The sequence below is a fragment of the Bos taurus genome, chromosome Y (genome assembly GCF_002263795.3).
Source record: "Bos taurus isolate L1 Dominette 01449 registration number 42190680 breed Hereford chromosome Y, ARS-UCD2.0, whole genome shotgun sequence".
NCBI lineage: Eukaryota > Metazoa > Chordata > Mammalia > Artiodactyla > Bovidae > Bos > Bos taurus.
In genome coordinates, this window is record NC_082638.1 from 58,095,975 (window position 1) to 58,384,332 (window position 288,358).

General features: G+C 41.0%; 1 protein-coding gene, 1 long non-coding RNA gene and 1 pseudogene across 2 annotated transcripts; 1 reads left to right on the forward strand and 2 right to left on the reverse strand.

The window, feature by feature from the left end:
* Positions 1-26,931: 26,931 nt before the first annotated feature.
* Positions 26,932-27,621, reverse strand: SRY (sex determining region Y). The gene has a single exon (NM_001014385.1). The coding sequence runs from the start codon at positions 27,619-27,621 to the stop codon at positions 26,932-26,934; it is 690 nt and encodes a 229-aa protein (NP_001014407.1).
* A 38,483-nt stretch (positions 27,622-66,104) lies between these two features.
* On the forward strand, positions 66,105-178,845 carry LOC132344720 (uncharacterized). Its single transcript, XR_009493663.1, has 3 exons — positions 66,105-66,293; positions 172,917-172,976; positions 175,717-178,845. It is a non-coding gene; the product is annotated as an uncharacterized lncRNA (long non-coding RNA).
* Positions 178,846-282,259: 103,414 nt separating this feature from the next.
* Positions 282,260-288,358, reverse strand: part of LOC132344554 (protein Shroom2-like) — a 19,070-nt pseudogene continuing 12,971 nt past the window's right edge.

Genomic DNA, 288,358 nt, shown 5'->3' on the forward strand with positions numbered 1-288,358 from the left:
AGCGTGTTCAAAAGCAGAGACATTACTTTGCCAACAAAGGTCCGGCTAATCAAGGCTATGGTTTTTCCTGTGGTCATGTATGGATGTGAGAGTTGGACTGTGAAGAAAGCTGAGTGCCGAAGAATTGATGCTTTTGAACTGTGGTGTTAGAAAAGACTCTTGAGAGTCCTTTGGACTGCAAGGAGATCCAACCAGTCCATTCTGAAGGAGATCAGCCCTGGGATTTCTTTGGAAGGAATGATGCTGATACTGAAACTCCAGTACTTTGGCCACCTCACGCAAAGAGTTGACTCATTGGAAAAGACTCTGATGCTGGGAGGAATTGGGGGCAGGAGGAGAAGGGGACGACAGAGGATGAGATAGCTGGATGGCATCGCTGACTCGATGGACGTGAGTCTGAGTCAACTCCGGGTGTTGGTGATATACAGGGTGGCCTGGCGTGCTGTGATTCATAGGGTCACAAAGAGTCAGACATAAGCGACTGAACTGTACTGAACTGAAAGAAATCAAAGATGACACAAATAAATGAAGAAATAGATCATGTTCGTGGATTGGAAGTTAATAGACTGAAAATGATTGTACTACCCAGAGCAATCCATAGATTCAATGCAATCCCTATCAGGCTACCAATGGTATTTTTCACAGAACTAGAATAAATATTTTCACCATTTGCATAGAAATACAAAAAAACTTCAAATAGCCAAAACAATCCTGTGAAAGAAGAATGGAACTGGAGGAGCCAACCTGCCTGACTTCAGACTACACTACAAAACTACACTCATCAAGACAGTATGCTACCGGCACAAAGACAGAAATATAGATCAATGGAACAAAATTAAAACCCAGAGTTAAACCCATGCACCTATGGCATATTATCTTTGATAAAGGAGATAAAAATATACAATGGAGAAAATACGATCTTTTTATCAAGTGGCACTGGGAAAACTGCAAACTGTTAACCATCTGTAAAACAATGAAACTAGAACATTTTTTAACACCATATACAAAAATAAACTCAAAATGGATTAACGAACTAAATGTAAGACCAGAGACTATAAAATTATTAGAGGAAACCAGGGGAAAAACACTTTTTGCCTTTATAAATCATTGCTGCTGCTCAGTCATTTCAGTCGTGTCCAACTCTGTGCAACTCCATGGATGGTAGCCCTCTAGGCTATCCCATCCCTTGGATTTTCCAAGCAAGAACACTGGAGAGGGTTGCCATTTCCTTCTCCAATGCATGAAAGTGAAAAGTGCAAGTGAAGTCGTTTAGTCATGTCCGACTCTTAGCGACCCCATGGACTGCAGCCTACCAGGCTCCTCTGTCCATGGGATTTTCCAGACAAGAGTACTGGAGTAGGGTACCATTGCCTTCTACATTTATAAATCATAAATCACAGAAAGATCCTCTACAACACACATCCAAGAATAATGAAAATAAAACAAAATAGAGAAATGGGGCCTAATTAAACTTAAAAGTTTTCGTACAATAAAGAAAAGTATAAGTAATATGAAAAGACAGACTTCAGAATGGGAGAAAATATTAGCCAATGAAGCTACTGACCAAAAAAAAAAAAAAAAGAATAAAGAATCTTCAAAATTTACAAGCACTCATTCAGCTCAATATCAGAAAATGGTGACTGTTATCATGAAATTTAAAGACATTTGATCCTTTGAAGGAAAATTATAACAAACGTAGACAGCCTATTCAAATGCAGAGACATCACTGTGCTGACAAAATTCTGTATAGTCAAAGCTGTGCTTTTTCCAGTAGTCATGTGTGGTTGTGAGAGTTGGACCACAAAGAAGACTGAGCACTAAAGAATTGATGCTTTTGAGCTGTGTTGCTGGAGAAGACTCTTGAAAGTCTCTTGGACAGCAAGGAAATTAATCCAGTCAATCATAAAGGAAATCAACCCTGAATATTCACTGGAAGGACTGATGTTGAAGCTGAACCTCACATATTTTGGCCAACTGAGGCAAAGCAACTCACTGGAAAAGACCCTGATGCTGGGGAAATTTGAGGGAAAGAAAAGAAGATGTTTGGATGTCACCATGGATTCAACTGAAAGTGAAGTTGTTCATTCGTGTCCGACTCTTTGCGACCCCGTAAGTCTTTAGCCTACAAGGCTCCTCTGTCCATGGAAGTACTGGAGTGGATTGCCATTTCTTTCTCCAGGGGATCTTCCCGACCCAGGGCTCGAACCCGGGTCTCCAGCATTGTAGACAGATGCTTTATCATCTGAGCCACCAATCAGATGTAACCATGGATTCAACTGACATGAGTTTGATTTCAGGGATTTAGTAAAGGACAGGGAAACCTGGAATACTGCAGTCCGTGGGTCACAAATAGTAGGACATGACTTTCCAACTAAATAACTAAACAAAAGTTTGACATAATTTTCCTTCCAAGAGCAAACATCTTTTAATTTTATGTCTGCCGTCACCGTCTGAAGTGACTTTGGAGCCCAAAAAAGGAAATCTGTCACTGCCTCTAGTTTTTCCCTCTGTCATTTGCATTAAGATGATGGGACCAGTTGCCATGATCATAGTTGTTTGAATGTTGAGTACTTAATATACACTTTCTGATTCTTATATGCCTGAATTTATTCAGTCGCCAGAACCTCCCAGTGCAGCATTTTTGCTTCACTATATTTGTACTTTTATAATATTAATTTCATTAAAATGATCCCAGTTATAAACTTGAGCTTTGACTTTTACGCTTGTATGTTATTAATATTTAATCATTGAATCATATCCCTTAACTTCATAGCATCCCAATGAGGAAGACTTTTTGATTTTATTTATTAATATTATTTTTGTTATTACTAATTATATTTAATGGTACCAATCTCTGTTCCAAGTACTTTATATAATTTTACCCATTGAATTTAAGTATTTTAATGTATTTAGTCTTCATAATATTGGTGTAAGTTAGGTTTGTTTTTTAATGCTGTTAGTTACAACCATTATTATCTAATTAGTTTTCTTTCTAAGGTGGACTGCTTATGTGTATGTTGCATTAACTTATTCATTGAACCCTTCAATTGAGTTCAGTTGAGCCACTCAGTCGTGTCCAATTCTTTACGACCTCATGAATCGCAGTACGCCAGGCCTCCCTGTCCATAACCAACCCCTGGAGTTCACTCAGACTCACAGCCATCGAGTCAGTGATGCCATCCAGCCATCTCATCCTCTGTCGTCCCCTTCTCCTCCTGCCTCCAATCCCCCCCAGCATCAGAGTCTTTTCCAACAAGTCAACTCTTCGCATGAGGCGGCCAAAGTACTGGAGTTTCAGCTTTAACATCATTCCTTCCAAAGAACTCCCAGGGCTGATCTCCTTTAGAATGGACTGGTTGGATTTCCTTGCAGTCCAAGGGACTCTCAGGATTCTTCTATAACACCACAGTTCAAAAGCATCAATTTTTCAGCATTCAGCTTTCTTCACAGTCCAACTCTCACATCCAAATATGACCACTGGAAACACCATAGTCTTGACTAGAAGGACTTTTGTTGGCCAAGTAATGTCTCTGCTTTTCTATATGCTATCTAAGTTGGTCATAACTTTCCTTCCAAGGAGCAAGCGTCTTTTAATTTCATGGCTGCAGTCACCATCTTCAGTGATTTGGGAGCCCGCCAAAAATAAAGTCTGACACTGTTTCCACTGTTTCCCCATCTATTTCCCATGAAGTGATGGGACCGGATGCCATGATCTTCATTTTCTGAATGTTGAGCTTTAAGCCAACTTTTTCACTCTCCTCTTTGACTTTCATCAAGAGGCTTTTCAGTTTCTCTTCATTTTCTGCCATGAGGCTGGTGTCATCTGCATATCTGAGGTTATTGGTATTTCTCTCAGAAATTATGATTCCAGCTTGTGCTTCTTCCAGCCCAGTGTTTCTCATGATGTTCTCTGCATAGAAGTTAAATAAGCAGGGTGAAAATATACAGCCTTGACATACTCCTTTTCCTATTTGGAGTCAGTCCGTGTTTTCATGTACAGTTCTAACTGTTGCTTCCTGACCTGCATATAGGTTTCTCAAGAGTCAGGTCAGGTGGTCTGGTATTCCCATCTCTTTCAGAATTTTCCACAGTTTATTGTGATCAACACAGTCAAAGTCTTTGGCATAGTCAATAAAGCATAAATCTTTTTTTTTTTTTTTTCTGGAACTCTTCTTTTTATCATGATCCAGCGGATGTTGGCAATTTGATCTCTGGTTCCTCTGCTTTTTCTAAAATCACCTTGAACATCTGGAATTTCACAGTTCATGTATTGCTGAAGCCTGGCTTGGAGAATTTTGAGCATTACTTTACTAGCCTGTGAGATGGGTGCAATTGTGCGGTAGTTTGAGCATTCTTTAGCATTGCCTTTCTCTGGGGTTGGAATGAAAACTGACCTTTTCCAGCCCTGTGGACACTGCTGAGTTTTACAAATTTGCTGGCATATTGAGTGAAGCACTTTCATAGCATTATCTTTTAGGACTTGAAATAGCTCAACTGGAATTCTGTCACCTCCACTAGCTTTGTTCATAGTGATGCTTCCTAAGGCCCACTTGACTTCACATTCCAGGATGTCTGGCTCTAAGTGAATGATCATACCATTGTTATTATCTTGGTCATGAAGATCTTTTTTGTACAGTTCTTCTGTGTATTCTTGCCCCATTTTCTTAACATCTTCTGCTTCTGTTAGGTCCATACCATTTCTGTTCTTTATCAAGCCCATCTTTGCATGAAATGTTCCCTTGGAATCTCTAGTTTTCTTGAAAGGATCTTTAGTCTTCCCCTTTCTGTTGTTTTCATCTATTTTTTTTTTTTTTTGCATTGATCACTGAGGAAGGTTTTCTTATCTCTTGCTATTCTTTGGAACTCTGGATTCAGATGTTTATATCTTTCCTTTTCTCTTTTGCTTTTTGCTTCTCTTCTTTTCACGACTATTTGTAGGGCTTTCCCAGACAGCCATTTTGCTTTTTTGCATTTCCTTTCCATGGGGATGGTCTTGATCCCTGTCTCCTGTACAATGTCACGAACTTCCATCCATAGTTCATCAGGCTCTATCAGGACTCTATCAGATCTAGTCCTTTAAATCTATTTCTCACTTCCACTGTATAATCATAAGAGATTTTATTTAGGTCATACCTGAATGGTGTAATGGTTTTCCCTACTTTCTTCAATGTAAGTCTGAATTTGGCAATAAGGAGCTCATTATCTGAGCCACAGTCAGCTCCCAGTCTTGTTTTTGCTGACTGTATAGAGCTTCTCCATCTTTGGCTGCAAAGAATGTAATCAATTTGATTTTGGTGTTGACCATCTGGTGATATCCATGTGTACAGTCTTCTCTTGTGTTGTTGGATGAGGGTGTTTACTATGACCAGTGCGTTCTCTTGGCAAAACTCTATTAGCCTTTGCCCAGCCTCATTCTGTATTCCAAGGCCAAATGTGCCTGTTACTCTAGGTGTTTCTTGACTTCCTACTTTTGCATTCCAGTTCCCTATAATGAAAAGGACATCTTTTTTGGGTGTTAGTTCTCAAAGATCTTGTAGGTCTTTGTAGACTGTTCAGCTTCATCTTCTTCACTGTTACTGATTGGGGCATAGACTTGGATTACTGTGAAACTGAGTGGTTTGCTTGAAAATGAACAGAGATCATTCTGTCGTTTTTGAGATTGCATCCAAGTAGAGCATTTCAGACTCTTTTGTTGACCATGATGGCTAGTCCATTTCTTCTAAAGATTCCTGCCTGCCATAGTAGATATAATGGTCATCTTAGTTAAATTCACCCATTCCAGTCCATTTTAGTTTGCTGATTCCTAGAATTTTGACCTTCACTCTTGCCATCTCCTGTTTGACCACTTCCAATTTGTCTTGTTTCATGGACCTAACATTCCAGGTTCCCATGCTTTTTACAGCATCAGACCTTGCTTCTATCACGAGTCACATCCACAACTGGGTATTGTTTTTGCTTTGACTCCATCCCTTCATTCTTTTTCATACTTCTCATGGGGTTCTCAATGCAAGAATACTGAAGTGGTTTTCCATTCCCTTCTCCAGTGGACCACATTCTGTCAGACCTCTCCACCATGACCCGCCCATCTTTGGTGGCCCCACAAGGCATGGCTTAGTTTAACTGAGTTAGACAAGGCTGTGGTCCCAGTGTGATTAGATTGACTGTAGTTTTCTGTGATTATGGTTTCAGTGTGAACCCTTCAGATCAGATCAGATCAGATCAGTTGCTCAGTCATGTCCAACTCTTTGCGACCCCATGAATCACAGCACGCCAGGCCTCCCTGTCCATCACCAACTCCCAGAGTTCACTGAGACTCACGTCCATCGAGTCACTGATGCCATCCAGCCATCACATCCTCTGTCGTCCCCTTCTCCTCTTGCCCCCAATCCCTCCCAGAATCAGTCTTTTCCAATGAGTCAACTCTTCGCATGAGGTGGCCAAAGTACTGGAGTTTCAGCGTTAGCATCATTCCTTCCAAAGAAATCCCAGGGCTGATCTCCTTCAGAATGGACCGGTTGGATCTCCTTGCAGTCCAAGGGACTCTCAAGAGTCTTCTCCAACACCACATTTCGAAAGCATACACCTATAATGTTTAATCTTCAAAATATCCTATGGAGCCAGCTTTTGTTGTGGTGGTTATTTTATTATTGTTGTTAGTAGGAAATCCTTTACCACTGCCAATCTCCATTCTAAGTACCTATGTGCATGCATGCTAAGTCGCTTCAGTCATGTCTAACTCTGCAAAATTATGGACCATAGTCTGCTAGTCTCTTCTGTCTGGGATTCTCCAGGCAAGTATACTCAGTATACTTCTGTTCTGAATACCTACTGCTTAGTTTCTTCAGGTGTCTCTGACTCTGTGCAACCCCATGGATTGCAGCCTGTCAGCCCTTTCTGTCCACGATATTCTCCTTTTAAGAACACTGGAGTGGGTTGTCATGCCCTGCTCTCTGAATTCCTAGTATACAGTTAATCATAGACTCCTATATATCATAAAATATTTTGTCTTCATGGATTACTTTTAGGTACGTCTTGCTTCCCTGTTGGCTCAGACAGTAAATGCGGGAGACCCGGGTTCGATCCCTGGGTCGGGAAGATCCCCTGAAGAAGATCCCCTTGAGAAGGCAATCCACTCTAGTATTCTTGCCTGGAAATCCCATGGACGGAGGAGCCTGATAGGCTACTGTCAATGGGGCCGCAAAGAGTCGGACACGACTGAAAGACTTCACTTTCACTTCACTTTTTATTATTCATATTTCTTCTTATTAATAATTGTAGCAATTATTACTGGTTAGTTCTGAATTTAGTTATAATTATTATTATGATTACTACTAGTTAGTTCTGAGCAATTATTACTGGTTATTTTTAAATACTTTGTTATATGGTTAGACTCATTTGATTACTTATTATATACCTTAACTTATTTATTCTTCAGAACATCCTAATAAAATAGAGTTTGTTGTTCTTGTTATTTTACTTTTTTTGTCTTATTATTTCCAGATGGTTGTTTACTAGAGCTGACCTCTATTGAAAGCATTGTATATGCATTTTCTAATTGAATCCTATACATCCCACTTAGTCATCACAGATTTGAATGTGATAGGTTTTATTGTTATTGCTATTGTTGTTGTTGTTCAGTCACTAAATCATGTGTGACTATTTGTGACTCCATGGATTCCAGCAAGTCAGGCTGCCCTGTCATTCACTGTGTCCCAGAGTTTGTTCAAATTCAAGTCCATTGAGTCAGCATTGCTGTCTAACCATCTCAGACTCTGACACCCTCTTTCCCTGCCCTAAATCTTTTCCAGCACCAAGGTCTTATCCAACAAGTCACATCAGGTGACCAAGGTATTGGAGCTTCAGCTTCAACATAATTAATAATAGTAACTATCATTATTTTTAATGTTTTTTTAATTGTGATAAAAGTTACATGATATAAAACATACAATTTTAATAACATATTATTCTTTATAATTTGATTTTTATTACTTGTATACTTCAAATCCTACAAACTTTATTCAACTTTACAGTATACCAGTAAGGTAGGTTTTGTGTTATTTTATTCATACAAATTAATTAGTTTTTTTTTTTTTTTACAAAATTGACAATTCCGTATTTAATAAATCCTTACACATTAATTTCTATACACATTAATGTAGTTATTACTTTTCTTTAACTAATGCTGGCCATTATGTACTTTAATATATTTACCCCTTGAATTCTATAACCTTTAATTTTTATGGCATGTCAATGAGGTAGATTTTGTTGTTGTAGTTTTTGTTACCACTTAGTACTTACTAATCCTCATCTCTTTTCTAAGCCTTTTGTGTTCATTTATCTATTGAATTCTATTCACTTTGGCTAATTGAATCTTATAGTCCTAGTCTTCATGACCACATCAAATACCTTGACTAATGTCTTCACAGCATTCCAGATAGGATTATTTTTTATTTTGTTGTTAAAGTATTATCATTGTTTGTTATCACTAATTATTTAGTAAAGACCTATTTTTTCCTAATTTCCTTAGTTCTTTGATACCTTTACCCAAAATCTTACACACTTTAACACATTCAATGAGTGAGCAATATGGTTTTTATGTTTCATATTCTTTATTGATAATTTTCATTATTATTTGTTAGCTTTTTTTTTTCCCCCAATGCCATCCTCTTTTCTCAGTTCAGTTCTGTTCAGTCACTCAGCCGTGTCTGACTCTTTGCCACCCCACAAACTGCAGCACAAGACACTTCACTGTCTATCACCAACGCCCAAGAATTGCTGAAATTCATGTCCATCGAGTCAGTGATACCATACAACCATCTCATCCTATGTCATACCCTTCTCCTCCTACCTTTAATCTTCCCAAACACCAGGGGCTTTTCCAATGAGTCACATCAGGTGGCCAAAGTATTGGAGCATCAGCTTCAGTATCAGACCTTCCAATTAATATTCAGGACTGATTTCCATGAGGATTGACTGGCTTGGTCTCCTAGAAGTCCAAGGGACTCTCAAGAGTTTCTTCAACACCACAGTTCATAAGCATCAGTTCTTTAAAATTCAGCTTTCCTTATGGTCCAACTCTCAGATTCATAAATGACTACTGCAAAAACCATAGCTTGATCAGATGGAACTTTGTTGGCAAAGTAATACCTCTACTTTTTAATATACTCTCTAGGCTTGCCATAGCTTTGTTTCCAAGAAGGAAGTGTCTTTTAATGTCATGACTGCAGTTACCATCTGTGATGATTTTGGAGCCCAAGAAAATAGTCTGTCACAGTTTCCCCTTCTATTTGCAATGAGGTGATGGAACTAGATGCCATGATCTTTTTGAATACTGAGATTTAAGCCAGCTTTTTTTACTTTCCTCCTTAACTTTCATTTAGAGGCTCTTTAGTTTCATTTAGAGGCTCTTTAGAAGAAAGCAAAGTTCTTCACTTTCTGCCATAAGGGTGGTGTCATCTTCATATCTGAGGTTATTATTTCTCCCTGCAAACTCTTGATTCCAGTTTATATTTCATCCAGTTCATCATTTTACATTATATACTCTGCATATAAGTTAAATAAGCAGGGTGGCAATATACAGCCTTGACATACTCCCTTTTCAATTTGGAACCAGTTCAATGTACAGTTATGACTGTTGCTTCTTGATCTGCATACAGATTTCTGATGGCCTAGCATTCCCATTATTTTAAGAATTTCCCACATTTTGTTTCAAACCACACGGTCAAAGGTATTTGCCTAGTCAATGAAGCAGAAGTAGGTGGTTTTCTGGAATTCTCTTGTTTTTTCTATTATCCAGCAGAGGCTGGCAATTTGATCTATGGTTTCTCTGACTTTTCTAAATATAGTTTAATCTCTCAAAGTTCTTGGTTCGTGTACTACGGAAACTTACCTTGGAGAATTTTGAGCATTACTTTACAAGCATGTGAGATTAGTGCAATTGTACTGTAGTTTGAACATTCTTTGGTATTGCCTTTCTTTGAGATTGGAAAGACAACTGACATTCTCCAGTCCTGTTGCCACTGCTGAGTTTTCCAAATTTGCTGGCACCGTGAATGTAACACTTTCATAATATTATCATTTAGGATTTTAAATACCTCAACTTGAATTCCATCACCTCCACTAGCTTTGATCATTATGATGGTTCCTAAGGACCACTTTAGTTGGCATTTCAGGATGTCATTTTAGGTGAGTGATCACACCATCATGGTTACCTGGGTTATGAAAGTCTTTTTTGTATAGTTCTTTGGTGTATTCCTGACACCTTTTCTTAATATCTTCTTCTTCTGTTAGGTCCATGTACTTTCTGTCCTTTATTGTGTCTGTTTTTTGCATGAACTCTTCCCTTTGTATCTCTGATTTTCTTGAAGAGATCTCTAGTCCTTCCCATTCTATTGTTGTCCTTTATTCCTTTGCACTGATCACTTAGGAAAGTTTTTTTACCTCTCCTTGCAAATTTTGGAACTCTGCATTCAGATGGATATAGCTTTCCTTTTCTCCTTTGCTTTTAGCATCTCTTCATTTCTCAGCTATTTGTAAGACCTTCTCAGACAACCAGTTTGCCTTTCTTCTTCTTAGGGATGATTTTGATCACTATCTCCTGTACCATGTTATGACCTCCATCCATAGTTCTTCAGCTACTCTATCAGATCTAGTTCCTTGAATCTATTTGCCACTTCCACTGTATATAATAAGGGATTTTATTAAATTGCACCTGAATGGTCTGTATATAAGTTAAATAAGCATTGTGACAATATGGCAGAAAGTGAAGAACTAAAGAGCCTCATGATAAAAGTGAAAGAGGAGAGTGAAAAAGTTGGCTTAAAGCTCAACATTCAGAAAACTAAGATCACGGAGTCCAGTCCCATCAGATCAGATCAGATCAGTTGCTCAGTCGTGTCTGACTCTTTGTGACCCTATGAATCGCAGCATGCCAGGCCTCCCTGTCCATCACCAACTCCCGGAGTTCACTCATACTCACGTCCATCGAGTCGGTGATGCCATCCAGCCATTTCTTCCTCTGTCACCCCCTTCTCCTCTTGCCCCCAATCCCTCCCAGTATCAGAATCTTTTCCAGTGAGTCAACTCTTCACATGAGGTGGCCAAAGTCTCATCACTTCATGACAAATATATGGGAAAATAGTGGAAACTGTGTCAGATTTTATTTTTCTGGGCTCCAAAATCACTGCAGATTGTGACTGCAGCCATGAAATTAGAAGATGCTTGCTCCTTAGAAGGAAGGTTATGACCAACCTAGATAGCATATTGAAAAGCAGAGACAGTACTTTGTCAACAAAGGTCGTCTAGTCAAGACTATGGTTTTTCCTGTGATCATGTATGGATGTAAGAGCTGGACTATAAAGAAAACTGAACACAGAATTCATGCTTTTGAACTATGGTATTGGAAAAGACTCCTGAGAGTCTCTTGGACTGCAAGGAGATCCATCTAGTCCATTCTGAAAGAGATCAGTTCTTCATTGATAAGACTGATGTTGAAGCTGAAATTCCAATACTTTGGCCACCTGATGTGAAGACCTGACTCATTTGAAAAGACCCTGATGCTGGAAAAGATTGAAGGAAGGTAGAGAAGGGGACGACAGAGGATGAGGTGTTTGGATGATATCACTGACTCGATGGACATGGGTTTGGGTGAACTCCAGGAGTTATTGATGGACCAGGAAGCCTGGCATGCTGCAGTTCATGGGGTTGCAGAACCAGACACAACTGAGCGACTGAACTGAACTGAACTGAATGGTCTAGTGATTTTCCCTACTTTCTTCAGTTGAAGCCTGATTTTGAAATTAGGAGTTCATGATCTAAGCCACAGTCAGATTCTCATCTTGTTTTTGCTGACTGTATAGAGCCTCTCCATCTTTGACTGTAGGCAAGATGGTCATCTGAATTAAATGTACCTGTTCCTGTCCATTATAGTTCACTGATTCATAAAATGTCAGTGTTCACCCTTGCCATTCCCTGTTTGACCACTTCCAATTTACCTTTGTTTTAGAATCTAGAGTCACAAAATACTCCTTAGAGGACACTCAAAACAATGAAATACAGTTTATTACACTAATGGGTCCAAGGGGGATAGGTTGCCAACAAAGAGTCCAGTGATTTCTGAGGACTTGGTTTTATAGCCTCTTCTAAATCACTGGTTACATGTTAGTAATTAGGTGTGGCAGAATTAATAAATACAACATGCAAGTGCCTGCACTATTGTTAATCTGAGACAACCTGGCCTTTGCATCCAATCTTTGCCGTTTGTGAGGAGAGGGTTTCCTGGTTTTTCCTTAGTGATGGTTAACTGGATTCCGGCCCAGCTCACATCCTGCCTTAGGATGGTTGACAGTCTTCAAGATAGAATCCCTCTTGTCCTCCTCCCAGAGGCCCCAACATCCCCACCCCACCTTGATGCTCATCTTATCTTTAACTAATGATGTGCATCAGTCATGGATAAGTATTGTACATAAGGACTATGTAGCTGTAGCAAGGCTGTCAGTCTAGAGGTTACACACTGAGTTACACATTGGAGAATACAAGACCTAAAAATTAATAATACAATGATTAAAAAATAATCACATAAAGGTTTTTCCACCAATCACCTTTAACTCAAGAAAATACCGATGACCAAAAAGGAGGATTGATGTCACCGCATGTCCTTAAATCAATTTTGTTAGAGTTCAGATTACACCAAGAAAGAATCAGCAGGTTTTGACCTATCAAAGAAAGAAACATTTCTTATTGTTGTCTCAAAAATTAGTAGAGAGGTCTAAAATTCCCTCTGTGCAAGGGAGACACCCACTAAGGAAGTCCATCAATCATCAACAAAAGTATGGTTCCACAAACCCAAGAGTTAAGTTCACATATGAGTGTCCCTGGACAGGTACAAATAATCCTGGGACTAACTGTAGTCCCAGTAGGGTGGTCATGCTGATTAGGAATAGCAGATTTGCGGATATTGAAGAATCCTTGCATCCCTGGGATAAAGCCCACTTGGTCATAGTGTATGATCTTTTTAATGTGTTGTTGGATTCTGATTGCTAGAATTTTGTTAAGGATTTTTGCATCTATGTTCATCAGTGATATTGGCCTGTAGTTTTCTTTTTTTGTGGCATCTTTGTCAGGTTTTGGTATTAGGGTGATGGTGGCCTCATAGAATGAGTTTGGAAGTTTACCTTCCTCTGCAATTTTCTGGAAGAGTTTGAGCAGGATAGGTGTTAGCTCTTCTCTAAATTTTTGGTAGAATTCAGCTGTGAAGCCGTCTGGACCGGGGCTTTTGTTTGCTGGAAGATTTTTGATTACAGTTTCAATTTCCGTGCTTGTGATGGGTCTGTTAAGATTTTCTATTTCTTCCTGGTCCAGTTTTGGAAAGTTATACTTTTCTAAGAATTTGTCCATTTCTTCCACGTTATCCATTTTATTGGCATATAATTGTTGATAGTAGTCTCTTATGATCCTTTGTATTTCTGTGTTGTCTGTTGTGATCTCTCCATTTTCGTTTCTAATTTTGTTGATTTGATTTTTCTCCCTTTGTTTCTTGATGAGTCTGGCTAATGGTTTGTCAATTTTAGTTATCCTTTCAAAGAAACAGCTTTTGGTTTTGTTGATTTTTGCTATGGTCTCTTTTGTTTCTTTTGCGTTTATTTCTGCTCTAATTTTTAAGATTTCTTTCCTTCTACTAACCCTGGGGTTCTTAATTTCTTCCTTTTCTAGTTGCTTTAGGTGTAGAGTTAGGTTATTTATTTGACTTTTTTTCTTGTTTCTTGAGGTGTGCCTGTATTGCTATGAACTTTCCCCTTAGGACTGCTTTTACCGTGTCCCACAGGTTTTGGGTAATTCTTCAATATCCGCAAATCAATCAATGTAATACACCACATTAACAAATTGGAAAATAAAAACCATATGATTATGTCAATAGATGCAGAGAAAGCCTTTGACAAAATTCAACATCCATTTATGATAAAAACTCTCCAGAAAGCAGGAATAGAAGGAACATACCTCAACATAATAAAAGCTATATATGACAAACCCACAGCAAACATTATCCTCCATGGTGAAAAATTGAAAGCATTTCCTCTAAAGTCAGGAACAAGACAAGGGTGCCCACTTTCACCATTACTATTCAACATAGTTTTGGAAGTTTTGGCCACAGCAATCAGAGCGTAAAAGAAATAAAAGGAATCCAAATTGGAAAAGAAGAAGTAAAACTCTCACTATTTGCACATGACATGATCCTCTACATAGAAAACCCTAAAGATTCCACCAGAAAATTACTAGAAATAATCAATGGCTATAGTAAACTTGCAGGATATAAAATCAACACACAGGAATCCCTTGCATTCCTATACACTATTAATGAGAAAACAGAAAGAGAAATTAAGGAAACAATTCCATTCACCATTGCAACGAAAAGAATAAAATACTTAGGAATATATCTACCTAAAGAAACCAAAGACCTATATATAGAAAACTATAAAACACTGGTGAAAGAAATCAAAGAGGACACTAATAGATGGAGAAATATACCATGTTCATGGATTGGAAGAATCAATATAATGAAAATGAGTATACTACCCAAAGCAATTTATAGATTCAACGCAATCCCTATCAAGCTACCAACAGTATTCTTCACAGAGCTAGAACAAATAATTTCACAATTTGTATGGAAATACAAAAAACCTCGAATAGCCAAAGCGATCTTGAGAAAGAAGAATGGAACTGGAAGAATCAACCTACCTGACTTCAGGCTTTACTACAAAGCCACAGTTATCAAGACAGTATGGTACTGGCACAAAGACAGAAATATTGATCAATGGAATAAAATAGAAAGCCCAGAGATAAATCCACGCACATATGGACACCTTATCTTTGACAAAGGAGGCAAGAATATACAATGGATTAAAGACAATCTCTTTAACAAGTGGTGCTGGGAAAACTGGTCAACCACTTGTAAAAGAATGAAACTAGAACACTTTCTAACACCATACACAAAAGTAAACTCAAAATGGATTAAAGATTTCAATGTAAGACCAGAAACTATAAAACTCCTAGAGGAGAACATAGGCAAAACACTCTCCGACATACATCACAGCAGGATCCTCTATGACCCACCTCCCAGAATATTGGAAATAAAAGCAAAAATAAACAAATGGGACCTAATTAACCTTAAAAGCTTCTGAAGAACAAAGGAAACTATTAGCAAGGTGAACAGACAGCCTTCAGAATGGGAGAAAATAATAGCAAATGAAGCAACCGACAAACAACTAATCTCAAAAATATACAAGCAACTCCTACAGCTCAACTCCAGAAAAATAAATGACCCAATCAAAAAATGGGCCAAAGAACTAAATAGATATTTCTCCAAAGAAGACATACAGATGGCTAACAAGCACATGAAAAGATGCTCAACATCACTCATTTTCAGAGAAATGCAAATCAAAACCACTATGAGGTACCATTTCACACCAGTCAGAATGGCTGCGATCCAAAAGTCTACAAATAATAAATGCTGGAGAGGGTGTGGAGAAAAGGGAACCCTCTTACACTGTTGGTGGGAATGCAAACTAGTACAGCCACTATGGAGAACAGTGTGGAGATTCCTTAAAAAACTGGAAATAGAACTGCCTTATGATCCAGCAACCCCACTGCTGGGCATACACACTGAGGAAACCAGAAGGGAAAGAGACACGTGTACCCCAATGTTCATCGCAGCACTGTTTATAATAGCCAAGACATGGAAGCAACCTAGATGTCCATCAGCAGATGAATGGATAAGAAAGCAATGGTACATATACACAATGGAGTATTACTCAGCCATTAAAAAGAATACATTTGAATCAGTTCTAATGAGGTGGATGAAACTGGAGCCTATTATACAGAGTGAAGTAAGCCAGAAGGAAAAACATAAATACAGTATACTAACGCATATATATGGAATTTAGAAAGAGGGTAACAATAACCTGGTGTACGAGACAGCAAAAGAGACACTGATGTATAGAACAGTCTTATGGACTCTGTGGGAGCTGGAGAGTGTGGGAAGATTTGGGAGAATGGCAATGAAACATGTAAAATATCATGTAGGAAACGAGTTGCCAGTCCAGGTTCGATGCATGATGCTGGATGCTTGGGGCTGGTGCACTAGGATGGCCCAGAGGGATGGTATGGGGAGGGAGGAGGGAAGAGGGTTCGGGATGGGGAACACATGTATACCTGTGGCGGATTCATTTTGATATTTGGCAAAACTAATACAATTATGTAAAGTTAAAAAAAAAAAAAAGAGAGAGATAAGCATTTAAAAAAAAAAAAAAAGGAATAGCAGAGTCATCAGTAGTGGCTCCATACTGGATCTGTGGTTGTCCTTTCCAGATGGGGGACAATGTCTGCTGCTTCCAATTCTTTATGCATTAAATCTCCTGATGAGTATAGGTGTACAGTAGTGCCTAGAGAAAATGGAATTCTCTCCTGAACATAGGGGTTATCATGGATCAGCTTCCCCAACTATTCCAGTTGCCACAACACCTCCATTCTTCCTCTTGATGATAATTTTCCCTGTACTTCTGAAAAATGGGGGAGGCCTCCCAAACATTATCACATATGGGGAATACCCATGAGATTGTTGAGGGGGGCAGTGTGATTCTGATCCTCATTAACACTAATGGCAGCTAATGACAGCATGTTCATCCATGGGGGTGGGGGTGGATTGGGGTGCCAGTTTCTTACACTCATTTTTCCAAAGTCACCTTGATAGCCCAGTTCATTTTCTGAACCATTCCTGAGCTTTGTGGCCTATACATTGTATGTAGTTTCCATTTAATATTTACAGTTTTGCAAACCAGTTGAAGTAACTCAACCATAAATGCAGGCCCATTATCTGATCCTATATTCAAAGGGAACTCAAACCTACAAATAATGTCTCTCAGCATACATCAGGCCACTTTCTTGTTTTTTCAGTCTTGGTGGGATAAACTTCCACCCATTCTGGAAATGTACATACCATCACCAGCAAATATTTGTATCCTTAGCATGGCTTAATGTCAGTGAAGTCCACCTGTAGATGTTTAAATAGAGCTGTCCTCTTTAATTGAATTCCAGGAGGTGCTGTCTCCTTGGAACTAGGTTATTTTTAGAATAGGTTATACATTGGCAGCTTGCATCTGCACACAAGACAGTTAGATATTATCGCAAGTCTTATTTTACCTAAATGGATGGATTGATGGAAATTCATAACGAGTTGAAATGCCAACCTAGAGGGGACAAAAAGTCTCCCATCTGAGTTTCCACCATCCATCCTCCCACCATGTTCCTCACTCAGTTTGTGCCCAGGTGATTTCTTCCTTGTCAAAGACCGGGGTCACTTGAGTAGTTAGTAGGCTAGACACCACAGGTGTCACCATAAGTTTGCTTGCTTTATTGTCCTGGGTGGCTGCTTGCTTTGCCCCTTAGTAGACCAGGCAGGACTGTGCATTGTATATCTGTACCCTCCATCTGAGATTATAAAAACAGTTATCTCTAGAGCACAAATAAGGAAGTAGAAGTTAACAATAAAAGGCATGCAGGGTTAGGATCTGGGCTTTTGCATGTAAATGGCATCAGCCCCCTGGTCCTCACTTTATTTCAGAGTCATCATTTTCTTTATTCTTCTGGGGCACCACTCCCTCAGGTCAGCTCATTGTTGGGTGGTTCCTGACACTTTCCATCACTGAGAACAAGTCTCTGCCATCAGGACTAGGTCATCCACACATTGTGGGGTCTGACACTTAGTAGTAACTGATGGGAAGAAGAGGAGATCTGTTGCCAGTTCAGTTCAGTTCAGTTCAGTCGCTCAGTTGTGTCTGACACTTTGCAACCCCATGAATTGCAGCACACCAGGCAGCCCTGTCCAGCACCAACTCCCGGAATTCACACAGACTCATGTCTATCGAGTCAGTGATGCCATCCAGACATCACATCCTCTGTCATCACATTTTCCTCCTGCCCCCAATCCCTCCCAGCATCAGAGTCTTTTCCAATGAGTCAACTCTTTGCATGAGGTGGCCAAAGTACTGGAGTTTCAGCATCAGCATCATTCCTTCCAAAGAAATCCCAGGGCTGATCTCCTTCAGAATGGACTAGTTGGATCTCTTTGCAGTCCAAGGGACTCTCAAGAGTCTTCTCCAACACCACAGTTCAAAAGCATCAATTCTTCAGCGCTCAGTCTTTTTCACAGTCCAACTCTCACATCCAAATATGACCACAGGAAAAACCATAGCCTTGACTAGACGGACCTTTGTTGGCAAAGTAATGTTTCTGTTTTGAATATGCTATCTAAACTGGTCATAACTTTCCTTCCAGGGAGTAAGTGCTTTTAATTTCATGGCAGCACTCACCATCTGCAGTGATTTTGGAGCCCAACAAAATAAAGTCTGACACTGTTTCCCATCTTTTTCCCATGAAGCGATGGGACCAGATGCCATGATCTTCGTTTTCTGAATGTTGAGCTTTAAGCCAACTTTTTCACTCTCCACTTTCACTTTCTTTAAGCGGCTTTTTAGTTCCTCTTCACTTTCTGCCATAAGGGTGGTGTCATCTGCATATCAGAGGTTATTGATATTTCTCCCTGCAATCTTGATTCCAGCTTGTGTTTCTTCCAGTCCAGCATTTCTCATGATGTACTCTGCATGTACTCTGCACGTAAATAAGCAGGGTGACAATATGCCGCCTTGGTGTACTTCTTTTCCTATTTGGAACCAGTCTATTGTTCCATGTCCAGTTCTAACTGTTACTTCTTGACCTGCATACAGAGTTCTCAAGAGGCTGGTCAAGTGGTCTGGTATTCCCATCTGTTTCAGAATTTTCCACAGTGTACTGTGATCCACACAGTCAATGGCTTTTCCATAGACAATAAAGCAGAAATAAATATTTTTCTAGAACTCTCTTGCTTTTTCCATGATCCAGCAGATGTTGGCAATTTGATCTCTGGTTCCTCTGCTTTTTCTAAAACCAGCTTCAACATCAGGAAATTCACAGTTCACGTATTGCTGAAACCTGGCTTGGAGAATTTTGAGCATTACTTTACTAGCGTGTGAGATGAGTGTAATTGTGCGGTAGTTTGAGCATTCTTTGGCATTGCCTTTCTTTGGGATTGGAATGAAAACTGACCTTTTCCAGTCCTGTGGCCACTGCTGAGTTTTCCAAATTTGCTGGCATATTGAGTGCCTCACTTTCAGAGCATCATCTTTCAGGATTTGAAATAGCTCAACTGGAATTCCATCACGTCCACTAGCTTTGTTCTTTTGTCTGCATCTCCCAAATATTGTAAGGAAATTTTGAATCCTTGTGGTAGCTGAATCCAAGTCAGCTGGGTTTTCTGACCCATCCTGGGATCTCATGCCCTGAGCTTCCCAATAATCTTTTTCCCTGTCCTTCTTTACTGGGAGGAAAGGGGTGTTCCATGGTGATTGGCATTCCACCAGTATGCCTGTGCCCTTCAGCCTATCAATGTGAAGCTTGATTCCCTCCCTGGCAGCCAGTGGTATAGGATATTGTTTTTTCCTTATGGGCTAGGCTCCCACCTTTAGCTCTATTATCACCAGAGGGTGGTTTTCAGCAAGTCCAGGGGATTGCTTTTAGCCTATACTTCAGGAAACAGCTTTGTTAGGGGTTCTAGGGTCTGTAGCCCTCCAGATGACTGTTAGAGCTTCCACTCATCTTCCCTTTGGTATCACCACAGAAATGAGGAAAAAATTCCCACCTGAAATTTTACCAGTGAAGCCATTTACATACTTCTGGGAGGACCCGGTGTCTTTCTTCTGTACTGACGAGGGTGAGGAGAAGCTGGGCTATGTCATCCCACACAGGTTGGTGATCCTGAAAATAATCTTTGTCCGATGAATTGTACCCTATGGCTTCTTAGAATAGGGAGGGGTATGCCTTTGCCAGTTCAAGAGACCCGTGGTAAAGAATGGCTGATAGAAAAGAACAGTGTGGCCAGGATGGATATGCCCATCTGGCCCCACCTGTGATACTGCTTGGACCTCCCTAAAAGGTATTTGCAAAACCTCTCTCTCTTGAGGTTCCTTTGTAGACCTCAGCTGCCTCTGAACACTTTACTCTCCCTTTCTCTCCTCTTCTAAACTGGGGAGGGTTGGGTATAATGTTGATGCAGTAGCTCCTGTCACAATTTTTGGTACAATAGGAGGGAAAGAAACCTCCTCCACTGGGGGATGCAGAGGAGGAATGTCCCTTCCTCTTCTTCTGGGGATCCCCTTCATGTTCTCCAGAATGGAGGGCATGGTGGGAGTTCCTACTCCTCCAGATCATATTTCCTTTAATTTTTCTTTCTTGGATTTTGCCTTCACCAGCAAAATCTTGCTCTCTCCTTTTCCAAGATAACATACCTGGGCCTAACGATGTGGATTTTGTGCAGTTAGTAGCCATAAGTACAGGAACTGGTCTGGGTGTCCTGGCTGTTCAGTTACCACAGAGTACAAACTTTGTCCAATCCTAGGGTTCCTTCTGAGAGCCATCCTACCCCAAAGGATGGCCAGTCTAGCTCACAGAATGTTCTAAGCTTGACTGGGGTTCACTTTTTGCTTGTTTGTTTCCTCCAAAACCCTTTTGAAATTTTAATCATCCATTCAGGAAAGGTTGGTTTGAATTCTCTGCTACCTTTCCTACTTTTTACTTTCCTTCTATCACTTACAGCAAGTCCAACTTCTATTTCATCGCTCATTGCTAGGGTCTTGTACCCCAGCCCTGACTGAAGTCTCCACTCAAAGAAGTACAAGGGCCACTGTACCTCAACTATGATCAAAGTGAAAAGGGTCTTACCTACCAAGTCTTTCCATGGTATTATCTCTCATGTTTTTCTGTTAGCAGTCATCCAAATCCAATCTATTAAGGCTTTCATATACTTCTCTTTGCATAAGTCTGATCCTGGCAAGATCCCAGTCTGTCTTATTATGGGTCAGTGCAGACAAATGTGCACCCAGAGCCTCAGTTTCCAGTCTGGTCCTAAACAACATTCAGGAAGTCCCTGAATGCCTAGGGAGAATGGGAGGGTGTTGCACAAATTGGACAGTCGCTTGGAAACCAGTAAGTACATTGACAAACAATTGGCACAGATTCTGTTAACAGTGTTTTACTTACTTCAGTAAACAATTCCCCACTGAGCCTACAAGGACACAGTCACCACAGGTTCATCCAGCCCCAATAAGTTGATCAGGCCCCTTCTTCCACTATTACAGTGGGACCTACTTGAGTGTTTCCCTCTGTAATCCACAGTCTTGTGAAGTCTGCTTAGAAAGATGAGTCAATAAAACAAGAGGTGATCTAAGAGAGGAGGTGCCATCCCCTCACAGAAGCTTTCATCCCAGTGAAAGCCTCAGGTGGAGGCTCAATGTGCCTCTCTCTCTGAGGATTTCACAGCCAACACACCAGGTATTTTGTAGAATCCAGAGTTGTAGAACAATCCTTGGAGGACACTCAGTATAGTGTACAGTTTATTACACTAACAGGCCCAAGGGGAATCGGTTCCTGACAAGGACCCTGATGATTTTGGAGGACTCAGTTTTATACCCTCCACTACATGAATGGTTACACATTCAGTTCAGTTCAGTTCAGTTCAGTCGCTAAGTTGTGTCCGACTCTTTGCAACACCATTAATCACAGCACACCAGGCCTCCCTGTCCATCACCAACTCCCAGAGTTCACTCAAACTGGTTACACATTAGTAATTTGTTTTACAATATGCAGGTGTGGAAGAATTAACAACTACAACATGCAGGTTCAGGCACTCTCATTAGTCTAACACAATCTGACCTTTACGTTCAGGCACTATCGTTAGTCTAACACAATCTGACCTTTACTTCCAATCTTTGCCATCTGTGAGGATGGAGTTTCCTGACTTTAGTTTGACAATAGTTAACAGGGTTCAGGCCCAGTTTTCATCGTGCCTTAAGATAACTGACAGTCTTCAAGATGGAATCTCTCTTTCCCTCCTCCCAGCCTTCCCAACATCTTGATTCATGGACCTAACATTCCAGATTCCTATGAAATATTTTTCTTTACACCATTGGAGTTGTTTTGCTTTGACTCAGCCTCTTCATTCATCCTGGAGCTCTTTCTCCACTCTTCTCCAGTAGCATATTGGTCACCTCCCAACTTGGGGAGTTCATCTTTCAGTGTTCATTCAGTGTTCTTTCACCGTTCAGACAAATGTTCTGCCATCTTGTCTCCAATCCTCTTTTCTAAGTACTTCTTATGCATTTACTCATTCAGCCCCTATATACCATAACTAGTTAAAAAACTGCCATAGTATCCCAATGATGTGTTTCATTTTTATTATTTATTATTATTCATGTTGGTGGTGTTATTAATTAGTGTTTTACTAATATCTATCGGTGTTCCAAGTATTTCAAATACTTATTTCTTGAATCCTACACCTTCACTTAGTCTTCACAGCATCCCTGAAGTAGGTTTTATTTCTACTTATCATCATCATCCTCATAATTATTATTATTACTACTTAGATTTTACTCATGTTGACTTCTTCTCTTAGTACTTAGATACACTTTCTCATCAAATCCTTTAAGTCTTAATTTCCTTAGTGTTCATAGCATCCTAGTTAAGTATCCATCATTGCTATATTTGTACTATTATTGCTATTGGAATTATTATTAGTATTGATTTTTTCTCTATTAATACTGACCTTAATTTGCAGTACATTGTGCTCCTTGAACTCTGCTCACTTGAAATTATTCAGTCTTCACAGCATATCAATGATGTCATTGTTGCTTTCAATTATTACTATTAGCTAACACATCAATAAAACAAACCTCCATTTTTAGTACATTATATACATCTACTCTTTGAATCCTAAATACTTTCATATTTAGTCTTCACAGAATCCCCCTGAAGGAAAGATTTGCTGTTATTTATTATCATGATTAATATTTGTAATTATTATTAATTACTTCTTTCCTAATGTTATCTTTTACTGTAAGAACATTGTATATTTATTTCTTGAACCTTACATACCTTTACCTATTTAGTCTCATAATATTCCAGTGAGGTGGTTTTATTATTATAATATCATTATCATTGTTACCATCATTATCATTATTGCTATTTAGCACTTTAATAATGTTAACCTCTGAATATATTAAATATTCATTAAATCTGTATGCATCATAGTTTCTTCAGTCTTCACAGCATCTCAATGAAGCAGAACAGGTTTTGTTTTTGTTTTTGTCCTTCTGTTTATTTTTTTAATTATTCTAACTATTTATTTCTTTACCAGTGCCTACATCTACCCTAAGTACTTTAAATACTTTAAATCCTTGAATTATTATGCATCTTTAAGTAATTTTGTCCTTTCTGCATCCAATTGAGGTAGGTTGTCACTGTTATTTGTTATCATTATTTTAATTTGTTGCTGCTGCTGCTGCTAAGTCGCTTTAGTTGTGTCCGACTCTTTGTGACCCCACAGACAGCAGCCCACCAGGCTCTGCCATCCCTGGGATTCTCCAGGCAAGAACATTGGGGTAGGTTGCCATTTCCTTCTCCAATGCATGAAACTGAAAAGTCAGAGTAAAGTCACTAGTCGTGTCCGACTCTTTGCGACCCTATAGACTGCAGCTTACCAGGCTCTTCCATCCATGGGATTTTCCAGGCAAGAGTACTGGAGTATGTTGCCATTGCCTTCTCTGTTAATTAGTTGTGTCAACTACAAATTGGCATCTATCAAGAGCATTGCCGACAACTGAACAACAAAGGTGTTTGCCATCTGCCTCTATGGTGATTGAACCTCATGCTGTTGACCTTCAACAACCCCTGAGGGAGTTCAGGGTGAGGCTGTCTTCGAGACAGGTCTTTAGATAGATGGATGCTTTAGGATTACATTGTATGATCTCAATACTTGCATCTCCTCATATATAGAGTAAGCACTAAATCCCCTCATGGTGACATCAGATATTCATGACTAACAAAAAAACCTCTTGTAAAATGAGCAGTTCATGGTTTTGAACTCCCCCTTCACCAAAACCTTATATATTGACTTTCCCCCACTGCCACTTTGGAGTAGTCTCTTAGAGCTATCTGATGCTGCCTCCTGGGCTGCAGTCCTCATTTTGCCCCAAAGAAAACTTAATTCACAACTCTTGTCATTTTTCAGTCAACAGTTGTTAGTTACCAGTGCTTATCTCTGTTCTGAGTACTATGCATACTTTCACTCACAGAATATGTACCTTCATTTATTTAGTTTTCACAGTATCCTAGTAGGTAGCTTTTGTCATTTTTATTTTGTTATAATTATCATCCATACTAGTTAGTGTTAGTATGTTAGTGTTAGTTAACATACTAATTAGTTAATGTTAGCATTAATTAATGTTGACTTTTAATTGTAATGCTTTATATATTTTTGCTCATTGATTCATTATACACCTTAAAGTTACATAGTCTTCCCAGCATCCCAATGAGGATTTATTTTTCTGCTTTGCTGTTTTTTATTTTAATTTATTATTATTCCTACTGCTGATTAAAGGTAAACAAACTGAGGACCAAAACAAATCCATCAATGTCAGCCCTGATAAATGGTAGAGAAAGGAGTCATATCCAATTACATCTGGAATTCATGGTATTAGTTCATACCAATGAATATTTTTAAAAGTTGGCACATTTTAAAATATAGCAGATATTCATTAGAAAATACAAGAATATTCATCAAAATTTACAAAAAAAGAAAAAAAAAGAGCTTGCTAAAAATACACAAAACCATTCATTTCTTTCCTAGACATATATTCAGGAGAAATGTTTGTAAATGTTCTACCACAGACAGGTATACAAATGTACAAAGGACATCATTACTCATAATAATTAAAGCCCAAAAGTGCAATTGTTACCGAGTCCAAGCTCACTCTGGTCACCTCATGACAGGCCAATGAATCCAAGAGACAAGTTGTTGACACAATGAGAAGACTTTATTCACAGAGCAGGCAGACTGAGAAGAGGCAGGCTAGTGCCTCAAAATAATTATCTTATTAGGGTCTGGATACCAGGTTCTGTTTAGATCAGAGAAAAAGAAGCATGAGGAACTCAAGTCAAAAGCCAGAATAGAGAGAAAGGCAGGGGGAAAATAAAATAGAAGGATCTTCAGTCTTATAAAACCTCTTCAAGGGAATGTCCAGTCTTCAGGAGTGTGTTAATCTCTTCTATTCACAGGTAAACAGAGACAAACTATTTCTTTTTGAGCAAAACAAAGACACTTTAGTTTACAGTCAAGCAAAGGGGCAGAGTCCCCCAGGCAAGCAATTTAGAATGGTTATAAAAATAAAAGTAAGTAAAGAAACAATTTCCAACATGGAATCAGAATCAGCTTCCTCCCTGAAACACAGTTATACATCTATAGTATACAGGATGAAGTGTACATAGTAATTTCCAAAACAAACTCAGTGTCACTGATGTTATTTAAAGCAAAGTAAATTAAACATAGTATTATATGTTTTCCTTTATTTGAAGTTAAAGAAAAGGAAAGCATACCTATTTTGACAAAAGTTAAAGTACAGTTTATTTATGAACATGTGGAAACAGAGGCTTAAAATATTAAACACCAATACATATAAATAGAAAAATATAAAATACTTTAAAATACAACCTGAGGTATTTGTTTAGAAGGTTATCATAGCACATAATTACCATTTGGAATGCATAAATGTCTGATTAAACAATATTTTTCCTGGAATAAAACAGTCTGTGAAGTTACCTCCCTTTTTTCCCTGAACTTTCTTTCAAAAACTCCACATTTCACTACATATTGTTTTGGGTTTTGAGATTTATTATTTGAAGTACTGTTTTTCAAAAGTTTGGAACATATGTATTGGAAAGTTGACTTTAATATGTAATATATATCATATCATATCATACAGTTTCACCATGGACTTATTTTCATTCCAAAAAAGGGATGCTTCCTTTGCAAGCTGCCAATTTTTCTACTTTAGCCTATTTGCAAATTTTTAAACACCTTTGATTTACATTTTCACTGACACCTCATCAGATTAATCAGACAGGATCTTGTTTATCCCATCCCCCATGCCACATAATCTGAATAATTTATATTCTTGATATGAAGGCACTTTATTTTTTGTTTTCTCCCTCCAAGAATGCAAAACTTAAGTGAAAATGGAAACAAGTGTATTTATTGCCAGTGATTAAAAGAAAATTTTCAGAAAAGAGATGAAACCTTGGGTCTCACAGGTGCTAATTAAATACTGGATGGATGTTATAATCGCCTCAAAACACAGGTCAAAGCTTGCAGTTTTGTATGACTAAAGGAACTGAGTTGCAAATGGCAGCTAAACTGGCTTTTTCACAGTGGGAACAAAAGACTATAAACTGTGAAAGAAGATAGAATATGCATATATATTCACTAATTACCTGCAATTTACAAAGAGGTGGAAAGTAGCTAGAAAGACCAAAGAACAGACCTTGTACCAGAAAGTGCTTTAGAATGTAGGGAGCTTTCCATCCAAGTACGAGATTTTTTACTCTGTACCATGAATTTGTGAGTATTTCTGAAAGTACTATAGTTTGGAGTTACAGTATTTAGAATAAAAAGTTATATTGTCTATAGTGGCCATTACCAGATTATTAATATATGCTACCATCTAACTAATGACCAATCTCTGGAACAATTAAAATTAGAAATATAAAAATTGTGCCATTACTAGGAAAAATAGATGATCTTTGAACTCAAGCAGTTTTGGTGCTGTTAAGATAATTTTTTACAAAAAAGTACTCTTATAGAAAGAACTGATTAACAGAGGACCAGTTATATTGGAAAGTCTGAATTCTTTACATGTTAAATGTACTTACTTATTGGGCTTCTTATAAAATTAAGTCGCAGGTGAAACTGTAGTAAAATTGAGATAAAGAGCGCCTTTGTTAGCGAGAGTAAGGAAGTCAATATTGAAAATAAGCACAAGAAAGTCCAGGCTCTAAGCTTTTGTTACAGGGAAAGTCCGCCGAAATCCGTGTAGCCAATGTTACCTTATTGTGGCCCAGGCTTGTCCAGCTGCTGTGATGCTCCTTTTGCAGGAGTGAATTGGTTATGATCACGGACTGTGACCGGCTTAATTGGCTTTCCATTTGTGAGTATGTGGTCTTGGCACAACCATCCCTGTATGTGAAGGGGTGCAATGTCTCTACATGCATCGGGTTGCATAGTATTGAAGAGTCTGCAGGAAGCGATTTCTGTGGCCTCTTGGCTCTCCGACGAGGTCGATATTTATAGCCCGGGTATTTGTCTCGGTGTATGGCTAGTAGTCTCTGTGCCTCCTCAAAGAATGGGCGCTTTTCAGCATCTGTAAGCCTTTTCCACTCATATCCCAGCTGCTTGCTGATGTCTGAGTTTTTCATTTTGGGATTCTCTAGAGCCACCTTTCGTCTTCGTTCACGAGACCACACAATGAAGGCGTTCATGGGTCGCTTGACGTGGTCCTGGCTGCTCTCCCTAACATGTTCTCCCCTTTCACACTGATCATTTGCGCTATGACTGTCTGTGCACAAGGAAGAGTCTTTCCTAAAAGCGAGAGTAGTTTGTTGCTGTACCACAGCTGGACTGTAAACATCGTCGTTCAATACTCTGAACATAGCAGAAGCATACGACTGCACTGTTTAAAAGGGGAGGAAGTAATATGCGGTGTAAGCGTTCTAAAAATTATGGTGCTATTCATAAGTTGTTCTTACCACAGACTGACTTAGTGCAATATATACAGTGAAATATTTATTTCTCCGCCCCCAATACCTCCCCTCAATACGTCCTGGCAGTCAGCCCAAACCCATCAACCTACTCTTTCTCAAGCAAAGCTACTTAACAGGATATTAAGGCTCTGCTTTCTTCTTTGTTTACATCTAATCAGAATTTGTGAATGTGCTAACACCTGCTTAAAAATACAAAAAGTGTCATTATGAAGTTATTTTCATATACTTATTTCAAAGGATGAAGGTGCAGCAGACATACTAGCAAATTGTCTACGGTTATGAATGTAAGAGAATGTTATCTTAAACAAAAAAAGATGAAAAACAGCCCAATCCTGTTATATATTTGAATACACAGGATACCCAATCCATGCTAATCACTAACCCTGCTTCTCCACTTAGGCTCAAAGTGCAGCTGAAAAATCTATGTACGTATTCCAGTAGCTAATAACTGGTAATTCTATTATCTGTGCTAACGACTTTCAGAATGCTAATATATACTAACACATATTTAACAGGCAATCTCAGATACAACTAAAATTAGATTAAAAACCTGTTCCATTAAAAGAAAAAACACATAACCTTGGTACCCAAGCAGTTCCCTGGTGTTAATATAACACTTCAAAGGGACTGGATTTTTATTTTTTTGTTCTGACGGTTGGGGAGTAGGAAAAGTGGGAGGGTGGGGGTGGGGGTTGGTGTGTGGTGTCTTAGATGCGTAGGCTGTGCAGAAGTAATATCCATCACTCTCTTCTGCACTTTTACCTAACAGATGATCAAAACTAAATAAAACAAAACAAAAAAAAAAGCTTTATAAATCTAAATTTCTAAATTGTAACCATCAATTGTTTTATATTGTAGTTCAAACTGTGGAGAAAATTGAAAAGTAAGGCTTTACAAAATGAAATAAGTGAAGCCTTCTTCCAAATAAATCCATAAGGCAAACTTGAAAGTTGACATAGAGTATTTTCATGTAATAAAATAGGAGGAGACTTCTCCTATACAAGTTTTAAAATCATATCTGAAAAATGGAAGTAACAACTGTATATTGTATGAAATATATTTCACATAACATATAAATAATAAAAAGTCTTACCAAGATTTCATAAAAGTGATGCCAAAATTCCTAAGAAAATATAATTTGAATAATGCTTGTCCTACATAAAAATGATCTGCATAAAAAATGATTTAAGCAATGTCTTATGATGCAATGATAGTAGAAACTTCAAAGGCTAACTTTATTCAGCCAAATGTGTCAATCCTGTAAGTTGTATCTTAGTCATTAAAGTTAACTATTAAAGATCCAAATAAAATGTGAAAATAGCATTACTTCATGCAATTTAAAACATGCCTCTTACTGTGGAAGCAAATGTTTAAATGACACTCATACACAAAAGCAGATTTTATAAACCTAGAAATTGTTTAATATATGAGAAAAATACATACCTTTTCAATGTTGAAATTAAAAGACAAAAAGTGATACATTCAGCAATGTGGAGGAACCTTGAAAACATCATACTGTGTTAAAAAAGGTACACAAGAGGCCACATACTGGAAGATTATCTTCACATGAAGTCCCCAGAAAGGGCAAATTAAGAGAAAAGAACCAAATTAGTGATGGTTACCCAGGAATGAATAAGAGGGAAGGAACATGGAATGTAACTGCTAAGCTGTTCAGCTTTTCTTTCTAGGTCAGTGAAATATTACGGAGCTACATACAATTGTTGATTGTACAACATTTGAATGTACTGATTGTGGAAAATTCTGAAAGAGATGGGAATACCAGACCACCTGACCTGCCTCTTGAGAAATCTGTGTGCAGTTCAGGAAGCAACAGTTAGAACTGGACAGGGAACAACAGATTGCTTCCAAATAGGAAAAAGAGTATGCCAAAGCTGTATATTGTCACCCTGCTTATTTAACTTATATGCAGAGTATGCTGATATGCATTCTTATACGCATGAGAAATGCTGGACTGGAAGAAACACAAACTGGAATCAAGATTGCCGGGAGAAATATCAATAATCTCAGATATGCAGATGACACCACCCTTATGGCAGAAAGTGAAGAGGAACTAAAAAGCCTCTTGATGAAGATGAAAGAGGAGAGTGAAAAAGTTGGCTTAAAGCTCAACATTCAGAAAACGAAGATCATGGCATCCGGTCCCATCCCTTCACGGGAAATAGATGGGGAAACAGTGGAAACAATGTCAGACTTTATTTTGTTGGGCTCCAAAATCACTGCACATGGTGAGTGCAACCACGAAATTAAAAGACACTTACTCCTTGGAAGGAAGATTATGACCAACCTAGATAGCATATTCAAAAGCAGAGACATTACTTTGCCAACAAAGGTCCGTCTAGTCAAGGCTATGGTTTTTCCTGTGGTCATATATGGATGTGAGATTTGGACTGTGAAGAAGGCTGAGCATTGAAGTATTGATGCTTTTGAACTGTGGTGTTGGAGAAGACTCCTGAGAGTCCCTTGGACTGCAAGGAGATCCAACCAGTCCATTCTGAAGGAGATCAGCCCTGGGATTTCTTTGGAAGGAATGATGCTAAAGCTGAAACTCCAGTACTTTGGCCACCTCATGCCAAGAGTTGACTCACTGGAAAAGTTGACTCAATGCCTCTGATGCTGGGAGGGATTGGGGGCAGGAGGGGAAGGGGACAACAGAGGATGAGATGGCTGGATGGCATCACTAGCTCGATGGACATGAGTCTGAGTGAACTTTGGGAGTTGGTGATGGACAGGGAGGCCTGGCATGCTGCAATTCATGGAGTCACAAAGAGTCGGACATGACTGAGGGACTGAACTGAACTGAAGCTACTGAATTGTATCCTTAAAATGATTGAAATGAATGTTATGTAAATTTAGTCACTTCAAAGCAGAAAAAAGGAAAAAAAAAAAAAAGAGGACTTCAAATATTAATGTCATCATATGAAAGGGTTGTGAAGACAAGAACCTTTAAATTAAAAAAGGGATTTCACTGCTTTTAGACTTCCAGCTCCAAGAATACAACCTGGCATATATATTACTTTCTTGAAATACCTGTACAATATACTTCAATCAACAAGTAGAGTCAAAATGGCTAAAAGCATATAGAAAAAAAAAACAAACAAACTGGTATTCCTCTTATAAAAAGCCAAAGCTTCCATGATTCTCTAAAGTAGAGACTTTTGATGCAAGAATGGAGGGAAGAGGATGAAGAAAGGGTGTATAGTCCATCTCAATAATATATCAGTAGGTTACCTAATGTTTCTTTGAGTGCATTTTTAATGTTTCAGCTTATTTTTATTTCAGAAGCCTCATATATACTCAGTCACTATGCTCACATACAATATTTAGTAATTCTTATAATATTGCACCTTCATACAAAATGTAGCGACAAAATGTATGCTATCCTGAGCTTTTGGGTGACTAGGATACCACACCCATTCCCCACATTTATTCTCGGCATTATTGGGTTAAATGACTATAAATTTCCTTTTCATTACTATGTCTCAATCATCCCCACAAGCAAAGTAGTAGGAAGTGATACAGTTCTTAAAAAGTTAAACCCAAAGGGGATTCACTAACAGTAAAGTTTGCCAAACTATCAAACTCAATTTCTGTTTTGGTGGGATTAATATTCTAGAAAAGGAAAATGCACCAGAGATATTAGATTAAAATAATTTTTCATATTATAGATTCTTATTTCTTCTCAAATTAAAGTAAAAATGAATAAGAACTGAACACTATATTCTAGATTATTGCAATGGAATCAACTGCATGTAAGTTATCAGTTCATTTTAGTCACTCAGTCATGTCTGACTTTTTGTGACACCATGGACTGTAGCCCACCAGGCTTCCCTATCCATGACCAACTCCTGGAGCTTATTCAATGTCATGTCCATTGAGTTGGTGATGCCATCCAACCATTCATTCTCTGTCTCATCCTTCTTCTCCTGCCTTCAATCTTTTCCAGGATCAGGATCTTTTCCAATGAGTCAGTTATTCTCATCAGGTGGTGGAGTTTCAGGTATTGGAGTTTCAGTCTCAACATCAGTCCTTCCAATGAATATTCAGGACTGATTTCCCTTAGGATGATTGGTTGGATCTCCTTGCAGTCCAAGGGACTCTCAAGCATCCATTCTCCAGTTCTCAGCTTTGTTTAAGGTATAAGTACCCACTTTATCCTTAAATATACAGCTGACAACACTCTTATAGTAGAAAGAGAAGAGTAACTAAAAAGCCTGTTGATGAACGGGAAAGAGAAGAGTGAAAAAGCTGGCTTGAAATTCAACATTAAAAAATAAGGATCATAGCATCTGGTCCCATCACTTCATGTCAAATAGATGGAGAAACAATGGAAATAGTGATAGATTTTTATTTATTTGGCTCTAGAATTACTGCAGATAATGACTGCAGCCATAAAACTAAAAGATGGTTGCATTTTGGAAGAAAAGCTATGACCAACATAGACAGTATATTAAAAAGCAGAGACATTACTTTGCCAACAAAGGTCCATCTAGTCAAAGATATGTCTTTTTCCTGTAGTAATGGCTGGATGTGAGAATTAGACCATAAAGAAAGCTGAGTGACAAAGAATTGATGCTTATGAACTGTGGAGCAGACTCTTAACAGTCCCTTGCACTGCAAGGGGATCAAACTAGCCAATCATAAAGGAAATCAGTCCTGAATGAATATCCCTTGGAAGGACTGTTGCTAAAGCTGAAGCTCCAATATTTTTGCCACCTGATGCAAAGAACTGACTCATTGGAAAAGACCCTGATGCTGGGAAAGATTGAAGACAAGGGAAGAGGACAACAGAGAATGAGATGGTTGGATGCCATCACCAACTCAATGGACATGAGTTTGAGCAAGTTCTAGGAGTTGGTAATGTACACCGAAGCCTGGCATGCTGCAGTCCATGGGGTCAAAAAGAGTAAGACATGACTGAGTGACTGAACTGATTGGAACTGATTCACTTTATCCTAGTTGGTTAAATACCCACTTTCTACAGTTGATGGACCATAGTTCAACAGTGTTTACATGAAACCCTCACAAAATTTTACAATAATAATTTGCATATTTTTTCTCTTCACCATTCCCACTCACCTCCCCCCACAAAATAGTTAGAACGTTTTCAAATGAAGGAATAGATACAATTATAATTGCACAGATTTTGCTCCATTTATGTCCTCTAATACTATCAGGACATTTCCCAGCAAAACATATGAAATTATGTGGTTAAAATATAAGGACACTAAATCTTGCCCTATTTGTAGTTTACTAATCTATATCAATTTATGTGTCCACCTATTTCCTAGTGTGTGAACTGCGTTTTTTTTTTTTTTTTAACTCTAATAATACATAGAGCTTCCCTGATAGCTAGCTCATTTGGTAAATAATTCACCTGTAATCAGGAGGTCCCAGTTCATTTTATTGTTTGGGAAGATACACTAGAAAAGGGATAGGCCAGCCACTCCAGTATTCTTGCACTTCCCTTGTGGCTCAACTGGTAAAGAATCCGCCTTTAATGTAGGAGACTTGGGTTTGATACCTGCCTTGGGAAGATCCCCTGGAGAAGGGAATGGCTACTCACACCAGTATTCTAGCCTGGAGAACTGCATGGTACTGTATAGTCCATGGGGTCATAAAGAGTCAGACATGACTGAGCAACCTTCACTTTCACTTTTAATGATAAACAGAACATTTGTTTCTTTATTTAATCTTGCTGGATTTTTAAACATGCCCTGGACTTAATGAATTAAAATGAAATATCTTTTTAATGTGTTAGATACATATCAAAACTCAATTATCTCATTGTTCCAAGACTTAAATAAGTCATATAGAATCTGAATCCCATAAACATGATTGATTTAATTGTTATCACCTTCCAGGAGCATCTTAATTCATATGGGGTGGAAGAAATAGAAACCACCTGAAAAAAAGAAACTTGCAAATACATATATGCTATTTATATAAATACATATATGCTATTTATATAAATACATATCTGGTTTACAACTGTAAAAATAATGCTTCTTGCTTTCTTCTCTAGCATCATTTTAATGTTTTCTTTTAATTTTACCATTTTGACATTTCTAATATAGGAAATTACTTTAAAATTACTATAGCTTGATGTATTTTCCTAGCTTATTTGTAAGTGTTGATATTAAAATAAAGAGAAAAAAGCCCATTTCAAAGCAGTCTTCCTTTCTACCTTGAAACATTAAAAATGGTCCCACTCCTGCCATTTAATTTCCGATGCACAAAGCACAAGCTACCATTTTTAATTCCTCTAGACAGCTCAGATGTTGTTTGACTTAACTTGTTCTTTTCTTGAAAAAAGAAGGTCACTTTTGATCTCTTATCTGTTTCATGATCTCTCCTGTTCCTATGAAAGTCAATAATAGTCTAAGTTCTGAAGTGAATCTGATTTTGAAGGGAGAGCAGTGAGTACTCCTGAAGAAAGATCTTAATTCACTGGTCAGAAATTAAACTTTCATCAGCCAGCATGAAAACAAAGAGTCCTAGCCACTAGACCATCAGTGGGCTACAGGCTAAAAGTAAAGTGGTCTCGGCTCTTGCCCCTGTTTGAAAGTAAGTCTTTCAAGGAGACAGAAACTGTAAAAATAGGTGCAAAGTTTCTTGTTCAGTTCAGTTCAGTTCAGTCGCTCAGTCATATCTTACTCTCCACGACCCCATGAATCACAGCACACCAGGCCTCCCTGTCCATCACCAACTCCCAGAGTTCACTCAAACTCACGTCCATCGAGTCGGTGATACCATCCAGCCATCTCATCCTCTGTCGTCCCCTTCTCCTCCTGCCCCCAATCCTTCCCAGCATCAGAGTCTTTTCCAATGAGTCAACTCTTCATATGAGGTGGCCAAAGTTTTGGAGTTTCAGCTTTAGCACCAGTCCTTCCAAAGAACTCCCAGGGCTGATCTCCTTTAGAATGGACTGGTTGGATCTCCTTGCAGTCCAAAGGACTCTCAAGACTCTTCTCCAACACTACAGTTCAAAAGCATTAATTCTTCAGCTGTCAGCCTTCTTCACAGTCCAACTTTTACATCCATATGTGACCACTGGAAAAACCATAGGCTTGACTAGATGTTGGCAAAGTAATGTCTGTGCTTTTCAATATGCTATCTAGGTTGGTCATAACTTTTCTTATGAGAGAGCATATAGGAAAACATTTTATTAAATTCAGACACAGGGCAGAGGCACACATCTAGAAAGAGTGTATGGACATCCTCTCTAATGAGGAGAAGCACAGAACTTCAGAAACTAGACAGAAATACCCATCCGGAGTGTGTGAGTCCTGAGTAAGGAAAAGTGCAATAAGAATGTGATATAAATTACCTACATAGGACAATGCTGCTGAGTCTTTGTTTGCCTTTGGCCAGTTATCTTCTTTCATTCTTTATACCTCCATAGACCACCCCCCCCCAACCCAAGTTGCATGCACAACTTTTTTCTCAGATGGATCCCACCATAGAGGTCCATCCATGCTTATTATGGCATGGAGCCCCCTCATTTGTGAGGCCCCCCAAAAAAACATCCCTGTGTATGTGCAGATAGGAAAGTCTTCCTTGATCTCTGGAGTGGGTCTTTATCTTTTTGCTTTAAACAGACTTTTGCCACTAGCCTTGTCCTTGGAGTGTCTGGGTGAGAAAAAAGCCTCAATTTTATTCCATTTGACAACTGCCAGGTGTCTGGCCCACAGACCCACTATCTCCTATCTTAAACTAAGCAGATGTTTGGCCAAAAACTACTTGATGAAAGTTGTTAATTTATTAATGATATTCCATGGACTTGCTCTACTGTACATTGTATACACTATTTTTTCCTCATTTTATTGACATCAGAAACTGTTTTCATTCAGCTCCTTATTTTTGAAATACCTTTAGTACCCTAATAATTGGTCAGTTCTTATGGATATTTCTCAGTTTTCTGATGAGGATTTTTCTTTCTCCTGTAGTGATTTATATATGAAAGATATCATCCTTTAGCTGACATACATTTAACTGACACTTTTTTCATAAGCACTGTATATTTATACTTATCCTTTTCATCTTTAAATCTTCAGAACAGTACTTTAGTAATAATGGATATAACATGAATCCCGGTTTTGGTCTTGTTTCAAAAACAATGGTTACAGTGTCTTAAAAGCTGAAAAATATTGCTTCTCTGTGAATTAATTTTTTTGCTGTAACTACAACAAAGGAGAAAAGGAAGGATATATACATGTTAATGCAGAGTTCCAAAAAATAGCATGGAGAGATAAAAGCCTTACTAAGTGACCAATGCAAAGAAATCAGTTCAGGTCAGTTCAGTCTCTTCGTCATGTCCTATTCTTTGTGACCCCATGAATCACAGCATACCAGGTCTCCCTGTCCATCACCAACTCCTGGAGTTCACTCAAACTCACGTGCATCAAGTCGGTGATGCCATCCAGCCATCTCATCCTCTGTCATCCCCTTCTCCTCCTGCCCCCCAATCTCTCCCATCATCAGGATCTTTTCCAATAAGTCAACTCTTCGCATGAGGTGGCCGAAGTTTTGGAGTTTCAGCTTAACATCAGTCCTTCCAATGAACACCCAGGACTGATCTCCTTTAGGATGGACTGGTTAGGTCTTCTTGCAGCCCAAGGGACTCTCAAGAGTCTTCTCCAGGTGTTCAGGTTTGGGAACATGTGTACACCATGGCAGATTCATGTTGATGTATGGCAAAAGCAATACAATATTGTAAAGTAATTAACCTCCAATTAAAATAAATAAATTTATATTAAAAATGCATCAATTCTTTGGCACTCAGCTTTCTTCACATTCCAATACTCACATCCATACATGACTACTGGAAAATCATAGCCTTGACTAGATGGACCTTTGTTGGCAAAATAATGTCTCTGCTTTTGAATATGCTATCTAGGTTGGTCATAACTTTCCTTCCAAGGAGTAAGCATCTTTTAATTTTGTGGCTGCAATCACCATCTGCAGTGACTTTGGAGCCCCCCAAAATAAAGTCTGACACTGTTTCCACTATTTTCCCATCTATTTCCCATGAAGTGATGGGGCCAGATTGGTTGGGTCATTTAACACATTTACATTCAAGGTAATTATTGATAAGTATGATCCTGTTGCCATTTACTCTATTGTTTTGGGTTCAAGTTTATACACCTTTTCTGTTTTCTGTCTAGAGAAGATGCTTTAGCATGTGTTGCAGAGCTGGTTTTGTGGTGCTGAATTATCTTAGCTTTTCCTTGTCTGTAAAGCTTTTGATTTTGCTATTATATTTGAGTGAGATCCTTGCTGGGTACAGTAATCTGGGTTGTAGGTTTTTCTCTTTCATTACTTTAAGTATGTCCTGCCATTCCTTTTGGCCTGAAGAGTTTCTGTTGAAAGATCAACTGTTATCCTTATTGGGATCTCCGTGTGAGTTATCTGTTGTCTTTCCCTTGCTGCTTTTAATATTTGTTTGTGTTTATCTTTGTTAATTTGATTAATATGTGTCTTGTGTTTTTTGCATTGGTTTTATCCTGTTTGGGACTTTCTCAGTTTCTTGGACTTGCGTGGCTATTTCCTTCCCCATTTTATGGAAGACTTCTACTATTATCTCCTCAAATATTTTCCCATGGCCTTTCTTTTTGTCTTCTTCTTCTGGGACTCCTTCGATTTGAATGTTGGGGCATTTCACATTGTCCCAGAGCTCCGAGGTTGTCCTCATTTCTTTTCATTCTTTTTTCTCCTCTGCTTCATTTATTTCTACCATTCTATCTTCTACCTCACTTTTCCTTTCTTTTGCCTCACTTATTCTACTGTTGTTTCCCTCCAGAGTGCTTTTGATCTCAATTATTGCATTATTCATTATATATTGATTCTTTTTTATTTCTTCTAGATCCTTGTTAAACATTTCTTGCATCTTTTCAATCCTTGTCTCCAGACTATTTATCTGTAAGTCCATTTTTTTTTTTCTTCAAGAGTTTGGATCATTTTTACTAGCATTATTATGAATTGTTTTTCAGGTAGACTCCCTATCTCATCCCCTTTTGTTTGGTTTGGTGGGCATTTATCACATTCCTTTACCTGCTGATTATTCCTCTGCCTATTCATCTTGTGTAGATTGCTGTGTTTGGGGTGCCCTTTCTGTATGCTGGAAGTTTGTAGTTCCTCTTTATTGTGGAGGTTCCTCCCTGTGTGTGGGGTTTGACAAGTGGTTTATCAAAGTTTCCTGGTTAGGGAAGCTTGCATCAGTGTTCTGGTGTATGGAGCTAGATGTCTTCTCTCCAGAGTGCAATGAAATGTTCAGTAGTGAGTTTTGAGGTGTCTATGGGTTTGGCGTGACTTTGGGCAGCCTGCATATTGAAGCTCAGAGTTATGTTCCTGCATTTTTGGAGAATTAGCGTGGTATGGCTTGCTCTTGAACTTGTTGGCTGTTGGGCGGAGCTTGGTTTCAGTGTAGGTATGGAGGCTTTTGGATGAAAGCTTATCGATTAATGCTCCCTGGAGTCAGGAGTTTTCTGGTGTTCTCAGGTTTTGGATTTAAGCCTCCTGCCTCTGGTTTTTAGTCTTATTCTTACAGTAGCCTCGAGACTTTTCCATCCATACAGCACTGATGATAAAACATCTACGTTAATGGAGAAAGGATTCTCCACAGTGAGGGACACCCAGAGAGGTTCTCATAGTTACCATGGAGAAGAGAAGAGTGAGGAAAGAGATAGAGGTGTCCTGGAGAAGAAGAGGGGGCATCAAAAGGGGAGATAGCAATCTACCCAGTAATCCAATCCCTATGTGCTCTCCATCGCCTGGAGCACCCAGGATTAGAGGTTCACGGTGTTACATAGGAAAGAAGGAGGAAGGAGATTGAGGTGATCAAGAGGAGAAGAGGGGGAGTCAAAAGAGATAGATATAGCCAGTAATCAGTTCCCTAAGTGTTCTCCAAAGCCTGGGATACCCAAAGAGATTCACGGAGTTGGTTAGAGAAGAGAAGGGGGAGGGCGGAGAGAGAGGTGACCTGTGGGAGAAAAAGGAAAATCAAAAGTGGAAGAGGGCTATCAAGCCAGTAATAACACTTCTAAATAAAAATGGGTACTGAAAATTTGATTCTAAAAGGTATAAAATTTATAACAAATATTAAAAAGAAAAGATTAAAAATCTAGAGTAGTGGTTAGACTCTCAAAATACGTTAACAAAACAAAACAAAATCAGAAAAATTATTTTAAAAAATTATATGTATATATGTATATGAAATTTGCTTTAAATATAAGGTCTTGTTTTTTGTAAGGTTTCAGGTTATTAAAATTAAAGGAGTAATAAAGGACTTAAATTTTTAAAAAATTAAAAAATGATAATAGTAAAATATATGTAGGAATTTCTCTGGGGCTTTTGCAGGCTTTGTAGGGTCAGTACAGTTTCAGATAGTTCCTTGTTCCAACTTATACTTCTCAAGGTCTATAGGCCCCTTCCTATATAGTTGGTAGTAACTACAGGGTTTTAATCTGTTGCACCTGTGACTTCCAAAGTGGTTCCGTTTATTTTGACTTCTTCTGTTTGCAAGTCTCTTAACGGTCTAATTTCCTCCCTGACACAAGGCTCGCTTGTTCAGTGTGCTGTGGGGGAGGAGAAACACTGCAAACAAATATCAGTGGCATGTGTGGGGAGTGCTCACAGTGTCTCGGTCACATTGAGTTTGCCCTTGCTCACTGCGTGTGTGCTTTCCTGGTCTATACTGCTCAGACTCCAGCAAGGGAACTTCTAAAGCGGGCCCTGGATTGCATGCACTTCCGAGGTCTAAGCTACCCTCATTCAGGTTTTCAGGTACTCCACAAGGCACAGACTCAGTTGGGCGTGCATTTTGTGCCCTTCCCAGGTTAGGGCGACCAAGTGCTTAGCGACCAGGTGCTTGGCGAGCACACTCTCCCCAGGTGTGCGGTTCATCTTATCAACTCCCTGGTCCCAGCCGCTCAGTTTCCTTGGTGTGCAGTGGGAGCACTGTCTCAGGTGTGTCAAGTGTCTCCTCTGGGGAGCTGATCCCTGGCTGTGACCCTCCTGGCGGATGTTTACGGTCACGATTCCAGAAGACTTGTTTAACAACTGGGGGCCTGCTTGCTGTTTGGTAGAGAATGCTCCTTTCCAGCTCTGGCTGTTGCTCACCTGCCTCCTTGCCTCTGGTGGGGGATGGGCTGGTCCATAGCCGGCTATCTCTCCTCTGGTATTTGCTCAGTCCTTTGTCTGTGAGTGGGCTGGCAGTGCCTCATGTTAGAGCTTTTCATGGGAAAGTTCTTTCTCTTTCTTTTTTTCTCTCTGTCTGGCTGTCCTACAGTTTGGGTTGCTATCTCACGTTAGCTCTCATTCAGGCCCTGTCCTTACCCTAAGCAATGCAGCCTCACCTCCCAGTTCAGCCCCTGCTTGCTGGTGGCAGATGCAACTCTTGGCTACTTCTCTGCTGGGAGTTGTGGTGAGGCACGTAATCTATGGTTTTTTTGTATTTACTTTTCCTCCTGGTTATGTCGCCCTCTGGGATTCCAACCCCTTCCCCCTTATACCACCCACCCCACACACACACACACAAAGACCCACTAGTAAAAGGATTTCCTGGTGTTTGGAAACCTCCTCTTTCATAACTCCCTTCCCAGGATGGGTCTCTGTCCCTAACTCTTTTGTCTCTCTTTTTATCTTTTTAATTTTGTCCTACCTACTTTCAAAGACAATGGGCTGCCTTTCTGGGTACCTGGTGTCCTCTGCTAGCATTCAGAAGTTGTTTTGTAGAATTTGGTCAGTGTTCAAACAATCTTTTGATGAATTTGTGTGGGAGAAAGTGTTCTTCCCATCCTATTCCTCCACCATCTTAGGAGAACCCCTAGTTACTTGTTTCAGCAATGCTTTGGTGTCTTCAACAAAAATAAAATTTAAAAAATGATATTAAGAACAAGTATCCATACATCATTTTGAACAGACTTGAATATACTAGCCATTTGGGGGATGCTTATACCCTCTTGTGGGACATGGTTAACATTTTGCATCCATTTGTTATGTGTTTCCTGACATAGTTTAATCCAGGACTTACAAGAGTCTGGTTTGTTTTCTCTGTCTTCTCTGAGGCTTGAGGTCACCAGGATGAATGGAGGTAGTACCTAATTCTAAGCATTTGGCCAGGTTCTGTGATATCATGACTGTAAATGAGGGCCCAGTGTCACTCTGAAGTGATAAAGGCAGAATAAATTAGGTACTATCTCGTTTAACACAACTTTCAGATTTCTGTATCTCTCTGTGCAATTAGAGAATGCTTCAATCCATCCTGTGAATGTGTCAACAAATATTAGGGGGGTGGGGGGAAATGTTTTGCCAAAAGTTTTAACTTCCATTTCAGGTATGAAGTTAACAAAAGAAACCACTCATTATACAGCATAAACAATTTCAACATTTAATGAATTATCCAACTTACTTTCAGCATACAACAATTAAACTAAAGGAGAAATAGAAACAATAAGGAGAGTAATAATGTATACATCATCTAACTGTGCTGACCAGCATCCAGATTCAAATAGCACTGGCAAGTTCCATGTAAGAGCAATCTGAAGTCCCAGTTGGGAAAAGTTCCAAGGCAGCATTTCCACTCTGTGAGTGAGACCTCAAAACTGCAACTCAGGGATTCCTGCTTATAATCCCAGGCCATGAACAGATACATACCATCATCAATTTACAAGAAAAGTGAGGCTCTTGTTTTGTTAATATTTTTATAAAATGCTGTTTATTCTGTCATGTAAGATGTAGAACATTGTTAGGCTTTGAATGTGGTTGGCCAGACCCCATCCAGGGGATCAAAAATTGGGATAGCCACATCCTGTCTTATCTACTGTGCTTCTTAGCTTGAAGTCACAACAGGAGCTCATAAAAGGAACATAGTTATGGACAGCATCCAGGTAGGTCAGAAACAAGCTCAGAGTCTTGTTCTCCTTTTCTTGTCTCTGAAGACTAAACACAATTTGTTGTTCTCATTCAATCACTAAGTCTCATCTGACTCTTTGTGACCTCATGGACCTCGATGTGCAAGCCTTCTTTGTCCCTCACTATCTCTCAGAAAGTGAAAGTGTTACTACGTGTTCAGTTGATATCCCACTGTTTGTAACCCTAGGAACTGCGGCCTGCCAAGGTCCTCTGTCCATGGAATTCTCCAGATAAGAATACTGAAATGGATAGATATTCCCTTCTCCTGGTGATCTTCCTGACCAAGGGATTGAACTCAGGTCTCCTGCATTGCAGGTAAATTCTTTACAATCCGAGCCACAAGGGACGCCCTGAGTTTGCTAAAATTCATGTCTATTGAATCAGTGATGCTATTCAACCACCTCATCTTCTGTTGCCCCCTTCTCCTCCTGCTCTCAATCTTTTCCAGATTCAGGGACTTTTTTTACAATGAGTCATCTCTTCACATAAAGTAACCAAAATATTGGATTTTCAGCTTCATCATTAGACCTTCTAATGGATATTCAGGGTTGACTTCCTTTAAGACTGACTGGTTTGATCACTTTGCAATCCAAAAGATTCTCAAGAATTTCTTCCAGCACCAAAATTTGAAAGCATACATTTTTCTGTGTTCAGCCTTTTATGGATCCAACTCTCACATTTGGACACGACATGGTAAAAACCACAAATTTGATTATATAGACCTACAGACCCTCTCTGATTTTTAGTGTGGTGTCTAGATTTGTCATAGTCTTCCTTCCAAGGAGCAAGAGCTTTTGAATTTCATGGCCACAGTTACTGTCCCCAGTAATTTTGCAGCCCCCAAAAGAAAAATATGTCAGTTTCCACTCCACTGTGCCCCAGTTTGCCATGAAATGAAGGGACTGGGCACTATGATCTTAGTTTTATTGAATGTTTAAATTTAAGCTATATATAATGCCTCCTCAAACAAACATTATGCCTTCTTGCATGTCTTTTCCTTTGGGATGATTTTGGTGCCTGCCTCCAATACAATGTTATGAACTTCCATCCATAGTTCTTCTGACCTTCTGTCTCTTAGATCTAATTCCTGAATCTATTGGTCACCTCCACTGTATGACCATAAGGAATTTGATTTAGGTCACACCAGCATGAACCAATGATTTTCCCTATTTTCTTCAATTTATGCCTGAATCTTGTAAAAAGGAGCTCATGATCTAAGCTACAATCAGCTAAAGGTCTTATTTTTGCTGACTGTATTGAACTTCTCCACCCTCAGTCATAAACAATAAAATCAATCTGATTTTGGTATTAACCACCTGGTGCTGTCCATGTGTACAGTTATCTCTTCTGTTGTGGAAAGAGAGTTTTTTTTTTTCCCTCTGACCAGAGTGTTCTCTTGTCAAAGTTCTGTTAGCCTTTGCACTACATCATTTTGTACTCCAAGGCCAAATGCGCCTGTTACTCCAGTTACCTCTTGACTTTCTACTTTTGCATTTTAAGCCCCTGTGATGAAAAGGACATCTCTTTTTCTGGTGTTAGTTCCAGAACATGTTGTAGATCTCTACAGAACTGTTCAGCTTCTTCAGCATCAGTGGTTGGGGCATAGATTTGGATTACTGTGATGTTGAATGGTTTGCCTTGGTAACAGACTGAGATCATTCTGTTGTTTTTGAATTTCCACCCAAGTGCTGCATTTTAGAGACTTCTGTTAACTGTGAATGTTACTCAAGGTTTTTCTGAAGGATTTTTGCTGCAGTAGTACATATAATGGTCATCTGAGCTAAATTCACCCATTCCCTTCCACTTTACTTCACTGATTCCTAAGATGTTGATAATCACTCTATCTCCTGCTTGATCATGTCCAATTTAGCTACAGTCACGGGGTCGCAAAGAGTTGGATACGACTGAGTGACTGAACTGAACTGAACTGATGGGCCTAATATTCTAGGTTCCTGTGCAATACTGCTATTTAGAGCATCAGATTTTACTTTCACCACTAGATATATCCACAACTGAGCACCATTTCCAATTTGACCCAACTGCTTCATTTTTTCAGGTTCTATTGTTAATTGCCCTGTGATCTTCCCCAGTAGCATATTGGGAAATTTCTGACCTCAGGTGCTCATTTTCTAGTGTCATATCTTTTTGCCTTTTCATACTGTTCTTGAGGTTATTGCGGCAAGAATAATGTAATCATTTACATTTCCTCTTCCAGTGGACCACCTTTTGTCAGAAAGGCATTGCTCCTTACTTCAGTGAGTTTTGAAAGCCCCTTTGCCAGAACAAGGTTGTGTTCCATAAAAAGGAAAAAGACTACTTCCACTTAGTTTCCATAACAGAAACCTGTGTTTTTCAGCATATCTCTAAAATCCATTTGCCAATTCTCTCCAAAGTATCACCCCCAAATTTGGATAGACTTAACTAGGGGAAGTGGCAATAGTCTGGTTTTTGGATTGCTTCTTAGACAATTATCACAATTCTGTGTGATCTGATGAATAATCTTAGGTAGCAAATGGTAGAGAATTGGCTTAAGCAAGGTTTTCATATCATCTCTTCCAAAATGGATACTTTTGTGTAAGGAGTTAATAATTTTCCAGACTTGAGAGTCAGGGTATACTATTTGAAGCTGCTCAGTCTGTAACCACGCACATGACCCAATCTCCCAGCTGCACTCAGCAAACTGGAAATGTACCTTTAGAGTATAATTTGGAATCAAGGAGTCCATGAGGGAAAAGGGGGAAGACAGCAGCAGCAGGGAAAGCTGCCCTAGTGGCTAATTTTTCCTCCACATCAGATTTCCTATTACCCTAGGCCTCCTTTACTTCTTTTGGTGACCCTTACAATGGATGACAGCTAATTTATTTACTTGTTTATTTTTTTGACAGCTAATTTAGCAGTAAGTTTGATCACCTCCAACAGCCTGAGAATGAATTCTATGAGTTTAACGAGAGAGCTTTGGGTGCTTTGATCATCTCCTTTTCCTTCCAGACTGCTGCATGAATATGCAGGAAGAGGAAAATATATTCAGAATCTGAATATATATAAATCCTCTAATCGTCACCTAATTCCAGAGCTCTTATGGGGTGAAAATTTAAACCTTCTGGGCTGAGGTGCCTGGGAGAAAATACTCACTTTGCTGTTTTTTTTTTTTTTTAATGGATGCACTATAACATGCCTCAATTTCCTCTCTTCCTTCCCCCAAAACTGCTTCTATCTATGTAACCATGCATCCTCTGGGTCAAAGGAGGTGCGTTAGATACCTCAAGAGTGCGACTCATCTATGACTTGCATGCATTTGATGCCCTAAGGGGAAAATATCTAAACAGAAAACAAACCTGACAGAGTTTTTATTTCTGGAGTGTCAAGGAGGATGGCATGGCATTGGTGATACTTCCACCTGCCATCTATCTATTCTCTTTAGTTTCTGAGGCTGCATGCACCTGGTGATATGTGTACATCATTGTGGACTGACCCAGAGTCAGCTTGGAGGCCTTTTTAACCACAAGAGTTGTAGCTGTTACTGCCCAGAGGCAAGCGAGCCACCATTTGGTTACATTGTCTAGTTGTTTTGAGAGGTAGGCCTTAGGCCATAATATTATTTGTCCTAACATCCCAAGAGAGGCCACTACCCTTTCAGAGATATACAGCCTGAAAGACTTCCAAGTTCAGGAGGCATAAAGTTGAAGTCATAATAATAGCCTCTTTCAGGGTGTTAAGGGAAAACTTGTAGATCTCATACCAGCCACGTGGCCTTTCCTCATTCCTTCTTAGTTTTTCATAAAGGGGCTGGGTCAGATTCCATGACCAGGAACCAAGTTCCAGCAAAATCCAGTCAACCCTAAAAATCCTCTAAGCGGTTTCCTCATTTGGGGATAGGAGGTATTTAAGCTGAGAGATTTCCTCTGGGGGGTAAGGCAGGCTTTTTCCCTCTGTAAATTTTCCTTTATAAATCTATAATATCTTACTTGGGTTAAATTAATCTGAACTTTCTCAAGGGATACTTGATATTCCTTTCCATAAAGGAATTAGAAGAAATAAAGCTATTTGTTTTTCTCCTGATTCTAGTTCCATACCTGACTTTTGTTTTCAGTGAAAATTATTTTTATTTCCACCCAGTAGAAGACAATAACATAGTCAATAAACCAACTGTATCTAACAGACATATATAAAACATTCTACCCAACAACAATAACATGTCTATTCTTCTCAAGTATGCAATAGACATTTTCCAGAATAGCCCATCTATAAGGACACAAATTAAGTCTAAATAAATTTTTGTAAATAGCCACAAAGTATTGTTTCCAATCACAATAGACATTGAAATTCAGTAACATAAGGAAAACTGGAAAATCCACATATTAGTGTATTAAAAAACACCCTTGAGTCAACCAAAATTTTTGGTACAAGTCACAAGAGAAAGTATAAAATAATTAGCATAAAAACAAAGCTTCAACATACTAGAAGGCATGAGAGGAAGAAAAAGCAGTGTCAGGGGGACATAAACATTTGCTTTATTAAATAAATAAATAAATAATCTAACCACACAATATAGAAGTTTCATTAGTTCAAATTGACTGATGTTGAAGCTGAAACTCCAATATTTTGGCCATCTCATGTGAAGAGCTGACTTGTTAGAAAAGGCCCTGATGCTAGGAAAGATTAAGGGCAGGAGGAGAAGGGGATGACAGAAGATGAGATGTTTGAATAGCATCATCTACTCAATGGACATGAGGTTGGGTAAGCTACGGGAGTTGGTGATGGACAGGGAGGCCTGGTGTGCTGGGGTTGATGGGGTCTCAAAGAGTTGGATACAAGTGAGCTACTGAACTGAACTGAATTTCCTATAAATTATGAAGTTTCAAATTTGGAAAATCTGTCCTCTTTATCTTTGTAAGACAGACAATCCTGTTACTTGTAGTAAAATTCTGGCATTTTTAGCTCTTTTATTTTATAGCCAAAGAATTTACATTTAAAGCTGCATTAAAGTAATATCCTTAATGCAATCAATATCACTGATAGTATTTTAGACATAGAAAGGCTTTATGAATCTGAATCCAAATCAGACTTTGTTTCTGCAACCTACAGGAAGACTATATCTTTTGAGCTCAGTATTTATTTGAGTTTTTATTTGGATAAAAAAAGAGAGAGAGAGACATTTCAAAGCCAGAAGTAGTGTGTATCGAAAGGGATACAGAACAATATATCCTTTGTCTGAGGAAACTCTTCATGCTAACTAGAGGGACAAATAAACATTTTAGAAATATTATCCATAGATTGGAGGCAAAATTTGATTCAGTTCCAAGGTGTACATTCTCTGCACTTCAAAAGTAGGATAAAGACCTATGTACTTCTGTGACTAAAAATATTTCATTATTCAGTCCTCTACTGAGGAGACATTCACTGTGCCCCTACCACATATTTACTAAAATGCTATGTTTCTCAAAACTTTAAGCACAACTTAAAAGTATCTAGTTAATTTTCAATGATCATATACCTCTTGTCACACAACTATTCCAAAGCATTATATACAGTAATTCTTGCTATAAGTTCTTGTTCTTTTCTTATCTTCTTTTCTATTCCTCTGAGTCCTTTGCCAGGACTTCTCTACTCAGCCTTTAAATGTCATCATGTCCTACAGGTCCGTTTTTCTATTTCCTTCACACCCTGGATGACATCAGCAGATACCCAGTTTGGAATTCTCTAGATGCATCAAAGTACCAGGGGTCGCTATTAAAGCACTCCTGTCTTTTCCAAGAACACTAATAATTTTTCTGAGATATGGGTTCTGTTCACACATTTCAACCAAAGCAGAGAAGTGCAGCAGGCAAATGAACACTGAAGTGTATTTGAGAATCTGGTAGTCTTTTCCTTAAACCAGACATTTCCTCCAGAGTGTCAAGAGATGCCACTCTGTTCCCTGAATTTTGATTGCAAAATACCTAGCTCTTATTTAAAAGGGTTAATTGTGTAAACTGCCTTTTTTTTTTTTTTTTTACTGTTGTCTTAATAAGTAACTACTAGACTAAAACTATGGTTAATTCATTCTGAACTGTGATATTAAGAATCTCAGCTTTGGCAAGCCCTGAATCCAGGGTTCAACCTCAGTTAAGAAAAAAAAAAAAAATGTGTTCAAGTCTGACTCTGGATTTTGGCTGCATACAAGTTCTGGCCTGTGGGTTCAAGTCCCAATCTGATTTGAAAAGTTTCACCACAATATCATTTGTCACAAGTGATGAATATCTCTAATATAAACTCCATTTAATATGCCAATTTTTGTAAAATTTTATCTAAATTCTAACAACTTATTTCCATTAGGACTCCATCAACAAGCCATGCTCTAATGAAGAATTCTGGAAGGTTTACTTATCTTTTATCTGTCAATCATTTTAGCCAATTTTGTATTAAAAGTTTCAGTATCCCCAGTGAGGCTTCCCAGGTGGTGAAGTAATAAACCATCCACCTGTCACTGCAGCGTAAGGAAGGATGCAGTTACAATCTTTGGGCCAGAAAGATTGGCGTTGGTAGGAAAGGCTACCCACTGCAGTATTCTTGCCTGGAAAGTTCCATGAACAGAGAATCCTGACAGTCTACAGTCCAAGGTGCTCTGAAGAGTTGGACACAACTGAGTGACCTAGCACACACACATACCTAGTGAGCGGTTGAAACAAAGCACTCAGGCCCTTTCATCAATCATGTAACTTGATGAATCTCAGTGTAATTTTCTCCCAGCCTTTTACTTAAGTATATAAACCAGGATAAATAGAACAGTGTTGTATGGTACTCTTCAATGCTGGGGAAGAATAGGGGGTCTGTTTGTATCAAAGCACTTTCTTTAAATCTTATCGATGCCCATTTTATTTACACAGCTTAATAATCACATGACTTCTTTATTCTTTTGAGATAGATCCTTTGAAATTGTTCTGCTTTTGGGTAAACCCCCTGGATATACACTCTCTTCGTATTTTTCTTGTTATTTTTGCTCTTATTTCCTTGTTAAGCAACCTACGCAATGCTATGCTGTGCTTAGTTGCTTCAATAGTGTCCAACTCTGTGAGACTCTATGGACTGTAAACCAGGCTTTTCTTTTCATGGTATTCTCCAGGCAAGAACACTGGAGTGGGTTGCCATTTCCTTCTCTAGATACTCCCCACCCAAGAATTGAACTCACGACTTTTAAGTCTCCTGCATTGGCAGGTGGGTTCTTGACCACTAGTGCCACCAATGAAGCAACCTAATTAACATGAATTATTCTAATGTATTTATTAGCATTTTAAGATCACTTTAGAGAAAGAAGGGATCACAAATAAGTCTTCCCAAAATGTTTATTTTGGTTTCTTTTAAACCACAAGGAATTTTTTAGGATGATATATATTAAAGTATATAATCATTATATAATATTTAAAATGGCAAATACGTTATCATGAGTTGTTATGCACATATAATATAGAAATGTAAATATGTAGAACATACATATATATGTATGCTAAGTATATATACATTTTATATACATATTTATATGTGTGTATATATCTTGTATATGTATATATGTCTTGTATTTTAAATTTTCTCCCCATGCTAGCTGCTAAGTCACTTCAGTCATGTCCGACTATGTGCGACCGCATAGATGGCAGCCCGCTAGGCTCCCCTGACCCTGGGATTCTCCAGGCAAGAACACTGGAGTGGGTTCCATTTCCTTCTCCAATGCATGAACATAAAAAGTGAAAGGAAAGTTGCTCAGTCATGTCTGACTCTTAGCGACCCCATGCACTGCAGCCTACCAGGCTCCTCCATCCATGGGGTTTTTCCAGGCATGAGTTCTTGATGGGGTGCCATCACCTTCTCCAATAGGCTTAGTAAGGCTACAAAGATTCCATGTTCTTGTAAAGTTCTTAAAAAGTTTTTGTCTATTCCTATCTGTTGTGTACCAATCACTATGAAAGAGTTGAAGCTTTAGGCAAGCAGTCCAAGGCCCTGTAAGGAGGAGACCATTCTAGCTCATGCTTTCTTGAAGTCCTGTGTAACAACGTATCTTGCCAAAGAACTGGCCTTTTATAGGTCTGAAACTAATGAGTACACAATGTCTTACTCTTGAAAATACTTTACTCAGACTCTATGTTAATAATTAAATTGTTACAAATTTAGCCCGGGGAACTGTTTCTTGGTAGCAGTATATTTTGCCCAGAAGCACGGTTTGGGAACATGTACCTTACTGCTGATCTTATACTGAGATTATCTCAGGATGTATGCCTTGGTAAAGTGTAACAGAACTTGCACAGCTTTGAAGTGCTCTTTTTATCTATTCTCAGTCAGTCAGTCAGTTCAGTCACTCAGTTGTGTCCGACTCTGCAACCCCATGAATCGCAGCATGTCAGACCTCCCTGTCCATCACCAACACCTGGAGTTCACTCAGACTCACGGCCATCGAGTCAGTGATGCAATCCAGCTATCTCATCCTCTGCCCTCCTCTTCTCCTCCTGCCACCAATCCCCCCCAGCATCAGAGTCTTTTCCAATGAGTCAACTCTTCGCATGAGGTGGCCAAAGTACTGGAGTTTCAGCTTTAGCATCATTCCTTCCAAAGAAATCCCAGGACTGATCTCCTTCAGAATGGACTGGTTGGATCTCCTTGCAGTCCAAGGAACTCTCAAGAGTCTTTTCCAACACCACAGTTCAAAAGTATCAATTCTTCAATGCTCAGTCTTCTTCACAATCCAACTCTCACATCCATACATGGCCACAGGAAAAACCATAGCCTTGACTAGACGGACCTTTGTTGGCAAAGTAATGTCCCTGCTTTTGAATATGCTATATAGGTTGGACATAACTTTCCTTCCAAGGAGTAAGTGTCTTTTAATTCCATGGCTCCAGTCACCTTCTGCAGTGATTTTGGAGCCCCAGAATATAGAGTCTGACAATGTTTCCACTGTTTCCCTATCTATTTACCATGAAGTGATGGGGCCAGATGCCATGATCTTCACCTTCTGAATGTTGAGCTTTAAGCCAACTTTTTCACTCTCCACTTTCACTTTCATCTAGAGGCTTTTTAGTTTCTTTTCACTTTCTGCCATAAGGGTGGTGTCAATTGCATATCTGAGGTTATTGATATTTCTTCCGGCAATCTTGATTCCAGTATCAATTTTCAGCAGCTAGCAAAAAATGCTTAAACAAGTGAGGTGGGTATTCTCTTACCACATTGCAGTGTCAATTGCTGGAGGCTTTCACTATTCCTTTCACTCTAATAAACCTGTGTTACACAAAGCTCTGAGTGACTGAGGCTCTATCTTTGGTCCTGGAGTTAAATCTTTGCAGACCACAAACTCAGCACCAAACACTGTAAGCTATCATCTTGGGGGTTTGTCCAGGATCTTCATAACAAGCTCTGAGTAAGAATACTCAGACCTGGGACTATTTTGTGGTAAAGTGTTTATTTTACTAACTCAATGTGCCTATCCATCTGAATGCTGTGTGAAAGAGATGTGCGATTGCACACAAAGCAAGAGCTGTGTCCTGCTCCACGGTTCCATGGGGATCCGCATATGACTTTTGGTAGTATGCCTGTCAGGAGTTTATATTGACTTGTGAATGTGAAGAGGCACCTAGCAGCCAGAAATGGGCAAACTGTATGGACTGAACTTTCATTTCTCAGTCAACTTTTCTCAGTCTCTTTGACCCTTTCATAATTGCTTGAGGAATTGAAACTACAAACCTAATCTGTCATGTTGTAAGCCTTCAAGGGATTTGTGATCCAAACTGTTACTCCATAATTTTACTGGTGTGGCCAGCACAGCAGATAGGGATCGAAAGTGGTCACACAGTTTGGAAAAAAGAAACTGGTGACAAAATTAGTTTAAAAGATGGCTCTAGGTGACTTAGGACCTCCAGAATCAAAAGCCCCACTGACTAACTCCACATCACTTTTATTGAACTCTTGGTATGTAAAAAGTATCTGCTTTTTAGATATCAAAAGATTCCCATGTCCCCAGTCACATCCCAGAGTTAATGTTCTTCTTTGTACTTCTCTGTTATCTCCTAGTACCAAGGGTGTCACACAGCCAGGGGCAGCAATCCTTGCATGGAAATTTGAAGAACAATCAGTGGGTGTGCAAGCAGAATTGTGAACTTGCACTGACTAAGCGTTCCAAGGTCCACTGCCGCTTCAGCACAGCAGATGAAGACCTGAAATGGGGCAAGCGTGTAATGAAAATACAGACACATATAATTTGGCAAGCAGGGACTCAAGGGCCCTCCTGCTCTCCATGACAGGAAGACAAAATGGCTCTTTTCAGCCCACACTTTTATTGGCAGAAGTCATATGAGATCATTCACTTCAGTTCAGTTCAGTTCAGTTGCTCAGTTGTGTCCGACTCTTTTCGATCCCATGAATTGCAGCTCGCCAAGCCTCCCTGTCCATCACCAACTCCCGGACTTCACTCAAACTCATGTCCATCAAGTCGGTGATGCCATCTAGCCATCTTATCCTCTGTTGTCCCATTTTCCTCCTGCCCCCAATCCCTCCCAGCATCAGTCTTTTCCAATGAGTCAACTCTTCCCATGAGGTGGCCAAAGTACCAGAGTTTCAGTTTTAGCATCATCCCTTCCAAAGAACACCCAAGGCTAATCTCCTTTAGAATGGACTGCTTGGATCTCCTTGCAGTCAAAGGGACTCTCAAGAGTCTTCTCCAACACCACAGTTCAAAAGCATCAATTCTTTGGTGCTCACCTTTCTTTACAGTCCAACTCTCATATCCATACATGACTACTGGAAAATCATAGCCTTGACTAGATGGACCTTTGTTGGCAAAGTTATGTCTCTGCTTTTCAATATGCTATCTAGGTTGGTCATAAGTTTTCCTCCAAGGAGTAAGCATCTTTTAATTTCATGGCTGCAGTCACCATCTGCAGTGATTTTGGAGCCCCAAAATTAAAGTCTGACACTGTTTCCACTGTTTCCCTATCTGATCATTAGGGAATAGCTATACTGTGGAGTTTGATTAGTGAAGGTTCTGCTGTTGATCAGGAATATTATGTTTTGTTACCATGAAGACAAACACAGGGTTAGGTAGTGAAGCAGAGCAGATATCATGTCCAGCTCCAATAACTTCCATTCGGCATGCTTACTAGGATAATCACAAGTGTGCAGCTCGCCGTACCCTCAAGTCGTGGGGCAGGTTTTGGTCTCTGCTCCACCAGGCTGCAACAGTACACACTATGCTTCTCCTTAGCTCAGCAAGGCATGATGACCCCAATTAATTGCCCCAATGTACTTTTTGTTTAGATTATAATTGTTATTTCTTGCTTTTTTTCTTTTCCCTTGGTGTTCTTCTCATAGCTTACCCAGAGTGACAGGCAGCTAAGAACCCCTAGATGTTACTTACAAGTTTGGATTGACAGACATGAGACACCCAGCCTTGTTAAGGGCCAAAAGTTACATCTTGGTTGTTTTCATATATACTCCTGACAAAAACATATTAGAGTGCCAGCTGGAGCTCTAGCTCCAGGGACTTCTCTCAGACTCAAAGTCAGCCTCCTGGCTGCTTGCCTGAGATCCCAGGATCCTAAAGATGAATCCCTTTCATGGCTGTGCCTCTGAGCTGTATGGATAGAGGGATTCATAGGAAGCATGAGGTTTTGAAGAACATAGGTCAGGAATCCCAGAACCTGCCCATAATGGAAGTGCAATAGGTTTCTTCCTTTGGTAGGGCTAGTAGTTAGTGGACCAGAAAAGGCTCTCCAGTGACTTTTGTCTCAACTCCTTTTTTTTTTTTTTGGTGCAAAATCTGTGGAGATGAACTGGAAGGATTGGCTCTAAGAGCTCAAGGGTAAAAATCACTATTCCTCATTGGCCAGCCCTCAGCTACCTCTTTTGCTATCACATATACTGGTGTGGTGACACTCAGAAGGGATATCTTGGGGGTTTTGTTCATTCCAGTATGACTTACTGCCTTTACTTCAGTTAGGAATATGTTCAGGAATGTGCACAGGCACACAGAAGATGGATGTTTCTACTAGCGATCTTAGCTTGGGAAACATTCTGGAAGACTGTGCTGCTCCACCCTGGGTGGAACCAGAGGAAAAGGGGAAATCAATCAAAGATCTTAATAGTAAAGAACTGGATATCAATCTGGGATGCCATCACCTTAACACCTGGTGCAATTACATCCTTCCTTGGTGGGAGAACAAGAAGGGCTAATGTATATTGATGAGATACCTGCATTGGTAAGAGACAGGCTAACTGCAGTCAGGGAAAGAAGCTAAAGTGGAATGTGTGTTTCCACTCCCATCTAGAGAGGTACAACAATCTAGAGGAATTCAACCAGTAGGGAAAAAAGCCAAGGCACTGGGCACCACTTTTTTCTCTCTCACTGATGGTATCTAGAAGTTCCAGATGCATGCCTTGGAATTGTATCTTGAAAAACTGGGATAAGTTTGATCCCCAGAGCCTAAAATGTACCTTATATACAGACTTTCTTTACTTTAAGAGACTTCACCTCTGCAGAGACATAATCCCTGCTGGGATAACATCATGTCAATCAGTCTTCCCCTGACATCAGAGCCAATTTGAACACTCTCTGCTTTAAATTTTAGTATAAAACCATTGCCATACAAAAGACAATATTGTTTACACTGGATGGCCTTGATATTCTTTAGACTGCATAGAAAATTGGTTAAAGTGAAATATTTTTGAAATTGCAAAGCAGGTTCTTTTTGCATGTGCAATTAGGGAAAAGCGGGCTTCATAAAATGCCTTTTTTTTTGGGGGGGGGAGGACACTCCAACTCTACCTGAGAAGAAAAACAAACCTGGGGGAAAATCCAAAGTTAACTCCTATCACATCCTTGAGAAATACAGTCCATTCTGTCTGGGGCTTCAGACATGAACAAATTGGTAGAACTTCATGCCTAGGGAACAAAAGAGGGAAAAAGGCATTTTAAATTTCAAACAGAAAACTGTGAGATTGCTGTCTGTCCAGATTTATGTGTATCTGTTTTTGTCTTCATCCTTGGATAATATGGCTTAAGGGTAATTGGTCAATGAACTCTATTTAACTGGCCTAAAGAAAAGTAAGTACTTATAAATGAAACAATTCTAAGTTCAAGAAAATTAAACTAAATGAATTTCAGGCTTGTGTGAACTGGGAAATAGTCACTATTGAATTGATACCTGGTATTGATGTTTGTTTATTGATTTAATTAACATAGACATTGTGAAGATACTTTTGGCAAGTGACATAGCTTTGAGTGATTTACATTTCCCAATCTACAGAAACTCCAATACTTTGGCCACCTGATGAGAAAAACTGACTCATCTGAGAAGACCCTGATGCTGGGAAAGATTGAGGGCAAGAAGAGAAGGGGACAACAGAGGATGGGATGGTTGGATGGCATCATTGACTCAATGCACATGAATTTGGGTAAACTCTGGAAGTTGATGATGGACAGGGAGGCCTGGCGTGCTGCAGTTCATGGGGTCGTAAAAAGTGGGATACAATTGAGTGACTGAACTGAACTGAACTGAATGTACAGATGATGATATAAAGTATAGTCCATGTTGCTTAAGGAAAGCAGGATGTGTGCTTTCATTCAGTAAAAAGCTACAAGGAAGGGAATTGCATTTTACTAAGGGAAAAGGAAGTAAATCTGAAGTTAGTGTTCTCTGAATGGGAAAATAAAGTGATGAATACAGAAAATGAAAAGTTTTGCGGCAAATGAAAGAGTTTTATGTATGATTCAAGTTTCTTAAGACATGAAACTGCCTTTGAAGTCTTACTGCTACTTTGACTAAATGAGTATCATTTCACAGTGAACATAGGTTGTTACCAAACTGAAATTTGTTTTTTTTCTCCATTAAAAGAACAAAGTTTTCTTGAAATGTGGCTTTTGATAACAGACTATGGCACACATAGACAAAGTTCATTCTGTTTCTATGAAAAACTGTTCATCAGGGAATTTAAAATGGATAAACAATGGCTATAAACCAAACAGTTGGGACTATAGGAAACCCAAAATGGCTCCTTGGCTTTTCCTGGCTCCCTGACAAACCTCACTTTTATTTGATGGGGTAAAGCCTTTTGTGGCTTCAGGGTTGATACGATAATGGGAGACAAAACTGGTTAAAGTTTAAAATGTGTTTTCTGCAATCTCAAATGATCAGGGCACCTACTTTGCTGGACAGGTCATACAGACATTGGCAAAAACAAAACAAAACAAACAAACAAACCAAAAAAAGCCTTCATGAGCTTCTTGGAGACTATTGCTTTCACTGATGTCCTTGGACATTAGGTAGGGGAAAAACAAAAACAAAAACAAAAACAGAACAAAAAGGTCAATTACATAGGATTAAATAGACTACTAAATATGATTACAATTTTCATGGCTTTTTGGCTGACATATTACAAAAGCAGAGACATTACTTTGCCAACAAAGGTTCATCTAGTCAAGACTATGGTTTTTCCTGTGGTCATGTATGGATGTGAGAGTTGGACTGTGAAGAAGGCTGAGTGCCAAAGAATTGATGCTTTTGAACTGTGGTGTTGGACAAGACTCTTGAGAGTCCCTTGGACTGCAAGGACATCCAACCAGTGCATTCTGAAGGAGATCAGCCCTGGAATTTCTTTGGAAGGAATGATGCTAAAGCTGAAACTCCAGTACTTTGGCCACCTCATGCGAAGAGTTGACTCATTAGAAAAGCCTCTAACGCTGGGAGGGATTAGGGGAAGGAGGAGAAGGGGATGACAGAGGATGAGATGGCTGGATGGCATCACTGACTCGATGGACGTGAGTCTTGGTGAACTCCGGGAGTTGGTGATGGACAGGGAGGCCTGGCGTGCTGCAGTTCATGGGGTCGCAAAGAGTCGGACATAACTGAGCAACTGAACTGAACTGAACTGAATCTTTGTTTTCAGATATAAAGAAACTCTTCTCAAGTTATGGATGATTTTTTTTAAATTAATGATTTATACAAATAGATAAAATTAAAATATTTTTCTTTTCTCTCTGGTTTGTCCTTCTAGAAACTGGAGTCACTTTCATTCTGAACAGCCACATCAAGGTAAAAATGGTCATCTCCTGATATACGCAGAAATCTTAAATTATACTGTAGAACTCTAAAAGAAAAATCCACCCAACTGATGTAAAGCCTATGGCACCTATTATGTTTCACTGAATAGTGAATTCTAGTTTAAATTAATTAAGGTCTATATTTACTAAGACTCACTTCTGAGATAGTTCCTTTTGGTTATTTTACATTGTTAAGAGGTTTAACTAAGTTATTCAAAAGGACACTCTAAATTTAGTTCTAAAGCTTATCTCAATAATCAATCTTTGAATAAAGATCTGATGCTTCAAAATCTACAACTAAAAGAGTAACAACAGGATACAGTCATTTAACAAAGCGAATCAAATGATCTGGATATCACAGGGCTATTCCTAATGGAAGTTCTTGACTTAAGTTCTTACTTATGATGTTGCTGTTTTCAAAAAAATGAGTGTCTTTTACATTGCCAAATATGTGGCTGAGCTACTGATATGATGATGACATACACTTTCATATAAAATCCATACTTATAACAATGTGACTCTATATATGAAAAGAAAAAAAAAAAAAAAAAAGAGGAAATATTTTCCTAGACCAAGAGGCTAATAAGAGAGGTATGGTCCAAAGACTTGCTACTCATGGGGTCTAGTCCAAAAACAAATCTTTGAATGACACTTACTCCATGATTTGTGAACAATAAATGCTGGAATACAACCTATAGGACCCTTATAATCTGGTCTCCCTAACCCAACATTACTTTCTAAAATATCATGGTGTCATGTTATAGACCTAAAAGACTGCTTCTTTATCATCTCTACACCCAGATAATAAAGGAAAAAATTGCATTTTTCTGTTCCAACTCTTGAAAATCATCAGCCTTTACATAGATATTGATGGAAATACTTAACCTCAAGGCATGATGATGAGCCTGACTATATGTCAATGATTTAATGATCTAACACTATGTCCTTAAGGTAACAATATCCCACTGCTAACATTTATCATTATATGGATGATATTTTAATTTGTCATTCATGCTGTAAGAAATTAACAGAAGTTCTTTTCTCTCTGCAAGTCTATTTAAGTACTCAAGGAATTAATCATAACTCCAGAAAAAAAAAAAAATCAACATTTCACTCCTTGAGAGTATCTTGGACTTCAGTTGCTCCATACTTCACTTCAACCTACACAATTTTATTTTTAGCTTCCCAATACTTTAACTCTTCATTCTCTTTAACCTTCCAAATTGTTTGAATTGATTGTGCCTTGTGCTGGTCATACCTATCTCTGCGATGCTTCTTTTTCTATAGCCCGCATTGGAGGACATACACAATTTCCAGAAACTCTAGCATATGATAATCATCAAGCTAATTCTAATTTTTGTTTTAAGGGATCTTTATTTACATGTGCTTTTCAATCACACCAACTGGTTCATCAAGGAGCTAGAACATTACACAGTTTTCTCTAACTAATTATGAAACTAAATAAATACATTGTATCTGTTCAACTTGTCCACTTCTAACACCCTCTTCTTCAGGTAAAATGTCAACCCTAGAGGACTCTCTTCAGATGAAATCTGGCAAATGGATGTCACTCATTATCCAACTTTTAAATCTCTCATTTATATCCATATAACTATTGTCAGGCAGAGGAAACAGAGATCAAATTGTCAATATGCACTGGATCATTGAAAAAGCAATAGAGTTCCAGAAAAAACATCTATTTCTGCTTTATTGCCTATTCCAAAGCCTCTGACTGTGTGGATCACAATAAACTGTGGAAAATTCTGAAAGAGATGGGAATACCAGACCACCTGACTGGCCTCTTTAGAAACCTATATGCAGGTCAGGAAGCAACAGTTAGAACTGGACATGGAAAAACAGACTGGTTCCAAATAGGAAAAGGAGTACGTCAAGGCTATATACTGTCACCCTGCTTATTTAACTTCTATGCAGAGTACATCATAAGAAAGGCTGGGCTGGAAGAAGCACAAGCTGGAATCAAGATTGCCAGGAGAAATATCAATAACCTCAGATATGCAGATAACACCACCCTTATGGCAGAAAGTGAAGAGGAACTAAAAAGCCTCTTGATGAAAGTGAAAGAGGAGAGTTAAAAACTTGGCTTAAAGCTCAACATTCAGAAAATGGAGATCATGGCATCTGGCCCCATCACTTCATGGGAAATAGATGGGGAAACAGTGGAAACAGTGTCAGTCTTTATTTTTGGGGGGGGGGCTCCAAAATCACTGCAGATGGTGATTGCAGCCATGAAATTAAAAGACGCTTGTTCCTTGGAAGGAAAGTTATGACCAACCTAGATAATATATTCAAAAGCAGAGATATTACTTTGCCAACAAAGGTCCATCTAGTCAAGGCTATGGTTTTTCCATTAGTCATGTATGCATGTGAGAGTTGGACTGTGAAGAAAGTTGAGCACCAAAGTATTGATGCTTTTGAACTGTGGTGTTGGAGAAGACTCTTGAGAGTCCCTTGGACTGCAAGGAGATCCAACCAGTCCATTCTAAAGGAGATCAGTCCTGGGTGTTCTTTGGAAGGAATGATGCTAAAGCTGAAACTCCAGTACTTTGGCCACCTCATGCGAACAGTGGATTCATTGGAAAATACTCTGATGCTGGGAGAGATTGGGGGCAGGAGGAGACCAGGACAACAGAGGATGTGATGGCTGGATGGCATCATTGACCCGATGGATGTGAGTCTGAGTGAAGTCCGGGAGTTGGTAATGGACAGGGAGGCCTGGCATGCTGCAATTCATGGGGCCGCAAAGAGTAGGACATGACTGAGTGACTGAACTGAACTCAACTGAACTATTGACAGATTTTCTGGTTTCCTTTGTGCCCAGTTCACCATGCAAAAAAAGCAAAATATAGTCAAGCACATCTTTGAAATATTTTGCTGTTAGGGCCACCCTAAAATAATTAGAACTGACAATGCCCCTACTTATACATCCTCCCAATTATAATAGTTTTTACGCTTGTAGGCTATCAAACATATGACTGGAATTTCTCATAACCCTATAGGTCAAGCTATTGTGAAACGAGCTAATGGTTTAATAAAATTATGCTTAAACAAACAAACAAAAAGAAGGAATTAGTTTCCCCAAGGGAAAGGCTGTATGTTTCCTTATTTACCACTAATCCTTTAATATTTTCACAAAGCTTTTCACATTCCATCGCACACTGACATTTTTTACCTCCACAGTTTTGCAAGCACCCTCTGGTTTTGTATAAGCAACCCTTATCTCCTGTCTGGGATTCCCTCCTATATCAGTCAGTAAAAAATTTGCCTGCAGTGCAGGAGACCCAGATTTGGTTCCTGGCTTGGGAAGATCCCTTGAAGAAGGAAATGGCAATCCACTCCAGTATTCTTGGCTGGAGAATACCATGGCAGAGGAGTCTAGCAGGCTACAGTCCATGGGGTCACAAGAGTCAGAATCAACATAGTGACTAAAGCATCAACTATCTGGCAGGGCCCAATGAAATTACAAACATGGGGAAGATGATATATTACTGTTTTATCTCCATCAGGTCCTCTCCAGATACTTGCTCATTGTGTTAAACTTTACTAAGAGTTGACACTGCAGACTCAAGAAACCATTACCCAACTTTCAACTGACCACCAATCCAGTACTACCTCCAGGTGTGCCTTCTCTCATGAGACCTCGGATCTCCTCACCAGTTAATGATTTCACTTGAGGTGATATTAAATGCTTTACTTCAAGGGTTGAAAAGCTCTTGTTAATATTGCCACTCCTATTACACCTGAAAATATCTTGCTTTCCCTTTTAACTACTCTAACTGCAAACTCTGCTAGTAAGGTAAAACTATGTAATCCTTTCTTCTTTTTTTCTCCTTTTCCTTCATACCATTCAACCTTCCAGTTTCAACCTTACTTATTGGGCTCATTTATTGAACCTTCCCTTATTTTCCATTGTCACTTGGGAAGATCCTGAAATTACTATTTCCACTAATGATTCTGCCACATGGAATGTGAAAGGCTCCCATACCCTCTTGACATGCGTATACACATCCTACATGACCCTTGGACAGTTCATGGGACTCATCTGCCATTCTGTATTACTAATCTCACAGGTAGAAAAAAATATGTGCTTATACAGGCCCACAATGGTATAAGAACACCATAATATGGCCTCCAAAATCTGAATGTCTAGTTGTTACTATTAAACAACAAAATTTGTTTTTACTGCTGGCTTTCTCAATGATGTGACTCTGGGCATTGTCCTACCATAAACCTATTCTTTTATGTGCTTATTTTTGAGTGGACATAGGTATGTTTGAAGGTTTCAACTGGTATATCTGCCATTCCAATAATTTCTCTACACAAGTCCTTTTGCCCTAAAATTATATTATAGAAAATTGGGGACCTCAAAGATTATTGATACAGGAAAGTAATAAGGGTTGGCATGGACAGATTCTATGCTTAATGATTCCATCTTACATTTACAAAACATACTTATTGAATGAATAAAGGCTCTCCAATGACATTCCTGTGATGCCACTCTCCGAACACTCACTGAGACCGCTACCTGGCTGAATCCTAAAAACTGGTTCTCTAAACTTAACTTGAAACCATGGTTTTTCCCATGCATATTGCTCATACTTATTCTTTGTGTTTTATTTTTAGTCTGAACATTAATCACCTAGTTTTCACACCTTACTCACACTGTAGCTATGCTGACACAGTTTCTCCAACAAGAATAGAATCAACATGCTCCTTAATAAAACAAGAAGAGGGGAATCGTGGTAATATTCATGGTGTCACTTTCTCAAGGTCCTGATTTCTAGAGACTATTCTTACCCTTTCTTTACATGCTCTTTCTCATGAACTTAAGGCAGATACCTTGGCTGACACTTCAGCCTCAGCAGATGCTGTTCTGCAAGCAGAACAATCTTCCTTATCTTCAAAGTTTTACTATTGATTTGCTGAGCCCTGTTACTGAATTCCAAATAAGTTCTCATTAAATATCCACTCAGCATTTTCTCAAGGAGTTGCTCTTTCATGAGTTCTTCCTGCACTGTCTCTCATAATTCTGTGTGGTTGTGAGAATTAGTTCAGTGCGACACCAGTGACACTGCCACACTCTCCAGCACCACAGTTCAAAAACATCAATTCTTCAGCACTCAGCTTTCTTTATGGTCCACGTCTCACACTTGTACATGACTACTGGAAAAAACATAGTTTAGACGGACCTTTGTTGGCAAAGTGATCTCTCTGCTTTCAATACAAGATTATTGTTATTCAGTTGTTCAGTTATGTCCAACTTTTTGCAACCCCATGGACTGCCACATGCCAGACTTTCCTGTCATTCAAACTCATGTCGATTGAGTCAGGGATGCCATCCAACCATCTCATCCTCAGTTGTTCCCTTCTCTTCCTGCCTTCAATCTTTCCAAGCATTAGGGTCTTTTCTAATGAGTCAGTTCTTCCCATCAGATGGCCAAAGTACTGGAACTTCAGCTTCAGCATCAGTCCTTCCAATGCATATTTAGGCTTGATTTCCTTAGGATTGACTGTTTTCCTCAAAGAGCAAGGGACTCTCAAAAGTCTCCTTCAACGTCACAGTTCAAAAGCATCAATTCTTCAGCATTCAGCTTTCTGAAATGAGAAGGGAAGTGCCAATTTGTAATTCTCTTCTGGAATCTTCCACCTATGGAAGCTGGATGCAGCAAGCAGAGCTTACATTCCTATCATCAGCAGAATCCTGCCCCTGTTTAGGTGTGGCTGTGACCACTCCAGACCTCTCTGGCCTATGCCCTACTGAACTTGGGCCCACAGCACCTCTCTATCCTCTGGGGTAGGCTCCCACCTTACTGCACGGATTGAAAGAGGTTTTGTTTCTGTCCCAGAGTTTGCTGATGTTCCTCTCACAGAGGCAGAGGGCTTTGCCAATCCAGGGTATAAAGCTGTCTCATGCAAGGATTGAGAGAGGCCCCTCCACCCCAGTCCCCCTTTAAAAAAAAATCCATACAAGATGAGTGGCAGCTCATTCACAGATGCAGAGTGAAAAGCCTATTTGTTCTCTGAGAAGATGTCTGTGTGTGATAAGGCATACAGAAACTTGTTTTAATATTTGCCTCTCTCCAGAACTGACATGAGTTTCTCTGATGGCTCAGATGGTAAAGAATCTGCCTGCAACACAGGAAACCCAGGTTTGATCCCTGTGTTAGGAATATCCCCTTGAGGAAGGCATAGAAACCCATTTCAGTATTCTTGCCTGCAGAATTCCAGAGGTTGCAAAGAGGGTCTAACATTTTCACAGAACTGATACCATGAACACATAAGCATCAGCTTTCCAATGCACAGAAATAGCTGCATAAAATTCCAGTGTTGTGGTCCTCTTGTGACCCAGTATATCCACATCGTTCCTTCCCTGGTGGCTCAGACGGTAAAGCATCTGTCTCCAATGTGGGAGGCCTGGGTTCGATCCCTGGGTCGGGAAGATCCACTGGAGAAGGAAATGGTAATCCACTCCAGTACTATTGCCTGGAAAATCCCATGGACAAAGGAGCCTGGTACGCTACAGTCCATGGGGTCGCAAAGAGTTGGACATGACTGAGCAACTTCATTTACTTATATTCACATCTTTATCTTTAGTCATGAAATGTGGAAAAAACATCTGCCTTATCAGTAAGCAAAGATGTTTAAGCCACCAAAACTTGGCCACTGTAGCCACCACAGTGTTGCACTGAGGTGGGTCAGGATGAAGAAAACCAGCATTCTGGTATACAAGATAGGGTGTTGTCATGTCCAACAATTTCTAAACAGTGTTCCCAGTAAATGTGTGAGGTTCCTGCCACAAGGAGCACTCTGAGAGCCTAAGATGAGCTTCAGTCAAGGACGAGGGCTGTGGGTCCACAAGAGTATGTTTGGTTATAAACATTTTGCCTTTTTCAGGACACACAGGCTCATCCTATCATTAATTCCTATAGAAGGGAATGACATATTAGTTAATCAGTTGTATTTGACTCTTTGGGACCCCATAGACTGTAGAATGCCAGACTCCTCTGTCCATGGAATTCTCCAGGTTAGAATACAGGAGTGGGTTGTCATTTCCTTCTTCAGGGCATCTTTCCCACCCAGGAATCAAATTGGTGTACCTGGTGTCTCCTGTGTTGTAGGAAGATTATTATTATTATTTTAAAAATGAGCCATCATTGAAGCCCTAAAAGGAAAGATGGCTGAGGAACACATCAAAGGAATGATCAAAGGCATGATTTCAATGAACCCAGACACTTGCATCTTTGCATACATAGAAAAGCACTAAATTCATTAACTTGTAAATGCCTGATTTTCTCTAAATTGCTATCATCTTCTGATATTCCAATCTTCTTTGTTGCAAGAAGTCCTATATATCCTGGCACATTCCTTACTTCTTCTGAGAGAAAAGTCCCTCAGAAAGATCTGAGAGGATACTCCCCAGGCTTAAGTCCTCAGCAAGTCCTTGGATTAAAACACAGTTCTCAGCTTTGAGATGGGCTTATTTTTATTTTTTTCCTCCAGGAGAAATATCAATAATCTCATATATGCAGATGATGCCACCTTTATGGCAGAAAGTGAAAAGGAACTAAAAAGCTTCTTGATGACAGTGAAAGAGGGGAGTGAAAAAGTTGGCTTAAATCTCAACATTCAGAAAACTAAGATCATGACATTTCATGGGAAATACGTGGGGCAACAGTGGAAACAGTGTCAGAGTTTATTTTTTTGAGCTCCAAAATCACTGCAGATCGTGATCACAGCCATGACAGTGAAAGACACTTACTCCTTGGAAGGAAAGTTATGACCAACCTAAATAGCATATTCAAAAGCAGAGACATTACTTTGCCAACAAAGGACCATTTAGTCAAGGCTATGATTTTTCCAGTGGTCACGTATGGATGTGAGAGTTGGACTGTGAAGAAAGCTGAGCACCAAAGAATTGATGCTTTTGAACTGTGGTGTTGGAGAACTCTTAAGAGTCCCTTGGACTGTAAGGAGGTCCAACCAGTCCATCCTAAAGGAGATCAGTCCTGGGTGTTCATTGGAAAGAATGATGTTATACCTGAAAGTCCAGTACTTTGGCTACCTAATGTGAAGAGTTGACTCATGGAAAAGACCCTGTTGCTGGCAGGGATTGGGGGCAGGAGGAGAAGCAGATGACAGAGGATGAGATGGCTGGATGGCATCACCAACTCAATGGACATGAGTTTGAGTAAAATCCAGGAGTTGGTGATGGACGAGGAGGCCTGATGTGCTGCTATTCATGGGGTCACAAAGAGTCTTACTCGACTGAGCGACTGACCTGGACAAAACACAAGGTTTGCAATTGTTATAAACACAAAATAAAACCATATTCTAACAAGAGATGTTTAGCAGGTAGCTCAGAAATAAAAATTCTACCTGCAATCTAGGAGATGAGTGTTTGAGCCCTGGAGTCAAAGAGTAAGATAGGACTCAGCTACCAAACAAAAAACTATATACTATTAAGAGAGTTTCCCTGGTGGCTCAGGCAGTAAGGAATCCACTTGCAATGCGAGAGACTTGGGTTGAATTCCTGGGTTGGGAAGATCCCATGGAGGAGGGCATGGTGACCCACTCCAGTATTACTGCCTAGAGAATTCCCATGGACAGAAGAACCTGGTGGGCTACAGTCCATGGGGTGGCAAAGAGTTGGACACGACTGACCCACTAAAATACAACAAAGTTATATTTATACTACTGAGAAGCAGGAGACTTTAATGCCTAAGAACTTGAAAGTGAAAGTGAAGTCACTCAGTCGTGTCCGACTATTTGCGACCCCATGGACTGTAGGCTACCAGGCTCCTCTGTCCATGGGATTTTCCAAGCAATAGTACTGGAGTGGATTGCCATTTCCTTAACTTGCAATTACCTCCTAAAAGAGAGCAAACGCAAATAAAAAATTTAAAGAGGGACACAAAGATCTTAGCACCTACCCCGCCCCCCCCCGCCCACGCCCCATCCCACCAAAAGAAATTTTATACAAAAACGCGGTGCATGTGAGCCGCCTGGATGATTTATCAATTTTAAAAGGATAAGGTGAAATAAGGCAGTCCGGGGGCCAAAGGTCATGTAAGTAATTACGCCTCCATATAAAATAGATTTATCGGTTATTTTTCCAATTACCAAAGTTGTTCAAGCTCACCCTAAAGCGCCAGCTTGAAAATAGTTGCACCTCTCCAGTGCTTTTTGATCTGTTGCCCTATATCCTCAGCCAGCGTTCACACTCCAGCTTCTGAGCTCCTTCCGGCCAACCAATGGTCCCCGGGCAACTCCTGTAAGAGCGAAGACGGGCGGCGCCGTAATGACGCTACGCGTCGCGGTGACGCACGACAGAGGCGACCATTATTGGGTGCTCCTCCAGAGAGTGAGGTTTGAAGCTTCCGTGAGTTGAGTTGGCCTCACCAGGACTGGTCATCTGCTTCTGCCGGCCCAGGCCCCTGAGTTCGCGCAGCTCCAGGGGCGGGGCATCGCCTCACCCCTTACAGCAGGACTGTAAGGTCAGCGACCCACATTTGGCCTCTGCCTTCTCACCAGACCCCAGGCCCGCGACCCCCGCCAGGTAGGTCGCCGCCTCTCTCCTGACCCCAGGAGCACACTCTTGCAACACCACCTGCTGGGCCACTTCCTCCCCAAACCCAGGCCGCACGACCCCAGCCAGGCCGGGTGGTCTCCTCCTCAAACCCTCAGTGGGCCGCTGCCTCCTCCCCAGACCCAGGGACGCCATCGCTGGGACCCCGCCTCTTTCCTGGGCCCCCCAACCCCCACGGGCCTCTACCTCTTCCCGAACCCTATGTCCACGACCCCGTTAGGGCGGGCAGCCTTTTCTCTTCACCCCGGTCTCTACCAACCGGGACCGCGCCTCTTCCACCCGGGCGTGACTCCGGCCAGGTCTCTGCCTCCCCAGAGCCCCAGGACCCCAGCGGCTGGTATTCCACTGGCCGGCTTCCCGCTTCTTCTCCGGGGGCCCTTTTGTCTGGTTCCCTTAGGGGCTGGTCGCTGATTTAGTGTGGGATCCATTGATGCCGCACTTGGGTCCTGACTGCAGGAGCTTGTGCGGGAGGAAGGAGGGATGAGGGTTGTAAGACCAGCGGGGAGAAAAAGAAAGCAAGCTCTGGCATTCAGGCGGAGAAAGATTTATTATATAGGAAGAGAGAAAGAAAGTGACTGGATTGAAGCGAGACCAGTGCTCGCCCTTTACAGCTAACTCTTCTTATACCCTATAGATGGGAAATTGCGCCCGAAAGGGTGGGGGCCTTAGTTTAGCCTGCAGCAGGGGTCTTGTGCTCATTTAGTCGGAATGGTCTCATAGTCTGGTGGTCTCATAGTCTTAGGAAGCTGGCATCAGCAGGGAAAAACAGGATATCGCCTAAAGGAAAAATAGGATCCCCACCTTGGCCATTGTGGCCACTGTGACATCATCCCTTGTTTTTCAGGTCATCACAATGGGCCGTTTTCTATCTGTATGGTATAAACCCTTGTGAACCTTAACATTCCAGCTTTTTTGATATAGGATAAGGGCTGAAGGTCCGTCTTCTATATCTGCTTTGCACTGGTTTGGGGAGTCCTTGTAGGATAAAATAAGAAAAGTCTGGAATGTGGGTTAGGGGAAGTCTGAATGGCCTCAAAGCTTTTGATAATTAGTGCCAGTCAGAAGTAGCTCATGACTGGAGAAACTTGGAAAAAAGATGAATTAGACAGAGGCTGAAAGTCAGAATAAGGGTTAATATGAAAAGGGGGCTAAGTAAAAGTAGGGCTGTGGCATCCAATCCAAATTGCTTAACCAGTTTGCCCATGGATTACTGAGATGTTGATGCCCTTGAGGCCCTATTTGTCAGATTCCTTGCTGCCTTCTTTACAACGCGTGATTTATTGGCATAGAAACAGCAGGCTTCCTCTAAAAAAGACATAGGCCCTTTTTTTTTTTCTGCTGTGAGAAGTTCTCACCATCTTCTGTTTTGAAGGGCCACAGCTGCCAGGGACTCTAGTTGGCCCTGGAAAATGATAAGGCCAGCAGTACTTTTAGGCCCTCAGTAAGATCCTAGTGAGGTTGATAGTAGTTTAAAGAGGTTGTGAGTTCTGCATTCCCTGTTCCAATTCCCACAGCTATTCCTAACTGAATAATTGAATTGTTCTTTTGGTTATGGAGTAGTGCAATATTGAGGGTTTGGTTGTTAGGAGCAATAGAGATATTCCAAGTAAGATAAGGATTATTTAAAGGACTTGAGGAGATAGATATAGGATGAATGAGTTATCAAGTCTTCTAATGTGAATTGGAGGCTCAGAAAAATTAGGGATGAGGGTGGCAAGGGTGAGAGTAGAGCAGGGTACAGAAGAGAACTTGGGAGATTCTAGGAGGGTGACATGAATTAGTTGGATTTGAGAAGGCGATAGAAGGGCTGTGACCTTGTGTGAGAGTAAGTTCTTAACGTCACGTGGTGAGCAAATGATCATGGGCTTCCTTTGCTTTCTTGAGTGAAAAAATGTAGCTGTGGCCAGAGCACAGAGGCTGGCTGGCCATCCCTGTATGGTGGTATCCAGTTGTTTTGACAGACAAGCAGTGGGGGCAAAGAAAGAGCCCTGCATCTGTCCTAAGACTCCTAGGGCAATTTTATGTCTTTCAGTAGTATAGAGTATAAAAGGGTAAGAGAGATCAGGCAATGTTAAAATTGGGGCCGAGAGAATAGGTTGTTTTGGAGCATTAAAAGTTGAACAGATGTTGGACTTTGGCTCAAGAGGCTTCAAAAGATCCCCCCCGGGTAGCTTGGTATAGGTGTTATAGTAGGAGGGCAAAATTGGGGTTCCAAGGCATAGATATACAGTCAATCCAGAAAGGACAGAATTTCCATTTTTGATGTAATGAGTGGTAAGTCAGATAAAATGCGGCTTTCTATCTGTAGTTATGTGTCTTTTTGTTGGTGCCCAGGAGAATGCCAAGATAGATGACCTCAGGAAGGGAAAGTTGGGTCTTAATAGAGATACTTGATAGCCCTGATTGGCTAGGAAGTTAAATTATATTGTACGTCACTGATTGATAGGATATGAGTGAGGTGCTACAAAGAAGAAGATAATCTATGTATTGGAGGATAGAGCCTGGGGCAAAATTGAGGGAGGTTAAGTCTGAGGCCAGGACTTAGCCAAAGAAATGAGGGCTATCACAAAATCCTTGGGGAAGGGACAGTGAATTGTTGGATGCGATGGCTGTCTGGATCTGTCCAGGTAAAAACGAAAAGATTTTGAGAGCCGGAGTATAAAAGGATGGTGAAAAATGCATCTTTGAAGTCCAGGACAGTGAAATAGGTCGTCGAAGGAGAAATAAGGGCAAGAAGAGTATAGGGATTTGGGACTACTGGGTGAATGGGGACAACAGAAGCATTAATAAGTCTCAAGTCTTGAACCAGGAAGTAGGAACCATTTGACTTCTTTTAAAAGGTAGGATAGGTGTGTTATAAGGATAGTGAGTAGGGTGCAAGAGACCCTTGCACAGCAGCTTAGAAGTGATGGATTTTAACCTCTGTTGATGTATGTGGGAAATAGGGAGGTTGATTGGGAAACTTCATTAGGTCTTTTATACAAATATAAACAGGAATATGGTGGGAGGTGAGGAAATAACAGGTTTGAAAAGCAGTAGCCAGGCCAAGTCAGGAGAAGGGTTTGGAATAGTAAGGAAAGCCTTAAATTGGAGAGTTGATACCGTACAAAGATTGGAGTGAGGCATTTTAGGAATATGAAGAAAGAATGAGAATAGAGTATTTTGAAGTATGCAAGGCAGAGGTTCGGTAATCTGTGGTGTAGACACTAAATCGTCAACCCCTACAACAGAGATCTGAGAGGCTTTAATTTTTCCAGAATAAGCATGCATGGCAGAATACATGGCCCCTGTGTCAATAAAAAGAGATCAGCTTATCTGACACTGTGAGAGTTACCCTGGGCTTTGTAGACGTGATGAGAGTTGGGGCCTGGGGTCCTGGACAGCTTCAGTCTTCAGCAGGAAGTACAAGGAGTCTACACGAAGGTGGGTCAAAGGATGCCTGCTCAGGACCAGTTGGAGGTGTCCAGATCCCTGGAGGGGGAGTAGGGCAGTCTACCTTTCAATGTCAATTTATGCCACAATTAGGACATGGACCTGGAGGGGCTTTGGGCTTATGAGGAGGCCCTGCACCCTTCTTTACCACACTTGGAACAGGGCCTAGATGATTTCTTTTCTTTTTTGGAGAATTGAGGTTTGGAGTTGTGTAAGGTAGTGGCTGAGAGATAATATTTAACTTGATTTATCTGAGCCTTTTCTAGTTTTACCTTTTCTTCCCAGAAATTTTTAAAGGTCAAATTTAAAGGATCTCAGAGGTTTGAGGGCCTTCTGCCTTTTTTTCCCCCCCCAAATGTCTGGGGATACTTAGGAAATAAAATGGGTATTAAAACAGTAGTACTTCCTGTTGAAAGTTGGAACTATTAATTTTGTATATCTTTTTGTAGGGCTTCTGTTAATGTAGCTAGAAATTGTGTTGGATTTTTGTGTAGTCTTTGAGTTATTTCTCTGAGTTTATCAAAATTAATAGCTTTATGTCCTGCTTTTTGGAGGCCTACAATAAGGCAAGTCACCTTGCTGTTTGTCGGTGTTTGTTTGTCCCCAGATGGGGACCAGATGCCCAGCCTGGTAGTCCCAACTAGGGTCCCTTGCTTGGAACAGCACTGAACTTACAGGCTTAGTATCATCAGTTTGATGTATTTCCTCAGCATGAGGCTGAGAGGCTTGCCAGACTCGTTCTTTTTCTTCTGGAAGAAGAGTAGAGGAGAGTATAATGTAAATATCACGCCAGATCAAGTCATAAGACGGAGTGAGGTATTTAAATTCTTTTAAATAAGGGTCAGGGTTAGAGGAAAAGGAACCAAGATGCTTTTCAATTTGAGATAAATCAGAGGGAGAATGGGATGTGTACCTGAAAAATGCCTTCTGTACCAGCCACCTCTCCTAAGGGATGGAAGGAGGGGAGGGATTCAGGGTCCTGTTTCTTTCTAGCCTTTAGTATCTGGGTATAAGGAGGGGATTTAGGCAGGTCAGGATAGAGACAAGAGACTTGTATTAGGGGTGGAGCTAAAGCCCAAAGGCATGGGGGACGGTCAGAACAGCAGTGGCCTGCACCCAGAGAAGAGGAGTAGTGGGGTGCGGGTGAGGGGATGGAATGTTAGGTGGAAGTTGTGAAAATGGGTCTGCTATGTGAGGATTAGAGGCGATTGGAAGTGAACTCTGGTTGGAAAGATCCAAAGAAGAGGAGAAAAAATACAAACAGGGATCAGGAGGTTTAGTGTTAGGGAAATGTGGCCCAGAATGGGCTAAACATATTTGAGAAGAAGAACACGGAGTACAGAGAGAGAACAGAGAACAAAGAACAAAGAAAGCCAGAACATAAGCGATCTCTAACCACTTGCCTTTGCTGCAGCAGAAGTTATTGGGGTCCCATAAAGTACTAAAATCAAGACTTCCATTTTCTGGCCACTGGGACCTATGATCCAGTCAATATTGTGGCCATAAAATGTTAGAGTAATAAGCGAGTCTCTTTGACTTTATTTCTCCTAGCAAACCCAAGGGGCTTAGGTTTTAGAGGAGTCAGCCTAAAGGGATAGATTTTGTGGATTGGGACTGAAAAGTTCCCATTTTAATTGAATATGGAGGGAGTGCAAAAAGGGTGAGTGCAAACTGAGGAGGAGGGTCTGAGTGAAAAACTGTCTCTGCTCTCACAGCCTTCTCAGCCAGCGACAAGGATCGACCTTGAAACAGGAGTCCCTTATTTAAAAGTAAGACTGGGGCATGAAGCAGAGGGCCCAAGGGCCGTGGGATCCTCCACCTAGTGCTAGGGCTTCAAAAACTGGACAAGAGTAAGAGGATCCAAGAGAGCAGGAATTCACTCACACCTGCAGCTGGTTAAATTAGAGCTGATGTGTTGTTGTCAGTCCAGCAAGGCAACTGGAGAGTCCTGCCCTGGGGCCTGATTCCAGTTTCTTGTCAAGGTCCAAGGGAGGAAACCTCCAGAGGTGGGCTTCAGAGAGCAGCTTTCCTAGCTGCAGTGGGTCTTCCCTCCTGGCTTTCGGGTTTCGGCATCAGAAATGTAAGGCGAGCTTGGAGAAAAACAGATTGAGCCAAGCATTCAGGCAGAGAAAGATTTAATATATGAAGAGAGGAAGGAAGTGACTGGCTTTAAAGATAAACCAGTGCTTGTCCTTCACAGCCAACCCTTCTTATACCCTATCAATGGGAAATTGTGCCCTGAAGGGAGGGGGCTTTAGTTTATCTTTAGTGTGCAGCAGGGGTCGTCTGATCACGTAGTCGGAGGGTTCTCATGTTTGGATGGTCATGTAGTCTTGAGAAACTGGCATCAGTAGGGAAAAACAGGGCATTGCCTTACGGAAAAAGAATGCCCACCAGGACAATGTGGCCAATGTGACTTCATCCCTTGTTTGTCAGGTCACCACAATGGGCCATTTTTTAACTATATGCTATGAGGTCTGTCTAGTCAAGGCTATGGTTTTTCCAGTGCATGTATGGAAATGAGAGTTGGACTGTGAAGAAAGCTGAGCACTGAAGCATTGATGCTTTTGAACTGTGGTGTTGAAGACTCTTGAGAGTCCCTTGGACTGCAAGGGGATCCAACCAGTCCATTCTGAAGGAGATCAGCCCTGGGATTTCTTTGGAAGGAATGATGCTAAAGCTGAAATTCCAGTACTTTGGCCACCTCATGCGAAGAGTTGTCATTGGAAAAGACTCTGATGCTGGGAGGGATTGGGGGCAGGAGGAAAAGGGGACGACATAGAAAGAGACGGCTGGATGGCATCACTGAATCGATGGACATGAGTCTGAGTGAACTCCAGGAGACGGTAATGGACAATGAGGCTTGGCGTGCTGTGATTCACGGGGTCACAAAGAGTCGGACGCAACTGAACTGAACTGAACTGATGAGCCCCTTGTGAACCCTAACAGGAGTGTCCCTGTTAGGGTCCCTGTTAGAAGATGACCTCTTCTGGTGCTAGCTCACCAAGTCCAGCACCCAGGCAATGCTCTGGGATTGCTTGCGAAACATCCAGATGGAGAAGGAAATGACAACCCACTCCATTATTCTTGCCTGAAGAAATCCATGGACAGATGAGCCTGGTGGATTACTGGTCCATGGGGTCACAAAGAGTCAGACACAACTGAAGCAGCTTAGCACACATGCACAGCCTGCATACTATCAACACTACTACTCATAGCAGGAGAATAGACTTGCACCATCACTTAGTCTGCTTTTTTTCCCAGCCACAGGACAAGCCACAGATTGAGGTATGGATGTCAGTCCAGAGGGAACATGTCTTGCTCCATATGATTGGTGGGTGTCTGACGCATTCTCATGGATCCGCATGAGACCTTTTCCATAAACTGAACCTCCATGGAGGTTGAGAGGTAGACCCAGAGACAGCTAGGGGGACCATCCAGAAACACACCAAAGGAGGCTTACTTGGCCCTGCAGGAACATGGGATCCATCCCTGAGTCTGCCCCTCTGCATTATCCCACTGACCCGCAAAACTTCAGTGTGAGAACAATGGTCTTCAACCTTTCTGGCAGCAGGGACTCTTTTGTGTAGAGTTTTTCCAGAGAAAGATTTGAGGGATATGTGGTAGTTTTGGCATGATTCAGATTCACAGGTGTGTGCTAATTCGATTCAGTCATGTCTGAATCTTTGGGACTCTATGGACAATAGCCCATGAGGCTCTTCTGTCCTTGGGATTTTCTAGACAAGAATATTGGAGTGGGTTGCCATTTCCTTCTCTCAGGGGTCTTTCTAACCCAAGGATTGAACCTGGGTCTCGTGTTTCCTGCATTGGCAGGCAGGATCTTTACCAGTAGAGCCACCTGGAGAGTTTAAATGACTGGGGGAGGCTGTAAACAGATATGAGACTTGTCTCATTCACCTCCTGCTGTGTGACCCCATTACTAAGAGTCTGAAGACCAGTACTAGTCACTGGCCTGGGGACTGGGGACCCAGGCTCTCAAAATCCTATCTGAACCACCACTAAACTGAGGAGCTGGGTATGTGAAGAGGGCCAGAGCTTGGAGAGTCAAACCTAGTGGTGACAGTCTCCCACCCACCCTTACAATTCCCCCTACACCCACTCTCCAGTGTGCCTAGTCACTAGGGTCTCTCAGGTCTCTCATGGTGAACTGTTTACTTTGTCACTGAGTGTGTTTTGATGACACACCCAGATGGACACGACTGGAAGATGTCCATGAGAATCCCATGGATAGGGGAGCCTGATGGGCTACAGTTCAGGGGGTTGCAAAAGGTTGTACATGACTGAGAGAGTCAACAAAAACATTAGGGTTCTTTATGTAGAATCTGCATGCAGCTACTTTGTGAGACATATATTTTCACATATTTCTTCTCAGTCTTTGTCCCATTTTGTCATTTAACGTGTCTTTTGAACACAAAAAGCTGTTTTTTTTTTTTTGTTTTTTTTTTTTAGTTTTATTCTTTAATGGTTTGTATTTCTTGCATCCAGTCTACAAAACATGTGCCTCTCCCAGGTTATCAGGGTTGTCTTCTATTTTCCTCCTAAAAGGGTCCTAGTTTTCACTTTTGTCTGTTGAGTTCTGATCCATTTCTCATAAATTTCTTTAGAGTGATGCAAGATATCCAGCTTTTTTTGAAATACCCTTTCCCACTGAGCTGCAGTGTGAATTACACTGTGGGAAATCAGTCAACCTTGTGTGTGTATCCGCTTCCTGACCTTGTGATCTGTGTTTGAAATCTCACTCTGTGGCACTTTGTGGATGAATGTGTGGAAAGCATTTGTATGTGAGACAATACAATTTATTAAGAATATTGATTTTCTTCTTTCCACTTGGTGCTGCTGTATATTCATCCATCTCCCAGTCTTCACCCCATTAACCAGTTCTCCCAAACCCAGAAAGCAGATGCATAAGAAAAATGGGTTGTTCTAGAGTAACACAGATGGAAACAAAATTCTAAAACTCTTATCATTCTAGAAATCCTGTAACTCTTATCACTCTAGAAATCCTGTCTGCAAAGATATAAGGAAAGATAATAGCTCTATAATTGAATAAGTATCAAACTATAGTATAATGCACCTGATAAGCAAACTTGCATGGAGCATATGTATCCCTTTGGCTGATTCATGTTGAGGTTTGATAGAAAACAACAAAATTCTGTAAAGCAATTCTCCTTCAACTGAAAAATAAATAAATTGCAGAGATCTAAGTTATGTTTTATATATGTATCTAGCAATATATTGACTATGCCACCAATCTACTGACTACACTAAAGCCTTTGACCCTGTGGATTACAACAACCTGTGGCAATACTTTTTTTTTTAAATTAATTTATTTTAATTGGATGTTAATTACTTTGAAATATTATTGTAATTTTTGCCATACATTGACATGCATCAGCCATGGGTCTACCTGTTTCCCCCTATTCTGGAGCCCCGTCCCACATCCCTCTGGGTTGTCCCAGACCACCAGCTTTGAGTGCCCTGTTTCATGCATCAAATTTTCACTGGCCATGTATTTTACATATGGTAATATATATGTTTCAATCCTATCCTCTAAAATCATCCCACCCTCACTTTTTCTCTCATAATCCAAAAGTTTGTTCTTCACATCTGTGTCTCTTTTCTTGTCTTCCATTATAGGGTTGTTGTTAGTGTCTTTCTCAATCCTGTATGTATGTGTTAACATATTCATTAAAACTGACTCAAATGTGTCCTTTTTTGTAGTTGGGTAGTGATATTGCATTATGTATATGCACCACTGCTTCCTTATCCAGTCTTCTGCCAGTGGACATCTAGGTTGCTTCCATATCCTAGCTACTGTAAACAGTGCTTCAGTGAACATTGGGCAATATGTGTCTTTCAGTTCTGATTTCCTAGATGTGTATGCTCAGCAATGGGATTGCTGGGTCATATTGCAATTCTATATCCAGTTTTTAAAGGAACTTCCACACTGTTCTTCATAGTGGCTGTATTAGTTTGCATTTCCATCAATAGTATAAGAGGATTCCTTTTTCTTCATGCCCTCTTCAGTATTTATTGTTTGTAGACTTTTTGATGGCAGCCATTCTGATCAGTATGAGATGGTATCTCATTGTGATTTGATTTGTATTTCTTTGATAATGAGTGATATTGAGCATCTTTTGTGTGTTTGTTTACCATTGGTATGTCTTCTTTGGAGACATGTCTGTTTAGTTATTTGGCCCACTTTTTGACTGGGTCGTTTATTTTTTCTGGTGTTGAGCTGCTTGAGCTGCTTGTATATTTAGAAGATTCATTCTTTGTCACTGGTTTCATTTGCTATTAAATTCTCCCATTCTGAACACTGCTTTTTCACTTTGTTAGTTTCCTTTGTTGTGCAAAAGCTTTCAAGTTTAATTAGGTCCCATTTATTTATTTTTGTTTTTATATCTGTTACTGTTGCGGGGGGGTCATAGAGGATCTTGCTGTGATTTGTCAGAGTGTCCTGCCTAAGTTTTATTCTAACCGTTTTGTAGTTTCTGGTCTTAAACATTTACATCTTTAATCCTTTTGAGTTTTTGTGTATGGTGTTAGAAAGTGTTCTAGTTTCATTCTTTTACAGGTTTTTGACCAGTTTTCACAGCACCACTTGTTAAAAAGATTGTCTTTTCTCCATTGTGTGTTTCTGCTTCCTTTGTGAGAGATAAGTTGTCCATAGGTACATAGACTTATCTCTGGGATTTCTGTTTTATCCAATTGATATATATTTCTGTCTTTATGCCAGAACCATACTCTCTGAAAACTGTAGCTTTTGGTATAGTCTGAAGTCAGGCAGATTGATTCCTCCATTTCCAGAAGTCTTTTTCTCAAGATTGCTTTGGCTATTTGAGGTGTTTGTGTGTGTGTTTTCATACAAATTGTGAATTCATTTGTTCTAATTCTGTGCAAAATACCATTGTTAACTTGATAGTGATTGCGTTGAATCTACAATTTGTTTTACATAGTATATTCATTTTCACTATAGTGATACTTGCAATCCACAAATATGGTGTATTTTCCATCTATTTGTGTCATCTCTGATTTCTTTCATCAGTGTTTTCTAGTTTTCTATGTACAGATCTTTAGGTAAACTTATTTATTTAGGTAAATTTATCCCTAAGTATTTTATTATTTTCATGGCAGTGATGAAGGGGATTGTTTCATTAATTTTTCTTAATGTTTTCTCTTTATGTTTATGTTTCATTAATTTCTCTTTATGTTTTCTCATTGTTAGTAAATTGGAATGCAAGGGATTTCTGAGTATTAATTCTGTATCCTGCAACTTTACTATATTTATTGATTAGCTCTAGTAATTTTCTTCTGGTGTCTTTAGGGTTTTCTGTGTAGAGGATCATGACATTTGTAGACAATGAGAGTTTTACTTCTTTACTAGTCTTGATTCCTTTTCTTTCTTTTTCTTCTCTTATTGTTGTGGTTAGGACTTCCATAAGTATGTTGAATAGTAGTGGTGACAGTGGGCATCCTGTCTTGTTCTTGATTTTAGAGGAAATGCTTTCAATTTTTCACCTTTGAGGATATTGTTTGTTGTGGGTTTGTTGTATATGGCTTTTTTATGTTGAGTTATGTGCCTTTTATGCCTGCTTTCTGGAGAGTTTTCATCATAATATGTGCTGAATTTTATTAAAGACTTTCTCTGCATCAATTGAGATAATTATTTTTATTTATTTATTTTTTTTTAGTTTTTCAATTTGTTAATATGGTGTATCACACTGATGCTTTGCAAATACTGATGTATCCTTGCATCCCTAAGATAAAATCCACTTGCATCCCTGAGATAAAATTATTACATATGATCTTGTTAATATGTTCTTGGATTCTGTTTGCTAGAATTTTGTGAGGATTTTTGTGTCCATGTTCATCAATGATATGATGAAACGGGGAAGCTCAGGCTCTTGCTGACTGAATCCAGAGCCTGGATTAGGGTCATGCAGGTAGCATGTGACAGGTTGAGCCTGAAGGCTTGGGGACGTCATGTGTCCATGTCTCACTCAAAGAGCTGTGGTTACAGCATGAGTGTCCTAGGTGATTCTGATAGAGCCTAGATAGATGCCTGTGTTCAGCGATATGGGAGATGGCTTCAGAAGGCACATTGCCCTGACTTTATGGGATACCTGTCCATTTCCTCCACCAGGTCTTCAGTATTATCCCCAGCCAGCGTAGATAAATCAAGCACCATTGTCAAAATCATCCTTCCCTGGGTCCTACCCCCTCCCAGGTCTCCTGCTGCTCATTGAATTTGGAGATTACATGGGCCCTTTACTCCCTCCCCTCCTTCTGGGAAGACCCACCACTTCTAACAGGTTTCTGCCCCATGTCCCATTGTATTTCTGTGCTGTCTATGGGGACTTCTGTGATTTTCCACATCTACCACTTGGTCTCTCACCACCACTCCACCAACAAAACTGGATAAGGCTCAAGACTGGCTGGTGATAATACTGAAGAGTTAGCGGAGGAAATGGACAGGTATCCCATAAAGTCAGGACAATGTGCCTTCTGAAGCCGTTTCCCATATCGCTGGACACAAGCATCTTTAGCTACTGTAATACCAGTGTTCCCTTTATCTTTTTGTGTCCCTTTGACTTGCATATGTGTATGTACACAGGTGTGCTTGTGTCACCTGTGCTTATGTGTGTTTCTGTGGATGTGCCTGTGTCTAGCCAAGTATAGATACAGAGATGAAGGAGACAGAACATGAGACATGGAACAACCAGAAGAGAAGGTACCAGCAACCACATATTCAGGGAGACTGATTGATGTATCCTTGCGGTGCCTGTGTTCAGGATAGAGATGAGGAAAAAATGGCCAGAGACAACTCTAGACAGTGAGTCCACAAATCTGGACCACTGCCATTGGACCCTTCAGTCTATATGGCACTAGTTGCCCTGTGAAGATGCTGGACGTTGCTAGGGCAGGACCCAGGATTGTTAAAAGGCCAAAGTCCTTCAGAAAAGGGCAGAGACTGGAAGAAGGAGGCACAGAAAGAGAGCCTGCTGCACTTGAGACTTGTTCCACAAATGTGAAAGGGAGACAAGGGAAGGTCATAAGGCCAGTGCTGCCTTGGATCAGCCTGTAAGCCAGCACACTCCTTCCCAGAGTGACACACCCACCATGTAAGACAAATCACATGCTAAGATAGTCTCTCAATATGAAACACCAAGCAGCCGAGGAGAGATGTGATGTGTGTGTGGCATCTTCCTGGTCACTTCGAGCCTGCTGGGCAATCCAGAAACGTAAGGAAAGTGCAGGTGTGATGTGTATGTGGGGCTTCCATCATAGTTCAGATGGTAAAGAGCCCACCTGCAAAGCTGGAGACCTGAGTTTGATCCCTGGGTTGGGAAGATCCCCTGAAGGAGAGCAGGTCTACCACAGCCTAGCAAGGCAATAGAAGAGACTTGGCATATATAAATCAGTGAGGTCTGGGATGGAATCTAGCCTACTTGGTGCATTTGGGAGAGAAATGATGCTTTCTGCACAAGGGATGCACAGCTGTGGTACCCAGGTTGGTAGATTTCCCAGGGTGCCATCTGTGTGGGGGCTCTATGTATGTGTCTGGATAGTAGTAAACTGTAGAGCCAATGGGATGTGAGGTCACCTTAGCTTTCTGACCTCATGTTCAGTGTCTTGTTTCACTAGAAACTCTATGGACCCATGTCCATCTTCTTCACGACATATTCTGAAGGCCTTCTTCAACACAGACCTTCTTCAGACATTGTGTGAAGACCTTCTTCAGACCTTCTTCTTCATGTTATCTTTGGACTTTTGCAGGAGCCAGCGTCTACTTGGCCTTTTCTGGCTGCAGGAGATAATCCTAGGGGAAAAAGGAAAATAGTTGCAAACAACAAGCTACAGAGTTAGAAAGAGCAGCAGCACCTGGCTGGAATATTCACAGATCGGAGGAGGTGCTGGGCCTGCCACTGAGGCCGTAAAATTTACAAGGAATGATCTTGGGAGGTGCAGGCTGAGAAAGGGTTGGAACAAAGATACTGAAACAAAAGCCACTGGCCATTACTGTGTGATTTCTGGAAGGAAAGCACACAGACTGGAAATTATTCCAATGTGATTTGCACTGTGAACCTGTCCAAGGGGATAGGAGACCACAGAACACAGATGCACATTATTCAGCTGTCTATGGCAATCACTTAAAACCCTGACCACCTCTTTGCGGGTTAGTCTCATTCATGAGAAAATCCCAAGACTCTGTAATCTTCCAGGATAAGTCTTAGGAATAGAAGTGCATGTTGATGTCATCAAAAAAGGAGTGAAAGAAAATAACTGGGATTAAAAAAAAAATGTACGTACTAAAATCTGTTATACTGTACATAGAGTTCTGCAGATTTCCATTCAGGTGTGTGTGTGTGTGTGTGTGTGTGTGTGTGTGTGTGTGTGTGCTGTCAGAACATTCCTGTCCCAGCGGTGGAAGAATGGACAGTGAATATGGGGTGAAAATGACAGAAAGTTTAAAAACTGTATGTTATATAGGTTGTGAAACTCACCAGAAAATTTTAAGGGGGGAGTGATAGGTTCTGATGTCTCTTCTGTAAAGAGTTGAATAAACAGACTTTTGAGGGCTCTAGGTGCTTTAGGCCCTTGGAATGCTGTATATTCTCCTTGCCTGGAATTAATAGGATGAGTGGAAGAGATTGATGTTCAGCTTATTTCCTACTTTAGGGCATACATGGTTCTAGCATCAGGGCATCAAATTAGTGGTATTTTCTTTTCTGTAAACATTTCTTTTATGGATAGGATTAAACATGGAATAGGGGGTAGGACGATGTGAGGTAATATGTTACAACCATCCTGGAAATATAGCATCAGCAGTCATGGTTCCACATTGTTATAGGAGCATGCTACAAAATATATTTATTTTCTTTAGCTGTAGATAACCTGAATTTAATACCAGTCAACCCCTGCATGACTTCCTCATGGACACTGAAGCTTCTAGGTAAACATCTAGCCTCTCTAAATCCCATCAGCAACTGTACTTCCTTCTTTAAATGCAGGTACAAAGTCTACCACTGTGCCTAGTACTTCCTGATCTTATTAGAAATCATGTCCAGGAGGGATAAGTGGTAACATGATGCTAATCTACAATTAGTGCAGCATGAATATGTGTTCTGTGTCCATTTGGCACTTTGCAATACTGATCTCCAGAATCTCTTAAAGAGAACATAAATACTGGACCTATTGACTTTTTTCTGGGGAAAATCAGTGCCCCAGTTTATGAGTCTGTTACTGCCAACACCAAGGCAATACAAATTGTGAATCATCATTACAGTTACTAGAAAGTTCTGGGAGATGAAATCTAGAAAGAAAAAAGTGAAAAGGTAGAAAATTGACTAGATCTGACACAGAGATTTATGTTCCTCTTCTCTTCACCCTACTCCCATATTTCTACCTATTCCTCCTGTCCTAGGTGGGACGACCCAGAGGGAGGGTATGGGGAGGGAGGAGGGAGGAGGGTTCAGGATGGGGAACACAGGTATACCTGTGGCGGATTCATTTCGATATTTGGCAAAACTAATACAATATTGTAAAGTTTAAAAATAAAATTAAAAAAAAAAAAGGCTCTTCTGTTGTCATTTGGTTTAGAAACAAAATGGACATCACTGAATTTTGAGGAAGGCTAGATTTTTAGAGTTTAACCCTTTTCTTTAATTTCTATGCCTTGACCCAACCCAGTCCACATTATTACAAACATGCCAAATTCACAAGTGCAACTTTGGAATTTCAGACTTTCTGTAGCAAAGGGCTTATTTAGTTTGCTTCATCTTCAAAGAGATTCAAGAAAATACATGGATAAATCTTTTCTTCAACTCTACAAATTTAACTTACTGGAGTAGGAAACGGCAATTCACACCAGTTTTGTTGCCTGGAAAATTCCATGGACAAAAGAACCTGGTTGACTGAACTCCTTGGGCTTCAAAAAAGTTGGACACTGCTGAGCACGCAAACACACACATCTAACTTAGGATCAGATACAAAAGTGCTCTTTCTTTTCTCATAGAATTTGATGTGGTTCACACTGAAGGGCTATGGCTTTTTCAAAATTACCTCTGTGACTTTCCTAAAGACTGCTAGCTCTTTATTTTCCTTCAAAAAAAAAAAAAAAAAAAGCTTCCTATGGGGAGAGAGTGCTTCCTTACTCCATTAAAGCTTTGGAACTTCTTTTCTCTCTTGAAATAAGGATTTCTATCTTATTTTAGGTTTAGGGAATTATTCATTTGGGATGTCTTTCTTTCTTTTTCTACTTGGGACTAATATCGGATCAATATCAATCCAGGTCAATACAGAAGTCAGATTGACTATATTTTTTACAGCCAAAGATGGAGAAGCTATATAAAGTCAGCAAAAACAAGACAGGAAAATGTCTGTGGCTCAGAACATGAGATCCTTATTGCAAAATTCATGCTTACATTGAAGAAAGCAGGGAAAACTACTTGACTATTCAGGTGTGACTTAAATCAAATCCCTATGAGTATACAGTCACAGTGACAAATAGATTCAAGAAATTAGATCTGATAGAGTATGTGAACTCTGGATGAAGGTTCGTGACATTGTACAGGAGGCAGTGTTCAAGACCATCTGCAAGAAAAAGAAATGCAAAAACGCAAAATGTTTATCTAAGGAGGGCTTACAAATAGCTGAGAAAAGAGAAGATAAAGGCAAAGGAGAATAGGAAAGATAAAAGAAAGATGAAAGACCCAACAGAATGGAGAGTTTCAAAGAATAGCAAGAAGACATAAGAAAGCCTTCCTCAGTGATCAATGGAAAGAAATAGAGGGAAACAATATAAGGGGAAAGACTAGGGATCTCCTGAAGAAAATTAGAGATACCAAGGACTTTTATACAAAGATGGGCACAATAAAGAACAGAAATGGTGTTGACCTAACAGAAGCAGTAGAAGATATTAAGAAGCAGTGGGAAGAATACACAGAACCATACAGAAAAGATCTTCATGACCCAGATAACCACGATTGTGTGATCACTCAGAGCCAGATATCCTGGAGTGTGTAGTCAAGTGGGCCTTAGGAAGCATCATTACCAACAAAAAGCTAGAGCAGGTGATTCAATGCCAGTTGAGTTATTTCGTATCCTAAAATATATTGCTATAAAAGTGTTGCATTCAATATCCCAGCAAATTTAGAGAACTCAGCAGTGACCACAGGACCAGAAAAGGTCAGCTTTCATTCTAACCCCAAAGAAGTATTCAAACTACCACACAATTGCATTCATCTCACATGCTAGCAAAATAGTGCTCAAAATTCTCCAAGCCAGGCTTTAACAGTATTTGAATGGGGAACTTCCAGAACTTCAAGCTGGATTTAGAAAATGAAGAAGACTAGATATCAAATTCACATCTTGAAGATGGTGGAGGAATAGGATGAGGAGACCACTTTCTCCTCCACAAATCCATCAAAAGAACAGTTGGACACTGAGTGAATTCCACAAAACAACTTCTGAATGCTGGCAGAGGACACCAGTCACCCAGAAAAGCAACCCGTTGTCTTCTAAGGGAGGTAGGGAAAAATATAAAAGATAAAAAGTGAGGCAAAAGAGGTAGGGATGGAGATCCGTCCTGGGAAGGGAATCTTAAAAGAGTGAAGTTTCCAAACACCAGGAAACACTCTCACTGGAGAGTCTGTGGTGAATCTTGGAACTTCAAAGGACAACAAACCGGGAAGAAAAATAAATAAATCATTAAACCCACAGATTACATGCCCAGAGATAACTTCCAGTGGAGAAAGACAGATGCCCACATTCGCCACTAGCAATGGGGGCTGGGGAGGGAGGCGTGGGCTGCATTGCTTAGAGTAAGGACTGGGCCTGAATGCCCTGAGGGCAATCTGAGGGAAATAAATTGAGATAGCAAACCAGACTGTGGGATATCTATCTCACGAGAAGCCCTAACCTAAGACACTGCCAGGTCCTCTCACAGAACACAGAACTGAGCAGAGCTAGCTGTCTGTGAACCAGCCCATCTCCCACCAGAGACAGGCAGGCGAGGGCAGCCAGAGCCAGAAGGGGACAATCACGGCCCCAGAGAGGCATCATCTACCAAACTGCAAACAGGCTTCTTTTCTAACAAGACTTCCTGGGATTTTAGATGGTTGACATCCACCTGGAGGGTCGCAGTCACCTACCCAGAAGAGGCACATGGCACACCTGAGAAGGTGCGTTGGTTGTACACCCAGAAAACTGAGCAGCAGAGACAGGGGAGGCAATAAGTTGCAGCAACTGAGCTCATCAAGCATCTGGTCACTTGAGTTGCTCAGACCTGGAAAGGGCATGAAACGCAGGCCCAATCGAGTCTGTGCCTTTGTGGAGTACTCAAATACCTGAACCTGAGCAGCGTAGACCTGAGAAGTGCATACAACCCAGGGCCAGCCTCAGACAATTCCTGGCAGAGCAACCTAGAGCCTAAACAGTGTAGACAGGGAAAGGACACACACCGTGAAAGGGGGCAAACCAGTGTGGCCGAGACACTGCGAGTATACGACAGGGTTTTTTGTTTGCAGTGTCCCTCCCTCCCCACAGCATGACTGAACAAGAGAGCCAAAAAAATGTGTCCACCACCACCCCCTTGTGTCAGGGTGGAAATTAGACACTGAAGAGACCAGCAAACAGAAGAAGTTGAAACAAACAGAGGCAACTGCCTTGGAAGTGAGAGGTGCAATAGATTAAAACCCTGTAGGTAGTACCAACTACATAGGAAGGGGCCTATAGATCTTGAGAAGTTTAAGCCAGATCAAGTATAAGCCAGAATATGAGCTGACCCCACAGTGTCCACAACAACATCAGAGAAAGTCCTAGATATATTTTTACTGTTATCATTCTATATATATATATGTCCTCTATTACTCCTTTAATTTTTATTTTTATAACCTACTATTAACTTTGCAAAAAAAAAATACCCTATTTTTTTTAAAGCAAACATCATATATATATATATAAGACTTTGTTTCTTCTTTAATATTTTTGAACACAACCACTATATTTTTAATCTTTGCTTTCTGTTTCAATTTTGTACTTTTAAGAACCCAATCCTCAGTACCCATTTTTACTTGGTAGCAAGATCACTGGCTTGACTACTCTGTCCTCCTTGGACGCTCCTTTTTCTCCAACAAGTCGTCTCTATCTCCTCCCCCCCCCCCCCCCCTTGTCTACCTGAAAGATTGTTGCGGAATCATGCAAAGCCACCAGGATTTTTGGCTCCCGGAGGAGAAGAATTCAATCTGGGGCCAGAGACGAGGCTTGATCGCTCGGCGGTTTTGTGTAATAAAGTTTTATTAAAGTATAAAGGAGATAGAAAAAGCTTCTGGCAAAGGCATCAGAAGGGGGCAGAAAGAGTACCCCTCTGCTAGTCTTCAGCTGGATGTTATATAGTCACTGAAAGTGAAAGTGAAGTCATGTCCAACTCTTTGCGACCCCATGGACTGTAGCCTACCAGGCTCCTCTGTCCGTGGGATTTTCCAGGCAATAGTACTGGAGTGGATTGCCATTTCCTTCTCCAGGGGATATTCCCTACCCAGGAATCAAACCCAGTTCTCCCACATTGTAGACAGACACTTAACCATCTGAAGCCCCTATATAGTCACTAGCAGTCTGTTAATAAAAGAAAGGAATGTCTTAAAACTTAGAATGGCACCAGGCTTCTCACCCATAAGATTCCTTTTGGGATAATCTTGGCACCAAATGGTTTATCCTGGGCCATAAAATGATTAACTTGAATTTTGAAGAAGGGCAGATCACCGTACACATAATTTTGTTTACATAGATTAGGGGAACAATACCTGAGTATAACATACTGGCTTTTCAAGTAAGTTCTGAGCCATTTGGCATAACTGACTTGAAGACAGTTTGCGGTAAATGCATAACACATTAGCATAGCTTCAGATAAACATTTCTATAAGAAAAATGCATTGGTTATCTCAAGATTTGAGAATAGTTAACTTTAGGTGAAACCAGGCGTCATTATGGCAACAGTATTTTAAGAGAAACCTCCTTTTAAATTTGTATAGAGAATGAAAAAAAAAAAAAATATATATATATATATCTAGTTTGTTTATTCCTGCCACTTAAGAGAGAGAAAAAATATCTGACAATTGCAGGCTATTTCCTCCGTTTGGAGACCCCAGGCCTTCCTGCCTGTTACCCTCTCATATCCAACTCTGTGAATCTCTTTCTGTGTTCTGGACTGTGTAGAACAATTTGAGAACTGATTACTGGCTGGATATGTCTCCTTTTGATTTCCCCCTTTATGCTCCTGGCCCCTTCTCTCTCCTTCCTCCTTCTTCTCTTCTGTGTATACATCCATGAACGTCTCTGAGCAGTCCAGACTTTGGAGAGCACATTAGGAAGTGATTACTGGCTAGCTTACTCTCTCTTATGATTCCCTCTGTTCTCCTCCTGGTCACCTCTATCTCCCTCCTCCCTCTTCACTTCTCCATATAACTCTGTGAACCTGTCTGGGTGTCCCTCACTGTGGAAAAATGTTTCATTTTTAACCTACATGGTTTGTCATTGGTGCTGTGTAGATGGAGAAATCTTGAGGCTACTGTAAGAATAAGACAGAAAACCAGAGGGAGGAGACTTCAATCCAAATCCTGGGTACACCAGAGAACTCCTGACTCCAGGGAACATTAATCGATAGGAGCTCATCAAACACCTCCATACCTGCTTTGAAATGAAGCATCACCCAAGGCCAACAAGTTCCAGAGCAAGACATACCATGCAAATTCTCCAGTAACAGAGAAACATAGTGCTGAGCTTCAATACACAGGCTGCCCCATGTCACACCAAACCCATTGACATCTCACAACTTATTACTGGACACTTCATTGCACTCCAGAGAGAAGAAATCCAGCACCACTCACCTGAACACCGACACAAGCTTCCCTAACCAGGAAACCTTGGCAAGCCACCCCTCCACCCCACCCACAGTGAGGGACCTCCACAATAAAGATAACTCCACAAACTGCCAGACTACGGAAAGGCCACCCTAAACACAGCAATCTAAACAAGTTGAAGAGGTGAAAAATACCCAGAAGGTAAAGGAACAGGATAAATGCCCACCAGACCAAACAAAAGAGGAAGATATAGGGAATCTACCTGTAAAGAATTACGAATAATGATGAAAATGATCCAAAATCTTGAAAACAAAATGGAGTTACAGATAAATAGTATGCAGACAAGGATTGAGGAGGTGCCAGAAAGGATTAACAAAGACCTAGAAGAAATAAAAAAGTTAATGTATAATGAATAATGCAATAAATGTGATAAAAAAAAAATACTCTGGAAGGAACCAACAGTAGAATAATGGAGGCAGAAGATAGGATAAATGAGGTAGAAAATAGAAGGGTAGAAATAAATGAAAAAGGGAAAAAATGAATTAAATGGGGACAACCTTATAATCTTCTGGGACAATGTTAAACACCCCAACATTTGAATCATTGGAGTCCCAGAGGAAGAAGACAAAAAGAGAAACCATGAGAAAATACTTAAGGAGATAATAGTTGAAAACTTCCATAAGATTGGGAAGGAAATAGCCACACAAGTCCAAGAAACCCAGAGAATCCCAAACAGGATAAACCCAAGGCGAAACACCCCAAGACACTTATTAATCAAATTATCAAAGCTCATAGACAAAGGAAAAAAAAAGAGAGAGAGAGAGATTCCCATAAGGATAACTGCTGATATTTCAATAGAAAGGCTTCAGGCCTGGAGGGAATGGCAAGACATACTTACAGTGATGAAAGAAAATAACTTACAACCCATATTACTGTACCCAGTGAGCATCTCATTCAAATATGAAGGAGAAATCAAAAACTTTACAGGCAAGCAAAAGCTGAGAGAATTCAGCATCACCAAACCAGCTCTCCAACAAATGCTAAAGGATCTTCTCTAGACAGGAAACACAGAAAGGGTGTATAAACTTGAACCCAAAACAATAAAATAAATGGCAACAGGATCACGCTTATCAATAATTACCTTAAATATAAGCGGGTTGAATGCCCCAACCAAAAGACAAAGACTGGCTGAATGGATACAAAAACAAGACCCCTATATATGTTGTCTACACCAGCCCAACATGTAGACTGAAAGTGAAGGGCTGGAAAAAGATATTCCACACAAATAGAGGCCTAAAGAAAGCAGGAGTAGCAATACTCATATCAGATAAAACAAAGGCTGTGAAAGAGACAAAGAAGGACAGTACATAATAATGAAAGGATAAATCCAAGAAGATGATATAACACTTATAAATATATATGTGCCAAACATAGGAATACCTTAATATTGTAAGACAAATACAAGTATTAAAGGGGAAATTAACAATAACACAATAATAGTGGGAAATACTCACAACCAATTCACAACTATGGATAGATCAACTAAACAGAAAATTAGCAAGGATAAACAAACTTTAAATGGTACAATAGACCAGTTAGACCTAATTGATACCCGTATGACATTTCACCCGAAAACAATGAATTTCACCTTTTTCTCAAGTGCACATGGAACCTTCTCCAGGATAGATCATATCCTGGGCCATAAATCTAGCCTTGGTAAATTAAAAATAATTGAAATCATTCCAAGCATTTTTTCTGACCACAATGCAGTAAGATTAGATCTCAATTACAGGAGAAAAACTGTTAAAAATTCCAACATATGGAGGCTGAACAACACGCTGATGAGTAAGCAAGTCACAGAAGAAGAAGAAAAAAAAAAAAAAAAATCAAAATATGCATAGAAACAAACGAAAGTTAAAACACAGCAACCCCAAACCTGTAAAAGCAGTGCTAAGGGGAAGGTTCATAGCAATACAGTTATACCTCAAGAGACAAGAAAAAGTCAAATAACCTAACTCTACACAGGGTATCTGGGCCCGTCAGTTCATGGGAAATGGATGGGGAAACAGTGGGAATAATGTCAGACTTTATTTTTTTGGGGCTCCAAAATGACTGCAGATGGTGATTGCAGCCATGCAATTAAAAAAGGCTTACTCCTTGGAAGGAAAGTTATGACCAAACTAGATAGCATATTGTAAAGCAGAGACATTACTTTGCCAACAAAAGTCCATCTAGTCAAGGCTATGGTTTTTCCAGTGGTCATCTATGGATGTGAGAGTTGGACTATGAAGAATTCTGAGCACTGAAGAATTGATGCTTTTGAACTATGGAGTTGGAGAAGACTCTTGAGAGTCCCTTAGACTGCAAGGAGATCCAACCAGTACATTGTAAAGGAGATCAGTCCTGAGTGTTCTTTGGAAGGACTGATGCTCAAGCTGAAACTCCAGTACTTTGGCCACCTCATGCGAAGACTTGACTCATTAAAAAGACTCTGATGCTGGGAGGGATTGGGGGCAGGAGGAGAAGGGGACAACAGAGGATGAGATGACTGGATGGCATCACCGACTAGATGGACGTAAGTTTAAGTGACCTCCTGAAGTCGGTGATAGGGAGGGCTGGCGTGCTGCGATTCACGGGGTCACAAAGAGTTGGACACGAGTGAGCGACTGAACTGAACTGAACTGATCTGACACCTAAAGCAACTAGAAAAGGAATAAATGAAGAGCCCTAGGGTTAGTATAAGGAAAGCAATCTTAAAAATTAGGGCAGAAATAAATGCAAAAGAAGCAAAAGAGACTGTAGCAAAAATCAACAAAGCCAAATGCTGGTTCTTTGAGAAGATAAATAATACTGACAAACCACTAGCCAGACTTATCAAGAAAGAAAGAGACAGAAATCAATAAGATTAGAAATGAAAATGGAGAGATTACTTTAGACAACACTGAAATGGAAGGGATCATAAGAGACTACTATCTGCAACTATATGCCAATCAAATGGACAACTTGGAAGAAATGGACAAATTCTTAGAAAAGTACAACTTTCAAAAACTAAATCAGGAAGAGATAGAAAATCTTAACAGACACATCACAAGAATGGACATTGAAAGTGTTATCAGAAATCTTCCAGCAAACAAAAGCCCAGGACCAGAGGGCTTCACAGCTGAATTCTACCAAAAATTTATGGAAGAACTAATGCCTATCCTACGCAAACTCTTCCAGAAAATTGCAGAGGAAGGTAAACTTCAAAACTCATTCTATGAGGCTGCCATCACCCTAATACCAAAACCTGACAAAGATGCCACAGAAAAAAAAAGAATACTACAGGCCAATATCACTGATGAACATATAAGCAAAAATCCTTAACAGAATTCTAGCAAAGAGAATCCAGCAGCATATTAGATCATTCATCATGACCAACTGGGCTTTATCCCAGGGATGCAAGGATTTTTCAATATCTGCAAATCAATCAATGTAATACACCACAATAACAAATTGAAAAATAAACAGCATTATTATTTCAATACATGTAGAGAAAGCCTTAGACAAAATTCAACATCCATTTATGATAAAAATCCTCTAGAAGGCAGGAATAGAAGGAATATACCTCAATGTAATAAAACCTATATATGACAAACCCACAGGAAACACTATCCTCAGTGGTGAAAAATTGAAAGCATTTCCCCTACAGTCAGGGACAGAAAAAGAAATAAATCCAGATTGGAAAAGAAGAAGTAAAACTCTCACTGTTTGCAGATGACATGATCCCCTACATAGAAAATCCTAAAGACTCCACCAGAAAATTACTAGAGCTGATCAATGAATCTAATAAAGTTGCAGGATGTAAAACAACACAGAGAAATCTCTTGCATTTCTATACACTAATAATATTTCTATACACTAATAATGAAAAAATAGAGAAATTAGGGAAATAATTCCATTCAGCACTGCAACAAAAAGAATAAAATCCTTAGGAATATATCTACCTAAAGAAACAAAAGACCTATATGTAGAAAACTATAGAACACTGGTGAACGAAATCAAAGAAGACGCTAATAGATGGAAAAATATACTGTGTTCATGGATCAGAACAATCAATATAGTGAAAATGAGTATACCGCCCAAAGCAATCTATAGATTCAATGAAATCCCTATCAAGCTACCAACGGTATTTTTCACAGAGCTAAAACAAATAATTTCACAATTTGTATGGAAATACAAAAAAAAACCTTGAATAGCCAAAGCAATCTTTAGAAAGAAGAATGGAACAGGAGGAATCAACCTGCCTGACTTCAGGCTCTATTAAAGCCACAGTCTTCAAAACAGTATGGTACTGGCACAAAGACAGAAATAGAGATCAATGGAACAAAATAGAAACCCCAGAGATTAATCCACACACCTATGAACATTGTATCTTTTACAAAGGAGGAAAGAATATACAGTGGATTAAAGACAATCTCTTTAACAAGTGGTACTCAGAAAATTAGACAATCACGTGTAAACGAATGTAAGTATAACATTTTCTAACACCATACACTTGTAAAAAATGAAACTAGAACATTTTTTAACACCATATATACACAAAAATAAACTCAAGATCAATTAAAGATCTAAACATAAGACCAGAAAGTATAGAACTCCTAGAGGAGAACGTAGGCAGAACACTCTCCGAGATAAACTACATCAGGATCCTCTATGACCCACCTCCCAGAATATTGGAAATAAAAGCAGAAATAGACAAGTGGGACCTAATTAAAATTAAAAGCTTTTTCACTACAAAGGAAACTGTAAGCAAGGTGAAAAGGCAGCCTTCAGAATGGGAGAGAATAAGAGCAAATGAAGCAACTGACAAAGAATCTCAAAAAAATAGAAGCAACTCCTACAGGCCAATATCAGAAAAATAAGCGCCCCAATCAAAAAATGGGCTGAATAACTAAATAGACTGTTCTCCAAAGAAGACATACAGATGGATAACAAACGAACAGATGTTCAACATCACTCATTATCAGAGAATGCAAATCAAAACCACATTTCACCCCAGTCAGAATGGCTACTATCCAAAAGTCTACAAGCAATACATGCTGGAGAGGGTGTGGAGATGTTGTTGTGGACATAATGACACTGTTGATGGAAATGCGAACTAGTACAGCCACTATGGAGAACACTGTGGTGATTCCTTAAAATACTGGAACTAGAACTGACATACGACCCAGAAGCCCCACTGCTGGGCATACACACCGAGGAAACCAAAATTGAAAGAGATATGTGTACCCCGATGTTCACTGTAGCACTGTTTATAATAGCCAGGACATGGAAGCATCCTGGATGTCCATCAGAAAATGAATGAATAAAAAAGCTGTGGTACATATACACAATGGAGTATTACTCAGCCATTAAAAAGAATACATTTGAATCAGTTCTACTGAGGTGGATGAAACTGGAGCATATTATACAGAGTTAAGTAAGCCAGAAAGAAAAACAACAGTGCAGTATACTAGTGCATATATATGGAATTTAGGAAGATGATAAAGTTAACTCTATGCAAGACAGCAAAAGAGACACAAATGTATATTACAGTCTTTTCATCTCTGGGGGAGAGGGTGAGGGTGGGATGATTAGAGAGAAAGGCATTGAAACATGTATGTTATCGTATGTGAAATGAATCGCCAGTCCAGGTTAGATGCATGATACAGTATGCTTGGGGCTGGTGCACTGGGATGACCCAGAGGGATGGGATGGAGAGGGAGGTAGGAGGGGGTTCAGGATGTGGACTAAATGTACACCCATGGCGCCTTCATGTCAATGTATGGTAAAACCACTGCAATATTGTAAAGTAAAAAAGTCACCATCCGTTAGATCATCAGAAAAGCAAGAACGTTCCAGAAAAATATCTACTTCTGCTTTATTGACTATGCCAAAGCTTCCAACTGTACGGATTTCAACAAACTGTGGATAACTTTAAGCAGATGGGAAAACCAGACCAAATTACCTGTATGTCAAGGCTGTGTATTGTCACCCTGCTAATTTAACTTATATGCATAGTACATCATTCAAAATGCCAGGATGGACAAAGCACAAGCTGGAATCAAGATTGCTGGGAGAAATATCAGTAACATCAGACACACAGATGACACCACCCGTATGGCAGGAAGAAAAGAAGAACCAAAGAGCCTCTTGATGAAAGTGAAAGAGAGAGTGAAAAAGTTGGCTTAAAACTCAACATTCAGAAAACTAAGATCATGGCAGCATCTGCTCCTATCACTCAGGGAAATGGAAAACAAAATAAACAGTTGGGAGATTTTTTTTTTTTTTTTGCCGTGGGGGTGGGAGGTGGGCTTCAAAATCAGTGAAGATTGTGGCCGCAGCCTTGAAATTAAAAGATGTTGTTTCTTGGAAGAAAAACTATGACCAACCTAGAGAACATGCAAAAAAGTGGAGACATTACTTTTCAAACAAAGGACCGTCTAGTCAAAGCTCTCGTTTTGCTAGTACTTGTGGATGGATATGACAATTGGACTATGAAGCTGAGCACTGAATAATGCTTTTGAACCGTATTGTGTTCATTTCTCCAAACGTGTTGGAGAAGACTCTTGAGATTCCCTTGGACTGCAAGGAGATCTAACCAGTCAATCCTAAAGGAAGTCAGCCCTGAATTTTCATTGGAAGGACTGATGCTGAAGGTAAAATTCCAATACTTTGGCCACCTGATATGAAGAACTGATGCATTGGAAAAGGTCCTGATGCTGGGAAAGATTGAGGGAGGGGAAGAAGGGGATGACAGAGGATGAAATGTTTGAATGACAACACTGACTTGATGAACATGATTGTAGCTCTGGACGTTGGTGATGGACAGGAAAGCCTATCGTCCTGCAGTCCATGGCATAGCAAAGAGTTGGACATGAATGAGTAACTGGATGGAACGTATAACTTACTTCCCTTGTCTAGAGCAGCAAGGAATGCATTGGAAGTCTGTAGAACTGAGAGGAAATTATAAATTTGAGACCCATCTATGTCCTTTCCTTATCTAGGAGCAGGCTATTTATCCCTTGAACAAGACTAACATTGAATCACAGAACCACAGACTTCTCACCCAAGGGAACATGGCTCTTCTCCTGTCTTTACCATGCTGTCATGTCTGCTTTTATTTCACAGTTGAAAGAAGTTAAATATTCCATTGTATTCCACAATTCTTTCCATAAAAAGGACGTGAATCTTGCTAATATTCTGTCCCATCAAGCTACAGGTCTTTCCCCCAGATTATATTAAAAAGGAAGAGTGTCCCATTTCTGAAGCCATTCTAGGGTATTAGTGGTTTTCAGAGTCTTTTAAGATATTTGCCTATTTTATATTTTAAAAAGATTGATAAGAGGTCATGTGAGTGGTCATAAGTGTCTTTGTGAGACACACATAAGAAGTACTGTTGGAGGTATCTGGATGCTCAGGAAAGATGTGGATGATGTAGGAAGATGCAAGGATGGCCTCCACAGTGGCATATTTGAAGGTGTCAGAAGCAGTGGGCTGGACTGTTGATTGCTATAATAAAGCAAATGGGGATAGCAATTGAAGTCATCAGTAATCCTTTCATGACATAAAGGAAGACGTTAAAATATGTGCTTTAGACTTGAGATCAAGCAGGATCGTCCCCTGTAGGCAGTTTATATAATGAGGGGAGAGACATAATGAGAACATGCTGGGAGAAATAGGGCCTTATTGATATCTATGAAAAATGAAATATTTACAAGGGTTTCTGATTTACCATCAGAACTTCCCCTATGCTACCTTGTCAACCAGCCAGCTCATAGCCTATTTTCCTATGGCCTTTCTTTATTTCTGACACTCCTCAGAAGCTTGGCTTCCCTATGCTTTTGCATTGTATATTACTTATTTTCTTGAAAGCCTCTAGAATGCAGGAGGAGTTATTATTAAATGGGTCATTTAGTGACAGGAAGTCATTTACCACAATTAGTACAGTTCAAAAAGTGAGAGAAGTGTCATAATGGTAAAATGTGTCTCCACAATATCCTGTACTAAATACTGTTACCATTAAATATTCTCAGTTAATCATGTCTTTGTCCTGATGTGCTGCAGTACAGAGTCTGTCTTTTAGGTTTAGCTAAGATAGAATATTGAGAGATCTTGTTGACATAATTTCTCAGGGTGGTAGATGACTTAAAGTATGAAATGTTTACTAGTACTTGTAACATGCCTATGGCATGGCTTTTGGTGTTAATGGTAAGGTTGCCTGGAGCTGTGGCTTTGCTGTTCATCTCAGACCTTGCTGGATTGAGGATCATGTGCATTTCCATTTGTTGGACCCCTTCAGTTTGGACTGGATTATATTCCTTTTTTTTTTTTTTTTAGGCATGTAGTTTGCAAACTGGATTGGTAGGCTCTAGGGGTTCTCAGGAATCCAGGGGACTGGTGGTAAGAGTGGCGGCCTTAGGCTACAGATTCTGCTGTAGAATAGGTACCACCAGTAGGCATATTAAACTCTGGGGGAAAGGCCCACATAGCTCCAGTGGTTTGGAAGATTTGTGATCCTCTAGCCTTCCCCACGGCTACTGCAGACTAGTGTCTTGGTTACGGGAACTTCAGAGGGGCATGGGTGCCATGATATCACCACACTGTGACATCACTAAAGCAATAGGCAGCAATGCCTTTATCACTTGCCTCATAGGGATTTAGAAAGACATCTATGGTAATAATAAAAGGAGAGAATTGTATCTTTTTACCAAGTCAGGCTTTCTTCTTGATACACTTAGTTTCTTGTACTGCTTCCTGTAAATTATGGTCATTCTAATATTTCCTAGATTAATTTACCCATGGATTAGAAATATGTTCTCACCCATTGAATTTCTAATAAACAGTGGAAACTCTTATGGATCAATAGCAATCTGTGAGAATCAGTTCCCTTTAAAGAAACTTAAAAGAAAAGGAGGGCTCATTAGAAATACAAAGCCCCTTTTCAAGAGAAAGTGGGTGTATTGCTTTTCTAGGGTTGCCATAACAAGGTGTCCCCAGGTAGCTTAAGTAAATATTCCCTAAAGCTTCTGGGCATCAAGTCAGTAATCAAAAAGTCAGCAAATATATTTTCTTATGGATTGTGACTGGCCATATTCTGGTTTTATCTTCACTAGTAATGGCTCTGTGGTGTCTAGGACTGATATCCTTTTCTTATAAAGAGCCAGTCATATTAACCCAACTACCTATTTAGAGGTCCAATTTCCAAATAGGGTCAAAACGAAATGGAAGTTTGCTCTCATTTTGACTATATATAAAGTACATAGATTTAGGTCTTCAACATACAAATTTTGGGAGAATACAATTCCATAATATTGCTTTTCTTCTTTCCACTTGTGTATTCATCTGTCTCTCATTGTTCATCCCGCTAATCAGGTCTCCTGAACCCAGAAAGCAGATGCATAAGAAAAATAATTTCTTCTGTAGTAAAGTAGATGAAACAAAATTCAGACTTTCTTAACAACCTAGAAAATCCTCTCCACAAAGACATAAGGGAAAGAAAGCATTTCTATAATTGAATAAATGTTAACCCATAATGTGATGTACATGATAAGCAAACTACTAAAACTTTACAAAGATGAAGTGAAAGTTGTTGATAAGCCATGAAAGACGCTGGGATTCTTGGCCTCCTTAGAAGAGGAATTTAGTCCATAGCCAGTGTTGAGGCTTGATCACCCAGAGGTTTTGAGCAATAAAATTTTATTAAAGTGTAAGAGAGATAAAGAAAGCTTCTGACATAGACATCAGAAGGGGGCAGAAAGAGTGTCTCCCCTGCTAGCCTTTAACAGTATGTTATATACCTATCAACAGGCTGCTAACTAGAGAAAGGGAATGTCTCAAAACTCAAGAAGCACGAGGCCCCTCACACACATACATTTTGAGATAACAATCTAAATATCAAGAAATATTAATAATCATATATGTAGATGGTACCACCCTTATGGCAGAAAGTTAAGAAAAGCTAAAGAGACTCTTGATGAAAGTCAAAGAGGAGAGTGAAAATTTGGCTTAAAACTCACCATTCAGAAAACTAAGATCATGGCATCTAGTCCTGTCACTTCATGGCAAATAGATAGGGAAACAATAGGAACAGTGAAGACTTTATTTTCTTGGGCTCCAAAATCACTGCAGATGATGACTGCAGTCATGGAATTAAAAAATGCTTGCTCCTTGGAAGAAAAGCTACGATCAACCTACAGTACATATTAAAAAGCAGAGCCATTAATTTGTAACAAATGTGTGTCTAGTCAAAGTATGGTTTTTCCAATAGTCAAGTGTGGATATGAGAGTTGGACTGTAAAGAAAGCTGGGCACCAAAGAATTGATGCTTTTGAACTGTGGTGTTGGAGAAGAGTCGAGAGTCCCTTGGACTGCAAGGAGATCTAACTAGTCCATCCTAAAGAAAATCAGTCCTGAATATTCATTGGAAAGACTGATGCTGAAGCTGAAACTCCAATACTTTGGCCAACTCGTGCAAAGATTTGACTCTTTGGAAAAAACCCTGATGCTGGGAAAGATTGTAGGCAGGAGGAGAAGGGGACGACAAGATGAGATACTTGCATTGCATCACCAACTCGATGGACATGAGTTTGAGTAAATTCTGGGAGTTGGTGATGGACAGGGAACCCTGGTGTACAGTAGTCCATGGGGTTGCAAGGAGTTAGACATGATAAGCAACTAAACTGAACTGGCACAAGATAAGTCATCCTGGGCTATAAAACGATTGACATAAATCTTGAAGGAAGGCTGGTTTCTCAGCAAATATATAGTCTCACTAACATAGATTAGGAGGACGATTACATGCGTAAGACATACTGGTTTGTTGAGGCATTATTGGTTCTGAGTCTTAGGGGGAGCCAACGTAAAGAAAGAGTCTAGCGTAAATATATAGTTCTAGCATAAATACATTAACATAGCTTCAGAAAAAATTTCCATAGGAAAAATGCATTGGTTAAGGTTTGAGAAAAGTTAAGTTCAGGTGGAACCTGGTGTCATCATAGCAACACAGAATTTTAAAAGAAACCTTTTAATTGTGTATAGAGAAGAGAGAGAGAGAGAGAGAGAGAGAGAAAAATCTGACACAGTTTGTTTCCTCCTGCCTCTTAAGAGAGAGGTAAAGCATATCTGAGACTTGCAGCCTATTTCTTCCTTTTGGAAACCCCTAAACTTCCTTGAAATTAAAAGATGCTTACTACTTGGAAGAAAAGTTATGACCAACCTAGATAGCATATGGAAAAGCAAAGACATTACTTTGCCAACAAAGGTCCGTCTAGTCAAGGCTATGGTTTTTCCAGTGGTCATGTATGCATGCGAGAGTTAGACTGTGAAGAAAGCTGAGCGCTGAAGTATTGATGCTTTTGAACTGTGGCGTTGGAGAAGACTCTTGAGAGTCCCTTGGACTGCAAGGAGATCCAACCAGTCCATTATAAAGGAGATCAGCCCTGAGTGTTCTTTGGAAGGAATGATACTAAAGCTGAAACTCCAGTACTTTGGCCACCTCATGGGAAGAGTTGACTCGTTGGAAAAGACTCTGATGCTGGAAAGGATTGGGGGCAGGAGGAAAAGGGGACAACAGAGGATGAGATGGCTGGATGGCATCACCGACTCAATGGAGGTGAGTTTGAGTGAACTCCAGGAGATGGTGATGGACAGGGAGGCCTGGCATGCTGCGATTCATAGGGTCACAGAGTTGGACACGACTGAGTGACTTAAGTGAACTAAACTGAAACTCCCTTCCTGTTATCCTCTCAAAGGGATATATTTTGAATATGTATCCTAACTGTTGACTACTCTAAAGCCTTTGACTGTGGATCACAGCAAACTGTGGAAAATTCTTCAAAAGATGGAAAGACCAGAATGCCTGACCCACATCCTGAGAAATGTATATGCAAATGTAGAAGCAACAGTTAGTAACAGACATGGAACAATGGACTGGTTCAAAATTGGGAAAGTAATACCTCAAGGCTGAATATGGTCATCTTATTTAACTTACATGAAGAGGACATTATGTAAATAGCAGGTCTGGATGAAGCACAGCTGGAATCAAGATTACAGGGAGAAGTATAAATAACCTCAGATATACAGATGACACCAACCTTAGCGAAGAAAGTGAAGGGTAACTGGTTGAAAGAGCATCTGGTTGAAAATGAAAGAGGAGAGTTTCAAAGGAGTAACACCATGGGTCCCATCATCTCATGACAAATAGATGAGTAAACAATGGAAACAGTGACAGACTTTTTCTTGGGACTCAAAAATCACTGCAGATTTTGACTTCAGCCATGAAATTAAAAGATGTCTGCTTTTTGAAGAAAAACTATGACACACCAGAACAGCATATTAAAAAGCAGATGAATTTCCTTACTGACAAATGGCTATTTAGACAAAGCTAAAGTTTTGCAGTAGTCATGCATGGATGCAAGCATTGGACCATAACAGAAGATGAGTATGGAAGTATTAATGATTTTGAACTGTGATGTTTCAGAAGACTCTTTTTTTTTAATTCATTTTTTTTAAATTTTATTTTATTTTTAAACTTTACAGAAGACTCTTGAGAGTTCTTTGGACAGCAGGGAGATCAAACCAGTCAATCTTCAATCAGTCTTGAATATACCTTGTGGGGACTGATGCTGAAGCTCAAACTCTAGTACTTTGGTCACCTGATGTGAAGAGCCAACTCATTAGAAAAGTCTCTGGTAGTGGGAAAGATCAAAGACAGGAAGAGAAGGAGACAACAGAGGATGAGATGATTGGATGACATTGCTGACTCAGGGGTAATGAATTTGAGCAAGTTTTAGGAGATGGAGAAGGACAGGGAAACCTGGCATAGAGTCAGTGGGGTAACACATATTCAAAAAGGACTGAGCGACTAAACTGATCGTAGCAAACCCAGTTCATTATAATATTTTCAAAATAATATGTAATCCTCAAAGAAGATTGGATGACGACATTTATCAGTTATATTGTCTTAAATTCACCTGATAATTGGGGTAGCCATTAGTGTTTGCTAATTTGTTTTTACAGAACAGTGATAAACTTCACATAATTTTAAGACTGAATGCCATTTTGGAATGAGACATTGTCTCAGATAGCTGTTCCTGTCCATAGAATGAGAGATAAATTGCTACTGTTATCAAATTCCCATGTGTCCAACATAGGCCAAGCAGTATCAGAGCACTGGAGTTTTATTTCAGGGTCATGCAACGAGGTGGGTGACTTATGCCTTTAAAAATCCTGAACTCCCCAAAATCTTTCAACAAAGCCCACTTGTATGAGAGATGAGGGAGGAGTGTGATTAGCTATGGCAGACTTCTTCGTGTAATATTGTTTGTTCTTGAAGTAAGGTCACAGTGAGGTAGCTGTGTTTCTATGAAACTCTAGCTAAGCAAATATTATTCCCTATGCTGAAAGAAAAGGTTCTAAGCTTGAGAAGGTCATGGGTTAGTGCTACCTAGAATCAGCCTGTCAGCCAGCACACTCCCACACTGATATTGGCACCATGTGAGACAAATGACACGTCAAGGTAAATTCTCAGCGAAACACCAGTCTTCCTAGGAGAGACATGATATGAATGTGGAATCTATCTGGGTAGTTCAGCCTTCCTGGCAGTATGAAAATTTGAGGACAGAGCCGGTGTGGGGAGTATATTTGTGCTGCTCTGCTGGTATCTGCTTGTGAAGGAGGAAATAGGGCTGAAGGAAGTGTGATGGGCTTTTTGCATGCAGGGACCTGGGGACAGTGACAGACAGGAGTGGCCCTGGAGGCAATTCAGAGACTACAGATTTTCAGGCTCCAAAGTCTAGGGCATAGCCATACTTCCAACGATGCCCCATTTCTTGTGCCAAAGGCCTTTCCTTTATGAATTCATTCCTTTAATCTGGGGTCTTGTCCTAAAGCTGTGGAAGGCTTAGGAACAAAGGTGTAGGTCTGAACCTGAGGGAGTGTCTGACCACTTTTCATGAGCAGAATCTTTGTTGTTGTCACGTCTGAAGGAGATCTGCAGCATGCGACTCTCACAGGGACACTGGATTCTAAGTGAGCATCTTAGATACCCCCAGCCCAACTGTGAGCTGGGCTCTGTGAACCATGAGCTGTATAGACTAACAGAGATCCTGGGCAGTAGGCAGATCTACCACAGCCTAGTGAGGGGAACAAAAAGAGAGACTTAAATTTAGCAAGTCAGTGATGCCTGGGGGTGGAATCAGGCTCTCTTTATGCATTTGTGAGAGGAATAATGCTTTCTTCACAAAGTAGACATGAACTGTGTGCCCAGATCAGTCTGGCTTCCCAGGGTGCCATCATTCTTGGGGTTCGGTGTCTGTGGATAGTAGTAAACTCTAGAGGCAATGGGATGGGAGGCCACCTTACTGTGTCATCCTCATATTCAAGGCCTTGTTTTGTCAGAGACCTTAGGTATCCATGTGCACCTTCTTCATGACATTGTTTTAGATACAGACCTATCGTGTTCTCTTTGGTCTTTTAGAGGACATGGTGTCTATTTGTCCTTTTCTTGTTACAGGAATATAACCCTTTGAGGGATAGTAAAACAGTTAGAAGCATAAAGCTACACAGACAGCAGGGGCACCTGGCTCAGAAGGTCACAGGCCTGAGGATGTTCTGGACCTATGATGAGGGTGTGACATTGACAATGAATGATCTTGGGTGGTGCATGCTGAGAAATGGGTGTTCAACTTCAGCTGAGACAAAGTCCCTGGCCATTTTTGTGTTATTCCTGGAAAGAGAGCTCAGTGAATGGAATCAGGTCAATGTGCTCATCACTTTGAATCTGTCCAAGACGATGGGAAAATGCAGAACACTTGCACATTACTCATCTGCCAGGGCAAGCGCTTCAAACCCTGCCCACCTCTTGAGCAATTCAGTCATCACCATGAGCAAATCCTAAGAGTTTTTAACCTTCCAGGGTAAGTCATAGATGTAGAGGTGTGGGTTGACTTGATGAATGAGGGAATGAAATAAATAAATAAATAAAAAAATATATATACATACATATATATATATATATATATGAAGGGTGCTTACCAAAATCCATTATCTTGGACAAGTAAACCTATCATTCTGCAACTTTCCTTTCATGGGTGTCTGTGTATGTATGTAGGTATGTGTGCACACCACCACAAATGAGTGCATGAGCCCTTGGAATTTTGCTGGTCAGGGATGGAAGAATGGACAGTAAATATGGGGTGGGAATGATGGAAAATATTAAAAACACCATGTCATATGGGTAGACATGGGGAAACATGCAACTAGAATACCAGCTCCCCTCAAGAATAACAACTTTCTGCCTTCTGCCTCTGTTATCTTCCTTAAGCAGGATTTGTTCACTACTCACCACCTCCACCTCTGTAATTTTGCTTGCCCATTGCATCGGCTGAAACCTAAGCTGCCCGAGGAGGTGGGATCTGAGCTGCTAAGTGGGAAAGTCCTGAAGACCCAGAAATCTGTGCTGTATGAAAGATAACCCAGAACTGTCACTCAGTCTCTGGAAGTGACTCTCCTGAGCTTTCACCAGTGCTGAATAAACCCTGTGCTTCTGCATGTCCAAGTTCCACTTGTCTCTTTCTGCCACTACACTTTCTATACCATATTCTGGTGCATTGGATGGGAAGCTGACAAACGTGTGCACCACCATTGTCAGGGAACCAGAGAAAGTTGCAGCAGTTGGCCTGGTGACAGACAGATAAGTGCCTCCCAGTTATTTGCTGGAACCCAACGGTTGCTTGAGCTGTGCCAGCCCATTCCACTTCCTGAACGGACTCATAAGGATAGCAGAATTTGGTTCCAGGACACAAATGTCAGACAGCTGATTTCCTACGGCACATCCCCCTGAGTCAGGATGCACCACACAGTGCAAGGAGAGCCAGATTACATCCCAGTGACCAGAGAATAATGCAGAAAAGGTTTTGTTCCCTTGGGTGGCCTGATAATTCTGGTGTGTGTGAGAGTGACCGAGGTAAATGACAGTCCGTGCACCATTGTCTTCAGGCTACACAGCCTGAGTGAGTCCCAACCTGTGGTTCCATGGTGACTGACCTCATCCAGCTTAGGGCTGCAGCAGTCTCTGGGGGATCTAATCTCTCCCTGTGAGTCTGGTCCAGGTCAGGGTTTATACTGACCTGCCAAAGCTAAGAGGTGCCTAAATCTCTGCAAGGGGAGCAGCTAGGAAGATGAAAAATCAGTGTTTCCATTTGTTGTATGGCATCACCTCAGAGAGGGAACTCTTTCATAATGGGGAACTTGACTTCAAAACCACTATCTTAGAGTGTATGGTTAAGAATTTTAAGAAAGGATTCACTGGGGATTATCGTGTAAAACTGAGAGCTGGAAAGCTATTCACTCTTTGCACACTAGAGTGTCCCTCCTTTGTGGTTATTGGGCACCCAGACAGGACCTTAAGTGTCCCCATTGCCCCAGCAGTACATAAGAGTTGTCACTGGAGACTCTGCCACACTGACCAGTTTCCACGTATTGAACAAAGGATAAAAATCGGCCACCTAAGGCCTCCCTGGATTCACAACTGCATGACCGGTCAGGGACAATGGAAGTTTCTTGTGGCTCAATCATAAAAATAAATAAATAAATAACAATAAAATAATAATAATAACTTTTCATGTCAGTAAAAGGAACCACCTATCCTCCAAGTTGAGCCTGGAGATGTACCTCTGATGCCCCCACCTTGCATCCCCACAGCTTCCTCATCAGGAGCAGCAGGTCTGCATTTACCAGACAGTCCACCACCTCCATCTCGCCTCCCCCTCCTGATGATCCTGAAGCTGTTGTGCCCACACAGCCAGCCATATAAGAGCTAATGAGCAGACATCTCTGGTTGGCTCAAAGGGGCAACTGTATGTGCACTTCAAATGCATCTAAAAGAGACTCAGATAGTAGTGTATAGCCCCCAGTGGGATTCTACAAGTGAGGGGAACTGTTCTCTCCTACCAGTGGTTTCCCATGACTGATCAACTCAACTGGAAGCATCATGCCCCATCACACTTTGAAAAACCTCAAGTGCTGATTGATCTCCTAGAATCCATTATCCAGAGACACCACCCTACTTGGGAGGACTGTAAACGGCATCTCTTCACCCTGTTCAGCCCCAAGGAGCACCAAAAAATTGTTACAAAGGCTCAGAAATGGTTCGAGGCCAATAGACCTGGAGGACTAAGCACAGGAAGCTTTAATGAAAGAAAGCCCCATTATGACCCCAACATTCATGGAGTGAGAAACCACGTGGAGAGATAGAAAAAACGTTAGAGACCTTGCCTAGGCCATTGCCATCTCATTGCTCACCATCCCACACTCTGCTGTTCTGTCTTTCAGTGGTATTTGAATTGTCTACAAAATAATGCTTGCCAGGGGCCTAGTGGCCTGGTAGGGGCACAGTTCTGTAGTCCATCCCCATTTGAGGATATGTAATTAGATTTTATTGAAATCCCTACAAGCTGAGGGTTCAGATACATTTGAGGTTTCCTCTGCACCTTTTTGTGGGGAGAAGGCAATGGCACCACACTCCAGCACTCTTGCCTGCAAAATCCCATGGACGGAGCAGCCTGGTGGGCTGCAGTCCATAGGGTCGCTAAGAGTTGGACACGACTAAGCAACTTCACTTTCACTTTTCACTTTCATGCATTGGAGAAGGAAATGGCAACTTATTCCAGTGTTCTTGCCTGGAGAATCCCAGGGTTGGGGGCGCCAGGTGGGCTGCCATCTATGGGATCACACAGTCGGACACAACTGAAGCGACTTAGCAGCAGCAGCAGAGAACTTTCCAATGCAAACAAGAAAAGCAAGAGAAGGCACTCCTAGGGACATCGTCCAAAGGTATGGAGTGTCTCTGATCATAGGGTCAGACATTAGACTGGCAGTTGTAGCTGAGACAGCCCAACAGGTGGCAAGGGCTTTGATGACCTGGTGGAAATTGCATACTGCCTACTGCCTCCAGAGTTTAGGGGAAGCAGAATGTATGAACAGAAACCTCACGCAAACCCTGACCAAGCTGTCAGGAGACCAGCTTACGGTGGGTAGACATATTACCCATGGTCCTCTTGAAGGTGAGATGTTCACCTATGGCAGGGATAGGGTTCCTCCCATTTGAAATCCTGGAATGTGAAGTCAAGTGGGCCTTAGAAACATCACTACGAACAAAGCTAGTGGAGATGATGGAATTCTAGTTGAACTGTTTCAAATCCTGAAGGGTGATGCTGTGAAAGTGCTGGACTCAATATGCCAGCAAATTTGGAAAACTCAACAGTGGCCACAGGACTGGAAAAGGTCAGTGGAAAATTGTGAAAGAGATGGGAATACCAGACCACCTGACCTGCCTCTTGAGAAACCTATATGCAGGTCAGGAAGCAACAGTTAGAACTGGACATGGAACAACAGATTGGTTCCAGATAGGAAAAGGAGTATGTCAAGGCTGTATATTATCACCCTGCTTAACTTATATGCAGAGTACATCATGAGAAACACTGGGCTGAAAGAAGCACAACCTGGAATCAGCATTCCAGGAGAAATATCAATAACCTCAGATATGCAGATGGCACCACCCTTATGGCAGAAAGTGAAGAGGAACTAAAAAGCCTCTTGATGAAAGTGAAAGAGAAGAGTGAAAAAGTTGGCTTAAAGCTCAACATTCAGAAGATGAAGACCATGGTATCTGGTCCCATCATTTCATGGGAAATAGATGGGGAAACAGTGGAAACAGTGTCAGACTTTATTTTTTGGGTGGCTCCAAAATCACTGCAGATGGTGATTGAAGCCATGAAATTAAAAGACGCTTACTCATTGGAAGAAAAGTTATGACCAACCTAGATAGCATATTGAAAAGTGGAGACATTACTTTGCTAACAAAGGTCCGTCTAGTCAAGGCTATGGTTTTTCCAGTGGTCATGTATGGATGTGAGAGTTGGACTCTGAAGGAAACTGAGCATTGAAGAATTGATGTTTTTGAACTGTGGTGTTGGAGAAGACTCTTGAGAGTCCCTTGGACTGCAAGGAGATCCAACCTGTCCATTCTGAAGATCAGCCCTGAGGTTTCTTTGGAAGAAATGATGTTAAAGCTGAAACTCCAGTACTTTGGCCACCTCATGCAAAGAGTTGAGTCATTGGTAAGGACTCTGATGCTGGGAGGGATTGGAGGCAGAAGGAGAAGGGGATGACAGAGGATGAGATGGCTGGATGGAATCACTGACTCGATGGCCGTGAGTCTGAGTGAACTCCGAGAGTTGGTGATGGACAGGGAGGCCTGGCATGCTGTGATTCATGGGGTAGCAAAGAGTCAGACACAACTGAACTGAACTGAACTGATGAATGCCTGCCCCTATTGGTCAGCTTAAGAGGGGAAACCAAAAACTGAGAGACTTTAATTTACATAAGTAGCTGCAAGAAGTTGAACACACCATCTCTCAAACACACAAATGGGTCATGGATATGATACTCATATTTTTGGGCATAACTACACCACCACAAACATGAGGACCAAGTATGTGTGCAAGACTGGAAGGAGCCCTTGAAATCAATGTGGAGCAGATCGTATTCTGTAATTTAACCACTCCACCTGCTCTCAAAGTAACAGGAAAAGTGCTTGGAATCATCATTTCAGAGTCATTCTTGGTCCAACCCATATCTCAGGAAAGTGGAAAGCAGCCCTCAATATGGAGGCACACCTCTTAACTGCAGCAGACCTTGCAAAGATGGAAACAATGATCCCAAAGTCCTGCTCTGGCCACACCAGAAGATGGACAGTCAGTGTATGGCTGAAGTTTAAGAAACCAGCAGGACCAGTGAACTATTGATGTGTTGGCTGTTAATTGGACTGGGACTCTATTTATCTTAGTCAAAATAAGACTATATATCTCCCCTGGAGTGAATTATCATCTAAAAGCTTACTCTGCTTACTTTGTTTATTTCCTCATACTCCTTATTATTATTTTTTTTTGTAGTCTCCTACTGTAAATAGATTAGATATGAAGTAAAGAAAAAAAAATTCCTTGTAGCTCTGTTCAGATGTTAAATATCCACTTAGTCTAGAAAACAGGGGGACTGTTCTGATTATATAATGTTGCAAAGTATAACATTGTATAACATTGCATAAATAATGCCCCACATTCACCTACTATGCACACCTGTCACTTGCATGCTATTAATCTCTTTCTAAATGTTCCTGGTGGTGTGTGTGGGGGGGGCATTTTTGGTATTGTTATCATATGGCCAGATTACAATGCAAAGATGACTTGTGGTATTCTGGCACTATGGGAGAAATAGTATACTGGGACTGGGATTCAACAAATTATTTAGGCTGGCTTGAAGAGACCTATTCCTGGTTAATTTCCTTGGTAAATACAGTTGACACTCTGACCCCTAAAACTAAATCCAAAGGATTGGACTCTGAGCCAGGACAAAAGGGACTATATGACCAACTCCAAGCTTCCCTAAATGCGAAACAAGAAATGCCTGCTCTTGAAAAGAAACTTTTATTAACCAAGCTGAGGAAGTAGAAAATAACTAGCTATCATTAATTACTGGGTCTGTGGAGGATCCCTGATGAGCGAGACATCACCTTGGAGAAGTGCTAGACTAGATGCCCTCCAGATATTTCAATGGAAGCAAACCATCAACAGGCAGTCAGGAGGATCTATCTGGAATTGGACTCTGCTCACAATGATGCTAGGTGAGGAAAGTTTAAGTTGAAAGATTACACTAGAGTTAGGGAAACAAAGAGCAAAATCATTGTTTATGATATTGCCAACAGTGTCATTCACAGTGGCCAGAACCCCTGACCTGGTATTTGGGCCTTTCAAAAGGGAAAAAAAAAAAAAAAAAAAACCTTGACTGCTTTGCCTCTCAGTTTCGCTTGTTATGTAATTGTACTGGTCTGGTCTTGATCCATTCTTAGAAGTCCCAGGTGTTGGGCCATACTGGGAGCATCTAAATTCTTCCAACCAAGACTTAGGGAAGGTCCCAGATGAGGTCTTCTGGACTTGTGGGGAAAAGGACTGGTTACCAACTCCCCAAAACAGGCAATGCCAAAGAATTTTCAAACTACTGCACAGTTGCACTCATCTCAGAATAGTAAAGTAATGCTCAAAATTCTCGAAATCAGGCTTCAACAATATGTGAAAAATGAACTTCCAGATGTTCAAGCTGGATTTAGAAAAGTCAGAGGAACCAGAGATCAAATTGACAACATCCACTGGATCATCAAAAAACAAAAGAGTTCCAGGAAAAAACAAAACAAACAAACATCTATTTTTACTTTATTGACTATGCCAAAGCCTTTGACTAGGTGAATCACAACAAACTGTGAAGAATTCTGAAAGAGATGGGAAGGAATACCATACCACTTGACCTGCCTCTTGAGAAACCTGTATGTAGGTCAGGAAGCAACAGTTAGAACTGGACATGGAACAACAGACTGGTTCCAAAAAGGAAAAGTAGTATGTCAAGGGTATACATTGTCACCCTGCTTATTTAACTTAAATGCAGAGTACATCACGAATAATGCTGGGCTGGAAGAAGCACAAGCTGGAATCAGGATTGCTGGGAGTAATATCAATAACCTCAGATATGCTGAGGACACCACCTTTATGGCAGGAAGTGAAGAAGAACTGAAGAGCCTCTTGCCAAAAGTGAAAGAGGAGAGTGAAAAGGTTGGCTTGAAGCTCAACATTCAGAAAATGAAGATCATGGCATCTGGTCCAATGACTTCATGGCAAATAGATGGGGAAACAGTGTCTGACTTTATTCTTTTGGGCTCCAAAATCACTGCAGATGGTTATTGCAACCATGAAATTAAAAGACGGTTACTCCATGGAAGTAGAGTTATGACCAACCTAGATAGCATATTAAAAAGCAGAGACATTACTTTGTCAACAAAGGTCCATCTAGTCAAGGCTATGATTTTTCCAATAGTCATGTATGGATGTGAGCAGAGAAGAATTGATGCTTTTGAAGTGTGGTCTTGGAGAAGACTTGAGAGTCCCTTGGACTGCAAGAAGATCCAACCAGTCCATCCTCAAGGAGATCAGTCCTGCGTGTTCATTAGAAGGATTGGTGTTGAAGCTGAAAGTGCAATACTTTGGCCACCTGATGTGAAGAGCTGACTCATTTGAAAAGACACTGATGCTGTGAAAGACTGAGGGCAGGAGCAGGGGATGACAGAGGATGAGATGTTTGGATGGCATCACTGACTCAATGGACATCAGTTTGGGTAAACCCCAGGAGTTGGTGATGGACAGGGAGGTCTGACGTGCTGTGGTTCTTAGGTCACAGAGTCAGACACGACTGAGCAACTGAATTGACTGATTTAGAAATAAAATGGGCCTAATGGAAAAGACTCTGATGCTGGGAGAGATTGGGGGCAGGAGGAGAAGGGGACGACAGAGGATGAGATGGCTGGATGGCATCACTGACTCAATGGCCATGAGTCTGAGTGAACTCTGGGAGTTGATGATGGACAGGGAGGGCTGGCATGCTGCGACTCATGGGGTTGCAAAGAGTCGGACACGACTGAGAGACTGAACTAAACTGATGACAAATGAACTAATTATAAGGGTTGCTAATACTTCATCAGAGTTTCCCCACACTACCTTTTCAGTCAGCCAACTCATGGCCTATTTTCCCATGTTTTTTCTTTTTTCCCAACACTTCTCAGAAGGTTAACTTGTCTGTGCTTTTACATTTTATCTGCACTTATATTTTCTTGAAAGCCTCTGGTATGACAAGACTAGTTACTATAAAGTGGGACATATTTAGTGGCAGGAAGTTATTTAGCATAACTGGTATATTTAGAAAAGTGAGAAAAATTCTAATGTAAAAAACATTACTTCAAATTAGTGCTATCTCCTTTTTTTTGTAAGTGGAAAAGCATTCAAAGAGAAAGAAAGTGAAACCCCAGATAGATAATTATATGCTCTCATAATTGGAATATGCTTAAGAAAACAGTCTATGCACAGAAGAATACTGGCTCCATCTCTACTAAATATGGCAAGTGTTTAAACAATTCTGATACAGCAAGTCTCCTCCAAGTACCAGCCCCCACTCCCAAGTAATATCTCCTGAATTTCTAAGTGATATCACTTCAGGTGGTCTAATCTAGTGTGCTGAGGATTTTTAAGACTGTAAAAGATTACTGATGCCAGAGATGACATTGTTTATTATATTTTGAAATATAAAAGAAATATGTCCCCAAGGCCTTCAGCCAGGTCTGGAGCAGCTTCCACCACCTCAAAAAGCCAGATTCTAGCTTTGAAGTCTCCCCTTCATTCTCCTCTCCATCTTCTCCCATTTTATCACCAACCTGTAGCATTATCTGTCAGTAATCCTGGAAAGATTCACTTTTCTTGCAGTCTTCATTGTTTTCCACGAATTACTTGCCATTTTCCATTTTTTGAACTGTCTGCTGATTGAATGAAAACCTTTGGGGAATGAAAATTGGAGGCTGTAGATAGACCTGCACTAGAATTTTCTGAGTAAGTTCCATAGAGGGACCTTGCACTATGTTAGGGCTAAGTTGAATGTTTTTAGTGATCTGAATCCTATCTCCTAGGTCATCTGGAAGATGGACATTTTCTTTCTCAAGCAGAACAAAACACTTTTATATGACATCAATCTGAGAGGATGTCTCCTCCAAAATATCTTGTACCTAGTACTCTTACCTTCAACTAGTCTCAGTTTAGCATGCTTTTGGCCTGATGTGCTGTAGTGCAGAGTCTGTCTTTTAGGTTTGGCTAAGATGGAAGGTCAAACATATTTTGGGTCACAATTTCTTGAGTTGGTAGAGGACTTAAATCTTCACTCTTTATCAGTACTTGTGACATGTCCCTGACATAGTTGTAGGTGTTAACATTGAGGTTGCTGAAGCTGTGGTTTTTCTGCTAATTACAGCCCTTCTTGGGGTTGAGAATTCTATGCATCTACATGGGGTAGAGCCTGTCAGTTTTGGAGTGGATTATATTCCTGTTTTTTTTTTCCTAGACGTAGTTTGAAAGTTGGAATGGTGATCTCTTGGGGTTCTCATAAATCCAGAGGACTGGTGATAAGTGTGGTGGTAATAGACTACAAATTCTGCCATAGAGAAGGTGATACCAGCATGCCTGGCAAACTGTCTGGAGAAAAGGCCTAGGTTGTTCCAATGGCTTGGGAGGCCTTGAGATCCTCTAAACTTCCCCATGGCTACTACAGCCTAACGTCTTTATATAGCTTAGGGAGGCAAGGTTGCAACAACATCAAAATTTTGTGACTTCACTGGAGAAATAGCCAGCAATTCCTTGGTCACTACCCTTTGTCTCCTAGGGATTTAGAAAGAGATCTATGGTAAGGATAAAAGCAGTGAACTGTATCTTTCTGATGAGGTCAGAAAGCCTTCCTGATATGCTTATTTTTTCTACCAGTTCCTGTAAATTATTCCCATTCTAATTTTCCCTAGGTCAAATTTACCCATAAAATAGGAATAAATTATAGCCCAGTTGAGTCTCTAAAGAAACTTGAAAATTCTTAGGGAACATTAGGAATCTGTAAGGATTATTGGTTAGAGAGTTATTTACTAGTTTCCTTTCCCTCAGTACATAGGTAGGAAAATGAGATCTCATTTGAAATTTAAGCCTCTTTTCAAAGAATCTGTGGGTATTTCTGTTGCTATATCAAGGTGTACCATATCATATCAGTTAGCTTAAATAATTTTTTCCTTCAGACTTCTGGGGATCAAGCCAGTAATCAAATGGTAAGCAGATTTTTTTTTTTTTTCTTCTTCTGGATTGTTACTGTCCATCTTCTGCCTTTTTCTTCACATAGTAATTTCTCTGTGTTTTCTGTGACTGATCACCATTTCTTACAGAGAAACTATTGTATTAACTACCTATTTAGAGGTCCTATATCCAAATAGGGTCAGAAAGAAATGACAGTATACTCATATTTTGACTAAGTACAAATAGAGATATTTAGGTCTTCAACATAAAAATTTTCAGAGGATACATCATATTCATAATAATGATTTATGTCTTTTTACTTGGTACTGAAGTAAATTCATCTGTGTCACAGATTTCAACCTGCTAACTGGGTCTTCTCAACCCTGAAAGCAGTTATGTGAGAGGAAAAAAAAAAGTGATGCATATGATAAGCAAACTACTAGCACTTTGCAAAGACAAAATATATATTTTGTACTTCAGTTCAGTTTAGTCTTTCAGTTGTATCTAACTCTTTGTGACTCCATGAACCACAGAATGCCAGGCCTCCTAATCCATCACCAACTCCCAGAGTTTACCCAAACTCCTGTCCACTGAGTCTGTGACACCATCCAGCCATCTCATCCTCTGTCATCCCCTTCCCCTGCCCTCAGTTTTTCAGAGCATCAGGGTCTTTTCAAATGAGTCAACTCTTTGCATCAGGTGGCCAAAGTATTGTACTTTCAGCTTCAACACCAGTCCTTCCAATGAACACCCAGGACCGATCTTCTTGAGGATGGACTGGTTGGATCTCCTTGCAGTCCAAGGGACTCTCAAGAATCTTCTCCAACACCACAGTTCAAAAGCATCCATTCTTCTGGGCTCAGTTTTCTTTATAGTCCAATTCTCACATCCACACATGGCTACTGCAAAAACCATAGCCTTGACTAGATGAACATTTGTTGACAAGTAATGTCTTTGCTTTTTTTTTTTTTTTTTTGGAGGGGGGATAGAATAGTTTTATTTTATTTTCCATTTTCTTTCTTATTTATTTATTTATTTATTTGGAGGATAATTACTTTACAATATTTATTGGTTTTGCCATACATCAACATGAATCTGCCACAGGTGTACATGTTTTCCCAATCCTGAACCCCCTTCCCACCTCCCTCCCCATACCATCCCTCTGCTTTTTAATATGCTGTCTAGGTTGGTCATAACTTTCCTTCCAAGGAGTAAGTGTATTTTAATTTCATGACTGTAATCACCATCTGCAGTGATTTTGGAGTTCCAAAGAATAAAGTCAGTCACTGTTTCCACTGTTACCCCATCTATTTGCCATGAAGTGATGGGACCAGATGCCATGATCTTAGTTTTCTAAATGTTGAGCTTTAAGCCAATTTTTTCACTCTCCTCTTTCACTTTCATCAAGAAGCTCTTTAGTTCTTCACTTTTTGCCATAAGGTTGGTGTCGTCTGCATATCTGAGGTTATTGGTATTTCTCTCAGCAATCTTGATTCTAGCTTGTGCTACATCCAGATCCAGCAAATTATTGACTATGCTAAAGATCCAGCAAATTATTGACTATGCTAAAGACTTTGACTGTGTTAAGTCACAACCATCACAACCATCTGGAAAATTCTTAAATAGATGGTAATACCAGACCACCTACCTCCCTGCCTCCTGGGACTTCTGAATTCAAGTTTGGAAACAACATATTGAACTGTATATGGAATAATGGACTGGTCCAAATTAGGAAAAGGGTTGGAGAAGGAAATGGCAACCCACTCCAGTATTCGTGACTGGAGAATCCCAGGGATGGAGGAGCCTGGTGGGCTGCCATCTATGGGGTCCCACAGAGTCAGACACGACTGAAGTGACTTAGCAGTAGCAGGCATGTGAAGATTGAATATCGACATCTTATTTACTTAACATATGCAGAATACATAATGAGAAATAAAGGATTGGATGAAGCACAAGCTGGAATGAAGACTGCAGGGAGAAATAAAAATAACCTCGATATGAAGATAACACCATCCTTATGACAGAAAGTGAAGAGGCACTAAAGAACCTCTTGTTGAAAGTGAAAGAGGAGAGTGAAAATGTTGACTTCAGTTCAGTCACTCAGTCGTGTCCTACTCTTTGAGACCCCATGAATCTCAGCATGCCAGGCCTCCCTGTCCATCACCAACTCCCGGAGTTCACTCAAGCTCACGTCCGTCCAGTCGGAGATGTCATCCAGCCTTAAAACTCAACATACAAAAAACTAAGACTGTGGCATTTGGACCTATCACTACAGGGCAGATAGATAAGAAAACAGAAAAAGTGACCAACTTTATTTTGGCGGGGGCGATGTGGGGGGAGGGTGGTGGGCAGGCTCCAAAATCACTGCTTTTGAGTGTAGCAATGAAACTTAAACATGCTTGCTCTTTGGAAGAAAAGCTATCACACACCTAAACAGCATTTTAAAAAGCAGGCCCATTACTTTACTGACACATGTCTGTTTAATCAGTTATGCTTTTTGCAGTAGTTGTGAATGGGTGTGAGAGTTGGACCAGGAAGAAAGCTGAGTGTCAAAGAACTGATGTTTTTCAATTGTATTGCAATAGGCTCTTGAGAGTCCCTTGGACTGCAAGGAGATCAAACCAATCAATCCTAAAGGAAATCAGTCCTTAATTAATTCATTGCGGGGACTAATGCCGAAGCTGAAGCCACAATGCTTTGGCCACCTGATGTGAAGAGCCATTTCATTGCAAAAGACCCTGATGTGGGGAAATACTGAAGGCAAGAAGAGAAGGAGATGACAGAGGACAAGATGGTTGGATGGTATCGCCGACTAAATGGACTTGAATTGGAGCCTGCTCATCGAAATTGAGAAGGACAGGGAAGCCTAACGTGCTGAAGTTCATGGAGTGGCAAATATTTAAACATGACTGAGAGCCTGAACTGGTCCTAGCAAGCACAATTAATTACAAAATTTACAAAATAAAAAATCCTCAAATGAGACCTAATCACATTTGTTTCCAGTTATTTTGTCCTAAATTAACCTGATAATTGGGGTCGCCACCAGTGTTTACTCATTGTTTTCTACAGAAAAATGATAAACTTTACATACTTTTATGACTGTATGTGGTTTTGGCAAGAAACCTTCTCACAGATAATCTCTTAACCTTCACAGAAATCAGAACTAAGGTGATACTGTTAATGAACATCCATGTACACAGCATAGTTAGGCCAGGCAATATCAGAACATTGGAGCTTAAAGCAGAGAGAGAGTTATTGCAGGACAATACAAGGATATGGGTGGCTTATACGTTTAAAAATCCTGAAACCTCCCCAAATCTTTCAGCAAAATCCACTTTTTATTGAAAGGTGAGGAAGGTGTTTGATTAGCTGTTGCAAATTACTTGTTATTAGATCCTCTGTACTTGAAGTAGGATCATGTGGTATAACTGTTCCTGTAAACTTTTAGCAAAAGCATATTATTCTCTATGCTGAAAGGAAAGACTCCAGTATTGACTTTCACCTTCTACGGCTCTGGTTAGAGGGAAGGAGTTCTCTCATTTCCTGTCTGGGAACATTAATCCAGCTCCCAGTCAGTACTCCCACCAGTGCCCAGTCCCTGCTGAGGAGGCAGCTCTCAGTTCTCTGTGCCCTCCTCTTACCAAGGTCCTCATATCCTGTACAACCACCTTCAGTGAGGGAGCCAGGTGTCCAGCAAACAACTGGCACTCAGTAATTTCAGTCTCCCAAACTGGGATCTTGGTCCCATTGAGTATGACCCATGCAGATTGCCACAAGCTTTAGGTCACTGAGGTGGGGATGGGAGAGGTAGTTTGACTATTGCTCTAAACTCTGGACCATGCCAGTGAGTGGCTCTAGCAAGAGCTCTGGGCCTCTGCAAGACACAGCCTTTAGCTTGTCTACATACTCCATATCTTGCTACCCAGCCCAAGGGCCTGGAGGGCCCTGGGCAAAGATGCTGGAGCATATACTTCAAGTACAGAGAATCTGACAGCAAAAATTTGCAACGGTTAATTGCATGCCTCCCTCACGTTTCCTGAAAGTTGGCTTTGCTGACACCTTTTGAGGATTTCAGGAGGATTTTTAAATGTGTGTGTGTGTGTGTGATTTCAGGATTTTAAAGGGGTGTGTGTGTGAGAGATTTCAGGTGGATTTTTAAAAGTGTGTGTGTGTGTATACGTATATGACATATATATATATATATATATATATATATATATATATATATATATATATATGTATTATAACTATTGGTGGAGCTAGTTTTCTAACATGATATATATGTGTATACATATATATACATATATGTATATATATTTGTATATGTGTATATAAATATATAACTATTGGTGGAGCTAGTCTAACTAATGGTAGACTAACCATTATTCTTCTTCACTAATGGTCTTGAGCTAAGGGCTTCAGCTCCATGTCCATCCTGCCCCTATTACAGCATCTTCCTTGGTGTGATTATTCAAGCTATGATAAAAGTTGGTAATGTGGACCATTATGCCCCATTTCCACAATCCCTGATAACTATATTCTACTGTATGTTTCTATAACTCAGGTATTTTAACTAACAATGTCATGTGATGATAAAGTTTTTGTCTTCCTAGGTTGAATTGCAATATTTTAAAATGATTTTTATTGGAGTATAGTTGCTTTATAATCTTGTATCAGTTTCTGCTGTACATCAAAATGAATCAATTATATGCATATGTAGATCCCTTCCCTCCTGGAATGCCTTCCCATTTAGGCCAACACAGAGCACTGTATAGAAATCCTTATACATTTCTTTCTTCTTATTTTTTAAATAATTTAAACTAATTTATTTTAACTGGATGATGGTTACTATGCAATATTGTGATGGTTTTTACCATACATCAGTGTTAATGAGCCATATGCGTACGTGTGTCCTACAGATCTTTAAGCTCTTCCATACCTTCCTTCCCACCCTATTCCTCTGGGTTATTCCAGAGCACTGCCTTTGGTTGCTCTGTGTCATTCATGTGCAAACCTGAATGATGATTTTCTTGCATAAGATATTCAGTTTTCTATATTTCACATATGAAAATACAGGTGCAGGTTTTTCCACATGAAGTATGAAATCTGTATCACATTTAATTATCTAGCTTTAGACTTTTGGTCACGATGTATGGATTACTGTATGTTTCACATGAATATGTGTGTATATATTTTCCGCCATGAATATAAAATTCTTTGTTATTCACATAGGAAAATTTGAGCACACAACTTCCTGCTTGAAGTATAGAAATTCATATTTAATAAATGAGCTACTCAATTGAATTTTCTGAGAAGTATGTAATTCTCTACAGTTCAAACATGAAATTCCCTTAGCAAATTTTAATTCCTGAAATATGAAAATTTCACAAATGACAGTCTAGAAGGGATTAAGTTACATGAAAATTGGAACAGTTTATATTTCAGATTAAAAAAAAAATCTGAGCACAGATTTCCTTGATTTAAGTATAGAATACTCTATATTTCACATATGAAAATACATATGCTGTTTGTTCCACATTAAATATGTAAGTCTCTATATTTAAAAAATGAAAATCTAGGCACAGATTTTCATGCATAAATATAGGATTCACAATATTCCATATATGAAAATCTGGAATGAAATATTAAGGTCTTCATATTACACTTGAGAATATCTGCTGCACATTTTCCTACATAATATATGGAATTCTGTTTAATATTTGAACATATGAACATTAGCTTTCCTTCATTAAATATCAAACTCATTGTACTTCAAAATAAGCATATTAGTACAGGCTTTGTTGGCATAGATTCTCATGTGTGATATATGGAATTTTGTGTTTCAAGTGTAGACATCACATTAGAAGTTTTCCTAAATGAAATATGGAATTGTGTATATTTTACAGTAGATAATTAGAGCAAAAATTTTTCTGCTATATCAATATATGGGATTCTGTGTATTTCATATATGAAAATCTTAATACAATTTTCTAACATAAATATGTAATTTTCTATATTTTACATAGAAATCTGGGAACAAATTTTCCTACATGTACCATGAAATCTCTACATTTCAGATATAGAAATCTGTGAACAGGTTTTCGTACATGACCTATGAGATTTTCATATAAGGAAATCTCAGGTCAGATATTTGTAACAAAATTATTGAGCTGTCTATATTTCATATATGAATATATGGGTACCAGTTTTCCCACTTGAAATGTGGAATTCTCTATATATCACATTTGACATCTGGCCACCCATTTTTTACATGAAATATGGAATACTGTATCACATATGAAAATCTCAAATTTTCCTATAGGAAGTATTGAACATCTTGTATTCACATCCTTGTATATCACATAGGAAAAACTGGGTACCATTTCCCCAGAAGCAATCTGCAGTTCTATATATTTCACATATCAAAATCTGCACACCCATTTAACTACATAAAGTATGGAATTCTCTATATTTCATATATGAAAATCTGTTTTTTTTTACACAATTAAAAATGGAATTCTCTACATTTTATGTATGAAAATCTCAATGCTCTCTTTACTTCATGAACTATTGAATTATTTTTTCACTCCATGAAAATTTGGGATTCCGTATATTTCATGTATGAAAATCAGGCTGGTGATTTTCTACATAAAACATAGAATTCTCTATATTTCACACATGAAAACATTGGTGCTGGTTTACTTAAATACAGAGGACCAATATAGTATTGGAATCATCTCTATTACACAAATGAAAATATGGGCACCACTGTTCCTTTATGAAATATAGAACTCTTCATATTTCTTATACATATGAAAAGATGATTTTCTACCCTGAAATATGGAATTCTCTGTACTTTTTAGAAAAAAAAATTTTTTTTTTTTGTATAGATGCTGGATTTCTTTCATGGATGCTGGATTTCTCTGTAATTCACATTAGAAGATCAGAATGGAAATTTTCCTATAAGAAATAAGAAATCTCTATAGTTTGTATAAACCACTGGTTTTTCAGGTATGGACACATGAATTCTCTCTTTGTGTTTGTGTCCCTGTGCCTTGCACGTGTGTATTGTGTCACTTGTGTTTGTGTGTGTGTGCAAATGTCTGGCCCATTGCAAACACAGAGATGGTGAAAGAACATGAGATGTGGAACAATCAGAAGAGGAAGAATGAGGCATCCACAGACCAGGGGAGACTAGTTTTACACAACTCTGCGATGCCTCTGCCCAGAACAGGAATGAGGAAAGGAGAGCCAGTGGCTACTGCAGATAGTGGGTCCACAAATCTGCAATTACATCAGGAGACATAAACAAGCTCACAATTTATCGTGTGTCGTTGTCTGTGTTTGTATCAGTAAGAGAGAGTGGAGGGTTTGAGTTATCAACCAGAGTAAATCAAGTGCTGAGGGGTTTCAGAACCACTGTCTGTGGACCCCTCAGTCTGTGGGGGCATTGGCTGCCATGTGGAAATGGTGGATGTGACTAGGGCAGGATCCAAGATTGTGAAGAGGTCAAGGTTCTTCAGAAAAGGGCAGAGACTGAGAGGAGGAGGCACAGAGAGCCTGATGCCCTAGAGACTAGTTCCACATGTGAGAAGGAAACAGTGTAAGAGCTCAGGCTAGTGCTGCCTGGGATTATTAACCTGTCAGCCAGCACGCACCTTCCCCAAGTGGCACATACTGGCACCATGTGAGGCAAATGACTTGCTAAGTTAGGTGCTCAGTATAAAATGCCAGGCATCCTAGAAGAGACAGTGTGTGAACTTGAAATCCATCTTGGCACTTCCAGCTTACTTGGCAGTGCAGAAATGTGAGGAAAGTACATGTGTGAGATGTGTGTTTGTACCCCTTTGCCTGTGTCCCTATGAATGCAGGAACAGTGATGAAGCAAGATTTGCATGCATGGACCCTAGGAAAGAGAGAGAAAAGGAGAAGTTCAGAGCCGGCTGGTTTAAGGCTCCAGGAATTAGGGAATAGCTGTCCTTCCAAAGATGCCCAATTGCTTGTGCCAAAAGTTGTGATGTGAATTCCTACCTTTCTCTGTGTTCTCATCCTTGTCTGTAAGGGCAGAGGGACAATGGTGTGGGTTTGCACCTGAGGGAGGGTTCTGTCTAATTCGCTGGAGCAGAATTTCTGATTTTGTAACGGGCATCCTGAAGGAGATTCACAGCACATGACTCTCACAGGGAACCTGTAATCTAAATGAATGTCTTGGATGTACTCAGCCCAACCATAATCTGGGATCCATGGACCACATGCTGTGTAGGCTATCAGGGATACTTTAGCTGTAGGCAGAGCTATGACAGCCTCATAAGGGCTACAGAATGAGAAACTTGTCATTTAGTAAGTCAGTAATGCCTGGTGGGGATTAAGGCTTTGAGAGGCATGAGCTATGAGTCTAGAGTGGGTTGGCTTCCCAGGATGCCATCTGTGTGGGGGCTCTGTGTGTGGATAGTAGTAAAGAGCAGAACCAATGGGAAGGAAGGCCCCTTAACATTCTAGCCTTACGTTCAGTGCCTTGTTTTGGCAGGACTCTTGGGATCCATATGCATCTCCTTCACAAAATTGTATCAGAATCTTTGGCCTGAAATGTTCTATTTGGCCTCTTGGAAAACCAGCCATTTATTTGACCTTTTCTTGGTACAGGGAGATAACACTTTTGGGAATAGGGAAACAGTTGCAAAGAGGAAAATGCAGTTAGGAAGACCAGGGGAACCTCACATAGAAGGTTTCAGGCCTGGGCGTGTTGGGACTGCAACAAGGGCACAGCATTGACAAAGAATGTTCTTGAGGGGTGCAGGCTAAGATAGAGGTGCTGTAAGTCAGCTCAGTGCTAAGTCCCTGTCCATTTCTGTGTGGTTCCTGAAAGGAAAGCTCAGGGAATTGAATCATGGCAACGTGATTGCCAGTGTAAACTTGTCCAGCATGATGGGAGAGTACAGAACACAGGAGCACATCAGTCAGTTCTCCATGGCTAGCACTTACAACCCTGACCACTTCTATGCCAGTAATCTTCCTCACCATCAAATACCAAGATTGTGTATCCTTCCAGGATAAATAATAGAAGTACCAAGGACATTGGCTTTATCAATGAATGAGTGAAAGAAAATGACCAGGACAAAAAATGAAGGATCCTTACCAAATCTGTTATCCTGGTGTATTCTTTATATGTGCAAGGTTACTTTCAGGGTTGTGTGTATGCTTTGGCACACCTGTGGGGAGAGTTGTTGGAACTGGCCTTGCCAGGTGATGGAAAATGGGTACTGAAAAAGTGAAAGAACTTGTGTAAGGTATATAGACATTGGGTCAGCAAAAGCACTAATGCCAGGGAAATGAGCCCAGGAATTTCATCGAGGGAGCAAGCTATAAATGAAAATGTGCTTCTGTACCCTGGATCCCTGGCAGAAAGGAGAGGCAGGAAGAAAACACCTGGGGGAGGTCAGGGGGTATGCAAAGAATTTGAGAAACTGAAAGGGGTCCATTCCCAGGCACAAAAGTGGGGTGTGATCTACAGACCACTGGACACCCAACTATAAAGACCTTTCTGCCCTTCTCAAGTGCAGGAGCATTCTTCCTCAACATAACCAGGCATGAGCACACCTTGCCATTTTTTGTAAGCTTTCAGAGACTGATGGGCACTGTAGCATACGCAGCTTTTACCTGCAGAGTTTGCGAGTTTGAAACATCACTCTTTAAACTCTTTGCAGAATGTTTTATTATCATTCTATGCAAAGGATATCTTAGGTTGATCCTCTCACTCCTCTCCAGACCCCAAAGGGCTGGGGAGACAGGGTAGGCTGCCATGTGTTCTCACCGGAGGCTGGATAGGAACAGAGCTACTTTGAAAGGGCTTGTATATGGTAAATAGGCAGAATTCAATACCTCTGGCACTGATTGAGTCGTGGGCCTTAACAGGGACCTCTTAAAAAACCTCACTGACTGGTCTTTTTAAACAAGGTTCAGGGAGTTCCCTTATGTCAGCAAAAGCATGCCCTGTTTCTCCATCTACCCAAAGTGTGACCAAGCCACCTTAGTTGTGTGCAGTGTTTGTATCTACCATGCAAAAAAGGGAGTGAGGCCTGTCCTCTTCAGCAGAGATCACCCATTTTTGCCTCTCACATTTCAGAAAACATCACCAAATGTATAGACTGACAAAGACTGATCTCCCATGGGTGCAGCTCACACAGGGGGAGAGGACTTTGAGTCAGGCCAAGGTTAAATGTCCTTTCTGAGCTTTAGTGTCCAGAGAGTGGCAGAGGGCAACAACATCAGTTAGAGCAACAGAGACACACAAACACAGACTCCTACTAACACATACAGAAAGATGGGCAGGAAAAGAGTGCATGCCAGAAGCACAGACAGAGAGACACATAGAGAAATCTGTACTGTATGGCTTTGGAGCACCCAAGTAAAGGAGTTCAACTGTAGCAAAGCTGGGATGGGTTCAGCTGTACCCACACTGCAATCATCTAGACAGTGTCAGTTTGTCTGTCCACTGGAAGAAACTTTATCTAGTCAAATTACCCCCTGCCTTTCATTGGACACTTTGGGAGACCACCCCAGGTGAAGGTCCTGTGGGACAGGGAAGTTATGCTTTATGGATATGTGAGCAGGAACACATTTTTTGAATTTCTGGATGCCAAGTCAATGTCAGCATGCACCCAGGTAGTGCCAGATGGAAGATAGGCAAGGTACCTGGAGGCATGTGCACAGTGCAGCAGAGGCTGCCACCCACCATTGCTGGAGCTCCTGGAGACCAGGGGCAACTCCTGGACTAGGGACATGTCCCTGGAGGGTGCCACCCACTACCCTCTCAATTATTGTTTGAGATTTGGGTCCAGCAGCCTCCGTATGACTTACAGCTCCATCAGCCTAGGGGGCTCGTTTGCCTAGGCTATCACTGCTGGTGCATGTGTACTGTGCCCCAGACCTTCCCAATCACATTCTTCAGTCTCAGTGCACTCCCCAGAAGGAGCTAGCTCTTGGCAGAATGTGATGGCAGCCTGTTGACCAGCTATGCAGGCAACGAGCTGGGCTGGCATGACCATCCCCTTCACAGCTGCCCTAGCTTAGAGCTGCAGTCAGGGCCACATGGAGAGTGAGACACTGCCAGAGTAAGGCAGAACACCCCAGGACACTGGGTCATCTTAGTTGTGAGCCCTGGACTTCAGGGGGCAGGGGCCCTGGAACCTGCTCTCATGCTGATGGCCACAGGGAGGTTGTAGGCACAACGTGGCTTGTGAGGCAAAGAGTCCACCCTCTTCAGGATGGAGGTGATGGAAGAAGACAAAGCTGTGGAGGAGAAAGAGGTAGTGGGGATCTGGCAGGAAGTTCAACTGCTGGTGGAAGAGATCATGAGGAAGGTAGAGATGGTGGCACATGTGAAGGTGGAGGTGGTGGCACATGGGGAGCTGGAGCAGTTGTCCTCACAAGGGCAGGAGAAACCAGAGGAGCAGAGCCAGGCACTACCAAGTCCAGGAATCCCTAGTGACTGACCTGCTCTGAAGGGGCTGGAGGTGCTGGCAGCCCTATAGATGGAACTGAACTCTGGAAATGAGAAATACCACAGGGCCTATGTTCAACTGAGGCAGAAAAATCATCAGAGAAGGAAGGATCACTTGGCTCGGAGAAGTGCCACCCAGGGTATCCCTGGCTTCTGACCAAACCTGTGCCCTGACTGCAGCATCTTGGGAGTTACTATAAAACAGGACATATTTAGTGACAGAAGTCATTCAGCACAACTGATCCATTTGGAAGTGAAAGAAAAGTCCTAATACAAAAATGAGATTTCCAAGTTAACTGTTGTATTCTTTTTGTACAAGTAGAGGAATACTCAAAGAGAAAGAAAGTGAAATCCAAGATATGTGTTTATATGATCTTGTAGTTGAAATATGCTTAGGAGAACCTCTATATATTGGTGAAAGCTAGCTCCAGCTCTATTAAATATGGTTGTGTTTGAACAACTCTGATAGAGCAAGTCTTCTGGAAGCCCCACCCCTGAAATAATATCTCATGTATTCTGAGCAGTTGCACTGCAGTTGCTCTTGTCTAGTATTCAGAAGCAGTAAGACTGTAAAAGCTTACTAAGGCCAGAGACCATATTTTTATCGTATTTTGAAATATGTCCCCATGGCCTGCAGCCATGTGTGGAGCAGCTCCCACAACCTCAAAATCTAGATCATAGCTTTGAAATCTCTGTTTCATTCTCTGCTCCAAATTCACCTTCTCATCAACCTGTAGCATTCTCTGCTCCTTGCCTTGTAAAGATTCTCCATTCTTGCATTCTTCATCATCTTATATGAGTGTCTGACAATTGTCTGTGTCTGCTGGACAATTGAAATGTCTGCTGATTGAATGAAAACATTTGTGGAAATAGAATTAGAGACTGCAGACAGGCATGCACTGGAACTTCATAATAAAGTTCAATAGGAGGACCTTCCATTGCCTTGTGGATATTATTAGTGGTTTGAATCACATTGACTGGGTCATCTGGTATATGAACAACTTCTCTCAAAAGGCTTTTTAACTTCATTTGGGCGATGTCCTTCCCACAATGTTCTGTACCTAGTACTGTTACCTCCAGATATGCTCAGTTGAGAGTGACTTTGTGCTGCAGTCCAGAGTCTTAGACTTGGCTAATATGGAATGTTGAGATGTGATTTTGGCCTAATTTTTTGAGCTGGCAGAGGACTTAAAGTCTGCATTCTTTATCAGAATTTGTGATATGTCCCTGGCATAGCTGTACAAGTCAATGGTGACCTTGCCTGAAGCTCTGGTTTTGCTTCTCATCACAGCCCTTGATGGGGTTGAGGACATATCCATATGTTGGAGCCCTTCTTTTTGAACTGGATTGCATTCCTGTTCACTTTTAGACATGTAGTTTGAAAGCTGGAATGTTGTTCTCTTGGTGTTCTCAGAAATCCAGAGGTCTGATGATAAGAGCGGCAGTCATAGTCTACAAATTCTGCCATGGAAGTGACACCAGCACACTTAGCAAACTGTCTACAGGAAGGGCCCAGGTGGCTCCAAAGTTTTGGAAAGACTTATAATCCTCTAGGCTTCCCCATGGCTACTTCAGCCTACTGTGTTCTTTGAGGAAAGTTTCGGGAGCTGCAGTTGCCAGGACATCATAACTTTGTGACATCAATAAAGAAATAGGCAGCAATGCATTTTTCATTATAATTTGCCTCCTAAGGATTTAGACAGATGACCCAGAGGTATGGTATGGGAGGGAGGTGGGAAGGGTGTTCAGGATAGGGAACACATGTACACCCATGGCAGATTCATGTTGATGTATGGCAAAACCAATACAATACTCTAATTAGCTTCCATTAAATAAATTTATTTTTAAAAAATCAATAGTAAGGATAAAAGGGGAGGACTGTATCTTTTTTATGCAGGCTGCCTTCTTTGTATGCTTATTTTCTTCTACCACATCTTGCAAATTCTGATCATTCTAACATTTCCTTGGTCAACTTTACCCATGAAATAGCAATATATTCTAACAGAGCTGAAGAAACAGTAAAAACTCTTAGGGAGCATTTGAAATCTGTGAGGATAGTCAGTTGATGGGTAAGATAATTTTTTTTTTTACCAGTTTCCCTTCCCTGGGAACCTAGGTAAGAAAAGGAGGCCTCATTTGAAATTGAAAGCCTCTTTTCAAAAGGATGTGGATGTATTACTTTGCTAGGGTTCCCATAAGCAGGTGCTCTTCACTAGCTTAAATGTTTTCTCAGACTATCCTGGATCAAGACAGTAATCAAAGATCAGCAGATTTGTTTTCTTCTTTATTGTGACTGGTCATTTTCTGACTTTGTCTTCACATAGTAATATCTCTGTGTTTTGTGTGAGTGATCTCCTTTTCTTATAAAGAACCCATGAACTAAGCCAAATACTTATTTAGAAGTCCCATTTTTAAAGTAGATCAGAGAGAAATGAGGAGAAGGCAATGGCATCCCACTCCAGTACTCTTGCCTAGAAAACCCCATGGACAGAGGAGACTGGAAGGCTGAAGTCCATGGGGTCGCTGAGTGTCGGACATGACTGAGCAACTTCACTTTCACTTTTCACTTTCATGCATTGGAGAAGGAAATGGCAACCCACTCTAGTGTTCTTGCCTGGAGACTCCCAGGGACAGGGGAGCCTGGTGGGCTGCTGTCTATGGGGTCATACAGAGTCAGACACGACTGATGTGACTTAGCAGCAGCAGCAGAGATAAATGAAAATGTGCTCATATTTTGCTCATATTGTGCAGAGTTAGGTCCTCAACATACAAACTATAAGAGAATACAGTTTATTCATTATATTGATTTTCTTCTTTCCACCTGTCAGTACTGCATATTTACCTATCTCCCAGAGTTCTTACCACTCACTGGGTCTCCGCAACCTAGAAATCACCTGGATAAGAAAAACAGATTGTTCAGGAGTAATACAGATAAAAACAAAATTCAAACTTTCTTTCCAATCTAGAAATCCTCTCGACAAAGACATAATTGAAAGAAAACATATTATGGAATAAGTATTAAACTATAAACTGACGTACATATTAAGCAAACTACTAAATGTTTTCCAAAGACAAAAGATATGTTTTATATATGAATCCTAACAAATTACTGACTTGGTTAAAGCCTTTGACTATGTGTATCAAAACAAAGTGTTGCAAATTCTTAAAGGGGTGAGAATACAGACCACCTTACCTGCCTCTCGAGAAATCTGTATGCAGGTTAAGAAGCAACAGTTAGAACTGGATATGGAAAACAGATCTGTTCCAAACTGGGAATGCAGTTTTTCATGACTGAATATTGTCATCTTGCTTATTTAACTTATATGCAGAGTACATTTTGTGAAATGCCAGACTGGATGAAGCACAGGATGCAATAAAGATTGCAGGGAGAAATATCAGTGACACCAACCTTATGACAGATAGTGAACAGGAACTAATGATCCTCTGGTTGAAAGTGATAGAAGAGAGTGAAAAATCTGACTTAAAACTCAATTTATCAGAAAGCTAAGATCACTGGATTAGGTCTCATCACTTCATTGCAAATAGGAAAGCAATGGAAACCATGACACAATTTATTTTCTTGGGCTGCAGATTCACTGCAAATGGTGACTGCAGGTATAAAATTAAAAGATATTTGCTGTTTGGGAGAAAACTTCTATGAAACTTCAAGATGAAATATTAAAAAGCTGATCCATTACTTTACTGGCAATGTCCATATAGTCAAAGTTATGGGTTTTGCTCTCGTCATGTATGGACAAGAGAGGTGGAAAATAAATAAACCTGAGTCCTGAAGAATTGATGTTTTTGAACTGTGGTGTTGCAGAAGACTCTTGAGAATCCCTTGGACAGCAAAAAGAGTAAACCTGCCAATCCTAGAAAATTTAGTCCTGAATATTCACTGGGGGGACTGATGATGAAACTGAAGCTTCAATACTTTGGCCATCTGATGTGAAAAGCTGACTCATTAAAGGAGTACCTGAGGCTGGGAAAGATCGAAGGCTGGAAGAGGATGGGATGGGATGACAGAGGATGATATATTTGGATGGCATTACTAACATCATGGACATTATGACAACATTAGTCACCGTTATTTTGTCTCAAATTCACCTGGGGCTTGGGGTAGCCATCAGTGTTTGCTAATTTGCTTTCTACAGAAGAATGATAAATTTCACATGTTTTTATGACCGACTGAAGTTTTGGAATGAGGCATTCTCTCTGATAATCTCTTACCCTCTAAAGAATTGGAGAGATAAGGTGCTACTATTAACAAAAAATCATGTATGCAACATAGTTAGGCCAAGCAATAGCAGAATATTGGACTTTAAAGCAGAGTTTCATTGCAGGGCCATGCAAGGAAATGGGTTTTTTATGCCCTTAAAAATCTTGAACTCCCCAAAAGCTTTAAGCAAAGCCCACACGTAGGAAAGATGAGGGAAGGTCTTACTAGCTGCCCCAAACTTTTATTTGTCAGATCCTCAGTTTTTGAAGTAAGGTCATATTGAGTTAGCTGTGATCATGTAAGCCTCTAGCAAAACAGATATTATTCCGTAGTTTGAAAGGAAAAGGTGCAAGGCTGACTTTCACCCTCCAGGTTCCTGGTTAGGAAGAGGTGGTAACCAATTTGGGAGCATTCATCCAGTTCCCAGTCTTAGTCCTCCCACCGGTGCCCAGTCCCAGATGAAGAGGTAGTTCTCAGTACTCTATTCTCTCCTCTTACCAAGGTCTCCCTACCCTGCCCAGTCATCTTAAATGAGGGAGCCAGTTGCACAGCACACAGCTGTCCCTCAGTCTCCTAAGTCTAACCAAATGTGGGGTGGGGTTCCATAGACTGTGATCCATGTAGATTATCTCATGCATTTGGTATATATGTAGGGATGGGAAAGGTTGGCTCTTGCTCTGTACCCTGGGCCAGGTCAGAGAGTGGCTCTAGCAAGGGATCTGACCCTCATTAAGACACAGTCTGTAAACTTTCCACAAGCTCTGCTGCTTGCCACTCAGTCGAAGGCCAGTGGACTTGGAAGGCCCTGGGAAAATATTTCAATAAACATTTACTACACTCTACTCAGAGTCCTATTGTTGGTCGAGCTGAACTTCTAAATTCACTAATATTTTTTTGAGCTAAGGAAAGCTAAGCTCCATGTCCGTCCAGCAACTACTGAAGGATCTTCCTTAACAAGATTATTCAACCTATGACTAAAAGTTGGTAACTTGGACAATCACCATCTATTTCCACTAACCCCTAATAATCGCATTCTATTCTCTGTTTCTATAACTCAGGTATTTTAACTAACAATATCAAGGGTTGATAAAGTTATAGGAATATATTTTAATTAGCATAATGCCCTCAAGGACACATATATTGCAAATGGGGGATCCATTTATTTATTCACTGCTGGAGGTACAGTTCAATTGTAATATTTTTAAAACTTTTTTTTTTTAATGGGAGTAAAGATGCTGGGAGAAATATCAATAACCTCAGATATGCAGAAGACACCACCCTTAAGACAGAAAATGAAAATGAACTAAAAATGAACTAAAAATGAACTAAAAAGCCTCTTGATGAAAGTGAAAGAGGAGAATGAAAAAGTGGGCTGAAAGCTCAACATTCAGAAAACTAAGATCATAGAATCTGGTCCCATCACTTCATGGCAAATAGATGGAGGAACAGTGGAAACAGTGTCAGACTTTATTTTTGGGGGCTCCAAAATAACTGCAGATAGTGATTGCAGCCATGCAATTAAAATTTCCTTCCTCGGAAGGGAAGTTATGACCAACCTAGATAACATATTCAAAAGCAGAGACATTACCTTGCCAACAAAGGTAGTCTAGTCAAGGCTGTGGTTTTTCCAGTGGCCATGTATGGATTTGAGAGTTGGACCGTGAAGAAAGCTGAGCTCCAAAAAAGTGATTCTTTTGAACTGTGGTGTTGGAGAAGACTCTTGACAGTCCCTTTGACTGCAAGGAGATCCAACCAGTTCATTCTAAAGATCAGTCTTTGGTGTTCTTTGGAAGGAATCATGCTAAAGCTGAAACTCCAGTACTTTGGCCACATCATCTGAAGAGCTGAATCATTAGAAAAGACCCTGATTCTAGGAGAGATTGAGGGCAGGAGGAGAAGAGGATGACAGAGGATGAGATGGCTGGATGGCATCACCAATTCGATGAACATGAGTTTGAGTGAACTCTGGGACTTGGTGATGGACAGGGAGGCCTGGCGTGCTGCGATTCATGGGGTCCCAAAGACTTGGACACAACTGAGCGACTGAAGTGAAGTGAAGTGAAACTTGCTTTATAATGTTGCATTAGCTTCTGTTGTGCATCAAATTGAATCAATTATATGCATATATAGATGCCTTAATTTTTGGATTGCCTTTGAACACTACAGAGCACAGAGCAAAGTTCCTTGTACCTTTTTTTTTTCCCCCTTTCTTCTTTCATTAATGTTTTAAAATTTGTATTTGTTTTAACTGGAGGATGGTTATTATATAATATTTGTATATTTGTATAAATGTATTGTTGCCATCAGTTAAGTTCAGTTCAGTCGCTCAGTCATGTCCAACTCTTTGCGACCCCATGAATCGCAGCACAGTAGGTTTCCCTATCTATCACCAAATCCTGGAGTTCAAAGAGCCTCTTCATGAAAGTGGAAGAGGAGAATGGAAAAGTTGGCTTAAAGCTTAGCATTCAGAAAACTAAGGTCATGGTATCTGGTCCCATCACTTCGTGGGAAATAGATGGGGAAACAGTTGAATCAGTGTCAGACTTTAATTTGGGGGGTTCCAAAATCACAGCAGATGGTGATTTCAGCCATGAAATTAAAACATGCTTACTCCTTGGAAGGGAAATTGTGACCAATGTGGAGAGCATATTAAAAAGCAGAGACATTACTTTGTCAACAAAGGTCTGTATAGTCAAAGCTATGGTTTTTCCAGTGGTCATGTATGGATGTGAAAGTTGGGCTGTGAAGAAAGCTGAGCAACGAAGAATGATGCTTTGGAATTGTGGTGTTGGAGAAGACTTTTAAGTGTCCCTTGGACTGCAAGGAGATCCAACCAGTCCATTCTAAAGGAGATAAGTCCTGGGTGTTCATTGGAAGAAGCGATGCTGAAAGTAAAACTCCAATACTTTCACCACCTCATGCTAAGAGTTGACTCACTGGAAAGTACCCTGATGCTGGGAGGGATTGGGGGCAGGAGGAGAAAGGGACGACAGAGTTTGAGATGGCTAGGTGGCATCATCGATTCAATGGACATGAGTCTGGGCAAACTCTGGGAGTTGGTGATGGACAGGGAGGCCTGGTGTGATGTGATTCGTGAAGTGCAAAGAGTTGGGCATGACTGAGTGACTGAAGTGAACTGAAATGACAGAAGAAGAAAGGAAAAAGAAATGAGAAAATTTATGAAGAAATTATAGTTGAAAAATTCCCCAATATAGGAAAGGAAATAACCAATCAAGCCCAAAAGGCACAGAGACTCCCATAAAAGATAAACCCAAGGAGAAACACGCCATGGCACATACAAATCAAATTAACAAAGACTAACCACAAAGACGGAGAAGGCGATGGCACCCCACTCCAGTACTCTTGCCTGGAAAATCCCATGGATGGAGGAAGCTGGTAGGCTGCAGTCCATGCGGTCTCTAAGAGTCGGGCATAACTGAACGACTTCACTTTCACTTTTCACTTTCATACATTGGAGAAGGAAATGGCAACCCGCTCCAGTATTCTTGCCTGGAGAATCCCAGGGACAGGGGAGCCTGGTGGGCTGCTGTCTGTGGGGTCGCACAGAGTAAGACACTACTGAAGCGACTTAGCAGCAGCAGCAGAAGCAGCAAACACAAAGAAAGAATACTGAAAGCAGCATGGGAGACGCAACCAGAAACCTACAAAGGAAACCCCATATACTTAACAGCTGATCTTTCAAAAGAAATTCTGCAGGCCAGAAGGCAATTGCAGGACATATTTAAAGTACTTAAAAGGAAAAATCTACAACCAAGATTACTGTATCCAACTAAATCTCATTCAAAATGATGGAAAAATAAAAAGCTTTACAGACAAGCACATTTAAGAGAATTCAGTACCACCAAAATTGCTTTCAACAAATGTTAAAAGGACATATATAGTCATGAAATATAGCAGAAGAAAAACGACCTACAAAATCAACCCCAAACAATTAGAAAATGGCAATAGGAACATATATGTCAATAATTACTATGAATGTACATCTTAAATCCTCCAATCAAAAGACACAGACTGGCTGAATGGATACATAAAAAAGAGCCATATATATGCTGTCTACCAGAAGTTAGCTTCAGACCTAAAGGCACATATAGACTGGAAGTGAGAGCATGGAAAAATATACCCCATGCAAATGGGAAGCAAAAGAAAGTTGGAGTGGTAATCCTCATATCAGTCAAAATAAATCTTCAAATAAAGAAGATTACAAGTGATGAACAAGGACACTGCATAATGATCAAGGGATCAATCCATGAAAAAGACATAATATCTATATACCCAACATAGGGCCACCTCCATACATAAAACAAACACTAATACATATAAAGGGAGAAATTGAAAGTAACACAATAATAGTAGGAGACTTTAACACCCCACTCACACCAATGGACATATCATCAAAACAGGAAATTAATAAGGAAACACAAGTCTTAAATGATAATTAGATGAGATGGATCTCATTGATATCTTCAGGACATTCTATCCAAATGCAGAAGAATACACCTTCTTCTCAAGTACACATTGAACATTCTCCAAGATAGACCAAATGTTGCGTCAGAAATCAAACCTAAGTACATTTAAGAAAATTGAAATTGTATCAAACATCTTCTCTGACCACAATGCTATGAGACTAGTTATCAATTACAAGAATTTTTGTAAGAAAACACAAATTTTAAAAATACAAATTATAATTTTTTTTTGTAAGAAACACAAACATATGGAGATTAAACAACACATTTCTAAATAACCAACAAGTTACTGAAAATCCAAAGAGGGGAAACAAAAATATAGAAACAAATGACAATGAAAACATGGCGACTCAAAATGTATGGGATGTAGCAAAACCAGTTCTAAGAGAGAATTTTATAGCAATAGAATCCTACCTCAAGATACAAGAAACACATCAAATAGACAACCTAACTCTATGCCTAAAACAACTGGAAAAAGAAGGAAAAAAAATAATGGAAAAACATCATGAAGATCTGATCAGAAATAAATGAAAAAGAAAAGAAAAAATAGAAAAAAATTAACAAAACAAAAAGCTGGTTCTCTTAAAATATAAATAAAATTGGCAAAACCTTATTCAGACTCATCAAGAAAAAAAATGATCGAAGAATCAAATCAACAAAATTAGAAATGAAAAAGGAGAGGTTACAAACAGACAATGCAGAACTGTAAAGGATTATAAGAGACTATTATGAACAACTATATGGCAATAAAATAGATAACCTGGAAGAAATGTATGGATTTTTAGAAACATTAAATCTTCAAAGAGTGAACCAGGAAGAAATAGAAATTATGAACAACTCAATGAACAAGCATTGGAATTGAAGCTGTGATCAAAAATCTTCGAAAAAGCAAAAGCTCAGGACCAGATGTCTTCACAGGACAATTCTATCAATCATTTAGAGAAGAGCTAATGCCTATCGTTCTAAAAGTCTTTCAAAAAAATTGCAGAGGAAGGAACACTTCCAAACTCATTCTGTAAGGCCATAATCACCCTGTTATCGAAACCATATGAAAACAACACAAAAACAGAAGCTACAGGCCAATATCACTGATGAACATAAAGGCAAAAATCCTCAACAAAATTTTGGCAAACAGAATTCAGCAGCACATAAGAAAACTCATACAACATGACCAAGTTGGCTTTATTCCAGAGATGAAAGGATTTTGCAAAATACAGGAATCAATCAATGTGATACACCATACTAACAAATTGAAAAATAAAAAATGTGATCATCTCAATAGATGCAGAAAAAGCCTTTGACAAAATTCAGCACCTGTTTATGACTTTAAAAAAAAAAAAAAAAACTCTTCAAAAGATTGGCATAGAAGGAACCTACCTCAACATAGTAAAGGCTATATGTGATAAGCCTACAGGAAACATTATTCTCAAAGATGAAAACTGAAAGCACTTGCCCTAAGATCAAGATCAAGACAAGGGTGTTCACTTTCACCACTGTTACTCAACATAGTTCTGAAATTCCTAGCTATAGCAATCAGAGAAGAAAAAGAAATAAAAGGAATCCAGATTGGGAAAGAAGAAGTAAAGTTCCCACTGTTTGCAGATGACAAGATACTGTACATAGAAAACCCTAAAGATAGTATGAGAAAATTACTAGATCTACTTAGTGAATTTAGCAACGTTGCAGGATGCAAAATCAATACACAGAAATCACTTGCATTTCTATACTAACCATGAAAAATCAGAGTAATTAAGGAATCAGTCCCATTCACCACTGCAACAAAAATAATTAAATATATAGGAATAAAGTTACTGAAGGAGATGAAAGAACTGTACACAGAAAATTATGACACTAATGAAAGAAGCCAAAGATGACATACAAAGATGGAGAGAAATTCCATGTTCCTGGGTAGGAAGAATCAACATTTTGAAAATGACAGTACTACCAAATGCAATCTACAGATTTAATGTAATCCCCAAGATTACCAATAGCATTTTTCACAGAACTAGAACAAAAAAATTCACAATTCATATAGAAACACAAACGATCCTGAATAGTCACAGCAGCCTTGAGAAAGAAGAATGGAGCTGAAGGAATCAAGCTTCCTGACTTCACAATGTACTACAAAGCTGTGGTCATCAAGACAGTTTGGTACTGGCACAAAACCAAAAATATAGACCAATAGAACAAGATAGGAAACCCAGAAATAAACCCATGCACCTATGGGTACCTTATTTTTGACAAAGGAAGCAAGAATACACAATGGGGCAAAGACAGCCTCTTCAATAAATAGTGCTGGAAAAACTGGACAGTTACATGTAAAAGAATGAAATTAGAACACTAACACCATACATAAAGATAAAATCAAAATAGATTAAAGACCTAAATGTAAGACCAGAAACTATAAAACTCTTGGAGGAAAACATAGGCACAACAGTCCATGACATAAATAAAAGGAAGATCCTTTTATGACCCACCTCCTAGAGTAACGGAAATAAAAACAAAAGTTAACAAGTGGAACCTGATTAAATTTAAAAGCTTTTTCACAGCAAAGGAAACTACAAGCAAGATGAAAAGATAATCCTGATAATGGGAGAAAATAATAGCTAATGAAACAACTGACAAAGGATTAATTTCCAAAATATACAAGCAGCACATGCAATTCAATAGCAGAGAAACAAACAACCCAATCAAAAAGTGGGCAAAAAGACCTAAACAGACATTTCTCCAAAGAAGACATACAGATGGTTAAGAAACATGAAAAGATGTTCAACATCACTCATTATTAGAGAAATGCAAATCGAAGCTACAATGAGGTATTATCTCACACTGGTCAGAAGGGCTGTCATCAAAAAATTTACAAACAGTAAATGCTGAAAAGGGTGTGGAGAAAAGGGAATATTATTGCACTGTTGGTGGGACTGTGAATTGATACAGCCACTATGGAAAACAGTATGGAGAGTCCTTAAAAAACTAGAAAGGAAAACACCATATGTCCCAGCAATTCCACTCCGAGGCATATACCCTAAGGAAACCAAAATTGAAAGAGACACATGTATCCCATTGTTCATTACAGCAATATTTAGTATAGCTAGAACATGGAAGCAATCTAGATGTCCACTGACAGATGAATGAATAAAGAAGTTGTGGTATATATACAGAATGAAATATTACTCAGCCATAAAAATGAACACATTTGAGTCAGTTTGAATGATGTGGATGATCCTAGAACCTATTATACAGAGTGAAGTGAGTCAGAAAGAGAAAGATAGATATAATATTCTAACACATATCTACAGAATCTAGAAAAATGGCACTGAAGAATTTATTTACAGGACAACAGTGGAGAAACGCACATAGAAAACAGACATGTACATAGGAAGAGGGGAGAAGAGGGTGAGATGTATGGAAAGAGTAACATGGAAACTTACATTACCACATATAAAATAGTTAGCTAACTGGAATTTGCTCTATAGCTCAGGAAACTCAAACAGGGGCTGTGTATCAACCTAGAGAGTTGGGATGGGGAGGGAGATGGTAGGGGGAGTTTGAAAAGGGAGAGGATATGTGTATACCTATGGCTGATTCACATTGAGATTTGACATAAAACAGCAAAATTCTTTAAAGCAATTATCCTTCAATAAAGAAAAAAAAAACTTTCTGAAAAAACAAACAAAAAAAAAAACATTAGAAAAAAACATTTCTTCTAAAGGGCAGGTGCATTCTTTCCTTGACATGATCAGGCACATGAGAACACCTTGCCTTTTTTTTAAGCTTAGGGAGACTGATGACTACTGTAGCATAAACAGCTGCTACCTTCAGACTTTGACAGTTGGACATATCATACTTTATACTCTTCACAGAATACTTGGGTATTAGGACTATTCAAAGGATGGCCAGGCTGGTCCTCTTGCTGCCCCTGATCCAACAGTACTGGGGAGGAGGGCTAGGTGGTGATGTGTTCTCACCTGGAGGCTGAAGGAGAATAGAACCACTTTGAATAGGCTTCTTTGCAGTAAATTGGCAGACTTCAATTCCTCTGGCATTGACAGTTGTGGCCTTTAATGGGGAGCTGTCCTTAACATCTCACTGGCTGGCATTCAAACAAGATTCAGGGACATCCCTCGCACCAACAAGTTTATGTCTTGTTTCTTCCTCTGTCCAAAGCATGGCCAAGAAGCCTTAGTCCTGTGCAGTGTTCATGTCTACCATATGACGGGAGGGAGGGACACCCATCCCTCTCTGTGTTTCAGCAGAGGTCGAACTTGTTTTCCTCTCAAGTTTGACAAATCATTCCCCAACAGTGTGGACTGAGAAAGTCTGATCTCCCATGGGTGCAACTCACTGAGGAGGATACATCTTTGACTTTATGCCAAAGTTAAGTGTCTTTTCTGATCTCTGCTGTCCCGAGAGTGGTGGAGGGCAACAATACCAGTTAGAGAGAGAGAGAGAGAGACATACAGACCATACCAAGCTCCTAATACACACACAGAAACATGGGCAGGAAACAGGACATACCAGAGGGAGAGACAGAGAGAGAACTCTGTATCCTATGACTGTGATTCCCCTGAGCAAAGGAACTCAACTGTAGCAGACAGATGTGTTTGCTCCCATATCACACTCCCATATCATCCAGACAGCATTCAACTCTCTGTCTACTGGAGGAAAATACCCAGCCACATTGTCCCCATGTCTTTCATTGGACACATTTGGACAGCATGCAGTGATCCTATGGAACATAAGAGTGGGCTTTATAATATGGGAGCAGAAACTTGTGTTTCAAATTTCCAGAGGCCAGGTCAATGACAGCGGGCACCTAGGCAGTGCCAGATGGAAGAGAGGCCAAGTGCCTGGATGCCCGCACTCAGCAGAGAAGAAGCAGCCACTTTGGACTACTGGAATACTGGAGGCCTAGGGTGATTCCCCGTTTACTAGGGAAGTGTCCTTGGAGGGTGCCATCCACTACCTTCTCCATGATCTGTGGAGATTCTGGCCCAGCCACCTGGGCAGGACTCACAGCTCCAGCAGACTATGGAGCCTGCTTGGCCTGGGCAATAGGGCCCAGCATGTGCCCCTTATCCCATGCCATCCCGCACTGCTTTCTTCAATCTGAGGGCACCCTTAGAAAGAACTAGATCTTGCCAGAGGTTGACAGCAACCTGTGGGCAGGCTGTCAAAGCCATCAGCACTGCTGTGAGATCCAGGCCCTTTGCAGCTGCCCAGGTCATTACCATTGAGAGGTCCACGTGGAGAGTGAGTCACTCCCAGAGGAAGCTGGGAACACCTGGGACCCTTTATCTTTTCAGTTGTGAGCCCAAGTCTTCAGGGTGCAGGCACTATGGCAGGGTCTGTGGATATGGCAGGGAAGACGCAGGAACCAGGTGGCTCCCCATGTGAGGAGGCCACCCTCTTCAGTGTGGAGGCAGTGGAGGAAAGGGCCCTGGAGGAGGGTAAGATATCAAGAATCCAGTAGGAGTTCCAGTTGCAAGATATTATGGAAAAGGTAGAAGTGGTGGTGGTTGAGGAGCAGGAGCAGGTGTCCTTTCTGGAGTGGCAGGAGAAACCAGAGGAGCAAAGCCAGAAACATGCAAGATCAGGAGCCCCAAGTGACCAGCCTGTGTAAAATTGAGTCCTGAAAAGTTCTGCACTCTTTCCTTCCTAGACTGACTCTCTTTTGGGGTCACATGATCCTTAAATGGGACTTTAGATGTGTCTATTGTCTGAGCAGTATATAGAATTGCGACCAGGGTCATTGGCCTCCCAGACTAATTTCCATTTATTGAGCAGTGGTTAGAAATCACCCATCTAAAGCCTCTCTTGGTTCAGTTCTGCATGACAGGTCAGGGACAATGTAAGTCTTTTGTGGCTCAATCAGAAAAAAGGCTTCACTCCAGGAAAAGGAACCACCTTTCCTCCAAGATTAGGCCGAAGATGTGCTTCAAACGCCCTTTACGTCACCATGGCTCTCCTGCTGCAAGCAGCAGATCCACATTTTCCAGACATGCCACTGCCTTCCATTTCATCTCCTCCTGATGCTCCTGAAGCTATCATGTTCCCAAGGCCAGCTGCCCCACAGTCAATAAACAGGCATCTCTGGTCAGCTCAATGGGCAGCTGTCCCAGCACTTCAAGTGCCTCTAAGGGAGGCCCAGGGACCACAGCATATTGCCCCTGATGGGACTCTACCAGAGAGTGAAACTGTCTTCTCCTACAAACCATTTTCCACCACAGATCTTCTCAACTAGAAACATCACTCCCCACCCCCTCAAAATCTGAAAAACAAACTCAGGTTCTCATCAATCTCCTAGAGTTCATTATCCTGACTCACTGACCCACTTGGGTGAAATGTAGGCATCTTCTCACCCTGTTCAGCACCCAGGAGTCCCAGTGAATAATGACAGAGGCTCATAAATGGCTTTACATCTATGCCCCAGGGGTCAATCTATGCTCCAGGGACCCCCTGGAGAACTGGGCATGGGAGAACTTCCTGGAAGGTTAGCCGTTTGGGACCCCAACAATGAGGGAGGGAGAAACCAGCTGGAGAGATGTAAACCACTACAGAGACCTTGCTAGGCAGATAGTATCTCATCACTCACCGTCCCCCAACTCAACTTTTCTTTGCCCAGCAGTGTTTAACCTGTTTATAAAATAATGCTTGCCAGGGACCTTTTAGGCCAGCAGGGACAAAGTACTGTGGACTAACCCCATTTGATGATATGGAAGTGGACTTCACTAAACTCTCTCAAAGTCAAGGACTCAGATAACTTTTAGTTATCATCTGCAACTTTTTGGGGGTAGGTGGAGATCTTTCCAACCTGAGCCAAAAAAGCAAGAGAAGTGACTAATGCATTCCTCAGAAATATTGTCCCCAGATATGGGATGCCTTTCACTATAGGGTTGGATGAAAAATTGGCATTTGTAGCTGAGAAAGTACAAGTGACACGGGATTTGAAGATCTAGTGGAAATTGCATACTGCCTTACTGCTCTTGGAGCTCAGGGAAAGTAGAATGTATGAACTGAATGCTCAAAACAAATGAGCCAGACTATGTCAGGAGACCAATTTACCATGGTTATTCATATTACTCATGACCCTCTTGATGCTACATACTCACCTTGGGCAGGGATGGGGTTCTCCCCATTTGCAATTCTGTATGGATGGCCTCCCTCTCTGATCAGCTTAAGAGGGAACACTAGAGACCTGGGAGTCTTGAACTTACATAAACAGCTGCAAGAATTAGGACACACCATCTCCCAAATACACAAATGCGTCATGGATAGGATACCCACATCCTTGGGCATACGAGTACAGCCCCACCTACCCAGGGACCAAGTATGCGTAAAAGACTGGAAGAAAGAGCCCTTGAAACCAGTGTGGAGAGGGCCCTATTTTGTAATCCCACTGCTCTCAATATGACAGGGATAGATGCTCAGATCAATCACTCCAGAGTCAAACCCACAGGCCCAACTGACAACCAAGAGAAGTGGGAAGCAACAGTCAATCCATGGGAATCCATGCACCTGACCTTGGGAAGATGGAAGCAAGAATGCCAAGCCCTGTTCTGGCCACACCAGAAGCTGGTTAGTCAATGCACAACAGAAGCTTGAGGAACCAACAGAACCAGTGAACAACAGATGTATTGGCTATTAATTGAACTGGAACACCCTCTATTTGTCTTATTTGAAATAGGATTCTACTCTGTGTCTCCCCCGCAGTGTACTATCATATAAAATCTTTCTCTGTGCTTCACTTATTTCTTCATGCTCCTTATTTTAGGGAGCTTTCTTTTACTGTTAACAGCTTAGACATGAAAGCAACTTATTTTTTTTTTTTCCTTGTATCCCTTGTGTCTCTGTTAAGTTGTAAGATCTCTGCACCATCTAGAAACCAGGTTGACTGTTATGATTATGTACATTTTAATCTTATAGGAAAGGCATGTCCCTTTTTCACCTACTATACACACCAGCCACCTATATGTTATAATTTTGTTTCTAAATGCACTTATTGGTGGGGTGGGAACTTTATTGAAATTGTCACCATAAGGCCAGATTACAATGGGTAGATGATGGGTGGTGTTCTGACACCACTGGGGAAGTAGTATGCTATGACTGTGACTCAACAAATCCTTGAGGCTGGCCTAAAGTGTCCTACTCCTATTTAACTCCCTCGATGATAATACCTGTCCCTTGAGCTACTACAACTAAATCCAAGAGGTTGTACTCCAAGCCAGGCAACAAGGGACTATATAGCAAGCTCCAAGCTTCCCTAAAAGACATACTAGAAATCCCTGCTGTGGAAAAATAGTCTTTTTATTCATCTGGAAGGGAGGTTCTCCTGCATGAGAACTGGGTGTCACTAATTGCTAAGTCTGTGGAGGACCCTGGATGCACTAGATGTGGCCATGGAGGAGCATGGGATTAGATGCCCTCCAGATACTTCAATGGATTCAAATCATCAACAGGTGGGGGGAGGGTGCTATCTGGAGTTGCACTCTGTGCACACTTACAACAGGTGAGAAATGTTTAAACTGAATGGGAATAGATTATGCTTGGGGTAGAATAACAAACTTTAAGAGTCATTTTTTTATAATGCTGAGAACAATAATCATTCATGGTAGCAGAACCCTGACCTTGTACTGGGACCCTTCAAAAGGGAAAAGGAAAATCCATGACAGCTCTTCCTCCCAGTTTCTGTCATTACATAATTGTACTGGAGACCAACCCAGTACTGATCCATTCTTGGCAGTCCCAGTTGTCAGCACTTATTGGGAGCATCTTAATTCTTCAAACCCAGAACTATGGCAGGCTCCAGAAATGCTGGTCTGGACTGGTGGGAAAAGGACCTACTCCCAACTCCTATCCAAAGGAATGGGATTTGCACTGTAGGGGTGATTCACCCAGTTTTTTTTTTTTTTTCCCCCTTCTTCTTCTTCTTACCTGGCTCAAAAGGACACATGCTAAATGTCCCAATTGATAAAGATTTAAGACATCAGGGAAGGTGGGCTGCCAAAATAGGAGGTCATTAAAAATGAGGCAAAAATAACTGGCCTACCCAGTGAATTATTCAATATTATGGTCCAGCCACGTGTGCACAAGATGGGAGTTGGGTATACAGGACTCCCATTTATATGCTAAATAGAATAATCCAACTACAAGTGGTGCTAGAGATTAAACCAATAAAACTACTACTGTCTTGGAACTGCTGGCATAGCAACAATCCCAGATGAGAATTGCCACCATTCATATTCATCTGGCACTAGACTAGTTACTAGTGGAGGAAGGAAAAGATTGTGGGAAATTCAACCAAACTGACTAGTGACTCCAAATAGATGACAATGGAAAGGCTGTGACAGATATAGCTAAAAATACCAGGAAGATTACCCATGTTTCAGTTCATACCTGGAATGGATGGGATATGGAAGCCCTCTTTGGAGGATGCTTCTCCTGGCTGGGAAGCTTTAAGACAGTGATTGGGATAGAGTCATGCTCACCATGTGCTTACTTATTCCCTGCATCACATCCTTTTATTCAGGATTGTATTCAGGGTTCACAGAAGCAGTTGTTGAACTGAAAATGGCCATCCAAATGCCAGTTTTTTAAGGATCTCAGCAATTAATGGATGATGTTCTCTTATGGCTGCTGATGCAATCTGAGCATTAGTAGGGGGAATGAGGTGGGAACCCCCAACTAGAATAGCAACCCCTTCTAAAATAACAACTTTCTAACTTCTGCCTCTGGTATCTTACTAAAACACCTTTTGCTCATCACTCAACACCTCCACTTCTGTCATCTTGCTTGCTTAATTCATCACTGAGAAACTAAGCTGCCTGGGGAGGAGGGATCCGAGCTGCTTGAGCAGGAAAGACCTGAAAACCTGGAAGTGTGTGCTGATGAAAAGATGCCCAAAACAAAGTCCGAGGACATACCTCTGGAGGCGCCTCTGCTGAGCCTACATCATTGCTGGATAAACGCTCTTGTTCTGCATCTCTGAGTGCCACTTGACTCTCACCCACTATGGTTTCTACAACAGTGAAACTCATCAGAAAATTTTAATGGAGGAGAGAAAGTTTCTCATGTCTATTATGTCAAGTAAAGATGTGAATAAACAAAGTTTTGAGGACCCTATCTGCTTTACAGTCTCAGAATGTATTTTCTTCTTGCCTGGAATTAGTATGAGTAGAAGAAACTGATTCTAAGCCCCTTCCCTACTCTAAGAATAAAGTAGCTCTAGTGCCAGGCTGCAAAATTAGTGTGTGTGTGTGTGTGTGTGTGTGTGTGTTTTCCTTTTCTGTGAATATTTCTTACAGTGATAGGATGGTAGGAATAGGTGGTAGGACCTAATTATGGAATATATAACAGCCATCCTTGAAATACAGCATAAGCAGCCACTGTTCCACATAGTTGTAGCAGCATGATATAAAATATATTTATTTACATCAGATACAGTAACCTGAAATTAATGTCAATCAGCCCCTGTATGATTTCCACATGGGTGCTGATACTTCTGGATACATACCCAGCATCTCTTCAACCCAGCATCACCTGTACTTTGTATTTTAATTGTAGGTATAAAGTCTACCACTGTATGTGGTAGTTGTTGAGCTTGTTGCAAACCATGTCCAGGAGGCACAAATGGTAACAAGTTCCTAATCTGCAATTGGTGGTACATGCCTATGAGTTCTGTGTCCATGTGGGTGTTGCCAAAACCTGATCTCTAGAATCTCTTACAGAGAACATAAAGACAGGACCTATTGACTTATTCCTGGAGCTCTGAGGGAAAATCAGTGCCCCAGGCCATGGACCTGTTTTACTGCCAGCACCAAGACAGCAAAAGATCTGCAGCATCATTACACTTATTAGGAATTTCTAGGAGATGATATCTAGAAAGAAAAAAAAAAGTGAAAATATAGAAAATTGACTGTGTCTGACACAGAGATTTATGTTCCTCTTCTGTGTACTCTACTCCATCTATTTCTCCTTTGCTAGGTATTGAATGATAAAAAAAAAAAAAAAAAGAGTGGCTCTTCTGTTGTTTTATGGTTTAGAAACATAATTGATGTCACTGAATGTAAGGTAGGTCAGATTTCCAGAAGTTAATCTTTTAATGTAATCTGTCACTTATTTGCCTTGACTCATGCCAGTTCACAATATTATAAATAGGACTCATTCACAAATACAACTTTTGAATTTCGTAAAGACTCTCTGGAGCAAAGAGCTTATATGGTTTGCTTTGTCTTGATAAAATGTAAAAAAAAAAAAAAAAAAAAAAAAAAACCACACACACATAATGTTTTTCTTCAGCTCTGTAAATCTAACTTAATGAAATATAGTTAGAAATGAAAAGCTGCACATGTTTTCCTGTATGAAAAATCCGAATAAGAGAGGAGCCTGGTGGACTACACTCCTTGGTGTTGCAAAGAATCAGACACAACTGATCAGACATCTAACTTAATGTCAGATACAAAAATGTTCTTTCTTTTCTGATAGGATTTCATCTGGTTCATACTGAAGGGTTATGCCTTAGATTTCTAATTTTTTGTGCCTTTTCTTTTTTTTTTTTTTAATAGACTACTGGATGTTTCTTTTCTTTAAAAAATGTAAAAAGTGTTTTCCTATGAGGTGAGTGTTGTGCTTTCTTTTCTCAATTCACATTTTGGAACTTGCTTCCTGTCATCTGAAATAACCCTTGTCTTGGCTTAGGAAGCCTGATCCACAGGGATATTTCTCTTTCTATTTGTGAATAATAAGCTCTAGCTTAACTTTTCCCTTGTCTAGAGAAGGAAAGTGGAGAAGGAAATGGCAGCCCTCTCCAGTATTCTTGCCTAGAGTATCCTGTGGACAGAGGAGCCTGGTGCACTGCTGTCCATAGGGTTGCACAGAGTTGGACACGACTGAAACAACTTAGCCTGCATGCGTGCATTGGAGAAGGAAATGGCAACCCACTCCAGTATTCTTGCCTGGAGAATCCCAGGGACAGAGGAGCCTGATGGGCTGCCATCTATGGGGACATACAGAGTCAGACACAACTGAAGCGACTTAGCAGCAGCAGAGAGGGAAAGAGCACAGTGGTTTGCTCTGAAGTGAGTACATTTTAGCATTGAGGCCCAAATACTTTCTACCTACTACTTCCTACCATAAAGTAGGTACAGGCTACTTTATGACTTGAACAGGTCTGTCATAGAATCAGAGAAGCACAAACTTCTCTCTGCTTCCTGTGTTTTCCATGCCATGCTGTCATGCCTGTTTTTAAATCACAAGAGAAAGAGCTTGTAGATTTCATTGTATTCCACAATACTTTCCACAGTAAGGATATGAATTCATTTCCACCAACCTACTAGTCTGTTCCCCAGAATGTTTCAGTAAGGATGAATGTCCTTTTTACGAAGAAGTTCTCAGGTATTAGTGACATTTTCCAAGCAGTTAACATATTTGCCTATTTCATAGTTTGTAAGATTGGTAAGAGATCATGAGAGTGGTCACAATTGTCTATATGAGAAACACATAAGAAGTCTTGAATGAGGTATCTGGATCCTCAGGGGAAAAAGGAGAGAATGTTAGGAATATGAAAGGATGGCCTCCACAGGGGTATATTTGGTGTCAGAAAAAACGAGCTAGACTCCTGATTTTTACAGTAAAACAAAGAGGATGGCCAAAGAGATCATCAGTATTCCTGTCTGAAGTCTAAGAAAGAAGTTGAAAAGTGTGGTTTACATTTGAGATCAAGCAGGATCATCAACTAGATGCAGTGTATATGATGAGGGGAGAGACTTAATGAGAACTATCTAGGAGAAATAGGGACTTATTGATAATTATAACAAATGAACTATTTATAAGGTTTGCTGAATTCTCATCAGATTTTCCTGACACTAGTATATCAATCAAACAATTCATGACCTATTTTCCTATGGTCTTTCTGTATATCCAAAACTCCTCAGAAGGTTGGTTTGTCTGTTCATTTGCATTTTACATATTCTTGAGAGCCTCTGGCATGAAGGAGGAGTTACTATAAAGTGGGCCATATTTAGTGGCTGGAAGTCATTAGGCACAATTGGAAGAGTTGGAAAGGTGACAGAAAAGTCCAAATACAATAATATGATTTCCAAGATAGTGCTATCTTCCTGTTGTACAAGTAGAAAAAATATTCAAAGAGAAAAAGTGAAATCCTAGATATGCTATTATATGATCTCATAATTGAAATATGCATGAGAATTGTCTACATATAGATGAATCCTGACTCCAGCTCTATTAAGTAGGCTATGTGTTCAAATACACATAGCAAGTCTCCCACAAGTCACCCCCCCCCCAAATAATATCTCCTGCATTTATAAACTGTATGACTGCTGTTGGCCTAGTCTAGCATGTTGAGACATTAATATTACAAAAGTTCATTAAGGCCAGAAACAACATTTTTTGCTTGTTTGTTTGTTCTGTTTTGTTTTGTTTTGAAGTATGTACTCAAGGCCAGCAACCAGGCCTGGAACAGCTCCCACTGCCTCAGAAACCCTGATCCTAGCTCTGAAAGCTTCCCCTCGTTCTCCTCTCTATCTTCCTCCATCTTATCACCAATCTGTGCCATTCTCTGTCCCCATTCTTACCGTCTTCAACATCTTCCACTAGTGCCTGACCATTGTCCATATTTTGAACTGTCTGCTGATTGAATGAAATCATTGAGGAATGGCAATTAACGGCTGCAGACAGACCTGCACTGGAATTTCTTGATTAAGTTCCATAGCCCTGATTTGTGTCTAATTTGATTGTTGGTGATTTGCATCCTGTCTCCTGGGTCATCTGGCAGATGAAGACTTTCTCTCTGAAACTGGCACAAAAGGCTTTTATATTACTTCAATCTGGGTGAAATCCTCTCTTGCCTGCTACTGTTACCTCTAAATATTCTCAGTTGAGTGTGATGTTGGCCTGATGTGCTGCAGTACAGAGTCTGTCCTTTACACGTGGCTAAGATGGAAGATTGGGAGGTATTTTTGGCACAATCTCTCAAGTTGGTAGAAAACTTAAATTCTGCATTCTATTTGTACTTGTGATATGTTCCTGGCATGGCAGCAGGTGTTAACTGTGACCTTGCCTGGAACTGTGGTTTTGCTGCTCATCAGAGCCCTTGAGGGGTTGAGGACCATGCACATCTTTATGGGTTGAAGCCCTTCAGTTTGTACTAGATTGTATTCCTATTTGTTTTGTTTTCAGGCATGTAGTTTGCAATCTGGAATGGTGGTCTCTTGGGGATCTCAGGAATCCAGAGGACTGATGAGAAGAGTTGTCGTAAACTACAAATTCTGTCTTGGAGAAGATGACACAAATTGTCCATGGGAAAAGCCCAGGTAGTTGCAATAGTTTGGAAGGGTGTATGATCCTCCAGGCTGCCCCATGGCTATTGCAGCTTAGTGTCTTGGCTACAGGAGTTTGAGGGAGGTATGGGTGCCATTGAAAGGTTGTTGTTGAATGAAAAATGATGCTGGTATTCTTAGTCCCCGGAGAAGAAAAATTCAATCCGGGGCCAGAGACGAGGCTTGATCATTCAGAGCTTTTGTATAATAGTTTTATTAAAGTAAAAAGGAGATAGAGAAAGCTTCTGACATAGGCATCCGAAGGTGTCAGAAAGAGTCTGCTAGTCTTTAGCTGCATGTTATATAGTCACTAGCAGTCTGTTAATTAAATAAAAAAAAAAAAAAAAAAGGAATGTCCTAAAACTCAGAATGGCACCAGGGCCCCTCACCCATTAAGATGCATTTTGGGATAATCTTAACACCAAATGGTTCATCCTGGGACATAAAATGATTAACTTGAATCTTGCAGAAGGACAGATCACCAGACAGAGAATTTCATTTACATAGATTAGGGGAACAATATCTTAGTATAACATGCTGGCTTGTCAAGTAGGTTCTGAGCCAAGAGGTGGAACCGACTTGAAGGCAGAGTTTGGGGTAAATGCATAGCATATTAGCATAGCTTAAGATAAACATGTCCCTAAGAGAAATGCATTGGTTATCTCTAGGTTTGAGAATAGTTAACTTCAGGTGAAACCAGGTGTCATTATGGCAACACAGTATTTTAAGAGAAACCTCCTTTTAAATTTGTATAGAGAAGGAGAAACAAAAACAAAAACAAAAATCCCTAGTTTGTTTCCTCCAGCCACTTAAGAGTAATAAAAATGTCTAACACTTGCAGGCTATTTCCTCCATTTGGAGACCCCTGGCCTTCCTGCCTGTTACCCTCTCATTCACCCCTTTTCTTTTAGGAGAATTATGTTGCCTAGGGAAAAGGGGTGTTATTCTCCTTCCATAACTGCTTCCAAGCTGACAAGGGGCCTTGTCCTTAAATTGGTGAGACAACATATTCTCCTAATCCTAATATTGAGGATATCTGATCCAGGGCCCCCAAATAGTAGTTGGAGGAAGCTGCAGCAGTAGCAGGAGTTTGAGTAACCATTTGTAACTTAAAAGCTTTCATGGGACTAGAAACAAATCCAGTTACACAGTTTCAGCTGTAAGGCAACATAGTCATTAAAACAAGTTAAAATAAAAATTGAAAGTCACATTATGTCTATAATTAAACTGCAACATGTTGCACCCATCCATTTTAAGGTTGTTAGATGTCATCAGATGAAGAAGAGGCATCACATATGATTGTTGTAGAAAGTACTCACAGACTTAAAGAAAGTATTTTCCTTGAAGTGGAGATGTCCACCATGGCAAGCCTTCCACCAATGAAGAGGGGAGTGCTCCGCAGACCCAGCAGTTAGACCATTGTGGAATGCAGTGTAGGAGTGAGCCCAGGACAGGAAGGCATTGTCTTGTGGATCAAACGGCAGACTCAAGATTTTTGGAGTCAGCAGAAGTAGGCTCACACAGATTATCTGGCCCATTTGAAAATTACAAAGTCAGAGCAAGATAGTAAAGACATAAAATGGTGTCACTTAGTTTTGGTCAGGTTGCCACCTCTTAACTAGAGTATGATGTACCCACGAATCACTTCCTGGCACTTTGACATCTGTGGGAGAAGAAAGAATAACCTGGTAAGGTTCTTCCCGGAGGAGCTTGAGGGATGGGCCCCCAGATCCCAATGTTTTCATGAGGACTTCAGTTCCTGGTTCAAATAGAGGCTTGCTTGACTCAGAGGCTGTGTCAGGAGTCATCTCCCAGAGTTCTGTTAATGCCTGTTGAAAAGCTGAGAGCTGAGTTACATAACTAGGTAATTCCAAGGCTTCAGGGTCTATAACAATGTCTGTGCATAAGAAAGGCCTTCCATAAATATGGACAGTCCCTCCTTTATGGGGGCAGTTCGATCCCTCATTAAAGCTATGGGTAGGACTTAAATCCAATTGTCTTGAGTCTCTTCAATAATTTGCACATATGTCTTTTGATAATGTCATTAGCTTTTTCAACCTTTCCTGAGAATTGGGGTCTCCAGGAACAGTGTAAGTGATATTTTATTCCTAGAGCTTTAGATACCCCCTGAGTTACAGCAGCTTTAAAGGCAGAGACATTGTCACTCTGAAGGGTCCATGGCAGCCCAAACCTGGGGATAATTCCATGGATTAAAATCTTTATAACCTCCTTGGCCTGTTTACTACGACAGGGAAAAGCCTCAATCCATCTAGTAAAAGTATCCACCCAAACTTGTAAGCAAGAATATCCATTAGCTTTTGGCAGATGAGTAAAATCAGTTTCCCAGTCCTCTCCAGGATATTTCCCTTTGGTTGTAATCCAGATTTTTCTAGCTTTTCAGTCTTTGGATTATTTTTCTGACAAACCTCATATCTTTTGATAATATTCTTTGATGTTTTCATTGCATTTTTACCTTCAAAAAAAATGAGAAGCCATTTGGTAAGTACTCTCTGCTCCAAAGTGAAAACTCTGGTATAAACTCTTAAGAATTTTCCACTAAGCATTTTCAGGAATTGTTAATCGTTCATTCTTGGACTATAACCATCCTTTATCAGTAACCTTTGTTCCTCTTTTCTTCATGTCTTTCTAATTTTTCCTCAGTATATTGTAGTTTTTCCTGTTCCACAGAACCTGTCCAGATCAAAGGCATCTGTAGTGAAGGGGTTTCATAAAGTGCCGCTTTTCTGGCTTGACAGTCAGCCAACTGATTACCTTGGGCTACTTTAATCCCATCCCTGCTGTACCCTTTGCAATGCATAACAGCTACTTCTTTAGTACAATATATAGTAGTTAAAAGTCTCTCAATCCTTCTGAAATGCTTAATAGGTTCTCCTGTTGCTGTTTTAAACTGTCTTTCATTCCATATCGCAGCATGAGCCTGTAAAGTTAAATAAGTATACTTAGAATCAGTGTAGATATTTATTCGCTGTCCTTTGCTTAACTCTAGAGCTTGAGTCAGAGCCACAAGCTCCATTAACTGAGCACTGGTTCCCTGGGGGAGAGATTTTTGCCTCCAAAACCTGTTCAGCAGTCTCCATGGTGTAACCTACTTTACGCTTTCCATCGCGAACAAAAGAACTGCCATCTGTAAATATTACCATGTCAGGATTGTCTAATGGGGTATCCATTAGATCCTCCCAAGATGCATGGTTTAAAGGTAGGAATTGGGAACAATGGTGATCAGGTGTTTTAATTTCCTTCTCAGGAAGGAAAGTGGCAGGATTTAAATTTTCAGAAACTTTAAGCTTAGTTACTGGTCCTTTAAACAACAATGACTGATATTTAAGAAGCCTACTGTCTGTCATCCAAATATTAACCTTAGAATTTAAGATTCTACTCACATCATGAGAAGTCAGTACAGTAAGATTTCATCCATTAATTATTTTTAAAGCTTCAGGTGCTAATAAAGCCACTGCCCCAATTACTCTTAGGCAGTGGGGACACCCACTTAAAATTACATCTAATTTTCTGCTTAGATAAGCAAAAGGTTGCTGGTGAGGCCCTTAGGGTTGTGTCGAAACTCCCAAGGCCATACCTTTTCTTTCAGCGACAAACAAATTAAATTCTGACCCTGTGGGTAGGCTCAGAGCTGGAACTTGTAGGATAGCAGTCTTAAGAACCTTAAAAGCCTTTTGAGTATCTGGAGACCAAACCAGTTTGTCAGTTTGGGCCTGCTGAGTGATGAGTTTCTATAAAGGCTGGGCAAGTTCCCCATAACCCAGAATCCAAATGCTTGACAGTAAACTGTATTTCCCAAAAATCCTCTCAATTGTCTTAAAGTCATAGGTAGGGGGATGATTTAATATAGGTTTAATTCTCCTATGGTCCTAGTTCCTTCTGATATGATTAGGCCCAGATATCTAACTGATTGTTGACAAAGTTGAGCCTTTTCTCTTGATGCCTTGTAACCACAGCCTGCCAGAAAGTTTAAGAAATCTGAGGCTAGTGAACAAGCTTCCTCTGTCTCAGCACAGAGCAAAATATCATCTACATATTGTAGCACCACCACTCCAGAGCTATTACAGTTTTGTAGATCCTGTGACAAACTTTGTCCAAGTAAGTGAGGACCTTCACAAAATCCCTGGGACAAAACTGTCCAGGTTAACTGGGAATCTGGCTGTGTAGCGTCTTCAAAGGCAAATAGAAATTGACTTTCCTCCACAAAAGGCACTGAATAGAAGGCATATTTTAAATCAATTACTGAGAAATATTTGGCTTATTCAGGAATTTCAGACAATAGAGTATAAGGATTAGGCACCATGGGGTGTAAAGGAACTACAGCCTCATTTACTATATGTAAATCTTGAACTAGTGTCCATTTACCATTTGATTTCTTTATACCCCAAATAGGAATGTTGCAGGGACTCTTACAGGGAATTAATAGTTCCTGCTTCTTTAAATTTTCAATGATGGTTTTTAACACTTCCTTAACCTCAGGTTTCAGTGGATACTGCTTCCACTGTAAATAAGTGAGGGTCTTTGAGCTTGACAACTACAGGAATAGCATTTTGTGCTTGACCTACAGATTTCCCATCAGTCCATACTCTTAAGATTTACATTTTGTTCAACTAAAGGGAGATAAAGGGAGGGCTCCATATTCATGAAAACAGAGGCATGGACCTTGCTCAGTATATCCCTCCCCAAAAGGGGTGAGGGAGATTCTAGCTGAATCAGAAACTCCTGTGAAAATAACACAGAATCCCAGTTGCAAGATAAAGAACAAATGAAATTATACCCTTTGGCTTGTCCAGACAGTCCTATTATGAAAGCAGATCGGGAAGAAAGTGGGCCAGGGGCTTCAGTAAGCACAGAGTAAGTTGCCCCGGTTTCTAAAAGGAAATCGACAGATTGCACCCCCCCCCCACCCCCACACACAAAATTACTAATACCCAGGGTTCCTCAGGTGTAATTAGGACGGGAGCTTGGGTTGGGACCCCTGGGCACCTTCAGTCCTTATTGTCTTGAGAGACCTATGGCTCGGGGGCAGTCTCTCTTCCAGTGTGGTCCTTTGCAGACTGGACATGGAGCCAGAGGAGGCTTAGATGCCTGAGGGCTATCCTAGCTGAGGTGCCCCTCTTTTCCATAGTAATAGCAAGCCCATCCCTTTTCACCTAGGTCCCTCTGGGCATCTTTCTCAGGCTGTTTTGGAACGTTTTTCATAGCCATTGTGAAGGCTTCTGCCTTTTCCTTTGTCTTTTTTTTTTTTTTTTTTTTTGCCTTTCTTTCTTTTTCTCATAATCCCTACCGTAATACACTGCCTGGGCCAGTTGTAACAGAGTATCTAAAGACTGATTTTTTCCAAACGACTGTTTTAATAGCTCACGACCGATATCTGGAGCCGACTGAGTACGAAATCTATCCTTTAAGATCACTTTTCCCTCTTCACTTTCAGGATCAATCTCAGTGAGTCTGTGAAGGGCTTCTCTCAGTTTATCTAGGAATTTACCAGGGCCTTCCTTCACCTCCTGTTCTATGTTTACCAATTTGTCATATTTAAAGGCTTAGAAACTGCCTGCCTGAGTCCTTCAAGAATACATCTGACAAAATGACTCTGATCCCATCTTCTTTAGCTGTGTTGTAGTCCCAGTCTGGTTCTGTAGTTGGGATCGCCTGATTCCAAGTAGGGATGGCCGCTATCTCTTTCTCCCTCTTTCCTACTGATTCATTTATCTCCATTCATCTCCATAAGCAACCGCTTTTCCCAAAACCCCAGTCTTTTGAGTCGGGAGTCAGCATTTGTCCCAAGATATACATCACATCCTTCCAAGTAAGGTCATAAAGCAAAGTAACATTTTAAAAGCTCTAATATATTTTTCTGGGTCCTTTAGTCTCCCAGGTCTACCTTGATTCTTTGTATTTCTTGATAAGAAAAAGGCTTATTAACTCTCACAGACTGATTATTTCTCCCAGTGGGTGTTTCATGAAGAGGGCACAGCTTGTGTGGCTGTTCCTCAGTCTCTCTGGCTTCTCTGTGATCTCAGGGATAGATTTGAGAAACCTGTTTTTGTCTTTCTCTTGGTCTTGTGTCCTCCATCTCATCTCTTACTTTGATGGTCTGAGTTTCTACTAAAACCAGAGTAGTCTGAGGTCATACTAAGACAGGAGTTGTTTGGACCTTCATGTGGGCAGTTTGAATCTCAGTTTGGATTTCCACTGAGACCAAGGCAGTTTGAATCTCAGTTTGGGTCTCCACTGAGACAAAGCCAACCCTTCTGAGGGGGGTTTTCTGGCTTTCAGTTTGCTCAGTTTGGAGCCCCAGGTACAGGGGCAAAGTAGGAGGACAGGAGGGAGCTTAAGGTTTCACGCCCAAATCTATACTCTTAGGACATAAGTCTGGCTTATTTCACAGAGAGAAAAAGGACAACATATATGCTACTTCTACCCATTTCCCTTGTTCCTTACAGAACCGGTCTAATTGTAAAACAGTATTATACTTCAGAGACTCTCCAACTGGCCACTGTTCACCGTCCTCCAATGGATACCATGGCCATGCAGTATCACATAGGAAGACCAGGTGTGTCTTCTTTAAGCCCTGGGGATCAAATCTATCCCAGTTTTTCAGGATACAGTTCAAAGAAGTGAGGCTGGAATTATTTGCTCCCGTCTGTAAGAGATTTTAAAAAAGCGAACAGCGCCTTCTTTCTACTGGAGGCATCCCTCCCTGCTCTAGACTTGGGTGTAGACAGACTTTATACCAAAAGCTTTTCCTTCCTGGTCGGACTTAGTTTGTCCCTTACCAACACAGGCACCATACTCATCCCTCCCAGTTCTACCACCGAGACACAGTGGGGATGCACCAGGGGTAGACCTGATGGCATCCCTACCTGATGTCCAGCTCTTCACCATTAACCTTGCTTGCCTCTGATGCCACGTAGGGTACAGAGTAACCTTCTGGAATGCCTCCCAAGCTAAGACCACTGGGGGAAACATTTGTCACCTGAGTGCCTGTGCACAACCCTGAGTATGTTCCTGACCACAATAAGACCAATATGAACATAAAACTGAGATGTTCCTTCCAAGCATCGCCACAGCAGTATAAAAGCCTCCTCTGGTCCACTAAGAGCCAACATTACCAAAGGAAAAGAACCCATTGCAGTCCCAATCTGAGTAACCTTTAACCTCAGAGATGTTCTTGGAGCTAGAGCTCCATCTAGCTTCTGAACTTTCGATTCCTAGAGAGGCTAGGCGCTTTCTTGACTACCAATCCAAGTTTGGGACATAAGCCACAGTACACAGTAACAGTATACTTGAAAGTCTATGATCCGATAGATTAGGTTAGTACTTCTAATTCCCAAGGAGTTATGAAATGGTCAAAGAGACTGAAAAGTTTGACTGAGAAAGGAGAGTTTGGTCCACACGCTTTGCCCATTTCTGGTCGGTTCCTGGAGACATTGAGTGCCTCTTGATGTTGGCAGGTCGCTATGAACCTACGACAGGTTTCTGCCATAAGCCGTGTGAGATCACTGTGGAACCGCAGAGCAGGGCTTCTCAGTTGCTTCGCACAGGGCATGTCATTCATTCACATAAGCACACTATAGAGTTAGTAAAGCACAGGAGAAAACGTATTTGTTAAGAGAATAAAGAACTAAGGCTCCAAACATCCTACCTTGTCCTGAAGGATCCCAGACAAGCCCCCAAGATGAAAGGTTGTTGTTGAATGAAAAAAGATGTCGGGATTCTTGGCCCCCAGAGGAGAAGAGTTCAATCCGGGGCCAGAGATGAGGCTTGATCTCTCAGAGCTTTTGTGTAATAAAGTTTTATTAAAGTAAAAAGGAGATAGAGAAAGCTTCTGACACATGCATCAGAAGGGGGCAGAAAGAGCACCTCCCTGTTAGTCTTCAGATGTTATATATTCACTAGCAATCTGTTAATAAAAGAAAGGAATGTCCTAAAACTCAGAATGGCACCAGGCCCCTCACCCATTAAAATGAATTTTTGGGATAATCTTGGCACCAAATGGCTCATCCTGGGACATAAAATGATTAACTTGAATCTTGCAGAAGGACAGATCACCATACAAATAATTTTGTTTACATAGATTAGGGGAACAATATCTGAGTATAATATGCTGGTTTGTCAAGTAGATTCTGAACCAAGAGGTGGAACCGAATTGAAGACAGAGTTTGGGGCAAATGCATAGCACATTAGCATAGCTTAAGATAAATATTTCCATAAGAGAAATGCATTGGTTATCTCTAGGTTTGAGAATAGTTAACTTCAGGTGAAACCAGGTGTCATTATGGCAACACAGTATTTTAAGAGACACCTCCTTTTAAATTTGTATAGAGAAGGAAAAAAAAAAAATATTGCTAATTTCCTTCCTCCTGCCACTTAAGAGAGAAAAAAATGTCTGACACTTGCAGGCTATTTCCTCCATTTGGAGACCCCTGGCCTTCCTGCGTGTTACCCTCTCACCATGACATCACAACTTTGTGATATTATTAAAGAAATAGGCAGCAATGTCTTGGTCACTACCCTTTGTATCCTAGGATTTTAGAAAGAGATCTATGATAAGGATAAAAAGAGAGGAATTTATTGCTTTTACCAGATCGGGATGCCTTCCTGATATGCTTATTTTATTCTACAATTTCTTGAAAATTATATTCATTCTAATATTACCTAGGTCAACTTTACCCATGAATCAGAAATAAGTTCTAGCCCATTTCAATCTCTAAAATAGACTGAAAGCTCTTAGGGAGAATTAGGAATATGTGAGGATTATCAGTTTATGTGTAAGACAGTTCTTTACCAGTTTCCTTTCCCTGAGAACCTAGGTAAGAAAAGGAGCTCTCATTTGAAATTGAAAGCCTTTTTTCAAAGCAAGTGTATTGTTTTGCTAGGGTAACCATAACAAGGTGCCCTATACCAGGTAGTTTAAATAAATGTTTTCACAAACTTCTGAGGATCAAGGCAATAATCAGTGGTAGCATGTTTATTTTCTTCTGGGGCCTCTTTTTGATTGTAACTGGACAACTTCTGGCTTTGTCTTCACATAGTAATGCCCTGTGTGTCTCTGACTGATCCCCCTTTCTTATAAAGAACTAGTCATACTTACCCATCTGCCTATTTAGAGGTCCTATTTCCTAATAGGATCAGGAAGAAATAACCATTTGCTCTCGTTTAGACTGCCTACAAAGTAGAGATTTAAGTTCTCAACATACAAACTTGAAGATAATACAATTTATTCATAATATTGATTTTCTTTTTTCCACTTGATGAGGTGAAGTAAAGTGAAGTGAAAGTCGCTCAATTATGTCTAACATTTGAGACCCCATGGACTAGCCCATGGAATTCTCCAGGTCAGTGGGTAGCCTTTCCGTTTTCTAGGGGATCTTTCCAACCCAGATATAAAACCGAGGTCATCCACATTTCAGGTTGATTCTTTTCCATTTGAACCACAAGGGAAGCACAAGAATACTGGAGTGGATATCCTATCTCTTCTCCAGGAGATCTTCCTGACCCAGAAATCAAACCAAGGTCTCCTGTATTGTAGGCAGATTCTTTGCCAACTGTATATTCATCTGCCTCCCAGATTTCACCCCAATAACCAGAATTCCCCAACCTAAAAAGCAGTTGCACAAGAAAAATTGGTAGTTTTGAGTAACACAGATGAAAACAAAATTTCTCCCCAATCAAGAAATCCTCTCCACAGAGTCATAACAGAAAGAAAACATTTCTATTATTGAATAAGTATTAAATCATAGTGTGATGCACATGGTAAGCAAAACACTAAAAGTCCACAAGGACAAAAAAAGTGTATTTTATGTTTGTGTATTATTTTTATTTATTTTTTTCCCCCCATTCAACATATGATCTATTGACTATGCTAAAGTGGATTGGGGGCAGGAGGAGAAGAGGACGACAGAGGCTGAGATGGCTGGATCACCGACTCAATGGACGTGAATTTGAGTGAACTCCAGGAGTTGGTGGTGAACAGGGAGGCCTGGTGTGCTGCAATTCATGGGGTGGCAAAGAGTTGGACACGACTGAGCGGCTGAACTGAACTGAACTGATCACAACAAACTGGAAATTTCTTTAAAATGTGGGAATATCAGACCACATTCCCACCTCTTGAGAAACATGTGTGTAGGTTAAGAAGCAACATTTAAAACAAGACTTGAACAATAGACTGTTCCCAAATTGGGAAAGGAGTACGTCGAGTCGAGTCTGAATGTTATCATCTTGCTTATATAACTCACATGTGGAATGCATCGTGCAGGATGCCAGACTGGATGAAGCACAAGCTGAATCAAGATTGCAGGGAGGGACATCAAAAACCACAGATATTCAGATGACACCAACCTTATGGGAGAAAGAGAAGTAACCTAAAGACCCTCTGGTTGAAAGTGAAAGGGGAGAGTGAAAAAGCTGGCTTAAAACTCAATATTCAAAAAATTAAGATTGTAGGATTCAATTCCATCACTTTATAGTAAATAGATGCGAGGATGGGGATGGAAATAGTGTCATACTTTATTTTCTTGAGCTCCAAAATCACTGCAGACAAAAAATTAAAAGATTCTTGCACTTTGGAAGAAAACCTGTGACATACCTAGACAGTATAATAATAAGCAGACCCATTATTTTACTAACAGAGGTCCATATAGTCAAAGCTATGGGTTTTTTAATGGACATACATAGATGGACCATAAAGAAAGCTCAGTGCTGAGGAATTGATGCTTTTGGACTGTGGTGTTACAGAAGATCTTGAGAATTCCTTGGACAGCAAGAAGGTCAAACCAATCAATTCTATAGGTAATCAGTCCTGAATATTCATTGAGAGTATTGATGCTGAAGCAGAAGCTACCATACTTTGGTCACCTGATGTGAAGAGCAGATTTTTACAGAAAAGACCCTGATTCTGGGAAAGATCTATGGCAGGAGGATAAGGGGATGACAGTCAAGGAGATGGTTGGATGACATCATCTACTCAATGGATATTAATTTGAATAATCTCTGAGAGATGTGGAAGGACAGGGAAGCCTGACTTCCTGCAGTCATGGGTTCACAAATATTCAGACCTGACTGAGCAATTGAACTGATCCTAGCAAGCACATTTCATTATAAAATTTTCAGAATAATAAGTATTCTTCAAATAAGACCTGATCACAACATGTGTCACAGTTACTTTGTTCTAAATTCACCTAGTATTTGAGGTAGCCATTAGTATTTGCTTTCTACAGAACAATGATAAAATGCACATACTTTAATGATTAAATGTGGTTTGGAATGAGGCTTTATCTCAGATTGTCTGTTACCTAGACAGAATTGAGAGAGAAAGTGCCGCTCTTAGTGAATACCACTGTACACAATATTGTTAGGCCAAGCAATAGCAGAACAGTTCAGTTTAAAGCAGAGAGAGTTTTATGGTTGGGCCATGAAAGGAAACAGGAGGCATATACGTTTAAAAATTCTGCAATCCCCTAAAGTTTTCAGCAAAGCCCACTTACTGTGGAAAGTGGAGAGGGATGGGTGTGATTAGCAGTTACAAACCTCATGGTGATGGGTCCTCTGTTTTTTAAGTAAGGTCAGAGTGAGGTAATTGTGTTCCTGTAAACATCTAGCAAAACATTCCCTATGTTGAAAGGAAAAATTCCAAGCATGACTTTCACCTTCCAATGTCTTGGTTAGGAGGAGGGTGTCCCTGGGCAGGCTAGTTATCCTGTCTGGGAGCATTCATCCAGCATCTAGTCTTTGTATTCCCACCAGTGCCTAATCTCTGCTGAAGAGGCAGTTGTCTGTGCCCTCCCCTTACCAAGGTCCCCATACCCTGCCCAACCATGTTCAATGAGAGAGTTAGTTGCTTGGTAAGCAGCTGACCCTGAGTCTCCTCATTCTCACCAAAAAGTGGGCCAGTTCCAAAGATTTTGAGCCATGCAGATTGGCGCAGCCACTAGGACAAGGGGGGTAGCCATGGAAGAGGTTAGCTATTGCTACCAACCCTGGGCGAGGCCAGCAAGTAGCTCAAGCAAGGGCTTTCAGTTCAGTTCTGTTGCTCAATTGTGTCCAACTCTTTGTGAACTCATGACTCACAACATGCCAGGCCTCCGTGACCATCACCAACTCTTCAAATCATAGCCTTTAGTCTTTCCCCAACCTCTGCAGCCCACTACCCAGCCCAACACCAGAGAGTCTGGAGGGCCATGGACAAAGGTTGCACTATATCTTTTACTACACTCCTGACAGGCTGACTGTTGGTGAAGCTGGACTTCTGACATCACTAATGGTCTTGAGCTAAGGGCTGCAGCTCCATGTCCATCCTGCCCCTATTACAGTATCATCCGTAGTGTGATTAGTCAACCTATGACTAAAAGTTTGTAACTTGGATCATCAGAGTCCATTTCCACTAGCCCCAGAAAACCACATTTTATTCTGTTTCCATAAACCAGGTATTTTAATTAACAGTGTCATGTGATGATAAAGTTTTTATCTTCCTCTCACTGAAATATACTTTTAGGCAATGCCAGAGAATGCTCAAACCACCACACCATTGCATTCATCTCACACGCTAGTAAAGTAATGTTCAAAATTCTCCAAGCCACACTTCAGCAATACGTGAACCATGAACTTCCGGATGTTCAAGTTAGTTTCAGAAAAAGCAGAGGAGCCAGAAATCAAATTGCCAACATCCGCTGGTTCATCAAAAAAGCAAGAGAGTTCCAGGAAAACATCTATTTCTGCTTTATTGACCATGTCAAAGCTTTTGACTATGTGGATCACAACAAACTGTGAAAAATTCTGAAAGAGATGGGAATACCAGACCACCTGACCTGCCTCCTGACAAACTTGTATGCGGGTCAGGAAGCAAGAGTTAGAACTGGCCATTGAACAACAGACTGGTCCCAAATAGAAAAGGAATACATCAAGGAGGTATATTGTCACCATGCTTATTTAACTTATATGCAGAATACATCATGAGAACGTTGGGCTGGAAGAAGCACACTCTGGAATTAAAATTGCCAAGAGAAATATCATTAACCTCAGATGCTGGGGTCCAGCCCTGGTTGGATCCAAGGATTCCCTCAGGAGGACGGCGTTAGCGAAAAGGATGGCACAACAGAGAGATCAGAGGCTTGATATGACTGGTTTACGTGGGAAACCAATAAAGTCCATGACACCGAACTTGCCCTGACCACGGAGGCTGCAAGCAGTCTCTTGAATCACGGAAGGTGCCCCACACTGGGTACCTTCTCGAGTGGGTCTTAGAAGCCCAGGCAAGTAAGTGGTCTCAGAGAGCCCCCACGCTCCAGTCATTCACCCTTAAGGAAGAACAGCGAAGAATAGGAGAGAAACGAAAGCAAGAATGACACGGGGAGACCAAGCCTGTTGAGCAAGTTCCACAACTTTATTTTTCCAAGTAGTTTTTATACCCTAAGTTGTACATAGAAGATAATAGGGGATGCAAAGTCATGCAAGATCAGCAGTCCTTGACCCTTATCGGAACCAGGCTTTCTTTCTGCAAACTTATCATTTACAAAAGCTTTAGGTGATTTACATCATCTTCTGGTAAGGAGACCTGCTAACATTCTTCTTCTGATAAAATTTAGTCAACCAGAAAAATTTATTTTCTCCAGAGATGATTTTTCTTAAAGTATGGTGCCACTCCCTGAAAGCACTAGATAGAGTTGTATTCCTATAGGACAAAGGTGCAGTGGGGGATAATCAAGGGAATAATTTATTATCTCAAGGGTCTAAGTTATTATTAACATTAAAGCTTCTACTTATGTTTCTATATACCAACTATATTAAGCAATACACTCCCAGGGACACAGTGAGTAAGGGATATGGAAACTTGGCAGCAGGCATTAGCTCAACAAAGAAATCCTCTATTAGTTCTATTTTAACAATTTCTAACTCCCCGAGAGGCTCTGCATTGTTAGAATATCTTAAACTTCCTGTGCCTCTCATGGTTGGGAGGCTATGAACAATCACATGCATAATTGTAAGAGTCCAGAAACTTGTCAAGCAGGTTAGAAAGCCTTCTGAGGAATTTGAATTGGAACACACCTATTGTACCCTGGAGACTTATTAACTAGAGCTCTAAGTTGATTTTCTTACAGAGAAAGGTGGTCGGGGTTAGCCCCCTGTAAATGTCAAAGGAGTTGGTGAAAGTCATGAAATAGTAAAACAGACAGATTCTGGTTTTGGTGTAGACATTCAGGCAGATCCAGGGGGGCCCTCGAGCCCTATCTTGTCTTGCCCATCAGGGCTCTCCCACATGACCTTGTCATGGGTGGGAACTCCCGTGCTGGCTTCCAGCACTCAGATATGCGGATGGCACCATCCTTATGGCAGACAGTAAAGAAGAACTAAAGAGCCTCTTGATGAAAGTGAAAGAGGAGAGTGAAAAAGATGGCTTAAAGCTCAACAATCAAGAAAAAATAAAATCATGGCATCTGGTCCCATCATTTTATGGCAAATAGATGGGGAAACAGCAGAAACAGTGGCTGACTTTATTTATTTATTTTTTTTTTGGGGGGGGGGTCTCCAAAATCACTGCAGGTGGTGATTGCTGTCATGAAATTAAAAGACACTTAGTCCTTAGAAGGAAAGTTATGACCAACCTAGACAGTATATTAAAAAGCAGAGACATTACTTTGCCAACAAAGGTCCATCTAGTCAAGGCTATGGTTTTTCCAGTAGTCACGTATGGATGTGAGCATTGGAATGTGAAAAAGCTGAGCCCTGAAGAATTGATGCTTTTGAACTGTGGTGTTGGATAAGATTCTTGAGAGTCCCTTGTACTGGAAGGAGATCCAACCTGTCCATCCCAAAGGAAATCAGCCCTGGGTGTTCATTGGAAGGACAGATGTTGAAGCTGAAACTCCAATATTTTGGCCACCTGATGTGAATAGCTGAATCATTTGAAAAGACACTGAACTTGGGAAATATTGAGGTCAGGAGGAGAAGGGGACGACAGAGGATGAGATGGTTATATGGCATCACCATCTCATATCAATGGATATGAGTTTGAGTAAACTCCAGGAGTTGGTGATGGATGGGGAGGCCTGATGTGCTGCAGTTCATAGGGTGGCAAAGAGTCAGACATGTCTGAGCAACTGAACTGAAATGAAATATTTTACTTAGGATAAAGTTCTCAACAACATATATATTGTAAATGGGGGAACCATTTATTCACTGCTGGAGGTATAGTTGTATTGTAATATTTTAAAACAATTTTTTTAGTATAGTTTTTTTCACAATGTTGCATTACTTTCTGCTGTACATCAAAATGAACAATTTATATGCATACATAGATCTCTTCATTTATTATTGTCTTCCCATTTAGGTCACTATAGACATCTCAGAAAGGTTACTTTTACTTTTTCCCCCCTCTTGCTTTGTTAATAATTTAAATTAATTTCTTTATATTAAAATGAAAGTAGGAAAGTTATTCAGTTGTGCCTTACTGTTTGACTCACATGGACTCCATGGAATTTCCAGGACAGAATACTGGAGTGTCAGCCTTTCCCTTCTCCATGGAATTTAGCCATCTAGGGGTGAAATGCAGATCTCTCGTATTTCAGGCAGATTCTTGACCAGGTGAACCAACAGGGCAGCTCAAGAATAATGGAGTCTGTAGCCTATCCCTTCTCCAGTGGACCTTCCCAATCCAGAATCCAAACAAGGTCTCCTGCGTTGGAGGCAGATTCTTTACCAGCAGAGATATCAGGGAAACCCAGTTATTTATTTTCACTAGAGGCTATACAATATTGGGATAGTTTTGCCAAAAGTATACCTGTGTCCTGCACAACCTCCAGCCCCTCCCATCTACCTCTCCACCCTATTCCTGTGGATTGTCCAGAGAACAAGCAACCATGCTTCATGAACATGTAAACATGAATGATGAATTTCCTGAATGAAATATGTAATTATTCACATTTCAATAAATTATGGGTGCATATTTTTCTACATGAAATATGAAATGTGTAATTCATGTTTGAAAATCTAGCTATACATTTTTTATCATGATATACTGATTATTTTATGTTTCTATCTGGATATCTGTAAGCATTTTTTCCTATAGAAATATGGAATTCTGTATATCCCATGTAAGAAAATTTGAGCATACATTTTCCTGGTTGAAGTATGGAATTTTATATATATTCTATGTGAAAATCTCCATTAAGGTTTTCTGACATGAAATATGTAATTCTCTATAGTTCAAATATGAAAATCTGAGACAAATTTTCAATCATGAAATACTATATTTGTACATTTTACACATGGAAAACTAGGTAGAGATTATCCTACATGAAACTCAATATATTTTGCATTTTAAATGAAGACACGACACTCAGACACAAATTTCCTGATATACCTATGGAATACTCTATAGTTCACATATAAAAATATGCATGTTATTGTTGTATGTATATATATATACAAGAGATGTGTATTTCACCCCTAGAGGGCTATATATTTCTCATTTGGAAATCCAGGCACATATTTTCCTGCATGATATATTGAATACACAGTATTAAAATCTGGAAAAAGTTTATCCTGAATAAAATATTATATTTTTTACATTAATGAATTATCTGTGTGTACATTTCACAGTTTATATGGAATTCTCTGCATTAAACCTTTGAAAATATGGACATTTTTCCTACATTAAACATTAAATTCCCTGTACAACACAAATGAAAATCTTAACATGGCTTTCATGGACATAGATTTTCAAATGCAAAATAGGGATTTCTGTGTTTCATGTGTGGAAATCAGTGTACAGAGTTTCCTACATAAAATATGGAATCATATGCATTTTTAGATGATAATTGGAGCAATGATATTTCTGCTATATTGATGTAAGGGATTTGGTATAGTTCACATATGAAAATCTTAACTAAGATTGGACATCAAACAACAGACTGGTTCCAAGTAGGAAAAGGAGGACATCAAGGCTGTATATCATCACCCTGCTTATTAAACTTATAGACAGAGTACATCAGGAGAAACACTGGGCTGGAGGAAGCACAAGCTGGAATCAAGATTGCCAGGAGAAATATCAATAACCTCAGATATACAGATGACACCATCCTTATGGGAGAAAGTAAAGAAAAACTAAAGAGTCTCTTGAAGGTGAAAGAGGAGAGTGAAAAATTTGGCTTAAAGCTCAACATTCAGAAAACTAAGATCATGGCATCTGGTCCCATCATTTCATGGCAAATAGATGGGGAAACTGGAAACAGTGGCTGACTTTATTTTCCTGGGCTCCAAAATCACTGCAGATGTTGATTGCAGCCATGAAATTGAAAGATGCTTACTCCTTGGAAGGAAAATTTGACCAACCTAGAAAGCATATTCAAAAGTAGAGACATTACTTTGCCAACAAAGGCCCGTCTAGTCAAGTTTATAGTTTTTCCAAGTCATGTATGGATGTGAGAGTTGGACTATAAAGAAAGCCGGGTGCTGAAGAATTAATGCTTTTGAGCTGTGGTGCTGGAAAGACTCTTGAGAGCCCCTTGGACTGCAAGGAGATCCAACCAGTCCATCCTAAAGGAAATCAGTCCTGGGTTCTCATTGGTAGGACTGATTTTGAAGCTGAAATTCCAATACTTTGGCCACCTGATGTGAAGGGGTGACTCATTGGAAAAGACCCTGATGCTGGGAAAGATTGAAAGCAGGAGGAGAAGGGGATGACAGACAATGAGATGGTTGGATGGCATCACCGACTCAATGGACATGAGTTTGTGTGGACTCCAGGAGTTGGTGATGGACAGGAAGGCATGGCGTGCTATGGTTCAAGGGGTCGCAAAGATTCGGACACAACTAAGTGACTGAACTGAAGTGAACTCAACTGAGACATAAATATGTAATTTTATAGAAAACTGGGAACAAATTTTCCTATATGAAATGTGAAATCTCTATATTTAACATACAGAAATCTGTGAACAGATTTTTCATACATGGCTTTGGAATTTTTTCTTGTTTCTTATAAGGAAAACTTGATCCAGATACTCCTACAAAAAATATGGAACTTCCTATATGTCATATGTGAAAATATTGGTGCAAATTTACCTACATGAAATGTAGAATTCTCTATCATATCTGAAATCTGGCCATCCATTTTTTACATGAAATATAAAATACTCTATATCACATATGAAAATATCTGCTCAAATTTTGCTATAGGAGGTACTGAGCATTTTGTATATGAGTACAAAAAACTGGGTGCTGATTTCCCCTCATCTAATCTGGAATTCTGCATATTTCAGATATCAAAATCTAAACACTGATTTTATTATATAAAATATAGAATTTTCTATAAGTCACACCTGATATCCAGTCATAATTTTTCTCAGTTAAAACTGCAGTATTCTATATTTTGACATGAAAATTTCGATGCTGATTTTACTTCATGAAATAGTGAATATCTTGTATTACACTTTATGAGGATTTTCTTACAGAAAACAGGAAATTCTCCATACTTCATAGCTGAAAATATGGGTGGTGATATTTACATTAAATATGGAATTCTCTATATTTAACACATGAAAATCTTGGCATTGGTTTTCTTATGATGCATAGAACGAATATGGTATTGGAATGATTTCTGTTTTACAAATGAAAATATGAGCCCTCTGTTTCTTCATGAGATATGGAATTCTTTGTATTTCTCATACATATATCAAGATAATGAGTTTCTGCCATGAAAGATGGAATTCTTTATATTTCCTATATCAAAATCTAATCACTAATACTCCTTGGACTTCTTTGTATTTCATATTGGAAGACCAGAATGGAAATTTTCCTGTAAGAAATATGGAAATCTCTAAATTTCGAATGAACCACTGGTCCTTGTGCACTGGCTCATGTGTTGCCTGTTTGTGTCCCTGTGCCATTCAATATGTGTGCACCCCACTCCAGTACTCTCTCCTGGAAAATCCCATGGACAGAGGAGCCTTGTAGACTGCAGTCCATGGGGTGGCTAAGAGTTGGACACGACTGAACGACTTCACTTTCACTTTTCACTTTTGTGCATTGGAGAAGGAAATGGCAACCCACTCCAGTGTTCTTGCCTGGAGAATCCCAGGGATGGGGGAGCCTGGTGGGCTGCCATCTATGGGGTCACACACAGTCAAACATAACTGATGCGACTTAGCAGCAGCACATGCATGTGCTTGTGTCACCTGTTTGTGTGTGTGTCTGCATGTGTCTAGCCCACTGAAGACACAGAAATGAAGGCAAAAGACATGAGATGTGGACCAAGCAAAAGAGAAGGCATTAGACATCCACATACTAGGAGAGACTTGTAGATGCATTTCTGCTGTGCCCCTGTCTAGGATAGGAATGAAGAAAGCATGGTGAAAGCTTTGGAGAGTGGGCCCACAAATCTGCAATTATGTTAACAGACATAAAGAGCTCAAAGTTTCTGCTGTGTTGTTGTGCGTGTTTGTATTGGTAAGTGAGGGTGGAAGGTTTGAGGAATAAATGAAGAGTAAATCAGAGTAAATAAAGTGGTGAGGGGCTCTACCACTAAATCACTACCTCTAAACCCATTATTCTGTGGTGTCATTAACTGTCCTATGAAAACGATGGACATAACGAGGGGAGGTCCATGATTGTGAATAGGTCAAGATTCTTCTGTAGAAGGACCAGAGACAGGAAAGAAGAGACACAGAAAGAGAGTCTGATGCACTAGAGGCTTGTTCCACCCATGTGTGAAGGGTACATGGGAGGGTCCTGGGCTAGTGCCACCTAGGATCAACCTGTCAGCCAGCACACTGCCTCCCTGAGTGTAGCACACATTGGAACCATGTTAGAAAAGTGGTATGCTAAGTTAGGCTCAGTGTGCAACACCATGCATCCTAGGAGAGACAGGGTGTAAATGTGAAATCTAACCCTGGCACTTCCAGCCTATCTGGCAGTACAGAAAGGTGAGAAAACACAGGTGTTGGGTGCATATGTGTGCCGGTCTGCTGGTGTGTGCTTGTGATGTTTGGAACAGGTAAAGCAAAGGTGGTGGGTTCTTTGCTTGCAGGGACCCTGGGGCAGTGAGAGATGGGGAAATTCAGAGACTGTTGGTTTTAGGCATCATGCATTAGTGAATAGCTGTCCTGCTGAAGATGTCCCACTGCTCATGTCCAAAGTCCTGACATAAACTTCTTTCTTTCTCTGAGGTCTTGTCCTTGGTTATGGAGGACAGAGGAGCAATGGCATGGGTCTGCACCTAAGGAAGTTTTTGGCAGTCTTACTGGAGCAGAATCTCTGATTTTGTCATAGGGATCCTAAGGAGATCTACTCAACACAGTTCTCATGGGGACTCTGGATTCTAAGTGAGTGTCTTGGATGTCCCCTATCCAAACTGAGAACTGGGTCCTATGGACTGTGGACTTGTAGGCTAGCAAGGATGCCTGAGCTGCCTACAGCCTAGCAAGGGCAGCAGAAAGAGAACATTGGCATATAGCAAGTCAGAGAGGCCTGGGGTGGAATTAAGCCATCTTGGTTCATTTGGGAGAGAAATAAAGCATTCTTTTTAAGGGAGGTGTGAACTGTGGGCCCAACGTGTACAGGTTTCCCAGGGTACCTTCCCTGTGTGGTATCTGTGTATGTAGGTAGTAAACTGAAAAGCTGATAGGAAGGGTGATTTCAGTACCTTTTCAACATCACTTTCAGTACCTTATTTCAGAATAGACCCTTTTGATCCATAGGAACTTTCTTCATGACACTGTGTCAGAGTATTAGAACTGTCACATTCTCTTTGAACTTTTAGAGGACCAGGAATCTACTTGGCCTTTTACTTATACAGGTAGATAATCCTTGGGGAACATGAAAATAGTTGCAAACAGAAAAGTACATAGTTACAAATAGCCAAGATAACCTTTTTCAGATAGTCATAGGACCCATATAGGCCTGAGGGGCTGCTGGGTCTGTGATGAGAGCACAACATTGACAAGTAATGAATTTGAGAGGTGCAGGCTGAGAAAATAGTGCTCCAAGTCATCTCACACTAAAGCTCCTTGCTATTTCTGTGTCATTCCTGAAAGGAAAACACAGGGAAGGAAACATATGATTGGCACTGTTAACCTCTCCAAAGTGATGGGAGAAGAGAGAACACATGTTCACATCACTCAGCTCTCTATGGGGAGCCCTTAGAACACTGATGCCCTCTTTGCAGGTTCCCTCAGCCCAGAAGCTAATCCCAAAATTGTGTAACATTCCAGGATAAGTCATAAAGGTAGAAGAGGGCATTAACTTGACTGATGAACAGGGAAAGAAAATGACTGGGACAAAAATAGAGGAGGCGCTTACTGATTCCATATCCTGGACTAGTAGACCTCTAGTTTTGTAAATGTTCAAGGTTCAGAGCTGAGTGTATGTGTGTGTGCATGCCAGAACATGTGTGTGATTTGTCAGAACTTGACTGGAGATATGATGGAAGAATGGACTCCAAAAACATGAAAGAGTTGGTGTGAGGTATATAGACTCTGGGGCAGCAGAAGCACTGAGGCCAGCAAAACAAGTCCAAGGATTTCACTGAGGTAGCAAGCCTTCAGAGAAAGCAATGGCAACCCACTCCAGTACTCTTGCCTGGAAAATCCCATGGACAGAGGAACCTGGTAGGCTGCAGTCCATGAGGTCGCTAAGAGTCGGACACAACTGAACAACTTCACTTTCACTTTTCACTTTCATGCATTGCAGAAGGAAATGGCAGCCCACTCCAGTGTTCTTGCCTGGAGAATCCCAGGGATGGGGGAGCCTGGTGGGCTTCCATATATGGGGTTCCACAGAGTCTGACATGACTGAAGTGACTTAGCAGCAGCAGCAGCAGCAGCAGCAGCAAGCCTTATGTGGAAACATGGCTCCTGACATAAGACAGAAACAGGAAGAAAGCACCTGAGGGAAGTCAGTGAGGATACAAAGGAACCTAGAAACAAAATGGGGTGGGTTCTCAGGCACAGAAGAGGGGGGACATACAAATGCTTGGACACCAGCTTCAAATTCATTTCTATCATTCTAGAGCAGGAGCATTCTTTCTCTGACATTACAAAGTGCATGAGCACACCTTGTCTTTTATATAAGCATTGGGAGACTGAAAGGCACTTTAGCATAAGCAGTTTCCCAGTTTGAAACATCATTCTTTATACTCTTTGCAGAATGTGTGGGTATCAAGATTGTGCAAAGGATGGCTTAGGTTGGTTCTCTTGCTGATTTTGGTCACTCTGTCCCAGAGAGATGGGATAGAGTTGGATGTGTTCTCACCTAGAGGCTGGATGAGAAGAGAACCACTTTGAAAGGGCCTCTAAATGGTAAATGGACATCTTCAATGCCTCTGGCATCCCTTGAGTCTTGGCTTTTAATGGGGAGTTGCCCTGAACATCTCACTGGCTGGTGTTCAAACAAGGTTCAGGGAATTCCCTCACGCGAGCAAAAGCATGTCCCATTTTTCAATTTATCCAAAGTGTGGCCAAGTAGCCTTAATCCTGAGCATTGTTCATGTTTACCATGTGAGGGTGGGAGGTACATCTGTCTCCTGTGGTTCAGAAGAGATTGCTGGTATTTGCTGCTCAAGTTTGAGAAAGTGTTCTCCACATGTGTGGACAAACAAAGTCTGATCCCCCATAGGTGAGACTCACACAGGAGGAAAGGACTTTGGCTTTATCCCAAGATTACAAGTATTTTCTGAGCTCTGGTGTCCAGAGAGTGGTAGAGGTCAACAACACCAGTTAGAGAGGCAGAGACACAGACACAAACCCTACTACACACTAGAAAATAGGTAGGAAAACCAGTATGTGCCAGAATCAAGAGAGACACACAGAGAGCTCTGTATGATATGTCTCTGGTACCCCTGAGCAAAGGAGCTGAACTGTAGCAAACAGGTGGATTTGCAACCACTCCCCTATCATCTGGTTCTTTGTCCACTAGAGTAAACTATCCAGCCATACTGTGCCCCTGCCTTTCACTGGATACATTGGGAGAGCACCCAGTTGTTAAAAGTCCTGTGAAACATGGAGGGTTTTGGATATGGGAGTAGGAACCCATGGTTCAAAATACCAGAGGCCAAGTCAATTGTAGAAGGTACCCATCTGGTGCCAGATACAAGACAAGCAAAGTGACTGGAGGCACCCACTCAGGGGAGCAGAGGTGGCCACAGGGGATGCAGGGGCCACTCCCTCACAACTAGGGGCAAGAATGTGGAGACTGTCGTCCATTACCCTCTTATTGATTTGCTGCCTAGGGTCTGGGTGTGGCTCACAGCTCCAACAGCCCTGGGGGCCTGGTTGCCAGTGGGATCAGACCCAGCATTCACATCTTGCCCAGGCTGTCGCCCACTGCTTTCTTCAGTCTCAAGGGACCCCCAGAAGGAGCCAGGTCTCACCATTTGGTGACTGCATCCTGGGGATCAGCTGTGCAGGCCACCTGCTGTGCTTTCATGTCCAGACCCTCCCAGTTGCCCTAGGTTGAAAAAAAAATCCAGAAACACGTGGAGAGTGAGACACTGCCAGCGGAAGGCAGGAGAACCCAGGACCCTGTATCATCTCAGTTTTGAGGCCAGGTCTTCAGGGCGTAGGAGCCCTGTGACCTGACAGCTCAGTGGGGGCATCTGGGATGTTGCAACGTAAGGCGGTGCACCAGGTGAGGAGGCCGACCCCTTCAGGATGCATTTAGTGGAGGAAAGCACAGCCCTGGAGAAGTCAGAGATGGTGGGGATTGTGCAGGACTTCCAGCTGCTGTTGGAAGACATCATGAAGAAGGTGTATATGGTGGTGGATGTGGAGCAGGAGCAGCTGTCCTGCAGGAGCATGAGGAGAAGCCAGAGTAGCAGTGCCAGGAACATGCAAGACCAGGAGACCCAAGTGACTGTCCACCACTTGAAGGACTGAAGGTACTGGCAATCCTGCAGGTGGGGCTGAGCTCTGGGCATAAGAAAGAATGCAGGACCTAGGTTTGACTCAGGTGGAATAACCACCGGAAACAGAAGGGTCACTTGGCTTAGAGAAGGGCCATCATCCCGGGAATCCCTGGCTTCTGGGTCAAAGCTGTATCCTGACTGCAAATCCTTGGGTTGGGCACTCAGAAGGAGAGGGAGCTGGAGGAGAGGGAATGGAGACGAGGGCACAAACAAGTCGAGGGGGGCCAAGATAAGTGGGGCCTAGGGAACTGGCGAGTTCCAAAGACAGTGAGAGCAGAAGTCTGGGCTGGTCCACCACACCTCTAGGTTTCTCAGCCATTATTTTTGGAGACTCCTTTGGCCTACATCGAAGAGGAGCAGTACCCAGTGGCAGGGACTCTATGACAGGGATGACCAGTGACAGTATGCTTATAGCCAGATAAGCATATCTGGAGAGTTATTATTGTAATTGTATATGATCCCAGAAAGTAGTGGAGATCCAGGAATCCCACAACGCATACCATTCAGTCAGAGCCCCTGTAGTTGTTCCCAGGAGAGCAGTGTGGAAGCACAAGATTGTCCACATGCCAGGTGGATCTCGAAGGGGCTGGTCTCCTCATATACTCTGAGTGCTTGACGTCTGCAGACATATCCACACTACCCCTTGTGAAGACAGGGAGTAAGTCATAGACCCAGAGCTTTCTTGCTAAACACAGACAGAGACTTTCATATATGCACAGATGACATACATACACATTTGCCTGCTGACAAGACTTGCCACAGGGACTGCAGATCCTGACATTCTAAACAGTGACATACCACTACACAGACACACAGGTCAGGCACAGTTTAGAAGCAGTCAGAAGCAGACCCTACCTTGGAGAATGGAGAAAACCTCAGGTGCTGTAGAACACAGGAGAACCTGTGAGTATGTCTGAAGACACACTGAAGAACACTGAAGTGAAGAACATTTCAGAAAACTGAAGAACTGAGACTCATGAGTATGTCTGATGGTATGGCAGTGGCTGGGGTTGTTTGTCCATATTCTGCAGTACTACTTCCCATTACTTCCCAAGTGGGAAGAAAGATCATGCCATGAGAGGTAACTGACAGAAGCATGGGTTGTGAGAGGATCAGGAGGTGGCCCCTGAAGAGGCAGCTGTGTAGAAGTCAGGACATTCTTCTTTTCCAAATGGGGTATCTCAGGCTCATGCAGGCTGGATGTGGAGCCTGATCGGGTCCTGCAAGTACCAGGTGATAGGCTGAGACTGGATGCATGTGGACTTCTTGGGTCCAAGTTCACATAGGAAGCAGCTGTGGTTACAGCATAAGAGTCCTAGGTGATTCTGATAGAGGCAGGGTGAATGAGGAACCTTCATCAACTTCATCCTTTCCTAGGTCCTGACACCTCCAGGCCTCCTGCTTCTCAATGATTTTGAGATTGCCTGGCTCTTCACTGCTGCCTCTCCTCCTGGGAAACCCCAATAGTTGGAACCGGTTTGTCTCCTGTATCCCATTGCACTTTTGTGCTCATTTTGGGGTCTTCTATAAATTTCTACATCCACTGCTTGACATTTCTCTGCCTGCATACAGGCAAACCTGGAAATGTCTTAAGGCTGGCTGGAAGTAATACTGAAGTTCTGAGGGAAGAAATGGACAGGGATCCCAACATGCAGGACATGATGCCTACTGATGCCATCTCCCATATTGCTATACACAGGCATTTTCAGCAACTGAAACATCTGTGTTCCCTGTTTGTATCCTTGTGCCTTGCACATATGTGTGTTCACAGACTGGGCATATCCACAGATTGGGAGAGACTGGTCAATATATCTCCAAGGGACCCCTGTCCAGGACAGAATTGAGGAAAGAATGGCTAGTGACAATTCCATCAAGAGATATAAATTACATCAAGAGACATAAATAAGCTCACACTTTCTGCTGTGTTGTTGTGTGTTTTTATCAGTAAGTGGGGGTAGAGAGTGTGAGTATTCACCAAGAGTAAATACAATGGTGTGGAGCTTTAAAAGTGCTGCTTGTGGAACCCTCAGGTTTTAGGACATTGGATTCCTTATGGAAACAGGTGACAGGACTAGGCCAGGACTTGGGATTGTGAAGAGGCCAAAATCTTTTACAAAAGGGCAAAGAATGGAAAGAGGGAGGCACAGAAAGAGAACTTGCTGCACTGGAGACTTGTTCCACACATGTGAGAAGGAGATAGGGGAAGGTTCTGGGCTAGTGCTGCCTAAGACCAGCCACCACACTCCCTCTGTGAGTGTGACTCATAATGGCACCATGAAAGATAAATGACATCCTAAGGTAGTCTCTCAGCATAAAACCCCAGGCATCTTAGGAGAGACAGGTTATGGGTGTGGAATCTGTCTGTGCATTTCCATCTTACCTGGCCATGCAGAAAGTTGAAGAAAGCAATTCTGGGCTGTATGCATTTGCCCCTCTGTCAGTGTGTGCCTGTGTGTGAGGGAACATGGATGAAGCAAGGTGATGGGCTGTTTGCATGCAGGGACTCATCACAGGGAGAGTCAGGGATGCCCCTGGGGTCATCAGATATCTCTGCTGCTTTTCAGGCTCCAGGAATTAGTGAAAAGCATTCTTGCCAAAGACACCCCATTGCTCCTTCCAAAAGTCGATGTGAATTCTTTCCTCTCTCTAGAGCCTCAGCCTTGGCTATGGAGGGCAGATGGACAAAGGTGTCGGTCTGAACCTCAGGGAGGGTACTGACAGTCTCCTGGAGCAGAAGTTCTGGTATTGTCATGGGTATCCTAAAGGAGATCTGCACCATGTGACTCTCACGGAGACCCTGGATTCAAAATGAGCATCTTGGAAGTCCCTTGGCCCAACAGCTAGCAGAGTTGCCTGAACTATAAGCAGTTACCAGAGCCTAGCAAGGGCGACAGAAAGAAACCCTTGGCACTTAGCAAGTCAGTGGTGCTTGACCAAAGTCTCTGGCCATTTCTGTGTGGTTTGTGGGTGGAAAGCATAGGCAATGGAATCATGCCAATGTGATTGGCACTGTGGAACTGTTGAAGGTGATGGGAGAATACAGAACACAGCATACATCACTCAGGTCTCCGTGGGGAGAATTTACAGCCCTGCCTACCATCTTTTGCAGGTCGGTCCCTTTCATGAGCAAATCCCAGGATTGTGTAACCTTCCAGGATACATCATACAGGTAAGACATTGACTAATTCAACAAACATGTGAAAGAAAGTAACAGACAAAAAAAAAAAAAAAAGTGAGGTGATTACAAATTTCATTATCCTGGACAAGTAGACCTATAGTTCTGTATATTTGCAGATTTCCTTTCAGAGTTGTGAGTATGTTGTACATGGCAGCACACCTGTATTTGTGAGCTCTCAGAATTGGCCTGGCCAGGGGATAGCAAAAAACAGACAGGAAAAAAATGAAGGAGCTTGTTAGAGGTACATAAACCCTGGAGCAGCAGAAGCAGTGATGCCAGCAAAAGTAGTCCAAGGATCTTACAGAGGGAGCAAGCTGCGTCCAACCATGCTGCACTCCCTGCATACCTGACAGAAAGGAGAGGCAGGAAGAAAGCACTTGGGGGAGGTCAGTAAGGATGCAAAGGAGTCTAGAAAACAAATGGGGTGGATTCCCAGGCACAGAAGAGGATGGTTTACAGCCTCTTGGACAACCAACTACAAAGACTTTTCTGTCATTCTTAAGGCAGGAACATTCTTCCTCTGACAAGACCAGGTAAAGCAGCACACCTTAATTTTTTGTAAGTGCTGGGAGACTGAAGGCCACTGTAACATTAGCAGCTACTACCTGCAGAGTTTTGCAATATGAAACATCATACTTTGTATACTTCGCAGAATGCTTGGGTATCAAGACTATACAAAGGATAGCTTAGCCTGATCCTCTTCATTGTTCCCACTCCCAAATAGCTAGGGAGTTTGTGTAGGCTGGGATGTGTTCTCACCTGGAGGCTGGATGAGAACAGAACCACAGTGAAGGGCCCTCTGTATGGTAAATAGGCAGATGGCAATTCCTCTGGCACAGGTGAGTCATGACCCTTAATTGGGAGCTGACCTTAATATCTCACTGGCTGGTGTTCAAAAAAGGTTCAGGGAGTTCCCTCATGCTAGCAAGACTATGCCCCATTTCTCCCTCTGTCCAAAGTGTGGCCAAGCAGCCTTAATCCTGAACAGCATTCATATCTACATTTCTAGGGAGGGAGGGATGCCTGTCTCCTTCTGTGGTTAAGCAGAGATCACTGGTATTTGCTGTTTAAGTTTGGAAAAGCATTCTCCAAATATGTGGACTGCCAAAGTCTGATCTCCTAAGGGTGCAACTCGCATAGCAGGAGAGGTCTTTGGCTTCAGGCCAAGGTGAAGTGTATTTCTGAGCTCTGGTGTCCAGAGAGTGGTAGAGGGCAACAGCACCAGTTAGAGAGACAGAGACACACAGACACAAGCCCCTACTACATCCTCAGAAAATAATCAGAAAAAGAGTGTGTGCCAGAATCAGAGACAGAAAGACACAGACAGAAATCTGTACCATATGTCTCTGGGGTCCCTGAGCAAAGGAGCTGAACTGTAGCAAACAGATTTGTACACACTCTGCTATCAACCAGAAAGCATCCAGCTCTCCATCCCCTGGAAGAAATGATCCAGCCAATTTGAACCCTTGCATTTTCACTGGACACTTTGGGAGAGCATTTTGTGGTTAAAGATCCAGTGGGATACAGGAGTGTGCTTTTTGGATATGGGAGCAGCAACTTGTGGTTCGAATTTCTGCAGGCCAAATCAAATGGGCACTTGGGTATTCCCAGATGCAAGAGAGGCAATGTGATTGGAAGCATATGCTCAGTGGAACAGAGTCGGCCAGGTAGGGGCTCTGGAGCCTTAGAAGACTAGTGTGACTATCTCTGGGCTTGAGACATGACCCTGGAAGTGCTGTCCACTACCCTTTCCACAGTTGGTCAAGATTTGGGCCCAGGATCCTGGGCATGGCTTACAGCTCCTAACCCAGAGGGACTGTGTGCTTGGGGCTTCAGGCCTGGCATGTACACCTTGCCCCAGGCCATCGTTCAACTCTTTCTTCAGTCTCATGGCACCTCCCAGAAGGAGCCAGTACTCACCACTGGGTGATGGCAGCCTGCAGGCCAACTGTGCAGGCTGCCTGCTCTCTTGTCTTGTCCAGCCCCTTCCAGGTGCCCCAGACTGGGGGCATGACCACGGCCACATGTAGAATTAGACGCTGCCAGAGGAATGTGAGAGAACCCTGGGACCCTGGGTATTTTATATCGCCACCCCAGTCTTCACTGCCAGAGGCTCTTGGGCCTGCAAGCAAGGAAGGGGCAGAGGAGCCATTGCAGGCACCAGATGACATGACAGGCTGCATGTCAACAGCCTCCCTTTGCAGCAGCACATCCACATCTGGCCCTCACAGGGGCAGATCCAAGTCCTCCAAGGCAGCCACAGAGCAAATTCCAGTGGATGATCCACATGCAGAAATGGACGTAAAACCACAGTGGACCCCCAGGGTTAGTGTGGCTGAGGAAGAAGACCCAAAACCTTCCTACCAGAGGGAAACGACTGATAGCAGGGACTCAAGAAAATCAAGTATTAGTCTTATGTTTTGACTTGTTCTACAGAGCCTACTGAATTTTCATTTTCCTTTTTTCCCCATTTCCTCCACGTCTGCTGTAGTTGTTGATTTTATTGGTACTATGAAATCTAATGAAAGTTTTGAGTATTTTTTTTGCAAAGTCACTTTTTTTTTTTTTTTATTGCTTATATAATCCTCTGTCTATGCATTGGGATTTTACAGTTCTCTGGAGGTTTCCATTTTCTCCCTCCTTTTTTTTTTTAATTTTAATTTTTTAAACATATTATTAATTTTTCTACATTTATTCAATTGTTTTTCTTACTGTTCTTTTCCCCTTGCAGTTAAACTTTAATGTACATAAATTTTACTTACCTACCCAATGGAAAAATCAAGAGAGTTCCAGAAAAACATCTATTTCTGCTTTATTGACTATGCCAAAGCCTTTAACTGTGTGGATCACAATAAACTGTGGAAATTCTGAAACAGATGGGAATACCAGATCACCTCACCTGCCTTTTGAGAAATCTATATGCAGATCAGGAAGCAACAGTTAGAACTGGACATAGAAAAACAGACTGGTTCCAAACAGGAAAAGGTGGAAGTCAAGGCTGTGAATTGTCACCCTGGTTATTTAACTTCTATGGAGAGTACATCATGAGAAATGCTGGGCTGGAAGAAGCACAAGCTGGAATCAAGATTGCCAGGAGAAATATCAATAACCTCAGATATCCAGATGACATCACCCTTATGGCAGAAAGTGAAGTGGAACTAAAAAGCCTCTTGATGAAAATGAAAGACGAGAGTGAAAAAGTTGGCTTAAAGATCAACATTCAGAAAACGAAGATCATGGCATCCGGTCCCATCACTTCATGGGAAATAGATGGGGAAACAGTGGAAACAGTGTCAGACTTTATTTTTTCTGGGCTCCAAAATCACTGCAGATGGTGACTGTAGCCATGAAATTAAAAGATGCTTACTTCTTGGAAGGAAAGTTATGACCAACCTAGATAGCATATTGAAAAGTGGAGACATTACTTTGCCAACAAAGGTCCGTCTAGTCAAGGCTATGGCTTTTCCAGTGGTCATGTATGGATTTGAGAGTTGGACTGTGAAGAAGGCTGAGCACTGAAGTATTGATGATTTTGAACTGTTGCGTTGGAGAAGACTCTTGAGAGTCCGTTGGACTGTAAGTAGATCCAACCAGTCCATTCTAAAGGAGATGAGTCCTGGGTGTTCTTTGGAAGGACTGATGCTAAAGCTGAAACTCCAATACTTTGGCCACCCCATGCGAAGAGTTGACTCATTGGAAAAGACTCTGATGCTGGGAGGGATTGGGGGCAAGAGGAGAAGGGGACGACAGAGGATGAGATGGCTGGATGGCATCACTGACTCGATGGACGTGAGTCTGAGTGAACTCCAGGAGTTGGTGATGGACAGAGAGGCCTGGCGTGCTGTGATTCATGAAGTCGCAAAGAGTCGGACATGACTAAGTGACTGATCTGATCTGATCTGACTCGTGTGGGATGGTATTTCATTGTAGTATTGAAATGCATTTCTACAGTAACAAGTAATATTGAGCATCTTTTCATGTGTTTGTTATCCATCTTTATGTCTTCTTTGGAGAAATGTATGTTTATGTTTTTTACCACTGTTTTCATTTTTCCTCTTTTTAATTGGATTGTTTTTTGTTTTTTTCCTGGAATTGAGTTGTATGAGGTGCTCATATATTTTGGAAATTAATGCTTGTTTCATTTGCTATTATTTTCCCCCATTCTGAGGGGTGTCTCTTCACTTTGCTTATAGTTTCCTTTGCTGTGAAACAGGTTTTAAGTTTCATCAAGTCTTATTTGTTTATTTCTGCTTTTATTTCCATTACTCTCAAAAGTGGCTCATAGAGGGTATTGCTTTGATTTATGTCATTGAGTGTTTTCCTCTTAGAGTTTTATAATTTCTGGTCTTTCATTTAGGTCTTTAATCCATTTTGAGTTGATCTCTGTGGGTCATTTTAGGAAGTGTTCTAATTTCATTCCTTTACATGTAGCTGTCCAGTTTTCCTGGTACCACTTATTGAAGAGGTTGTCTTTGCCACATTGTATATTCTTGCCTCATTTGTCAAAAATAAGGTACCCATAGCTGCATGGGTTTATTTCTGGGCCTTCTGTCTTGTTTCATTGATTTATATTTCTGTTTTTCAATCAGTACTTTCTTGATGACTGTAGCTTTGTAATATAATCTGAAGTCAGAAAGGTTGATTCCAGGGGTGATCCTAAAATTATAGAGGAATAGGATTGGGAGACCACTTTCTCCTCCACAAATTCATTGAAAGAACATTTGAACGCTGAGCAAATTACACAAAACAACTGAATGCTGGCAGAGTACGTCAGGCACCCAGAAAGGCAGCCCATTGTCTTCGAAAGGAGATAGGGGGAAAAAGACAAAAGATATAAAGAGAAATAAACGAGGGAGGGATGCAGATCCATCCCCGGAAGGGAGTCTTAAAAAAAGAGAGAAGTTTCCAAACACCAGGAAACACACTCACCAGCAAATCTGTGGTGAGCCTTGGAACATTACCAGAGGGCAACATTACCAGGAGGAAAAATAAATAATTAAACCCACAGATTACATGCCTAAGGCAACTTCCAGTGGAGAAGCTGCTCATACGCTTACATCCGCCACTAGCATGAGGGGGCTGGGCAGTGAGGCAGGGGCTTCATTGCTTAGAGTAAGGACTGGACCTGAATGCCCTAAGGGCAATCTGAAAGGACTGACTTGAGATAGCAAACCAGACTATGGGATAGGTATCCCGCAAAAAGCCCTAACCTAAAACACTGCCAGGCCCTCTCACTGAACAAAGGATGGACTAGAGTAGCTAGCTGTGGACCGGCCCATCCCCCACTGACGACAGACAGGTGAGGGCAGCCAGATCTGGAAGGGGACAATCATGGCCCAAGAGAAGCATCATCTACCAAACTGCAAGCAGGCTTCTTTGCTAACCAAGACTCCTTGGGATTCTGGATGGTCGACATCTGCCGGGAAAGTCACAGCCAGAGATCAGCTCCCCAGAGGAGACACACAGCACACCTGAGAAGGTGTGCCCATTGTACACCCAGAAAACTGAGTGGCTGGGATGGAGGAAGTGGTAAGTCATAGCTTCCCAAGCTTCTGGTCACCTGAGCTGCTCAGACTGGGAAAGGGCACAAAACACAGGCCAAATTAAGTCTGTGCCTTTGTGGAGTACCCAAGAACCTTAACCTGAATGTCTTAGACCTGGGAAGTGCTCTCAGTCCAGGACCGGCCTCAGACAGTTCCTAGCAGAGCAACCTAGAACCTGAGCAGTGTAGACTGGGAAAGCACACACGACCCAGAGGGATGGTATGGGGAGGGATGTGCGAGGGGGGTTCATGATGGGAAACGTGTACATCTGTGGCAGATACATGTTGATGTATGGGAAAACTAATACAATATTGTAAAGTAATTAGCCTCCAATTAAAATAAATTTACATTAAAAGAAGATCATGCATCATGATCAAATGGGCTTTTATCCAAGCGATGCAAGGATTCTTCAATATTGGCAAATCAATTAATGTGATACACCATATTAACAAACTGAAAAGTAAAAACCATATGATTATCTCAATAGATGCAGAGAAAGTCTTTGACAAAATTCAACATCCATTTATGATAAAAACCCTCCAGAAAGCAGGAATAGAAGGAACATACCTCAACATAATAAAAGCTATATATGACAAACCCACAGCAAACATTATCCTCAATGATGAAAAACTGAAAGCATTTCCCCTAAAGTCAGGAACAAGAAAATGGTGCCCATTCTCACCAGTACCATTCAACATAGTTTTGGAAGTTTGGGCCACAGCAATCAGAGCAGAAAAAGATATAAAAATGGTCAAGATTGGAAAAGAAGTAAAACTCTCACTGTTTGCAGATGACATGATCCTCTACACAGAGAATTCTAAAGACTCCACCAGAAAATTACTAGAGCTAATTAATGACTATAGTAAATTTGTAGAGTATAAAGTCAACACACAGAGATCCCTTGCATTCCTATACAATAACAATGAGAAAACAGAAATAGAGATTAAGACAATTCCATTCGCCATTGCAATGAGAAGAATAAAATACTTAAGAATATATCTACTTAAAGAAACAAAAGACCTATATATAGAAAACTATAAAACACTGGTGAAAGAAATAAAAGAGGACACTAATAGATGGAGAAATATACTGTGTTCATGGATCAGAAGAAGCAATACAATGAAAATCAGTATACTACCCAAAGAAATCTATAGATTCAAACTACCAATGGTATTTTTTCAGAGAACTAGAACAAATAATGTCACAACTTGTATGGAAATATGAAAACCTCGAATAACCAAACTAATCTTGAGAACAAAGAATGGAACTGGAGGAATCAACCTGACTGACACATCCTCTACTACAAAGCCACAGTCACCAAGACAGTATGGTAATGGCACAAAGACAGAAATATAGATCAATGAAACAAAATAGAAAGCCCAGAGATAAATCCATGCATCTATGGTCACCTTATCTTTGACAAAGGATGGAAGAATATACAATACAGAAAAGACAATCTCTTTAATAAGTTGTTCTGGGAAAACTAGCCAACCACTTGTAAAAGAATGAAACTAGAACACTTTCTAACACCATACACAAAAATAAACTCAAAGTGGATTAAATATCTTAACGTATGGCCAGAAACTATAAAACTCCTCGAGCCAGACATAGGCAAAAACACTTTCTGACATAAATCACAGCAGGATCTTCTATGACCCACATTCCAGAATATTGGAAATAAATACAAAAATAAACAAATGAGACCTAATTAACATTAAAAGTTTTTGCAGAACAAAGGAAACTTTAAGCAAGATGAGAAGACAGCCTTCAAAATGGGAGAAAATAATAGCAAATGAAGCAACTGACAAATAATTAATCTCAAAAATATATATGCAACTCTTGCAGCTCAATTCCAGAAAAATAAAGACCCAATCAAAAAGTGGACCAAAGAACTAAACAGACATTTCCCCAAAGAAGACATACAGGTTGCCAACAAACACATGAAAAGATCTCAACATCACTCACTATCAGAGAAATGCAAATCAAAATCACAATGAGATACCATAACATGCCAGTCAGAATGGCTGCTATCCAAAAGTCTTACAAGCAATACTTGCTGGAGAGGGTGTGGAGAAAAGGGAAAGCTTTTTACATTTTTTGGTGGGAATGCAAACTAGTACAGCCACTGTGGAGAACAGTGTGGAGATTCTTTAAAAAACTGGAAATAGAACTGACATATGACCCAGCAATCCCACTGCTGGGATATCAAGAAAACCAGAATTGAAAGAGACAGGTGTACCCCAGTGTTCATCACAGCACTGTTTATAATAGCCAGGATATGGAAGCAACCTAGATATCGATCACCAGACAAATGGATAAGAAAGCTGTGATACATGGTGTTAGAAAGTGGTCTAGTTTCATTCTTTTACAAGTGGTTGACCAGATTTCCCAGCACCACTTGTTAAAGAGATTGTCTTTAATCCATTGTATATTCTTGCCTCCTTTGTCAAAGATAAGGTGTCCATATGTGCGTGGATTTATCTCTGGGCTTTCTATTTTATTCCATTGATCAATATTTCTGTCTTTGTGCCAGTACCATACTGTCTTGATAACTGTGGCTTTGTGGTAGAGCCTGAAGTCAGGTAGGTTGATTCCTCCAGTTCCATTCTTCTTTCTCAAGATCGCTTTGGCTATTCGAGGTTTTTTGTATTTCCATACAAATTGTGAAATTATTTGCTCTAGCTCTGTGAAGAATACTGTTGGTAGCTTGATAGGGATTGCGTTGAATCTATAAATTGCTTTGGGTAGTATACTCATTTTCACTATATTGATTCTTCCAATCCATGAACATGGTATATTTCTCCATCTATTAGTGTCCTCTTTGATTTCTTTCACCAGTGTTTTATAGTTTTCTATATATAGGTCTTTAGTTTCTTTAGGTAGATATATTCCTAACACCATACACCAAAATAAACTCAAAATGGATTAAAGATCTAAACGTAAGACCAGAAACTATAAAACTCCTAGAGGAGAACATAGGCAAAACACTCTCTGACATACATCACAGCCTCCCAGAATATTGGAAATAAAATAAAAAATAAACAAATGGGACCTAATTAACCTTAAAAGCTTCTGCACATCAAAGGAAACTATTAGCAAGGTGAAAAGACAGCCTTCAGAATGGGAGAAAATAATAGCAAATGAAGCAACTGACAAACAACTAATCTCAAAAATATACAAGCAACTCCTACAGCTCAACTCCAGAAAAATAAACGACCCAATCAAAAAAATGGGCCAAAGAACTAAATAGATATTTCTCCAAAGAAGACATACAGATGGCTAACAAACACATGAAAAGATGCTCAACATCACTCATTATCAGAGAAATGCAAATCAAAACCACTATGAGGTACCATTTCACACCAGTCAGAATGGCTGCGATCCAAAAGTCTACAAATAATAAATGCTGGAGAGGGTGTGGAGAAAAGGGAACCCTCTTACACTGTTGGTGGGAATGTAAACTAGTACAGCCACTATGGAGAACAGTGTAGAGATTCCTTAAAAAACTGGAAATAGAACTGCCTTATGATGCAGCAATCCCACTGCTGGGCATACACTCCGAGGAAACCAGAAGGGAAAGAGACACATGTACCCCAATGTTCATCGCAGCACTGTTTATAATAGCCAGGACATGGAAGCAACCTAGGTGTCCATCAGCAGATGAATGGATAAGAAAGCTGTGGTACATATACACAATGGAGTATTACTCAGCCATTAAAAAGAATACATTTGAATCAGTTCTAATGAGGTGGATGAAACTGGAGCCTATTATACACAGTGAAGTAAGCCAGAAGGTAAAACATAAATACAGTATACTAACGCATATATATGGAATTTAGAAAGATGGAAACAATAAGCCTGTGTACGAGACAGCAAAAGAAACACTGATGTATAGAACAGTCTTATGGACTCTGTGGGAGAGGGAGAGGGTGGGAAGATTTGGGAGAATGACATTGAAACATGTAAAATATCATGTAAGAAATGAGTTGCCAGTCCAGGTTCGATACACGATACTGGATGCTTGGGGCTAGTGCACTGGGACGACCCAGAAGGATGGTATGGGGAGGTAGGAGGGAGGAGGGTTCAGGATGGGGAACACATGTATACCTGTGGCGGATTCATTTGGATATTTGGCAAAACTAATACAATTATATAAAGTTTAAAAATAAAATAAAATTAAAAAAAAGAAAGCTGTGATACATATACACAATAGAATATTACTCAGCCATTAAAAAGAATACATTTGAATCAGTTCTAATGAGGTGGATGAAACTGAAGACTATTATACAAAGTAAGCCAGAAAGAAAAACACAAAACAGTATACTATCACATATATATGTAATTTAGAAAGATGGTAATGATAACCCTGTATGCAAGACAGCAAAATAGATACAGATGTAATGAACAGTCTTTTGGACTCTGTGGGAGAGGGTGAAGGTGAGATGGTTTGGGAGAATGGCACTGAAACATGGATATTTTCATATGTGAAACGGATCGCCAGTCCAGGTTCGATGCATGATACAGGATGCTTGGGGCTGGTGCACTGGAATGGAATGGGGATGACACCTAAAACACCAGGGAAAAGAACAAAAGAAACAAAAAAATTGTAGAAAGAAAAATATGATAAATACCCAAGCAGAAATAAGAGAAAAAATAATGGAACAATAGTAATGATTAATAAAACTGAAAGCTGCTTCTTTGCAAGGATAAGCAAACTTGGCAAATCTTTAGCTAGAGTCAGCAAGATAGGCTGCAAGTGTCAGACATCTTTTTATCTCTCAAGTGTCAGGATGAAACAAACTAGTGTTACCCATTTTCCCCCTTCTCTATACAAATATAAAAAAGAAGTTTCTCTAAAAATTTTGTGTTAGCATAATGACACCTACTTCCACCTGAACTTAACTTTTCTCAAACCTTGAGATAACCAATGCATTTTTCTTCTGGAAATGATTGTCTTAAGCTATGTTAATGTACTATGCATTTACCCTAGACTCTGTCTTCAAGTGGGTTCCACCTAAAGGCTCAGAACAGAATTGACAAACCAGTATATTATACTCATACATTGTTCTCCTAATCTATATTAATGAAACTATATATTGTATGGAGATCTGCCTTTCTTCAAGATTCATGTCAACCATTTTATGGCCAAGGATGACTCATCTGGTGCCATTCTCTGAGTTTTGAGACATCTCCTTTCTTTAATTAGCAGACTGCTAGTAGCTATATAATATCCAGCTAAAGACTAGAAGGGGGTACTCTTTCTGCCCACTTTTGATGTCAAAAACTTTCTCTATCTATTTTATACTTTAAAGAAACTTTTTTACACAAAAGCTCTGAGCAATCAAGCCCCAGATTGAATTCTCCTCCTCCGGAGGCCAAGAATCCTGGTGTCTGTAGTAGTTCAGCAACACCCTTTCACCTTGGGTGCTCATCTGGGATTCTTCAGAACAAAGTAATGATACTTGGAGCTCTAGATCTTTGTTTTTCTAGTAAGCACATTTTCTGATGTACTTTACTAACTCAATGGTGTGCTTGTGTGAATGAGTGACACATCCTGGATGAAGCAAGTGAGGAGCCCTGCTCTGCAGTTCTAAAGTGACCTTATATGGCTTATGGCAGAAACCTCTTGGGGGATTATACTGACCTTCCAGTGCCAAGAGGCACCCAATGTCTCCTTCAGGGACCAACCATAAATGGGCAAAACATGGGGACTGAATTCTTGGTCAAATATTCTGGTCTCTTTGATCACTTCATAACCTCTTAGGAATTAGAACTAGCTTTAGCATCAGTCCTTCCAAAGAACACTCAGGACTGATCTCCTTTAGAATGGACTGGTTAGATCTCCTTGCAGTCCAAGGGACTCTCAGGAGTCTCCTCCAATACCACAGTTCAAAAGCATCAATTCTTCAGCACTCAGCTTTCTTCACAGTCCAACTCTCAGATCCATACATGACTACTAGGAAAACCAAAGCCTTGACTAGATGGACCTTTGTTGGCAAAGAAATGTCTCTATTTTTTAATACGCTATCTAAGTTGGTCATAACTTTCCTTCCAAGGAGTAAGTGTCTTTTAATTTCATGGCTGCAATCACCATCTGCAGTGATTTTGGAGCCCCAACCCCCAATAAAAAGTAAAGTCTGACACTGTTATCACTGTTTTCCCATCTATTTCCCATGAAATGATGGAACCAGATGCCATGATCTTAGTTTTCTGAATGTTGAGCTTTAAGCCAACTTTTTCACTCTCCTCTTCTTCTTTCATCAAGGAGATCCAACCAGTCCATCCTAAAGGAGATCAATCTTGGATGTTTATTGGAGGGACTGATGCAAAAGCTGAAACTCCAATACTTTGGCCACCTCATGCAAAAAGCTGACTCATTGGAATAGACTTTGATGCTGGGAGGGATTGGGGGCAGGAGGAGAAGGGGATGACAAAGGATGAGATGGCTGGATGGCATCACCGACTTGATGGATGTTAGTTTGAGTGAACTCCAGTAGTTGGTGATGGACAGGGAGGCCTGGCATGCTGTGATTCATAAATTGTAAAGAGTCAGACACAACTGAGTGACTGAACTGAACTGAACTGAACCCTAACCAATCATCTCCTGGGGTTGGAAAGGGTAATCCACGCCAGTGCTCTTGCCTGGAAAAGTCCATGGGCAGAGGAGGCTGGTGGGCTACAGTCCACGGGGTGGCAAAGACTTGGACCCAACTGAGCATATACAGACACAATCAACCATCAGTGTTTGAAAAGCACACAATACAGCTTGAGCATCTATTTGCAACATAAAGAACAATGATCAATAAAGGACCCAGTGAACCCTACGACACTACTGGTGGGAATGTAATTTGATACAGTCAGAATGGAGAACAGTATGGATGTTGCTCCAAAAACTAAAAAAGCTACCATATGACCCTGTAATCCCTCTCTTGGGCATATATCCAGAGAAAAATATGATTTGAAAGGATACACGCACCCCAGTAGTCATTGACACACTATTTGCAACAGGCAAGACATGGAAGCACCCTAAATGTCCATTGACAGATACATGTGGTACATATATACAATAGAAGATTATTTGGTCCTTAAAAAGAATGAAATGATGTCATTTGCAGTCAGAGAAAGAAAAATCTCATATGTTATTGCTTATATGTGGAATCTAAACAAAACAATACAAATAAACTGATTTACAAAACAGAACAGACTCACAGACTTAACAGAATGGATTTAAATTTACCAGGGGGAAATGGTGGGAGAGGGTCAAATTGGGAGTTTGGGATGAAAATGTACACACAGCTATATTTAAAACAAATACAAGGACCTGTGGTATGGCCCAGGGAACTGTTCAGTATCTGCAGTAACCTAAATGGGAAAAGAACTTGAAAAACAACAGAGACACATACATGTATACCGAGTCACTTTGCTGTATACATGAAACTAATGCATTATTGTTAATCAACTATACTCCAATATTTAAAAAGAAAGAAAGAAAGAAAGGTCCTGCTGTCAGTAGAAAGAGACAGAGCAGTAATGCACACAAGAAAAAATACAAATGTACAGATAATAACACACAAAGAAGGTCAGCTCTGCTAGTCACCCAGGAAATGCAGGTCAACAATGAAACAGATTTGCCTATCAAGTCACAGAATTTTTTAAAAAAAAGGAATTTTTAATTTATTTCACATGTGGGGTCTTCGTTGTGGCATGCAGGAACTTTGATCACTGTGCATGGGCCCTCAAGTTGTAGTGTATAGGCTTAGTTGCTCTGAGGCATGTGACACTCAGTTCCCTGACTCGGGATCGAACCAGTGTCCCCTGGCACTGCAAGGCAGTTTCTTAACCCATGGACAACCAGGGAAGTCCCAAGTCACAGAGTTTTTAAAACATCTAACATGGATGAGGTTTCGGGAGAAGCTGGACTGGACCAATAGGCTGATTGCTGCTGCTGCTGCTGCTAGGTCACTTCAGTCGTGTCCGACTCTGTGCGACCCCAGAGACAGCAGCCCACCAGGCTCCCCAGTCCCTGGGATTCTCCAGGCAAGAACACTGGAGTGGGTTACCATTTCCTTCCCCAATGCATGAAAGTGAAAAGTGAAAGTGAAGTTGCTCAGTCTTGTACAACTCCTAGCGACCCCATGGACTGCAGCCTACCAGGCTCCTACATCCATGGGATTTTCCAGGCAAGAGTACTGGAGTGGGGTGCCATTGCCTTCTCCGAACAGGCTGGTGGTGGGGTATCAAAGAGACCCACCTGCCGGAGGGCAACTTGCAGGGCCCCACTTTCCAAAAGACTGGCAATTCCATGTTCAGACGTCCTTCTAAGGAAATGAATAAGAGCAGGAGTATGGCGATGGCAACCCACTCCAGTGTTCTTGCCTGGAGAATCCCAGGAACGGGGGAGCCTAGTGGGCTGCCATCTATGGGGTCACATAGAGTCAGACAAGACTGAAGCAACTTAGCAGCAGCAGGAGTATTTTACTATGTATGCCTGCTGCTGTATTACTTCCCATTAGGAAAGACTGGGAACATCCCTACAAGTCCACGGTGTTCCCTCTAGGTGGCCAGATCTTAACAGTGCCAGACACCACAGACACACGAGGAAAAAATGCTGTTTACATCAAGTATAAAAAGTATGATCACTTGTCCAAAAGGGGACACACTGCTCTCTTTGAATGTGATGCTGGGGACAGTTTTTACTGTCTTTCTTCTGCTTTCCTGAACTTCTATATGCTTTTTATGTCTTATTTATGTAAATTTTTGCTGGTCACACAGCTTGGCATGTGGGATCTTAACTCTTCAACCAGGGATTGAACAGATTCCTGCCTGCAGTGGAAGGTGAGAGTCTTAATCTCTGGGCTGCCAAGGAAGTCCCTGTTTTTAATAAAAATGCTCTAATATTAGTAACACAGATTTTTCTTTTCCTTATTTTTTTTAAAGAAGAAAATGTTACTAAAGACTATACCACAGCCTAGGGAATCATACCCTCCAGGTAAGTATAAACCCTGGCTCTTGAAAACAAACCTCAAGTTTATGAAATAAGGGGCCACTTTTCAATTCTGGGAAACTCTGTGGGAAAAGGTATTAAAACACAGTTAGGGCTTCCTTGATGGCTCTGACAGTAAAGAATCCACCTGCAATGTGGAAGACTTAGGTTCAATCCCTGGGTTGGGAAGATCCCCTAGAGAAGGGAATGACAGCCTGCTCCAGTATTCTTTCCTGGTGAGTCCACTGGACAGAGGAGCCTGGCAGTGCTACAGTCCATGAGGTATAAAGAGTCAGACACTACTGAGTGACTAAAAATTTCACTTTCAGAATAGTGCTAGCATCTCTGTAAATTAAGAGAAAACCATCTGTTTTAAGTGTTTCCCTTTTAGCACAATGTAGATGACCACAAATTTTGAAAATACCATATCTCAGAATATTGTCTGATTGTTACTCAGCTGAACCACATTTACAAACAGGTTATTTACTCAATATGTATCAGATACTTATTGTACATGAACATTTTACTTTATTCCTAAATGTCTGATAATCACATGGATTTATGTATGTATCAGTACATATACATATACTTACATGCTTGTGTGAATACATATATAACATGCACGCATGTGTATATACATATATATGCAGGTATCTGTATGTATACATGTTAAATACTTTCCTTGAATTTCCAGTTATTTTACTTAAAAAAAAACTGGACACTTTTATCATTATTATTATTATTATGGCTGAGTCACAATGCATGTGAAACTTCAGTTGTCTGACCAGGGAATGGACCCACACCTCCTGCCTTGGAAGGCAAAGTCCTAACCACTGGACCACCAGGGAAGCCCCATTGTTATTTTATTTTGAATGGCCTCCAAATATGTTTAAGAGCCCACTGGCTGAGCTTTGTAACAGTTGTTAAATAACAGGACTTGTAAAGCTGCACCCAAGAGAACTTCATTTGCTAACAGCTTACATTCAGAAAACTAAGATCATGGCATCTGGTCCCATCATTTCATGGAAAATATTTGAAAAACAGTGGAAACAGTGTCAGACTTTATTTTTGGGGGCTCCAAAAATCACTGCAGATGGTGATTGCAGCCATGAAATTAAAAGACACTTACTCCTTGGAAGGAAAGTTATGATCAACTTAGATAGCATATTCAAAAGCAGAGACATCACTTTGCCAACAAAGTCTGTCTAGTCAAGGCTATGGTTTTTCCAGTGGTCATGTATGGAAATGAGAGTTGAACTGTGAAGAAAGCTGAGCACTGAAGAATTGATGCTTTTGAACTGTGGTATTGGAGGAGACTCCTGAGAGTCCCTTGGACTGCAAGGAGATCCAACCAGTCCATTCTAAAGATCAGTCCTGGGTGTTCATTGGAAGGACTGAGGCTAAAGCTGAAACTCCAATACTTTGGCCACATCATGCAAAGAGTTGACTCATTGAAAAAGACTCTGATGCTGGGAGGGATGGAGGGATTGTGGGAAGGAGGAGAAGGGGACAACAGAGGATGAGATGGCTGGATGGGATCACCAAATCAATGGATGTGAGTTTTAGTGAACTCCAGGAGTTGGTGATGAACAGGGAGGGCTGGTGTGCTGTGATTCATGGGGTTGCAAAGAGTTGGACAGGACTGAGCAACTGAACTGAACTGACTGAACTTGATCACAGAACACCTAAGTAGGTGTATCTGGGAAGCACACTTTCCAATGCATTAGAACCTCCTACAGACAGAAAAACTAAGTCTGCTGACAAGAACCCTTTTTATCTATAAAAGGATCTCAAAGATACTACCCATGAGTGTGTGTGTGAGAGATATACATCTTCACTCACATGAATATTGGTAGCAAATGACCACCACAAGGCACTATGTGGGATGTGTTACGTAAGGGGAACTTAAACTCCTGGCTTCTCTCCCTGAGAATTGAAAACAATCACGGCTAAATGGATCCTTAGAAAACATTAAATGCCAACTCCCTATTTCATGGATGAAGAAACAGGTCACATCCATGTAGGCTTGGGACCTGTATCTTCAGTCTCTCAGCCTGCCTAAGAGGTGCCCATTTCTATCACCACCCTGAAAACCCACGCAGAAATTCCTCCCCACTGAACTGCTGATGCACTGTCCCTGAGACATGACAGTGAGTGAGAGAGCAGGTCTGTCATCTGTTAGGTCTACACATAGGCTGCGCTGGTCTGCAGAACCTTTCATTACCCAAGGTGCTAGGAGTCAGCGGATCCCCCACCCAGGCTAACATCCAGCCACACACATGCAAGGGCTCCCCATTAAGAAGCTGTGTGAATCAACTCTGTTGTATTTCTAATGGGTGACCAACAAGGACCTGCTGTACAGCACAGGGAACTCCGCTCAGTGTCAGCAGCCTAGATGGGATGGGGGTTTGGGGGAAAGTGGATGCAGGTATATAATATATATGGCTGAGTCCCTTTGCTGTCCACCTGAAACCATCAGAGCATTGTTAATCAGCTATACTCCAATTAAAAATAAAAAGTTAAATACACATGCACAGACCAGCTATGTGAATCTACTCTCTTAAGCTCCTGTTTGCTTCCTTAAACTGAACATGTACTCTATGTTGTGAGGTCCCAGATACATAGGTGAGAAGCCTTTGTGAACCCCTAAGGAAGAAATCCTGAGGATTCTCAGAGTCTTTACAGGTGAAAAACTTCATAACTTCAGGATCTTTTCAGACATCTAGGGATGTCTACAGGCCCTCCCAGAAATGACTTGTCTGTTGAACCTACCAGAAGGAAAGTCAGAAAACAAGACTGACCATGGACTGGGGAAAGAGAGGCTCATTCTTGTGGACACAAAATGCCAGCTGTTGTTTCTAATGCTTCCTGATCTACACCTTGCTAAATTTTCATGTGTACAAGAGGAGGAGAATTCAAGGCAGTGAAGAGTAAAGCAAATGCATGCTGAGGGTCACATGGAGTATTAGCTTCCCCAACCTGCAAAACCCCAATGGGGCTGGAAGACCTATCAGTTTATGCCAAAAAGCCACCTGTCAGTATACATTTTCAGGATCATGTGTCACCCCAGCAGGGCAGGACAAGCCTTATCCAACCTGTATGGTCAACACCAATATATATAGTGATTTCTAACACTCCTTAAAAAAAAAAAAAAGGTATATTACTTTTAACTGGAGGATAATTGCTTTACATTTAATACAGAATACAGAAACATTGTATTAGTTTCTGCTGTACAACAGTGCAAATCAGTCATACTTATACATATATGCCTTCCCTCTTGAATGGCCCTCATGTCCTCTATCCCACCCCTGTAGGTCATCAAAGAACACTGAGGAGAGCTCCTTGTTTTATACAGTAGCTGTCTATTTTACCCATGGTACTGTATGTATGCTAATATTCCTTTAATAAATGCTTTTATGTGTTTTGTTCATTAATTCATGAATGACAATATCCCTGCAAATATTTTTCCGTAAGGGATATACGTTTGTTGGGTTCATGTATGTGTGTGTGTGTGTGTGTGTGTGTGTGTGTGTGTGTGTGTGTGTGTGTGTGTGTATGTGTGTATGTGAGAAAGACAGAAAGGATGAAATGTCTTTCCACTATGCTTGACAGAAACAAGCACAGAGATGTCCAAGTTTCTACCATCTGGAAAATACACTTCTGCAATGTAATGATAATTTTTTTTCCTAATATATACCCTCAAAGATTCTGGTTTCCAAGGGAAAATAAACTATGTCTATAACATTTATCAAAGCTCAACCCAGTCTTTATTTATTTTATGACATGGTAACATATTATTTTCCCTGCATTTATTGTGTAGGTCTTCAGACAGTGTATACAGCAGCAGGTTGTTTCATAATGAATGTTGCCAGGTAGCTTTCTGAAAACCTTCCTTCAAACCCCTTTTCCTCTCGATGGTTCACCTAGGCATGACCACCACTTCGAGCATTATCCATTTCAAGAAGACTCCCACCCATGGGAGTCAGTCCCCTCAGACCCAGTCTGCAGCAGTTTTTCTGTGACAATGGCATCTTCCCACCACACACACCAAAGTGTACTTAAAGCAAAACTGTTTCAATCACTTAGAAATATGGCCAAAATCAGTAACACGTTTCATTTATCACAATAAAAAAATGCAAAAGAAAAACAAAAAACAATTCCATAGCGTATATGCAGCAAAACCCTGCAAAGACCACATGTCTCTTGATGGGCACAATCGAATTATTGCAAAATGGTCACAACCAACCTCATGGACTCTTCTCTATTAACATTTTTTTCCCATTGCAATCAGCAGGCTAAAAGCAAATTCACCCACCAAGCATTTTTTTCTTTTTCTTCATGACTCAACATGCACACCAGATTTCCCTGGCTTTTTTTTTTTTTTTTCTTTCCATTTTGCTGTGGCTGACTCACGATTTCCTTTCCCCATGCACATTCAAAGCTTCCTGTTGTGAAAATGCTTATTTCTTACTGTTGTGGAAAAAGGAAAAAAGGGCACTGCAAGCAAGCGTCTTCATGCAGTGCTGGTGTCCCCACGCCAACCTCCTGGGCACCCTAGGGACTCTTGGGCATGAGAAACAGGTCTGCAGACACCACTGAGGCACGTGCCCCCCATCCCCCATGCCAAGGGCTCCCAGTCACCCCAGCTCGCTGTCCATAGCACAGTCCCAAGCGCCCAAGCGCACGTGTCTAGCAGCACGCACACACACACACACACACACACACACACACACACACACACACACACACACACACACACACACACACACACACAGCACAGGCTGGAGTACCTGCACCCCCGTGTGCCTGAACATTGACAGAGCTCCAGAGGACTCTGCACCCGCTACCTGCACGATTTTCCCATCAGGCAGAACAATAGGCAGAGAGTACATCTGCCAGTCTCCCCTAGACCACCCCCATACCTAATATCCCCTGCCCCCCGCCCCGGAGTTGGCAACTTGCTCTTCAAGGCAGGAGATAAAAAAGGGCGCGAACAGCTTGCAAACCCAGAAGGCACACTTGCCCTGCAGTTGCCCAGAGATGGGGGTGGCAGTGTTACCCGGCTCGCTTACCGGTGCTCGGTGCACCACCAGCGTGCCTGGCAGACCGTCTGCGTCCGCTGCCGCCTAGTGATGGACAAGTCCACGCAGGTTCCCTCCGACTGCAGCTCCGGGGGCCTTCAGGCTCCCCAGTGACTTCTCTGGTGATCCCGAGGTCAAACCCCTAAAGCCTGGCCCTCCGAGAGCCCTGAAGGCTCTGGCGTCTTCCTCTTATCACTTCAAAGTGATAGGAAACACAGAAAAAAACCTGTCTGTTATGCAGCTCTGTCCACTCAACTGTGCTGCGTATATTCTCTAACTTGTGCCCGTTCAATCTCACAACATTATGGTCAGATGGAGCAATGAAGTTAAAAAAAAAAAAAAAAAAAAAGCCAACATTCAATAGCCCATTTCGCCTCAGTCTGTTTTCAGACTAACACACACATAGGGTTACACTCCGTAGGAATTAGACCCGAACAACTTGCTTCAAATTCTTCAAAATGCACCCCAGTTAACTGTTGACTCTTGCCCATTTAAACAAACAACCCAGGTCACTTTGCAATATCCTGTGATTATGGATACTTTTGGCTTTGCTAGTGCCTCAGACAGTAAAGATTCTGCCTGTACTGCAGGAGATCTGAGTTAAATCTTTGGGTTATGAAGATCCCCCCAAGAGAAGGGAATGGCAACTCACTCCAGTATTCTTACCAGGGGAAATTCCAAGGAGCCTGGTGGGCTAGAGTCCCTGTGGTCATAAAAAGTCAGACACAACTGAGAGACTAACATACATATATGGCTATTTTACTAAAAGTGACTTTTTTTGGGTGCTGCTTGATCTAAGGCACTGTGTTGCTCCATTACTGTTACACACATTCAGTTCAGTTCACTCAGTCGTGTCCAACTCTTTGTGACCCCATGAATGGCAGCACGCCAGGCCTCCCTGTCAATCACCAACTCCTGGAGTTCACTCAGACTCATGACCATCGAGTCAGTGATGCCATCCAGCCATCTCATCCTCTGTCGTCCCCTTCTCCTCCTGCCCGTAATCCCTCCCAGTATTGGAGTTTTTCCAATGTGTCAATTCTTCATATGAGGTGGCCAAAATACTGGAGTTTCAGCTTTAGCATCATTCCTTCCAAAGAAATCCCAGGGCTGATCTCCTTCAGAATGAACTGGTTGGATCTCCTTGCAGTCCAAGGGACTCTCAAGAGTCTTCTCCAACACCACAGTTCAAAAGCATCAATTCTTTGGCACTCAGCCTTCTTCACAGTCCAACTCTCACATCCATACATGACCACAAGAAAAACCATAGCCTTGACTAGATGGACCTTTGTTGGCAAAGTAATGTCTCTGCTTTTGAATATGCTATCTAGGTTGGTCATAACTTTCCTTCCAAGGAAACATTTACATTTTCAAGGAAGTTTTCCCTGGTGGCTCAGACGGTAAAGCATCTGCCTATAATGCAGGAGACCTGGGTTTGATCCCTGGGTGAAGAAGTTCCCCTGGAGAAGGAAATGGCAACCCACTCCAGTACTTCTACCTGGAAAATTCCATGAATAGAGGACCTAGTAGGCTACAGTCCATGGGGTTGCAAAGAGTTGGATACAACTGAGCAACTTCATTGATTCACTGGCAAGGAAGGCTGTTGCTATGCTTATCTCCAGGCAAGAATACTAGAATGGTTGCCATTTCCTCCTCCAGGGGAATCTTCCTGACCCTGGGATTGAACCTGGGTCTCCTGAAGTAGCAGGCAGATCTTTAAGGGCTGAGTCACTAGGGAAGCGATGATCCAGGGAATACAAATTATTTGGAATTTATTAACAAGCTTAAGCTGGCCTGATACAACCACATGGAGAAGAAGAGTGAGGATTTGAACCTGTTTTCCACCCCCAAAGCCCATATTCTTCACACTTAAAAAAAAAATAATTTTATTTATTTATTTTTAGTGGTGCTGTGTCTCCATTGCTGTAGACTTTCTCTAGGTGCAGTGACTGGGGGCAACTCTCTAATTGTGGTGTGTGGCCTTCTCATTTGGGTGACTTCTTTTGTTGCAGATCATGGGTTCTAGGGCACATGAATTTTAGCACTTGTAGCTCCTGGGCTTGATAGGACTGGCTCAATATTTGTGTTTCTCAGGCATTGCTGCTCCACAACAGCATGTGAGATCTTCTTGGCCAGGGATTGAACCCATGTCTCCAGCATTGACAGGTGGATTCTTTAACACTGAGCCTTTAGGGAGGCCCTTGCACACTGGTTTTGATCTCCACATGTTATTTTACCAAGCTCAGGACCCATCACTTCCCCAGGGAACCATCTATCCAAGCCCAGCCACATATCTCAGAGCACAACCCAAGGCCATCCATATAGCAGGTATCCACGAAGAGCCTTGTGGCTGAGAGGGATTCCATCACATTTACTGCTCCAAAGGTGTGTTCCTGGGCACTTCTTTGATGGTCCTGGGGCTGACTCCACGCTCCCAAGGCAGGGACCCAGGCTCAATCCCAGGATAGGGAACTAAGATCCCACATGCCATCCCTAAGAATTCACATGCCCCATATAAAGATCTCACATGCCATGGCTAAAGGTTGGTGCAGCCAAATAAATAAGATTTGTGGAGAGGGAGGTGGGAGGGGGGTTCAGGATGGGGAACATGCATACACTCATGGCAGATTTATGTTGATGTGTAGCAAAACCAATACAATATTGTAAAATAATTAGCCTCCAATTATCAATGGCACCCCACTCCAGTATTCTTGCCTGGAAAATCCCATGGATAGAGGAGCCTGGTAGGCTGCAGTCCATGGGATCGTGAAGAGTTGGACACGACTGAGCAACTTCATTTTCACTTTTCACTTTTCTGCATTGGAGAAGGAAATGAAAACCCACTCCAGTGTTCTTGCCTGGAGAATCCCAGGGATGGGGGAGCCTGGTGGGTGGCTGTCTATGGGATCACACAGAGTCAGACATGACTGAAGTGACTTAGCAATAGCAGCAAAATAAATACATTTATAATAATAATAATAAAGTTTATACCTGATATTTACAAGCTAGCTCAAAATGCCTTGAGGAAAGCTACTCCCAACACTTCCTTTCAGAATGCTTTTAGATTTACAGAAAAACTATAAAAGAAGAGTGTTCCCTACACCTGTTTCCCCTGCTGTCAACACAGTAGTACGTTTGCCATAATTGTATACCATAATAAGTACAATTGCCATAATTGCCATTAGTACATTTGACTGTCATGTCCGACTCTTTGTGACCGATTGGACAGCAGCACACCAGGATTCCCTGTCCTCTGATATCTTCCAGGGTTTGTTCAAACTCTTGTCCACTGAGTCAGTGATGCCATCCAACCATCTCATCCTCTGTCGTTGTCCCCTTCTCCTTACCATAAGTCCCATCTAGGTACATTAGTAATAACTGGAGTCCACACAATATTCAGACTTTCTTCATTCTCATCTACTATTCTGTGTTCCAGGACCCCAGTTGGTACACCTCATTTTCCAGTCACAGGATCTTCCCATCCAAGCAACATGCTCTGAGACTGTCCTTGTTTTCCAGACCCTCCAGTTTCCAGAAGAACCATGAAGGCATTTGCAGAATGTCTCAGCTGGGATCTGTCTGTTTCTGTCTTGATGACCCAGGAGCTATGGATTGGGAGTGGGTGTTGGAGAACACAGAGGTGAAATGTCCTTATCATCAAATACAGGGACCATGCTGTCAAAATGATCTCTACTGATGAGCTGGCAGGGTTAGGTACACCAGCCTTTCTGGTCACATGGCCTCACACCACTGTTTCACTCTGGCCCCTGTGGATGTAGTTCACCAAGTACACCCCAAAGTATAAGACAGAAGTGCTCTGCTCATCCCCAACACACCCTGCCTCACCCAACAAGGGCAGAAGACCTACAGAGATTCAGAACTTTTATGCACAGATCTCCTTCCTCCAGTTCTAATGTACTCGATCATTTACGTCTAACTGTGTGGATTCAGGGATAGTTTCTTTTTTGTTTTTTTTTAATGTTTATTTCAAAACTCTATTTTTGGCTATGTAGGGTCTTTGTTGCTTTCTCTGATAGTGGCAAGCATGGGTTACACCCCACTTATGATGCGTGGACTTCTTATTGTAGTGGCTTCTCTTATTGTGAAGCACAGGCTCCAGGGCTTCTGGGCTTGAGAGCTCAGTAGTTGTGGTGGACAGGCTTAGTTGCTCCTTGTCATGTAAGATCTTAGTTCCTGGACTAAGGATTGAAACTGTGTTCCCTTCATGGCAAGGCAGCTTCTTAACCACTGGACTGTCAGGGAAGCCTGGGGATATTTTACACATTACTTTATATGCCACTATACTCCACACCAGTTTTGGTCACAGGAAACTCCAGGTTGGCTTCTGTGTCCCTTTGGAAAATCCTTATGGTTACAGGTGTTTATTTATTTTTTTTTCTGTGTGTGTGTCTGTTTCTGTTTTTTTGAGTACTTCCTTAACTTTTAGGCCCAACACACTACAGACTTTGCTTTGTATACTCCAGGCCCCAACCCTAGACTCGGGCATTCCTCCAAGGACCCCTGGATCTTTTAATTGAGCAGCAGAGACATCACTTTTCCAACAAAGGTCCATCTAGTCAAAGCTACAGTTTCTCCAGTAGTTACCTTTGGATGTGAAAGTTGAACCATAAAGAAGCCTGAGCACTGAAGAACTGATGCTTTTAAAATGTCGTGTTGGAGAGGACTCTTGAGAGTCCCTTGGAGAGGAGGAAGTTCAAACCAGTCAATCCTAAAGGAAATCAACCCTGAATATTCATTGGAAGGACTGATGCTAATGTTGAAGCTCCAATACTTTGGCCACCTGATTTGAAGAACCAACTCATTTAGAGAAGTCCCTGATGCTGGGAAAGACTGAGTGCAGGAGGAGAAGGGGACAACAGAGGATGAAATGGTTGGAATGGATTATCGATTCAACACACATGAGTCTGAGAAAGCTCCGGGAGTTGGTGAAGGACAGGGAAACCTAACACACTGCAGTCCATGGGGTCACAAAGAGTCAGACACGACCGAGTGACTATCACTTTCCTTTCATATTAGAAACCAGAATCTGGCAGCTGCCTCTGTACAGCAAATCTATTTTTAAGAAAGACCCTCAATGAATGATTTTGAAAGAGAAAGTATTTTTATCATGTTAAGGTTTATCATTCAGTTTTCCTACATCCATGTTTCCTACAATGAGGCCAACATATTAAGTATATAAGATGCTCAGAACTTATGCTTGGCTAATGTAATTAAGACTCAAAGTTGTAAATACCTGTAATAAATGTAACACACATCTTTTACCTGATAAGATATTTGTGCTCTTGAAAAAGTCCACAAATAAGAAGGGAACAGAACATAGTAAGCACCCTGGCACATATACAGCCCAAAGGAATTGTTCCTCTTATCTTAGCCTCTTAGACAACTTTGGTGAAACCTCACCCCTTATCCAAGTCACTTGACGTGAATGGAGACCTTATGGTCTGTGAATCTCAGAAAAGAGGCTCCCCTCACAGCATGTTTCACTGTCTTAACACGTCCTTGCTGAGAATGGGCCACAGCACAATAACCAAGCCATAGACCAGTGAGATGAAAATGAAAAGAGATATAGCTATCAGCGTTGTAGAGAACAATACCAGAAACATCTGGACAGATGAACACACAATCCCCACATCCTGTCCAGGAAGCATCCTTACTGATCCCCATCCTTTAGCCCCCTGGCCAAGTCCCAGGGCTGACAAACCCTCTCTGTCCAGATTTTATAGGAGCATAACCACACCCAGCACTTCAGAGACCATCCACCCTTGCTCCCAAGCCACAGTGGCAGAGCTGTCAGCATCATGGGAACATTGAGTTAATCGAGGGCCAAAGTGTTTATCATTTGATCCTTTGCAAAGCTTGTTGACCTCTGAACTAGAGCTGAGACTCTCTGACTGGAGTTACACACGTCCTTGTTTCTTTTCTTTTTTTTTTTTTTCTTTAAATTAGTTTCCAATTTCCCAACAGCAATTTTATACCAAAGTGGGTGTAACTAACTTACATTCTCATGATACCTATGTAGAAATTCTATTGATCTACACAGAACACATGGTCTCTGCTGGGTTAGGTGTGTGACAATTTAATTGATGGAAAGTAGCTTTTTTACTGTAGTCTTTCTTTTAAAAATGTATTCAAGGAGAGCTGATTTACCACATTGCATTAATTTCTGCTGTACAGCAAAGTGATTCAGCTATACATACAAATGCATTCCTTCATATTCTTCTCCATGATGGTTTACCACAGGATATTGAAAACAGCTCCCTGTGCTCTACAGTCAGTTCATTCACTCAGTTGTGTCTGATTCTTTGTGACCCCACGAATCGCAGCACACCAGGCCTCCCTGTCCATCACCATGTCCCGGAGTTTACCCAAACTCATGACCATCGAGTTGGTGATGCCATCCAGCCATCTTGTCCTCTGTCATTCCCTTCTCCTCTTGCTCCCAAATCCTCCCAGTATCAGGGTCTTTTTCAGGAGTCAGTTCTTAGCATCAGGTTGCCAAAGGACTGGAGTTTCAGCTTCAGCATAAGTCCTTCCAATGAATTTTCAGGACTGATTTCCTTTAGCATGGACTGTTTGGATCTCATTGCAGTCCAAGGGACTCTCAAGAGTCTTTTCCAACACCACAGTTCAAAAGCATCAATTCTATGGTGCTCAGCTTTCTTTATGTGCTCTACAATAGGACCTTACTTATCCATCCTGTATAGAATAGTTTGCATCTTCTAACCCCAAACCCCTAATCATTTCCTTCTCTACAATGACACCCTCTTTAACCACAAATCTGTCCCCATATAGCCTCATTTTACATTAAAAACAAAACTTAGTGTGTGTGTGTGTGTGTGTGTGTGTGTGTGTGTGTGTGTGTGTGGATTTTCAGCATTGATGTGATTTGAAAAACTGAGACAAAGCTCATATACTCAAAAATTCATCCTCTGGCAGTGTCTGGTTTAGCAGCTTTTAATAGATTCACAGAGTTGGGCAGCATCACCACCATCTCATTCCACAATATTTCCATCACCCACACAGGAACTCCACATCACTGAGACAGACAGCCATCCTCCCAACCTTCACTCACCTCCCTTGTGTCTCTATGGATCTGCCTGTTCTGGGTAGCATCAGTGCACAGAATTATGCAACAAGAGAGTCTGTATGATATTGTTAAATATGTCTAGTTTCCTCATTTTCACAGCTCTTAGATGTAAAACACTATTTGTAACTCAAACTTTTTTGACTCTCTATGACCCCATAGAATATTGACCACCAGGATCCTCTGTCCATGGGATTGTCCAGGTAAGGATACTGGAGTGGGTAGCCATTCCCTTCTCCAGGGGATCTTCCTTACCCAGGAATCAAACCTTGGTCTCCTGGGCTGCAGGCAGAATCTGTACTATCTGAGCCACTAGGGAAGCTATAAAACACAAAATATTTTTCATGCAAGTGAGAGCAGAAGCATTAGCCCGTTTATTTAACAGCTTTGCTGGGAATGAACTGTTACTGGCATGGCCCCAGACACTATACTTCTTGTAGATGCAGTTACTGTGGGTTCCCACATGCTACATAAGGACTTACTGCTCCCCTCTACAAGGACAAGACGTATACCACTGCTAGCAGGATACCAAGTCTCATCCCTCATGTGTGGAGACAGCAGGTTTTTTCATAGGCCTAGACTCAACTCTTTGTGTCTGCTGGGGATGACCAGCTAATCACCTCCAACAGTGTGACCCAAACACAGACAAGGCATGACCATGCACACCATCCAGAACATCCTGGTAAGAATTGTAAGACTTCTCAGTGGATACAAGCTTTCCCTTTGGGGTGATGAGGATGAAGGATTCCCTTCAAGGTGATGAGACTGTTCTAAAGGTGGATGGTGGTGATCAGTGAAGTAGGTCCTTTGGGGTGGTGAGAATGTTCTGGAAGCAGATGGTGGTGATAGATGAAGTAAGCCTTTTGGGATGGTGAGAATGTTTTGGAAGTGGATGGTCCTGAAAGATGAACTAATTCATTCAGGGGAATGAGAATGTTCTGGAAGGGGACAGTGGTGACGGATGATGAAGTAAATTCTGGAACCCTCCAACCAGTGCCCTTACAATGTTCCCTTCTGAATAACAGGGAGTCACAAGATAAAACCAGCCAGTAAGCAAACCTGCCCATCCCTCAGCCTGGCTCTGCACTTCTGAAAGTTGCATGACTACAAACACAAGGAGAGAATGTAGTTACAAATGAAGATGTTAAAAAGAGCACCAGACTCTGAGCCTAGGGCCTTCTCATGGCTGTTCCTCCTCCTCATCTCTGGGAGCACAGAGGTCCATCGGCAAGTCTCCATGCATGGGAGATACTGCACTACCAGAAGAAAGCTGGACTCCACGCTGAAAAGTTCAAGCTTGGCCTTTACCTTGTGATCATCCCAGTTAACTGGCATGGCAGCTCAGAAGGGAAAGCTTCAACTTCCCCCTTAGCTCACTGAATCCAGGCCAGAAAAGTGAGCAGCACATGAGTGTGGAACACTCTCCTATTAGTAAACCTTCTTATGAGCAGATTGTGAGTGCATGCAAGGTCACTCCTGTGCATGGAACAAATGTATCAACACCAAGGGGAAAAGGGTAGCTGGGGAAACTGGGAGATTGCAATTAATACATATACACTATTGACAAAGAAAGTGGAAAAAAAAAAAAACAACAACAACAGTGAAAGTGTTAGTTACTCAGTTGCATCTGATTGCAATCCCATGGACTGTAGCCCACCAGGCTTCTCTGTCCATGGGATTTCTCAGGCAAAGAAACTGGAGTGGGGACTCATTCCCTTCTCCAGGGGACCTTTCTGACCCAGGAATTGAACCCACATCTCCCAAGTTGCAGGCAGATTCTTTATCATCTGAGCCACCAGGAAAGCCCATACACTATTAATGGGAAAGTGAAAGTCACTCAGTTGCGGCTGACTTTTTGCGACCCCATGGACAGTCCATGGAGTTCTCCTGGCCAGAAGATTGAAATGGGTAGCCTTTCCCTTCTCCAGGAGGTCTGCCCAACCTAGGGATTGAACCCAGGTCTCCCACATTGCAGGCAGATTCTTTACCAGCTAAGCCACAAGGGAAGCCACACTATTGATACTATGTTTAAAATATATAACTAGTAAGGACCTATTGTATAGCATAGGGAACTCAGTGCTCTGTAGTGATCTAAATGGGAGAAAAAATTTTCAAAGACAACATGTATATCTATCTGCATCTTTATACATAGCTAATTCACTTTGCTGTACAACAGAAACTAACAGAACATTGTAAAGCAGTGATACTCCAAACAAAATTAATTAATGAAAAATGAAGTCAAACTTGGCATCAGGCTCTGGACACCAAGTCATCTCTCAGGGGAAATCTTTCAGGGAGGTGACCCTCAGCTGGACCTAGGTGTGTTGATGGATTTAGTATGAAAAAACACTTTTCCATAAAGAGCAGGCTTTCAAACAGATTCCACCTTCTGGCAGTTACTAGGGTTAAGGATACACTAAGGATCCTTTCCACTATGACCCCCCTTCTTCTCTCACATATCCCAACAAAAGGCAAGCCTGCAGGTCAGAGCTGACTGACTGGCAGCAACTCCTCCAAGTCTGGGCAGAGGTGGCTGGGAGGAGATCAAGAGCAGGAACATGCCAGAGGCCACAGCACCAAGCTCTAACCCACAGGAATATTCTGCTGAACCTCTCAGAACAGTCCTCTAAAACTGTTCCCCATACCGGGAGTAGGGGATGGGGGTGGGGATGGTTTCTGGATGATTCAAGCACATGACATGTGTTTTTCTGTTATTATGCCACTGTGATGAATAAGGAAATATTTGTACCACTCCCCATAAAGTACAATCAGTGGGAGATTTGAGTTTGTCTCTCTGCAACTAGATGCTCCCATCTAGGGGAGTGATGGGAGATATAGACACCTGAAGGGTGCTGCTTATGTCCAGTCAACTCTTCTGTCCAGTTCCCCTCTTGGGGAACCAACTTCCTAGCTGGTAAAGAATCTGCCTGCAATGCAGGAGACCCCAATTTGATTCCTGGGTCAGGAAGATCCACTGGAAAAGGGATAGGCTACATCCCTGGTGGCTCAGCTGGTAAAGAATCTGCCTGCAATGCGGGAGACCTGGGTTTGATCCCTGGGTTGGGAAGGTCCCCTTGAGAATGGAAAGGCTACCCACTCTAGTATTCTGTCCTGGAGAATTCCATGTCCTGGAGAAGTCCATGGGGTTGCATAAAGTAGGACAGGACCTGAGCGACTTTCACTCACTCAGTCCATATTTTTGCTTTGGTTGTTTTTGGTGACTCTGTGGTAAAGAATTTGCCTGCCAAAGCAGAAGCAACACAAATTCAATCCTGGGGTCATGAAGATCTCCTTGTGGAGGGCATGGAAACCCACTCCAGTATTCTTGCCTGGGAAATCCCATGGACAGAGGAGCCTGGTGAGCTACAGTCCATGGGGTCGCAAAGAGTTGGACAGGACTGAGCACACACAACACACTGCGGAAAACCCTGCTTCTCAAAGACCGGGATGTTGGAAATAGAAGCGGGTTTTTCAATGCTTTTGTGGCAGTCTCAGTATATTCCACCTAGACTTGAATCCATTGTGTACAGACATTTGAAGTTGTCTCAAACATACTTTCAGGATGATCATCATTTGCTATCTCAGGCAGTAATGCAACTGATGAGGAGGGGCTGTAAATACAGATTAAGTTTTGCTCATTCCCTCCCTTCTTGGTTCAATTACTGTTGTGTGGCTGAAAAAGGAGGGTGGGCAGTTCCTATATGGTCTGCAGCCAGCCTGGGGGTTGGTGACCCCTGCTCTACAAGGCTTTCATGTGTGAAGAGCAAGAATCCTACATGATTAAAGCTTTGCTATCTCATAAGAGTTTAATACACGATAGTGGCCAACTTCCCTGGTGGTTCAGATGGTAAAGAGTCTGCCTGCAGTGCAGGAGACTAGGGTTCAATCCCTGGGTTGGGAAGATCCCCTAGAGAGGGGAATGGCAATACCCTCCAGTATTCTTGTCTGAAAAATTCCATGGATGAAGGAGCCTGGCCAGCTACAGTCCAGTCCAGTTCAGTTCAGTTGCTCAGTTGTGTCTGACTCTTTGTGACCCCATGGACTGCAGCATGCCAGACCTCCCTGTCCATAACCAATTCCCAGAGCTTACTCAAACTCATGTCCATCGAGTCGGTGATGCCATTCAAACATCTTGTATTCTGTCATCCCCTTCTGCTCCTGCCTTCAAACTTTCCCAGCATCAGGGTCTTTTCTAATCACTCAGCTCTTCACATCAGGTGACCAAAATATTGGAGTTTTAGATTCAACATCAGTCCTTCCAGTGGATATTCAGGACTGATTTCCTTTAGGATGGACTGGTTGGATGTCCTCTCAGTCCAAGGGACTCTCAAGAGTCTTCTCCAACACCACAGTTCAAAAGCATCAATTCTTCTGTACTCAGCTTTCTTTATAGTCCAACTCTCACATCCATACATGACCACTGGAAAAACCATAGCCTTGACCAATCAGGCCTTTGTTGGAAAACTAATGTCTCTGTTTTTTAATATGCTGCTTAGCTTGGTTATTCTTTGCAGTCAAAGATGGAGAAGCTCTATATAGTCAGGAAAAAAAAAAAAAAAAAACAGACCAGGAGTGGACTGTAGCTCAGATCATGATCTCCTTACTGCCAAATTCAGACTTAAATTGAAGAAAGTAGGGAAAACCACTAGAACATTCAGGTATGACCTAAATCAAATCCCTTATGATTATACAGTGGAAGTGAGAAATAGATTTAAGGGACTGGATCTGAAAGATAGAGTGTCTGATGAACTATGGACACAGGTTCATGACATTGCATAGAAGACAGGGATCAAGACCATCCCCATGGAAAAGAAATGCAACAAAGCAAAATGGATTCCTCGGGAGGCCTTACAAACACTTGTGAAAAGAAGATATGCAAAAGCAAAGAAGAAAAGGAAAAATGTAAGCATCTGAATGCAGACCTCCAAAGAATAGCAGGAAGAGATAAGAAAGCTGTCCTCAGCGATCAATGCAAAGATATAGAGGGAAACAATAGAATGGGAAAGACTAGAGATCTCTTCAAGAAAATGAGAGATACCAAGGGAACATTTCATGCAAAGATGGGCTCGATAAATGACAGAAATGGTATGGACCTAACAGAAGAAGAAGATATTAAGAATAGGTGGCAAGAATACACAGAAGAACTGTACAAAAAAAAAAAAAAACTTCACAACCAGGATAATTATGATGTGTGATCACTCACCTAGAGCCAGACATCCTGGAATGTGAAGTCAAGTGGGGCTTAGAAGGCATCACTATGAATAAAGCTAGTAGAGGTAATGGAAGTCCAGTTGAGCTATTTCAAATCCTGAAAGATGATGCTGTGAAAGTGCTGCACTCAATATGCCAGCAAATTTGGAAAACTAAGCAGTGGCCACAGGACTGGAAAAGGTCAGTTTTCATTCCAATTCCAAAGAAAGCCAATGCCAAAGAATGCTCAAACTACCACACAATTGCACTCATCTCACACTCTAGTAAAGTAATGCTTAAAATTCTCTAAGCCAGGCTTCAGCAATGTGTGCACTGTGAACTTCCAGATGTTCCAGCTGGTTTTAGAAAAGGCAGAGGAACCAGAGACCAAATTGCCAACATCCACTGGATCATAGAAAAAGCAAGAGAGTTTCAGAAAAAAAAAAAAGAAAGAAAATCTATTTCTGGTTTATTGACTATGCCAAAGCCATTGGCTGTGTGGATCACAATAACCTGTGGAAAATTCCGAAAGAGATGGGAATACCAGACCACCTGACCTGCCTCTTGAGAAATTTGTATGCAGATCAGGAAGCAGCAGTTAGAACTGGACATGGAAAAACAGACTGGTTCCAAATAGGAAAAGGAGGACGTCAAGGCAATATACTGTCACCCTGCTTATTTAACTTATATGCAGAGTACATCATGAGAAACGCTGGGCTGGAAGAAGCATAAGCTGGAATTAAGATTGCTTGGAGAAATATCAATAACCTCAGATATGCAGATGATACCACCCTTATGGCAGAAAGTGAAGAGGAACTAAAAAGCCTCCTGATGAAAGTGAAAGAAGAAAGTGAAAAAGTTGTCTTAAAGGTCAACATTCAGAAAATGAAGATCATGGCATCTGGTCCCATCACTTTATGGGAAATAGATGGGGAAACAGTGTCAGACTTTATTTTTGGGGGGCTCCAAAATCACTGCGGATGGTGGCTGCAGCCATGAAATTAAAATACGCTTACTCCTTGAAAGAAAAGTTATGAACAACCTAGATAAGCATATTCAAAAGCAGAGACATTACTTTGCCAGCAAAAATCCATCTAGTCAAGGCTATGGTTTTTCCAGTGATCATGTATGGATGTGAGAGTTGGACTATGAAGAAAGCTGAGCACCGAAGAATTGATGCTTTTAAACTGTGGTGTTGGAGAAGACTCCTAAAAGTCCTTTGGACTGCATGGAGATCCAATCAGTCCATTCTAAAGGAGATAGGTCCTGGGTGTTCTTATGCAGGAGTGATGCTAAAGCTGAAACTCCAATACTTTGGCCACCTCATGCGAAGAGTTGACTCATTGGAAAAGATTCTATTGTTGGGAGGGATTAGGGGCAGGAGGATAAGGGGACAACAGAGAATGAGATGTCTGGATGGCATCACTGACTCGATGGATGTGAGTTTGAGTCTTCTCTGGGAGTTGATGATGGACAGGGAGGCCTAGCATGCTGCAATTTGTTGAGTTGCAAAGAGTAGGACACAACAGAGTGACTGAAAAGAACTGAACTGAACTGAACTAGGTTGGTCATAGCTTTTCTTCCAAGGAGTAAGTGTCTTTTAATTTTATGGCTGCAGTCATCATCTTCAGTTATTATGGAGCTCAGAAAAATAAAGTCTGCCACTGTTTCCCCATCTATTTGCCACGAAGTGATGGGACCAGATGCCATCATCTTAGTTTCCTGAATGTTGAGCTTTAAACCAGCTTAAAGGTTGTAGTCCATGGATTCGCAAGGTTGGACATGACTGAGAAACTTCACTCTCTTTCTTTCCGTAGTAGCCAACAGGTTTGTGTTGCCAAATTTGACATGCTGATGTCTTCACTCCAAAAAGCAAGGAGAGCCTGCTCCTTCATGTGCTGCCAGATAAAGTTAAATCGTCAGTACAAGTTCAGCAATGGGGTCGTGCCAACAGATAATCCTATTTTTTTTTAAACTATCCAGAAGGAGCTCAAAGTCCCAACTCCATTCATCCCAGGCACACTGCCAGGGAGGCAGCAGGTCCGAGACAACTGGCAGAGGGGTTCTTTGCTCCCCACCTGCCCCACCCCTCGCTGTTCCTGGTGCCATGTAGAGGCAGGCATTGGCTGCTTTTAGAAAAGGACTCACCACTCCCAAAAGGGATGTGCAACTCCTTGTGGGTAAGGGCCCTTGGAAGCAAGAGGCTTCCCTGGTTTCCCTCTTCACCAGCTGCTCACTAGGGAGGCAGCTCCTTTACTTTTCAAAATACTTTTATTTATCTTTGGTTAAACTCGGTCGTCGCTGCTGTGCATGAGTTTTCTCTCAGTTGTGGCGAGCAGGGAAACTCTCTATTTGCAGGCCATGGGATTCTCACTCTGCTGGCTTCTCTCATGGTGGAAAATGACCTGAGCATGTGTGGGCTTCACTAACTTGGAGCATGGGCTCAACAGGTCTTGTGCAATGGGCTTTGTCACCCTGAGGTATGTGGGATCTTCCTGGACTAGGAATCAAACCCATGTACCCTGTGCAGGCAGGCAGACTTTAAACCACTGGACCACTAGGGAAGTCCCTCCTTTATTTTATTTTTTTTTAATTAATTTACTTTTTATTGAAGGATAATTGCTTTACAGAGTTTTCCTGCTTTCTGCCATACCTCCACATGAATCAGCCCTAGGTGTACATATTACCCTCCCTTTTGAAATTCCCAACCATCTCCCACTCCATCCCACCTCTCTAGGTTGATACAGAGCCCCTGCACCAAAAACAACAAAATAAAACAGCATCAAATTCAGCAGAAACCAGTTTTCATGAACATGTCTGGTTAACAGATCAGCAATCAGAGGGAGTTAGTTGCTCAGTTCTGTCTGACCATGTAACAATTCACAAATTACAATTATGTGTCATCATCCCTGTTGCAAGCATGGGTATCTTTCCTTCCCGCCTATGCTGGGAGGTCTTTAGGGGCTGGAACCTCTGTCCTATTTGAGTTTCCAGAGCCATACAGCAAATTCTCACTGGCTATCTATTTGACATATGGTAGTGTAAGTTTCCATGTTACTCTCTCCATACATCTCACCCTCTCCTCCCCTCTCCCCATGCCCATAAGTCTGTTCTCTATGTCTATTTCTCCATTGCTGCCCTGTAAATAAATTTTCCATACCATTTTTCTAGACTCTGCATATATGGTTTAGAAGATGACATTTATCTTTCTCTCTCTGACTTACTTTGCTCTGCATAATATGGTATATGGGATGGAGATTCCTTAAACAAACAAACAAAATACTAGGAATAAAACCACCATCTGACCCAGCAATGCCACTCCTAGGCCTATGCACTGAGAAAATCAAATATGAAAGAGACTGTATCCTCCTTCATTTTAAATGCTAACACCTGAGATATGAACTGGGAAGGTGAATGTTTTGAAAGGACACTTCCTTCCTGAGAGCATTGGAGCAGCAGAACTAAACTTTAGGGAGAAGCAGATCCCTCCTAGGCCAATGAGATAACTCTGCTCACCGCTTCAGATGCCTAAGCCCTCACTGCCCCTCAACCAAGACCTCAGAAGGTTTTGCAATGAGGCTCTTTTAAAAGGTGATTCATGTGAACTGAGGTAATGGGGTGGACCCTCATTTAATCTGACTGGGGTCCTTCTGGAGACTAGCACAGAGACATGCACAAACAACCAGCTGAGGACACCAGGAGGTGGGTGCCTGCAAGTCATGGAGGGAGACCCAACCCTGTTGTCATGTGAAGCTTCAACTTGGGCCTACAGAGAAAGCACCTGTTGCAGATTCTGCCCAGTCTCAGGCTGGTTGTTACAGTAGTCCACGAAACTGCTACACCAGGCCATTGAGGTCCCCAGGTCTCCTTGGCAGGAAAGCAGACTGCTCAGGGAACAGACTATCATCAGCTGCGACAGATGAGGTTGGAGATCTTGACCTCCCAAACAGTGGGAGGTGCTGAACCTCCCAAAACAGTAGGCACTGGCTCTGAGAACATGATGAGTGAGGTGGCCACTCTTCTGAGAACAAGGCTGAAGCCTAGCAGACACTGTGGGTTTTCTGTTTCTGTGGACCCAGGATCATCTCAGCTCAAACACCCCCTGTCTCCCCAGGAACCCCAGCCAGAAGGCAGCTGAGCTTCCCCGGTGATGCAGTGGTATAAAGACTATGCCTGCAATGCAGGAGATGTGGGTTTGATCCTTGGGGTGGGAAAATTCCCCCAGAGGAGTGCATGGCAACCCACTCCAGTATTTTTGCCTGGAGAATCACACGGACAGAAGGGCCTGGCAGGCTGTTACAGTCGATGGGGTTGCAAAGAGTCACACACAACTGAGCACATACACAGAAGCCACTCCACCTTCTTTCTTCAAAGAATCTGAAGCACTGTATAACATTTCATAAATTGGCAATTATTAATCACCGCCCTAGTTTTAAGCATGAGTGTCTTTCCTTCCCTCTTACACTGGGAGGTCCTTTGGGAGTGGAACCTCTGTCCTAGTTGATCTGGAACCAAAACTTTGGACCTCAGAAAAATGTTCTCAATTTGGAGAGCTGGTGGGGGAGAATGGATTCATGTATATGTAGGGCTGAGTCCCTTCACTGACCATCTGAAACTATCACATTGTTAATTGGCTATGGTGAAAGTAAAGTCTCTCAGCCATGTCCAACTTTGCAATCCCATGGACTGTAGCCCACCAGTTTCCTCCATCTGTGGGATTTTCCAGGCAAGAGTACTGGAATGTGTTGTCATTCCCTTCTGCAGTGGATCTTCCCATCCCAGGGATCAAATATGGGTATTTTGCATTGCAGGTGGATTCTTTACAATTTGAGCCAACAGGAAAGCACTAACAGGGACCAGTGGACACATATTGCTCTGAGTCTGTCAGAGTTCAATGAGGACTGTGTGTGTGTCTGTTAGTCACTCAGTAGTATCTGACTCTTTGCAACATTATGGACTCTAGACTGCCAGCTTCCTCTCTGTCCATGGGATTCTCCAGGCAAGAATACTGGAGTGGGTTGCCATTCCTGTCTCCAGGGGAGGGGATGTTCCTGACCAGGGATGGAACTCGGGACTTGTGCATTGCAGGCAGATTCTTTACCATCTGAATGACCAGAAAAACCCTAATGGGAACCAGTGAACATGTTTTGCCCCGAGCCTGTCAGAGAGTCTGAAGTCATTTAAGGGTCACCCATGATGGGCATCACCATGCCCTAGACCAGCGGGCTCCAATCTATTCCCGCCAGGGCTTCTGAATGTTGCAGGAGCCTTCCCTGCCCTTGCCACCATGATGGGCTTATTATGGTTTGACCACACCTGCCCATTGCTGGAAATCCTTGCAGCTGCCATTATGAATGTCACAGAGCCTCCAGTGCAAGCTGCTGAGTGAAGAGACGGTGCACACTTGCTTCTCTTCCTGCAATTTAGGACGGAGCTAGCCTCACCATGGGCAACTTCTGATTGGGGAAAGGGCACAACTGAGCCTTTAAGTACCTGATGCATGTCAAACATTCTTCCAACAGACAAGAACAGTAAATGCTCTTATGGAACAACAAATACTAATGAAAACTCAGAAAGTTATGTATAACACAAAACTTCTGATGACTCAGATAATTAATGAGGAAAAAAATCCATGAGTGACAAAAATGCAGAAGGTATTGACTTGATAATTGCTCATGAACTGAAACATTAAATGGGTGAATCCATCCCACCTTGGGAATAAAGAGATTATAAGACCAAGACTGTACCTCATACAGTTTCTCAAAATCCTCATAAGAAAGCTTCTGGTCACATGAATTTCATTTTCAGATGGATTTTTCTATGCTTTAATATCCAGAATGTCTTTCATCTTCCTTCACAGGCAATTAATGAAGGGAGAAAACTAGTCAGACTGCAGGCAAAAGAAAGAGAGGCTCAGAAAAGCAATAGCCTCACACTGTGTGAGAACTTTTTGCAAATCTGTAACTGAAAAGAGTGGGAAGGGAGTTGGTTTACTGGGGCAGTCCTGCACCCTGAGAGGAGTAAATGTTTCTCATCCTATTTTAGTTCATATATATATATATGAACTATATATTTATTTATTTATTTATTTAATATACATTTATTAATTTTAATTGGAGGCTAATTACAATATTTTAATTGGAGGCTAGTTACTTTACAATATTGTATTGGTTTTGCCATACATCAACATGAATCCACCACGGGTGTACACGAGTTCCCCATCCTGAACCCAACTCCCACCTCCCTCCCTATACCACCCCACTGGGTCATCCTAGTTCAATAGCCCCAAGCATCCTGTATCATGCATCAAACCTGGACTGGTGATTTGTTTCACATACGATATTATACATGTTTCAATGACATTCTCCCAAATCATCCCACCCTCGCCTTCACCCACAGAGTCCAAAAACTGTTCTATACACCTGTGTCTCTTTTGCTGTCTCACATATAGGGTTATTATTACCATCTTTCTAAATTCAATATATATGTGTTGTATACTGTATTGGTGTTTTTCTTTATGGCTTACTTCACTCTGTATAATGGGTTCCAGTTTCATCCACTTCATTAAAACTGATTCAAATGTATTCTTTTTAATGGCTGAGTATACTCCATGCTGATGGACATCGAGGTTGCTACATATTGGGGTATATATGTCTCTTTCAATTTTGGTTTCCTTGATGTGTATGCCCAGCAGTGGTATTTCTGGGTTGTATGGCAGTTCTATTTCCAGTGTTTTAAGGAATCTCCACGCTGTTCTCCATAGTGGCTGTACTAGTTTGCATTCCCACCAACAGTGTAAGAGGGTTCCGTTTTCTCCGCACCCTCTCCAGCATTTATTGCTTGTAGACTTTTGGATAACAGCCATTCTGGCTGGCATGAAATGGTACCTCACTGTGGTTTTGATTTGCATTTATCTGATAATGAGTGACACTGAACATCTTTTCATGTGTGTGTTAGCCATCTGTATGTCTTCTTTGGAGAAATGTCTGGTTAGTTGTTTGGCCCATTTTTTGATTGAGCCATTTATTTTTTTCTGGAGTTGAGCTGCAGAAGTTGCTTATATATTTTTGAGATTAATCATTTGTCAGTTGCTTCATTTGCTATTATTTTCTCCCATTCTGAAGGCTGTCTTTTCACCTTGCTTATAGATTCCCTTGTTGTGCAGAAGCTTTTAATTTTAATTAGATCTGCTTTATTTTGCTTTTATTTCCAATATTCTGGGAGGTGGGTCATAGAGGATCCTGCTGTGATTTATGTCAGAAAGTATTTTGCTTATGTTCTCCTCTAGGAGTTTTACAGTTTCTGGTCTTACGTTTAGATCTTTAATCCATTTTGAGTTTTGTTTTTTTTTTTTTTGGTGTGTGTGTGTGTGTGTGTGTGTGTGTGTGTGTGTGTGTATGCTGTTAGAAATGTTCTAGTTCCATTCTTTTACAAGTGGTTGACCAGTTTTCCCAGCACCACTTCTTAAAGAGATTGTCTTTACCCCATTGTATATCCTCGCCTCCTTTGACAAAGATAAGGGATCCACAGGTGCATGGATTTATCTCTGGGCTCTCTATTTTGTTCCATTGATCTATATTTCTGTCTTTGTGCCAGTACCATACTGTCTTGGTGACTGTGGCTTTATAGTATAGTCTGAAGTCAGGAAGATTGACTCCTCCAGTTCCATTCTTTCTCAAGATTGCTTTGGCCATTTAAGGTGTTTTATATTTCCATACAAATTGTGAAATTATTTGTTCTAGCACTGTGAAAAATACCATCGGTAGATTGATAGGTATTGCATTGAATCAACAGATTACTTTGGGTATTATACTAATTTCCACTATGTTGAATCTTCTGATCCCTGAACACGGTATATTTCTCCCTCTATTAGAGTTCTCTTTGGTTTCTTTCACCAGTGTTTTATAGCTTTCTATATAAAGGTCTTTAGTTTCTTTAGGTAGATATATTCCTAAGTATTTTATTCTTTTCGTTGCAATGATGAATGGGATTCTTTCTTTAATTTCTCTTTCTATTTTCTCATTTTTGGTGTATAGGGATGCAAGGGATTTCTGTGTGTTGATTTTATATTCTGCAACTTTATAAAATTCATTGATTAGTTCTAGTAATTTTCTGGTGGAGTCTTTAGGGTTTTCTATGTAGAGGATCATGTCATCTGCAAACAGTGAGAGTTTTACTTCTTTTCCAATTTGTATTCCTTTTATTTCTTTTTCTGCTCTGATTGCTGTGGCAAAAACATCCAAAACTATGTTGAATAGTAGTGGTGGAAGTGGGTACCCTTTTCTTGTTCCTGACTTTAGGGAAAATGTTTTCAGTTTTTCCTCATTGTGTATAATGTTTGCTGTGGATTTGTCATATATAGCTTTTATTATGTTGAGGTATGTTCCTTCTATTCCTACTTTCTGGAGAATTTTTATCATAAATGGATGTTAAATTTTGTCATAGGCTTTCTATGGATCTATTGAGATAATCATATGGCTTTTATTTTCCAATTTGTTAATGTGGTGCATTACATTGATTAATTTGCGGATATGAAGAATTCTTGCATCCCTGTGATAAAGACCACTTGGTCATGATGTATGATCTTTTTAATGTGTTGTTAGATTCTGATTGCTAGAATTTTGTTAAGGATTTTTGCAACTATGCTCATCAGTGATATTGGTCTGCAGTTTTCTGTATTTCTGGCATCTTTGTCAGGTTTTGGTATTAGGGTGATGGTGTCCTCATAGAATAAATTTGGAAGTTTCCCTTCCTCTGCAATTTTCTGCAAGAGTTAGAGTAGGATAGGTGTTAGCTCTTCTCTAAATTCTTGGTAGAATTCAGCTGTGAAGCCGTTTGGACCTAGGCTTTTGTTTGCTGGAAGATTTCTGATTACAGTTTCAATTTCTGTGCTTGGGCTGGGTCTGTTAAGATTTTCTATTTCTCCCTGGTTCAGTTTTGAAAACTTGTAATTTTCTAAGAATTCTTCCATTTCTTCCAGGTTGTCCATTTTATTGGCATATAATTGCTGATAGTAGTCTCTTAGGATCCTTTGTATTTCTGTGTTGTCTGTTGTGATCTCTCCATTTTCATTTCTAATTTTATTGATTGATTTTTATCCCTTTGTTTCTTGATGAGTCTAGCTAATGTTTTGTCAATTTTATTTGTCTTCTCAAAGAACCAGCTTTTGGCTTTGTTGATTTTTGCTATGGTCTGCTTTGTTTCTTTTGTATTTATTTCTGCACTAATTTTAAAGATTTCTTTCCTTCTACTAACACTGGTGTTCTTCATTTCTTCCTTTTTTAGTTGCTTTAGGTGTAGAGTTAGGTTATTTATATGACTTTTTTATTGTTTCTTGAAGTATGCCTGTATTGCTATGAACCTTTTCCTTAGCACTGCTTTTACAGTGTCTCAGAGATTTTCGGTTGTTGTGTTTTCATTTTCATTCATTTTCATGCATGTTTTTATTTGTTTTTTGATTTCTCCCCTGAATTGTGGGTTGCTCAGTAGCGTGTTGTTCAGCCTCCATATATTGGAATTTTTAATAGTTTTTCTCCTGTAATTGACATCTAATCGTACCGCATTGTGGTCAGGAAAGATGCTTGTAATGATTTCAATTTCTTTGAGTTTACCAAGCCTAGATTTATGGTCCAGGGTGTGATCTATCCTGGAGAAGGTTCCCTGTGCACTTGAGAGAATGGTGAAATTCATTGTTCTGGGGTGAAATGTCCTTTAGATATCAAGTAGGTGTAACCAGTCTATTGTATCATTTAAGTTTGTTTCCTTGTAATTTTCTGTTTCGTTTATCTATGCATAAGTATGAGTGGGGTATTAAAGTCTCCTATTATTATTGTGCTATTGTTAATTTCCCCTTTCACACTTGTTAGCATTTGTCTTACATATTGTGGTGCTCCTATGTTGAGTGCATATATATTTATAATTGTTATATCTTCTTTTTGAATTGATCCTTTGATCATTAGGTAGTGTCCTTCTTTCTCCCTTTTCACAGCCTTTGTTTTAAAGTCTATTTTATTTGATATGAGTATTGCTACTCCTGCTTTCTTTTGTTCTCTATTTGCATGGACAATCTTTTTCTAGCCCTTCACTTTCAGTCTGTATGTGTCCCCTGTTTTGAGGTGGATGTCCTGTAGACAACATATTTAGGGGTCTTGTTTTTGATTCCATTCAGCATGTTTTTGTCTTTTGGTTGGGACATTCAACCCATTTAGGTTTAAAATAATTATAAGTATGATCCCGTTGCCATTTACTTTATTGTTTTGGGTTCGAGTTTATACACCTTTTTTGTGTTTCCTGTCTAGAGAAGATCCTTTAGTATTTGTTGGAGAGCTGGTTTGGTGGTGCTGAATTCTCACAGCTTTTGCTTGTCTGTAAAGCTTTTGATTTCTCCTTCATATTTGAATGAGATCCTTCCTGGTACAGCAATCTGGGCTGTAGGTTATTTTATTTCATCACTTTAAGTATGTCCTACTATTATTCCCTTCTGACCTGAAGCATTTCTATTGAAAGCTCAGCTGCTATCCTTATGGGAATCCCCTTGTATGTTATTTGTTGTTTTTCCCTTACTGCTTTTAATATTTGTTCTTTGTGTTTGACTTTTGTTAATTTGATTGATATGTGTCTTGGTGTGTTTCACCTTGGGCTTATCCTGTTTGGGACTCTCTGGGTTTCTGGGACTTGGGTGATTATTTCCTTCCCCATTTTAGGGAACTTTCCAACTATTATCTCCTCAACTATTTTCTTATGGTCTTTCTTTTTGCCTTCTTCTTCTGGGACTCCTATGATTCGAATGTTAGGGCACTTATTACTATCCTGGAGGTCTCTGAGATTGTCCTCATTTCTTTGCATTCGTTTTTCTTTTTCCTGCTCTGATTCATTTATTTCTACCATTCTATCTTCTACTTGACTAATTCTATGTTCTGCCTCTGTTATTCTAGTATTTGTTGCCTACAGAGTGTTTTTTGATCTCATTTATTGCTTTATTCATTATATACTGACTTTTTTTATTTCTTCTATGTCCTTGTTAAACCTTTCTTGCATTTCTCAATCCTTGTCTCCAGGCTATTTATCTGTGATTCCATTTTGATTTCAAGATTTTGGATCATTTTCACTATCATTATTCTGAAATCTTTGTCAGGTAGATTCCCTATCTCTTCCTTTTTGGTTTGGTGGATACTTATCTTATTCCTTTACCTGCTGGCTATTCCTCTGTCTCCATATTTTTTACATTGCTGTGTTTGGGATGGCCTTTCTGTATTCTGGCAGTTTGTAAAGTTCTTTTTATTGTGAAGTTTCCTTATTGTGGGTGGGATTTTACGGGTGGTTTGTCAAGGTTTCCTGTTTAGGAAAGCTTGTGTCAGTGTTCTAGTGGGTGGAACTGGATTTCTTCTCTCTAGAGTGCAATGAAGTTTCCAGTAATGAGTTATGATATGTCACTGTGTTGGAGTATCTTTGGGCAGCCTGTATATTGGAGCTCAGGGCTGTGCTCCAGAGTTGCTGGAGAATTTGATTGGTATGTTTTGCTCTGAAAATTGTTGGCCCATGGGTGGTGCTTGGTTTCAGTGTAGATATGAAGGCGTTTGATAAGCTCCTGTTGATTAATGTTCCCTGGAGTCAGAAGTTCGCTGGTATTCTCAGGATTTGGACTTAAGCCACCTACTTCTGCTTTTCAGTCTTATTTTTACGGTAGTCTCAAGACTTCTCCATCTATACAGCACTATTGATAAAACACCTAGGTTAAAAATGAAAAGTTTCTCCATAGTGAGGGACACCCAGAGAGGTTCACAGAATTACATGGAGAAGAGAAGAGGGAGGAGGGAGTTAGAGGTGACCCGAATGAGATGAGGTGGAATCAAAAGAGGAGAGAGCAAGCTAGTCAATAATCTCTTCCTTATGTGTGCTCCACAATCTGGACCAGTCAGAGATGTTCACGGAGTTATACAGAGAAGAGTAGAGGGAGGAAGGAGATAGAGGTGGCCAGGAGGATAAAGGAGGGAATCAAAAAGAGAGAAACAGATCCATCCAGCAATCAGTTCCTTAACTGTTCTCCACCTTCTGGAACAAACAAAGAGATTGACAGAGTTTGGTAGAGAAGAGAAAGGAAGGGAAGAGACAGAGGCGACCTGGTGGAGAAAAAGGAGAGTCCAAAGGGGGAGAGGGTAGTCAAGTCAGTAAGCTCACTCCCAAGTAAAAATGGGTACTGAAGATTGGGTTCTTAAAGGTACAAATTGGTAACAAATACAAAAATGCAAAAATTAAAAATCTAGAGTAGAGGTTGGATTTTCAAAAATATAGTGTTAAAAAAAGTCACAAAAATTATATATATATATATATATATGAACTTTGCTTTAAAAAATAGGGTCTCTCTCTCTCTCTCTCTCTCTCTCTCTCTCTCTCTCTCTCTCTCTCTCTCTCTTTTTTTTTTTTACAAAGTAGTAGTAAGTTATAAAAATGCAAATTAAAGTAGTAATACAGGATTTAAAATTTTTTAAAAAAATTTAAAAAAATGAATCATAGTAAAAATATATTCAGGACTTTCTCTGGTCTTGTGGGCAGTGTCGGGTCAGCTTTTTCTGATAGTTCCTTTGTCTGGCTTATATTTCTCAAGATCTATAGGCCCCTGCCTATGTAGTCAGTACTAACTACAGGGTTTTAATCTATTGGACCTGTCACTTCCAAGGCGATTCCCTCTGTTTTAGCTTCTTCTGTTTGCTGGTTTCTTCAGTGTCTGATTCCTGCCCTGACACAAGAGGGTGGTGGTGGGCACTTTTTTAGGCTCACTTGTTCAGTCCTGCTGTGGGTTGGGAGGGACACTGCAAACAAATAACTCTGGTATGTGCTCACAATGTCTCAACCACACTGGGCCAGCCCCACCTCATGGCATGTGTTTTCTCCTTGCCCACACTGCTCAGGCTCAGGTTGCTCCACTGGGATGTGTCTGAGGTCAGCTCTGGGCTGCATGCACCTCCCAGGTCTAAGCTGCTCAGGTTCAGGCACTCGGGTAGTCCTCAGAGGCACAGACTCAGTTGGGCCTGCGTTTTGTGCCCTTCCCAGGTCCGAGCAGCTCAGGTGATGAGGTGTTTGGTGAGCGCAGTGGCTGCAACTTATTGCTTCCCCGTCGCTTGGTTTTCTGGGTGTACAATCAGCACACCTTCTCAGGCGGATGTTGTCTGTCCAGAACCCCAAGAAGTCTTACTTAGCAAAGAAGCCTGCTTACAGTTTAGTAGATAGTGTCTCTCTGGGGCTGGGATTGACCCCTTCCAGCTCTGGCTGCCTATCACTGGAGGGGGATGGTCTGCAGCCGGCTATCTCTGTTCAGTCTTTTGTTCTGTGTGTGGGCCTGGCAGTGTCATAGGGTAGGGCTGGCTTTTCGCGTGGTAGTTATCCCACAGTCTGGTTTGCTAGCCCAGGTTATTTCAGTTAGATGGCGCACAGGGCACTCAGGCCAGTTCCTTACTCTGAGCAATGCAGCCCCTACCTCCCTGCCCATACCCCGCTTGCTAGTGGCAGATGCAGGCATCTGTGCTGCTTCTCCCCTGGGGGAGTTACTGTTGGGCACATAATCTGTCGGGTTTAGTTACTTATTTATTTTTCCTCCCAGTTCTCTTGCCCTCTGTGGTTCCGAGGTTCACCACAGACTCAGCAGTGAGAGTGTTCCCTGGTGTTTGAAAACTTCTCTCATTTTTAAGACTCCCTTCTTGGGATCTCTGTCCCTACCTATTTTGTTTCTTTTTTTGTCTTTTATATTTTTTCCTACCTCCTTTCGAGGACACTGGACGGCTTTTCTGGGTTCCTGATGTCCTCTGCTGGCATTCACAAGTTGTTTGGCCAAATCTACTCAGCGTTTAAATGTTCTTTTTTATGAATTTGTGGGGTAGAAAGTGGTCTCCCAGTCCTATTCCTCTGCCATCTTAGGACCGCCCCTCCCCCTTGACTTCTTCACCAAGGTAAATAATTTATCCAGCATTTTTCACTCTCATGGCAAAATAGTTGCAAACGAGGCAGCTTTGAAGGCCTCTGGTCTGTACTTTTGACCCCATCAAATTTCTCCCATGAGGAAATCTTTATTAGGCTTGAACCTGGTGAAGCTGGCCCTAGGGACCCAGGAATACAGCTGCCTGCCAGTGGTGTATAGTGTATCATGTATTACATGTGATGAGTTGTGCCTCAAACACATTTTGTGTTACGGACATGCATGATCCTTTTATTGCCATCCTCTGTTTAACAGTCAAGAGAGTGCTGGGCATTGCCAGTTGCAGAGGACACCATCTGCAGGAGCCACAAATGGGGCAGTACTGCCCTACAACCACTGGGCAAAGTTCTCTTATCCCTTGCTGTAGTTCAGGAAAAAAAAAAAAAACACAAAACTCCATTTACAAAAAGGCAAGCAGAGAGGAGGAGCTAATATGGTGGAGGAATAGGACGGGGAGACCACTTTCTTTCCCACAAATTCATCAAACGAACATTTAAACACCGAGTAAATTTCACAAAACAACTTCTGAATGCTGACAGAGGACATCAGGAACCCAGAAAAGCAGTCTATTGTCTTCAAAAGGAGGTAGGAAAAAATATAAAAGAAAAAAAAAAAAAAAGACAAAAGAGGGAGGGATGGAGCTTCATCCTGGGAAGGGAGTCTTAACAAGAGAGAAGTTTCCAAACACCGGGAAACACTGTCACTGCCGAGTCTGTGCTGAGCCTTGGAAGCACAGAGGGCAACATAACAGGGAGGAAAAATAAATAATTAAACCCACAGATTACGAGCTCAACGGTAACTCCCCCAGTGGAGAAGCAGCGCAGACACCTGCACCCACCACTAGCAAGCAAGGGGCTGGTCAGGGAGGCACGGGCTGCATTGCTTAAAGTAAGGAACTGGCCTGAATGCCCCGAGCACTATCTGACTGAACTAACTTGGGCTAGCAAACCAGACTGTGGGATAACTACCATGCAAAAAGCCAGCCCTAACCTAAGACACTGCCAGGCCCACACACAGAACAAAAGACTGAACAGAGATAGCCGGCTGCAGACCATCTCCCTCCAGTGATAGGCAGCCAGAACTGGAAGGGGTCAATCCCAGCCCCAGAGAGACATTATCTACTAAACTGTAAGCAGGCTTCTTTGCTAACTAAGACTTCTTGGGGTTCTGGACAGACAACATCCGCCTGAGAAGGTGCGCTGATTGTACACCCAGAAAACCAAGCGACGGGGAGGCAATAAGTTGCAGCCACTGCGCTCACCAAACATCTCATCACCTGAGCTGCTCGGACCTGGGAAGGGCACAAAACGCAGGCCCAACTGAGTCTGTGCCTCTGAGGACTACGCAAGTGCCTGAACCTGAGCAGCTTAGACTTGAGAGATGCATGCAGCTCAGGGCCAGCCTTGGATGGTTCCTGGAACAACCTGAGCCTGAGCAGTGTGGGCAGGGAGGGTACACGCCCTGTGAGTGGGGGCAGGCCCAGTGTGGCTGAGGAACTGGGAGCACACACCCGTGTTATTTGTTTGCAGTGTCCCTCCCTCCCCACAGCGCGACTGAACAAGTGAGCCTACAAAAAAAAAAAAAAAGAAGTGTCCACCACCACCCACTTTGTGTCAGGGCGGAAATCAGACACTGAAGAGACCAGCAAACAGAAGAAGCTAAAACAGAGGGAATCGCCTTGGAAGCAACAGGTGCAATAGATTAAAACCCTGTCATTAGTACCAACTACATAGGAAGGGACCTATAGATCTTGAGAAATATAAGCCAGACCAAGGAACTAGTTGAAAATGAACTGACCCCACAATACCCACAACACCACCAGAGAAAGTCCTAGATATAGTTTTGCTATTTTTATGATCATTCATTCTGTCTTTTTTAAATTAAAAAAAAAAAAACCTCTATTGCTTCTTTAATTTTCACTTTTATAACCTACTATTACTTTGCAAAAAAAAAAAAAAGACTCTATTTTTTAAGCAAACTTCATATATATATTTTTTATAATTTCTGTGACTTTCTTTCTTTCTTTTTTTTTCTCCTTCTTTTCTTTAAAATTGTATTTCTGAAGTGCCAAACTCTATTCTATATTTTTAATTTTTGCTTTTTGGTATTTGTTATCAATTTTGTACCTATATATGGTTTTTTTTTTTAATAATTTTTGTGACTTTTTTCTCTTTCTTTCTTTCTTTTTCTTCTTTTCTTTAACATTGTATTTCTGAAATTCCAAACTCTACTCTAGATTTTTAATTTTTGCTTGTTGGTATTTGATATCAGTTTTGTACCTATATGATTTTTATATAATTTTGTGATTTTTTTTTTTTCTGGTTCTTTTTCTTCTTCTTTTCTTTAACACTGTATTTTTTAAAATTCAAAACTCTACTCTAGGTTTTTAACTTTTGCTTTTTGCTATTATCAATTTTGTACCTTTAAGAACCCAATCTTCAGTACCCATTTTTACTTGGGACGAAATTACTGGCTTGACTCCTCTCTCCCCCTTTGGACTCCTTTTTCTCCACTAGGTTGCCTGTGTCTCCTCCCTAACCCCTCTCTGCTCTACCCAACTCTGTGAATCTCTGTGTCTTCCAAACAGTGGAGGACACTTAGGGAACTGATTACTGGCTGGATTTGTCTCTCTCCTTTTCATTCCCCACTTTTATCCTCCTGGCCACCTCTGTCTCCTTCCTCCCTCTACTGTTCTCTGTATAACTCTGTGAACATATCTGAGCGGCCCAGTTATGGAGTGCACATTAGGAAGTGATTACTGGCTAGCCTGCTCTCTCCTCTATTGATTCCACCTCATGTCATTTGGGTCACCTCTAACTCCCTCCTCCCTATTCTCTTCTTCATGTAATTCTGTGAACCTCTCTGGGTGTCCTCATTGTGGAGAAACTTCATATTTAACCTAGATGTTTTATCAATGGTGCTGTATAGAAGGAGAAGTTTTGAAACTACTCTAAAAATAAGACTGAAAACCAGAAGTAGGAGGCTTAAATCCAAATCCTGACTCCAGGGAACATTAATCAACAGGAGCTTATCAAATGCCTCCATACCTACACTGAAACCAAGCACCACCCATGGGCCAACAATTTCCAGAGCAAGACATACCAATCAAATTCTCCAGCAACACTGGAGCACAGCCCTGAGCTCCAATATACAGGCTGCCCAAAGTTACTCCAAAACCATATACATCTCATAATTCATTACTGGACACTTCATTGCACTCCTGAGATAAGAAATCAAGCTCCACCCAGCAGAACACTGACACAAGCTTCCCTAACCAAGAAACCTTGACAATCCACCTGTACAAACCCACCCACAGAGAGGAAACTCCACAATAAAGAGAACTCCACAAACTGCCAGAATACAGAAAGGACACCCCAAACTCAGCAATATAAACAAGATGAAGAGACAGAGGTAAATGCTCACCAAACCAAAAAAAAAAAAAACAAGGAGGAAAAGATAGGGAATCTACCTGATAAAGAATTTCGAATAATGATAGTGAAAATGATCCAAAATCTTGAAATCAAAATGGAATCACAGATAAATAGCCTGGAGACAAGGATTGAGAAGATGCAAGAAAGGTTTAATAAAAAACTAGAAGAAATAAAAGAGTCAATATATAATCAATAATGCAATAAATTAGATTAAATATCAACAACAACAACAATACTCTGGAGGCAACAAATAGTAGAATAACAGGGTCAGAAGATACGATTAGTGAATTAGAGGATAGAATGGTAGAAATAAATGAATCAGAGCGGGAAAAAGAAAAACGAATTAAAAGAAATGAGGACACTCTCAGAGACCTCCAGGACAATATTAAATGCTACAACATTCTAATTACAGGAGTCCCAGAGGAAGAAGACAAAAAGAAAGACCATGAGAAAATACTTAAAGAGATAATAGTTGAAAAGTTCCCTAGAAGAAGAAGACAAAAAGAAAGACCATGAGAAAATACTTGAGGAGATAATAGTTGAAAAGTTCCCTAAAATGGGGAAGGAAATAATCACCCAAGTCCCAGAAACCCAGAGAGTCCCAAACAGGATAAGCCCAAGGTGAAACACACCAAGACACATATCAATCAAATTAACAAAGGTCAAACACAAAGAAAAATATTAAAAGTAGCAAGGGAAAACAACAAATAACATACAAGGGATTCCCTTAAGAATAGCAGCTGATCTTTCAATAGAAATGCTTCAGGTCAGGAGGGAATAGTAGGACATACTTAAAGTGATGAAATAAAATAACCTACAGCCCAGATTACTGTACCTAGCAAGGATCTCATTCAAATATGAAGGAGAAATCAAAAGCTTTACAGACAAGCAAAAGCTGAGAGAATTCAGCACCATTAAACCAGCTCTCCAACAAATACTAAAGGATCTTCTCTAGACAGGAAACACAAAAAAGTTGTGTAAACTCGAACCCAAAACAATAAAGTAAATGGCAACAGGATCATACTTATCGATAATTACCTTTAACGTAAATGGGTTGAATGTCCCAACCAAAAGACAAAGATTGGCTGAATGGATAGAAAAACAAGACCCCTACATATGTTGTCTGCAAGAGACCCACCTCAAAACAGGGGACACATACAGACTGAAAGTGAAGGGCTGAAAAAAGATTTTCCATGCAAATAGAGACCAAAAGAAAGCAGGAGTACCAATGCACATATCAGATAAAATAGACTTTAAAACAAAGGCTGTGAAAAGAGACAAAGAAGGTCACTACATAATGATCAAAGAATCAAGCCAAGAAGAAGATATAACAATCTCATAGATAGAGAACCTGATGAACTATGGAATGAGGTTCCTGACATTGTACAGGAGACAGGGATCAAGACCATCCCCATGGAAAAGAAACGCGAAAAATCAAAATGGCTGTCTCAGGAAGCCTTACAAATAGCTGTGAAAAGAAGAGAAGCAAAAAGCAAAGGAGAAAAGGAAAGATATAAGATTCTGAATGTAGAGTTCAAAAGAATAGCAAGAAGAGATAAGAAAGCCTTCTTCACCAATCAATGCAAAGAAATAGAGAAAAACAACGGAATGAGAAAGACTAGAGATCTATTCAAGAAAATCAGACATACCAAAGGAACATTTCATGCAAAGATGGGCTCGATAAAGGACAGAAATTGTATGGACCTAACAGAAGCAGAAGGTATTAAAAAGAGATGGCAAGAATACACAGAAGAAATGTACAAAAAAGATCTTCACAACCCAGATAATCATGGTGGTGTGATCACTGACCTAGAGCCAGATATCCTGGAATGTGAAGTCAAGTGGGCCTTAGAAAACATCACTACGACAAAGCTAGTGGAGGTGATGGGATTCCAGTTGAGCTATTCCAAATCCTGAAAGATGATGCTGTGAAAATGCTGCACTCAATATGCCAGCAAATTTGGAAAACTCAGCAGTGGCCACAGGACTAGAAAAGGTCAGTTTTCATTCCAATCCCAAAGAAAGCCAATGCCAAAGAATGTTCAAACTACCACACAATTTCACTCATCTCACACACTAGTAAAGTAATGCTCAAAATTCTCCAAGCCAGGCTTCAGTAATATGGGAACTGTGAACTTCCTGATGTTCAAGCTGGTTTTAGAAAAGGCAGAGGAATCAGAAACCAAATTGCCAACATCCTCTGGATCATGGGGAAAAAAGAAAGTTCCAGAAAAACATCTATTTCTGGTTTATTGACTATGCCAAAGCCTTTGCCTGTGTGGATCACAATAAACTTGGAAAATTCTGAAACAGATGAGAATACCAGACCACCTGACCTGCCTCTTGAGAAATCTGTATGCAGGTCAGGAAACAACAGTTAGAACTGGACATGGAAAACCAGACTGGTTCCAAATAGAAAAAGGAGTACATCAAGGCTGTATATTGTCACCCTGCTTATTTAACTTATATGCAGAATCCATCATGAGAAACGCTGTACTGGAAGAAACACAAGTTGGAATCAAGATTGCTGGGAGAAATATCAATAACCTCAGATATGCAGATGACACCATCCTTATGGCAGAAAGTGAAGAGGAACTCAAAAACCTCTTGATGAAAATGAAAATGGATAGTGAAAAAGTTGGCTTAAAGCTCAACATTCAGAAAACGAAGATCATGGCATCCGGTCCCATCACTTCATGGGAAATAAATGGACAAACAGTGGAAACAATGTCAGACTTTCTTCTTCTGGGCTCCAAAATCACTGCAGATGGTGGCTGCAGCTATGAAATTAGAAGATGCTTACTCCTTGGAAGGAAAGTTATGACCAACCTAGATAGCATATTCAAAAGCAAAGACATTACTTTGCCAACAAAGGTTTCGTCTAGTCAAGGCTATGGTTTTTCCAGTGGTCATGTATGGATGTGCGAGTTGGACTGTGAAGAAGGCTGAGTGCCGAAGAATTGATGCTTTTGAACTGTGGTGTTGGAGAAGACTCTTGAGAGTCCCTTGGACTGCAAGGAGATCCAACCAGTAAATTTTGAAGATCATCCTTGGGATTTCTTTGGAAGGAAAGATGCTAAAGCTGAAACTCCAGTACTTTGGCCACTTCATGTGAAGTGTTGGCTTATTGGAAAAGACTCTGATGCTGGGCGGGATTGAAAACAAAAGAAGGGGAAGACAGAGGATGAGATGTCTGGATGGCATCACTGACTTGATGGACATGAGTCTGAATGAACTCCGGGAATTGGTGATGGACAGGGAGGCCTGGTGTGCTGCAATTCATGGGGTCACAAAGAGTTGGGCACGATTGAGCCACTGATCTGATCTGATGCACCCAACATAGGAGCACCACAATACATGTATGAAAGGGGAAATTAAGAATAACATAATAATAGTGGGAGACTTTAATACCCCACTCACACCTATGGATAGATCAACTAAACAGAAAATTACAAGGAAACACAAACTTTAAATGATACAATAGACCAGTTAGACCTAATTGATATCTATAGGATATTTCACTCCAAAACAATGAATTTCCCCTATTTCTAAAAGGCACTCAGAACCTTCTTCAGGATAGATCACATCCTGGGGCATAAATCCAGCCTTGGTAAATTCAAAAAAATTGATATCATTCCAAGCATCTTTTCTGATCACAATTCAGTAAGATTAGATGTCAATTACAAGAGAAAAACTATTAAAAATTCCAACCTTTGGAGGATGAACAACACGCTGCTGAATATCCAACAAATCACAGAACAAATCAAAAAGGAAATCAAAATTTGCATTGAAACAAATGAAAACACAACAACACAAAACCTTTGGGACACTGTAAAAGCAGTCCTAAGGGGAAAGTTCATAGTAATCCAGGCATACCTCAAGAAACAAGAAAAACGTCAAATAAATAACCTAAATCTACACCTAAAGCAACTAGAAAAGGAAGAAATGAAGAACTCCAGGGTTAGTAGAAGGACATACATCTTATAAATTAGGGCAAAAAACAACAAAAAGGGGGGGGGGGGCAGAAATAAATGCAAAAGAAACAAAAGAGACCGTAGCAAACATCAGCAAAGCCAAAAGCTGGTTCTTTGAAAGGATAAATAAAATTGACAAACGATTAGCCAGACTCATCAAGAAAAAAAAAAGGATAAAAATCAAATCAATAAAATTAGAAATGAAAATGTAGAGATCACAACAGACAACACAGAAATACAAGGGATCATAAGAGACTACTATCAGCAATTATATGCCAATAAAATGGACAACGTGGAAGAAATGGTCAAATTTTTAGAAAAGTACAACTTTCCAAAACTGGACCAGGAAGAAATAGAAAATCTTAACAGACCCATCACAAACACGTGAATTGAAAATGTAATTAGAAATCTTCCAGCAAACAAAAGCCCAGGTCCAAACAGCTTCACAGCTGAATTCTACCAAACATTTACAAAAGAGCTAACACCTATCCTACTCTAACTCTTCCAGAAAATTGCAGAAGTTAAACTTCCAAACTCATTCTATGAGGCCACCATCACCCTAATAACAAAACCTGACAAAGATGCCACAAAAAAAGAAAACTACAGGCCAATATCACTGATGAATATAGATGCAAAAATCCTTAACAAAATTCTAGCCATCAGAATCCAACAACACATTAAAAAGATCATGCACAATGACCAAGTGGGCTTTATCCCAGGGATGCAAGTATTCTTCAATAATATACCACATTAACAAATTGAAAAATAAAAACAAAACAAAACATATGATTATCTCAATAGATGCAGAGAAAGCCTTTGACAAAATTCAACATCCATTTATGATAAAAACTCTCCAGAAAGCAGGAATAGAAGGAACATATCTCAACATACCAAAAGCTATATATGACAAACCCACAGCAAACATTATACTCAATGAGGAAAAACTGAAAGCATTTCCCCTAAAGTCAGGAACAAGACAAGGGTGTCCACTTTCATCATTACTATTTAACATAGTTTTGGAAGTTTTGGCACAGAAATTAGAGCAGAAAAAGAAATAAAAGGAATCAAAATTGGAAAAGCAGAAGTAAAATTCTCACTGTTTGCAAATGACATGATCTTCTACATAGACAACCCTAAAGACCAAATCAGAAAATTACTAGAACTAATGAATGAATATAGTAAAGTTGCAGGATATAAAATCAACACACAGAAATCCCTTGAATTCCCATACACTAATAATGAGAAAATAGAAAAATTAAGGAAACAATTCCATTCACCATAGCAATGAAAGTAATGAAATACTTAGGAATATATCTACCTAAAGAAACTAAAGACCTGTATATAGAAAACTATGAAATACTGGTGAAAGAAATCAAAGAGGATGCTAATAGATGGAGAAATATGCTATGTTCATAGATTAGAAGAATCAATATAATGAAAATGAGTATACTAACCCAAAGCAATTTATAGATTCAATGCAATCCCTATCAAGCTACCAATGGTATTCTTCACAGAGCTAGAACAAATAATTTCACAATTTTTATGGAAATACAAAAAAACCTCGAATAGCCAAAGCAATCTTGAGAAAGGAGAATGGAACTGGAGGAATCAACCTGCCTGACTTCAGGCTCTACTACAAAGCCACAGTCATCAAGACAGTAATGTACTGGCACAAAGATAGAAATATAGATCAATGGAACAAAATAGAAAGTCCAGAGATAAATCCACATACATGTGGACACCTTATCTTTGACAAAGGAGGCAAGAATATACAATGGATTAAAGGCAATCTCCTTAACAAGTGGTGCTGGGAAATCTGGTCAATCACTTGTAAAAGAAAGAAACTAGAACACTTTCTAACACCATACACAAAAATAAACTCAAAGTGGGTTAAAGATCTAAATGTAAGACCAGAAACTATAAAACTATTAGATGAGAACATAGGCCAAACACTCTCTGACATACATCACAGCAAGATCCTCTATGACCCACCTCCCAGAATATTAGAAATAAAAGCAAAAATAAACAAATGGGAATTAATTACACTTAAAAGCTTCTGCATAACAAAGGAAACTATAAGTAAGGTGAAAAGACAGCCTTCAGAATGGGAGAAAATAATAGCAAATGAAGCAACTGACAAACAACTAATCTCAAAAATATACAAGCAATTCCTACAGCTTAATTACAGAAAAATAAATGACCCAATCAAAAAATGGGCCAAAGAACTAAATAGACATTTCTCCAAAGAAGACATACAGATAGCTAAAAAACACATAAAAAGATGCTCAACATCACTTATTACTTATTATTCTTATTATCAAAGAATATTTTTATTATTATTCTTATTATCATCACTTATTATTCTTATTATCAAATCAAAACCACTATGATGTACCATTTCATACTGGTCAGAGTAGCTGTGATCCAAAAGTCTACAAGCAATAAATGCTGGAGAGGGTGTGGAGAAAAGGGAACCCTCTTACACTGTTGGTGGGAATGCAAACTAGTACAGCCACTATGGAGAACAGTGTAGAGATTCCTTACAAAACTGAAAATAGAACTGCCATATGACCCAGCAATCCCACTGCTGGGTATACAGTGAGGAAACCAGAATTGAAAGAGACACGTGTACCCCAATGTTCATCACAGCACTGTTTATAATAGCCAGGATATGGAAACAACCTAGATGTCCATCAGCAGATGAATGGATAAGAAAGCAGTGGTACATATACACAATGGAGTATTACTCAGCCATTAAAATAATACGTTTGAATCAGTTCTAATGAGGTGGATGAAACTGGAGCCTATTATACGGAGTGAAGTAAGCCAGAAAGAAAAACATCAATACAGTATCATATCAGATCAGTCGTTCAGTTGTGTCCGACCCTTTGCGACCACATGAATCACAGCACGCCAGGCCTGCCTGTCCATCACCAGCTCCTGAAGTTCACTCAGACTTACATCCATTGAGTCAGTGATGCCATCCAGCCATCTAATCCTCTGTCCTCCCCTTCTCCTCTTGCCCCCAATCCTTCCAGCATCAGAGTCTTTTCCAATGAGTCAACTCTTCACATGAGGTGGCAAAAGTACTGGCGTTTCAGCTTCAGCATCATTCCTTCCAAAGAAATCCCAGGGCTGATCTCCTTCAGAATTGACTGGTTGGATCTCCTTGCAGTCCAAGGGACTCGCAAGAGTCTTCTCCAACACCACAGTTCAAAAGTGTCAATTCTTCCACACTCAACCTTCTTCACAGTCCAACACTCACATCCATACATAACCACTGGAAAAACCATAGTCTTGACTAGATGAACCTTTTTTGGCAATGTAATGTCTCTGATTTTCAATATGCTATCTAGATTGGTCATAACTTTCCTTCCAAGGAGTATGTGTCTTTTAATTTCATGGCTGCAGACACGATCTGCAGTGATTTTGGAGCCCAGAAGAAGAAAGTCTGACACTGTTTCCACTGTTTCCCCCTCTATTTCCCTTTAAATGATGGGACTGGATGCCATGATCTTTGTTTTCTGCATGTTAAGCTTTAAGCCAAATTTTTAACTCTCCACTTCGATGTTCATCAAGAGCCTTTTGAGTTCCTCTTCACTTTCTGCCATAAGGGTGGTGTCATCTGCATATCTGAGGTTATTGGTATTTCTCCCAGCAATCTTGATTCCAGCTTGTGTTTCTTACAGTCCAGTGTTTCTCATGATGTACTCTGCATATAAGTTAAATAAGCAGGGTGACAATATACAGCCTTGACGTACTCCTTTTCCTATTTAGAACCAGTCTGTTTTTCTCTGTCCAGTTCTAACTGTTGCTTCCTTATCTACATATAGATTTCTCAAGAGGCAGGTCAGGTGGTCTGGTATTCTCATCTGTTTCAGAATTTTCCAAGTTTATTGTGATCCACACAGGCAAAGGCTTTGGCATAGTCAATAAACCAGAAATAGATGTTTTTCTGGAACTTTCTTTTTTTTTCTCCATGATCCAGTGGATGTTGGCAATTTGATCTCTGGTTACTCTGCCTTTTCTAAAACGAGCTTGAACATCAGGAAGTCACAGTTCCCATATTACTGAAGCCTGGCTTGGAGAATTTTGAGCATTACTTTACTAGTGTGTGAGATGAGTGCAATTGTGCAGTAGTTTGAGTATTCTTTGGCTTGGCTTTCTTTGGGATTGAAATGAAAACTCAGCTTTTCCAGTCCTGTGGCCACTGCTGAGTTTTCCAAATTTGCTGGCATATTGAGTGCAGCACTTTTACACCATCATCTTTCAGGATTTGGAAAGCATATATATGGGATTTAGAAAGATGTTAACAATAACCCTGTATACGAGACAGCAAAAGAGACACTGATGTACAGAACAGTCTTTTGGACTCTGTGGGAGAGGGAGAGGGTGGGATGATATGGGATAATTGCTGGCTGCCGGCATATTGCGTATTGAGTGCATATTGCATATTGAGTGCAGCACTTTCCACAGCATCATCTTTTAGGATCTGGAATAGCTCAACTGGAATTCTATCACTGCCAGGAGCCAGCGTGAGGAACTCCACCTATGACAAAGGTCATGAGGAAGGAGGCTCGGCATACGCAAAGGCAGGATCAAGCCTCAGGAGTCCCCCTGGAAATTCTCAAGCATCTACCCCCAAAACCAGAGTCTGCCTACTTTCTGCTTTGTGCTTTCACCTACACCTTTGACTTTACGGGGGGCTGTCCCCCATTACCTCTCTCTGAAAAAAGAGTTAGCTTACAGCTCCAGTTAATAATTCCTGGGTGTGACAGTGTTTCAATCTACAAACTCCTTTGGAAGTCCTCTAGCCTGCCTGAATAGGTTTTTTCTGGCCGCATGTGATTGCTCAGAGCCTCCCAACTGTGAGAGGCATAAGATGTTCTAAACTGTCTAAATACAGATTCCTTTGAGTAGTTAAAAGATTGATTAGAAATTGTATTGGTGAAGGGATTTTCACTTGTTGGGCCAATGTTTGCTGCTAAGTTTCCATATCCCTTACCTGCTGTGTTCCTGGCAGTGTATTGATTAATATAATTGGTGTAAGTAGTAGCTTTAATGTTTGTAACTTGGGACCCTTGAGTTAATTCTTTTTCTTGTTATAGCCCACCGCCACTGGAGCAGTGATAGAATTATAGCTACACCTTTGCTCTGTAGAAATGCAACTTTACCTAATGCTTCTGGAGGGTGGCTCCTGACCTCAATCACCTTTAGAGAAAAATAAGTTTTCTGAAAAAAGGGTCTTAAAATGTTAACAGGCCTCTGGGCCAGAAGATGATGCAAATCACCTAAGTTTTTGCATATGATAAGTTTGCAGGAAGAAAACCTGGCTTGCTGCATTACTCTACCCCTTCCCCCATTATCCTCTATGCATAACTTAAGGTATAAAAACTACTTTGAAAAATAAAGTGTGGGTCTTGTTCACCAAAACTTGGTCTCCCCATGTCGTTCTTTCTCTCACCTTCTGGATGAATTATTCAGCCTCTTTTCTCCACTGAATTTCCTCACTGAGCTATCCTTATTTCAGCCTCTTTTCTTCACTGAATTTTCCTACTGAGCTATCCTTATTCTATTACTCTTTATATCCTTAATTAACGTTTATTTGAGCAGTTGTTTCTTGATCCTCGCCGACGCAGTCCCCGCTTCAAATTCCCTGGATCCACCGGGGCTGGACCCCGGCAGAGAATGGCATTGAAACATGTATAATATCATATATGAAACGAGTCCCCAGTCAAGGTTCGATGCACAATACTGAATGCTTTGGGCTGTTGCGATGACCCAGAGGGATGGTACGGGGAGGGAGGAGGGAGGATGGTTCAGGATGGGGAACACGTGTATACCTGTGGTCGATTTATGTTGATATATGGCAAAACCAATATAATATTGTAAAGTTAAAAAATAAAATAAAAATTTTTTTAAATAATATTAAAAAAAAAAAAAGGGCAAGCAGGCAACAACAAAGGAATTCACACCTACCCAGGATGCCTGTCCATGTGCTTCAGTCAGAAAGAAAGCCCCAAGCTCATTCACCCAGCCAAATATCCCAGTTTGGATTATTCATTGGAATTCTATTTGCAAAACACCTGTTGAGGCACACAGGAGTGTCCAAAAATGAGCAGACTGCCTTGCTGTCCTTATGGAAACATTTACTCTGGAAACATCAAGAGGGAGGGGAGAAAAAAGAAAAACCATTCCACAGAAGTCTTTTGGAAGCACTCTTTCATATTTTGTCCAATGGTTGCTAGGGATGATCAAAGATGACAACCACCAAGGACGGGGTATCCAGATTCTTGTGGGAGTCGACCTACTCGGGAAGGGACAGAGTCAGGGCAGTAGGGGTAAGAGGGTCAGGGCTCTGGGCTGTAGATGAAAGACCTTCCCCAGACAGCAACTTGAAATGGCTAGCACAGGTCACAGTAGACATTTGGCAGGAGCGGTTACAGACCCAGGCCCCATCCGAAGAACGTCAGCCTGGTGAGCACGGTGCCCTGGCAGGGGAGCCTTTGAAGATAAGGCCAGAAAGAAGATGAGGAATTTGACCTTGAATTTGAGAAGCCAGAAGGATAACCTGGAGGCAGCAGTGGGCTGTGGGGTGGGGAGGTCCCAGAAGGCCCAGCACAGAAGTCCCTGAGTGACCCTGTATCATGTGTGCAAATGCATATAGCAATTTTATCCTATAGGTAGACATGAAAAAGCATCTCTACTGCCCAGAACAGATCACAGATCAGCAGTGCCACATGCTCAAACCAACACAGGGCAGGGAACATGGGTAGCTGGTAAGGCAGGTCGAGGGACATACCCGTTGATGGACATTAAGGGCCACAACAGGAAAGGGGTGTGTAGTAGATCTCAGATGTGGAGCTTAGACTGATTTGGAAAATTGCAACCACCAGAGATCAGAAGAGAAGAGGGAGGAACATTTAGATCTGGACTTCAAAGGCCATAAATCATTACTGTGACTTATCAGCTATGACTAGGAAACCATTCGGAGGACAGCATAAGACACCACTAGCTGCTGCAAGCCAGGACAATCAGTGATGTCACCTTCCCATCAAGACAAAACTGAGTCATCCAGAAAAAGGATCCAATTGCAAAGCAATCAAAGAGTGCATCTCTGGTAACAGAAAAGCCCATTCGGGGAAAAATAAATAAAAAACTTCCGCCAAAAAGCCTCTAGACTTACACATTCTTTCATAACTTGTTTCAGTCTCCTTGTACAATCTCCGGGAGTATCTTATGAACAATCTGTGGAATTCAAGCTTGCCAGGAACTCTCAATACAGTTTAGTCAGTCAGACCTGTTTGACTCTTTGTGATCCCATGGACTGTAGCACACCAGGCCTCACTGTTCATCACCAACTCCTGAAGGTGACTCAAACTCATGGCCATTGAGTCAGTGATGCCATCCAAACATCTCATCCAAACTGCTTTTCCTCCTGTCTTCCATCTTTCCCAGCATCAGGGTCTTTTCCAATAAGTCCATCCTTTGCATCAGGTGGCCAAATGACTGGAGTTTCAGCTTCAGCATCAGTCTTTCCAATTAATATTCAAGACTGATTTCCTTTAGGATGAATGGAGTTCCTTGAAGTCCAAGGAATTCTCAAGAATCTTCTCCAACACCACAGTTCAAAAGCATCCATTCTTCGGGGCTCAGCCTTCTTTATGGCCCAACTCTAACATCCACACATGACTAGAGAGACCTTTGTTGACAAAGGGTTCTGATTTTTAATACAATGTCTAGGTTTGTCATAGCTTTTATTCCAAGGACCAGCAGCTCTAGAAATATCTTTAAGAAGGATGTCCCATGTTATTCCAACTCTGAAGTGTACTCTTATTATTTAGTTAGTTAGTTAGTTTTTTCTTAAAGAGGTGTAACTGTCCACTGGTTATTTTTCAATGCAACCAGGAAAGAAGAGGGTCATTAATTTGCCTTGGCTGATCTGGGCTTCCCAGGTGGCACCAATGGTAAGGAGCCTGCCTGCCAATGTAGGAGACATAAGAGACATGGATTTGATCCCTGGGTCAGGAAGATGCCCTGGAGGAGGGCAGAACAACCCACTCTAGTATTCTGGACTGGAGAATCCCATAGACAGAAGAGCCTAGTGGGCTATAATCTACAGGGTCTCACAGAGTCAGACAGGACTGAAGCAACTTAGCACAGCACACATGTCCTGAGTGTCAGCTGACTATTTCATGGGGGGCTGGTATTTTTTTTAACCCAACAACACAAAACATACTCAGTGGCAATCTGGTGTCACAATTGTGCACAAAATACGTCTTGAACATTTAAAATTACCTCGACTACCAGCTGTTTTAGTAGAATCATTTTCCTAAGAAAAACACTCCTTAATCTTGGCTCTTTCTTGTCTCTCCTCATGACATTCCAGTTTCCAATAATAGGCTATGAACATGCCATGAAAAAGTGCAAATCAAGCATGCAGTGCTTATGATATTAGACAATGAGTTAATGGGACCTATGCTGGTGCAGCTATCAATATTTGGTATGCCCTTAAGGAAAAGTAGCTTCCATATTTTAAAAATGTGGAAAAGTTACTGAAAATCTAGAAAAGTTACTAGAAAAGTTACTTAAATATCTGTTTAGAAAGGAAACGTGTGTTTTTTTAGATCTTTAGTACACACATTTAGAAGCGAGTACAAACTGAACTGTACAAATCCTTAAAACAAACAATAAAACTTCAATTAGAGAGGAAAATTACTTTCCTCATGCTTGACAAAATGTATCTTGAGAAACAAGAAAAAACGCAAAAAAAAAAAAAAAAAAAAAAAGTCCTAAGAAACCTCAAAACCCACCCCGTACATTTCAGATTCAGATGAGCAAGCCTGTATTTAGTCCCGCACATAAAAACATAAGGCTGTACTCTGAAGATTATAACACACTTCCTCAACTTATTGCCAAGGTGAAAGCTGAATCGTACAGGGCCCCAAGACCAAGGAAAACAGACATGGCCTGGACAAGTGAAAAGAGCCAGGCTGATGGAAACAGCAGGCCGATGGGATATCTGGAAGATCCGGATGCAGCAGAGGCTGCAGTTAGCAACCAGAAGTCCACAGAGAAACAGGAAAGAAGCTGACTACACAAGGAAATCTTTTAAGAAACAGAGTGGGGGTGTCTTCCCTGGTAGTATAGTGGATATGAATTGCTTGCCAATGCAGGGGAGACAGGTTCAAGCCCTGGTCTCTGATGATCCTGCACACTGCAGAATAATTAGTCCCATGGGCCACAACTATTGCACTTGTGATCCAGAGCCTGGGAACCACATCTGCTAAGCACACATGTTGAAAGCACAGAAGCCCTTGCTCCATAGGGCCCATGTTCCACAAGAGAAGCTACCACAATAAGTCTGTGCACTACAGCTGGAAAGTGACAGTGTTAGTCACTCAGTAATGTTCAACTATTTGAGACCCCATGGATTATAGCCCGCCAAACTCCTCTGTCCATGGGATTCTCCAGGCAAGAATACTGGAATGGGTTGCCATGCCTTCCTCCAGGTTATCTTCCTGATGCAGGGATGGAACTCAAGTCTCCCAAATTGCAGGCAGATTCTTTACATTTTGTGTCACCAGGGAAGCCCACCACAACTACTGGGTAACCCTTATTTGCCGTGGCTAGAGAAAGTCTTTGTGCAATAAGGAAGACCCAGCAAAACCAAAACCAAATACATTAATTGTTGTTCAGTTGCTCAGTCGTGTCTGACTTTTTGAAGCCTGATGGACTGCAGCACACCAGGCTTCCCTGTCCTTCACCAACTTCTGGAATTGGCTCAAACTCCTATCCGTTGTCAGTGATGCCATACAACCCATCCTCTGTTGCTTCCTTCTCCTTCTGCTTTCAATAATTCCCAACATCAGGGTCTTTTCCAATGAATCAGCTCTTCCCATCAGATGGCAAAACTATTGGAATTTCAGTTTCAGCATCAGTCCTTTGAATGAATATTCAGGGTTTATTTCCTTTAGGATGGACTTGTTTGACCTCCTTGCAGTCCAAGGGACATTTAAGAGTCTTCTGCAATAGCACAGTTGAAAAGCATCAGATACATAACTAAAACAGTGCAATTTTAAAAAAGAGAAAGAAAGAAAGAAATGAAAAAGGAAGATTTGCATCAGAGGGTCACTGATAGCAATTCAGAACCCAAGCCAGACTTGACAGGGAACCCCAACAGGAGTGTTCAATTCTGAGCCCAGAACCCATGGCCTCCCGAGGGGAAGATGAAGCCCAAGATACATGCCTGCTCTCCAAGAGGGGTGAACATCTAGTGTCTCAAGGCTCTGCAGAGTCCTGACCCTCAGGGACAGCACAGCACTCTGGAGAACACAGGCCAACCCGTGGATGGGATGTTGCCTGGAGGGCAAAATTCAGTGGGCATTTTCCGAACACCCCTGCTTGGTGAGGGGAAGTTATAATCCAGGAGAAAGGTGTGCAGAGGACACCCACATCTTAAGTGCAAACCACCAGTCACCAGCTGAGTGATGATACTGGGGATGGACACATGGACTTGGAGGGGAGGTGGGGCTGTGCCTCGTGAAGTGTTGTCAGCAGAGGGCACCAGAGGGACACTGGAGAACAGGACTTCCCTTCTGAATTCAGCCCTCTTCCCTAGGACAAGACAGTGTCTTGAATCTTTTCAAACCAATGGACTGCAGCACGCCAGGCTTCCCTGTTCATCACCAACTCTCAGAGCTTGCTCAAACTCGTGTTGCTGATGCCATCCAACCATCTTCATCTTCTGTCGTGCCCTTCTCCTCCTGCCTTTCATCTTTCCCAGCTTCAGGGTCTTTTCCAATGAGTCAGTTCTTCACACCAGGTGGCCAGAGCATTGGAGTTTCAGCTTCAGCATCACTCCTTCCACTGAATATTCAGGACTGATGTCCTTTAGGATGGACTGGTTGGGTTCCCTTTCAATTCTGTTGCTCAGTCCTGTCTTGACTCTTTTCAAACCAATGGACGGCATGTCACAGGCCTCCCTGACCATAGCCAGCTCCTGGAGCTTGCTCAAATTCATGTCTGCTACATTGATGATGCCATCCAACCATGTCATCCTCTGTTGTCCCCTTCACCTCCCACCTTCAATCTTTCCCAGCATCAGAGAGGACACTAGCCTCAAGCCCAGAGGTAGTGTCACTCCTCCTTCCAGCTTTAAAGAACTTCCTCTTTAAAGCTCTCTTTACCCCAAGGAGAAGCTAGTTAATCATTCTTCAGTAAGTTGATAATAAGTGATCATCTGCTGACAGTAAGTTTTTACATGCAGGGTGCCAAACTTCTGTTAAACTTCTGGTCCTAGAGGCATATGGTAAGAATTTTAAGCTCTCTGGGGGGAGTCTTCTGGTCTCCATAGCAAGCACACATCACTGCCTGACAGATGAGATGGAAAGGGTGTGTTGGTATGTAGCCAGTTCCTGGAAGCCTGCTTTCTGTTAAGCAGATCCTGTTCCAATTACTGCTCACCTTCTGCCTCCTAACTAGACCCTGATGGAGAGAAAATTCTATGTGACAAGCATCGTGATGGAGGCATGCATGGGCCCTGGCATCACAGAGTGGGGAGCAGTCAGGCCACAGGATCCAAGGGGGAGCTGTCAATCAGGGATACTTTCACAGAGATGAGGGCAAAGGAGCTAAGACTTCAGACTGAGACCTACCAGTTTACTGAACAGTTGGAAAACTGAAAGTGTTTGTGGCTCAGTTATGCCCGCCTCTTTGTAACCGCATGGACTGTAAGCCCGCCAGGTTCCTTTGTCCATAGGATTCTCCAGGCAAGAATAGTGGAGTGGGTTGCTATGCTCTCCTCCCCCAGGTGATCTTCCTGACCCAGGGATCAAACCCAGGTCTCCTGTATTTCAGGCAGATTCTCCACTGTCTGACTTCATCAGGGAAGTGTGACTAGAGAGAATTGGAGAATAAAGCACATTTTATTGTTCTCAGTCTTAATTTTCCACTCAAATCAATTCTGAAAAGAGTTGGGGGGAGGGGCCTGACAACCCAGGACTGTGGGAAGAAAAAAGCAAGGCAGTTACAAAATTATGTTACAAAGTCTTTTTGTTGCAAAAACTTGTTATAAAATATTATTTACACAACATGTTATTTAGAATTTTCTGCATTCTGATCAGGACTGCAACCCAGGGGAGGCTCCTGGACTCTCAAGTTCAGTAATAAACAGTCCCCATTCCTAATGTTAATAACAGGAAGCAATCAGACATCTAAGTGGCAAAGGGAGATTGCTCTGTTTACAAATACCCCAAGCTATTTGGGTAGAGAGGTTTCTAAGTCCTTGCATACCATGCTGTTTTGGGGGAAATTAAACCCCAAAGTTCTGTTATGCTATAAGTTCTGTTTATTCTCAACCTCATACTACACTCTTTGGGGGTAAAGTAAACCCCAAAATTCAGTTATCCTAGATACTCTTACTATTTTTTTTTCTGAACCTACAGTTTATTTTACACATGATGAGCTATTGTATAGCCTTACAGAAAACTTCAATAATGCAACACATTGCCACTTACAAATGAGTTGTCTTACAAAAGTTTCACCTAAATTGATTATGTGAAAACTAGACCACACATGCCGCATTTGAAACACACACACACACACACACACACACACACAAATGCAATTTAAGTTCTCAGGCTAAGACAGAGATGCCTCTCTAAAAGATGCCCTGGGTGGGGGGCGGTCCTAAGACAGAGGAGGAATAGGACAGGGAGACTACTTTGTCCCTCAAAAATGCATTGAAAGAACATTTGAATGCTAAGCAAATTCCACAAAACTTCTGAATGCTGACACGCAGAAAGGCACCCAGAAAGGCAGTCCATTGTCTTTGAAAGGAGGTGGGAAAAAAGATAAATAAGAGAGACAAAGAGGTAGAGACAGAGATCTGTCCTGGGAAGGGAGTCTTAAAAAAGAGATAAGTTTCCAAACACTAGGAAGCACTTTCTCCACTGGGTCTGTGGCAAGCCTTGGAACCGCAAAGGGCAACATAACCAGGAGGAAAAATAAATTATTAAAATCCACAGATTATGTGCCTAAAGGCAACTCCTAGCAGAGAAGCAGTAAGATGCTTGCATCCGTCACTAGCAAGTGGGGACTGGACAGGACGGTGCTGGATGCATTGCTTAGGTTAAGTACCAGGCCTGAATGCCTCGAGGGCAATCTGAAGGAACTAACTAGGGATAGCAAACCAGACTGGGGGATAGCTATTTCCTGAAAAGCCCTAATCTATGACACTGCCAGACCGGCTCAAAGAATGAAGGACTTAGCAGAGCTAGCTGTCTGTGGACCAGCCCATCCCTTGCCGGAGACAGGCAGGCTAGGGCAGCCAGAGACAGAAGTGGGTAATCATGGCCTCAGAGAGTCATCATCTACCAAACTGCAAGCTTCATTGCTAACTAAGACTCCTTGGGATTCTAGGCAGTTGACATCCACCGGGAGGGTCACAGCCAGATATCAGCTCCCCAGGGGAGACACATGGCACACCTGAGAAAACATGCTTGTTGTACATCCAGAAAACCAAGAAGCAGGGACAGGGGAGGCAGTAAGTCGCAGGGACAGTGCTCGCCAAGCACCTGGTCACCTGAGATGCTCGGACAGGGGAAGAGCACAAAACTCAGGCTCAATCAAGTCTGCGGGTTTTGTGGAGTACTTGAGAACCTGAACCTGAGTAGCTTAGACCTGGAAAGTGCACTTAACCCAGGGCCTGCCTCAGATAGTTCCTGGCAGAGCAACCTAGAGCCTTAGCAGTGTAGACTGGGAAAGCACATATGCTGTGAGTGGGGGCAAATCCACTCAGTGTGGCTGAGGCCCTGGGAGCACTCCCCACAGATGCCTGTGATATTTATTTGCAGTGCTCCTCCCTACCCATAGCATAAATAAGTGAGTGACCACAACCACCCCCTTGGGCTAGGGCAGAAATTAAACACTGAAGAGGCCAGTAAACAGCAAACAGAAAAAGCTAAAATATCAGAAGGAACCGCTTTGGGAGTGATAGGTGCAATAGATTAAAGCCCTGCAGTTAGCATCAACTACATAGGAAGGGACCTATAGATTTTGAGAAGTGTAAGCTGGATCAAGGAAATATCTGAAAATAAACTGACCCCACGTTATCCACAACAACACCAGAGAAAGTTCTAGATATATATTTGCTATTATCAGTTTTTAAATTAAAACATTTTTTTTAAATTTTAAGTCCACTATTATTCCTTTAATTTTCATTTTTATAACCTATTATTTCTTTGCAAAATAAAAAAAGACCTATATTTAAATTAAACTTTATATATATATATATATATATATATATATATATATATATATAATTTTTGTGACTTTGTTTTTTTCCTTTAATATTGTATTTTTGAGAATCTAATATCTACTCTATATTTTTAATCTTTGCTTCAAAAGCAAAGAGATTATTTTTCCAACAAAGGTCCATGGTTTTTCCAGTGGTCATGTATGGATGTGAGAGTTGTATTGTGAAGAAAGCTGAGCACCAAAGAATTGATCCTTTTGAACTGTGGTGTTGGAGACTTTTGAGAGTCCCTTGGACTGCAAGGAGATCCAAACAGTCCATTCTAAAAATCAATCCTGGGTGTTCTTTGGAAGGAATGTTGCTAAAGCTGAAACTCCAGTACTTTGGCCAACTCATGCGAAGAGCTGACTCATTGGAAAAGACTCTGATGCTGGGAGGGATTGAGGGCAGGAGAAGGAGGCAACAGGGGATGAGATGGCTGAGTGGTATCACCAACTCAATGGACGTGAGTTTGAGTGAACCTGGGAGTTGGTGATGGACAGGGAGGCCTGGTGTACTGCAATTCATGGGCTCACACAGAGTTGGACACAATTGACTGAACTGAAATGAGTTGAACTGATCAATTTTGAACATTTAAAAGCCCAATACTCAGCCTCCATTTTTACTTGGGATTGAGATTACTGGCTGGATTGCTCTTTCCCCTTTTGACTCTCCTTTTTCTCTACCAGGTTGCCTCTATCTCCTCCCTCCCCCTTCTCTTTTCTACCCAACTCTGTGAATCTCTTTGTGTATTCTGGGCTGTGGAGAACACTTAGGGGACTGATTACTGGCTGATCAGTCTCTCTCCTTTTGATTTCCACTTTTATCCTCTTAGTCACCTCTGTCTCCTTCCTCCCACTTCTCTTGTCTTCTCTGTGTAACTCCTTGAACATCTCTGAGGGATTCAGACTGTGGAGACCACATAGGGAAATGGTTACTGCCTAGTTTACTGTCCACCCCCTCCTTTTGATTCCCCCTCTTCTCCTCCTGGTCACCTCTATCTCCCTGCTCCCTCTTCTCTTCTCCAGGTAACTCTGTTTACCTCTCTAGGTGTCCTTAACTGTGGAGAAACTTTTCACCATTAACCTGGATGTTTTATCATCAGTGCTGTATAGATGGAGAAGTCTTGAGGTTACTGTAAGTATAAGACTGAAAACAAGAGGCAGGAGGCTTAAGTCAAAATCCTGAGAGTGCCACAGAACTCCTGACTCCAAGAAACATTAATCAATACAATAGAAGCTCATCAAATGCCTCCATATCTACACTGAAACCAAGTACCACCCAATGGCCAACAAGTTCCAGAGAAAGACATACTGTGCAAATTCTCCAGCAACACAGGAACATAGTGCCGAGCTTCAAACACAGGCTGTCCAAAGTCACACCAAGCCAACTGATACCTCAAAACTAATTGCTGGAAACTTCAGAGCCCTCCAGAGAGAAGAAATCCAGCTCCACCCACCAGAACACCTATACAAGCTTCCTTAACCAGGAAACCTTGACAAGCCACATGTCCAAAGCCACCCACAGCGAGGAAACTCCACAATAAAGAGGAACCACAAACTGCCAGCATATGGAAAGGCCACCTGAAACAAAATAAACAACCATAAATATAAACAATATAAGCCACCCCAAGCAATATAAACACAATGAAAAGGCAGAGAAATACCCAGCAGGCAAAGGAACAAGTTAAATGCCCACCACACCAAACAAAAGAGGAAGAGATTAGGGAATCTACTTGATAAAGAATTCTGAAAAATGATACTGAAAATGATCCAAAATCTTGAAAAAAAAAAAAAAAAGAGTTACATATGAATAGCCTGGAGACAAGGATTGAGAGGATGCATGAAATGTTCAACAAGGACTTAGAAGGAATAATAAAGAGTAAATATATAATGAATAATGCAATAAGTGAGATCCAAAACACTCTGGAGGGAACCAACAGTAGAATAACGGAGGCAGAAGACACTACCACCTTAGTGAAGAAGAAGACACTAATCCTTAGTGAAGTAGAAGATAGAATGGCAGAAATAAATGAAACAGAGAGGAAAAAGGAAAAAAAAGAATTAAAAGAAATGAGGACAACCTCAGAGACCTCTGGGACAATGTTAAATGCCCCAACTGTTGAATCATAGGAGTTCCAGAAGAAGAAGACAAAAAGAAAGACCATGTGAAAATACTTGAAGAGATAATAATTGAAAAGTTCCCTAAAATGGGGAAGGGTAAAGTTACCCAAGTCTCAGAATACAGAATGTCCCAAATAGGATAAGCCCAAGACAAAACACCCCAATACACATATTAATCAAATTTTAAAAAGATCAAACATAAAAGAACAAATATTAAAAGCAGCAAGGGAAAAACAACAAATAACACACAAGGGGATTACCATAAGGATAACAGTTGATCATTCAATAGAAACTCTTCAGGCGAAAAGGGAAAGGCAAGACATACTTAGAGTAATGAAAGGTAATAACCTACAGCCCAGATTACTGTACCCGGGAAGGACCTTATTCAAATATGAAGCAGAAATCAAAAGCTTCACAGACAAGCAAAAGCTGAGAGAATGCAGCACCACCAAACCAGCTCTCCAACAAATGCTAAAGGATCTTCTCTAGAGAGGAAATGCAGAAAAGGTGTATAAACTTGAACCCCAAACAATAAAGCAAATGACAATGAAATCACACTTATCAATAATTACCTTAAATGTAAGTGCATTGAATGCCCCAACGAAAAGACAGAGACTGGCTGAATGGATAAAAACAAAACAAAACAAAACAAAAACAAACAAACAAACAAAAAAACAAACATATACATGTTGTCTACAAGAAACCCACCTCAAAACAAGGGGTCCCATACGGACCAAAAGTGAAGGGCTGGAAAAATATATTACATGCAAATAGAGATGAAAAGAAGGCAGGAGTAGCAATACTCATATCAGATGAAATAGACTTTAAAACAAAGGCTGTGAAAAGAGACAAAGAAGGTCACTACATAATGATCAAAGGATCAATCCAAGAAGAAAATATAACAATTATAAATATATATGCACCCTAAAATAGAAGCACCACAATATGTAAGATAAATGCTAACAAGTATGAAAGGGGAAATTAACAATAACGCTATAATAGTAGGGGACTTTAATACACCACTCATATCTATGGGTAGATCAACTAAACAAAAAATTAATAAGGAAACACAAACGTTAAAGGAAGCAATGAACCAGTTAGACATAATTGATATCTTTAAGACATTTCACCCCAAAACAATGAATTTTATTTTTTTCTCAAGTGTACATGGAACCTTCTCCAGGATAGATCACATCCTGGACCATAGATCTAGCCTTGGTAAATTAAAAAAAAAAAAAAATGAAATAATTCCCAGCATCTGCTCTGAACATAGAACAGTAATATTAGAGTTCAACTACAGGAGAAAAATGTTGGGATTGGAACGAAGACTGGCCTTTTCCAGTCCTGTGACAACTGCTGCTTTTTCCAAATTTGCTGGCATATTGAGTGCAGCACTTTCACAGCATCATCTTCCAGGCTTTGAAATAGTGCAACTGGAATCCCACCATCTCTATTAGTTTTGTCCGTAGTGATGCTTTCTAAGGTCCACTTGACTTCATATTCCAGGATGTCTGGCTCTAGGTGAGTGATCATACCATCGTGGTTATCTGGGTCGTGAAGATCTTTTTTTTTTTTTTTGTACAGTGCTTCTGTGTATTCTTGCCACCTCTTCTTAATATCTTCTGCTTCTGTTAGGTCCATACAATTTCTGCCCTTTATCGAGCGCATCTTTGCATGAAATGTTCCCTTGGTATCTCTAATAGTCTTGAAGAGATCTCCAGTCTTTCCTATTCTGTTGTTTTCCTTTATTTCTTTGCATTGTTCGCTGAGGAAGGCTTTCTTATCTCTCCTGGCTATTCTTTAGAACTCTGCATTCAGATGCTTACATCTTTTCTTTTCTCCTTTGCTTTTGCATCTCTTCTTTTCACAGGTATTCGTAAGGCCTCCCCAGGCAAAAATTTAGCTTTTTTGCATTGCTTTTCCATGGGGATGGTCTTGATCCCTGTCTCCTGTGCAGTATTATGAACCTCCATCCATAGTTCATCAGGCACTCTGTCTATCAGATCTAGTCCCTTAAATCTATTTCTCACTTCAATTGTATAATCACTTAGAATTTGATTTAGGTCATACCTGAATGGTCTAGTGGTTTTCCCTACTTTCCTCAATTTATGTCTGAATTTGGCAATAAGGAGTTTATGATCTTAACCACAGTCAGCTCCTGGTCTTGTTTTTGTTGAATATATAAAAGCTTCTCCATCTTTGGCTGCAAAGAATATAATCAATCTGATTTTGGTGTTTACCATCTGGTGATGTCCCTGTGTAGAGTCTCTCTTGTGTTGTTGGAAGAGGGTGTTTGCTATGACCAGTGCATTCTCTTGGCAAGACTCTATTTGCCTTTGCACTGCTTCATTCTGTATTCCAAGGCCAAATTTGCCTGTTATCCAGGTGTTTCTTGACTTCCTACTTTTGCATTCCAGCCCCCAAAATGAAAAGGACATCTTTGTTAGGTGTTAGTTCTAAAAGATCTTGTAGGTCTTCATAGAACCGTTCAACTTCAGCCTCTCCAGTGTTACTTGTTGGGGCATAGACTTGGATTACTGTGATATTGAATGGTTTACCTTGGAAACAAACAGAGATCATTCTGGCTTTTTTGAGATTGCATCCAAGTACTGCATTTCAGACTCTTGTTTACCATGATGGCTGCTTCATTTCTTCTAAGGGATTCCTGCCCAGGGTAGTAGATACAATGGTTATCTGAGTTAAATTCACTTATTTCAATCCATTTTAGTTTGCTTTTTCTTAGAATGTCGACTTTCACTCTTGCCATCTCCTGTTTGACCACTTTAAATTTGCCTTGATTCATGGACTTAATATTCCAGGTTCCTATGCAATATTGCTCTTTACAGCATAGAGCCTTGCCTCTATCACCAGTCACATCCGCAGCTGGGTATTCTTTTTGCTTTGGCTCTATCCCTTCATTCTGGCTGGAGGTATTTCTCCACTGATCTTCAGCAGCATATTGGGCTCCTACAGACTCGGAGAGTTCCTCTTTCAGTATCCTATCATTTTACCTTTTCATACTGATCATGGGGTTCTTAAGGCAAGAATATTGAAGAGGTTTGCCATTCCCTTCTCCAGTGGACCACATTCTGTCAGACCTCTCCACCCGTCTTGGGTGGCCCCACAGGGTATGGCTTAGTTTCACTGAGTTAGACCAGGGTGTGGTCTGTGTGATCAGATTGGCTAGTTTCCTGTGATTACGGTTTCTGTGTGTCTGCCCTCTGATGCCCTCTCACAACGTTTACCATCTTACTTGGGTTTCTTTTACCTTGGACGTGGGGTATCTATTCACGTCTGCTCCAGCAAAGAACATCCACTACTCCTTACCTTGGACAAGGGGTATCCCAAAGAAAGGCATTGCTAAAGAATGCTCAAATTGCTACATAATTGCACTCATTTCACATGCTAGTAAAGTAATGCTCAAAATTCTCCAATCCAGACTTCAGGAATACGTGAACTGTGAACTTCCAGATCTTCAAGCTGGCTTTAGAAAAGGCAAAGGAATCAGAAATCAAATTGCCAACATCCGCTGGATCGTTGAAAAAGCAAGAGAGTTCCAGAAAAACATCTATTTCTGTTTTATTGACTATGCTAAACCCTTTCACTGTGTAGATCACAATAGATTGTGGAAAATTCTGAAAGCAATGGGAGTACCAGACCACCTGACCTTCCTCTTAAGAAACCTATATGCAGGTCAGGAAGCAACAGTTAGAACTGGACATGGAACAACAGACTGGTTCCAAATAGGAAAAGGTGTATGTCAAGGCTATATATTGTCACCCTGCTTATTTAATTTACATGCAGAGGACACCATGAGAAATGCTGGGCTGGAAGAAGCACAAGCTGGAATCAAGATTGCCTGGAGAAATATCAATAATCTCAGATATGCAGATGACACCACCCTTATGGCAGAAAGTGAAGAGGAACTAAAAAACCTCTTGATGGAAGTGAAAGAGGAGTGTGAAAAAATTGGCTTAAAGCTCAACATTCAGAAAACGAAAATCATGGCATCTGGTCCCATCACTTCATGGGAAATAGATGGGGAAATAGTGTCAGATTTTATTTTGGGGGGGGGGGCTCTAAAATCACTGCAGATGGTGACTGCAGCCATGAAATTAAAAGACACTTACTCCTTGGAGGGAAAGTTATGACCAAGCGTGATAGCATATTGAATAGCAGAGATATTATTTTGCCAACAAGGGTCTGTCTAGTCAAAGCTATGGTTTTTCCAGTGACCATGTATGGATATGAAAGTTGGACTGTGAAGATAGATGAGCACCAAAGAATTGATGCTTTTGAACTGTAGTGTTGGAGAAGACTCTTGAGAGTCCCTGGGACTGCAAGGAGACCCAACCAGTCCATTCTGAAGGAAATCAACCCTGGGTGTTCTTTGGAAGGAATGATGCTAACACTGAAACTCCAGTACTTTGGCCACCTCGTGCGAAGAGTTGACTCGTTTGAAAAGACTCTGATGCTGGGAGGGATTGCGGGGAGGAGGATAAGGGGACGACAGGATGAGACTGGTGGATGGCATCACTGACTCAATGGACGTGAGTTTGAGTGAACTCCCGGAGGTGGTGATAGACAGGGAGGCCTGGCATACTGCACTTCATGGGGTCGCAACGAGTCAGACATGACTGAGTGATTGAACTCACTGAACTGACTGAGTGTTATTTCTCTGGTAGTCAAGATCTTGGAGGCAGTGCTCTCACTGCAAAGCCACAGTGCTTGATCTCTTGTCAGGAACAAAGATTGCACAAATGGTTTATAATGGCTTAAGTGAGATTATAAGAAATATTCAAAAACAAGAACCGAAAGATGAACCCCGGAAAATCACAGTTATAAAATAAGACTAATAATAATGAAAATAATGAAATATATCCTTCTACATATACACTCATGAGCAAAGTGAAAAGATTTCAACAAAAATAAAGTACAGAGATCGAGCCAGCAAACAAAGCAAATTAAAATTATATCTACCAGTTAAGAACAAAACTATCTATAGCGCAAACTGGAAAATAAAACTGAATCATGGTGCCAAGTGGGGAATAAAGCAATGAAAAAAAACCTAAGAAAAATGTTGAGAGGAAAGGAAAGAAAGCAAAGAAAGAAAGAATAGATATGCAAAATTTAATAGAGGTAATTGAGGAAGACATATATATATATTTATTAAAGATTATATATATATATACACACACACACATATATGTATGAAAGATTAACTACAAGAGGAAAAGAACAGTAGGAGAGGCAAACAAAGGAATAAATGTAGAAAAATATAATCAGTTGAAAAATATTTAAAAGTAAAATTAAAGGAAAAAAAAGAAGGAAAACAACACAGAACTGCAAAAGCCCAATGTAGAGGCAGAGACTAACAGCAACAATAAAATGTGTTATTGAATATACATATACATATACATCTGTAAGCAATATCAAAAGGGTCCAACAAAAATAGGGTACACCATAGATTGACCTGTCAAACATAGGAAACCAAAAAATTATATTTACCAGAAGAATATTACCTGAAGCACAAATTGGAAAATAAAATTAAGGCATCATGCCAACTGGGGAATAAAGCAATGAATATAAAACTAACAAAATTTTGAGAGAAAAAGAAATAAAGAAAAGAAAGGAAGAATAGATATACAAAGGTAAAAGAGATAGATGAAGAAGATTTACATACATTAAAGTTTAACCACAAGGGGAAAAGAAGAATAGGAGAGGGAAACAAAGGAATAAATGTCAAAAAAATATGATGTTTAATTTTTTTAAATTCAAAATATAAAAAGAGAAAACAAACAAATAGAACCTACAGAGAAAAAAAAAAAAAAACCAACATAGAGTCAGAGGTTTATAATGATTAAAAGTATGACTGAATTTACACATATACCTATATACCCATAAGGGACATCAAAACAGCCCAAGAAATACAAAGTACAGTAATTGACATGGCAAACAAAGGAAACCAGAAGTATATATACAAGAACAAAATTAACTAAAGCACAAACTGGAAAATGAAACTAGAGTCATTAAAATAATAAAGACCAAATATACTGAGAGAAAAGGAAAGAAAGAATAGATATGTAAAGTTAAACAGAGTTAGATAAAGAAGATTTATATATATTAAAGGTTAAGTGTAAGAGAAAAGGGACAAAAAAACTAAAGCAATAAATATAGAAAAATAGTTTTAAAAATTAAAATTAGAAAAATGTAAAAGAAAGATAAAAGGAAAACTCCACAGAGCTGAAAAGCCCAATGTAGAAGAATAGGTTTATAACAGCAATAAAAAAAAAAAAACAAAAAAACACACAACTCAAAAGCTTCATTAGATTTCATAGTGCCAATTAAATAGATGGCTACAATAGAGAGGAAAAAAGGGGGTGGGGGGCAGGAAGCCAAAGAATCTACAGAGCAAGTCAAAACAGAAGAATAATATATGTCTATCTTGAGTCATTGCTGTCAGAGTCCTTTCCCTCTCTGGAAGTCCACTTTACCTCCCTAGAATACCCTCCAACATTACGCTGATCTCTGGACCTGCTGTGGGAGCAGCTCAGATTCTAATCTGGTCCTTCTCCCATATGTTCTTGACTCCAATGTCCACAGCTATTAGAACTAGTGCATTGTGTGTGTGTGTGTGTGTGTGTGTGTGTGTGTGTGTGTGTGTGTGTGTGAGCTATCAATGACCTTTTAGGTATTCCATAGACACAGTCTGCCTAGTTGATTATGTTGATTTAATCTGCAGCTTGTACAGATGGTAGGAAGGTTTTGCACCCTCATCCTCAGCCACACTGTCCCTGTGTTTCCATTGTGGTGATATTTCCATCTCTGCATGTAGTTTGTCCACTCGGGTTTGCTCCTGAGGCTGCCCTGCAGGACTTGAATTTGCCCCTGTGAGGGCCATGTGTGGAGGTTGTGCAGCTGCTTGGGTCACAGGGTTTCTAGAACTCCAGGTACTCAGTTCAGTTCAGTTCAGTTGCTCAGTCGTGCCCGACTCTTTGCTACCTCATGAATCATAACATGCCAGGCCTCCCTATCCATCACTAACTCCCGGAGTCCACCCAAATCCATGTCCATTGAATTGGTGATGTCATCCAACCATCGCATCCTCTGTCATCCCCTTCTCCTCTTTCCCTCAATCTTTCCCAGCATCAGAGTCTTTTCAAATGAGTCAGCTCTTTGCATAAGTTGGTCAAAGTACTGGAGTTTCAGCTTCATCATCAGTCCTTCCAATGAACACCCAGGACCGATTTCCTTTAGAATGGACTGGTTGGATCTCCTTGCAGTCCAAGGGACTCTCAAGAGTCTTCTCCAACACCAGGTACTCAGGGGCTTGGCAAATAGGGCAGCAGGAAATATAGTGCTCTAGAAGGGTATGGCAGTCAGCATTCACCAATATTGCTCCAGTATTCTTGCCTGGAGAACCTCCCGCTCTGACAGAGAATCCTATTGGGCTACAGTCTACAGTGTAGAAGAGTCGGAGACTACTGAAGAGACCCTGCAGGTGTAGAAATAGACTTTTTTTTTTTGGCTCTGGCAGCTCTGCCCCAGTGAAGGTTGAGCATGAATGTGTCACAGCTGCTTGGCTTTCAGGGACCCTAGCAGCGCCAAGTGTGAGGGCCTTGGATTGCCTCCACAGCTGGAGTTGTGGTCCTATCAGAAGCTTTCTTTGATTCTCTTGTAGCTGGTGATCAGAAGGCCTCTTTGACTAGTCTTTCTCCATAGCAGCACACATTCAGGCACTTAGAGGGATCCCTTGTCTGGAGCCCTTCTCTGTTGTTCAGTGCATCAGGCACATAGAGCTCCCACCATCCCCCCATCCCCAACTGGGGTCCTAGACTGTATTTCAGTTCATTAGGCACTTAAAGGAGCATCCTGGGTCGAGTCCTACTCTGTGCTTAATGGGCCAGCTTCTCTTTTGTTCAGCTGCAAATGCTGGCATGTTGGGAGAGGAGGCTATGGTGTTGACTGCACCCCCTACATGTGAGTCAGCAGTTTCACCTTGCTTCCATGGCTGCCTGTCATACCTCCACAGGCATTTCCCTTATTCTCACATCCCATCAATCTGTCTCTCCCCAGTAAAGAGCAGCCCTCATCCTAGGATTGCCCCAAAATCCCTATCTCCAGATGCCAGCTGCTGTACATTCTACGGGACCTATGTCTCTCTTGGAGTGTGTATAGCTGTGTAAAGGACAGTTTGATTCTCATTCCATTTAGGCTGCCACGGATTATCTGTTTCACTCTCAGCCTTAAACATTTCTCCTCTGATCCAGACAGTTGCTCCCATGTGGTATTAGGATAGCTACTTCAGTTTTCCCATTCACCAAGGGCAGGTCCAGTCCTAAAAACACTCATGTTTTTCTGCCTAGTTCCTTCCTCCTACTGACTTTTGCGTGGCACCATATATTATTTTCCGCTGGTCAGGCAGTGCTGTCTGCTCTTAGCTGGTGTTCTGCAAGCACTTCTGTGTCTCAAGGTGTATCCCTGATGAATCTATGGAGAGAGATGTACTCCATGTCCATCTGTAGCTCCACCATCTTGTTGATCTAACTATTTGATTATTAGAAATAAGACTGCTATGAATATTAATGTGTAAATCTTTGGGTAAACTGTCTTTTCTTTCTTTGTTTTCTTTTTTCCCCTTCATTCTTTTGGTATAAACCTAGAAGAGGGATTGCTGGGTTGGCTCAGAGGTTAAAACGTGTGCCTGCAATGTGGGAGACCTGGGTCCAATCCCTGGGTTGGCAAGATCCCCTGAAGAAGGAAATGGCAACCCACTCCAGTATTCTTGCCTGGAGAATCCCATGGATGGAGCAATGTGGTGGGCTAAAGTCCACGGGGTCGCAAAGAGTCGGACGTGACTGAGCGACTTCAATTTCACTTTTCACTTTTCATAGTAACCAAATGTTTAACTTTTTAAGCAACTTCCCAGGTGTTTTCCACTGGGTCTGTCCCATTTTTTTTTTCTTTTTCCCATAAGCATTGCATGAAAGTTCAAATTTTTTCACACACTCATCATACTTCTTCTCTATTCTCTCATTAGAACCATCATTTCCCTGTGCTGTGCATGCTTAGTTGTCATCTGTATATATTTATTTGGTGTATTTCCTTTTGTCAATTTTTTTTTTATTTTTTGCACTGTTGCCTTTCAAATATTTTCTAAGACTCTTACGTTTTACATAATTCAATGTTACTGTTACTATGTTTCATTTTAATTTTCATTTGTCTATTGTACTATATCAGTTCAGTTCAGTCGCTCAGTCGTGTCTGACTCATCGCAACACCATGAATCGCAGCACGCCAGGCCTCCGTGTCCATCACCAACTCCGGGAGTTCACTCAGACTCATGGCCATCAAGTAAGTGATGCCATCCAGCCATCTCATCCTCTGTCATCCCCTTCTCCTCCTGCCCTCAATCTCTCCCAGCATCAGGGTCTTTTCCAATGAATCAACTCTTCGCATGAGGTGGCCAAAGTATTGGAGTTTCAGCTTCAGCATCAGTCCTTCCAATAAACATCCAGGACTGATTCTCCATTAGGTTAGATTGGTTGAATCTCCTTGCAGCCCAAGGGATTGCACCAATAGTCTTCTCCAACACCAGTTCAAAAGCACCAATTCTTCGGCACTCAGCTTTCTTCACAGTCCAACTCACATCCATACATGATCACTGGAAAAACCATAACCTTGACTAGATGGCTCTTTGTTGGCAAAGTAATATCTCTACTTTTCAATATGCTATATAGTTTGGTCATAGTTTTCCTTCCAAGGAGTAAGTGTCTTTTAATTTCATGGCTGCAATCACCATCTGAAGTAATTTTGGAGCCCAAAGAAATAAAGTCTGACTCTCTTTCCCCGTCTATTTCCCATGAAGTGATGGGACTAGATGCCATGATCTTCATTTTCTTTAATGTTGAGTTTTAAGCCAACTTTTTCACTCTCCTCTTTCAACAAGAAGCTTTTTAGTTCCTCTTCACTTTCTGCTATAAGTGTGGTGTCATCTGCATATCTAGATTAATGATATTTCTTTCAGCAATCTTGATTCCAGCTTGTTCTACTTCCAGCCCAGCGTTTCTCATGACGTATTCTGCGTATAAGTTAAATAAGCAGGGTGACAATATACAGCCTTGACATACTCCTTTTCCTATTTGGAACCAGTCTGTTGTTCCATGTCTAGTTCTAACTGTTGCTTCTTGACCTGCTGTAAGTTTCTCAAGAGGCAGGTCAGGTGGTCTTATATTGCCATCTCTTTCAGAATCTTCCACAGTTTCTTATAATCCTCACAGTCAAAGGCTTTGGTATTGTCAATAAAGCAGAAATAGATGTTTTTCTGTAACTCTCTTGCTTTTTTGATGATCCAGTGGATATTGGCAACTTGATCTCTGGTTCCTCTGCCTTTTCTAAAATCAGCTTGAACATCTGGAAGTTCATGGTTCACATATTGCTGAAGCCTGGCTTGGAGAATTTTGAGCATTACCTTACTAGTGTGTGAGATAAGTGCAATTGTGTGGTAGTTTGAGCATTCTTTGGCATTGCCTTTCTTTGGGATTGGGATGAAAACTGATCTTTTCCAGTCCTGTGGCCGCTGCTGAGTTTTCCAAATTTGTTGGCATATTGAGTGCAGAACTTTCACAGCATCATCTTTCAGGATTTAAAATAATTCAACTAGAATTCCATCACCTCCACTAGCTTTGTTCATAGAGATGATTTCTCAGGCCCATTTGACTTCACATTCCAGGATGTCTGGCTCTAGGTGAGTAAGCACAGCATCGTGATTATCTGGGTCATGAAAATCTTTTTTTGTACAGTTACCCTATGTATTCTTGCCACCTCTTCTTAATATTTTCTGCTTCTGTTAGGTCCATGCCATTTCTGTCCTTTATCGAGGCCATCTTTGCATGAAATATTCCCTTGGTGTCTCTAATTTGCTTTAAGAGATCTCTACTCTTTCCCACTCTGTTGTTTTCCTCTATTTCTTTGCATTGATCATTGAAGAAGGCTTTTTTTTTTTTAATCTCTCTTTGCTTCTTTGGAACTCTGCTTTCACATGCTTATATCTTTCCTTTTCTCCTTTGCTTTTCACGTCTCCTCTTTTCACAGCTATTCGTAAGCCCTCCTCAGACAGCCATTTTGTATTTTTGCTTTTTTTTTTTTTTTCCATAAAGATGGTCTTGACCCCTGTCTCCTGTGCAATGTCATGAACCTCCGTTCATAGTTCATCAGGCACTCTGTCTATCAGATCTAGTCTCTTAAATCTATTTCTCAGTTCCGTTGTATAATCACAAGGGATTTGATTTAGGTCATACCTGAACAGTCTAGTTTTCCCCCTGCTTTCTTCAATTTAAGTCTGAATTTGGCAATAAGGAGGTCATGATCTGAGCCACAGTCATCTCCCTTTCTTGTTTTTACTGACTGTATAGAGCTTCTCCAGTTTTGGCTGCTAAGAAAATAATCAATCTGATTTCGGTGTTGACTATGCGGTGATGTCCATGTGTAGAGTCTTCTCTTGTGTTGTTGGACGAGGGTGTTTTCTATGACCAGTGCATTCTCTTGGCAGAATTCTATTATCCCTTGCCTTGCTTCATTCCTTACTCTGACTCCAAATTTGCCTGTTACTCTAGGTGTTTCTTGCCAGGAGAAATATCAATAACCTCACATATGCAGATGACACCACCCTTATGGCAGAAAGTGAAGAGGAACTAAAAAGCCTTTTGATGAAAGTGAAAGTGGAGAGTGAAAAAGTTGGCTTAAAGCTCAACATTCAGAAAACGAAGATCATGGCATCTCCCATCACTTTGTGGGAAATAGATGGGGAAACAGTGGAAACAGTGTCAGGTTTTATCTTTCTGGGCTCCAAAATCATTGTAGATGGTGACTGCAGCCATGAAATTAAAAGACGCTTACTCCTTGGAAGGAAAGTTATGACCAACCTAGAGAACATATTCAAAAGCAGAGACATTAGTCAAGGCTATGGTTTTTCCAGTGGTCATGTATGAATTTGAGAGTTGGACTGTGAAGAAGGCTTAGTGCCGAAGAATTGATGCTTTTGAACTGTGGTGTTGGAGAAGACTCTTGCAAGTCCCTTGGACTGCAATGAGATCCAACCAGTCCATTCTGAAGGAGATCAGCCCTGGGATTTCTTTGGGAGGAATGATGCTATAGCTGAAACTGCAGTACTTTGGCCACCGCATGTGAAGAGTTGACTCATTGGAAAAGACTCTGATGCTGGGAGGGATTGGGGGCAGGAGGAGAACGGGACAACAGAGGATAAGATGGCTGGATAGCATCACTGACTCGATGGACGTGAGTCTTGGTGAACTCTGGGAGTTGGTGATGGACAAGGAGGTTTGGCGTGCTGCGATTCATGGGGTTGCAAAGAATCGGACACAACTGAGTGAGTGAACTGAACTGAATTAGGTGTTTCTTGACTTCCTACTTTTGCATTTCAGTCCCCTGTAATGAAAAGGACATCTTTTTTGTCTGCTAGTTCTAAAAGATCTTATAGGTCTTCATAGAAGCATTCAACTTCAGCTTTTTCAGTGTTACTGGTTGGGGCTTCGGCTTGGATTACTGTGATATTGAATGATTTGCTTTGGAAATGAACAGAGATCATTCTCTCGTTTTTGAGATTGCATCCAAGTACTGCATTTCAGACTTTTATGGACCATGATGGCTACTCTGTTTCTCCTCAGGGATTCCTGCCCACAGTAGTTGATATAATGTTCATCTGAGTTAAATTCACCCATTCCAGTACAGTTCGCTGATTCATAGAATGTTGACGTTCACTGTTGCCATCTCCTGTTTGAGTACTCTCAATTTGCCTTGATTCATTGACCTGACATTCCAGGTTCCTATGCAATATGGCTCTAAACAACATTGGACCTTGCTTCTATCACCAGTCACTTCCACAACTGGGAATTGTTTTGCTTTCGCTTCATTGCTTCATTTTTTCTGGAGTTATTTCTCCACTGATCTCCAATAGCATATTGGGCACCTACCCACCCAGGGAGTTCCTCTTTCAGTATCCTATCATTTTGCCTTTTCATACTGTTCATGGGGTTCTCAAGGCAAGAATACTGAAGTGGTTTGCCATTCCCTTCTCTAGAGGACCACATTCTGTCAGACCTCTCTGCCATGACTCGCCAGTCCTGGGTGGTGCCACACGGCCTGGCTTAGTTTCACTGAATTAGACAAGGCTGTGATCTGTGTGATTAGATTGGCTAGTTTTCTGTGATTATATTTTCTGTGTGTCTGTCCTCTGATGCCCTCTCACAACACTCACCGTCTTACTTGGGTTTCTCTTACTTTGGACGTGGGGTATTTGTTCATGGTTGCTCTAGCAAAGCACAGCCGCTGCTCCTTACTCTGAATGAGGTGTATCTCCTCACAGCTGCCCCTTCTGAACTTGAAGGCAGAGTTGTGACCCCATGGACTATACAGTTTATGGAACTCTCCAGGCCAGAATTCTAGAGTGAGTAGCCTTTCCCTTCTCCTAGGGATCTTCCCAACCCAGGGATTAAACCCACGTCTCCTGCATTGCAGGCGAATTCTTTACCAACTAAGCCACAAAGCAAGCCCACTCCTAACCCTAGGCAGTGACAAATAGTGAGAACTCACACAAAGGAAACCACTTGAATACAAGACTCAGCATCACAAAACTACCAGTCACACCCAGTGTATTACACCTCATCCAAAGAACTAATAAGACAAAAATACAAACTCAATCATTAGCAAACAGGATTACACCTCACTCGGCCCTACACATCAGAAGAAAAAAATACTCAGCAAAAATCTCACACAACTTAATGCTTACAGAAACCAGTGGACCAACCTTAGAAGGGTAGAAATCAAAAGGAAGAAACCAAAAGAAAGACTCTTCAAAGTCTTTCACAGACTTTGAATCCTGTGAAAAGGAGACCTCAAACACAATAACATTAAAGAAAATAATCAAAAGTCACAGAAATGATTCTGATAGGTCAATAACTCCTGCGGTGGAGGCAGTCTGCCCCACGTGCTTCCACTGTCCCCCAAAATGAAGCAGCTTCCCTACCTCATACTCAACTCTCACTTTGACAGTGTTGCCATAGGTTTAAAAAAGAAATAGTGTGTCTATGTGTGCAGAGTTGTTTCAGTAGTGTCTGACACTTTTCTACTCTGTAGACTGTGGCCTGTCAGGATTTTCTGACATGGAGAAAGGTTCTCCAGGCAAGAATACTGGAGTGTATTGGCCTATACTTTGTCATATGCTTCTAGGGTGATATATTTCCTGCTTCCCTAGTCGCCAAACCTCTGAGTACCTGGTGCTACCACAACTCTTGTGACCCAAGCAGCTGCAACACCTCTACACCTGACCCTGAAGGGGTAAACCCAAGTCCTCCAGGGGAGCCTCAGAAGAAAGCCTTGGTGGACAAGCCATCTTAAGAGATCAAAATAAAATCACAATTGAAACCCAGGGTTAGTGTGGCTAAGGAAGAAGACCCAGAACTTTTCTACCAGCTGTAAAAGTTGCAGATTAAATTAACATGATCAACTAGGCAGGCTCTGTGTCTATGGAATACCTAAAAGGTCATTGAGAGCTCACACAAAAGAAAACACACAAGTTCTGAAAGCTGTGGATATTGGAAGTAAGACCACATAGGAGGAGGACCAGATTAGAATCAGAGTTGCCCCCACAGCAGGTCCTGAGATCAGCACAATGTTGGAGGGTATCCTGGGGAAGTGAGATGGACTGTGATTCCAGGCGAGGGAAAAGACTGACAGCAGTGACTCAAGATTAAAATGTGTTATTCTTATATTTTGACCTGCTCTGTAGATTGCCTTAGATTTTTTTTCTTTTTTCCCCTTTTTCTGCCCCCACTGTTGTAGTTATTGATTTTATTTCCACTATGAAATGTTATAAAGATTCTGAGGGTCTTTTTCACTTCCTCAGTAACATTTCTATTGCTGTTGTAAACCTCTGCTGCTAAAAACTTTTAAGGCTTTTGCAGTTCTGTGGAGTTTTTTGTTTTTTAATATTTTTCTAATTTTAGTTATAAATTTTCTAAACCTATTATTTTTTTTTTCTAAATTTATTCATTTGTTTGCTTTTCATACTTTTCCTCCCTTGTAGTTAATCTGTATTGCATATAAATCTTCTTTATTTACCCTTGTTTAACTTTGAATATCTATCCTTTCTTTCTTTTCTTTCTTTCCTTTACTCTTAGTACATTTGTTATTATTATTTTAACTGCTTTATTTTCCAACCAGAACCTTGCTCTAGTTTTGTTTTCCAGTTTGTGCTTTGGTTAGTACTGTTTTGATAGATATAATTTTGGCTTCTTTTATTAACCAGATCAGTTTAATATACTTGATTTTTCTTGGACAGTTTTGATTTTCCATATGAGTGTATCTGTATATGTGTATATTCATTCACACTTTTTATTGTTATAAAACTCTGCCTCAACGTTAGTCTTTTGCAGTTTTTTTTTTTTACTTTCTCCTTCCATCCCCCACTTATTATAATTTATTTTTTAACTCTGTTATATTTTTTTCTACCTTTATACCTTTGCTTGCCTTTGCTATTCTTCTTTCCCCCTTGTAGTTAATCTTTAATGTATATAAGTCTTCTTCGTCTACCTCTTACTTTTGCATATATATCTTTCTTTCTGTTTTTAATTTCCTTTCTGCTCAACATTTTGTTAGTTTCATTTTCATTGCTTTACTCCCCAGTTAACACTTTGTTCCAGTTTTGCTTTCCAGTTTGTGCTTTAGTTAGTTTTCTTGTGTTGATATCATTTTTGGCTTGCTATGTTTGACAGGTTGATCTATTGTACCCCATTTTTTCTTGGAGTGTTTAGATTTTGCTTATGGGTGTGTATGTATATGTGCATATTAAGTCACAGTTTGTATTGTTGCTATAAGTCTCAGCCTCAACTTGGAGCTTTTGCAGTTCTGTGGAGGTTTTTTTTTTCCCCCTTTTTCCTCACGTTATTTTTTCTATTCTTTATAATTTGAATTAAACTTTTTTTCAAGCTAGTATGTTTTTCTACATTCCTTTTCTGTGTCTTTCCTACTTTTCTTTTGGCCTTACAGTTAATCTTTAATGTATATAAGTCTCTTCATCTACCTCTATTTAATTTTGCATATCTATTCTTTCTTTTCTTTTCTTTCTTTCTGTTCCTCTCCACATACTTGTAGTTTTGTTTTCATTGCTTCATTTCCCATTTAGTACAATACTTTAATTTAGTTTTCCAGTTTGTGCTATTTTTATTTTTGTTCTTACCTGGTAAATATAATTTTTGATTTACTTTCTTCACTGATTCAATCTACTGTACTTTATTTTTGTTGGGCTCTTTTCACTTTGCTCATGGGTATGTATATGCATATATGCCATTATTTCCATTTTTATTTGCCTGATTTTGTAACTGCCATTTGTCTGGAGTTCATCTTTGGTTTCTCATTTTCGGATATTTCCTATCATCTCACTTAATGCCATAAGAAATCACTTGTGGAATCTTCGTTCCTAACCAGAGATCACATCCTAAGACTTTGGAGGGAGAAGACTGATGGCAACATCCTAGACTAACAGAAAAGCAACCCCAGGGAGAATCAAATAGCCAGAACTCACACAAAGGAAACCCTTGAATACAAAACCTGCATCACCCAACCTCCAGCAGCACCCTGTGTGGACACCTCATCTAAAAAGCAAACAAAGCAAAAATAAAAACCCAATCATCAGTATTCAAGATTACCACCTCACTCAGTGTTGCCAATCAGAGGAAAAGCAAACAAACAAACAGAAACTCAACACAAACCTCACCCTATATGAACCAAAGACAAAACACTGGATCAACCTTAGGAGGGCAGAAACCAAAAGGAATAAATAATTCAACCTTGAAGCCTGAGAAAAAGAGACCTGAAATAGAGTAGATAAGAAAAGAAAAAGCAGGCAAACAGTACACAAATGAAGGAACAAGCTAAAAACACAGAAGTCCAAATAAATGAAGAGGAAATAGGCAAAGTACCTGAAAAAGCATTCAGAATAATGATAGTAAACATGACCAAAAACCTTTAAAATGAATGGGAGGAAAAAACACAAGAATCAATGAACAAAATCTAGATGAGTGAAAGAATAAACATGTAGAGACAAACACAAATACTGAAATTAATAATACTCAAAAATGAATCAATACCAGAATATCTGAAGCAGAAGAACAAGTTTGTGAGCTGGAAGATAAAATGTTTGAAATAAGCACTGATGAGCAGAATAAAGTAAAAATAATGAAAATAATGGAGGATAGACTCAGAGACCTCAGGAACAATATCAAACACACTACCATTTGAATTATAGGTGTCCCAAAAGAAAAGGAGAATAAATGATATGAAAAATATCTTCAAGAGTTTATAGTTATTAAAAAAAAAAGTCCCTTAGATGGAAAAGGAAATAGGCAATCAAGTCCAAGAGGCACAAAGAGTCCCTTACAGAATATCTCCAGGAGAAACACAGCAAGACACATACTAATCAAACTAAGACTAAATATTGATAAAGAACATTAAAAGCAGCAATGGAGAAGGGACAAATAACTTACAAGGGAAACCCTATATGCTTAACAGCTGTTCTTTCAGCAGAAGTTCTGCAGGCCCGAGGGGAATGAAAGAATATATTTAAAGTACTGAAAGGGAAAAATCTACTACCAAGATTACTGTACCAAACAAGGATTTCATTCCAAGATGATGGAGAAATCAAAAGCTGTTGAGACAAGCAAAAGTTAAGACAATTCAGTACCACCGAACCAGCTTTACAACAAATGTTAAGTTCAGTTCAGTCGCTCAAGGGACTTATTAAGTTAAGAAATAAAAGAGAAGGAAAAAAGTCTACAAAATCAACCCAAAAAAGTTACGAAAATTGTAGCTGGAACATATTTTATCAATAATCACCTTAAATGTAAATGGATTAAATGCTCTGACCAAAAGACACAGACTAGCTGAATGCATACAAAAACAAGACCCATAAAATATTGCTTGCAAGAAACCCATTTTAGACATAAGACACATAAAGACTGAAAGTAAAAGGATGGAAAAATATTTCCATGCAAATGGAAAGCAAAATAAATCTGGAATAGTAGTCCTTTTATCAGACAAAATAGACCTGAAACGAAAGATTATAAGAGATAAGGAAAGACACTACATAATGATCAAGGTATCAATCAAAGATGAATACATAACAATTGTGAATAACTATGCACCCAACATAGAAGAACCTCAATACATAAGATAAACACTAACAGAAACAAAAGGAGAAATTGATCCTAACACAATCATAAGAGACTTTAACACCCCACTCACATGTATGGACAGATCATCAAAAGTGAAAATTAATAAGGAAACACATGTCTTAAATGATACTTTAGATGAGATGGATCTCATTGATATCTCCAGGAGACCCCATCTAAATGCAGAAGAATACACCTTCTCAAGTACACATGGAACATTCTCCAGGATAGACCACATCTTGGGAACAAATCAAACCTCAGTAAATTTAAGAAAATTGAAATTGTATCAAGCATCTTCCTGGACCACAATGTTATGAAACTAGATATCAATTACAAGAAAAACACTGTAAGAAACATGACCAAATGGATATTAAACAACATGTGTCCAAATAATCAACAGGTTACTGAAGAAATCAAAAGAGAAATTTAAAAACAAAACAAAACAGAAAACCCTTGAAACAAATGACAATGAAACCACGACCATTAAAAACATATGAGATGTATCCAAAGCAGGTCTAAGAGGGTTATTTATAGCAATACAAGCCTACCTCATGAAACAAGAAAAACATCAAATAGACAACGTAAGTTGACACCTAAAACAACTGGAAAAAGAATAAAAAAGAAAAAGAAAAACCAAAATTAGTAGAAGGAAAGAAATCATAAAGATTTGAGCATAAATAAAAGAAAAAGAAATGAAACAATTGTAAAAATTAATAAAGCCAAAAGCTGGTTCTTTGCGAAAATAAGCAAAAATGACAAACCTTTCGCTAGAATCAGCAAGATAAAAAGAGAGAAACAATAAAACCAACAAAATCAGAAATGAAAAAGGAGAGGTTACAAATGACAATGCAGAAATGCAAAAGATTATGAGACTATTATGAACAACGCTATAGTAACAAAATTGATAACCTGGAAGAAATGGACAGATTGTTAGAAAAGCTCAATCTTCCAAGACTGAACCAGGAAGAAATACAAATTAGGAACAACCCAATTACAAGCTCTAAATCAAAGCTGTGATGAAAAATCTCCCAAAAGCCAAAAGCCCAGGAACAGATGACTTCACAGGTGAGTTCTATCAAACATTTAGAGATGATATAATGCTTATCCTTCCAAAACTCTTTCAAAAAATTGCAGAGGAAAGAAAACTTCCAAACTAATTATATGAGGCCACCATTACCCTGATGCCAAAACCAGACAAAGACAACACCAAAAAAGAAAACTACAGGGCAATATCACTGATGAACATAGATGCAAAAAATCTTCAACTAATTTTTCTCAAACAGAATTCAGAAACATATCAAAGAACACATACATCATGATTATGTTGAGTTTATTCCAGGGATGCTAGCATTCTTCAATATATGAAAATCAATCAACATGACATACCATATTTACCAAATGAAAGATAAAAATCATATGGTAACCTAAATAAATGCAGAAAAAACATTAAATTTAAAAATTTAAAATTATTATATTAAAAATGAAATTTAAAAAGAAATAAACAAAAAATGGAAAAAAATTGAAATAACTCAAATGTCCTTCAACAGGTGATCAAATAAATAAACCATGCAATGAAATATTAATTGGCCATCAAATTAATTTCTTATATATGCTAAAGTTCTGAAATGATTATGCTAATTTAAAAAAGCCAGGAACAAAAACCTGCAAACTTCATTATTCCATTCATGTGAATTGAAAGGTCCCAGATTAGGTAATTCTCTAAAGACAGAAAATATAGGAGTGGGTGCCAGGGCATTATGAAATGGAAAATTGAAAATGTCTGCCAACTGGACAGTGTTTCCCATTGGAGTGGTGAAAGTACTCCAGAATGAGGCAGGGGTTATCGCTATGTAATATATGAAGAATTTAATTATACAAATCAATTAATTGTACAGTTTAACTGTGAAATTCATGGTACATGAATATGTAAAAAAACTACTGAACTTAATTGCTACATAAAAGAACATTATCCTTTAAAAATAAAGGAGAAGTAGGTATTCTCTTATGAACAAAAAATTAAGGAATTTAGTTTGAGCAGATATGTGGTTTGTTAGAAAGGTTAAAAGGATTTTTTTTTTTTTTTTTTTACCACAGAATAAAATGATATTGAGGAGAAACTATGAGTTAAGAAAGAATGTCATGTCTAAGTTTTCCACAAAAGAGCAAAATTCTGGAAAGCAATTACCCTTCAATGAAAAAAAAAATAATTAAAAAATAAACAAAGGCAAATTGAAGTGAAGGACTTTTCTTATTAACTGGTAAAAGATAAATAGTTGGGATTGTCCATCTTTACTTTGCACTAATTATGAATCTTTGTAGTTAAAGTGGGTTTCATGTAAACAAGATATATTTTGGCTTAGTGGTAAAGAATCTACCTGCAATACAGGAGCCACAGCACACACAAATCTTTGGGTCAGGAAGATCCTCCAGAAAAGAGCATAGCAACCCACTTCAGTATTCTTTCCTGGAGAATTGCCAAGGCTAGAGGAGACTGATGGGCTTACAGTCCATAGGGATGCAAAGAGTTGGACATGAAACAACTGAACAACTAAACAACAGACACACATTCTTAACAGAAACTCTGATGGTACTAGAAATACACGAGAAACTTCTCAGCCTGAACAAAGTGAAATAAAAAGCCTAGACAGTAGAGCTGAATTATAAAAAACCTAGACATTTGAGCTGAATTATAAAAGATTTTAGGCAATAAAATGCCACACAACAGTAGTATAAGCAGTGTGTTCCACACAAAGGAGAGGAGTAATTATTAATACTCACTCAATAGATTAACCTTCTAATTAAATTCATAAACTAATGAAATAAAAATGACCAGAAAATAAACATAGTATAAAATCTATTGATCATTTTATATCTAATTAAGACTGTAAAATTGTAAGGGAAATTTTAAGGAAAAAAATCTGAAAAACATACAGTTTAATCAGCCCCAATGAATATAAATTTATCTTGTTTTTTCCATAGTCTCAAAGTAACTGACAAGAAGGAGTTTCACTTTAAAACATATTTTTCAAATTCAGCTGGATATGTAAGAAGGTATTGTACTTTTCAAGCTAAAAAAGTTTGTAATTTTCAGTGTACTTTTTTTCACTGATTCGGAGGTAAATAAAAGCACATTGTGTGTGTTAACCTTGACAATCTTTTTTTTTTTTTTTAATTTTTTTAATTTTATTTTTAAACTTTACATAATTGTATTAGTTTTGCCAAATATCAAAATGAATCCACCACAGGTATACACGTGTTCCCCATCCTGAACCCTCCTCCCTCCTCCCTCCCCATACCATCCCTCTGGGTCATCCCAGTGCACTAGTCCCAAGCATCCAGTATCGTGCATCGAACCTGGACTGGCATCTCGTTTCATACATGATATGTTACATGTTTCAATGTCATTCTCCCAAATCTTCCCACCCCCTCCCTCTCCCACAGAGTCCATAAGACTGTTCTATACATCAGTGTCTCTTTTGCTGTCTCGTACACAGGGTTATTGTTACCATCTTTCTAAATTCCATATATATGCGTTAGTCTACTGTATTGGTGTTTTTCCTTCTGGCTTACTTCACTCTGTATAATAGGCTCCAGTTTCATCCACCTCATTAGAACTGATTCAAATGTATTCTTTTTAATGGCTGAGTAATACTCCATTGTGTATATGTACCACAGCTTTCTTACCCATTCATCTGCTGATGGTCATCTAGGTTGCTTTCATGTCCTGGCTATTATAAACAGTGCTGCGATGAATATTGGGGTACACGTGTCTCTTTCCCTTCTGGTTTCCTCAGTGTGAATGCCCAGCAGTGGGATTGCTGGATCATAAGGCAGTTCTATTTCCAGTTTTTTAAGGAATCTCCACACTGTTCTCCATAGTGGCTGTACTAGTTTGCATTCCCACCAACAGTGTAAGAGGGTTCCCTTTGCTCCACACCCTCTCCAGCATTTATTATTTGTAGACTTTTGGATCGCAGCCATTCTGACTGGTGTGAAATGGTACCTCATAATGGTTTTGATTTGCATTTCTCTGATAATGAGTGATGTTGAGTATCTTTTCATGTGTTTGTTAGCCATCTGTATGTCTTCTTTGGAGAAATGTCTATTTCGTTCTTTGGCCCATTTTTTGATTGGATCATTTATTTTTCTGGAGTTGAGCTGTAGGAGTTGCTTGTATATTTTTGAGATTAGTTGTTTGTCAGTTGCTTCATTTGCTATTATTTTCTCCCATTCTGAAGGCTGCAGAAAAAGAAATAAAAGGAATCCAAATTGGAAAAGAAGAAGTAAAACTCTTACTATGTGCAGATGACATGATCCTCTACATAGAACACCCTAAAGACTCCACCAGAAAATTACTAGAGCTAATCAATGAATATAGTAAAGTTGCAGGATATAAAATTAACACACAGAAATCCCTTGCATTCCTATACACTAATGATGAGAAAACAGAAAGAGAAATTAAGGAAACAATTCCATTCACCATTGCAACGGAAAGAATAAAATACTTAGGAATATATCTACCTAAAGAAACTAAAGACCTATATATAGAAAACTATAAAACACTGGTGAAAGAAATCAAAGAGGACACTAATAGATGGAGAAATATACCATGTTCATGGATTGGAAGAATCAATATAGTGAAAATGAGTATACCACCCAAAGCAATTTATAGATTCAATGCAATCCCTATCAAGCTACCAACAGTATTCTTCACAGAGCTAGAACAAATCATTTCACAATTTGTATAGAAATACAAAAAACCTCGAATAGCCAAAGCGATACTGAGAAAGAAGAATGGAACTGGAGGAATCAACCTACCTGACTTCAGGCTCTACTACAAAGCCACAGTTATCAAGACAGTATGGTACTGGCACAAAGACAGACATATAGACAGACATATAGATCAATGGAACAAAATAGAAAGCCCAGAGATAAATCCATGCACATATGGACACCTTATCTTTGACAAAGGAGGCAAGAATATACAATGGATTAAAGACAATCTCTTTAACAAGTGGTGCTGGGAAATCTGGTCAACCACTTGTAAAAGAATGAAACTAGAACACTTTCTAACACCATACACAAAAATAAACTCAAAATGGATTAAAGATCTAAACCTAAGACCAGAAACTATAAAACTCCTAGAGGAGAACATAGGCAAAACACTCTCTGACATACATCACAGCAGAATCCTCTATGACCCACCTCCCAGAATATTGGAAATAAAAGCAAAAATAAACAAATGGGGCCTAATTAACCTTAAAAGCTTCTTCACATCAAAGGAAACTATTAGCAACCTTGACAATCTTTGTGATATCACTCTGCATTTTGAATCAACGGTTTGAATGTGGAGTCTGTAATAGTACATTCCCTCAGGGACTGCAGGCTAGGCAGGAAGTGGCTTTCTAAGGCTTTCTCAAGGCTTTCCAAACCATTAATTGTGGTCTGTGAAATGGAGAAGTGGTAACCCTGGAAGCCTGTGTTGGCTACAACTGTTCAAAATGGTTTTCTGTTAATTAAATCTCTCATAGAAGACAATGAATTTTTAAAGATAAGTACTAAAACTGTGGCCATATAAAATTATATATATATATATATATATATATATATATATATATATATATATAAATTTTGTTCCTTGTGAATAATACATAAAATATTAAAACCTGACATACATGACAACAAACTTTTAAAACTTATGCCAACAAATTTGAATTTTGCAGGAGAAACATTTAATTACTGACATTATTTTAGAATCCTGGAGTCTGGAGATGGTAATAAAAACAGAACCAGCTTTTACTTGGTTTTATTCTTGTAATAAAACCCCTCGTGGGCAATGCCCCCCAGTATTGTCTTCACTGGATGTGGGCTGCTCCCCCTGACACGCCTGTGGAAGGCCACTGCTCCATTCTAAAGTTCTTAGCTAAAAAAGGCCTAATCAAAATTGCCTTTGTGACCTCCAAAAAATGCCATTATTTTCCTTCGTTTCTTCCCTCCTACCTCCCGCTTTCCTTTCATTTTCTTTCTTGCTATACAATTGATAAAAGTTTTATTTCCATTTATAGTTAATGCATTTCCATTTATAATTATTAAAAAATACTGGCAATATTCCCCATGTTGTACTATACATCCTTGTGCTTATCTTACACCTAATCATTTGTGCCTTCCACTCCACCATCTCTGTATAGCCCATTTTCCTCCCACATATCAGCTGTGAGCCTCTGTTTTTCTTATATTCTCTACTTTGTGTAAAGATTTACACAAATAATCTCATTACATAATCTTTGTTTTAGATTCTGTAAGTGATATCATACAGTATTTGTCTTTCTTATTTTACTTAGTATTATACATTTCATGTTGCTGCAAATGGCATTATTTCATTTATTTTATGTCTGAGTAACATTCCATAAGTCTTCCTTGGTGGCTCAATGGCAAAGAATATGCCTGTCAAGAAGAAGATGTAGGTTCAAAGCCTAGGTAATGAAGATCCCTTGGAAAAGGAAATGGAAACCCATTGGAGTACACTTGCCTGGAAAATTCCATAGGCAAAGGAGACTGGAAGGGGTAGAGTCCACAGGGTCACCAAGAGTGGGAACTGACTTAGTTACTGAACAAAAATGATTGTCCATTTGTACATATATACCACATCTTTATCCATTCACCTATCTATCATCAACTGGGCATTTAGGTTGCTTCCATGTCTTGGTGAATGTTGTGCTTCAAATAACATTGGGAAACGTGTCTTTTTAATTAATGTTGTTTTAATCTACTTATGATAATGAAACCTTTAGGTCATGTGTTGTTCCATTCTTAGCTTTTTGAGAAAACTCAGTACTAAAAATCACCATTGCAAGTTTGAGTTTTTGAGGCTGTTTGTTGCGGACATCATAGCTTGAGGTGTAATAAACACTAATATGAGGTAGATGGCCTACGGGCAGCTACTTTGATGCCTGTTTAGCAAATGGCACTGCCACTCCACAAATGACATGGCTTCCCAGTTAGGTTCAAACCTCTGCACTCATACTAGAACACCACGTCCTCTTTCTCTTTTCCCATCAGAAGTGAATCATTCTGGGCCACTCACTGTGCTAAGGGGAAGGTTCATAGCAACACAAGCTTACCTCCAAAACCAGATAAACATCAAATAAATAACCTAACTTTACACCTAAAGCAACTAGAAAATTAAGAAATGAAGAAACCCAGGGCTAGTAGAAGAAAATAAATCACAAAAATTAGGGCAGAAATAAATGAAAGAGAAACAAATGTGACTATAGCAAAAATCAACAAAACTAAAAGCGTGTTCTTTGAAAGGATGAATAAAATAGATAAACCACTAGCAAGACTCATCAAGAAAGAAATGGAGAAGACTCAAGTCAACAAAATTAGAAATGAAAATGGAGAAATCACAACAAACAACACAGAAATACAAATAATCATAAGACAATACTATCAGCAATTATATAACAATAAAATGGACAACTTGAAAAATAGACAAATTCTTAGAAAAGCATAACGTTTCAAAACTGAACCAGGAAGAAATAGAAAATCTTGACAGACATATTATGAGCATGGTAATTGAAACTGTAAGCAAAAATCTTCCAATAAACAGTCCAGGACCAGGTAGCTTGACAGGAGAAATCTACCAAAAATTTACAGAAGAGCTAACACATGACCTACTCAAATTCTTCCAGAAAATTGCAGAAGGTCAAATTCCGAACTCATTCTAGGATGCCACATCACCCTAATACCAAAACCAGACAAAGATGCCACCAAAAAAGAAAGAAAGGAAGAAAGAATACTACAGGCCAGTATCACTGATGAACATAGATGAAAAGTTCTCAACAAAATTCTAGCAAACAGAATCTAACAACAAATTAAAAGATCGTACATCATGTCCAAATTGGCTTTATCCCAGGGATGCAAGGATTCTTCAATATTCACAAATCAATCAATGTGCTACACCACATTAACAAATTGAAATATAAAAACCACATTATTATCTCAATAGATGCAGAGAAGGCATTTGACAAAATTCAACATCCATTTTTGATACAAACCCTCCAGAAAGAAGGCATAGTAGGAACATACCTCAACATAATAAAAGCCATATGTGATAAACCCACAGCAAACATTATCCTCAATGGTGGAAAATTGAAAGCATTTCCCCTAAAGTCAGGAACAAGACAATGGTGCCCTCTGTCACCACTACTATTCAACATACTTGTGGAAATTTTAACTACAGTGATCAGAGAACAAAAAGGAATCCAGATTGGAAAAGAAGTAAAACTCTCACTGTTTGCAGATGACAAGATCCTCAAGATTTAAAGATTCCTTCACTCTTTCCCAGCATCAGGGTCTTTTCCAATGAGTCAGGTCTTCATATCAGATAGCCAAATTTTGGAGTTTCAGCTTCAACATCAGTCCTTCCAATGAACACCCAGGACTGATCTCCTTTAGGACGGACTGGTTGGATCTCCTTGCAGTCCAAGGGACTCTCAAGAGTCTTGTCCAACACTACACGTTCAAAAGCATCAATTCTTTGGTGCTCCACTTTATTTATAGTCCAACTCTCACATACGTACATGACTACTGGAAAAACCATAGCCTTGACTAGATGGACCTTTGTTGACAAAGCAATGTTTCTGCTTTTTACTATGCTTTCTAGTTTGGTCATAACTTTCCTTCCAAGGAGTAAGTGTATTTTGATTTCATGGCTGCAATCACCATCTGTAGTGATTTTGGATCCCAGTGATTTTGGATTTGGATTGTAGTGATTTTGGATCCCAGGACAGTGAGCTCAGACGCACAGAACTGCCAACAAACAAACAGTCCCTCTCCATCTTCTGCTAAGCATGGCAGGCTCCTTTCTCTAGAGGAGAGGACCTATCACTTCCACGGTCAGTGGGGCTGGCCAGGGAGCCAAGTCTCTCACCTCAGACTTGCAGTTGCTGCATTCCATACCCCTCATATGCACCTCCAACATTCTCAATTGCTAGGTCATGGATACCATGGTGACATCTCTATTACTGATGGTGTCATGCCCTCTTCATCTGGTCTCTTCTGTGTCTCCCTGTGCTATGCCATATGGGAGTATATTTACTCCAATGACCCTAAGAGTCCACTTTTAAGATCTATGTGACAGCTTCAGGTATGTCCCCTCATCACTTTATCTTGTCCCTCAGACATGGTACCTAAGCCATCTAATCTGGAGTTAATGACTTTTTTTTTTTTTTTAAGCAATGTCATCCTATACACGCAGGTGTTTAACAGCAGTGGTGACCACATGAAGGGGACTGAGGTGGGACAGACCAACAACAAGAAATACATTAGGAAACTACCTTAAGTTCATGGGAAACCATGCCCTTCCAGTTGAGTCTTGGACCACCAATGGTCCATAGGATTATGGTGGTATGGACTAGATAAGGTAGCTGCTAAGATACGGGAGAGCTTCAGATGGGACTTCTGTAAGAAACGAGACATCATGTCAATGAGCCAGAGGTGAGGATTGCTTTTCACATAGAAGCCAAATCTCCACTAGAATCCTCTGTGTACAACGTTTCTGTAAGAAATTTATCCCAAGGAAATGAGCAGAGAAATTGCAAACATGTCAGTGAAACTCACATACCCAATGAGCTTTATGATTGAACTTACAATGGGAACAAATAGGGCGGAGAAAACCCGGGCAGAGTATACATACAGTAAACCATTTTATAAACTTACAATGGGACATAACACAAAAATTTCACATAATGAAGAATTAAGAAGGAAAAACTACCTCATACTGCTATTTAAAAAGCTGATTTCAAAAATATATAGGTAAAAATGCTGGAGAGGTTATAGAGAAAAGGCTATCCTCCAAACCTGTTGGAAATATAAATTTGTGCAGCCACTGTGGAAAACAGTAAAGAGGTTTCTCACTGGGATGACCCAGAGGGATAGTATGGGGACGAAGGTGGGAGAGGGGTTCAGGATGGGGAATACGTGTACACCCGTGGTGGATTCATGTTGATGTATGGCAAAACCAATACAATATTGTAAAGTTATTAGCGTCCAATTAAAATAAATAAATTATGTTAAAAAAAAAAACCTAAATACAGAATTGCTATATAATCTAGCATCCCATATCTGGGAATATACCCAGACAAACTGTAATTCAAAAAGATACATACACCCAAATGTTCACAGCAGCATTACACACAACAGCCATGACATGGAAACAACCTAAAGTCCAGAGAGAGATGGATAAAGATGACATGATGTCTATTTAATGGAATACTACCCAGCCATTAAAAAAAAAAAAAAAAAAAAGAATGAAACAATGAAGCAGGGTGGATGGACATAGAGATTATCATCAGCTTCCCAGGTGGCTCAGTGGTAAAGGATCTGCCTGAAATGCAGGACACCCAGATTTGACCCCTGGATTGAGAAGATCCCCTGGAGAAGGGACTGGCTACCGACTCCAGGATTCTTGCCTGGGAAAGCCCATGGACAGGGAAGCCCGTTGGGCTATAGGGCATGGGGCTGTAGAAGAATCAGACATAACTCAATGACTATACAACAAAAAAAGAGAGTATCACACTAAGTAAAAATAAGTCAGACAGAAAAATTCAAAGACCATATGCTATCACTTATATGTGGAAACAAGTTCAGTTCAGTTGTTAGTTGTGTCCAACTCTTTGCAACCCCATGGACCACAGCATGCAGGGTCAGTGGGGCAGGCCTGGGAGGCTAAGTCCCTCTCATCAGACTTGCAGTCACCACATCCATACCCACTAACCCTCGGAGCTTGCTCAAACTAATATTCATTGAATTGGTGATGCCATCTAACCATGTTATCCTCTGTCCTGTCATTCTCTGCCTGCCTTGATCTCCTAATGTGATCTCCTTCCAATCCAAGGGACTCTTAAGAGTCTTCTCCAACACCATAGTTCAAAAGCATCAATATTTTGGTACTCAGCTTTCTTTAAGTCCAACTCTCTCATCCATACATAACTGCTGGTAAAACCACAGCTTTGACTAGAGGACCTTTGTCAGCAAAGTAATTTCTCTTCTTTTTAATATGCTGTCTAGGTTGACCACAACTTTCCTTCCAAGGAGCAAGTGCCTTTGATTTCATGGCTGCAATTATCATCTGCAATGATTTTGTATCCTAAGAAAAAGTTTCTCACTGTTTCCATTGTTTCCTCAACTATTTGCCATGAAATGATGGGACTGGATGCCATGATCTTAGTTTTTTGAATGTTGAGTTTTAAGTCAGCTTTTTCACTCTTCTTTTTCACTTCCATCAAGATTATCTTTAATTCCTCTTCACTTATTGTTGTAAGGGTGGTGTCTTCTGATTATTTGGGGTGGAAGCCAGAATATGTCACATATGATCATACCTGTAAAGCAAACAAAGGACTCACAGGGAACAGACTTGTGGTTACCAAGGGGGAGGGTGGAAGGATGGACTGTGTGTAGGGGATTGGTAGATGCAAACTACTACATTTAGAAGAAGCAAGGTCCTACTGTAGAATGCAGGGAGCTATACTCAGTATCTTGTGACAAACTGTAAAAGGCTATAAAACATGAATGTCTTTGTATCACTGAGTTAGTTTGCTGTACAGCAGAAATGGGCATCACATTTTAAAACAACTAGACTTCAAATTAAAAAAAGATAGAGAGACAAAAATATGTAGTTAAGAATCCTGTTTCTTGGGGGGGGGGGAGGAAAATGGAGAGATGTGAGGTGAGGATGGGATATACCCACACCTTACCTGACCTGGCATGGTAAGTCTGGAGAGCCTTGGCATCCTGTCCTGTACAGGGAAGGGAGGACTCAGGCAAAGAAGCAGGAGAAGGGAGTACCTGTGAAGGGCCTAAAGGAACCTCACCTCACTTGAGTAAATCCTGACACCGCCCTTGGGGTGTCTGGCAAACCACAGGAAGAGAGCGCTGAGGAGAGGCTTAAGGGATGTGGGGCAGTCACCCAGAGAAACTGGTTCTGCAGCTGGCCTGTCAGCACTGGCAGATGGTTCTTTATCCTGATGAGAAGGCAGCAAGTATGCATGCACATGGGACTTCAGTATTGCTGTAAAACTGTCAGCTAGTGCCATCCACATACATGTATCACTGTCTGTATATGTGTGTGCTTCCCCTATCTTCTGTTATGCCAAAACAAACAAACAAACAAACAAACACACCCTGGGCACGAATATACACCCAAATCACATGTCCGGTGATTTCATATGGTGGTCTCATATGGAAATGTCACAGGACCCTCCGCCCCTGCCCAGCCCCCCACCACAGACACATCCTCAGAGGACTGGAGGCCCTTCCTTTCCAACACTGAAAAGAGTCCCCCAGTGGCCACCCGCAATTGCAGTTCCCTTGCAATGGTGCCTCTCGACACATGTGGGTTTTCTGATCGGCATTCAATGTTTAATCACAGGGTGCGGGGGGCCGGTGTCGGGTGGGGTGTGTACTGCGGCAGTCCAAGCACACAGGCGCTGGGGAAACCCAGAGCAGAAAGTTAAAATCTGGTGCCTTGGCGCAGGCTTGCTGGGAAGCGTCCTGCAGTCGGAGCACAGGGCATTTGCACACCAGCTCACATGCATCACCGCCTTCCGCTAGGAACCATGATCCCCACGTCCCATCTGATATCCGGGCGTGTTTGAAACTGTGAAATGCCTACCTCCCTTCCCAGGCTGCCGCCACCCTCACCCCGCCCGGAGTTGGAGCTCTAGAGCCTTTCTCACATTAAGGCCGAGGGTAGTACCCCCAGGTTTGACTAAGCACAAACCTGGACATGCCCGTTGCCTGTGAACCCCCACCCCCCATGCCAGCCTTCCATCTCCCGATCCCTGTCCCCGCTCCAGCCAGAACACAGAAGGGGAATGGTGAAGGGACTGAACCATTGCCACTGAGGGATCAGAAATCATGTGCTCCTTTTTCCCAGTGCTGATGTCTGGCTTCTGAGCACCCAGGGCCCAGCGTTGGTGGCCTGGTGCTATGCTGTGCCCTGCAGCGCCAGGCCAGCCTGTGCATACCCTGCCCACTATCCCCCACCCCCACCACCCAGTCCCCATGGGCTGTTGCCCACCTTCACTCCTCCTATCCGTATCAGGTACCCACCTGGACAAGCACAGATAAGCACCCTGCCCAGCACTTACTAATGGCTTAAAGCAAGAGTCTTCTGAAAACACTTACTAATGGCTTAAAGCAAGAGTCTTCTGAAAACCCAAGAGATTCAAGGGCTCCAGCTCTGTCCTGGCTTTCCTGTTATGAAGAACTATTTACAACTTAGCTTTAAAGCTCCCCTCACAGACTGGAAAAAGTGCTGGAGTGAGGAGTTGAAGAAGAAAATCCTCCTTTGAAACTGTGGAAAGCAACCAGTTGAGTACCTTTTCCTTCTGAAAAACAAAACAAAACAAAACAAACAAACAAAAACCAAAACCAAAATGAAACTGTTAGCTTCTGGGGAAAAAAAAAAAAAAAAGAGTTCCAAAAGCACATCCCCACATATTCTTGCAGGAGACCTCAGTTTGATTCCTTGGTTGGGAAGTTCCCCTGGAGAAAGGATAGACTACCACTCCAGTGTTCTTGGGGTTTCCCTGGTTGCTCAGGCAGTAAAGAATCTGGCTGCCATGTGAGAGATCTGAATTAGATTCCCCAGGTTGGGTAGATCCCCTGGAGGAGGGCATGAAAATCCACTCCAGTATTCTTGCCTCAAAAACTCCATGGAGAGAGGAGCCTGATGTGCTACATCCACTGGGTGGAAAAGAGTTGGGCATGACTAAGTGACTAACTGCAACATCATCACATTTTTCACCCAAGACTAACCAAGTGAAAATGACACCAGTCACTATAGGATGACACTGGGAATTAAGGAATTCACCTTGACCACCACTAATTATTAAAGAAATGCAAATAAACACTGCAGTGAGGTTATCACCCACACTCGTTAGAATGGCCATCCTTAAAAAAGGTACAAGCAATGGTGAAGAAAGTATAGAGAAAAAGAAACCCTCCTACACAGTAGGAATGTAAATTGGTGCAGGCATTATGGGGAAGAGTATTAATTTCCTTAAAAAAACTAAAAGTAGAGCTACCATAAGATCCAAGAATGCCACCCTTGGGCATATATTCAGAAAACACTAATTCAAAAAGACACATACATTCTCATGTTCATAGCACTATTCACAGTAGCCAAGCCATGGAATAAAATAAAATATCCATCAGCACATGAATGGATAAAGATGTGGTACATATACACAGATAAATTATTATTCAATGATTAAAAAAAAAAAAGAATGTCATCTGCAGCCATATCAATGGGTCTGATCATACTAAGTCAGCAAAAACAAGTCAGCAGAAGAAAGACAAATACCATATGATATCACGTAGATGTGGATACAACAGAAATCAACATATGTATGAAAGAAAACAAACTCAGAGATCAGACTGTGGTTCCCAAGTGGGAGGGGAGGGAAAGATTGGGAGTTTGGAATTAGCAAATTACACACTTCCTGATGTTCAAGCTGGTTTTAGAAAAGGCAGAGGAACCAGAGATCAAATTGCCAACATCTGCTGGATCATGGAAAAAGCAAAAGAGTTCCAGAAAAACATCTATTTCTGCTTTATTGACTATGCCAAAGCCTTTGACTGTGTGGATCCCAATAAATTGTGGAAAATTCTTCAAGAGATGGGAATACCAGACCACCTGATCTGCTTCTTGAGAAATTTGTATGCAGGTCAGGAAGCAACAATTAGAACTGGACATGGAAAAACAGACTGGTTCCAAATAGGAAAAGGAGTACATCAAGGCTGTATATTGTCACCCTGTTTATTTAACTTATGCAGAGTACATCATGAGAAACGTTGGACTGGAAGAAACACAAGCTGGGATCAAGATTGCCAGGAGAAATATCAATAACCTCATATATGCGGATGACACCAACATTATGGCAGAAAGTGAAGTGAAACTAAAAAGCCTCTTGATGGAAGTGAAAGTGGAGAGTGAAAAAGTTGGCTTAAAACTCAACATTCAGAAAACGAAAATCATGGCATCCGGTCCCATCACTTCATGGAAAATAGATGGGAAACAGTGGAAACAGTGTCAGACTTTATTTTTCTGGGCGCCAAAATCACTGCAGATGGTGACTGCAGCCATGAAATTAGAAGACTCTTACTCCTTGGAAGGAAAGTTATGACCAACCTAGATAGCATATTCAAAAGCAGAGACATTACTTTGCCAACAAAGTTTCATCTAGTCAAGGCTATGGTTTTTCCTGTGGTCATGTATGGATGTGAGAGTTGGACTGTGAAGAAGGCTGAGCACTGAAGTATTGATGCTTTTGAACTGTGGTGTTGGAGAAGACTCCTGAGAGTCCCTTGGACTGCAAGGAGATCCAACCAGTCCATTCTGAAGGAGATCAGCCCTGGGATTTCTTTGGAAGGAATGATGCTGAAGCTGAAACGCCAGTACTTTTGCCACCTCATGTGAAGAGTTGACTCATTGGAAAAGATTCTGATGCTGGGAAGGATTGGGGACAAGAAGAGAAGGGGGAGACAGAGGATGAGATGGCTGGATGGCATCACCGACGTAATGGACGTGAATCTGAGTGAACTCCGGGAGTTGGTGATGGACAGGGAAGCCTGGTGTGCTTCGATTCATGGGGTCGCAAAGAGTCGGATATGACTGAGTGACTGAACTCATCTGATCTGATGTATGTATGTATGTATGTATCATTGGAGAAAGAAATGGCAACCTACTCCAGTCTTCTTGCCTGGAGAATCCCAGGGATGGCGGAGCCTGGTGGGAGGCTGTCTATGGGGTTGCACAGAGTCGGACATAACTGAAGTGACTTAGCAGCAGCAGCATGCCGGAAACAAGGGAAACAGTGTCAGACTTTATTTTTGGGGGGCTCCAAAATCACTGAAGATGTTGACTGTAGCCGTGAAATTAAAAGACGCTTACTACTTGGAAGAAAAGTTATGACCAACCTAGACAACATATTAAAAAGCAGAGACATTACTTTGCCAACAGAGGTCCATTTCATCAGAGCTATGTTTTTTCAGTAGGCATGTATGGATGTGAGAGTTGGACTATAGAGAAAGCTGAGCATCAATGAATTGATGCTTTTGAGCTGTGGTGTTGGAGAAGACTCTTGAGAGTCACTTGGACTGCAAGGAGATCCAAACAGTCCATCCTAAAGGAAATCAGTCCTGATTATTCATTTGAAGGACTGAAATTGAAGCTGAAGCTCCAATACTTTGGCCACACCCACACACATATATGTATGTTTATATGTGTGAGCCATTTTGTTGTACAGAAAAACAGCACGATATTGTAAATCAAGTATACTTCAGTAAAATTAAAAAGAACTTCGAGTTGGCCACACAGTGATCTACATACTTTATTCAGACTTCTCCCATTGCCAGCCTAGGTTCTCTTCTAGCTGTGGCCCAGAATCCCCGGAGGGGTGCAGGCACTGTGTCGTGGATGTGGTCAGGCTTGTTCATTCCCTCTGGTTTTAAGCTATCTCTCCAGTGGTCTTTCATTGCATCTGTACATTTTAAGGGAACTGGGCGGCTTTTTTTTTTTTTTTTTAAGAAGAAGTATCTCCCCCAATTTTGGTTTGTCTAATGTATTTTGGAAAGGACATCTCTCAAGGGAGATGGGGGCCTCCCTTAGCATGTTCTGTGTACAGTGTCTGGCCTCTGTCCGGACACTGGAGCCTGCCCATGTGGCCTCCTGGGATGACACTGTGAGGTAAGCCTCATGCTTAAGTTTCCTAAATGGGTGTAATCTAGAAACAGGCTGATCTTGAGCTTAAAGGGTCAGGCTTCCCCCAGCATAACCCTTCCATGTTGGGGGGGTAAGAGGCGGGGCCTCCAGCTATGGTGCTCTCCCCTAGGCTTTCCTGAGATGAGAAAGGAGGGTTCACTGCCACTGGTTAAGGGCCTTTCCTCTTTGCCTTCCACTGCACCTCACTTCCTAGGTTTCATGGGGGTGGGGTACTGGATTCATCACAGGTATTTTGGGGATCTGGTTGAGGGGGTGAATGACACGGGTCAGGTTTCGTGGGATGTTTTACCTGCCTCAGTGTGACTTAGCACACAATCTATATGTGTAAACACACAACATGAGAGGTTATTTTCTTTTGATGGGAAATGCAGAACACATTCCGCTCACCACCACCTACCCCCTCCGCCTGAATGCCTGGGCTTGCAGGGTATGGTGGCCCTGCAGTGGTCAAACTAACAGGTGTGAGGATGCAGACAGTGTCTTCTGTGCCCCTGTGCCTGAGACTGATTCAGCATGCCCAAGGTGGCTCTCCCTGAAGAAACAGAAGTCTGAGCATCTCAGTCCATGGGTTGAGGAGCATGGCATGAGGACCACTGGCTCCCACAGCCACACCCCCACCACCCCAGCCTACAACACACCTCCATAGCCCTCGTGGATGAATCCCTCCAACCTTTCAGAACTCAAAAGATAAGCAGGAGTGGCCCTCTAGAAGCCAAAAAAAAAAAAAAAGGATGTAGCATTTATGTACTTCTTGAAGTTTATGACAATGTCTCCCCCCGATCCCAAATAAAAATTCACTTCCTATGTTTGACTAGTTATTACTAAGTACACTCTTTCAGGCTTCCCTGGTGGCTCAGTGGTAAAAAAAAAAAAAAAATCAACCATACAGAAGAAAAGAGTTTGACCCCTGATCTGGGAAGATGCCACATGCCACAAAGCGACTAAGCCCATGCTCCACAACTACTGAGGCCCATGTGAAAGAAGCCCATGCCCTGCATCTAGAGAAAAACCCGAGCTCAAGGAGGACTCATAGCAGCCAAAATTTAACAAGCAAAATTTAAAAAAAAGGAATACTCCCTCTCCCTCACCTGGTTGACCTCTGGGTCCCACCAACCTGCTCTGAAAATAGAAGCATTTTTCACTACAAACTGGAAGCGGCTGCCATCTTTCCTCTGGTATTTCCAACAGGGATGTTTGGGTGCAGAGAACACTTTTCCTCCAGACCCAGGCTTCAGTGACAGCACCAGTGGTGTGAACACCTCCCTCCATGTGGCACTCTCCTCACTGGGCACAGATTCCAAGCACGTTGATGTTAACATGCTTGCTCACCCAATGGCTGTGAAGGAGGAAGCTGAGGGGTAGAGAGGCTAGCACCTACTCACAGCCATATGACCTTCAAGTGACAGAGGTGGCTTTGCTCTGGGAACTTGGGTTCAGGTCCTGGGCCACAGGGAGCTACTCTGTATCAGCACCTGGAGTGGGAGATGATGGGGTGCCACCAATGGCCCCAATGCCTACAGCTCCCTGCAGTCACAGGGTGGAGCACATACTGCACCTTCTGGATTCCGGATTTGGTTGTGGGACTTGCTGCAGCAATGGAAGTTTAGCAGGTACAGGAATGGAAGGTTAGCATGTGCACCATAACCACACCCAGGGCAAGCAGCGTTGTGACTGGGCTTGTTTTCCAGTCATGTGCCATGGACATGCCAGGCCAAAGGCCTGGTCCCAGAATGCAGATGACATGCATGTGGAGCCGAATAATCAACAAATTTCTACTTTAAAGGAGTAATACTCCCTGAACCCTGCCACAATTTTATAGTGGTTGTTACACAGCATGGCTGTGGCAACAGCTGACTGATACACCCTGTGTCCCTGATGTTTTCCTGGCTTTAAACCAACTAGCCTGAACTAGACAGGTAGAAACAGTCAAACAACTGTATACACAGATTCAGCCCCATGATTTATTAGTGGCTGAATGATCTGACGTACATAAAGGATGTTCCAATTCTTAAAAAAGATGCAAGAAAAGAAAAACATGCTCCATTCACTGAAAGACATCATTTATTTTATTAAGGTCAAGCAGGATGATCTGTTGAGAGGTACGTATTAAGTGTTGAGCATGAAATAGGTACACATCTTCCACAGTGGGTGACACGATCAAAGTCTCAGGCAAGGCCCCTAACTCTAACCTCGAGATACAGAAAGCACTTCTCAGCAGAGTGATGACCCGGGGTGAGCCATCAGCTACCACCCAGGAAGAAATGTTAGCACTACCGTGTTTGTATATGCAGTAATATAGGTGTATACAAAGGGGTGCACACTGATTCACTGCAATCTTTGGGTCCTTGCCAATAAGACATTTATGAGGCACATGGAGAAATAGACCATTGTGATTCTATGTGCTTCATTTGAAGAACACCAGAGCCGTGTGTATTGCTGCGCAGAAGATAATATTGTCAAAAGACCCTGAAAAGCTGGATACAGACACAAACTCTATTTTCACATTTCAGACATATGATCAAACATTTCAGACATTGTGATCAAAATGATCACAATACTGTATGAAGAGGGCAAGAATCATAGAAGAAAGCTTTGTGAAAATCAAAACACACTGACATCACTGTGGTTGCCTATGCAAGGGAGGTAAGCATGGTCCATGGACAGCCAGCTTTATCTTTTCTGCTATGCCCCATTTTCATAGCAAGTGACTATAGCACATGGGGAGGAGGATGAAGCTTCACTGGCAGAAGAGGGGTTTTTCAAGTCAGGAACAGCTTAATTTAAGAGTAAAAAGTGTGGGAAAAGGCCTTTCTCTTTGTGGGTGGGCTGCCAAAGGAGTGTTTATTGCCATCATCACTGAAACCTGACAGGCCAGTTCCCTCCAGGGCACCATAGCCAATCCAGCTTGTCCCTCTGGCTAGTGGGTGTGGAGTAGTGCCCTTTAATAAGACATTGTGTGCTTCTGTCTTTGGTAAGGCATCAGCCACTGGTGACAAAGGGATATCTCCCCACCTGCCAGAAAACTCCTTTCATGGACATAAGAGGAAACAAGGAAAAACATGATCTGACCTCCAAATATCACCCCAACATGAGGTTATCTTAGGGCTTCTCCTGACATTATCCAGCCATCTCACCTAACTGGGACAGAACAGAAATGACCAGGTTAAAAATCAGATGATGAGAAACAAGCCACAAAGGCCTGAACACCTACTGTGCCTATTGCCACACATATAGCCTCTTTGGTGAAGTGTCTATTTAAGTCTATGGCTCATGTTTTAACTGAGCTGTCTATTTTCATACTGTTAACTTGGAAAGTTCTTTCTACATTCTGGATACAAACCATCTGTCACACATGGGATCTGTTCCTAGAGAAGAAGAAATTATCTTCTCCTATCAGTGACTTGGCTACTGGAAAACAACAGCTCAACAGTGTTTCTTCAGTGAGTAGACTCTCTTGACTACCTTGCAATGTCAAACGATAAAAGAGGGAATCAAAGTGGTCAACTCTGGCAGAAAAAGGCCAGGTCTAGGAGTTGTGTGGTCCACCAGGACCTCTGAAAAGCCAGAGCCATAAGTTCTTAGAGGAAATGTGGCCCTGAAACAGGCATAAGAAACCCAGAGAAGCAATAAAACACAAACTGCCAATTAGAACCCACGATACTATACACACCACAGAAACGTTCTTGGGTTGGGGGGCAGTAAATGAGGAAAATATCTCAGGGGCCTTAAAAAAAAAAAAAAAGCCTCACAAGCACATAACTTCCAGACACACTTTCAGCCAGATAATCTCACTTTGCAGAACAAATGTAATTTTCAAGCTGGTATCATCCGAGAAGAACAAAAGCCAGTATGTCCATTCTACATTCATCTTAAAGCATGCACAGTGTGCAAGTGGAGATTTCACAATGAGTGAACCCAGCTGAGTGAAAGCTCATCATTTCACAGCTGGTCTTTAAACCGCATAGACAACTATTTTCCTTTCTTAACATATTAATAAATAATGCTCATCCTCATGACTTTTTGCTGGGTCAGGGGTCATCCTTAAAGGATTGACACAGTGAATGGTGCAACATTTCCAGACCCATGGGAGAACACAGCCGCCCAGCGCCTCCCATGATATCCTGCACTGGACAGCACGTGCTCCAGGCGACTCCCACCCCCACCCCCGCCCCGCAACTCGCAACCTACCTGGACCCTCTTAGAGAGGTGCTTTGTTCCTTCCCACGTGGTGGACAGGGTTCAGTACCTGCACGCAGGGCCAGCAGAGACCACGTGGGTGACCCTGTCTGCACGCACAGGGCGCACCTGAGCTCCCGTTACACATGGAGACGCAGTGCGGCACCAGGGGCAGACCAGGCGTGGGGTGGCGGGGATGAGGGGGGGCGCTCTGCTCAGCATTCCATGGAAACCTAAGAATTAAATAACTCATCCCAAATGCACACAGGGAAGTTATTGCTTTGCTGACTGCCACCTGCCAGTGAGAGGAGGACCACCCCGCTTCTCTCCCCTCCCTAATCGACAGGAGGTAAATATAGGCTGCGGTTTTCAGCTACATGCACAGGACCAAGGCTGATGGTTGCCTCTCTCTAGCTGAAGGCTGTCAGGCACTTCAGCTACTCTTCGCCCAGGTGTATTTTGTCATCCATCTTGTGCTGCTCAATGACAAGCGCTGACTTCATCTAGACAAAGTGCTCCTAGTCTGCCAGGCTCTCTGGGCCAAGGTAGCTGGCCAGGATGTCTATGATGATGGTTCTCCTTCAGCTCCCTGGCGTCCTCCTGCTGCTGGATCAGGACGCTTCTCGAGCTGTTTCTCGAGCTGGGATTGCCAGACAGATGGAAGACGTACAAACCTGATGGGGACCCAGCAGGAGGCTGGTCAGTGCCTCCCACCGCCTGGGCAGGGAGGCTCCTGGATACACCCCTGCATGATGGGGTACACCACTGCAGGAGGCACCTAGATACAACTCTGCAGGAGGTGTCTAGCTATCCAGCTGAAGGAACACAAGAGCCATCTGCGCCCGGAAAAGTCCAAAACTGGGAGATGCACAGGCAGCAAAGGACTCCTAGAGGGCCTGTGTGTTCCCAAGGTGTTTCCCTGACAACACCAAGGATGGGATCAAAGTGGGCCAAAGCAGTGCGTTTAAAGAGATGTCCTGCTGCTGCTAAGTCGCTTCAGTGGTGTCTGACTCTGTGCAACCCCATAGACGGCAGACCACCAGGCTCCCTGTCCCTGGGATTCTCCAGGCAAGAACACTGGAGTGGGCTGCCATTTCCTTCTCCAGTCATGAAAATGAAAAGTGAAAGTGAATTTGCTCAGTTGTGTCTGACTCTTAGTGACCCCATGGACTGCAGCCTACCAGGCTCCTCTGTCCATGGGATTTTCCAGGCAAGAGTACTGGAGTACGGTGCCATTGCCTTCTGTGAAAGAGATGTCCTAGGGCTGGATTTCTAAACCCTTCTGGCAGAAGGAGAGGCCAAATGTTAAGAGGGTAAGGGTTTGGAAGAAGAGAGATGGAGGACAGGTACAGGGCTGCTTGGTGGGGGGTGGTCCAGAAGCTGCCCTGGCTCCTTACTCTGGGGCACACAGACACTCCGACTTCTGTACTGGCGTGCACACCTACCATCTGTCCTGCTGTGAAAACAAGAGAGGGAGTGAGGAATGGCATTAAATAATCTCCAAGTGGCGGCTGGCTGACCCCAAGGAATGCCCTGTACTCAGTCCCAGTTTCCAATGCCATCAGTCTCCCATTCCTCTGCCACTTGGTGACCTGAATGGCCTCTCCCAGCCCCATTGTACCATGATGGGGTGCGGGGAGGTGCCAAGGAGAGGCCAGAGGCACAGAGCTGCTGCTTGGTGCGGGGAGGAGCTGAAAACAGAAACTGCTTCCCTGGTGCGGAGGCTGGGAAGGATCTTGTGGCCTCCTCCACCTGTCAGGGCTGCCTGCCCCCTGCTGGAGGACACCCTGATCTTTCATTTGAGTGAGAGGAGGATTAATTACAATTCATTGATTCCAACCAAAAGATAAAAAAGACCTCAGCTGATTCTCAAAATGGGGCTACAGAAATCAGTTGGTATCCCTGGAGACTAGATGCCACAGACTGGAGGGAGGGCTTCCACATCTGCTCATGTGTCCCGCTTTCTATCTGCAAAGACAGGGGAGCCTCCTAGAGCCTGATATTGCATCTTTGCCCTGGTTAGGCTGCCTGTCACTGATGGTTTCCACTAACTCTGTTCATAGTGGAGGACAGGCTCCTACACAGAACCTGGAGGAGGCCATGGACCACCACTGCCTCCAGATCTAGGAAAATGAAGCTCATCAAGCACACACAGCATGAACTTAATGTGGAGACCCCAAGGGATACAGTTGAAGGCTCAGGGCCCAGGAGGACCACAGGCATGGTGCCCCACTGGCAACACCTTCAATGTCTTGGATAATAACTAAGCCTATCTATGTCATCACTGACATGATGGACATGAGTATGAACATATAAAATAATGCTAGAATGTTCTGGCCACCAGATGTGAAGAACTGACTCATTGGAAAAAACCCTGATGCTGGGAAAGATTGAAGACAGGAGGAGAAGGGGAAAACAGGATTGGATGGCATCACCGACTCAATGGACATGAGTTTCAGTAAAACTCCAGGAGGTAGTGATGGACAGGGAGGCCTGGAGTGCTACAGTCCATAATGTCACACACATAAGACATGACCTCTCGACTACATAATACGGGAAAACTTGTGGCAGCCCCCCATTATGAGAAGGGAGGGAGCAAGAGAGAAGAAGATCTTCTGCAACCAGCTGGACAACCATCCCAGCAAGGCTTCCAGGCGTTCACTATGCACCCCACTGGCCCTCCGTCCCATCCACCTGTCCCACCCCTGAGGGGAGTACCTGATCACTCGGAGGTGTGCTGTCCTCCAGGTTGTTGAGGACATTCTCCATGCGGGCCAGGTGGCTGGACACCGACAGCAGGAGGTTCACCACCTTGTCAAGGTCCCCGATGAATATGTGGAACTTGTCAAACTCATTGGGCTTGCACACAGCCTTGACCAGGGCTTGCACTTCATCGCCCAGCTCACTGTTGGCCTGCACATCCTCCAGCAGGCTCTCCTGTGCCTCCAGCAGCACCTGCAGTTTTCAGCCGAGGCTTTCAATGAGCTCCTGCAAGTGGGTATAGTGTGCGGGACTCAGTCATGGCGCTGCTCATCCGGGTGCCCTGAAGCATTCACCCACACTTCCTGGCCTGTGGGCCATCAGCAGCTTGCTTCACATGAACAAATATCAGCCCAGCATGGAAAAAATCTACAGGCAATAAATGCTTGAGAGGCTGTGGAAAAAAACAGAAACCCTCTCGCATTTTTGGAAAGTGAACGTTGCTCAGTCATGTCCAACTCTTTGCAGCTCTATGGACTATACTGCTGAGGTCCAGCCCCGGCTGATCCAGGGAGTTCAAAGCAGGGACGGCGTCGGTGAGGATCAGGATACAATAGCTTCAATTAGATATTAATTAGAGATGTAAAGAGTAATAGAATGAGGATAGCTCAGTAGGAAAGAGGCTGAGTAGCTTGGTTTACACGGGAGACCAATAAAACTTCAAGACAAGAAGTTTGCACCACTTACGTAGGCTGCAGGTGTCCTTCCACTCTCCCAAAGGAGAGGAGACACTGAGGCCTCCCCAGTTGGATCTTAGAAGCCCAGGCATAATTAGTAAGCATGAAAACGGTTCTGCATTCCAGATGGAGACTCAGCCAGAGTTTGAGAGAGACAGCGACATGGGGAGACCAGTATTTCAAGAAACTGATCCCAATTCTTTTTTTTTTTTTTTGTAACGGGGATCTAATTTATTCTTTCCTTGGTGGGGAGATAAAATAATTTTTTTTTATTTTTTATTTCAGGTATACACGTGATCCCCATCCTGAACCCTCCTCCCTCCCCCCTCCCCAATGGGAGAAAATAATAGCAAATGAAGCAACCGACAAACAACTAATCTCAAAAATATACAAGCAACTCCTCCAGCTCAACTCCAGAAAAATAAATGACCCAATCAAAAAATGGGCCAAAGATCTAAATAGGCATTTCTCCAAAGAAGACATACAGATGGCTAACAAACACATGAAAAGATGCTCAACATCACTCATTATCAGAGAAAGGCAAATCAAAACCACTCTGAGGTACCATTTCACACCAGTCAGAATGGCTGCGATCCAGAAGTCTACAAATAATAAATGCTGGAGAGGGTGTGGAGAAAAGGGAACCCTCTTACACTGTTGGTGGGAATGCAAACTAGTACAGCCACTATGGAGAACAGTGTGGAGATTCCTTAAAAAACTGGAAATAGAACTGCCTTATGATCCCAATTCTTTATTTTCCATAGTCTACTTTTATACACTGAAATGTTATGTAAAGGTCACGTGGGGTCAGCAGTCCTGACTTTTATCAAAGTCAGGTGCTTCATACAAATGTATACAGAGGTCTTAGGGGTGTTACATCATCTTCTGGCCAGGGGGCCTGCTGACAATTTATGACCCTCTCCTTGTGACAGTGGTCAGTCAACCAGTACACTTATTTCTCCAGGGGTGATTATTCTTAAAAAAGACTCCACCTTCTGAAGGTACCAGATAAAGTTAGATTCCTATAGGGTGAGGGTGTAGTGGGTTTTAATTAAGAAAATAATTTACTTAGCCTAAGGTCTAAAGTGATTAATATCAAAGGTTAATACTTATTTCTTCTATACATTCATTAATGTGTGTAAGGGCAGGGGAAGTGGAGACTTAGCAACAAACATTGGCTCAACAAACGAAAAACCCTTCATCAACGCAATTTCTAATCAGCCCACTATACTTATACTAATGGTTTTCTAACTTTTCTAAGGAACCTGTTTTTAGAAGGTTTAAAGCATCTTGCGATGGTACCCCCACTCCAGTACTTTGCCTAGAAAGTCCCATGAATGGAGGAGCCCGGTGGGCTGCAGTCCATGGGGTTGCTAGGAGTCGGAAAGGACTGAGTGACTTCCCTTTCACTTTTCACTTTAATGCATTGGAGAAGGAAATGGCAACCCACTCCAGTGTTCTTGCCTGGAGAATCCCAGGGATGAGGGAGCCTGGTGGCTGCTGTCTGTGGGCTCACACACAGTTTGACACGACTGAAGTGACTTAGCAAAGCATCTCATGCCTCTCATGATTGGGAGGCTGTGAGCAACCACATGTGGCTGGACAAGCCTGTCAGGCAGGCTAGAGAACCTTCAGAGGAGTTTGTAAGTTTGGAACACTTCTGTCACACCCAGGAATTATTATTAACTGGAGCTCTAAGTTAACTCCTTCTCCTAAAGAGGTGATGGGGGACAACCCCCCTTAAAGTCAGAGGTGTAGGTGAGAGCACAAAGTAGTAAAGTAGGCAGGCTCTGGTAATGGGGGTAGATGCTCAAGAATTTCCATGGGGACTCCTGAGGCTCAATTCCACCTTTGCGTATGTCGAGGCTCCTTCCTCATGACCTTTGCCATGGGTGGAGGTCCTCACACCGACTCCCAATACTATACACTACATTGGATTCTCCGGGCGAGATACTGGAGTGGATAGACTTTCCCTGCTCCAGGGCAATATCTCAACCCAGGTCTCCTGCCTTGTAGGAGTATTCTTTACCACCTGAGCCATAAGGGAAGCCCTCTTGCACTGTTAGTGAAAATGTAAATTGGTACAGCCATTATGGACACTAATAGTATGGAGATTTCTTAAAACAACAATACAAAAGAAAAACTAGGAATAAAACTATCATCAGTTCAGTTCAGTTCAGTTCAGATGCTCAGTAGTGTCCAACACTTTGCGACCCCATGAATCGAAGCACGCCAGGACTCCCTGTCCATCACCAACTCCCGGAGTTCACTCAGACTCACAGCCATCGAGTCAGTGATGCCATCCAGCCATCTCATCCTCTGTCGTCCCCTTCTCCTCCTGCCCCCAAGCCCTCCTAGCATCAGAGTCATTTCCAATGAGTTAACTCTTCGCATGAGATGGCCAAAGTACTGGAGTTTCAGCTTTAGCATCATTCCTTCCAAAGAAATCCCAGGGCTCATCTCCTTCAGAATGGACTGGTTGGATCTCCTTACAGTCCAAGGGACTCTCAAGAGTATTCTCCAACACCACAGTTCAAAAGCATCAATTCTTCGGCACTCACCCTTCTTCACAGTCCAGCTCTCACATCCATACGTGACCACAGGAAAAGCCATAGCCTTGACTAGACAGGCAAAGTAATGTCTCTGCTTTTGAATATGCTATATGATCTAGCAAATCTCAGTACTGGACATATACCCTGGAGAAAATCATGACTGAAATAGATACATGTACCTTACTATTCATTGCAGCACTATTTGCAATAGCTAGCACATGGGTGGAGAAGGAAATGCCAATCCACTACAGTATTCTTGCCTGGAGAACCCCAGGGACAAAGGAGCCTGGTAGGCTGCCATCTATGGGGATGCATAGAGTTGGACATGACTGAAGCAACTTAGCAGCAGCACACGGAAGTAACCTAGATGTCCATCAGATGATGGATGGATAAAGAAGCCATGGTGCATGTACACAATGGAATAGCAGCCACAAAAAGAAACACATTTGAGTCAGATCTAATGAGATGGATGAACCTAG

Bases quoted from the DNA above. Each gene is read 5' to 3' on its own strand.
- SRY (NM_001014385.1), bottom strand. From the start codon at position 27,621: ATGTTCAGAGTATTGAACGACGATGTTTACAGTCCAGCTGTGGTACAG.